This window comes from Arvicanthis niloticus, chromosome 4 (genome assembly GCF_011762505.2).
Source record: "Arvicanthis niloticus isolate mArvNil1 chromosome 4, mArvNil1.pat.X, whole genome shotgun sequence".
Taxonomy (NCBI): Eukaryota; Metazoa; Chordata; class Mammalia; order Rodentia; family Muridae; genus Arvicanthis; species Arvicanthis niloticus.
In genome coordinates this window covers 73,940,194-74,157,860 of record NC_047661.1, presented here as the reverse complement: position 1 = coordinate 74,157,860, position 217,667 = coordinate 73,940,194, and the positions used below count along the sequence as shown (strand labels likewise).

Genomic DNA, 217,667 nt, shown 5'->3' with positions numbered 1-217,667 from the left:
TTAGCTCCGCCTCCTTTTCCCTGTCCAATCATAGTCCTCCTGCTGCACTAATATTTAAATAGATTGGACAGGGAAAATCTTGCCACACTTAAATGCTTCAAGCTCCCTTCTAGCCCGCCACCCACCAGAGGTAGTGGAAAGGAAAGGTTAATAGAGTTAACTATTTAGAAATAGTTCTTTGGGGGCGATTCCAATTTTTATTGTCAGGATATCAGCAGTTCAGTTCACATGAGTCAGCAATGGTAGCTCAGTCCACTGGCAAACACCATTCATGAATCAGCAAGACAGTCTGATCCAGAAGAAACCATGAGGCTCTGCCAAATGGCCCCAAGTTCACAAAAGCAGCAAGAACCCTCTAGAATACCACCAGAAGGTCTTCGGTGCATCTCTCACTATGAAGTCATGAGAAATAATGATCAATAAGGAAGGCAAAGCAAACCAATGCCACAGTGTCATCAGTGAAGACCTATGTCAGTCAGCAAAGCCCAACAAAGACCAGCAAAGCGTGGCAATCAAGGCCACAGCCTCACCCACTGTCTGTTGGGTTATGATTGTAATCTTTCCAAATATCACATGTTCTCTCAAGCGTCTGTTCCATCAAAACATCACATGACCTTTTCCCAGGCAGCTTCCAGAAAAATACCACCTGTCTGTTCTCAGTAAAACATTCTCCCAAGTGTCTGCCTCAGCAAAATATCCTCTCAAAAGACAGTTTCTAGAAAAAAATCACATGACACAACTGAATCTCCAAAGAAACCAGAAATTTCCACTTTATGGATGACTTTAATCCCAACACTCAGGAAACAGAGGCAGGCAGATCTCTGTGTTTAATAAGGTCAGCCTGGTCTATAGAGTAAGTTCCAGGACAGCCAGGGCTACATATAGAAACCCTTTCTCAAAAAAAAAAAAAAAAAAAAAAAAAAAAAGAAAGAAAGAAAGAAAGAAAATAAATAAAATTAAATTAAATTAGAGTATCCTGCAAATTCTTCCTTTTTTTTTTTTTAAGTATCTACATGGAGATGAAGTGTCATCATGGAGAAGCTTCTCAAAACCCACCCTTCTATCTCTTCTTGCCTTTTGTATTTGCAGAACTCCAACTTGAGTCTGGCATTCACTGGAAGCTATATATTCAGGGACAGCCCTACTTTTAACTCCAGGAAGAAGTCTTAACTAGTTTAAACTAGCCATGGTAGTTGTGTTTGTTGTTGTTGTCAGTGACAGAAGAGAACACTAGGAAGGTGACTGCTTGGGGACTTGCTAGCTTTCCTTTGTATGTGAGTGTTTTGCATACAGGTATGTCTGTGCGCCACCTGCATGTCTGGTGCCCCTGCATGTCAGAAGAGGGTATGTGATACTGCGGAACTGAAGTTATGGATACTTGTGAGGCATTATGTGGGTGCTGGAACTCAAACTAGGGTCCTCTGCAAGAATAAGTGCTCTTAACCACATGGGACCAGTTTGCTGACTTCCAGAAGCTTGTACTCAGCTTGGAAAGGTAAAGTCCAGCTAAAGTCTTGCTTTCATGTTCTAAACTGAGCTTTGCTATCCGTGAATGCAGTAAGGGGTTTTACTGATTTTTCTTTTGCTATTTTTGTTGCTACAGACCCAGCAGCTTAAAACAGCTGTTCCTCATATTGCAGGGCTTGGTATCAAGAGTCTATCTTGGCCCAACTTGTTTGGGTCCTCTATTCAGATATCTCATGGCTACAATCGAGGTGCTGCTAGACTGTGTCTTTATGGAACTTGGATCCTCTTCCACGTGTCATGTGGTTGTTGGCAGAATTTTATGAGGATATAAGATGAAGGGACCTATTTTCTTTCTGTCCCCAAGAACCACTCAGGTCCTGAAGTCCCTTGTGACTTTATGCACATGGCTTGCCTCCTACATGGTTCTGAACCTTCCACAAAGCCAGCAGGACCAGTCTTGCTAAGAAGGAGCATTACTTGACACAACAGAATCATGGGTGTGACACAGCTGTCAACTTTGGCATATTTTATTGCCCAGAAGCAAGTCATGGGTTCTACTTACCTTCAAGGGAGGGGGTTACACAAGAGCATGACTCATTAAGGGGTCATCCGGAACTGTATTTGCCTCAGGGATTTAGAAAAGGGGAATGTCAGAGAGAGCAACAGTCATTAGGAACACTGGAGAGAGACTTCAGCTAGGGCTTGGATGAGAGTTCAGAGAAGCAAAAAGGTAAAACATCTACTACCAAAAGGCTTTGTGAGCAGACGTGCAGAGGTGGGTTTTCCACCTAAGTATCCTGGCTTGAAAAGGGTGATGGAACCCACTGCTCCTGCAGGTCACAGGATGTAGGGAGAACTTATTCAATCAAGAAGGTGGACAGAGGAAAGAGAGTGGCCTGGCTTTAGTCAGAACACTCCAGTTCAAGGTTCAGTTCTTGGGTTAATTAGCAGGTCTGCTGTTATCTGAGCCTTTGTGAGGGTAAACGGGACTCTGAGGTGGGACTCGCTCTGCAAACAACGAACGGTCCAAGTCCGGTGCTGAAGACGGCTTCACTGACTTCCAGACTGGTGGTGTTGGAGTCCCAGGTCTCTGATTCCTCTTAGTCTTCCACGGTCTCTTTGCTCTTCAAGCCTTCTACAAAGTGGCTAGAGGGAGCATTTCCTGGGTTCTGTTTTCAGCACTCAGCTTAGCTTAGAGTAAGGTATTGTCTACCTTACTCTGTCATTTGTCACCATAGGGCTCCCAAACCTATGCAGTGACCCAGACTCCAGTGTCCAATCATGACTTGACAAATCATCTTGGGCCTCTCACAGGCTCCTCAAGTCTACTAGGCTTCAAGTGAACACTCTGTCTCTCCTCTTCCTTCTTGCACCTGAGGGTCTGTGTACCATCACTTCCGCTCTTTGCCACAGTACCTGAGATCCTCCCCAGTCTCTCCTCTTTCACACCTCCCTCCTTGTATCCCCTCTGCTACTGCCCTAGTTTGAGTGCCATTAATTCTCCCGAATCACTGCCACTGCTTCTTAATTATCTATCTCAATTCATTCTCCACACATCCTGCAGCATGAACTTTTCTGAAGTCCAAGTTTGATAATGTGGTTAATCCGTTCAAGAAGCATTCAAAGACCCCTAGATTCTTAGGAATGAAATGCCAATTCCTGGGCACAAACCATATCCAGTATCTGGAGCCTCCCAAATTCTAACTCTAGTATCTTCCAGCCCTGTTCCCTCGGCTGCAGTCCTACTGAGCAGCACATTCCCACACTACCCTGATATTCTTTCGTATCTCAACATCCCCCACCATCATTCTCTGCTGTGTCTCATGTAGAACCACATCTCCCTATGCCCTCACCTACAGTCACTTGAAGGCGTCTGTCTCATCTCCCATTGTGATTTGCCTGTTAGCATTGTTTTGTCTTTTGCTATCTTGACTGCTAGACTATGAACTTTTAAGACATTTCATGTAGCTCAGGCTGGCCCTTAACTCAGTAAGTAGCTCAGTGAGGCCGGCCTAGGAATATATGTATGTACCACTGCATGGGCTTGGCAACTTATTCTCTCTCTCTCTCTCTCTCTCTCTCTCTCTCTCTCTCTCTCTCTCTCACACACACACACACACACACACACACACACACACACACTCACACAAACATAAGCATATACACACATATGCATGCACATGTTTGTTTTTGTTTTGTTTTGAGGCAAGTTTCTCTGTGTAGCACTGGCTGTCCTGGAACTCTCTCTGTAGACAAGCCTGGCCTCAAACTCACAGAGATCGGCCTGCCTCTGCCTGCCCAAGTACTGGCATTAAAATCATGTGCCACCACTGCCCAGCTAAACATATTTTTAGATTACATTTCTTTCTGCGTGTGTCTCAGTCAGGGGACATCTTGTGGACTTGGTTCCCTTGGTGTCCCAGGGAGAGAACTCAGGTTGCTGGCCTGGCTGTAGGCACCTTTACCACTAACAATCACCTTGGCCCTTATTTTCTGATTCTTAGCAGCCTAGATTACCTTGGACCTCAGGTCCTCCTGCCTCTATCTGCCTAGTGCTGGCATTACTGGTGGTGTGAGAGCTGAAACCCAGGACTTCTTGCTAGGCAAGCACCGTGCCATTGAACTATTGGTTTCCCCCTTATTGGTTTTCATTCAGCTGAAAGTTTGAAAGTTAAAGAAGAGTTAAAGAAATGAGAAAAGTCTCTGTCCTGCTCCTGCCCCAGCTCAGCTGTCCAGACGCCCTTCCTAGCAGCAACTGATGCTATCAGTTTCTCGTATTTCTAAAGATACTGAGCTATACTGTTCCTCATTTATACACAGAGGATATTACGTCTGTGCTCTGTCCTACTCTCGCTTCACTATACACAGTCCCTGTGAGCTCATTTCATGTCATACCACAAAGAGCTCCTTTTTTTTTTTGTTTAAAGTGATTCAGTTTTCCATTGTGAATGTATCATATTTTACCCAATGACTGTTGTTAGTCCAAGCTACTGTGAGTATAAACAATACTGCAATGACTTACCTTCACAAAAGTGTTATTTCCTAGGTGTGTGAATGGAAACGAACTCTGAGGAGTGAAGATGCAGCATGAAGGGCAGGTGCAGTTTGACTGCCTAAAACTGTAATCTGTAGGTATCTCATTTACCTCTGTATCCCTCACCATGGCTAAAAAGCCTAGAACAGAATGTACATTCAATTCGTGGTATGTGTGCATACATATATATTTGTGTGTGTACTGAAAAAAAATATATTTAAAAAGGGTCTCTTATAGCCCAGGCTCCCTTGAACTTGATATATAGCTGAGGATGATGACCTTGAACTTCTGATTTTCCTAGGGCCTCTATGTTCTGAGTGCTGGGAGTGTATACCACATCTTGTTTATATGTTGCTGGGCTTCCTGCATGCTAGAGGGCTACCTACTGGCTGACACCCTTAGCCTCATTCAGTGTATATATACATATTTATGTATATGAGTATATGTATTTATATATAAGTGCATTACAATATATGTATATGAGTGCTCAATTTGCATGTATGCCTGCATGATGGAAGAGGGCATCAGATCCCATTACAGATGGTTGTGAGCCACCATGTGATGGCTGGGAATTGAACTCAAGACCTGGAAGAGCAATCAGTGCTCTTAACCATGGAGCCATTTCTCTAGCCCTCCCACTTTCAGTATATTTTTAAATAAAGAAAGAAATAAAGACAAGTAGGCTTTTGGTGTTTTTTTTTTTTTTTTTTTTTTTTTTTTTTTTTTTTTTTTTTTTTTTTGAGATAGAATATTAGCATTTAGCTCCTGGTTGGCTTGCCTCAACTTACAGAGATGGGCTGGCTTCTGCCTCCTGAGTGCTGGGATTAAAGATGTGGGCTTGCCAAAAAACAGCTAGTTCTTTCAGCAGCAAGTTCTTTCCATCTAGTACTCAATTCAAAAGAAATGATTCATGTCCAAAACGGATTCCATCATTATGTTGAAGCAAAAGTTATTCCACCTTTTTTATTTCAGTATTTCACAAGAGTCTTCATCAGTTTTGTTGTAAAACAAGGTAACCTTTATTCCTTTTGCTATAACTCAAACCTCTTTTTTTTTTTTCTTACCTTCATATGTATGGTAGTGACTTTGTGTCTCCATTCAGTATGTTTCAAAATCTCTTAATCCTCCCACTGCTTCTTCTGTCCCCTGTAACCCTAAGAACTCTGCGTGGCCCATAAACTCTTTCAGAGGCTTGTTTGTTCTTATGAATCATCTGCTTCTTTTAGGTTCATGATTTTTTCCTTCTGTAACCTCTCCCTGTATCTTTATTCATCTAAAAAATAGGGACTGTGCTAGTGCTATAAAGAGTTAATGAGCTATAGATGTAAGGATTTGTACCTAATAGTGTTGAGAAAGGTAGTTCTTGGTGCTTCTATTCATCTTCTGCTGGATGCCAAGAAGGCAGATTCCTGGCTGGTTATCTCCCGGTTATTTCTCAGGGTTGTGGGGTTGTGTTAACATGTGGCTTTGGGAGATGAAGTAATGTCTCCCTTCAGGACAAAGAACAAGTTTACTTTCTATAGAATGGCAACCTTTCCAAGTTGTGCATCTTAGGCTCTGATACCTTAGGGGAACACCATTCATCAGAGCTCTTTATCTACAGGGTGCTTGGTGGGGAGGAACTGATGATACATGTAGAAGCCGATTCTGTTTCCTTTGTCTTTGCTTTGCGGAACCTTAACCTTGTGTATTCTACAACATCTACTAAATAGGAAATGAATTAACTAGTGACCTTATCAGCAGGGGGAAATCAAACACCAGACTGGAACAGTGAATGCTTAGATTGCTATGTGCATTATTTCTGTCCTTACTTGCTGTCACCAGGCACCTAGCACCATCAAGTTTATATCCTAGTAGATATCCAAAAACATCAATTGCATGTTTTCAAAGAATTCTCTAGTGATATTGGGAGGAATGAAATAAATGAGTTAAAAACAACTTCAAAACTCTTGCTAAATTGAAATTATTGACCACTTTAATATTCAGTTCTAAATCATGGAGGTTGTTGTTTTCCTACACACATGCTTTTTTGTATGTCTGTATATAGCTGTGAAGTTTCAATACATAGAAAAGAAAGTTGCGCAAAAATAGTTGAGCTTTAAATCCTATTACATAATTGCTGGTTGACTTTGGCCACGCTAAAGTTCCGTTTCCTAATACTTGAAATAAGGAACCAAATTCATGATCTGGTTGTATCACTTGGTTGCTGGGGCATCGGTACAAGATGAATATACAAATGAATGACCAATTTAAGACTGCGATGAATCATCAACTAGTGGTCGGTGGAATTCCCAGCAATCAGGAGGCAGAGGCAGGTGGATCTCTGAGTTTGAGACCGGCCTGCTTTACAGAGCTAGTTCAGGACAGCAAGGGCTACAAAGGGAAACCCTGTCTCGGAAAAAAAAAAAACAAAAAAACAAAAAAAACCAAGCAACCAAGCAACCAAACAAACAAAACAAACAAAAGAAGATGCTCACCATACAACCAAGTAAACTCAACCAGAGCCCAAAGCCCAATAAACCACAACTCCCAGAAGGCTTTGAACCCGGATGCGTCATGCACCACTCGCAGAACTACATCTCCCAGGAGGCCCTGCAGCGCCCAACCGTCTGCTTCTCCCGCCTGGCTCCCCTTTCCCCCCCCGCAGCGCGGTGGCCGACTAGCTCCAGCGGTCCGCGGAGTGGGCGCGCGCCGGGGTCGCGCGGCAGCCGAAGGGGGCGGGCGCGCGCAGGAGGAGTGGAGGCGTAGGGGGGCGGGGGACCGCTCGCTTGCTCGCAAGATGGCGGACGAGGACGGGGAAGGGATTCACCCCTCAGCCCCGCACCGGAATGGAGGCGGCGGCGGGGGGTCTGGGCTCCACTGCTCCGGGAACGGTGGCGGGGGAGGCGGCGGCCCGCGGGTCGTGCGCATTGTCAAGTCCGAATCCGGCTACGGCTTCAACGTGCGGGGCCAAGTGAGCGAGGGCGGGCAACTGCGGAGCATCAACGGGGAGCTGTACGCGCCGCTGCAGCATGTGAGCGCCGTGCTGCCCGGGGGGGCGGCCGACCGGGCCGGGGTGCGCAAGGGGGACCGCATCCTGGAGGTGTGAGTATCGCGGCCGCCACGCCCCGTCCTCCTACCCTTCGCTTGTCCTGGCCCCGCACCCTGTCACCCAGGCCTCACCTCTCTTAGCTCGAGAGCCTGCCGCGACCCTCACCCCCCGCGGGCCTTCGCGGCCCAGCTTGGAGCCTCCTGCTTTTCTGGCGTCTTCAGTTTGCGCTCTTGCCCACCAGCCCAGTGGTCTCCCCGCTGTCCTCATGCCTTTGGCTGCTCTCAACCCGTTTGCCTTCTCCTATAGCATGCCGCTTTCTGCCTCTTACTGAGGGAGTCTCCTTTTCGACCTAGCCAGTACTGTGTCCTCCCCAACTTTTCATCTTTAGCATCATACTTTCCTGGTCTCTGCCACTCCTCTCAGACCTTGTGAACTGTCCCTTCTGCCCTCTAGACCCGGTAGGACCTGTGGTCAGCTCATTTTCCTCTGGAGGCATCATTTCTCCCCACCTTAACCCTCCACCCCCCTTTCCTTAGTTACTCCCCGTTATGATAAAGCACACCGACATTTTTGCATCTGCCACTTGGCCTTTTCTCCCCTCTTCTTTGTAGTCATAGCATCTCGAGTATACCTTATCGCATGCGTTTTTTTTTTTTTGGGGGGAGAGGGGTTGCAACCTGATTTTCAAGCTGGGTTCTCCATGGCCACATAGCTTTTAAGTACACCCTTTTCTGGCTCCCGACTTCCCACGTGCACCACTCCTCACACCTTGGAGTTCGGTTTAATAGTGCTCTCCTAGCTCCTACTTCCCCCAGACCGCAATCGCCTTAGGTCTTTGCCTCTCCGTTTCCCTCCTGCTCTGTGCTGTTGCAATCCTACACTTTATCTTATTCCTCTACGTAGCTTTCCCTTCTCTTTTTAAGGCCCCTTCTGTTGTTGCAACCCATCTTCTGCTGCAATCTTCCTTCATGGAACTTGTTCAGGCTCACTTGTCACCTCCACCTCCCTTAAAGCTCCAGGGATGTTGTCTTGGCAGTTTGAACGCAGACCTCCACTGCCCTAAGCTGTGTTGTGGTTGTGATTTTGTACTTTGTCCTAAATTTGTATAGTGGTTGTTAGCTGACTTGTTGGTGCTGTGTGCGCTATTGTCTAGTCTCCTTCAATCCTGGACTTCTCTCCTTGCTGCATCTGTACTGTATCCCCACCACCACACACAGACTCTCTCCTTCCATGATGGGATTTGCCCACAGAAGTCTTTCTTCTTTTTAAGCATTTTATTTTAATTGTGAGTTCCACAGCTGTCTGTTTTCCTTTTGTAGAACAAACTCATGTAAGGCCTGCACTTACAGTATCTTGAAAGTCTGTCCTTGGAGAGGAGCTCCCCCCCCTTTTTTTTTTGTGCCCATTACTCTTACACTGTTTCCTCATCATTTCCACTTCAAGAAAGAGTCACTCACTGAAGCGTGAGTTTGGAGCGCTCATACATTTCTTCTGACCTTTCTGGAAAGAGATGCTTGTGGGGTTTTTTGTTGTTTTGTTTTAATGTATTACAGACTATTTTCTAATATTTTCTGGTAGCATATTTTTAGTCTTTGTGGGTAGCATTAAGATACTGAATACAGTAATGACTTTGATGCCTTCTAACTGGGTACTTAGGTATTTATTTTTTAGAAAACTCAAAAGTTGTGTCTGATGGTTTCTTCTGATAGAAACTTTTAGAATTGTCATTTTGCTTTCCCTTTGGAAATTAACTTTGATTCAGCTCTTTATTTTTAGTTTTAAAATATATAAAGTTATAAGTGTATTAAAGTTGTAGGCCATTTGTTGTATAGGATCCAAAGCGATGACACTACAGCTAATATCGCCTACCATGAGTGTTTAACGTTTTACTCTATTATAGTCTGCAGTAGAAACCCCAGCTGTAAGCTAGTCATTGCAAAGCAAGTCTGCGGGACCCTGTGAATCCCCATGAGATAACAGGAGCCTAGGAAGTAGAAGCTAAGGTTTTTGGTATTGTCCTTGGTGGTGAGAGAAAATTTTGTAATTTTTGGTGGCAGGGGAAAAGAAGTACTGCCTAGACCATTCTTTCTGGAAGCTTGGTGATGATAAAACAATCTTCATGGTATTGGTTTTGTATCCTTTGAGCTTTTCGTATTGATTCAAAATTCTTTGAAACCGTGGTACCACTGTAGAAGTAATGAAAGTGACTAACGATTTTAAGCTAGTTTATAACTTCCAAGACTTCTGTATAACTTCCCCATTTCCTTAGACTTTTCAAGTAAGAGGAGAAAAAAAATCAGCTACTAACTTTAGGGATTTATTTATATATTTGAGTCAGAGTCTCATGTAGCCCAGGCTGACCTCAAACTCTATATGTAGTTTAGGAAGACCGTGAGCTTCTGGTCATCCTACCTCCACCTGCTGAGTGCTAGGATTACAGGTCTATGCCACTTTGTTGGGTTTATGTTGTGCTGAGGATGGAACCCAAGGATTTAGGGCTTCATGTTTGCTAGGCAAGCATTCTACTGACTCAACTACAGTTCCCAGCCTTAGCTTTTCAATTTGTCTTACCCAAGTTCTTAATTAATCTTTCAGTTGTCCCAGGAAAGCTTTTCATGTTGATGAAAAATGATGGGGTCTAAGTTAGGGATAGGTTGATTATTACTGTATAGCTTTATCATTGTGTACCAAGTCACAGACAGGTGTCTGGGCCTCGATGATTGAGGTTTGAGATTTCTCCCTATTTTAAACTCTTTTCCCTATGTGCAGACAGCTTTTACTCCAGTTGTCATGTTGCACTTGTTTGGACAACTGGTAGAGGTGTGAAAGAACAGTAACAGATTTAAGTGGATCTAGACTTGAACATCAGCAAGAGGAGCCTTTTTTTGTTTTTTTGTTTTGTTTTGTTTTTTGTTGTTGTTGTTGTTGCTCTTAGAGTCTGCTTACTGAGGCTCATTGAATCCTGGGATAATTATTAAACTCAACTGGAGCCAGTATTGGCTCACTTTCTCATTTTTCCTTTCAAGGTTGGCTAGAGTCATATTGCAGGGCTTGGTACCACAGTATGAAGAAGCCCTCTGGGCTCTAAATTTATACAGATGGAAAGTTTTCTTGACTAACACTGTTAGTCTCCACCTTGTAATTTTTCCCAGTGTAATGTGTACTGCATGCCTTCCCTTTGATGTGCATGTACCTTGAGGCCAGAGTATGAAAGATGCTTTTAACAAATAGAACCAAAATAAATATATCTTTGCACTGATTATATGGTATGTGAGATAACCAACTTCAGATTAATCTTTATAAGGTTGAAGTAGGTCTGAGGACACTTGGTTTCCTGAGAGTTGCCTTTGGGAGTTGCTGTGTGCAGTGGGGTATGGAGCAGCCTATAGTTTTTGAGATTGTGTTTGTGGGCCTTTCTTGACTTGATCCTGGAATATCAAAATCAATCTCTCTGTGTGTGTGTGTGTGTGTGTGTGTGTGTGTGTGTGCGCACGCACACACGCACACACGCACAGGACTCACTTTGAGGAATTAGTTCTCTAAGTTAGGGCAGAGTCTCCTGTCTGTACCTTCTCCCCATGGGGTGTCTGGGGTTAAAGATGTTTCTCCTAGTGCATCCAGCTTTTAAGTTGTGTTCCAGGAGTTGAACTCAGGTGGTCAGGCTTGCACAAGCCAGCACTTTTACCTGCCAAACCTGCTCTGGAGAGTGTGAATTTCAAGCACAGACCCTTAAGGCTTTGGCTTGTTAGCATTAAAAAATCATGTATTTATGCTAGACATTATATATGCTTCCCTTCTTAGTAGCTACCTAATAATATACCTATCAGCTTTTCCTTGTTAAGGTTAAAGCATAAGATAAATCATATTGTGCAGTTTGTTTATTGAGGGTCATTTTTTGTTTAATTTCATGTGAATTTTTGAAAATAATTTGACAAAGAATTTGATAATGTTTTTTACAGTTGAGTGAGTCATGAGACATTGGGTGCCTTCTTAAGAACCTTTATAAAAGAATTGACTGATTTTTTTTTCCCCACTTTGGCTCAGATTTTCCAGGTAGACTTGGATAATAATGCTTGAAATGATTGTTGAGCAAAGGGAATGCTTATGGCAACGTTCTCACACTTGGTATGTATGAGGATCACTTGGGGTCCTAGCCAGAAACACAGATGCAGATACACTAATCTTTAATGGCTGTGATTCAGTGGGTCTTCATAAGACTAGAAATCATTGTCACTCCTTTGCCAGGTATAGGGAATATAAGTCACATGTTGAGCCACATTCCCAGAGCAACATGATAGTCATGGACTCTTCTAGATTGCTCTCAGCTCATTGTGCTTTATCATTATGGTTATACTGGGAGCCACTAGCTAGGACTTTGCTAACACATAGTGATTTATTAAGCTCCCGAATTCCAAACTAAGAGGAAGGCAGTTCCTCACCAAGTAGTCTGTCCAATTGTACCTACTTAAGTGGATTTTGCTGTTGTCATGCAGAAAAGGTGTACAGTTAAGAGACAAATGATGATAATCAGTGTCTATGGTATATTACAGTTTGCAGTGCAATATGTGTTCATTTGGACTTCAGGACAGCCTTCTGGATGGAAAGGTTTAAAGCTTCTCAGGGCAGGGACTGTGTTAACTATTATGTTTATTGAGTCCTTAGCCAAATCTGTAGTGGAACCTTGGTTTTCTTCAGTGAATACTTGAATACAGTGGATAGGAGTAAAATTATCTTTGTGTTGTAAGAAGAGTCTGCACTGAGTGACAACCAGAATTAAATCCAGGTCTTAGGATGCTTTCTTAGTTAAAAAGTTTGTTTTGGTTATTGACTGTTACCAGTCAGCTTCCTTAATTTTTATTTATTCTTTGGAGATTTCACACATGTGTCTTGATCATATTTACCTCAGCTCCTCCATAGGCTTCCCCCTCCCACCCCCATGATATCTCCTTCCCAACTTCATGTCCTCCTTCTGTAACTAATTAATTAGATAATTTTTAACCCACTCAGTCCAACAGCACTCAGTGCTGTTCATATGGGCATGGATGTAGTTCATTCACTGGGGCAGGGGGAACTTCCCAGTGGCCATAATTTTCAAGAAGAGTAACTTCCTTCTCCAGCAGCAGCCAATAGTTCCACAGCTAGGGTGGGGTCTCTAGATATGTCAGCTATTCTTGATGGTAACTAGCTATTTAAAATCAAGTTATGTTCCTGTAATTGAATAGCAGCTGAACTCTGTTTTTATTTGTGACATGTTACTTGCATTTTTTATTTATCCTTTATCTCATGTTAATTTGTATCAGAAGCTGGGTCTAAAGCAAACTTTCTTTGCTCCTATATTGTTTTCTCTGTTGCCAGCAGAGGGAACATGACAGTCATTCTTGTTACTTAAGAATACTTTTAGTCTCATGTAGTGAGGGTACAAACAAATAATAGTAAACTTGAAAACCACATTAACTTCCCTCAGAAATCATTTTTATGGGTTGCTGTGGCTAAGTAAAGGTATGGTGGATGCCTTTAATCCTGGCACTCAGGAGGCTAAGGCAGGCTGATCTCTGTGAGTTCAAGGCCAGCTTGGTATATATACTGAGTTCCAGGCAAGCCAGAGCTATATAGAGGGACTAGTCTAAACCCCTTTACCCTTCCACCCCACCCCCCAAAAGAAAGACTGATTAGTTGCATAAGGGCTAGACTTTAATTTGTGGTAAACAATTGTCTTTCAGCCACTACTAGTTCATTAGTTAATTTTGTTTTAGGTGAGGGTTCATTACCATGCACTTACTGATAAGTATTTTAGAAGCTAAGTCTCAATGGGAATAATTCTTATGAAATGCTAGATAAGCAGAGAGATTTAACTGACTTTGGATTTTTTTTTTTTTTTTTTTTTGTCTTTGTTTTTTTGAGACAGGGTTTTTCTATGTGTAGACTGGGCTGTCCTGGAACTCCCTCTGTATATGAGGTTGGCCTCGAACTCAGAGATCTAACTGCCTCTGCCTTCCGAGTGCTGGGATTAAAGGTGTGTGCCATCAAGCCCAACTGAGATTTAACTGACAAGCAAAGACTTTATGATCATAACAAAGTGCTTTCAGAACAAAATCCATGCTGAGTTTATTTAGTGGATGATGACATTACTGACAAAGACTATTGTGGTAGTGTAACTTAGAGCCAGTAGGTTCATTCTGTTTAACTGGCAAAAAAACAGTTTTTAGGCAGTGTTAAAAGTTTCAAAAAAACAGGACTGATGGTAGTGACACACACCTTTCATCCCAGCATTAAGGAGGCAGAGGTAGGCAGATTCTTTGTGAGTTCCAGACCAGCCTGGTCTCTACAGTAAGTTACAGGACAGCCAGGGCTACACAGTGAAACCCTGTCTCAGAAAACCAACCACCAACCGCCAACCAACCAACCACCAACCAACCAACCAACCAACCAACCAACCCTTTTCAAAAACCTTCAGGAAAGTTTGTATTTCTAGCACTCAGAAGGCTGAGGTAAGATCTTGAGTTTTAGACCAGCCTCTGCTACATAGAGAGATCCTATCTCAAAAACAAAACAACCAAAAAATTACCCCACTCTCTAAAATAAAACAAAACAGAAAACCAAAATTGTAATACCTTTTATAATACAACTCAGTGTACACACAAATCAGCATCAAGTGCCACCCAAAGTAAACCATAAAAACTGTCTCTTTTTTTTTTTTTGGATACAGTAGTCAAGTTTTTACTTTTTTTTTTTTTTAAAGCAATGTCTTTAAAAAATTTTATTTATCAGTATTACATGTACATGTTGTACTGCAGCATATGTGTGGAGGGCAGAATATAACTTTGTGGAGTCCACATTCTCTCTTCCCACCTTTTTTGTGAGTTTGGGGCTAGAACTCAGGGCTGGCCTTCCAGGCATGGGCATTTTGCAGTGAGCCATCGTCTTGCCAGCCCACTGGTCACTCTTTGTTTGAATGCTCATTGGACCATGTTCACACTCTGAAAACACTGCTTTGTTCATCCTGAGGATGCTAGGCCTCATGGGTGCTAGGTAGGTAGTCTACCGCCCATGAGCTTATCTATAGCCCTAAACACAGTGATTTAGCTATCAACCTACCTCCCTGCCCACTGTACTTTGTATGGACTGTTTTTATTCACTCTTAGGCATAAACTATGTCAGGTACCACTAGGATTGTGAATCAGTATGTCTGGCTGTAAGCCCATAAGAAGCTTGCGCTGAGTTGGAGGAGGTACTAGAAACAGTTTATTTGGTTAAAAAAAAAAGGAAAATGAAGTAATGGATTGTCTTAGGATTGCTGTGAAGAGAAACCATGACTGAGGCAATTCTTATAAAGGACAACATTCAATCAGGGCTGGTTTACAGGTTCTGTGGTTCAGTCTGTCATCATGGCAGGAAGCATGGCAGCATTCAGGCAGGCATGGCACTGGAGGAGCTGAGAGTTCTTCATCTAGTTCCAAAGGCAAACAGGAGAAGACTGAATCTCTCAGGCAGCTAGGAGGAAGGTCTCAAAGCCACCCCAACAGTGACTTCCTTCAATAAGGCCACACCTACTCTAACAAGTTATACTCCTAATAGCGCCACTCCCTGGGCCAAGCATATTCAAACAGCACAGAGGTGAGTGAGAAACAGTTGGAATTTAAAGAGTGGATTTGCTTAAAAAGATGGGCAGTTCACAGAAAGTTTTTATATAATTAAAAAATGTGTATTGTGAACATGTGATAGCAAGCCCGCGTGCCCATGTGAGTGTAGGTCAGAGGACAGTTTTCAGGAATAAGTTCTCTCCTTCTGTGGCTTCCTGGGGTTGAACTTGGGGTGTTAGGCTTTCAAGGCAACTGCTTTTTCCCAGAGTTTCCCTGGCTCCTACGTAAAGCATTTATGAGATTGAAGAACAAGTATTTCAGTAGTAGAGAAAGAGGAAGGGTTTTATAGGCTGAGGGCCTGACCAAAGGGGGAAAGATGCGGGAAGTTCTAGGGTAGCAAGGGCCCTCAACTCGATGTTGGGGCATAGAAACTGGGAAGGATGAGGAAAATGAGATACAGAGCAGCCTTGAAAGCAGTGCCAACAAGTTTGGAATTTTTTACCCCCAAGACAGGGTTTCTCTGTGTAGCCCTAGCTGTCCTAGAACTCGCGCTGTAGACTTAGGGATTGGCCTGCCTATGCTGGGATTAAAGGCAGGTGCTGCCAACGTCTGGCTAAAATGTCTGGATTTTGTTCTTGTGTGCTAGGAATATAGTTGTGTATATATTTGTACCCATACAAATTTAGGTTTTATTTTGTTGAATACATTTCCAAGGTTGAAGTGGAAAAATTGGTATTAGAATGAAAGACCATTTTTTTCTCCTTTGACTGTCTTCTATTGTATAAAGAAGGGAACCAAGAGCAAGGAAGCTCTAACACCCAGTGTTAGGAGCAGCTGATGAGACGCCACCTTTCGTTTGTTCCTGCACTTTGCTCATAGTCCTAGCCAGCTTCTGGACTGTCTGCTTCTTATCACCTTATGTTGTAAATGATTGTGCTATGCTTATCACTGTGTTTGTAGCATTTTGCCCTTCCGTGCTCCAGGACCCTAACTTGTTCTAGATATACCTTGTGTCTCTGATTGGAAAGTGCTACCTTGAATTTAGATCTTTTCTTTTGGTGATGCCTTTTGGAACCTGGCTTAGGGGTTAAGAGCAGTAGCTTCTTTCCCACAGGACCAGAGTTCAGTTCTCAGGACCCACAAGACAGCTCACACCACCTGTGACTCCAGTTCCAGGGATCTAATACCCACTTCTGGCTACCTCTGTTGCCTCTCACATGTGTGAGTGCAGAGACACTCACATTTACACATACATTAAAACAATCTTAAATCTTTTGTTTTGGTATTATAGCAACAACTGGGAGTTGAGGTGACTGCAGTACTAAAGTGTGTACTGAGTCTGTCTTCAGCATGAGAAACGTGAATTTTTGCTGTGTCAGGAATGTGAGGAGTGCTGCAGTTTTGTGAGATTGTTAATTAGATGTCAGGTAGCGTGTGTGTCATCTTGTAAGTACTGCCCCTGTCAGCTAAGTAAGGCTCCTCACTGGAGGAGATGTACCCATTCTTGAGTATTTCAGTGGTTGTGTTTGAGTGTTCTTATGTTTTTCGTCCAGTGAACTTCTGTTGTGAAAATGTTCCGTTTGTTTGTGACAGTAGCCCACACTGACTTCTAACTCACTACTTAGCTGAAGCTGGCCTTGAACTAGCTCTCTCCCCCCCCCCCCCCCAAGACAGGGTTTCTTTATGTAGTCCTGGATGCTGTGGACCAGGCTGGCCTTGAACCCAAAGAGGTGTGCGTCAATACACTGGGCTAGTTTTGAACTTGTGATTCTTCTTCTTGTATCCCAATGCATTACCACATCTGGCTTGGTTTTATTAGGTTGCCCAAGCTGACATCAAACTTGCTGTATAGCCAGGTTAACTGTCCTCGATGTTCTCCCATTTCCACCTACTGAGTGTTTAGACATGTGCCATCATGCCCAGTGGAGAAACATCTTTTAAAACAATATTTTGTTTTTGCTTAAGCTATCTGAAGCTTTTGTTTTGTTGTGTGCTGGGGTTAAATCCAGGGTCTATGCATGCTAAAATACCCAAATTCTATTGGGCTATACCCCTAACATTATCCAAAATGTGATATATTTGTGTGTCTCAGATCAAGACCAGACACCCCCAAAACAAACAAACAAACCAAAACTATATATGCTATCGATTCAGTACCTAAGTGATTGGCTTACTGACCTTTGTAGGAGTTATCTGCTTGTGTTGGTACTTTTCAGCTGCTTTCAGGATGGTTACTACAGAACTTTGAATGAAAATAATAAGGAAATTGGTCCTTAGTACAGCAGAAGTTTATTAAGTCTGTGTGTCTGTTAGGTTTAGTTATATACTGTTTCAGGACTGAGAGGCAGACTGAGTATATGGAGATGGTGGAAGATGTGATAATCTTGGAAAGTTTGGAAAGTTAGTTTACTTATCTTCAAATCGTGCAAGGTGTTTGTCTACAGAATATACTCTGAGGGTTATACTATATTTATATTAAAAGATGCTATTTAGTTACAAGAGCAACAAGCCCTTAGGGCTGGAGAGATGGTTCAGTAGTTAAGAACACTTGCTGCTCTTGCAGAAGATGCAGGTTCAGTTTCTAGCACCCACATTGCAGGGACTCACAACCATCTGTAACTCAAGCTCCAGGGGATCAATCCATTGATGCCTTCTAGACCTCATGGACACACACACACACACACACACACACACGTATATGCATAAACAGATCTTCAGCTTGGGTGAGATGGCATATTCCAGTAATCCTGGCACTCAGGAGGTAGAGGCAGGTGGATTTTTATGAGTTTGAGCCTGGTCTACAGAGCAAATTCTAGAACATCCAGGGCTACAGAGAGAGACCCTGTCTCAAAACAAACAAAAAAAGAGCAGTAAGCCTTCCTAACTGCTGAACCACATTGACAGTCCCTGGAATTTTGTATTCTAGCAGGAGATGAACAAGATGCTTTTATTGTTGATAACAAAGGTCATGCTGGCTTCATAGGCAATTTCCAAACTTTTTTTTCTAGCTTGATTATATTTTTAGTCTGAAAAATATCTTAAAGTATCGTACTTACTTTCCTGCATGACAAATATGATTCATTTTCCAGATATATTTCCTGTATTTGTAAACTGATTGCCTTGTAATTACAGACTTAGGAACTTTTCATCCTTTCCTAAGCAATAACCCCTTGTTTGTTCTGGTTGGAGGTGTTAGGTTGGAGAACAAACAGGTGAGCCTTCTGTACTTCCCTTGCCTCAGGCGGATGCTCTGGGAGAACACGCAGCCACAGGTAAAGTCTCAGTGCAGCAAGTTATTCTCCCCTCCCTACAGCTTAAGAGCATCAGGTGCTGACCCACACACAGTCAGGTTTGCCAGGGCCAGTTTTTACTGTTGTGAAAACTTTTTTGTGTTGTTTTCTGAATAGAAATATTTGGTTTTGTTTTGTATTTAGAGATAGGGCCTCTCTGAGTAGTTCTAGTTTGGAACTCACTATATAGATGAAGTTGGCCTTGAACTCACAGAAATTTGCCTACCTCTGCCCTCTGGAGTGCTGGGATTAAAGGTGTGTGCTGCCATGCCTGGCTGGAAAAGTATTATTGGTAAAGGCTGGAGAGATGGTTCAGTAGTTAAGAGCACTGGCTGCTCTTGAGAGGACCCTGCACCCACATGGTGGCTTAAAATTGTTTAACTCCAGTTCTAGTTGATTGAGCACCCTCTTCTGGCCTTTATGACACCAAGTACACAAGTGGTACACACACATGTAGGCAAAGTACCCATACAATTAAAGTAAAATTAATTGGGAGGCAAAGGCAGGTGGATTTCTGAGTTCGAGGCCAGCCTGGTCTACAGAGTGAGTTCCAGGACAGCCAGAGCTATACAGAGAAACCCTGTCTCGAAAACAACAACAACAACAACAACAAAAGCCAAAGAGATGTGAACCTTCAGTGGTTAAGAACATTTGCTTTGCAATCAGAGAACCAGGCCTTAGATCTTAAGCAAAGTGTCCTATAAAAGCTGTAACTCCAGCCTCTAGGAATGACACACACACACACACACACACACACACACCTGTATACAAACAAAAAATTGATAATTCCTGTTGTAGTCATACACCCAACACTTAAGGAGACTAAGGGTTGTCTTAGTTTCAGAAATTGTGTACATCAAGGTTCATTCTGTGTTGGATAGTTTTGACGAACAGCATTGTGCACCTGTTGTTAGTTGCCAGGTGAGTGCTTGGAGCTAAACCTGTGTTCTCTGCAGTCAATCAGTGCTCCAGCCCCAGTAGCATATTTCTTTTGATAGTGGAATTAATACTTACTTATATGATGTTCCAGAGTTTGCTAATTCATCCATTGATTGAAGGACATCCTGGTTACTTCTAGTTTGAGACAGTTATGAATAGAGATGCTTTAAGCATCTGTGTACAGAGTTTAGTATGGCTATGAATTTTTCTGTACATCTGAGTCAATACATAGGAGCATGATTGATGGATTGGATGGTAAAACTATATAAAAAGTTGTCAACTTGCCTTTCAAAGCCACTGTTCTAGTGCTGTGAAAAGACACCATGATCGAGGCAACTCTACAAAAACATATTTAACTGGGGGCTTGCTTATAGTTCAGAGGGTTAGTCCATTATCATCATGGCAGGGAGCATGGTGGCAGGCAGGCAGCCTGATAGACATGATGCTGGAGAAGTAGATGAGAGCTTTATATCCTGATCCTCAGGCAACAGAGAGGGATGGAGGGAGGGAGGGAGGGAAGAAGGAAGAGGGAGGAAAGGAGGGAGGGGGGAGGGAGCAAGGGAGGGAGGGAGGGAGGAATGGAGAGGACAGTGGGAACAGACAGACACTGGTCTTGGCAGCCCACTCCTAGTGGCATCCTATTCCAAGAAGGCCACATCTCTATCCTCACCAAACAGTTCATCAGCCAGGGATTAAGGATACAAATATGTGAGCCTTTTGGGTGCTGTTCTCATTCATACCACCACACAAAACGTGACTACCATATTACATTCTTGCAACAAGGACAATTGTATTTGTCCCACATCTTCACTGGTATTTGGTATTTGACATGGTAAGTTTAGATTTTAGCCATGTTTAATGGGCATGCTATTGTTTTGATTTTGAATTTCTTCATGATGAATGTTGAATTTCATTTCATATATTTATTTGCCATCTGCATATCTTCAGTGTGATGTCTGTCCAGATATTTTTGTCCATTTTTAATTTGGGTTGTGGGGCCAGGGAGAAGGCTCAGCTACCACCAAGCCCAGGAACCTTAGTTTGAGCCCTGGGGCTTATATGGTGGAAGGAGAGAACTGATTCTCAAAAGTAATCCCTTGACTTTATAAGCACACAGTGTCGCCCCCCTGCCCCTCCCCCCCCCACCCCAGTAAGTAAGTACTTGTGATAATTTGGGTTGTTGTGTTTTAAAAGTTTGCTATGCTATTTAGATACAGATACTTTATTGGATATATGTTTTCTTTCTCTGTCTTTTATAGATTCTTTAAATTTTAGGTAAAATTTAGCTTGCTAGTTTTTTCCCATTCATGGACCATGTCTTTAATGTTGTATCTAAAATCTCATTTTCAAACACCAAATCACATAGATTTTTCTATTCTGTTCTTTTTAGAAGTTTTATATTTTTTGGAGACAGGGCCTCAGTATGTATTAGAGGCTGGTCTTGAACTTGTTGTGTAGCCCAGGCTAGCCTTGAATTCTTTTTTTTTTTTTTTTTTTTCGAGACAGGGTTTCTCTGTAGCTCTGGCTGTCCTGGAACTCACTCTGTAGACCAGGCTGGCCTCGAACTCAGAAATCTGCCTCTGCCTCCCAAGTGCTGGGATTCAAGGTGTGCGCCACCATCGCCTGGTTCTTGAATTCTTGAATTCACCTTGAATTCTTGTCCTGCCACCTCAGCTTCCTGATTGTAGAATTCTATCAGAGTTCCCTCCTTGCAACTAAATTTTCTCTTCTTTTCTTTTTCTGTTTTGTTGTTGTTGTTGTTTTGGATTTGTTGTTGTTGTTGTTGTTTTGTTTTTGATACAGGGTTTCTCTGTGTGTAGTCCTTGCTGTTCTGGAACTCACTCTGTAGACCATGCTGGACTTGAACTCAGAGATCCATCTGTCTCTGCCTGCTGGTGTGCAGCACAGCTGCCCAACCCTAAATTTTCAACTTTATTTATTTATTTATTTATTTATTTATTTATTTATTTTTGGTTTTTCGAGACAGGGTTTCTCTGTGTAGTCCTGGCTGTCCTGGAACTCACTCTAGACCAGGCTGGCCTCGAACTCAGAAATCCGCCTGTCTCTGCCTCCCAAGTGCTGGGATTAAAGGCGTGCGCCACCATTGCCCGGCAATTTTCAACTTTATAATACTTGCTTAATTAATTAATTAACTTACTTATTTTGAGCAGTACTGGGGACCCAAATCCAGGGCATTGATAGGGAAGCACTCTACCATTGATTCATAGCCTTGATCTATATAAAGTACACTTTTTCAAAAATTTGCACATGCATAGGTGTGTAAGCATGTGTGTATGCATGTGGAGACTGGAGGACAACTTTGAGTGTCAGCTTTGGAAATGCTGTGTACAAGCTGGGAAAGGTAGCTAAATGGTTAAAGCTCTTGCCATAAAAGCAAAAGGACTAGAGTTCAGATCCACAGAATCCATGTAAATACTACATGGGTATAGGGGCTCACCTGTAGTTACAGCCTTAGAAAGTGCAGGCAGAGGGGTCCTGAGCAAGGTAGCTAGCCAGATTAGCATTTGACAGAAAACTGCTTCAAAAAGAAAAGGTGGATATCTATTTAGGCTCTGACATCAACCTGGGGCCTCCACATACATGTGCATACACACTTGAGCACACGTACACATGTGTGTGTGCAAATACACACACACACACACACACACACACACACACACACACACACACAGAGTCAATTTCCTTTTCTCATTGCCCTGAAGCTTACCAATTGGTCTGGGTTGGCTAACCAGCAAACCCCACAGCTCTTCCTGTTTCTCTCTCCAGATTCTGTTTCTAGGATTATAGTTCTACACGGACATGTTTGGAGATATGTATGCCTCTGCCTCCCGAGTGCTACAATTAAAAGCATGCACCATACCATACCTGGCATGCCAGGCTTCATATTCATATTCATTTTCTCTCTCTCTCTCTCTCTCTCTCTCTCTCTCTCTCTCTCTCTCTCTCTCTCTCCTCTCTCTCTCTCTCTCTCTCCTCTCTCTCTCTTTCTCTCTCTTTCTTCCTCCCTCCCTCCATCCCTTCTTTCTTTCTTTCTCTCTTTCTTAATATGGGTTTTGAGAATCTAACTCCGATCTTCATGCTTGTGAGATAAGTACTTTTACTGACCAAGATAATTCCCAGGCATTAGTTCATTAACAACAACAACAAAATAACAACATTGTTTCTGTCCTCCACCATTGGAACTATAGACACTTGCAGCCTTGCAGCCATGCCTGGCTTTTTACATGGATAGTGGGATTTGAACATAGGTCTTTATGCTTATGTAACAAGTGCTATTACCCACCTAGCCTTCTTCCTAGTGTCCTTGTTACTTTTTAAAATTTAGGCTCTTCTTGTGGCACATTGCCATTGTGTTTTAATGTATGAAGTTGGAAAGCATCTTGCTGCTTACAATTGCATGAGTTTATTGGCTGTGTTTAAAGGACTGCTTCTGAAGCATTAATTGCCATTTAGGCATTTCACTCGTGCATGTCACAGGGGAACTCATAGTATTGTGCTTGTGGTGTAGAAATGGCTCTTTCCCTTGGTTTATACAAAAGTTTGCTTTGTTATTTTTTTTTTTTTTGTCCAAACCTTGTTTTATTTGTCCAGCTTCCTTCAGAAGCAGAGTATAAACCCTGATCAGAGCTTCTCTCCTGCTTCTGGAAGTGTTTACATTAGTTTGTAATTTCCTCAGCTGGCTAACTTTAGTTGTACTATTTGAAGCCACTTCCATTAGCTAACTAAAAATGTCTCCATTGGAGCTAAACATTGATCTCAAAGTAAAAATCAGGCTTTCTTTAAAATTATCAAGTGCATCTTTACAATGCTGAAAACATCCATGTAATTTGAATATCACTTAGATTTCCAAATAAACAAAATTCTGGTCATATTTATGAGTTTTATTATAAAGCAATTTCTTATGGAAAATTTCAAACATGAAGAAGTTGAAAGGATTGTAAAGTGAGTACCTGTAGGCTTATCATCTTTAAAAATGTATTTATTTATTCATAATTATATCAAAGTATGTGTATTATGTAGATGATGTTTATGTCTATGTACACCCATGCACACAGGTGTTCAAGGAAGCCAAAAAAGGGTGTCGAATTCCCAGGAGCTAGTGTTCAGGCAGTTGGGAGCTGATGGATGTGGTTGCTGGGAATTTAATTCAGGTCCTCTGCAGAGCAGTGAGTGCTCTTAACTGCTGAGCTGTCTCTCCAACCTCTGCACTTACCCTCCGGATTCTATAATTAACATTCAGTTTTATTTCTTTAGTCACGTATTTATTGAATTCTTTTTGATAGTTCATTGAAGATACTGACTTTGTGGAAAGGATAGGTTGGTATTTCTTTCTTCTTCTTCTTCTTTTTTTTTTTTTTCTATTTTTTGTTTTTCGAGACAGGGTTTCTCTGTGTAGCCCTGACTGTCCTGGAACTCACTCTGTAGACCAGGCTGGCCTCGAACTCAGAAATCCACCTGCCTCTGCCTCCCCAAGTGCTGAAATTAAAGGCGTGCGCCACCACTGCCCGGCTAGGTTGGTATTTCCTAACCCACTGCACATCTTTTGTGCTGTTGGCAAGACTTGTGTGGTTCTCTGATGCTTGCTTATTTTGTGATCATTTATTTTCAGATGAATTTCTGATAGATTATGTTATAAAGTCAGGAGGGAAGCAAAATTGTTGGAAGAAGAGATTTTATTGTCATGGAGAGCACAGTTGTACCAGCCCATTTGCTGTGTGGATCTCACTGTCCTAATAGCTTTCTCAGTGGCTCCCTTTAGTTCTTACACCACTTCATTCATTTTCATTATGTGATGGCTTTTCATATGGATTGGGGAATTGAGGTCTAGCAAGACTGAATGAGTTATCTCATACTAAGTAAGGTCTTGGCATCACTGGTATTCAGACCCCATGCAGGTCTGACTCCCTTATGCCCATCCATGCTTTGAAACAAATGTCTGCACTGCTGAAACTTCCCCTTTTTATGGAAGTTACATTTTATATTTGTTTATATTTCAGATTTGTATAAGTTTAGGGCCATATTTAACTTGAACCTGGTTTAATAGTGTTCTTGTATAAAACAGTGTATCATACCAACATTTAATGACTAGTACATTAAAAATTAGTTATTATTTTTGAGTGTGAGTGTATATATGTGTGTGAATGAATTTGGGTATATGCGTGTGATTGCCAGTGCTCTCAGAGGCCAGAAGTGTCATATGCCTCTGTGAGCCACTTAGTGTAGGTGTTGGGAATTGAACTTGAGTCTTCTCCAAGAGCAGTCAGTATACACATGCACGTAACAGCTGAGCTGTCTCTCTAGCCTATGACTAACACTTTTATGATTGAGAAGTCCTTGAAATTCCTGAGAATGGAGAGTCCTGTTTCAAATCAGATGGTCTGGAATTTTTTAGTGACTTCATTCTTTAGAGAATGAAAGAATTTCTTTGTAGTAAGCTGAAGCACATATAGCATTCCTTCGGCAGCTATCCAGATAAATATTAGCAAATGTGTTTAGGATATGACACAGAACACTAGCAGTTCTTTCCTGTTTTTTTTGTGTCTCTTTTTGTAATGCTGGGGTTGAATCGAGGGCTCATGCAAGCTGAGTAAGTGTTCTGCCACTGGGCCCATCCCAACCCCTTGTCTGTATTTATTTTTTAATGAAGGTTTTGGGATGTTAGCCAGTTGGAAGTGCATTCTTGATGACAAAGGCAGGGAACTGAGGCAGCTCTCTGGCTGTTTATAACCCCCTTACATTTCTCGGGAGTCTTTCCTCGATTTAGTTATTTTTGATACAGTCTCACTTTCTTGCTCTGACTGAAATTCACTATATAAAGCAGGCTGGCCTTGAACTCATAGAGATCTATCTGCCTGTCTCTGCTTCCAGAGTGCTGGTATCAAAAGTACATGGCACTGTAGCCTGCTCCAGGGAGAATTTTTATGAGTGACTCAAGGAGCAGTTCATTTCTTTTTACAGCTTGAAGTTGTGTTTTGAAATCAGCAGTTTTTAATCTTTTTGGAGATTGCATATTCCTTTTTGAAATCAATGAAAGGTGTGGACATTCTCCCCAGAAGACAGATGCATGCACATAAATACACTTTTACCTACAAATTTTGTAGGTTCACTGATTTCCAAGACTATAAGCAAAGTGCTCCAAGATGGGGTGACATGCTGTAATGCTCACACTAGGGAGCTCCGGCAGCAGAACTGAAGTCAGGGCGTGGCTGCAAGTCAGATCCTGTCTAGGAAAGTTGGGGGAAAGTGTTCATTTCTCCCTTGGGGGCCCCCAGCCATCGGGTGTTATTCTCCTTCCCCCCCCCCCCCCCCCGTAACAAATCTATGTTTGCTCTGCTAAAAAACAATGCAAGCAAAGGAAAGTAGTGAGATTTGAGGATAAATTCATAAAACAATCTTGTTAGTGTCTAGGATATTGTATTTTTGAGTCTTTGAGATGTCGTATGTCTCCTATTTTATGGAAAATTAAAATGAATATTTGTTAATAAGCTAAGGTTCTTAGGGATTGATGAATTCTGTGACGATTTCTAACCTTTTCAATTGAGTTTTCGCAGAAGTATTAAGACCAAAAAGCTGGATGAACTCCTTTACCAACCCATAAGTTTAGGTTTCAGTTTATTGTTTACCCCAGTGTCTTGATGCACGGTGTCATTGCCAGTCCCAGCTCTAAACTGAACCCCAAGCACCCCAGTACTGAGCCCTATCCCCCTCTTAGTCTCCTCTCCTTACTCCTTTCTTGTCTGGATTTTTAAAAGTGGGGTGTCACAGCTCACATTGGCCTGGAAGCAGAGATTCTCATGCATCTACCTCCAGGGATTACATTTGAAAAGTTGGAATTTTGTATTCTGGTTTCTTTTCAGATTGTGTAAATTGGAATTTCCATCACAAAGACACCCTTCATTTTTATGTATAGAATTGACTATTTTGGTTAAATTACTACTTTTAAGAATTTGCTTATATTTAGAATTTTAGGTTGAGAAATGTCAGGAGTTTGGAGGATCACAGATCTTTTTTCTTTTTCTAAGTTTTTGAGACAACATCTTGCTGTGTAGCGCATGCTGGTAATCCTCCTTCAGCTTCAGCCTCCTGAGTGCTAAGCTTACAGATGTGCAGTGCTGTACACAGCTGAACTTGCTGGCTAGATTACAGATGTGCAGTGCTGTACACAGCTGAACTTGCTGGCTAGATTACAGATGTGCAGTGCTGGACACAGCTGAACTTGCTGGCTAGATTACAGATGTGCAGTGCTGTACACAGCTGAACTTACTGGCTAGATGGCTAACCTGGAAATCAGGGAGGACTAGCTGAGGCGGCTCCTTTGTGCTGTTTGTACAACCAGGCTCTGAGGAGGCTCGTCTAACGCTGAAAACTCAGGATGGCTTGTTACTAAACTTAGCTTTTGCTCAGGAAGGGAAAGTCCTAATGGATTGGAACAGAACTGAAAAAATAATTGAACTCTAACAGGCAGATAAACTTTAAATACTAAAGTGAGTAGAGGCCAGGTGCATTTTTCCTGTGTCTCTTATGAGAGCAGTGTTAGGGAACCTTCAGGCTGGCTGCTCAGTGATTTTACCGAGGCAGCTCACTAGGTCAACGTTCTGGGAAGGCTGTTCAGTTTGTTGAGTGCTTGTGGGACTCGGCACCTTTCTTGGCAAAATTATTGTTCTTCCGCATTTATACTTTTCCTTGTTTCAGGCTTTGCACAAGTGAAATGAATAGGTTGATTTGTGTATCACTGTAGGTGTGTATTTCTTGGTTTGGACAGATTTTACAGAGTCTTAAGTGAAATGTATGGAGCAGAAAATGTTTAGATTATCCAGCTATCCAAATTATCCTAAGAGATTATCCAGCCTGACTGGGAGAACAAAGGAAGTTGGGTCATATAATAGAATTTTTAAAATAATTTTAAAATTTTCATTGTATATGTGTTGGTGTTCTGCCTGCATGTGTATGTCTGTGTGAGGGTTTCAGATCCCCTGGAACTGGAGTTACAGACAATTGTGAGCTGCCATGTGGGTGCTGGGAACTGAACCCCGGTCCTTTGGAAGAGCAGCCAGTGCTTTTCAACTGCTGAGCCATCTCTCTAGCTCCCGAAAATAATGGAATTTTAGAGAGGTAATCTTGCCCCTTCAGAAGCCAAAAGATAAAGGAAACTTGTCTATATGTAGATTAATACTTTTTAACTATCAATAAATTGGTATAAAGGAAGGTTAATTTGAAGATATGGAGAAAATGTATATAGAATTTAAGTAGCTACCTTGGGAGTACACCCACATTTACTTTAATCTCTACAAAGGGGAGTTTTTTAAAAGAAAATTTCTGGGGTTGGAGATGCAAACTCACTGATTGAGAATGTATAATGCTGTTGCAGAGGATGCAAGTTTGGTTTTCCAGCACTCATACTGGATGGCTCACAATGGTCTGTAACAGAGCTCACAGGCTCACAGAGGCCTCTGGCCTCGGCATTTGTGTGCACATACCCATATATATGTATAATTAAAAATAGTAAAAATAAGTCTTAGAAAGGAAATCTCCTTGAAGTGCAGACTGTAGTAAAAGTGGGAGAATTATTCAAGATCCTTTGATTGTATCGTACGTGGCTGGCTGAAATGAGAAGAGCACAGACTGCTTAGATAGCTAAGTGAGCTTTATTTCTTCCCAGCACCACCATCTTTCCCACATGCTTTCCTGAACTGAGCAATGTGTAGCATTCTGGACTAGAGGAAGGGTAGGTCTCTCCCTGTTTGCATTTCCTGTCCTTGCTGTAAGTTCACAAACAGCCTTTTCACTTTAGACTCTGAAAGATGAACAGCTTTTCTGGAACCAGATGAATCTTCTGATTTTTATGGTTCATACTATGACACTGGAGTGGGAACAGGAGGGTGGAGTTACAAAGTGTTTGAACCCGTCTGGTTTATGGGATTGTTTTTTTCCCTTTTTCCCCTTAGGAACGGCGTGAATGTTGAGGGGGCGACACACAAGCAGGTGGTGGACCTGATCCGAGCAGGCGAGAAGGAATTGATCTTGACAGTGTTGTCTGTACCTCCTCATGAGGCTGATAACCTAGATCCCAGTGACGACTCCTTGGGACAATCATTTTATGATTACACAGAAAAGCAAGCAGTGCCCATATCGGTCCCCACATACAAACATGTGGAGCAGAATGGTGAGAAGTTTGTGGTGAGTGTCAGCCCAACTTGATCCTCAAACATTTAGTTAGCTTGTATTACCCTCAGTCTCGTTATTAATATATTTCAGGAGGTCAAATAAGACTGCAGCCTAGGCCAGTTTGTCAGGAAGTTAGGTTCACTCAGAAGATCTTGACACTGATTGATTTATTGCAGGGTGTGGCCTACAGTAATGAAGAGTCTTGTTTCTGCTTAAGTAAAATTTCATTTGATTTTCTGAAAGTTTCAAGTTTGTATTTGTGATTTTTTTTTTTAACCATATGCCTTTGCTAGCTGTAGTCTGATTTACTGTTGGCTCTAGAGCTATAGAGTGAGATAATTTTAAAAGGTATCTTCCAAAATATTTGGATAATACAAAGGTTTGTCATTTTGAAATCCTCTCCGCACCTTGTTCCCGGTGATATCTGTGTGCATGATTAACTATTGAGTTTTCCCCCCAAGGCTCTAATATACTTTGACTGCAATTCCCCTGAGCTGTTTTCACATTTCCATTTTGTAGACAAGTAGAGCTCGACCTTGAGTTTTAGGTGATGTGTGACAGCCTGTTTCCTATGCTGCTTGTCTTCAAAACTCAGTTGCTGCTGTTTTTTTTTTTTTTCTCTTGGTTGCACTGTGTATTCATTTGCTTTTGTTTCGGAAACGTTGACATAGTAAGCATACATTCTTTAATTCTTTGTAGAAATGTAGTGGGTTCTGTTAGATATTGGCAAATAGACTACAGGTGTTTAGAGCTGACCTGTAGGGCTGGGGTCTCGGTCAGTGGGTAGTGTGTTTAACTAACATACATACACAAGGTTCTGGGTTTAATACTCTATAAAATAAAAAACTGATCTGCTGATTAAAGTTATCACCTTTAAAAGTAGGATTTGTCCCACGAGCAGGAATGCACTACTAAATGCTTGTGGAATTCTTCCTGGGGGTGGAGGTGGGGATGCTGAACAAAACAAATTAGCCGGGGATAGTTGCACATAGTTTTGTGTCAGCCTGGTCTCTGTGTTCTTCAGAGCTGTACACAAACATTAGAAATGAGAGCTGATTGGTTATGGAACTTTTTGAGAATTAACCTAGGACTTTGAAAACTTCTGTAGCCTTGAGACAAGGAATGAAACTACTAATTGTTCTTTTGTAAAGGGTCGGTTTTATTAGCAAAATTTTTTTATGTTAACTTTCATCTGCCTAGATGTCCAGTTTTATGTTTATAGTCTTTTTCTACTACCACATAAGGACAGAATACTTTCATCAGCCCCAAGTCCCCCTGTTCTGTTTTATAGCTATTTTCCTTTGTTAACTAACCACTGATCTGCTTTCTGTCTCCATATTTTGTTCTTTTGTTTTGAATGCCAAACAAATAATATGTACTTGTATTAGTTACTGCAACAAAATACTGGGCAAAAATAAGCTGAGGAAGGGAAGGTTTATTTTGGCTCATGGTTCAAGAGTACCGTATAAATGTTAGGGAAGGCATGGAGGCTGGAGTGTTTCTAGTGGTTGGAAGCTATAGGCAGTTAGTCACATCACATACATACCCAGGAAACAGAAAGAGATGAATGCTGGTACTTAACTTGCTTTCTGCTTTTAACTTTTTATTCAGCCTATGGATGGTGTTGCCCACATTCAGGGTAATCCTACCTGAGGAGGCTCAGTTAAACTTATTTGGAAATGAAAGCTTATCTTCTGGTTACCTTCTGTATCCAGTCAAGTTAACAATAAAGATTAACTACTGCAACAGTGTGGTGTGAGTGCACACACATGCTTGTGCATGCAGAGTCCTGAGGTCATCATCGAGTGTCTCTTCTCAATTACTTTCCAACTTTATTATTATCAGCTCTTTACGTTTATTTATTTGTGTGTTGGGGTTGGGATGTGGATGTTTGTGTACATGGGAGTGTGTAGGTCAGAGAACAACATGTGGGAGTTGGTGCTCTCCTTCTACCATGTAGGTTCCAGGGATTGAACTCAGGTCATCAGGCTTTGTGGCAAGCAGTCTTACCATCTGAGCCATTTTACTGACCCTCTTCTATATTACAAGAAACTGCAGAGCTGACAAGATGGCTCATTGGTTCAGAGTGCTTGCTGCCCAACTGTGAGGACTTGAGTTTAGACACCCATGGAACAAGCCAGATGGGTGGAGACAGGGTCATCGCTGGAACTTACTGGCTGCCAGACTGTCTGAGAAATAGGAGCCCTGGCGTAAAGTCCTCTGCTGTTTGTACACCACATTACACAGGTATTCACGAACATACTCACACATCCACTGCATACATACAAATCCCTGCCAGACTAGGATTGGATGTGAGCTTCTAGGTGGGACCAAACTTGAGTTCTCATGACCACAGAGCCATCCCTACTACAGACTATTCTGGTTTTTATTTTGTTAGGATTTATTTTTTTATGTACATGTGTGTGTGTTAGTGTGTGCCAACTGTTTGTTGGTGCCTGCAGAGGTGAGAAGAGGGCGTTGGATCTGGGCATGGTCCTTTGCAAGAGCAGTAAGTGTGCTTAACCACTAAGCCATTCCTCCAGCCCCCATGTGGGCATTCTTGTGGGTATAGTGGTATCCCACTTCAGTTTTAATTTATACTTATCTAATAACTCATTGGCAATGAATTGATTTGCATAGATTAATTGCTGTTATCAGTTATCATTGGTGTGGAGGTTCTGTTAATTTTCTGTCCATTTAAACTTTTGATTGTTTTATTATTTTGTTATAAGAATTTATTATGTGTACTGGGTGTAAATCCTCTCTTAGAGAGATGTTTTGTAAGTATTTCTCCTGGTCTGTGGCTTGCCCTTTTATTTTTTAAACTGTTTTAAAGAATGGAAGTTAGAAACTTTGGTGAAGTCTACTTTATCAAATTTTAGTTATTGGTTATGCATTTCATGTTTTAGAAAAGCTGCCTAACCCCAGAATGTCAACTCTTCCACCCCCAGCTCTTTTCATCAGGGTCTTACCATGTAGCCTAGTCTGGCCTTGAACACATGATTCTCCTGCCTTCGACTTCTGAAAGCTGAGACTACAGTTATGTTCTATATACCTGACTTTATTATTCTGTTTTTTTTTTTTATGTTTTATAGTTACTTAACTTTTTTGTAATGTTATTGATAAATTTATAGATTTACACAATAACATATAAGTCATAACTATAATCGTTGATATAAGTTGTGTAGTTTGCTGTTATTTAGAGTGTTTACAGATGTACCACAGCAATCAATTCTACAGTGTCTTCATTTCTTTGATACAATATATACTATAGCATCATCCCCTAAACCTTTCATCTTCCTGCAGCTCTAGGTTATACTAGTGTACTTTCTATCCTATAAATTGATATATACTGAATATGTCATACAGAATTTCTGAGTGTGACTTGCCTCTTTCATTTAGCATGTCTTCAAGGCTTACCTGTGTTATATTATGAACCTGTATTTTATCTTAACTTCCATTAGTTTTCCATTGCATGGTGGATTTATATATCTATATCTGTCTTAGGGTTTTATTACTGTGAAGAGACACCATGACCAAGGCAACTCTTACAAAGGAGAACATTTAACTGAGGCTGGCTTACAGTTTCAGAGGTTTAGTCTATTATTATCATGGTGGGACACATGGCAGAGTCTAGGCAGACATGGTGCTGGAAATGGAGCTAGGAGTTCTACATCTTGATCCGAAGGCAGCAGGAGATTGTGTATAATGCTGGACATAGCTTAAGCACATATAAGATCTCAAAGCCCATCTCCACACCTCCTAATAGTGCCACTTCTTATGGGCCAGTTATTCAAACACATGAATTTATGGCTGCCATACCTGTTCAAACCACACACACACACACACACACCCTTTTAATACGCAGACACATACACATATGAACCTGTTATCTCTCCAGTCCCTGTTTGGTACAGGAACCCTGGAGGATTCTAGGAGAACTGCTAGTCTTTAGTCTATTTTAGAATCCAGAAGTAGTTGGTAGCAAGAGGATAGGTGAACTTACCAACAACAGTGCTAACAGGCAAAAGGCAAAGCTTTTTCGTCTGTGTCCTTTTATGTAGGCTACAGAAGGTGTGGTCCAGATTTAGGGTGGGTCTTCCTGCTTTAAAAATCTGATTGACAGCTGGGCAGTGATGGTGCATACCTGTAATTTTACCACTCTGTAAAGAAAGGCAGGCCTGGTCTACAGAATGAGTTTCAGGACAGCCAGGACCATGCAGAGAAACCCTGTCTTAAAACCCTGTCTTAGGGAGGGAGGTGGAGAAGAAGACTAAGTCTGAGTCTAGTCAAAAATTAAGCCTTTAAGAGTAACAAATAAATGATCAGACCTTGACTCTCAAAGAGCAAAACAACAACAAAACCCACTGTTATATATTATTCCAGTCATTACTATATGAGTACTTAAAAAATATGTAGCTGGGCATAGTGGCTCACGTCTGTGCTTGGATTATAGGCATAGATTAGTTATTCCATCTGGCTTAAATATATATTTTTAAAATATTAATTGGCACAGACACTGTACATATTTGTGGAATCCAGTGTGACACAGCATACCTGTATATGATGTGTATTGATTAGTAGAGAGTAGTTGAATACATTTGCCTACTTCCTGATCTTAGAGACACAAGTTCAGCTCTTTCCCACTGGCTGGGAGTTGTTGTATATAGTTCTCACTGGGATGACATAGAATCCCAGTATTTTTTTGCTGAAGGCTTTTTTTTTTTTCCTTCCTGAAGGAATGCTGAACTTCAGCAAATCCTGTCTCTGAATGTATTGAGATGGTGGTGACTTTATCCTTCATTATTTGATGTGATGTATTATACTTATTGATTTTCATATGTTGTATCATTTTTTTCATGTTCGTCATCTATAATTTTATGTGTTGTTAAATTTAACTTTCTAATATTTTGTTGAAGTTTTACATGTTTGTTCATTAAAGGTATTGCTTTTTAGTTTTCCTGTTTTTGTTGTTTGGGCTCTGGTATGTGTGTGTGTGGGGGGGTGTCATGTGCATGCCAAGACAATTATGGAAGTCAGAGGACAACTTGTAGGAGCAGTCAGTTCTCTTCTACCGAGTAAGTCACAAGCATTGACTGAGGCCATTGACTGATGGTTAGCACCCACTGAGGCATCTTCTTGCCTTAGAATTTTCTTCAGTTTTGTGTATTTGTACAGTTTCTAAAGTTCTTGTTGATTTAATTTAAAAAATATTTTTGACAGGTTCATGCTTATAAACAATATAATGTATCCTGGTCATAATGCACTCCAAATCTTCTTTCCCACAAAAGCACCCCAACATTTCCCCTTCCTTTCCTGTCATCTTTTTATTTATTTATTGTTTGGTTGGTTACCCACTGAGTTGGTACTTGTTGTTGGAATGTTGACTGACCTTGTGCAGGCAGCCATAACTGTCTAGAGTTGATGAGTGCAGTAACCACATTGTGCCCAGAAGGCAGCACTTCACAGCTCGGCTCTTCTTCCTTTGGCTCTTACACTCTTTTCATCCCCTTGATGCAGTGTTTCTAGAGCCTTGAGTTGAGGAGCAATTGATACCCATGTTTCATTTAGGACTGAGTACTGGATAGTTACTGATCCTCAGCTCTTGACGAGTTATCAGTCTGCGTTAACCATTGCTCACTTCCATAGATGCTTCTCTGGCCAAGATTGAAGGGTGCATTGATCTGTGTACATAAGCAGAATTAATTAGAAAACCATTTGACAGTGCCCATTTAGCAAGACCACAATCATAGGTTTCCCTCTAGGATTTATGATCTTATATCATCATTGGCTATTGACCAGATTGATGTACTACCAAGCATGGAGCAAGCCTCAGATCCACTTCAAAAGCGATTGCTAGCTACCTCTTCTGTATGCTTCGAGTGCACGAGTGGGCACATCTGGCCTGGTATGGCAGTGTTGTAGCATGCAAGCTTCCTTGTTGGTTAGTACCATTTTCAGTCAGTTCCAGCTTGGTTTCTCTGTATTCTACAACCAAAGTATGTGTGTCTGCAGCAGTAGAGTTTGATCATCTAGTTTTGATGGGTAAGCAAGAGCAATGCAACAGCCTGTGTTTTGAGGACCTTTGGGGCTTTCCTGACTAATAACTTAGAGAGACTGTCGCTACCCACATCCGACCTGCGGAATAAGGCAATGGCAACCGTGTTCTTCTTCAAGCGGTTTATTCAGCTATCCCTGTACAGCGAGCTTCTTCTCTTTTTTCTCTTTTGTCTCTCTCCCCAGCTCCTGCAGCCCCTTATAAGCATTGCCTTGATCCTATCAGCAACTGCCACGAAGTCACTGGTGATTGGCCATTCTCAATGATGCGAGGTGGGGTGATCGGGTAACCACACCTCTCAGCACATACAACTCCATATATGGAGTTGTCTTTTCTCTCAAGCAATGCCTATGCCAAGTGCCACCTCGTAATGGCGAGAACAGGGCCGCTTCCCACAGCTCCCCCTTTCTTGTTTTATGCAAGTAGAAGGACATAGAGGTCTGACCCCCTGTATTTGAAGGGAGATTGTCAACCCCATTTTCACCACCTGCCATCTACAGTATGGTTACCATGGGCGACCCAACCCAATGCTGTTTTCCAGGGGACAGGAACTAGGGCAAAACCTGTACACAGTCAGACATATGTCGAGGGCGTACAGCACCCTCTGTGGTGGTACACCCTACATCCTGCTGCATGTTACAACTCAGAGCTCTTCAAATAGCTTAGCCAGATTTTCGGGGACTAGCCTCCTTCAAGAGCAGTAAATGCTTGAACAATCATGGCATTAGTGTTGCGCTGTCGCATACGCATCTTCAGAATGGACCATAGTGCTAGGCAACTGACAAGAACAAGACAAAAGCTAAAGGCTGCAATTCCCACCCATTCTTTTAGGTGGTTCATTGTAGATCGGGTCCAGGAGGCCAGGCCCTCAGCAACAGACAGATCAACATGGGTGGAATTCATGTGCACTATAGCTAGCTGCAGCTTCTGCATCAAGCCATCAAAATCTTCCATCCAATTTCCTGTAAAATACTGAGACAAATTTCTAGACAAATGAGCTGCTTGACTTGCATTTTCATATCTTACAGATGTCACACAAAGACCTGTATACTTCCACTGACAGCCCAACTGAGCTAATTCCATGAGCACATCTACTTGCTCCTGGACTAGATCCACTCTTTGATTCACCAGCATAATGCCGCCTCTCAATTGAGAATTAATCTGCCTCTGTATCCAGGGCTGTAGCCGCATTGGCCTGCTGCAGTAGCAGCAGTAGCTGATACTGCAATAGGTGTCATGATGGCGGCTGTGATACCAAAATCCCTGCGTGTCCTAAACAGGGTCATAGCTGATGGTGCCTCCAAATGATTTCCCTTTTTGCACTTCGGGTATAAACCTGGAGTTTGGCTTCTTTGATCCCAATTACCCTGCAGCTGTGGGCATTGATGCTTCAGGTGTCCCGATTGCCCACACTTAAAGCAGGCATTATTATTTGCTGCACCTGTACCGAGAGTCATTTGCATCACAGCAGTGGCTAGCCCTGCATTAGATAAAGGTCCTTCTATTTCCCTACAAATTTTCATATGTAGACCAAACAAAATTTTCTTGTCTTTCTAGCTGTAATTTCAAGAGAAAAGCACCTCGTCACTGAGATTTTTCTAAGAAAGACAACTCTTCTTTATCATAGAAGCCAAAAAGCTGCTGGGCCTTTTAAAAGCAGCTTATGCTGACAATCAGTTCCTGGAAAGGTTTTTCCAGCTCAGCTCGACTCTTAGCTACAGGTGTAGGGTAGCTTATCAACCTCTGCTGTGCATATTAAGACTGCCTTTCAAACCAAGGTAAACTAGATCAAAGGCTGGATCAAGCAGTTTTAATGATCTTTTCTTTTGAACCTGAAACATAGAACACCATAAAACATAGACCACCAATCATTCAAACAACAATTGACACATGTGGACATTGGTGCACCAAGGACAAGACAATAAACAAAGAAAGCAGAACTAAGGATTTCTCCTGTGGAAGAGAGAAACTCAAGATGTCTCCTGAATTTTCTCTTGTTCCTACGAGAGCTCTGAAACAGCCTTTTCATTCTTTTTTGCTGACACAACCCAGAGAGAGAACAACTGCTTTTCAAAAACCCTTTTTCTCTCTGATATTCAAGATGGTCCATCTACCTTGTCCTAAAAGCATGTCCTGATCCCATTGTTGCTGTCCGGCTGCCTGATTTTGAGCCACATATTCAGCTGAATATTCTATGAAATAGGCTTTCCAATCTAAATATTGGCCAGGTGTTAAGCAGGCCCACACAAGTCTTGTACCCACAAATTTTCAATAGAAGAAATTATACCAATGAAATCCTTGAATTTGCATCAGCTTAGTAACAATTATACTTATTTCTACCAATAGATTATAGCTGTGTAATCAATTTTACCTCTTCTTTCCTGTTCCAATAAAACCATTACTTTTCCCTAGAAAGACAGTCTATTATTAACCACCTCAGTCCCCAAGTTCAGGGAATTGGGGCACCGTCTCTTTATTAACTTCTTCAAGCTGAACATGGGTGTTAAGATATTAGAAGAGGGATGAGGGAAATGGTAAATTGATAAGCCTCTGATGCCTGTTAACTGCATCCAGCTGGAAGTCCAGGGCATCAGTGAACATGCAGGTGATAAGATTCATTCACCAAAGCTGTGTATTCTGTAATATACAAATCTCAAAACGGATTTTAGTATCAAGATAATTATTTTGTTTGATTATCTGGAATCCAGTCTTCTGGAGGCCTACCTCTGTCATATCTGATCCATATAATTCTGGAAGATATAACTACTACCTCAATGACCTCATCAAAAAACTCATAGAAAAACCTTTTTTCCCAAATTAGCCTTTCCTTAAGCCAGTAACCAGAAAAACCTATACATTGACCTTTTGTCCAGAGGAAAAATATAACTATACAACTCAAAATCACACCCATTTTAAAAAGTTAAATCAATTAACATTATCATTCTTGGACCCTTCGTTCCTTGGCCATCTTAAGATCCTTCCCTGAAACTGAAACGTCATCCACGGCCTGTAAGAACTTTTCCAAAGTAGCCTTCTTAAGCTCTATTCCTTTTGATTTTTCTGCTTAACTTGTCCCAAAACCGGGAACTTTATAGTCTCTAATCCGAGAATTTATCCTTGTCCCACTTACCTGGGAACTTTATAGTCTCTTCTGAGAGCTTGGCTTGTCCCAGTAACGGGGAACCTACTTTCACTTTCAACTGTCGCTTTCTTTTTTTTTTTTTTTTTGTTTTTCGAGACAGGGTTTCTCTGTGTAGCCCTGGCTGTCCTGGAACTCACTCTGTAGACCAGACTGGCCTCGAACTCAGAAATCTGCCTGCCTCTGCCTCCCAAGTGCTGGGATTGAAGGCGTGCGCCACCACCGCCGGGCTCAACAGTCACTTTCAACTGTCACTTTCAACTGGTCCCAATACTGGGAACTTATCTTGTCTCCTACCTGAGAACCTAACTTGTCCCACTTACCTGGGAACTTATTTTGTCTCCTACCCGAGAACCTAACTTGTCCCACTTACCTGGGAACTTACCCAGTCGACTGTCCTGAAGCCACAAGAAGTTCTTAACATGTCCTGAGAGGTTTTGGTGGTTCCACTTGTCGCTACCCACGTCCCACCTGCGGAATAAGGCAATGGCAACCGGTTTATTCAGCTAGCCCTGTACAGCGAGCTTCTTCTCTTTTTTCTCTTCTCTTGTCTTTCTCCCCAGCTCCTGCAGCCCCTTATAAGCATTGCCTTGATCCTATCAGCAACTGCCACGAAGTCACTGGTGATTGGCCATTCTCAATGATTCGAGGTGGGGTGATCAGGTAACCACACCTCTCAGCGCATACAACTCCATATATGGAGTTGTCTTTTCTCTCAAGCAATGCCTATGCCAAGCGCCACCTTGTAATGGCGAGAGCAGAGCCGCTTCCCACAAGAGACATTTCATGCCCCACTGAGATTTAATAACTTGTGTCCTTTTAAATAGCTGGGCAGTGGTGGCATGTACTTTAATCCCAGCACTTGGGAGGCAGAGATAGGTGAATCTTGGAGCTCAAGGCCAGCCTGGTCTACAGCCTGAGTTTTAGGATAGCTAAGGCTACACAGAGAAAGCCTGTCTCAACAAAAACAACAACAAAACCCAAAGACAAAAAAACTAAAACAAAATAACACCCCCCCCACCCTCAATTATACTTACAAAGTACTGTTTTTTTTTGTACTGGTTTTTGATTTCTTGTGAGTGTGCATATGTGTGTGTGCGCGTGTGTGTGGGAAAGAGAGAGAGATTGAGAGATACAGAGACAGAGAAACAGACAGAGAGATTAGAAAAGACACAGGTTATGATTATAACCTTTGACTTTGTTGAAACTTGATTTATACCCTAACATGTAGTCAGTTCCATGGGATTCTATTTGATGATGAAGCACATGTGTATTCTGCAACTCTCAGATAAAGTGTTGTATAAATGTTTTTTGGGTGCTTTTAGTCCTTAGAATAGGTCTGCCGTGACTTTTTTGTTGTTATTTTGGAGGGGTTTGGGTGATTACCCAGTGATGAAGGTGTCATGTCAAGTTTCTAACTATTTATTGTATTAGTCTCTCCCTTTGGTTATAATAATGTTTGCTGTATATAATTGGATGTTTTGGGGGTATACATATATTTGCAATCCTTATTTCTTTTTGTTGAATTTGTTCCTTTTATATTGATAACTTTTATTTCATTATATATTTTTTGTTGTTTTTTTATTCAAAACCTATTTTAGCTACTATTGCTTGCTTTTAGCTTTTGTTTGCCTGATTTACATTTTTTCCATCCATTACTTTTGGTCTTTGTCTTTACTTAGTAAAGTGAGTTTCCTACAGGTAGCTTGGTATTTGTCCTGTCTATTCAGTCTATATCTTTTAAGGAGGGGAATTTAATCTGGTCACTTTCAAGATTACCAGTGAGTAAAAACATGTTCTTGTCATACAATTTTTTTCTAGTAATTTTGTATATTTTTTGTTTATTTTTTAACATTTATTTATGTATGTGAGTATACTGTCATTCTCCTTGGACACACCAAAGGAGGGCATCAGATCCCATTATAGATGGTTATAAGGCACCATGTGGTTTCTGGGAATTGAACTCAGGTCCTCTGGAAGAACAGCCAGTGCTCTTAATTGCTGAGCCATCTGAATAACCTTTTTTGTGGTTTGATTTTTTTTTTTTTGTATTAATAAAGTTTAATTGTTTTCCCTTCCCCTTTTGTGTATGTATTCTACTAGTGAGCTTTGTGTTTTCATGATGAGCATTATAGTTTGAGTTTTTTCCTAGTAGAGGACATGGTGTTGATGAACTTCTTCAGTTTTTTACTTCTCTTGAAAAGATTTCATTTTTTTCTTCTTTTTTTTTTTTTTTCTTTTTGATGGAAAGATTTATTGGGTATATTAAGTTGGCAGTTGTTTCTTTCATGACTTTAAATGTAATATCCATTTCTCCTCTGGCTTATAAAGTTTCTACTGAGAATCTGATGTTAGTATAATGATTTTCTTTCCTTTTTTTAAAAAGAATTTATTTATTTGTTGTTATTTATATGAGTAGACTGTAGTTGTCTTCATACACACCAGAAGAGGACATCAGATCCCATTACTGAGCCATCTCCAGCCCCAGTGTAACGATTTTCTCATACAAGATTTGACTTCCTTTTTCTTTCTTTTTTTTTTTTTCTTTTTTTTTTCTTTTTTTTTTTTTTTTTTTTTTGGTTTTTCAGGACAGGGTTTCTCTGTGTAGCCCTGGCTGTCCTGGAACTCACTCTGTAGACCAGACTGGCCTTGAACTCAGAAATCCGCCTGCCTCTGCCTCCCAAGTGGTTCTTCTCATCATTGTCTTACAGTGTCAAAGATGGTGCAGCTCGTCATGACAGGGAAGGCATGGTAGCAAGAGCACGGGACCTACATTACCTCAGCAGTTGGAAGCAGAGCTGTGCGTCTTTGTGTGTGTGCACGCTTGTGTGTTTTAAGACAGGGTTTCTCAGGCTGGAGAGATGGCTCAGTGGTTAAGACCACTGACTACTCTGCCAGAGGTCTTGAGTTCAAATTCCCAGCAACCACATGGTGGCTCACAACCATCTGTAATGTGATTCGAAGCACTCTTCTAGTGTGTGTCTGAAGACAGCTGCAGTGTACTCATATAAATAAAAAAAAATAAATAAATCTTAAAAAAAAAAAACCAAGCCAGGCAGTGGTGGCACACGCCTTTAACTAGCACTTGGGAGGCAGAGGCAGGCGGATTTCTGAGTTCGAGGCCAGCCTGGTCTACAGAGTGAGTTCCAGGACAGCCAGGACTACACAGAGAAACCCTCTCTTGAAAAACAAAAAAACAACAAACAAACAAACAAACAAAAAACTCAACCAAACAAAAGGGTTTCTCTGTGTAGCCCTGGCTGTCCTGAAACTCGATCTGTAAACCAGGCTGGCCTCGAACTCAGATGATCCTCCTGAGTGCTGGAATTAAAGGTGTGAGCCATCACTACCCAGCCTGTGTTTTTTCCTTTTTGAGGCAGGATTTTATGTAGCTCAGGCTGGTCTCAGACTCACTGTGTGACTGAGAATGATGCTGAATTCCCTGCCCTTCTCCCTCCATAGGAGGCTAATAGACAAACTTTACCACACCTGGCTCGTTTCTAGGATTCTTCTTTTTGTCTTATTCTTTTGACATTTGACTATAAGATGCCTCTGAGAAGATCTTATATTGCTTAAATCTGACAACCTGAATTATCTTCTCCAAGAATTGAAATTTTTTCATCAGCTCTTCATTGAATAGGTTTTTCCTTCTTTCTCTTTCCTTTTTCCCTTCCTTCCTTCCTTCCTTTCTTTTTTTTTTTTTTTTAATTTTATGTGCATGAGTGTTTAGCCTATATGGATGTATCTATGCTACATGGATCACTGGTGCCCAAAGAGGCTATAAGAAGGTGTCAGATCCCCTGAAGTTCATTCTCTCCCCTCCAGCCCCACAGGATTAGGAATCAAACTTACAAAGTTCATTTGGCCAGTGCTTTTTACCCACAGAACCATCTTATCAGCCCTCTCTGTATCAGTTTCCCAGGGTGGTTTTCATTAAGAAGTGGAAGATTTTTCCTGCAGTGTATCCCACACTGTCACTTGGGTTCATTGGCATTGGTTAGGGGTGAGTGCTTTAATGTAGTGTCTGTACTTTATAATCAATGTCTGAATGTTTTAGTGTTGCATAAGTTGTATGATTATAGTACCAGCCAGAATGTAGCTCTTTTGGGCAGGTTGGTTTAGGAATAGAGAGCGCCTGTTATTTTCAGCGGTTGCATGGAGGTAGCTTTACCATGGAGGGCCTGTAGAATATAGGTGAGGTAGAGCTGGTGCAGCAACAGAGGTGTGCTGTCATCACATTTTTAAGGGTAGTGTCAGTGTAGGGCCATGTTGATGAGTTTAGATAAGTATGCATATCCACAGCATGGCATGTAGTAGAGTAGAAAGTATACCAGTGTCTAGTGCCACACAGGGCACCAGTGGGCCCAGATGGGGCACCTTTCTGTGTCTGAGGGCTACATGGGTAACTTTGCAGGCCTTTATGGCTGACTTGCGTATCTGCTTCCTGGTGGAGAGGGAAAATGGGTAGCCAGGGCTTATGGCAAGGTGAATGAAGCCATGTAGAGGTTCACAGGTCAGGATCCATCGAGCTGCCTAGGGGCAGGTACTTTGCTGCTTTATAAGGCCCAGGTGTAGATGTCTCAGGAGGAGAGTAGGAACTGGGTAGGGATGGATGACCACAATGTAGTTAGAGTCTAATGGACAGTGATAATAGTAATTGGGCTGCTCCCCAAACTGGGCCCTGGGCCTATGCTGGTTGCAATCTGTTTAACAGCAAATGTTTCAGGTAGCCATGACCTCTTATTTATCTTTTTCTTACCATATAGAGACCCTCTTGGCTCAGGGTTGATCTTGAGAGAGAAGAGGATAAGGACTGTAGTTCCTTTTATTCATTTTAGTTCCCTTTATTCATTTTATTTATTCATTTATTTATTATTTTTGGAGATGTGGTTTAACTGTTTAGCCTCAGCGGGAGGTAGTAGCTGTGCTTCAAACACTCCACTAAAATTCCTGGTTTTTCTTTGATTTGGTACTTTGTTGTGGAGAGAAATATTTTGGGCTCCACTTATCAGCCATTTTGCTCACAGCACCAAGGTTCTTTTATCTATTTTTTTAAAAGTAGATAGCCAGTTATTTTAGCAACTTATTTGGAAGAAAATATGGTTTCCCCCATTGAAATATCTCAGCATTATTGTTGAGAACCAGCTGATATATAAGTGATTCTTTTTCTGGACTTGTTTCTGTCTGTCAACTGTTTATATCTGGAAATTTCAATTCTTACATCATTTTGGAGTTGTCTTCAACTGAGTGGCTTTCCCTTGAGAATGACCCATATCGTAACTTCTTCATATTAATTTTTGGTTGTATCCTGGATATTGTGGCTGTTACATTGTGTAGACTCTGGGTTCTAAAATTTTCTTCTGAAGAGTACTGATGATTTTGTTTTATTTGTATTATCTTTAATCTCAGTTTACTTCTCTCAGCATTGGTTGTATTTGTGTGTGTGTGTGTGTGTACCTTTATGCATGTGTGTATGTTTGCATGGTATATGTATATGTGTGTGTTACATGTGTATCATGTATATATATTTCATGTCTGGGTGGGTGTATGGATGCATGTTTGCATGTCTGTGGGCTGGTAGGTGTGTTTGCATGTGTAGAGGCCAGAGGTTGACATTGATGTCTTCCTGGATCATGCTCTGTCTTACATATTGAGACTTCTAGAACCCAGAACTCTCCAATTTAGTGTGTGTAGTTAGCAGACTTGCCTTAGGGATCCTCTCCTTCAACCTTTGAGGGACTAGTATTACAGGTTGGGATCCGAACTCTGGTCCTCATGTCTGCACAGCAAGCACTTTATCCACCAAGCCCCTTCTGCTGTGTTTTGAGATGGTTTCATGTAGCCCAAACTGGCCTCAAGCTTACTTCAAAGCAAGAACAACTCCTGATCTTCTTGTCTCTGTTTCTCAAAATGTTGGGATTCAAGTGTGTATCACCATGCCTGGTAGAATAAATTTTAGTTAGGTTAACCATATACATGTCACAAAATATCTTTCTCAACCTTGTATCTGACAGGGTTTGACTCACCAGCTTTGCCCATTGAGTCATCCTCAGCCCCAGCTGTACTTTTTTGTGTCTGTACACAGCATTCAAATAGAGATTAGTCCAAATTACATGTGTGTTTATTCAAAGAATAGATCCTCATCTCCAGCTCTTCCTCCAGGCATCTTTATTACCTGTTCCTATGGCACCCACAGTTGCTTATGTTTCTTTTCCCATTTAAGCCAAGGAGATGTTAGATTTTTCTTTTGGAGGTTTTTGTTGTTAAGAGGTTGGGGCGGGGGGGGTGGTGGTGGTGGTGGTGGTGGTGGTGGTTGTCAATATGTAGTCCTGTGCTAGCTCCAAACTCTTGGCTCAAGTGATCCTCCTGCCTCAGCCTCTCAAACAGTTGGGATTGTAGGTACATGCCATCTATTCAGCTTCTCTCAGAATTGTAATTGCTCAAGTTGTGATTCTTGGTTACTGATAGTCGCTGCAGTGAAAAGTCCCTAAAAATAGTTAACTCTGTGTGTTAGGGTCTCTGTTGCTCTGATAAAACACCATGACCAGAAGGAACTTGGTGAGGCAAGGGCTTATTTCAGTTTACAACCAACCTTTAGGTCACAATCCGTGACTGAAGAACTCAGGGACTCAAAAGCAGGAACATAGGAGAGTGCCTAATGGCTTGCCCAGCCTATTTTCTTACTCAACTCAGAGCCACCTGCTCAGGGCTGACACCATCCACATCGAGCTAGGTTTTCCCATATCAATCATTAATCAGGAAAATGCCCACAGACTTGCATAAGGCCAATTTTACAGAGGCATTTTCTCAAGATTCCCTCTTCCAAGACATGTCTAGGTTTGTGTTGATTTTATAATAAACTAGCGAGGATAGTTGACCCCATGTTAATTTGATACACAAACATATCATTTACTAAGACTATACCTACCCTCCTCCTTTTCTTCCTCCTCCGTTTTGTTGTTTATTTGAGCCAGTGTTTCTCTGTGTAGCCATAACTGTCTTAGAACTCGATCTGTAGATCAGGCTGGCTTTGAACTCACAGAGATCCACCTGCCTCTGCCTCCTGAGTGCTGGGATTAAAGGCATGCATCACCACTGCCCACTGCCGGGCTTCACCTTTCTTTTATTGATCATCTTGAAGATCTCATGTTAATATCAGTATCACAATCTAAAACATTTGCAACTTTTAAAAGCTCCACAGTCTTTAAAATTTCATTTTCTTTAAAACATCCAGTTTTTCTGAAATATTCATAGTCTCTCTAAAATATCCAAAATTCCCCTAAAATTTCTAACTCTACCCTTCTGTAAAGTCAAAAATAGGTTACATACTTTCTTACTTAAAGATGGAAGAACTGACGGGCAGTGGTGCCTCACGCCTTTAGTCCCAGCACTTGGGAGGCAGAGGCAGGCAGATTTCTGAGTTCGAGGCCAGCCTGGTCTACAAAGTGAGTTTCAGGACAGCCAGGCTTACACAGAGAAACCTTGTCTCAAAAAACAAAAACAAACAAACAAAACAAAACAAAGGGCCCAGTTATAATCAAATCAAATCAAAACCAAAGTTGATTGGTGTAAAAGGTTCAATGCTAGCCGTCTGGGACCCACTCACAACTCTCTGGCCTCCAGAGGGTCTCAGCAGCTCCTCCATGGCTCTGCCCTCCACAGCACACACAGCTCCTCTCTAGGGTCAGGCCAGCTCCACTCTACAGCAGTGTCTGTCTTTGGCATCATTCCATGGTGCTGCTATCTCCAGAATGTTGGGGTTTCCACTGCAGCTGGATTGAAACCTTAATAATAGCCTCTTCTGGGCTTTCTTCAGGGACTCTGACCAAGCCTGAGCTTCTCTCTGACCCCTTTAATCCTGGGGTTTCTACTAGACCTGAGGCTTCATCTTTACCAGTGGTCTCTCTCAGTCACCCTTCAGAGACTGTTCTTCACACAGTGCCAAGCTATGCTTTCCATAGCTCCTTCATGCTTTCAAAACTGCCGGATGCTTTCAAAACTGCCGGTGTGAGGTGTAGCCTTGGCCTACCCTGAAACACAGCTTTTGTTGCTGTTCTTTTGAGATAGAGTCTCTCTACACAGACCTGGCTGTCCTCGAACTCATTATGTAAACCAAGTTGGCCTTGAACTCACAGAGTTTTGCCTCTGCAGTTTTCTTATAAATCACAGGTGCTTGTTGAGTCCCAGCTGAGCATATTGATTGTCCTGTCAAAGTAACATTTTGCTTTGTAGTTCTGGTTTCTTGCCAATCACTGCCAATTCCTCAGCCATAGCTGACCAGAACCACAGATTCTTAAAGCTCTATTACAGACTCTTAAATGTTCCTCACAAGCCAGTCCTTCAATGTGTGCACTGAAAGCATTGCTCATTAAACTCTGAACATTTCAGTGGCTTTTCTGTCCCAAAGTTTCAAAGTCCTTCCACAATGCCTCCCAAAACATGGTCAAATCTGTCACAGTAATTCCCTATGACCTGGCACCAATTTCTGTGATAAACACCATAACCAAAAGCAACTAGTCCAGGAAAGGACTTACACCATGTAGTCTATCACCCAGAGAAATCAGGTCAGGAACTTAAGGCAGGAATCTGGAGGCAGGAACTGAAGCAGAGGTCCTAGACTACTTGCCCAAGGCTGGTGGCACCCACACTAATCATTAATCAAGAAGATGCCCAGAGCTGGAGAGATGGCTCAGTGAAACCAGAGGATCTGGATTCAACTTCTGACGCTCACATAGCAGTTCACACTGTTTGTAACTCCAAGTACAGGGGACCCGAGACCCTCACATGCAGACAGAACTTGCAGACAAAACACCAATCAATGCACATAGAATAAAAAGAAATAAGTCATTTTTAAAAAGAAAAGAAAATTCCCCATAGGATTGTCTACAGGCCATTCTACTGGGGCCATTTTCTCAATGTAGAGTCCCTTTATTCAAATGTCTGTAGCTTGTGTCAGGTTGATAATAAGTGGAAGCCTGTGCAGCTCTCTGCCTGATGTTTTGACTCTCCTCTGCAGTTTGAGAGCTTTGTAGAACACTGTTCAAAATACTCACGTTTGTTTGTGTGTATTTTGCTCAGAGTTTTTATCAGTAGGAACATTGATTTACAGCGAGTTTATATAATACCTGAAGCATAATGTTGAGTTTTATACGTTTTTCTTTATGTATAAAAAGCTGTTATTGATGGACTGACTTCTTTAACATTATAAAATCTTTATTCCAGGCAGTGCTGTTTGTTCTAAAATGCTTTTCTGGCTACTTCAACTTTATTATTGTTTTCATTATTTTTACTATGCTCTTTCTTTTGTGCTGTCTATATAATTAAAGAAGTATGTCCGGGGGGAGGGAGTTCCTTCTTTCTTTTACTTTCTTTCCTCCTCCTCTCTTCCTTTCTTTTCTTTTTCTTTCTTTCTTTTTTCTGAAAAAAGTTTCACTATGTAACTCTGGATGTCCTGGAACATACTAAGTAGACCAAGCTGGACTCACAGAGATCTGTCTGCCCCTCTGAGTGCTGGGATTAAAGGTGTGTGCCAACATATCAGGCTTTAAAGTATGTTTCTTATAGATAGCTTCTAACTGGGTTTCTTCATGTAACCTGGTAATGTTAGTCTTTAAAGTATTAAATCACCGAGTGTAATTATTTCTCTAATCAGTTACTCTGTCATCTTACTCATTTGTTCTCTACGTCTAGTCTATCTTTATTCTGTTTTTTTTTTTCATTTCAATTTTTGTCTTTAAAAGGAGTGAGTTATGTATGGGGGTGGTGCTAAATGCTTTATAGACAAGAAAAAACTGCACTAGAACAAGCTTATTCATTCATCTTCATCTTTGTCTTCCTCTTCCTTTTTCTCCTCCTCTTCCTCTTCTTTTTCTTGATCTTTTCAGCCTTGTAGGACTCGTCAACTTTTATTCTTTTTTTTTTTTTTTTTTTTTTTTTTTAACACTTCTGCCTCCTTTTGGCTTAATAGAATAATTGCCTCTACTGTTGCTTTACTAGGTGTAATTTATTGTTTTATTTTCTTAGTATTTGTTCTGAATACAGTAAATATCTTAATTTATAAACATCTACTTTCAAATATTTTTGTGTTTGTCATACCTCCATCTTTTGTATTATTGTTATTATTCATTTGCTTTTATGTTATAATTCTGTTACACTGTTAACTTTGCTTAAATGATACCTTTTGGGGAGGTTGCCTGGGGTCAAACTCAGAGCCTGTGCAAACGAGGTTATCACTGAGCTACCTCTAGCCCTGACTACTTGATTCTCAGCTTAGGTGTGTGCACTGAGCCAGACTCCAATTTTTTAGAAACTATGTTATTAATTATTATTAATATTAGTGTGTGTGTGTGCATGGAGGAGGGAACAGTTCACACTGCTTGTGAACTTGTGCTTGTGGAGGCCCTGTGGGCTGTGAGGTCAAACTCAGGCTGCCAGGCTGACTCAGCAAGTGCTTTTTACCTGCTGAGTCATTTTACTGGCCCAAAGCCAATTACCTTTTTGTTGTTGTTTATTTTTCTAGACAAAGTCTCATTATATAGCTCTGGCTGTCCTGGAACTCACTGTGTAGAACAGGCTGGCCTCAAACTCACAGAGATTCGCTGACTTCTACCTCCCAAGTGCACCGCTGTCCCTGGCTCTTCCCAATTACTTCTAAAGAGACTGAAAATAATAAGAAAAAGAAAAACAAAAGGTCAATTTAACCTCATACTGTTTCTGGTGTGGTTCATTACTTTGTGTAAATCTAGTTTTCATCTGGTATCAGATTCCCTCAGCCCAAAGAGCTTTAGTTATCATTTCTTGGATGCAAATTTGTTATAGACAGTGTGTCCTCTTCAGTTTTTGTTGGTCTGAAAAGTTTAAGAACAACAGCTTGTGTATCGCAGGCTGGCCTCAAAGGATGACTTTGGACTCTGACCCTCTTGCCTGAAGCTCCTGAGTGTTGGGATTACAGGAGTGCACCACTGTTCTTAGTGGATCTGATAGTAGGGACCAATCCAGAGACCCCCAGGGCCAGAGTCTCCAGCTGCTAGAGCTGAACTGAAGCTCTGGTTCCTGGTGGGAAGGTTTGAGAGCCAGAGTGCCTAGCATGTGGAAGGCAGAGGCAGGACAACTATTGTAAATTTAAGATCAGCATAGACTACTTAGGGAATTCTAGGCCAGCCTGGGCTATAGTGTGAGACTCTGTCTCAAAAAAAGAAAAAAAAAAGTAAGGAAAGTTTTGATTGCTAACACTTGGGAGATAACACAAGTGAATTTGAGTTTGGGACCAACTACATAGTAAGTTCCAAGCCAGTGGCTGGCCTCAAACTCATAGAGATCTGCCTGTCTCTGCTTCCAAGTGTGCTAAGATTAAAGGTGTGCACTGCCACTCCCAGCTGAAAGATACTTTTATAGGACACAGAACTGTGGTTTAATGTTTTTCTTAATTATAAGGATGCCATGCCATGGGCTGGTGAGATTGGCTCAAGGGGTAAAAATGTGCCCGTTACCAAGCCTGACAGCCTGAGTACCATACACCGTATCTACAGGGTAGAAGGAGAGACCCAAATCCTGAATGTTGTCTTCTGAACCTACATGCATATGGCTGCACATGTGTGTGAGTATGCACACACACATGCGCGCACACACACAAACAAATCACATACACATTGTAGTCTGGTTTACATAGTTTGTGATGAGGTTTGCTCATTTTATTTTTTGATATATTATTTTAACCCCCTCTGGCTGTCTTCAAAGTTTTTTTTCTTTATCTTTGATTTATATAAGTCTTAAGAGAGGGTTTTCTCAGTTTTTATTTTGTTTAGGGAAGCTGATTTAGTATCTTTTGTTAGTTTTAGAAAAATTTCAGCCAGTGTATTTGTATTTCTCCAGTTTTCAATTATTTTTTTCTTAGCATTCTTTAAAAAGATTTTTAAAAGATTTATGTGTATGGGTGTTTTGCCTGCATATATGTGTGTGCATCACATGCATGCCAGTTGTTTCTGGAGACCATAGGAGGGTGTAGAATCCCTTGGAACTGGAGTTACAGAGAATTGTAAATCACCATGTGACCAATGAAAACTATACCTGGGTCCTCTGGAATATCAGCCAGTGCTCTTAACTGTTGAGCTATTTCCCTTGCCTTCTCTTGTCTTCCCAAGAGTCCAGTTTCTTGTTTGTTAGACAGGTATTGGGCTGAAGCTTTTACATGGCCTATCTCTCCTGTTTTCTCTTCTCTTGTTCTATCCTGTTTTCTCTCTTGTTTCTGTGTAGATGGTGTTAGCTGGTCTGTTTTTACGTTTCCTCATTCTTTGTCATCACTGATAAAGCTGACAGAGGAATTCTCTTTTCTCACATCCTGCTTTTTATTTGTGCCATTTTCATTTGAAGTTTGCACCTGGTTTTCATGTTTGCTAGCGTTCCTCATCTGTTCACACCCGTTTCACACCCTTTTCTTTGACAGCGGCTCTTTGCATGTTTTCATAGGTTTAGTCCATTTTCATCATGGTGGGAGGCATGGTGGCCTGTGGGCAGACATGGTGCTGAGGAAGGAGCTGACAAAGCATTCAAATATATGGCCCTGTGAGGACCATTCTCCTTCAGACCACCACAGCATCTGTGTCCTCACGTAGATGCAGTACCCCTCATAGTATTTGGAAGGGGAAAGGATGCTCGGCTTTGTTGTTGCTTTGTAGTATTTGACTCCAAAACATCATGTGTGGGAAAACTGTGAGCACTGGAAGTGCCCAGGCCTTTTCTGTTGGGGGACTGGGTAAATTGTAAACTTGGCTTAGGTTTTGCTGTAGCTCTCCTTACCTTATTGGTGGTAGGCTTCAGTTCCTCTGGAGTGGCTGCTGTTGCTGTTGAGAGTGGCAGCTGGGAAGGAGCTCAGGGCTTCTCAGTGTTCTTCCATTGCTTCCTGGGTGTCTACACACAGACACATTCTCATTTTTTTGGTTGCATGTATTTATATTTGCTTGCTTACTGTGTATTTGTTTGTTGATTGTGGGTGTGTATGGAAGTCAGAAGACATCTCAGGAGAATTTCCACTGTGTGGGTTTTGAGGTGTGTGTGTGTTAGACAGAGGCTTATGATGTAGTTCTGGTTGTCCAGGAACTCACTATTTCAGCCAGGGTGCCCTCAAATTCACAGAGATCCGCCTGCCTCAGCCTTCTGAGTGCTAGGATTAAAGGCGTGCACCACCACCACCACCACCACCACCACCACCACCACCACCACCACCCTCCTCCTAGTCTCTTTCCTAGAGCAGGCCCTTTGTGTTCTCTTCTAAAAGCCACAAAATTCAGGGAAGTCTGGTTTTTTGTTTTTTCTTGGTTGGAGGAAAGTTGAATTGTTCTAAACCCAGTGTGAACTCTGGGAGTTGTTCATTTATTTACCTTACCCCCTGGTGAGAGTTCTTTCCTTGGATTGCTGTTTAGTCAGAATTGAAGGTGACCTGGAGCCTGCTTGTGTTTAGCACCCTCTTGTGTGCTGAGCCCCACAAATCTAGCTGCTTTGACCTACTTGGTTCATGTGGCCTCCCTGAGCCATGCTTTAGAAGTTACCTGGGCAGAGAGCCAAGGAGCTGAAGGGCTCATCTTACTGTTTTCCTTGTCTTAGGGATCACAGTTACTAGCTGCCTGTTGTCTCATGTCTGCAAGAGTTGTTTTCTGTTTTGTGTCCAGTTTTCTATTATTTATAGTAAGAGGTTGACTGTAGACCACTTGAGGACATCCAGCTTAGGTGTCCTATAAAGCATTATGTAGTATTTAGAGAAAATAATTAAAAATTAATTTAAATATTATTGACTTCAAAAGAAACAAGTGTAAAAAAAAATGAGAAAAAAATGTCAGTGGAATTCCATATTACAGAAAAAATTACAATTCTCAGTAGTAACTATTGGCAAGTAGTTTTTTGATCTTTCTCTGGTTTTATTGAGACAGAGTTTATGTGTAGACCACACTGGCCTTACTTGTTTACAGTGATTCTCCTGCCTCCACTTCTTGACTGCATGCATTACCACACTCTACTTATGCTTTGAATCCATGGGTAGAAAAAAAAAAATATCTCCTTTGGACACAAATGTATTCTTTATGAAGAAGAGTGATAAATTACACTCTTAAAATTCAGAGCTTTTTGCAGTGCTTGGTGGAATTGTTAGCATGGAAGAAAGGGTTGTAATCTGAGCCAGGTATGTATGGTGGCTCAGCCCTAGAGAGGTGGAAACGGGAGAATCTGGAGTTGAAGGCTAGCTGCAGCTACACAGTGAGTTCTATATGAGACTGTCATAAGACAGACTCTTGAAAAACAAATAATTAAAGAATAAAATTAAGTATTCAAAAGATCCTTAAATAAAGTAAAAACAGTGAAAATGGGAGAAGATATTCACACTGTGAACATGTATGTCAACCACAACAACAAAAGATGGGGCATGGTGCCACACGCCTGTTATACATTGCATTGGGAGGCATAGGCTAGAGGATCTTAAGTTTGAGGCTAGCCTGTATTACACATTGAGACCTTGTCTCAAAAACAAGCAAACAAAAATCCCAGTAGGAAAATCACATAGATCTGGAAGTAGTGACTTGTTCCTTTGGCTCTAGCAGGAAAATCACTTGAGCTCAGGAGTTTGAGGTCAACTGGGCAACATAGTGAAACAAACAAAAAACCTCTCAAAATAAACAACTACTAGAACCCAACAAATTCATGAAAAATGCACACAAATTTAATGTAACAGTAGGTGAACCGCAACAATTGGTATTTCACAAAAAAAGTAGCTGGGCCTGGTGGAGCACATCTTTAGTCCTAGCACTCGGAAGGAAGGCAGAGGCAGGCAGAACAGGGCCAGCCTGGTCTACAGAGTAAATTTCAGGACAGCCAGGGCTACACAGAGAAACCCTGTCTCAGAAAAACTAAAAGAAAAAAACAAAAAGGGATACTTGGACAATAAATAATAGGAAAGAAAATTTTCATTATAGAGAAGCTTTGAATGTTAAAAGAGATGTTGGCTATTTTAAAGGGACTGAACTTTTAAGGACTAGTACTTTTTAAATTTTTATTTTTTATTCCTGGGACACAGTTTCTCTGTGTAGCCCTGGGTGTCCTGGAACTCACTCACTCTGTAGAGGAGCGTGGTATCAGACTTAGAGATTGGATGCATAAGCCACCAGGCCCAGCTGACTGAGTGTTTTAGATTGTGATGTTGATATTAATACGGGGTCTTGGAGGTGATCTAAAAAGGAAAGGTTGGGGTCTTAGTAAGTTATCTGTTTGTGTGACATGTTGATCAGGGGTCAACTGTCCTGACTAGTAACTTGGAAAAAATAAACTAGGACTATTCAGAAGTCTTTTCACACTCATTCTATTGGTAGAAATACATTTCTTTTCACATATCCCAGGCTGTTCTGAATTTGCTGTACAGCTGAAGATGGCCCCGAGGATGACTCCCAGGTGCTGGGGTTATGGGTATGCCCCACCATGCCTGTGTATGTCGTGCTGGGGATCAAACTCAGGATTCCTGCAGGCTAGGACTGTACTTCCTCCCCAGCCCCTAAAAAGATTTTTTTCTTAAATGCTACAGAAAGGAGCATAAGTTGTTACAAATCTTACAGCTTGGCTAGACATTGTTTCATGAGGCTAAAATGTATCTTTAAGTCCTCAGTCCAGGTCTCATCTCTGTATGGACAACAGGAGACATGTATACAAATGTCTATAGCAGCATTGTTCACGTTGCTGACTAAATTTGGAAAGAACCCAAATGAGAGAAGAAATAAAACAAGATGACTGTAGGGTTGATGAGATGGCCAAGCACGCCACCTAGCCGGAAAACCTGACTTTTCCTGGGACTCACATAATGGAGAGAGCTGACTCCCACAAGTTGTCCTCTAACTACCTTTGAAATGACTATGGAGCTAGCTAGTGTGAGATATACATCTGTCAGTCAAGTCATGCTGTTCTATAATAAAGCCTAGGCGTTCTTTTCTTATTAGCTTGCTTATTCACTCATTGCATTCATTGCAGTGGTTTTGAGAAACTTCTGCCCTTCTGAAGATTAATTCACCCTTAAAACCTGGTAGTTGCCTTTGAAGGTATTTAGATGTTAAAGAAACGGGTAAAAATAACATTATATCTCCTCAAAAGGAGTAGCTCTCTTGTACATAGAACTTTTCCCATGTTTATTTAAATGGCTGTGAACATTATTTGTGTAGTGCATAGAAATACACCTAGCTTTAGATGACTGTGAGTTCTGTGTTCCTCTGTCTCACCAGGTATACAATGTTTACATGGCCGGGAGACAGCTGTGCTCTAAGCGGTACCGGGAGTTTGCCATACTGCACCAAAACCTGAAGAGAGAGTTTGCCAACTTTACATTTCCTCGACTTCCAGGAAAATGGCCATTCTCATTATCAGAACAACAGTTAGATGCCCGGCGTCGGGGGTTGGAAGAATATCTAGAAAAAGGTAAGCTAGGCTTTATTTCTTAGCAGGCAGAGGCACTTGCCACCAAAGCTAATGACCTGAGTTCAGACCCTCAGACCCACAGGTAAAAGAGAAGCGACTCACACGCCTGTCCTCTCACCTGAGCTCACACGCCTGTCCTCTCCCCGGAGTTCATTTGTAATGGTAGGTGTGTGCCCCACCCAAACGGGTGAATAAATAAATCTAAGTTTTAAAAATGTTTAAAAGGTAAGCCAGTCCATTACACTTTACTATGCAGAATGGGTATAGATTCTAATTCCTGAATTGCATATCTATGTTTTCTAAGCCTCAGTAATGTAAGAAGATCATGTTTTCGATGAGTGTTAAACGACCTGGGCCCTGAAGGCAAGGCTGAAGTGTTCACTATGGTGATAGTGTCCGCATTGCTAGCTTGCAGAGAACTTCGTAACAGACAAATGAAGTTGTTGGTGACCCTTCATGGTCTTTTATTTATAGGGTTATATTTACCTATAAATACATTACTATGGTACATTGATGATTCTTGGTTCATTGGGGGTGTCCTGTATAAAAATTCCTTATTCCTTTTACAGCTGTTCCTGTATAGGTTTGCTTAGCTGTTGACAATCTAAACTCTCCGCGTTTTAGTTTGCTGTAGGGATGTTAGATAGGGTACTTTAAAAATGCAGTCAAATTGTTAATGTAACTTACCATCCTTGGGGTGGAGAGCTACCCTAGATTAGATAACCAGTTACTTAGTTACCTGTTTTCCTCCTCTCCTTCCTTTGTTCTTACCTTCCCTGTGTCTTGCTCTCTGTGTCTCCCTGTCTTCTGTCTGTCTCCCATAGATTACTACATCTTTATATTTCCTTTTATTGTACTATTCTATACCATATTTATATGACTTTTTACCAGGCCTTAAGATTCATTTTTATGTATACAAGTACACCATTGCTCTCTTCAGACACACCAGAAGAGGGTATCAGATCCCATTACAGATGGTTGTGAGCCACCATGTGGTTGCTGGGAATTGAACTCAGGACCTCTGGAAGAGCAGTCTGTGTTCTTAACCACTGAGCCATTTCTCCAGCCCTAAGATTCATATACTAAGGATACATATATTAGGTTATAATTACCTGCTACTAATTTAAATTTTTCTGTATGTTTTCTCCCACCCCCACATCCCGATATGTTTCTCTGTATAGACCTGGCTGTCCTGGGACTCAGCTCTGTAGATCAGGCTGGCCTAGACCTTACAGAGACCACCTGTCTCTGCCTCTGCCTCCTGAGTGTGGCGATTAAAAGCATGAGCCACCTCTGCAAGGCTTTGTATACATTTTTATATAAGGTTTTGCTGTATAGCTCAGGTTAGTCTAGAAATCACTCTAAAGTTCAACCTTGAACTTGCAGCAAACTTCCTGCTTCAGTTTCTAAAATACTAGAATTGCAGATAGGTGTGATCATGCTTTGCCCTGATGTTTTAAATGTAAACTTTTGATATTTTCTTTATATTCCTGATTTAGGGCCTGATGCTAGATACTGTTTTTTTCCTACAGTGTGTTCAATTCGAGTCATTGGTGAGAGCGACATCATGCAGGAATTCCTGTCTGAATCTGATGAGGTAGGTAAACACCCTCTTCCCTGATCATTTGTTGCTGAGCTCATTATGGGAAAAAAAATATAATGTTTGTGAGATGAATTATAAATCAACTCTGTGAATGAGTGGGTTTCTCCCATTTCCTTTTCGTGTGTATCTACCCTTTAATACCTAGAGCCAGGTTCACCTTCTCTGTCTTTTTGTTTTAATTATTTTTTTAGTTATGCTATAAAATAATAACCTTCATTCTGGTATTTTCAATCACACACATGTATGTGTAGATACACAGGTCACCATGTTGCCTCCTCCTTAGGTCCTCATCACTTCCCTTTGGCCTCCTCGGCTTCAAGGACTCCTCCTGATTTGGTCTTTTGTTGATATTTTTGTATTCAAATCTAGAATCTGCACAGAAGAGAAAAATGGGATGCAGCCTTTCTTTTCTTCTGCATCATTCTCTTCTGTCCCCTTTCTCTCCTCTGTTAGACTCCTGTGCAAATGTTACAATTAGATTGCAAGTATGAGAGACAGCAGGCCTGCCTTTCGTGTGAGTGGCTGATCTGGAATGTGCTGACCTCGAGCTCCACTTGCTTCCTGGGAGGCTTCTGTTCTCTCAGCCGGAGCTACAGTGCTTGCTTCTCTTCACTGTGCTCTTCCTCTGTATGTCTCTGTCCCTTTTTTGTTTGCTAGTTTTGAAGTTATTTCAAAGGTAATTTTTCATCTGATGACAAACAGCAGCCACAGTGGTTATTCTGGACCTGCATGTTGGTAAATTGTATTTTTTGAGATTCAAGTCTCTCTCTGTATTTTTGAAGTTATGTTATGATTATTTCTACATTGTCTGGCGGACCCTGATCACCAGCAAACATGGTGACTTAATCTATTTAGAATGCTATATAATTATGTACAAGTGACACAGGGACTGATCGCAAAGCCCCTGAGGCATTGGGTTTAGGAGTCTCTTTTCTGTTGGGGAACTTCCTTCTTAATGGATATGTGGCAGGACTAGTTGAAAATTCATTGCCATAATTCTACTGCTGTGAGAAAATGCTGGAATCCTCTCTTCTCCCCTTCTCTCCTCTCCCTTCCCTTCTCCTCCCCCTTTCTCCCTCTTTTCTTCTTCCTTCCTCTCCCTTCCCCTCCCCTTTCTTTTTTCTCTCCCCTTTCCTCCTTTTCTTTCTCTTCCCCTTCTCCACTTCTCTTTACTTCTCTGTCTTTAAGTAAAAGCGTGGCTCATATTTCATACTAAAGAAAAACAAAATTTCATTCCTTTTAGTAACCATATTTCTCCATTCATAGCTAAGCTTCTTAAAAAGATGTTCTATTTTACTGCCATTTCCCTACTTAAAAGTTTGAAACTTTTCCGCAGTTTTCAGGATTCAGTTTGAACTCTTACATGGTCCTTCATGACCCATCATGACTGGGTCCTTCTCCATCTCTCTAATTTCATTCCCTACCGTTGTCTAATATATTGTTAGTCTAAACATTTTGGAACTTTTATTTTTCCTTTATGTTGCTACAACTCAAACCTCAAAACTCATGCAAAAACATTTGCATGCCAAGCAAATGTTCTGCCGCTGTGCCACATCTCCAAACCTATGAAATACATTTTAGCATTTATTATTTATTATATGTATATTCTGTACACATATATACATAGTATAGTGCAGTACATTACAACATGGTAGACAACTTGGGAAACAGTTGCTTCCTTCCTTCCACCATGTGGGTTTTGGGGACCAAACTCATCAAGGACATCAAGTTTGGTGTAATGCCTTTATCAGCCAAGCCAGCCTACTGGCCTTCTCATTGGCCATGGAGTATTGCTGATTTCCTTAGTCCATTATGTGCTTCCCTAGTGTCTATGGTGTCTTCCAGGGAACCTTCCCTCCCTCCGTCACTGATCCTTTACAGCAGGTCAAAGGTCACTCCTCTCTGACCACCTGTCTGGGGCTCTGTACATTCCAGCTGTCTTTATCAACTCCCCTGGCAATCCTTCATGCTCTGCTCTGTCTGTCTTGGGAATGAAATCTATTCTTTGTTACTTTGACTTTTCTCATTCACTGTTATGCGGAGGCAGCTTCTAATCTGCCATTTTCCTGGCCTCTTTGAAATTTTCCCTGATGACTCAAGTCATCAATTTCTCATCCTACAAAGAACTTCTGCAGTTAGTATAACTCAGTCATCATTTATTGCCATCTCATTTCTAATTTTTATACATATAATCAGTTTGTCACTTTATATTTTTAGCTTACAAGAGTGTGTGAGCTACCAGTAGGTAAGAGCTAAATCTTGATTATCTTCCTATTCTCAGTGCCTTACCACAGTATCATGCATGGTGGAGGTGCTTAATAAGTGTTAATTGGCTAGAAGGATGATTATGTAATACTGTTATCCAGCAATTACTCTTTATGTGTATATCTTGCTTTCCTGACTTGATTATGGGTTTCTTGTAGATAAGGATATAAAGTATAATAGTCCCTCTCTTTATCCATGGTTTTACTTTCTGCTGTTTGTTATCTGTGGTCAGCCATGGTCTAAACATTTAAGTACAGTATTTTAGAAATATGTAAACTTCAAATTGTGTGGTATTCTGAGTACCACAATAAAGCTTTATGTTCATTCCATGCTGTCCCCTGAATGTATGTTTACTCTGTATCTGGGAGTCACCTAAGAGTTTGGTCAGTCATCAGATTGTCTGCCCTAGCATAACTTCCTTGCTGTATTCAAATTACTCTTAATACTTCAAAGCAAGAGAGTGGTTTTATTAGCAGCACATAGGCCAAAGGGAGCCATAGAGTACTTGCCTTGCAACAGTAAGAAAAAGAATTCTAGTGAGATTGCTGAGGTCTGAGGGAATGCCTCTTCTGTCGATGAAATTATAGACAAGAAAAGATAAATTTATGCTGGTTTTGCTGAAGCACTTTAAACTGTAAAAGTTACAGCCATGGTACATGACAGTTGCTTAGTGCAGGTGGGAGCAGCATCCATTAAGTGTGTCAGTACTAACCACATTTCCTGGCATCTCTTGTGGATCTTAGAACATAAACCCTGTGGGTAAGGAGAAGGCTTTCATAATGCTTAGGGTACTTTTAAGCAAAGAGTAGTAATATTTTTAATGGTCCATGAAAATGAACCTATTCCTAGGTGATTATTTTTTGGTAATAAAAATTAGAAGATCAACATCTATTAGAAGTTGGGTATGGTGGTTCATTCCTATAATCCCAGCATTCCAGAGACCAAGGGAAGAAGATGGATGGCCTTCAGTTCATGGTGTGTGTCTTGGCTACAAGGCAAAACTGTGTCTCAAAAAAAAAAAACAAACCAAAAGATAAACTATTAGAAAAATGTGTTGAGGCTAGAAATGGTTTAGCAGCTTAGGAGCCTTTGTTGCTCATATAGAGGACCTGGGCTCAATTCCCAGCAAGTGAATGGTGGCTCCAGGCTAATCTGCCCTAGGTCTTCTTGACCTCTCTGAGCACTGGGCATACACATGGTGCACACACACATACACATGTAGGCAGCACCCAAACTCATAAAATAATCTAAAAATTTTTCAAAAAGAAATGTGGGTTATCATCAAAACCAATGAGGATTGTGGGTCGTTTTGGTTTTTTTGGTGGGTTTGTGGGGTGTGTGTGTGTGTGTGTGTGTGTGTGTGTGTGTGTGTGTTTGTGTGTGTGTGCGCGCACATATGTGTGCGTGTGTTTGTGGTGCTAGAGCCCTAAATGTTCTAGGCAAGCGTTCTCACACTGAGCTATATTCCCAACTCTTAAGTGTTTATTTTTAATTAAGGAGAGTAAGAATTGTATAGCCTTTGCTAGAATATTGGGCATGACACAATTTACATCTCTAAGTCTCATCTATTTTGCATTTTGAAGATGGTCTGATCATGTCAAGGTTCAGAAAGGACATCAGCATGTGCCTTTAGCCTATCTAGCTGACTAATTATTCAACCAGTGTTGAGACATCTTTTTTCCCCTGTTTCTCACTTCTTTATAAGTTCTAAATTGAGTGACAAGAGGGAACCAAAGTCTCATCTGGGCTTCACCTAGACTGTTTCAACAGGATTCTATTTTGAAGTGGCAACATATCTGTTCATCTTAGACTATAACTTCTACGACCTAAAGTCAGCTTTATGAGTTGGAAATATATTAACTTTTAAGACTTCTGTTTTTTCTTGTTTTAATAGAATTTACTTCCTGTCTCTTATGTTAGATATTATTTAGCTAGCATGTAGCAAGGAGAATGAAGATTTACTAAGATGCAAATTCTTTCTTTGTCTTCCTTTAGAATTACAATGGTGTGTCGGATGTAGAGCTGAGAGTAGCATTGCCTGATGGAACAGCTGTCACTGTCAGAGTTAAAAAGAACAGTACTACAGACCAAGTGTACCAGGTAATGTCAACCTGACATTGGATGATGTGAAGCTAAAAAAACGATTAAATGAGTTAATACATACAAAATGTGCAGACTACACTTACTAATTCATATTGCTACTGTGAAATTAACTTTGTCCTTCTTAAAAGGAAGGTGTACGAGAACTGGGTCTATTGGCATGTGCCTTGTATGCTTGTAATCTCAGTACCTGGGATGAAGAATTCTGCAAGTACGAGAGTATTCAGGAGTATAAAACAAAACCTTGTGTTTTTTTTAAAAAGTGAAATAAATACCCTAGAGTCCAATGGTTATAATTTACTCTTCCTCTTTTGTTATTGTTGTAGTTAAAAAACAAACAAACAAACAAACAAACAAAAAACTTTTTAAAAAACTGTTGCAGTGGTGGCGCACACCTTTAATCCCAGCACTTGGGAGGCAGAGGCAGGGGGATTTCTGAGTTCGAGGCCAGCCTGGTCTACAGAGTGAGTTCCAGGACAGCCAGGGCTACACAGAGAAACCCTGTCTCGAAAAACCAAAAAAAAAAAAAAAAAAAAAAAATGCTCTAGAGGCTTTATTATATTCAAGTTCTGTTTTTTAACACAAAATACAAATACCTCCTAATGAGGCTGTAACAAAATACAGTATGTTGTTTCTCAGTGGACACTGCCCAGTCTGTAGTTGTGTGTGATACATGGTATGTGACTCATTAGCTGTTCAGCAGTGATTACCTGATTCCTTCACCACAGAGTGTCTGTGCATCAATAACTGTTGCCTCAGTCAACAGTTTGTAAAAGCTGAAAAGTGCTGGTTTTCAGTTCTCAATCTCTCTTTTTTTTTCCTTACATAGCTATAATTCTATAAGTAACTTTCCCTGGAAAAAATAGCAAATTAGAGAAAAGCTATTTGAGGGGGAGAAAGGATAATATTTAATTATTTCCTTTATTGCCAATTTTCAGGGTTAAGAATTGATGCCTTAGTTGATTCCAGTATTGTTCAATGCAGCAATTGTTAGTATTTTATTTTTAGTTACAGGTAAACTTCTAATTAAATGTGAATTAATCAATAGCATGTTATTATCTCTTTGATGCTCAAATGGTTTCATCTTTGGGCAAAAGAAGTTCCTTCATGTCTGTTTGTGTATACTTTTGATGTGATCCATTAGCTTATATAGGCATTTTAGAATAACAATGTATCTTGAGCTTTTCTTTAGACATTTCCTGCCCTCCATCTAGAATAACCCTTCACTAATTAGTCTTGGTTTCTTTGTGGAAATGACCTTCAAGATCAGATCTGTGTGTCATCCAGTCACTGCTTGCAGACCTTTGTTATAAACTTGATCAAGATTTTCAGGGTGACAGATGGATTTCTGGTTATCAGTGCTTGTACAAAGTGCTCCTTTGTAGCAAATGAGAAAAATATACTCTTCATTTGATCATCTACAGTATACCATGGCAGTTGACATATGTAGGATTCCAGCCATCTTTGAAATTTTATAGTACTGGAGTAATTACAAAAAGTATGTTTTTATAGTTTTCAGATGTTTTATTTTCTACTTCTTTCAATGCTTCTTTAGAACGACCTAGGGTATTTTGATGTCTAATTTTTTGTATGTATGTGTGCCTATGAATATGTATATAAATGCATGTAGTTATCTGGAAAGATCAGAGAGAGCATAGGATACCATGAAACTGGAGGTCCAGTGTAGGTGCTGGGAACTAAGCTCATATCCTCTGTGAGAGCAGTGTGTACTCTTATCTGCTAGGTCGTCTCTCCAGCCTGGACCTAGGCTGGTTTAATACTTTCCATTCTCCCATCTTATTACTGTGTCTTGTGGCTAGAAGGCATTTTGTAAATCCCTGAGAGTATTCCAGTTTTGATTTAGTGCAGTATAAAATAGTGATTTTAAATACTTGTAATTTCCAGTTCCTATATAATATCAGATGAATTGAGACTGAATATGTGAGCAGATACAAGAAGTGATACAGTCTTATTTGGTTCAGTCTTCCAACGATTTTTAGCTGTTAAGTGAATGCCTTGCTTATACTGGGAGTGCCTTTAAAGAACTGATTTTGTTACTACCATTTTCTGCTTTGTGCTTTTTCTCTTTTTGTTATGTATATGAAATTTCAATTTTGATTTATTTGTACATGAAGTCCTTAGTTTCCAGAGAGGATTAATTGGTTGTTGTTTAATATGCTGCTTGTCAACATTTTGTTACTTCATGAACATTTTGTTTATAAAGATTTTAGTGATTGTAATTTTTAAGAAAGAGGTGTACAGTGTCCTCAGTTTAGAACATGTATCATCTGAAAAATAAAAATGGCCTATAAATTCTGACAAGAATTAACAATGCTTTAAGCTCAAGAATCAAACACAGAAATTCACAGATCTAGTTCCAGATGCTAGGAGGCTGAAGCAGGAAGACCACTTGAGTCTAGGAGTTCAAGGCTGGTAGCCAACATAGAGAGATTCTATCTCTAAAACAAACAAAAATCAAAGGTAGAAGGGTCTGGAGAGATGGCTTAGCAGCCATAGTGCTGGCTGCTCTTCCAGAAGACCTGGGTTTGATTCCTAGCATTCACATGCTGTTTAAAACTGTCCATAACTGCATTCTTGGGGATCTGCATCTTCTGGCTTTTATGGGCAACAGTGCTGGCAAAACACACACACAAAATAAACATAATTAAATAGTCAAAGGTTGAGATCTTGTATGTTAATCGCCTATAGTAAATGTAAGCTGAATGTGTGAAACTAGGTATCAGAGAATTTGTTCTCAGGTGCAATGAAGTGACTGAGTGGATAAAGGCATTTTCCTCTAAGCCTAACAACCTGAGTGTAATCCTTAGGACACACATGATTGGAGGAGAGTTGTTCTCTGACTTCCGTATAAGCTCACCATCCCCATATACATACACACACTCAAAATTCTAAAATAAATATTTCGAATATTTTTTAAAAATTGTTTTTATGTTATGATCTGTCTTATCCAGTAAATTTCTTTAAGTGATATAAAAGACCTTTGTGGGGGCTGGAGAGATAACTCAGTTCTAAGTGCTTCATTGTCCTTTTCTGGTGTCTGTGGGTATCCACATAACCACATATATATGGCATCATTCACACAGACACACACATACACATTAGTAAAAATATATTTAAAAATATCTGTGGAATTAATTCATATTTGAGAAAGGAAATTTGACACTAAGGAGGAAGAGGAACTATTGCTAACTTGTATCAAAGAGACAGGTGCTCATAGAAGAGAGAGGACAGCTATATTGGGGTTTGTGCATCTGTGTGTACATGTGCACTTTAAGGATACCTGTGGGCCATGGTAGTTTTGATGAAGCCAGGATACAGTGTCTTCTTTTCCCCTGCTTATACATGTACCAGCCCCCATTGCATTGTCTGATCTTACTTTTCCTAAAATAATTGTATCCTGTTTAAACTTCAGGCTATTGCAGCAAAGGTTGGCATGGACAGTACAACAGTGAATTACTTTGCCTTATTTGAAGTGATCAATCATTCCTTTGGTAAGTGCCAATAGCTGTTACTATATTTTGTTTGGGGGTGTTTTAGTCTATACTGTTGGACAAAAACTGCTGAGAGGAGAGCCCACTTACCAATACTGCCTTCAGCAAGCAAACTTGGCAGATCTTATAAAGAATTTCTGATCAATATTCATCCATTTTCTTTTGTCAGTATATAACAACTTTGAATCTTTGGGAACAGCTATCTTCCTATTATTTTTCTTCCCTACTCTCAGTGGCCTAATACACAGATATTGTGTTGTAAAGAATTAGTAAGATGCCAGGATGCTTGGATTCTAATCTTATCCTTTTTAAGCTTTCTGTAAAGGAGAAATATTGAGTCTGTCTTTTGCAGCATTGTAAAGCCAGGTAAGCCTCAAGAAAGATTAGGAGAGCTAGTGTAGGATTTGGCAGGAGTAAGCCAGGTGTGGAGGCACACTGTAATCCCAGCCACAGTGGAGCCAGGCTAGCCAGACGCTACTCAGTAGACAGACACCTGGAGTGTGAGAGATGCCCTAGGATTTGGGGAGTGGATAAGAAGTACCTTTTATTTCTGTATGAATAAATGCAGTACACTGAGAATGGCCCATATCTGAGTAAGAGAAGAGGCTGCTCTGAAGATGTTTGGTGGACCTAGCATGTCCACTTAGATGTTTGTAATGTAACAGGTCATAGATCAAACATTTTAACTGAATTTGGAATTGGCACTCACTCTGCAGTCATGTTATCTAAAGGACCTGTTACCTAAGCAACATATTTCACTCATTTGCTTTACTGGCTAGACTCATAGTTAGAAAGAGTAGATTTGGCTGGGCATTTGGTTGTTTTCTGCTCCTGAGGTAGAGTTGCTTGATGAATTTGAACTGGTGTTCTAATTAATGACAATCTACCATTATTGGTCTGCTGTGTACAGTTTCTACTAGGAAAACTCCTATACATCTCTCTACTCAGCTTTCTTTGTCTTGTCTTCTTCAGTACGTAAGCTGGCACCTAATGAATTTCCTCATAAACTCTACGTCCAGAATTATACATCAGCTGTGCCAGGCACCTGCCTGACCATTCGCAAGTGGCTCTTTACAACAGAAGAAGAAGTCCTCTTAAATGACAATGACCTTGCTGTTACATACTTCTTTCATCAGGTGGGTGAATAAGTCTTCCTGCTAAAAGCTAGGTTCCTTTCTTGTAGTTAGTAATTTGACAGTTCAGTGTGAATCTTTGGGTTGAAGTAGTACTTAGAATTTCTTTTTTTTTTTTTTTTTTTTTGGTATTTTCGAGACAGGGTTTCTCTGTGTAGTCCTGGCTGTCCTGGAACTCACTCTGTAGACCAGGCTGGCCTCGAACTCAGAAATCCCCCTGCCTCTGCCTCACAAGTGCTGGGATTAAAGGTGTGTGCCGCCACTGCCTGGCTTACTTCATTCTTATATCACAATCAATGCAAAGACTTCTGTGACATCAAAGAGTATAGGAATTTGTTCCCACCAGCAAGTGTATGATTCTTTGGTGGATACCACTCCACACATCATTAAATGTAATGCAATTCTGACACTGTCTGCCTGGAAATATCAAATCCCACAGATCAAAGGCTAAATTCCTCAAACTGCCCCCAGTTTCAAGTCCTTTGAATCTGGTAAGCTGTTTGCTGCAGATCAGATTTCTATGAAAACACACACACACACACACACACAGCTGGTTTAAATAATTTTCACTGCACACACACACAGCTGGTTTAAATAATTTTCACTGCTCACAGAGCTCAGGAAATTTGATATTTACCAGATATTTTAAAGGACATGAATAAGCAAGAAATACAGTTATGTATTGTAAGTCCAAAAATGTCTAAAGCATAGGACCTTCCATCTTGGAAGAGTTGGGAGCACACTGCACTCCTGGCAGGTAGATGAATTCTCATGTTCGCTGTCCTGCAAACTGGCCATATTAAGTAGTCCAGGAGCTTCATCTTGGTTTTTGGAGTGTATGTGTATGTATTTGTGTGTCTCTGTCTGTCTGTCTGTCTGTCTGTCTATGTATGTGGTACATGCATTTAAATGTGCCACTGTGCATGCCAATATATGCATGCATATACTGGGGCCAGAGCAGAACATCAAGTGCCTTTGTCTTAGGGTTTCCATTCTTGAACAAACATCATGAACAAGAAACAAGTTGGGGAGGAAAGGGTTTATTCAGCTTACACTTCCACATTGATGTTCATCACCAAAGGAGGTCAGAACTGGAACTCAAACAGGTCAGGAAGCAGGAGCTGATGCAGAGGCCTTGGAGAGATGTTACTTACTGGCTTGCTTTCTTATAGAACCCAAGACTACCAGCCCAGGAATGGTACCACCCACAATGGGCCCTCCCCCCTTGATCACTAATTGAGAAAATGCCTTACAGCTGGATCTCATGAAGGCATTTCCTCAACTGAAGCTCCCCTCTCTGTGATAACTCCAGCCTATGTCAAGTTGACACACAGCCAGCCAGTAGAGCCTTTCTTACTCATCTTCGGTGTTCTTGTCTTGAGATGGGATCTTTCACTGAACCAGAAGCTCACCTTTTAGGCTATGATGATTAGCCAGTGATCTCCCTGGATCTGCCTGTCTCCTCCCCATGATGCTTGGATTCAAACTAGGATGCTTGTAGAGCAAGCACTTTTACCCACTGAGTCATCTCCCTTCATTTTGGTGGTGTGTGTTTGTTTGTGTGTGTGTTAACAGGGACTTAATACATGGACATGACTGTAATATAAACAACCATATTAAAATGTGATTGGACATTCAAGATTTGGTTTAATGCTAATAGATTTGATGGTGATACCCAGGTTGACCTTTCTGTACAGCATTCCTTTTTCGTAGTCCTGACCTAAGGTTCCCTTCATAAATGGGGATCTTGTCATAAGAATGTTTTCTTTCATTTGTGTGAAGAGAGGGGTAATGTGGGTGAACATAAATGCCTGTGTGTGTGTGGAAGCCGGAAGTCACTGTCTGCTGTTCCTTAGGAATTGTCCTCTTTGTCTTTGAGGTAGGGTCTCTTGCTAGGCTTAGGAAACATTTACGCTAGTCTGGCTGGCTAGCAAATCCCAGAGATCCTGCTGTCATTGCCTACCCCAGGACTAAGGTTGCAAGTGTTTGCCCCACATACTTATACCATATTAAAATCCTCTGGACCCACTGTGCATTGGACTTTAGCCAAAACTTTATTAATCACCTCACCTCCATAAGCTCCTACTTTAACTGGAGGAACATGATACTTCTTGGGGTCTTTAAGAATCATTGTCAATTCAGAACCAGTATCCAGTTGACCCTGAGAAGTCTGTTTCCTTTCTCCCAGAACACAGTGACCCTTGTAAAAGTCTGTAGGTCCCTCTAGGGAAGAACTAGAGAAAGGCTAACAGTAACTCTTAAGCACTTTACCAGCGGCCTTTTGTTCAAGAGATTCTGGATCTGCAAACTGGCTCAATTCTGGTAGTTGGGTCACAGGCAGAGATTTCCCCTTACCTTCCAATATTATATCCTTTCTTATATTTGTTTGAGGTTTTCTGGTTTACAGATCAACAGAAATGTTGTAGGCTTCTTATCTATTTCATGCCTGTAAACACCACAACTGATTAGTCAGTACCAAAAAGGTCCATTAAGGTCATGCTACTATAAAACTCACTTTGCCAATGCTGACCATTACAGGTTAGACCAATATGGTAGCTTTGCTTGCCTTCCCTTTCATGACTCAGTGCTGCCATCTGGCCCCTGCTCCCCGAGGGCACAGTTAAACCCATTACATTGTATTCACCCGGCTGAGTACTGGCATCTCCAGCTCTAAGGTCTGGCACAAGGATAGGGTGACAACAAAGCCCTTCAAAAGTGCCAGTGCCCCTCTCACCATTTTGGGTCGTATAGGATTACTGAAGAGTATGTCTTCTGGGCCTTCTCATTTTGTAGGATCAGATACACAGTGTATCCACTTTAGCGTTGCAGTTTCCCTGAGCCTTCAAATCCTCATCAACACTGAGCCAAGGGATAGCAGGGATCTTCAGGAATCTTTTCTTTGGCCATCTTTTGGCAAATCCTTCCACCAACCAGTCAAACTTTTGATACCTTTTAACTGCGTGAGCTTTCGTATTAAACCTAGAGTCTCCACTTAGAGGGTTCATCTATATAAACTCAGCCTGATCGATTGAGTTTTATATTTCTCTACGTTACTCAACACCCTTAAAATCCATTCCCATTCATATTTTTAAGACTTCTGTTTGAATGAATTAGCAAACTCATTAAGCCCTTTAGTGATACGTCTTCATGACCACACCTTTGATCTCCCCTTTAGGAGCCTGTCTAGCCTTAAGTCTAGTTATGGGTCCAGAGGTGACTATTGATGGGCCCTGAGGGACATCAAGATTAGCTTGCCTGGTGTCTCCTTCAGAGAAAATCACTGCTGCTTCAGCATACAGTGAACAGTTAATTCCTCCAGGCAAAGGTGGAGAGGGTAACATTTCAGGGGTTGGGGGTACGTCCTCCACTAAGGGTGGGGAGACTACTTGCTCATATGAGTTAAACCCCTGAGAATCTGAGAGTTCAAAGTTCTTAGCTTTGGGTCCTCCCACAAATCTTCATCCCAAATTAGAAGATCCTATCAATGTCCTTAAGCACTGGCACCCTCTGGGGCTGGGACGTGAGTAAACTACTATAGGTTAGCCAACCTTAAAATGAGAGCTTGGGTTTGATTGTCTGCAGCTTGAGTTCTGTGGCTGCTGAAGAGAAGATTCTCTTCCAGGGCGCACTTAGAGACCTTTAGACCAGTAGTTCTCAGCCTTCCTAATGCTGCGACCCTTTAATACAGTTCCTCACGTTATGGTGATCCCCATCCATAAAATTATTTCATTGCTACTACATAACTGTAATTTTGGTACTTATATAATGCATTGTAGATATCTGTGTTTTCCAAAAGAATCATGACCCACAGATTGAGAACCACTGCTTTAGACAGTTTATGTGAACCTAGAACTGGCTAAATTTTTCATTGAGCGCATGTTTTTCCATTGTCAGTTTATCAAGAGCTTCTAGGAGAACTCATTCAACACTGTTATTTTCTTTATCCACAAATTGTCAAAAGTTTATACAGTCATTAGATTCCTTGTTGTCATCACATGTTTCTAGCTTTCAGTGTTCTCCATCTACCAGGGATGTTTTCAGTAACTGAGTGTCAGTGAATTGTAAAGCCTATACCAGAAGCTTCAAAAATTCATGCTCAGGTGGGTGATGGTGGCATGTACTTTTAATCCCAGCACTCAGAGGCAGAGGCAGGTGGATCTCTGAGTTTGAGGACAACCTGGTCTACAGAGTGAGTTCTAGGATGGCCAGGGCTACACAGAGAAACTCCCAATTTGAAAAAAACCAAACAAAAGACAGAAAAATCATCCTTATCATTCTGTCTCTCTAGAACTACTGGTACCACAGTCTGTACTGGTTAGGATTCTTCAGAGATACAGAACCATCATATTCATGCATGTCCATGCTTATGTGTGTTTGTTAGGCTGCCTTACAGGCTGCCCCAATAGTCCCACTGGTTCAGCAATGGCTGCTACCTGATAGAAAGTTCATGACCACAGCAGCTATTCAGTACATGGAAGTGTGCTCAGCTGTTGGGTTTTAGTTAATTCCAGATGTCAATTTGACAACCAAGATTAGCCATCACACTTGTGTAGAACTCAGTTTGTAGTCCTGGCATTGACTTCTGTATCTACTTGCATTACAGATTCAGTGTGGGGATTATAGGCATGTGCTGTCATGCGTGGCTCAGAATCACGTACCCTGCTCTGGATTTATTTTCCTTTATTATGTTGAGCTATGTGTGGAAATTTTGTCTTTTCTGATCTGGCAAATTGTTTGAATGATTAAATCTAATCATTTGTTCTCTTTTTGAACTCTGGTTCTCATATGGAATTTCTTTGTTCTGTCCTTCATATCAGTTCCTGTGGTTATTCTTATCCCCCCACCTCACTCACAGAGTCTCATGTAGAGCAGGCTGATCTTGAACTCTCCGTATAACTGACCTTGAAGTCCTGACCCTCCCTCCTGTTCCCTCTTAAGTACCAGGGTTGCAGGCATGTGCCACCACACCAGCTGTTTAAGGATCGTTGTGTTCAGGAGTGTTAAGCTTACTTACCTTGTTGCGCAGCAGCAGGTCTCCAGAACCCTTTTGATATAGTGATTCCATGCACACTAACAACAGTGCCTTGTTTCCCTTCCTACCATCCCGGTACAACCACCATTGCTATAACTTATCTCCTGTAGTGGAATTCTGTAGCTGACTAACATTATGCTGCTCCTACCACTTGGCTGAATAGTGCTGCTGTGAACGTTTGTGTGTACATGTTCATTTGAAATCTCTCCCCCCCCCCCCGCCCTTTTTAATATGCTTAAAATTGCAGTTGCTGAATCCTGCTGGTAATTTCATCTCCAACTTGTGTATGATGTGTGCTTTTGTTCATGTGTGTATGGAATGTGTGCACCAGTGCTTGTGTACATGGAAGGCCAGAGTTTGAAGTCACAAGTCGTCTTCTGTCACTGTTTTGAGGCAGGGTCTCTCACTGAACCTGGAGGTCACCAGTTTGGCTAGATTGGCTGTCCAGCAAACTACTGGGGATCCAGGTTCAAATCCATGTTTTCAGAGCAAGAATTTTAACCACTTTTCCAGTTTTTGAAGAACTATTAATGTTATTGTTGTTTTTGGGTCATATTTTATGTTTCTACTAATAGTATTCAAGTCTCAGGTGATTTGTTTTATGTGTCTTGTGAAATAGTATTAAGTTTCTCCTTTATTAGTTTTAGTTACTTTGTATCCTACTTTAATGATGGGGAATCTAATACATTTCATTTTTTCTAAAGATGTCATAATTTCCAGGATAGCCAGGACTACACAGAGAAACCCTGTCTCGAAAAAACAAAAAACAAACAAAAAGATGTCATAATTGAAAGATGCACTTTTTTGTTTGTTTGTTTGTTTTAAGAAAGAAAAGTTTGCTAGGTAAAAGCTAGTAAATCACTTGCTGTGAGATACTTTCCAGTTTTACGGATTGTGAAATAATGTGTCTCTTAGAATTGGTGAGATACTACCTAATGATGGTAATGAGTCTTTTCATTGAAAGTTAATAAAGGAAAAATTCTTGGTAGTTTATTTTAAAATTCCAGCTAAATCTGACAGATTATACATAAGCTAGTGCTGTCCATGCTCAATTCGTGAGACTGTAAAGGGACTCGCAAGGGAAGGAGGGCGTGGCAGTAGATGAGAGCCCTTGGCAGGTTTTCAACCCAGTTGAATGAATCTGGAGGAGTTTGGGTGTTTGATTATTGTGAAAGATTTGATGACACAATTGGTTATTATAGTCGGGTGGTGGTGGCATATGTCTTTGATCTCAGTGCTTGGGAGACAGAGGCTAGTGGAGTTCTGAGTTCAAGGCCAGCCAGGTATACAAATCGAGTTTCAGGACAGCCAGGGCTACACAGAGGAACAAAAACAAACAAGAAAGGTTATTGTTTGCAGTTAATTGACAAGAATTGGGTGTTTGCAAATGGAAAGTTACAAATAAGAGCATGAAGAATAAAATAAACCTCACAGACAATATTTTTAAATTATTAAAGGAAGCCAGTAAAGCAGGTGGCTTTGAACATTGTTTGCATACTTATGATTAAATATTTTAAAAATATTTTCTATGTGTATATGTGTGCTTTTGTGAATATATGTGCATGCAGGTACCTGTGGAGGCCAGAGGATGTCAGATCCCTCTGAAACTGGAGTTACAAATAGTTGTGAGTTGCTAAGAACTCACCTTTGTCTTTATCTGCTGCCTTAAACATATCTATACAGAGGGCTGGGTATGGATAGGTAAAACCATGTGACAGTGTACTCAGGAGGCAGGTACAGAGAAGCACAAGTTTAAGGCTAGCCTAATGTGCTTAGCCTGTTCCAGGCCAACTTAATGAGCTACATAAGATCCTACCTCAGAGACATAACTCCTCCCCCACAAACAAATCATACAGTACGAGGCTGTCCTAGGAATATGGGAGATATGTTTGTCAGAACAGCAGAAGCATGTCCTAAAAAAGAGAATTCTCAGTATATTTCTTTTATGCTAGTCATTTTTTGTTAAAGAACTTGAGCAGAAGTAATCTTCAGGTTGTATGACACCCACCTACATGACAGATTTTTAAGCACCACGAGCAGAATTGCTGTGCATTGAGTGTGTCAGGAATACGGCTTGGATTGGATGTTGGAGGATTGGGTTCAGGGCATTCTTCTCCCTTTACCATTTTATTGTAAGTTTTTCAAACACAAAGAGAAGCTGAAAGGGTGGTGCAGGAAGTGCAGAAGGCTGTAGTTACCACCCCTGCACAGTCCTGCCAGCAGTCCTCACCTTTCTAATCTGCAGGTTTTGTTTGGCTCTATATTTGGTTTTTTTATTTGCTTGCTTCTCTGTGATGCTGAAGGTTGAACCCAGGGCTTCACAAGTTTGGCAAGTACTCCTTCACTGAGCTAACTTCCCAGTCCTTATCCTGGAAGTTATTTATTTACTTTTTAAAATGTGTATGTGTGTTCTCCTGCTTGTCTGTATGTGTACCGGGTGCATGTAGTGCCTAAAGACAGAGACATGAGGTTATGATCAGTCTAGTCTGCATTGCTAACTCCAAATAGAAATAATTTGTACCTTAATGTTACAACATCTGTGATCTTACTCCATTCCTTCCTCATCATGATCCATATATATATATATATATATATATATATATATATGCACATTATGTATGTGTGTGTATATACATGCATTATGTATGTGTGTATATATGTATGCATTATGTATGTGCATACATGGACTTAGAAAGATAGATATAGATAGATAGCATGAGCATAGTTATTTTAGCCATACACTTAAGCTCATTGCCTTGAGTCAGAAATGCTTCATTTAAATCCAGCAGATAGATCTATTTCCTGTTCCCTGTCTTCAGCTGAAAGTTTCTCACTTGCCTGCCTAGGGAGGTCTGTCTTAAGCTTCTTCTCTGGTAACTATGGCTACAGCTGCTCCTGTTGTAACTGCACATTGCACACTTTTTGCCGTATGTCCACTTTGTTTTATCGTTGTTATTTTAAAAGATCATATGCACTCTCTCTCCTTGCTCTTAGTTGTTATCACGTGTTTAATGTGCTCCCCACAGGGATTTCTCCTATGCTGCCGTCCTTCAGTGCTAGTTACTGTAGTAAAGTCATCTGTGTGGTGACAGTTCACCGTGGCAACGATGGTGGTGGTCCAGGTGAATATAAGCTTTCCTGAAAATGCATCTGAATAAGTTTTCTTCCTCTGCCTTTGCTTTGTGATAGGCTGTTGATGATGTAAAGAAAGGTTACATTAAAGCAGAAGAGAAGTCTTACCAGTTACAGAAGCTATATGAACAAAGGAAGATGGTCATGGTAAGTTTGTGTCTTCATTACTTCTTAAATGCCCTGTTTATATGATGTTGAAAGGTACCACAACCTGGTCAGAGGCTTGATAAATTAAGAGATGGAACATATCAACTTTGATGAAAAATCCTTGTGTTTCCCTATTATTACATAAAAAAGTTTAGATTATACATAGGCATATAGTTTTTAGTAATTTAATTTTTAATAATTTATCAATTTTAGTAATAGCTAAACAATATTTGTTTGAAAATGTGTTAAAACAAAGCTGGAGATAGTGATCCACTTCTGTAATCCTAGCACTCTCTGAAGTGGGGACAGGAAGGAAAGGTTGCCCTTAGCTGTGTAGTGAGTTTAAGGCCAGGCTGGGTTAATGAGTCCTGTCTCAAACCAACAACAGTGACCATAAAACACACTATGGGCTGCAGAGTTGCTCAGTGGTTAAGAACATGGTTGATATTCCCAGCACCCACATGGATGCTCTCAACTGTCTGTAATTCCAGTCCCAGGGATTCTGATGCCTCTTCTGGCCTCTGTGGGCACCAGGCACACACCTGGTATACATATGTACATACAGATGAAACAGGCAATGAACATAAAATAAATTTTTAAAAAAACCTTTAAAAACACTATAATCTATAAGAACTAGTATTTAGATTTTTTTTTTTTTTTAATTTTTAGTATTTGTTTATCCTAGAAACAAATACTAAAGGTCTTAGCCAGGTCAGCCTGGATCTTGGTATGTAGCCCAGGCTGGCCTCAAACTCTCTGTGTTGACTAGGCTGGCCTTGAACTTGACTTGAATATCCTATACCAGCCTCCCAAGTGGTGAGGTAACAAGAATAAGTGACTACATTCAGTTAGGTCTTTAACTTAAAATTGAGTTTCGTTGTGAGGTAGCAAAGCTGTTGCTTTTACACCTTGGTGTCTCTGTTTGTATAGATCGTTAGGCTCAGCGATGCTTTGCAGTGTGTGATCTCCAAGACTTGGGTTTGATTTAGCTGCTACTAGTTTTATGTGACTATTTAAATCTAGATTTCAAATTATTAAAGATTCATTTCTTTGGTTGTACTGGCTATGTTTTCAGTGCTAAATAGCCATGAGGCCAGTGCCTGCCATATGACAGTGCAGTTGTAGGCTGTCAGCATTGCAGGACGTTCTGTGAGGCAGTGCTGCCTAGCATGCTCCTCACGTGTTTTAAAGTTAGTTTTTACTTTGTACTAGCCATAAGTACAATGGTGGACATCGTAAACACACCACACCACACACACACACACACACACACACACACACACACACACACACTAAAAAATAATAATAAAAATAAAACTGGTAAAGAATATTTAAAACATCTCAGTCACAAGCATTTACAAATTTCTCTTGGCAGATGACATATAGCTAAAATTTTTGCAGTGTTGCGTGTATATCACACAGGATAATGAGTGCACTGAATCATTCTGATACACTACTGGAATTATTTTTTACTTTCTGTATACATATTATCTATTTTAAATTAATTTAGTTGGGCCAGGTATGGTGAAATATACCTATAATCTCAACCCTCAGGAAGCCAAGGCAAGAGGATCATTATTTAAGACCAGACTGAGCTATCCAACTAGCTTGAATTTGAGATCAGCCTGGACATGTAGTGTGATCATGTCTTAACTTCAGATACTACCACCCCATATCCATACACGTTAAGTTAGAAGGTGAATAGGGTCAGCATTGACCTTAGGCCATGTATGACTTTACATTTAGGATGGATAGTTAATCACTTTATCACTTACATTAAAAAAAAAAAAAACTCCTTCCCACAGAAAGTCACCAGAAATCAGGGAATTGTTTTACCACTACATATGAGCAAACAGAAATAGAAAATCAAAAATCTTTTGAGTATAATTAAATATTGGCAGAATTTTGGCTCAGGGACTTTTTCTATAAAATAGTATTTTAAAGCACAAGCTACATCTGTTCTTTAAGATAATAGCCCTGGGACCAAGGGTGATGGCATATGCCAGTGAGTGAGGCTGGCCTGCATAGTGAGCTCCAGGCCAACCAAGGTTACTTTGTGAGGTCTTTTTTTCAAAAGACTAACAAGCAAACAGCCAAACCAAACAAAAACCCCACCGTCTTAGAGGCCGGAGAGATGGCTCAGTGGTTAAAAGCACTGGATGCTCTTGGAGAGAGGACTGAGGTTCAGTTCTCATCCCTCACAGCATCTCACAGCTGTGTGAAACTGCAGTTCCAGAGGATCTGATGCCTTCTTCTGGCCTTGACAGCACCAGGCACACATGTGGTATACAAACATACATGCAGGCAAACATGCATATACATACAGTAAAAATAAATATGTAAAAAGCATACTTGAGATTGTGAAACCTGAAGAGTTTCAGAATCTCAGAGTTTAGGGAGACGTGGCTCCTGAGGTTCTTCTTAGGCCCTTGTTTCCAGTAGACCTGGTCTGACCTTTGCAGGTCAGCTGGGAGAGCGCAGAATTCTTTAGAAAAGAACCTTAACCCATTCGCCTAAAGTGTTCTGCTCTGTTAAGTACCAAGCCTATGTCTTATTAACTATTGACCATTTATAAAGTGTCCTTTACTATACCTTTCCTCTCAACTTATTTAAGTCATATAAGACAATGGGCAGAATAATTGTGTGGTCACTTTGTTTTTTAGACAGGGTCTCTCTCATATGCCCAGGCTGGGCTGTACTTGCTGTGTAGACAAAGCTAGTCTTGACCATCTGCCCACTCCATCTCCCAGGTCCTGTATGACAGATGTGCACCACCATACCTGCCTTTAAATCTTTGGTTTTTATATACGTGTTGTAAATATGTTAGGAAATAAACATTTACCTTTTCCGGTTTTGAATTCATGTAAATTTTCAATCTTCTTTTCAAGCTTGGTACAAATTAAGCAGTGTAGTGATTGTCCACTTAAAACTGAGAAATAACACCAACCCGGGAGTCTCCAAAGACCTAGGTGCCAGTTAAGACTACATCTGGCTTCTCATCAAGGACATGGGTGCCCTCAGTTTCCACTCAGGTTATTTTTAGAACTTAGGACAGTAAGAACTCTCTTGAAGATTTTTTTGCTTTCTGGGTGATATCTTGAATCCAAGGACAAGAAGAAGCAATTCACTATGTGCTTATGAAGTCTTAGCCTCATTTTACAAAGAAGTGGACCAAATACCAGACAAGAAGCAACTTAAGGGAGGAAGAGTTTACCATGGCTTAGTAGTTTTGAGGGGGATACAGTCTGTTGTCGTGGCAAGAGCAGGAGATGGCTGATCCAGGCCTGCCTCCACTGACCTACCTCTTCCAGTAAGGCTCCACCTTCTGATAGTTCCATAGTCTTCCAAATAGAGTGTCAGCCAGCTGGAAACCAAGTGCTCAAACATACAAGCCTATTTGAGACATTTCCCATTCAACCCACAGTATCTGGGATCATGTGACTAGTCAGAACACAACTAGGCTTTGGGATTAGAGCTCCAGTGCCTGTTTCCTCTGAATCAAGGGAGAGCGGGTTTCTGTTCCTTCCACATGGCGGTGGGAAAGGCCCCAGGAATAGCCACTTTTTTGATATCACAGAGCATTCAGGACACACAGTGTCCACATCTCTTCTGTTGACTTTTTCTAACCTTTGTCTTTATCTGCTGCCTTAAACATATCTATACAGAGGGCTGGGTATGGATAGGTAAAACCATGTGACAGTGTACTCAGGAGGCAGGTACAGAGAAGCACAAGTTTAAGGCTAGCCTAATGTGCTTAGCCTGTTCCAGGCCAACTTAATGAGCTACATAAGATCCTACCTCAGAGACATAACTCCTCCCCCACAAACAAATCATACAGTACGAGGCTGTCCTAGGAATATGGGAGATATGTTTGTCAGAACAGCAGAAGCATGTCCTAAAAAAGAGAATTCTCAGTATATTTCTTTTATGCTAGTCATTTTTTGTTAAAGAACTTGAGCAGAAGTAATCTTCAGGTTGTATGACACCCACCTACATGACAGATTTTTAAGCACCACGAGCAGAATTGCTGTGCATTGAGTGTGTCAGGAATACGGCTTGGATTGGATGTTGGAGGATTGGGTTCAGGGCATTCTTCTCCCTTTACCATTTTATTGTAAGTTTTTCAAACACAAAGAGAAGCTGAAAGGGTGGTGCAGGAAGTGCAGAAGGCTGTAGTTACCACCCCTGCACAGTCCTGCCAGCAGTCCTCACCTTTCTAATCTGCAGGTTTTGTTTGGCTCTATATTTGGTTTTTTTATTTGCTTGCTTCTCTGTGATGCTGAAGGTTGAACCCAGGGCTTCACAAGTTTGGCAAGTACTCCTTCACTGAGCTAACTTCCCAGTCCTTATCCTGGAAGTTATTTATTTACTTTTTAAAATGTGTATGTGTGTTCTCCTGCTTGTCTGTATGTGTACCGGGTGCATGTAGTGCCTAAAGAATCCAGAAGAGTGCATCAGATCTCCTGGAGCTGGAGTTACAGACACTTGGGAGCTCCCCAATATGGGTGCTGGAAACCAGAGTCTGGTTAGCTGTGCGTGTAGCAGTTGTTCTTAAATGCTGAGCTATCTCTCCAGCCTCCTGCTCGGGAGTTTTTAAAAGTAATTTCCAGATCTGTCATTTCACAGCCATTCTTTTTTGTCCACCAAATGGGTGTACCACCATTCCCCCAGGTCTCAAGCTGTTCTTGAGAGAGAACATGGATGAACCCTTTGGCTAATGATAATAGAGCTTTTAAAAAGATTTAACTATCACCCGGTGGTAGAGGTGGTGGAGGTAGTGACACACTCCTTTAATCCCAGCACTTTGGAGGCAGAGGCAGGTAGATCTCTGTGGGTTTAAGGCCAGCCAGGTCTATAAAATGAGTTCTAGGACAGCCAGGGCTACATAGAAAAACCCTGTCTCAAAAAACAAAACAGAACAAAATTTAAAACTATCATTTATTAATCGTCTAATTGTGTATCAAATTCTGTGCTAAATATTTTATATTTGATGCTAATAAATAATATTATGACATAAGTGCCATTATTCTTTCCCATTTATAGAGTAAGAAACTAAGGCTCCAGGGTTGTATACAACCTGGAAGTAGCAGTTTGCATCTGAGTACCAGGTGGCCTGAGCCCAGGCCACTGCTGCCCTCGCCACTGCTCCGTGGGCTTAGACCTCACTCTGGCCCTGTTGAAGAGTCTGCACATTTCACTGCACCTGCCTCTTGTCACACTTACCTGTGTGTGGCAGGGTTTGTACTGTACTCGTAAGGATGGAGCAGGAATAGACAGAACCGTGTCTACTGATACAGGAAGGGTAACAAAAACGGAAGAGAGAGTGAGAAAACTAGAGCGAGGCTTTGAACTCTGATGGCTCTTCTGAACTCAGCCTGCTCTGCTCTTGCTGCTCTTCTGTGCTTTTCTATCTTCTAAGTTACTTTACTGAAGAAAGAAATATGAAGTGGTCAGGGTGTGATTTCTGCTCCCAAGGACCCACAACTTCAACAGCAGTAGCAGTGTTTGAAGTGTCATTCACCAGTATCAGAGCCACAGATTGCCGTGTGTCTTTTTTTTTTCTTTCTTTCTTTCTTTTTTCTGGTGTCATTCCTCTGTCTTGGTAAGAGAGATAGCAACTGTCTGGTTCTCAGTGTGGAATTCCCACCCATCTACAGATGTCACTGCAGATGCTATGTTTCTGCACATAGCAGCAGTGACTTTGAAGCCTGTGTGCTTATTTCTGAGGCTGCCTTTGAAAGGACCCCAGCTCAGGGACCATGAATCTTTTTATTCCCCTCTTTATCTTTTTGCCTACTCGTTCTACTCCCTACCAAGTGTCTTCTGTTCTTTGCTCAACTCGGGCTTATGAGCTGAGGTAGAGAGCAGCTGTGACAGTAGAGAGACTAGCAAAGCCAAGGGACCGGCAGTGTTTGAAGCCCTCTCTGGATTGATCTTCCAAGGGTTACGTATTTTACTTGATATGAATCCAGATGGTTTCTAAGGACGCACACTGTCTTATTTTCATCCATGTTGCTCTGATAAAATACTTTGGCTAGCAGCTTAAGGAGAAAGGGTTTTAATTTAGTTCACCATTTCTGGGTATGGTCTACTATTGCACCCTCAGGAGCAAAGAGAAATGAGTTAATACGTACATGCACGTCTGTGCTCAGCTCACCTTTCTTAGACAGACTGAGACCCAGACCCAGGAATTGTCCTACTCACATTTAGGTTGGGTTCAGTTTAATCACTTATCAATCATAATCAATTATCAATCAGATAACCTCCACAGACTATCCATAGGCAAACCCAATCTAGACAGTTCCCCACTCAGCCTCCTTTCTCAGTTGATTCTAGATTGTGTCGGGTTGACAATTAAAAGTAGCTACCACACATATCCTGGGACTTGGGACAACCTGGTCACTTAGGAATTAGTTGGTGGTGGGAAGCGGAAAGCCTGGGCTCTGGTTCTGATTGTGCCATTTCTGACAAGTGACCTAGATAGGCTTATCCTACTCTGGGTTCTTTAAAGGGACTAGGTTTTTTAGTTTATTTTAATTTTAACATGTTATGAGTGTGAGGTATAGAGTAGTTTTATCTTCAATGTTAGGATCAGGGCAGTTTTTGATTATAGAAGAGATGGGGAAAGCTCTTATGGAGATAGGCCAGATTTCCATCCCTTAAGTACAGTGACAGTAGAGGGTCACACTGGCCGCCATTGTGAAGTCCTCCCTGGTGCTAGTGCGCTTGACTGCAGTGTCTTTTTGTCACTTCATTTCTATATCGTCTTAAAGAGAACTCAGTGTTAAAATGCCCAGTGAAGAAAAAGCTGAGAATGGGATGAAGGAGTGTCACAGAGCCTGCCCCAACTCTGGGACAAGTGTGAGATCAGAAGCCAGGTCTCAGGTGACTGGGTCAGATGCTCTTGTCTGTCTCAGTAACTGCACTGGGTGTCAGCATCATTCTAACATGCTTATCCCTTCATTTGTTTGCTCAGTACCTCAACATGCTAAGGACCTGTGAGGGCTACAATGAAATCATCTTCCCTCACTGTGCCTGTGACTCCAGGAGGAAGGGGCATGTGATCACAGCCATCAGCATCACGCACTTTAAACTTCATGCCTGCACTGAAGAAGGGCAGCTGGAGGTAAGAGTTTAGCCTGGGGCTGGCCCCGGAGCTCTGTCAGGGACACTTGGATACTTTACTTCCTGTGTTTTAGTTCCTCCTTGTGGAGCAAATGAAGTGAAAACTGTTGATGATGCTAATCAGTGAGCCCACATTGATCCTTATTTTACTAGCTCCAAATTATGCATTTTAATTACTATATGTGCATATGGGGTGTGTGTGCGCGCGCATGTACGTTTGTGTGTGTGCGTGTGTGTGCGCGAGTATGCATGCCATGGAACATGTGTGGAGGTTATAGGACAACTTTGTGGAGTCGTTTTTTTCTTCTTCCACCTTTGTGTGGGCTCTGGGGCTCAAACTCGGGTCAGCTTGGCCAGCAAGCACTTTCCCACTGAGTCATCCCAGCAGCCTGAGTGTCTGTTGTCACAGCCTTTCCCTGATTCCATCAGAATCCCATTGCCTCGGCTCCCCAGTACTCTCATACTTAAACTGTAGCCCTTACTCTGATGTTCTTGGCTGTCTAGAACCAGGTAATAGCGTTTGAATGGGATGAGATGCAGCGATGGGACACAGACGAAGAAGGAATGGCCTTCTGTTTTGAGTATGCGCGAGGAGAGAAGAAGCCTCGATGGGTTAAAATCTTCACGCCATATGTGAGTGGGAGATGGGAGGCATGGGGAAAGTTTGAACTTTTGAAGTAAATCCTAGTGGAAACTAAAGGAAGAGTCACATGAACCTGGAGCTCTCAGGGGCAACAAAGTCAGCTCAGAGAACTTTCTCTCCATTGTCATAGTTGGTGTTTGTTGCTGTTTGTTTAAGACAGGGTCTCGATATCTAGCCTTGGCCGGCCTGGAATTTGCTAATGTAGACCAGGCTGGCTTTGACCTCAAAGAACTCCCCTGCTTCTGGCTTCCGAGTGCTGGGATTAAAGATGAGGGTCACTGTACCCTTGTATGCCCTTCTCCATAGTGTGTCTATAGCCTCTGACCACAAGCCTTTATTCCTCTGCTGATGGACCACTTGGACATTTTGTCCATCTGGGATTGTGGAATTCATACCCTGTGCTGTGTGTTGTAGTCAGCACTAGGGGGAGCTAGAGAACAGTAGATGGTTAGGTCTGTGGTTCCTGGCAGGATTTTCTCTGTCCTGGGTGGGTTTGGAAGATGGGATGATAGACTTGAAGTTTAAAGGCATGGCCTTGGGTCTTGGGGAGTCAGTGAGTATTGCTACCTTTTTTTTTCCAGTTCAATTACATGCATGAATGCTTTGAGAGGGTGTTCTGCGAGCTCAAGTGGAGAAAAGAGGTAATTGTAAAGAATTCTTGAATTAATTTATTCCTCTTCTTGCTTACAATTCATAGGACCATGACCAAATACCAGGACCCTCACCTCCATTTCTGTCTTTCTAGGAATATTAGTTAGAGACTGATTATCCCATGTGAGCCAGGACATTCTCCCAGCGAGGCTGGCCTCTGGATGGTGAATGGGCTATGCAAAAAAGCCCTGCTTCTCCCCTTGTGTAGAGGGTGGACACTGGCTGCAGGCTCTCCCGTCTCTCATGACCTCATGGACCCTCTTCTGCCTGTTTGTTTGATTTTTTGATGTTGTTGTTTGTTTGTTTGTTTTTTAATTAAATAACCCTCCATGCTGTTCCTGACCCAGGGGAGCGCCTGTCCAGAGTTTTAGCCATCTGACTGGATAAGTCACAGTAGAGGCTTTGTTCACTAACCAAGAGCATAAATGTGGAGGAAATGTTTTGCTGCTGTTATTTATAGGTGTCAGTGTTGGAGCAGAATTTAGAAGATTCTGTCTAAATGCTTAGCTACTTATTCTCAAAGAAAAAGTATAGTCAGTCACATGGAAGTTGGTGTTCTTGCTGTAGTAGAAAGAACACTGGGCTCTGGAAGTCATCTGGAAGCCTCCTGCTTCTTGTATCTGTGATTTTGGGCATAGCAACCTCCTTAGATCTGATTGTCCATTTTGTAAAAGAGGAAGACTGAGCCAGGTGGTAAATATTCAGAGTCCTCTGTGCTCTGACAGCTGTGGCTCAGAGGGATTGTTGAGTCTGGTTGACAGCTGGCTTTGCTGCTCCTGTCGTGTTGGAGAGTTGTCTCCAGAGTGGAGCTTGTGCTGCCCCTCAGTAACTCTTCTTCTTTTTTTTTTTTTTTCCTTTCAGAATATTTTCCAGATGGCGAGGTCACAGCAGAGGGATGTGGCCACCTAGCCTTTCCTCATCCCTCCCTTCTCTTTGCCCTCAGCCTCTTAGCCTTCTCATCTCCCATGTCAGACAGTAACCATTAACAAAAAAGAAGAAAAAAAGGAAAAAGTCATTATATCCCAAAGTCCTAAGCTAAATATTATTAATAACGTCCTGTGAGTTTTCCGTCTCTGGGACTGAGCTGGTAGAGAGCAGCAGGTTGAGAGTGCCAGATGTCCACTGAGCTCAGACAGACACACGCCCAACCAGCTCGCCAAAGGCAGCTTTGTCGTTTTACCCGGGCCTCATACCAACAGACTCTCCTTGTACTATGTTTTTAAACTGGAACTATGAACTCCATCCATCTGCACTGTAAAGCATATATATGTATGTATGTATGTAAAAAGTTATATATACACAGATTAGCTGCACGTATATACATATATATATTTCTTTTTAAATTTCATATTGATGGCAGTACCTTTTTTAGCTTGTGTTTTTACACACCTTTCACTGAATTCATGACCTCTCTCTCTTGCTCTCTTTATTTTGAAACAAACTTTAAAAAGGAAAAAAAAAATACAGGGAAAATACCTCTCCTCATGAAGGACTCGAAAAGTTTACAACCTGCTTGGGTTTTCTTCCCTTTTTTGTATTGAGTACAGTTTCTGGCTGTTGGTTTGCCATAGAGTCTGAGGAGCGAGGAATGTAGTATCTGTATGTGCAAGAGGGTCCTGAGGAGGAGAAAGGCTGTTTCTCAAGAGCAGTGAGGCTGCGGGGACTCTAACGACCTATAGTCTCAATTCCAAGTCATTTTCCTGGTTCATTGGTTGACTTTGAGTCCATCCTGCATCTCCTTCCTGTTTCTTTAGGGTCTTTTGTATGCTTCCTTACCTGACCCAAGACAGAGTTGAGAGTCATCTGAGGAAGCTGTTACCATAGGAGACTGGCTCTTCTGCAACAAGGATCATGTTAGGAGTAAAGCTTGACATCTGAGGCACAAAGGTTGGGCATATGGAGGGAAGGAAGGAAGCAATGCTTCATATTTATAAGGCCTTCCCTCTGTTCCTGTCCAGTAACCATCTATATTTACATTCTCCATGAGGTCTTTACAGTTGTGTGTGGAGGGAGTGCCTTGGGTAACTTAGAGTCTGGGTCTCTGCCAACCAAATCAGAGCTCTGTTCATGACAGCTGAGGGCCCAAGTGGGAATATGGTCAATTTTAGTTGACCACCATCATCTACTCCAAAGGAGACTGAAGAGAAATCTCTTAAAGAGTTCTTTACATGGGGCTAGGGCTGGGGCCAGAGCCAGGGCTGGGGCTGGTTCAGTCGGTAGAGTGCTTGCAGAGCGTGCATAAATTAGCCTTAAGTTCCATCCCCAGTACCACATAAGACTTGGGTGTTGTAGTGCACACCTGTAATCTCAGCACTTGGGAGGGGAATGCAGGAAACTCAGAATTTTCAAGTTCACCCCTCAGCTACCTAATGAGTTCAAGGCTATCCTGGATCACATATTCAAAAGCAGAAGGGTTCCTTACTTGCTCCTGCACTATGACCTCCTGAGACCTAAAAGTCATTGGGACAGAGGCCAGGCTGGCACTAGAGTAATATTCCCAAACCTTGAGTTCTTGTGTAAGGAACGCTCAGCTTAGGTACAACTAAAACACATGTTTGAAACTTTTTATCTACTTTTCCTTCGATACTGAAGTCTCCATAGGCTGCATCTTTGGCTTTATGTAGCTGAAGCAGCCAGAATTGGATGTTGCTTGCAGTGTTGGATTTGGTTTCAAGTTTCGTTCACGCCGTGGCTTTTCGGAGCATTATGAGCCACTTGTCATAATGAAGGTGTGAAAAGGAAGGTGTGAACCTTTTAGGGCAGCCTGTCCCTCCCCTCTCCAAACTTGTGGGACCACAAAGTACAAAATATGGTGAGTGTTTAGAGTTGAAGAGGGCAGTACCTGGTTGGAAGGCTTTAGTCAGGATCAACTCTCCCTCTCGGTTTTAATGAATCTGAGTACCTTGAGAGGACGAGTTGATTTCCTCCCAAGATGGATGCTCTGGAGGCCAGCTGTGTTCAAACTGTAAAAATAACAACATTGCAGCCCATTCCCTCAGGGGGAGAGCCTATCCTACAGCCTTCCAGAGTAGAGACAGGGCTTTGGAGGTCCTGAACAGTCAGCCCCAAATGTGCTGGGGTTAGCAGAATCTGTCTAGTCTGCTACCAAAACACCCAGCTGCAGCAGGGAGATAGGAAGAGGTTGGTCCCAAAGGCTCCCAGTGGGGCTGCAGTGTGAGGAGGAGGTCACTCCCAGTGGGGCTGCAGTGTGAGGAGGAGGTCACTGTGGCCTAGAGGCCCACAGGATCAAGTTTTTTTGCATGAAGCAGTGTTAGATGTAACTACTCCATCCTCCCAACCCCCTGCATTTCCTTTCTCTAATCCCTTCTATGTTTCTTAGTCCTGGCTTCTGCCCAGGGAGGCATCTGCAGTTTTCTTGGGCAGTTTGTCTCTGGGAAAGGGATTTCCCTCCCAGCTCCACTCCAGCCGGATCTTCCTGGTTGCCAGTTGTTGCTCCCTCCACACTGAGTTTCTGTTCTCTGAGACTAAAACTCAGACATGTTTATGGAGCAGGAAAATACTTAGGTCCTGAGAAGCCTGGCGCTCTAGGAAGCTTTGCTTGGGCAGTGCTTTGAGCTCGCTGCGCTTTGTAATTTTATCCTGGCCTTGCCCTTGCCCTTGCCCTTGCCCTTGCCCTTGCCCTTGCCCTTGCCCTTGCCGAGGCCTAAGCTCAGCACAGCTACAGATGTGTCAGTGTTCAGGGCAGCTCCCAGGCCTTGACAGAGCTCTCAGGGAGGAACAAGGTAAAGGATCTAGCATCCTCTTGACTGGCCCATTTAATTTTATCCTTTAGTTACCTGGGCCAGTAGCTTTGAATTTTCCCCCTTTTATTGCTCCAAATATGATGCCCGAAGCAGCAAAATAGGGCACTGATAAGAAGGAGCACCTCTCTCCTCTCAGAATTTCCAGCTTAAGGGCCAGCTCCTAGAAAGCAGTTTTCTTAAAGGGACCTACATGCATTTGAATTGAGCTAAAGTCTCCAGGAATGGAGGCCCTTTCTGCCCTGCTGACTATTATGCTGTCTGGAGGGACAGCCTCAGCACACCGATGCTCCTTCATCAGTTGTATGGGTTGCTTTAACTTCTTTTTGGAGGAGCAGCAATGTGGCAGAATACTTAAGAGCTAGTGGGAGGGAGAATGCTTCAGTCCTCCATCTTGGGTTCTTCTTAGTCTAACCCTCAGCATATCTGTCGGGCCTCCTTTACCTGGATAACAGCAGCTTCTTTCTCAGCAGTAACTGAGGGTGCATGGAAATAAGGCTCTGGGGAGGGGCGAGACTGGAGAAGGACTGATCCTGGTAGGAGCACTTGGCCAGCTGCTGACCATGGGTGCCAACTTGTTATCATGCCCCTTCTAAGCTGGTGAGCTGGGCTTCAGTTTTTCCCAGGCCATGCACACTTTTAATTTATTTGAGAGAAACTAATTGTATTTTCACTGCAGTATCTTGTACTTTTATTTGTGATTTACGAAATGTGAAGAGAAAATGCAGAGACCCACTGGCTCCAGTGTTTCTCCAGCCCCTGCTCTAGAGCTAACCACTCTAAGATTGTTTGGTAATGTCACTTAGTGTAATTAATTGTAACATATTCTTTTAAATAAATTGATTTATTGATGAAACAATTCTTTGGTTTCCTAGACTACAAATCCTTTGGGGTATGTGGGAAGAACTAAAGAGGGGCCTTTGACAGTTGAGTTGGAATGTCTAGTCTGAAGATGAGAGGGGACATCTAACTGATTTTCCCAGCTAACCAGTGAAGCAGAGTTGAGGCGGGAAGGAAGGAACCACTCTTTCCCCAATGGCTCCCTCAGAAATTCCATCTGTTTCCTCAGTTCTCAATTTGTTGAGCTCTCCTTTGCAGAGTCTTCACCAAGCAAGCACAGATAAAACCTGGCGGAGCCTTTGGGATGTGGTGTCTCCCACCAGATCCCCGGCATGTGCACGTCTCATTTATAAGTAACCAGGGATAGTTTTATGTCCCCTACTCGTATTGGTATTGGTCCCTAGGCAATACCAGGTACTCTGGGGTTGCAATCCTCCTCTGATCATGTGCCTGAGAATAAAAGTGACCTTGCTGTCCTGGGTTTTACACAGAGAACCTAGGTACCAGGCCACCTCCCTACTCAGAAGAGAGTCTGCTCTCCAAAAAGGTCAGCATTTGTAGTGGGTCAGATGTTCCGTTTTGTATGAATCATCATTTCTCGGTATTTTCATAGCCCCTTTCCACATGCTTTGGTCCTTAGCTGACCCTAAGAGCAAGGACCACCAAGTTTGACATTTTGTTTGGATTTGGGTGAGACATTATTCACAGTCTCATTCACCTAGTATTTGGAATCTAATAAATACTATGCCACTGACCACTATACATGTAAAAAATTTTCTCTTTAATAAGGAAAGAACCATAGAAAGAATTATAGGATTATAATTTCAGAGGCTAAAGTAACAGCATTAGTAAATCTGTGTATGGGACACTGTGTAAGAAATTTCAGATATAGGAATGTTCACAGCCTCACAGAGGAGACAGGCCCATGATACGCAGGTTTCAGTGCTACAAGGACTATGATAAAAGACCCAGAGATGATTGTACATGCCTATAACCCCAGACTCAGGACACAGGAGGTTCATGAGTGCAAGGCCAGCGTCTGCTACATAGCAATTTCAGGGCCACCCTGGGCCACATAAGACCCTGTTTCAAAAGCATGGGAAAGGGCAAGATGGTCCAGTAGGTAAAGATTGTTGCTGCCAAGGCTGACAGCCTGAGTTAGAATCCTGGGCTCCAAGTGGTGGAAAGAGAAAACTGATTTCACACAAGTTATCCTCTGTCCACACGTGAGTTGTGTTGTACACATATATACAATAAATATAATAAATCTTAAGATTTACAAATGAAGATATAAGGGAAAAGTGCTGTTTAATGTAAATGACTTAACACGAGCAGGATTTCATCAAGCAGGTATCAAATAGTATTGGCTGCCATGTTGAAGACCCCTGCAGCGTACAGAGTGAAGAAGCATGGGGTAAGAAAGGACCAGACTTGTCCCGAGTACAGTGAGTAGTTCTGTGTCAGCGGAATATAGGGCGTGTCCAAGAGTCCAGAGGTAAGGATTCTCCCTGTCCCTGCTTTTACAGTGTATGTGTGTGTTCGAATGTGTGTGTCACAGTAAATGTGGGTCAGAGGACAATTTGTGGGGGTTGATTCTGCTTCCAGCATGTGGAAGAGAGGATGAATTAGAAGACTGGTATGATTATCCTGTTAAGAAGCAGACACGATAATAACTGAAAGGAAGGAAATAGATATAAGGAAATATTATAGAAATAAAATCTTCTGTGGTTTAATGGCACTAAATTTACATGAGATGGGTGAAGGGCTCCCAGACTCTGTGTGACTAGAGAATCAAACTATTTTAAGAGTTGAGCCAAGCCAGGTGGGTGCACTGTAATGCCAGCACTTGGGATGTAATTGTAGGATGGTCAGGAATTCAAGATCCTCTGTGGCTATATAGCAAGTTTGAAGCCACCCTGGCCTACATAAGATCTTACTTCAAAAAGTAAAGTGGGATGGGACAGTACTTTCAAGGCAGAGAGGCAGGTAGATCTCTGTAAGTTCAAGGCCAGCATGGTCTACAGAGTTAGTTCCAGGACAGCCAGGGCTACACAGAAAAACCCTGTCTCGAAAAACCAAAAAAACCAAATAAAGTGGGCTAGAGAGCTGACTTATTAAGAGTACTGTCCACTCTTCAGGGGGCCCAGGTTCAGTTCCTAGCACCCACAGTAGCTCACAACCATCTTCAGTTCCAGGGGATCCAACCTCCTTGTTGGTTTCTTTGGAAACACCAGGCAAATAAATATGTGGTCCACAGATATACATGTGGACACTCAAATCAAAATCTTAAAGCTGGTCATGGTGGCACAAGCCTTTAGTCCCAACAGGAAGGGAGGCAGAGATAGGGGGATCCTTGAATTTGAGGCCAGTGCGGTCTGCAGAGTGAGTTCCAGGACAGCCAGGGCTACACGGAAAAACTTGGAATACAAAAAAAAAAAAAAAAAAAAAAAAAAAAAAAGAAAGAAAGAAAGAATAAATCTTAATCAAATTAGAAAAGCAAAAAAGCCCAAGATTTTGGAGGGAACATGTCTTAGTATTAGACTATTCAGATTTACACACAGGTAGCAAATCCAGTATAGATATCTAGGAGTCATTTCTTTAAAAAAAAATATATATATATATGTGGGTATTTTGCTTTCCCGCACAGGTATATGTACCACATACATGCCTAGTGCAGTGGATGCCCTGGAACTGGAGTTATACAATTGTGAGCTGCCATGTGGTGTTGGGAATTGAACCCAGGTCCTTTAGAGCCACCGCCAGTGCTCTTAACTGCTGAGCCACCTCTTTCCCCAAGAGTCATTTCTTTAGAGATTTTTTTTTTTTTAATGTGTATGTATGTACACACATGTGAGTTGGGATCCTCTGGTACTGGGGTTGGAGTTACAGGCAGTTGTGAGTCACTGTATGGGTGATGGGACTCAAACCTGTCCCTTCTGGAAGAATAGTAAACACTTTTACCTGATAAGCCATCTCTCCAGCCACACTGGTCATTTCTTTATTGTTTACTAAATAGCTTCAGGTGTTCGGAGTACCTGTTTAGAACAGCAGCAGTGGACAAGGCATGTGCCAGGCAGCCAGTGAACGTCAGTGACCTAAGAGTTGACTGGAACTATGAAGAATAGGTTGCATGTAGATGAGCAGGCTAGCAACGTGGAGGCAGAGCAGCAGACTGCAGGTTTCTAGTGGGACACTGGTATGGACTGAAGTGTTAGCTGAGGAGACCTGAGTAACCCAGCTGGGGCTTTAGTGTCCCATTGGGACTGACTAGATGATGTGGGAGATGATGAATGCAGAAGCCTGTGCCTACAGTCTCAGCACTTGAGAGGTTAAGCAGGGAGGACTGGGAGCTCGAGGCCACCTTGTCTCAACCATTCCTCCCCAAAACAGAGGGAGGCAGGGAATAGAAAGTTGTAATCCAGATTTGGCCACTAGTGGGTATGTGTGGTAATGTTTACTACTAGGAAAACAAAGAGAAAAGGTAGTACAGGAAAAAAGTTGAGAGAAGTAAGGAGCCTGTGGCAGGGACTTGTTCTTACTGAGCAGGCGGGAGGATCCTGTCCACTGAGGGAAATCTTGCATTCAGCAAGAGGAAGTTGACTCTTGGAGAAATAGACAGTGACCCCTGTGTAGGTGCACACCTGCAGTCCCAGGACGTGGGAAGTGAAGGCAGGAGCAGCAGGAATTCAGGTTCATTCTTTTTGTTTTGTTTTGTTTTGTTTTTTGAGACAGGGTTTCTCTGTGTAGCTTTGGCTGTCCTGGAACTCACTCTGTAGAGCAGGCTGGCCTCGAACTCAGAAATCCGCCTGCCTCTGCCTCCCAAGTGCTGGGATTAAAGGCGTGCGCCACCAAGAATGCTCAAGTTCATTCTTGACCACAATGATTTGGAAAGTGTTCTAAGTGACATGTGACTTAATGGGCCACCAAGGTGATTGAGTGATTAAGGTGCTTGCTACCGAGCCTGATGACCAAACTCAGTCCCCCAGGGCCCACATGGTAAAAGAGAGAACGAGCTCCTTCCAGAAACATCCTCTAACTGCTGCTCATGCTTCAGCACACTCTCACCCCCACACATGCACTTGTGTGTGCACTTTAAATGAGGCTGAGCCTGGTGGTGGTACACGCCTTTAATCCCAACACTCCGGAGACAGGTGGGTCTGAGTTTGAGGCCAGCTAGTCTATAGGGAGAGTCCAGAACTGCTAGAGCCAGCAGTGGTGGCGCACGCCTTTAATCCCAGCACTTGGGAGGCAGAGGCAGGCGGATTTCTGAGTTCAAGGCCAGCCTGGTCTACAGAGTGAGTTCCAGGACAGCCAGGGTTACACAGAGAAACCCTGTGTAACCCTGGCTCTCAAAAAAAAAAAAAAAAACCAAAAAAAAAAAAAAAAACCAAAACAGAACTGCTAGGACTATGTAGAGAAACCCTGTCTAGAAAAATTAATAAGTAATAATAATAATTAAAAAAAAAAAAAAGAGGCTGAAAAGTGAGGAAGCTTTTCTAAGACCCAGGATGTTAGTCCAGGGCTACTCAAATGCTCATATTTAGAAGGTAATTGAAGCTTGGCCATGAAAGAAGTTTTGGATCTCAGGTACTTGAAACCAAAGAAGTGAATGGCGGACTGGAAAAGTCCATGGACGCAAAGTCAGCCCAGCTCAGCACATCCTCACAACATGTGCATATTTCCTAGCTCTAAAAGTACAGAAAAGGAAGTTAATGAACTCGCTCGGGGTCTTCCTGCCATGTTCTTGTCAGCTGTATTTGCCCTACCATAGTCTCATCCTTGGGGTTGGGTTTTGGGTCCTGTCTCTTTTGTTAACATGACTCTTTTTCCTCGTAAATTATTAGGAGCATACAATAGAAGCAGTCCCTGAGGTGCTGCCACCTCTGCCTAAGAGCCCAAAGATACCAGGAGTGAGGAGATGCAGTCATTCTGGGAGAGTCTTTGATCTGAAACTCACCATCTTTGTTCTGACCCCCACACGGTTGTAAAGCTGAGGTAGCTCTGGGGAATGTCCACACACTCCACCAGCTGCTGCTGGCTTTACACTTGCTTCTTCTCAGAGTGCCGTCACATGCAGGCACACACAGCTTGTCACTAAGATTCCGGGCGTGTTACTACTAGCTGAACGTCACGCCTGGAGCCTTGTTGCCAGGCCTTCAATCATCATTGTGGTGCTAAGGTGACAGCTTGACTGGATCTAAAACAACCTAGGAGAGCATGTCAGAGAGGAGGAACTGAGGTGGGCTACCTAAATGTGGCTGGCACCATCCCATGGGCATACACTGAATGAAAAATGAAAAGAGAACATAACCAGACTATCTGCCCTAGAACTATGAACAAGCAGTGTCCTGCCACCACCACCATGGTCTTGCCTTCCTCACCAGCGTGGCCTGTGTCCCTGGTCATAAGAAAAGCCAGGGGTATGGACTCCACTTCATTCCTGGTCTCTACCACGCTAAGGTTTCTCCCTAAAGCCACACGCAAAGAATATCTCCATAGTGCTTCTTGTGTGCGTGCCTGCCTGATTTCTGTCTGTCCCAGCTGGCCTCAAACTCCTGAACCTCTGCCTCAATCCCCCAAGTGCTCTGACTGCCTTTAAACTATTAGAGGCTGTGCTAAGACAAGAGTGAGGGGCCGTGGGGGTGGGCGTGGGGAGCTGTGAGGTTTGACACATAGCTGCAGTTTCTCTTTTTCCCTTGTATCTACCCCTTTCCTCACGCTCACTGCCTTCCTCTTCTTTACTCCCTTGATTTCTCTCTCATTTTTCTGTATTGGTGTAGAGGGGCCCTGTATACCTTGTCATGTGTTTTGCCACTGAGCTAAATCCCCATCCCACAGGCTTATTTTCACTGAACAGCTCTGACCTGAGGCCAGATCATAACTGGAGGGGCAAGTTTCTAAGGCCTGGCAGAGAGGAGCTCCAAGCAGCGCACAGTAAGGAAACTACACCACACGATCCCTGTGAGCCAACAGCAGTTCTTAGAAAAGAAACTGACTTTCAGACCTTCTGTTGGACGGGTCATGCAGCGGCCTGTTTGAAACATTATATTCTGCCCAACCCATCATGGGGTTGTGGAGAATAAAGACATGACCATTAAGGGGTCAGCACAGGAGCACAAACAGCAATAGTAATATTAAAGCCAGCTCCGAGTGTCCCTGAAACTACAAGACCCCAACCTTAGAGGGGCATGACTGAAGACGGGAGGCCTCCTGACCAGTGCTTGCCTCTACATTCAACTGCAGATTCTTTCCTCTGGCTTCACTCTGGAGAACACTGTACAATTAAGCCCCAAAGATGAGCAAGGTCTGAACAGCAAGGGCTTGGCCTCCCACTCCCTCCCTCCTCTCCCCCAGTGTGAGCACCCTACTGTCAACCTTCCAGGACTCAGTTGATGCTTTCAAACGTTTTTATTTAGACAGAAAAGACTGACTCTTTAAAAGTAAAACTCAATAAATAAGCATAGAGAACTGTCAGAAATTGATCCCTTCTCACCCTTCACCCCCCACCCCACCCCACGTTCTTTTCCCTAAAACCTCTTCCTAAAGAAAATGATCAGGTAATAAACCCCTTTAGCCCTCCCTATACCCTTCCCCCCAAATACCCAATTACCCCCAAAGCAAAGGGAGAAATGAAGAGAGGAAAAAAAAAAATCAAGGGCAACAGTGTCTTAAGCTCCCAGAGAGAGAGAGATGGCAGCGTCTGGCTGGGTAATGCCCTGGTGGTCATGGTATTTACAGGAGGGGCCAGCAGAGACTGTAAACATTTTTAGGGATTCAGGGAAAGGTCTTTTCCTCATGAAATGAGGGTCTCTGTGACTGACTGGCAGAGAGGCAGCCCTCAGGGCCCCTCACCCTTGGAGGGGGCCCTTGGGGGAGGCAGTGAGTTTTAGGGCTGAGAGCCCAGGATTTGGAGATATCCTACCTCTAGCTGAGGGTGGAGGGAAATGTGGGACCCAGCTTCTGAGAAGGCCCTGCCATGGGGAAGAGGCTAGGGTGAGTGCGCTTGGGGAAGAGGAGGGTGTCCTGCTGCCCTCCTGGGCCGCACAGCTACTCCAGGCCCTCTGAGGGGAGGCGCGTGCGAACAGTGGGCACAGAGGCCCGTCTCAGGAGCCTTAGCAGAAGGCAGATGCCCCTGAACCTTCAAGCCTATTCCTTCTTCCTCACAAAGGCCAAAAGGGCACTGGGGAGGAAATAGGCTTTTGGAGCCAGGGAGGCAAAACCACAGCCCTTCAGAGAGGCAAGATGGTGGGAGTGAGCCAGGTCCTGGGCCCTTGGGCCCATGAAGCAGCTTTTGCCCCAGAGTCCAGTCAAGGCCCAGGGCAGATGTGCAGAGAAGGCCAGGGCCAGTCATGGGAAGAGGGTATGAAGTGCCCCTTCCTCTGCTATTTCCAGACCTGTGAAGAAAGGAAACAGAGGTGAAGCACAGGGAAGGCGGCTAGTACTGGTCACAGGTTCCCAGTAAGGTTGGGGTGGCAGGGAGTGATGGCACCTATGATGGCACCTATGGCAGGCCATCAGAAAGGCCTTGTCCCAACAGACCCATCTGCTCACCTCCCCCATCCCTACAGCTATGAGGGCATAGAGCAAGGATAGAGAAATGGGGAAGGAGGCACGGAACAATACAGAAACTGAAGTCATTGGGGAGAAACAAGTCAAAAATGACTGGAAGATAGTGCTAGGTGAGGAGAGAGGCAGAGAAATGAGACAAACAGGCAGGCAGAGATAACTAGGAGGAAGGAGAAGAGGGTGCATGGACAAGACAGACACCTGGAGACAGGGGAGCATCCACAGAGGCTGGGACGACTCAAGAGGGGCTTAGGGATGGAGTCTCATGGGGTGACACCACTCCCAGCCCTTAGCGTTCGCATTCCTTTTTGGAAAGGAACATAGGAAGCAAGAAAACAATGCACAGACCACAGTCACCAACCACTGTTGACCACGCACATCCCGCGAGCTGCCCCCGGCCCTGAGCCTGGGCTAGGGGCTGTTTCCCTCCATAGCCCCTCCCCAGATAACAAACAATTGGCTCCAAAGACAACACGCTCGTTCCATGCAACTTACAGGGGCCCGGAGCAGGGGTCCGGGATGGGGGCTTCAGCCGACAATGGACACGGACCCTGGGCTGGGGGCCCCCAGGGTGGGGGGAGTTAAGCAGCCAGGATTGGGGGGAAAGGGGAGAAACAGAGATGTGGATATTGTTCTTGGGTTGTGATTTTTCAAGGTTTGGTCCGAGGGAGATTAAACAAATCAAAGGTAAGCTGGGCTCCTGGTGTGTGCCCCAAGGCTGGATGGCAGCCTTCACCGGGCTGGGGGCTACTCAGTACAGTTCCACTTCCTCCACCAAGCCAAGCCACGCCCACTCCCATCTGTACTGTGTTCTGCCCCAAGGTCCACAGGCCTGGGAAAACCACCTGCAGTTCAGGGCGCTGGGAACTGCTGTGTCTCCACCTCTAGGGGAGATCAGGTTTCAAACCCAAGTGCTCTGTGACCCTCCAGTTCTCCAAACCAGCCTCCTAGCCCCCCAAAACCTACTCCACTAATTCCATCCAACCCAAAAGAAAACCAGGAAGAGAAAGACACAGACACATGGACGCTGACCAGACAAACAAGACCAGATACTGTGGAAAACTCTAGGAGTAGACACAGGTGTGGACTTGGCTCTCTCTAGGATGGTTCTGTGTGTGTGTGTGTGTGTGTGTGTGTGTGTGTGCGCACATGTGTGTGTATACATATGCACACACATATATGTGGGTGGGAGACACAACTGACTGAACAATAATAGCTGAGGGGGTGACCCAGACCCCAATTCTTCATGTCAAGCATCAGGGTGGGGCAGGTGGTGGTAGAAGGGCAAGGCATTCACTTAAGGGGTCTGGCTGCAGTGTGTGGAGCCTGACATTGAGGTCACAGAACAGGAGCAGCACCCACCTGAAGCCCTTAGTAGGGCCTGTTTGCATCCTTAGGCCGCTTTAGCTGGACTTTGAGGCGCTTCATGCCAATCTGGAAACCGTTCATAGCCTGGATGGCAGCCTGGGCACTGGCCGGATTGTCGAAACTCACAAATCCTGAGGTGAGAAGGGCATAAGGCCTGGCCAGCCCTACATCGCTGTCCTGCTGTGGGCCCGAGCTCACTTGGTTTCCCAGCACCACCCTGCTTCTTCTGAGCATCTCTAACACCATGAAACTTGCCTGGCATATAGTAGGCATTCAGAAATAGTTTGTTGATAGATTTAATGAGTGAATCCAGTCTAGCCATTCACACAAACTAGGATGTACTTTCCAGTATTCTTTGAAGGGTGGCCCCTTCCTCAGTCTGAGAGCTCTCAGAAACATTCTTTTTGGAAATCCCGCAAGTGGTTTTTGGAACAAGGGACTGTAGCAAGCTTCCAAAGACAGGAAAGCAACTGAAAGAAACCTATGTCCTTTTGAAATCTAGTATCCCCCATGCTACATGAAATGGAGTCAGGCTCGCTCTCTCTCTCTCTCTCTCTCTCTCTCTCTCTCTCTCTCTCTCTCTCCACTCAATGTACTCAGATCTCTGAACTCCACCTCTAGCCTCAAGGCCAGTTCTTAAGGAGGAAGCTGAAGCTGTGACTTTTCTAGAGGACATAGGCTTGAGTGGCAGTTGTATGGGATGGTGGGTGTGTCAGAGATGGCTCTTTTGTGGCCTTGGATACACAGACTTTGTACAGAGTTCATTGAGACCCTAAAATGCCCTCAGATGTGATGAACTTGGTCCTAAGAGTTCAAACAAAAATGTCCATACTCTGTCCTTTTGATCACCATATTCTTACCAAAACATTTGCTCTGATTAGTGGCCCGGTCAACAAAGACTTTGGCTGAGATGACATGACCAAAAGGGACAAACATCTGGAGGATCTCTGAGTCTGTGAACTCCTGGGGCAGGTGGTAGATGAAGATGTTGCAGCCATCAGGGCCTGGGTGGCAGCAGAGACAGAAGGGATAGCTCAGACACTGGGAAGTGCAGACTGAACTGGCAGAGGTGGGGGCAAGAACAGCCACCAATCCTGGCCCCAAGCAGTGTGAGCCAGGGCTCCCCACACCTTCTGGGTCACACACAGACCCAGAGCCTGGGAAAGAGCCATCGGGAGTACCCGAGCCCACAACACGGGCATTCTTATCCTTGCAGGTTTTCAGCTATAGGGACCCTGCCCCAGGCTGGCACCTTCCCGTTGCTGCTGCTGCTGCTGTTGCTGCTGCTGTTGCTGTTGCTGCTGAGGTGGTGGTGGCGGCTGCTGGGCGACCAGGGCTGGAGGCTGCGGGAACGCAGGTGCAACCAGGCTGTAGGCTGCAGGGTAGGCTGCTGGGGTGGTAAAGACAGAGAAAGCTAATGGGGTTCTCCTGACTCCTCACAACCAGCCTTGTCTCCCTCCTCAGCCCAAATCAGGGGAATCCACAGGCTGAGAGAATGTCAGGGAAGAGGCTTCCTCGGACCATGTCCTGGGTGTGTGCCACTCTCATAAGCACAGCTTCTCAGGAAGGCCTGAGGGTGTGGTTGGCAGAGAACGTAGACGCTCAGACTGTAGTTCCTAGATCAGTTTCCCCATGCTACTCCACCCACCTGGGCAGAGCCTGGGCTAGAGAGTCTCACCTGTGTAATGCTGCATTCCTGCATAGGCCTGCTGGAGAGGGTCCACAGGGGCTGCGGGGCTCTGAGCTGCAGAGAGCATCACAAGCCATGAGTGGGTCTGAGACACAATGGGAACCCCACCAGCACTTCTCTCAGCAGACAGAGCCTCATCTGGGGGGTGGGGGTGAGATGAGAAGGGAAATGCATATGGCAGAGTAGGAAGGGGAGGAGCCCAGTGTTGGGTCAAGTCTGTGACTGACATGCACTCCGTTTGCTTCACCTCACTGAGCCTCAGCTGCCCTAGCCAAGAACCCAAAGAACGCCTGAGCTCGGTATCACTAGTGCATGCCTTTAATTCCATACGCAGGGATGCAGAAATAGGCAGATCTTTGTGAGTTCAAGGCCAACCACACAGAGAGACCCTGTCTCAAAAAACACTTTAAAAACAGACAAACAGACAAACGAACAGAAAAAAGTAAGAAAGAAAGAAAGGAAAGAACCCGAGGAGCATTTCCGCCCAGAAAGAGAGCAAGAAAAAGCACCTTAAGCCCTGAGGTTGGAGAGGGAAGGTGAGCCATGGCTGCCAGCAATGGGAGTGGTGGCCTGGATGGCTGATGGAGCAGGGTGGGCAGGCAGAGAGCCCCACCTGGGTAAGGGTGAACCCCGTTGGGATACAGAGCATCGGGGGCAGGCTGCCCTGTGGGCTGGGTGGGCACCGGGCTGTAGCCGTTGACGCCCAAGGCAGCAGGGATGGCAGAGACGGGCGTGGCAGCAATGGCAGGAGGGGTGCTGGTTCCTAGGAAGGAGAACATGACAGCAACGGAGCAGAGAGGCAGGCACACAGATGCAGAGAACCAGTAGGCAAATCTGGGGAGCAGAGTGGAGCAAACAGGCCATTCTCTGATCCCTGAGCACCTCCTGCACCCCATGGTTTCCCCTAGTCACTGCCACCATGCTGTCATTCCTTGCCCCATCTGCCTAGCACGGGCCTTACCTGAGGATGGAGTGATGGGGGTGGCGATGAGGCCATTGGCATTGATGGCGGCCATGTGTTGCATCTGCACGGCAGCCATGGTGGCCATAGGGCTGAGGTAGGCACTGTGAGCTGCTACCAGGGCTGCCTGCTGCTGCATCAGCTGTGGGATGGGGAGAGGAGAGTAGGGCCCGGCCTCCAGCACTCCCTCCAACCCGTTTTGGTGTTTAGAGGGTGGGCCTGGAAGGACGTGGAGACAGCAAGATCCAGCACCGAGGGTGGGAGGGGATGCTTACGGCCTGGGTGTAGGCGCTGTAGGCTCCAAACTGGAGGGCGATGGGGCTGAACATGCCCAGCTGGGTAGCCACCTGCTGCATCCGGCGGAGACCTCGCTCTTTCTCTGTGTCAGCAAACTTTACCACCAGGCTGGATGAGGCACCCTGGGCATGGGCCCCACATGTCACAGGAAGAGTCAGCATCTGCTCCCTGGGGGCCTCATCTGGCCTCAGGCCTCCTTGGGAGCACAGCCATTACAGTGCCCAATCCAAATGGGGAGAGCCTAATCCCACCATCTCCCTGCACTGGGATATGTAAAAGGCTAGATAGAATTGAGGAATGTGAAATTGAGAGCAAAAAACCCCAACCCAAACAAACAAACAAAAAATGTACGGCCTGTGGAAATAGGATGGGGCGGAGAGATGTCTGTGCTGGCAATCCACAGCGGGTTAGCTGTGGGGAATGTGAATCTGACAGCTGCTCCATCTCCCTGCCATTAGTCTGGACCACGCCCAGGTGTCATGGAGTGCTCAGTGGGCGCCATATCACATTTTAATGTTAGCCTGAGCCAAATCAAATCTAAGTCGGAACACTTGCAAGTACTGTTACAGAGTCCTAGACTCTCAGAGGTGAAAGGGCCCAGCCTGCTGACTCAGTTCTGTCCGATGTCTGAACTGTGAGCTGTGAGAGGCCCGCATCTGTTGGAAGCAGCTAGTTAGGTTCCAGCTGGACTTCCAGCTCTTATTCAACGGAATGAACCCTAACATTTAGGGACAGCAGTATCAACATGTGCTGAGCAGGTGGGGCCTCTAAACCAGGGTCCCGACACCCCAGGAGATGAGGTGGGTTCCGGAGGGTAGAGAAGCTATCGGAGCTGAGAGAGGAGGAGGCTGGAGAGGAGCGGAAGGGAATTGGGACCCCAGATGAATAGTATGGGATGTGGTATTTGATTTGTTGGTTCTTTTGAGAAAACTCAAAAAGGAATAAATTAGAAGTCCTATCCTGAATGGAATTTTGCTCTGTGCCGGGGCCTGGCAAGTGGGCCAGTGGGAGAGACGGACCAGGAAGGAGGCGGTTGGGGCTCACCGGCAGTGTCCGGCTGCTGTGAAGGGTGTTGATGGCTGCCTGGGCCTCAGCGTGAGTCTGGAACTTCACAAAGGCACAGCCTAGAGTAAGTGGATGGGTGGAGGAGAGGAGGGGTGAGTGCCTACCATGAAGGCGCCCTACTGGGTCCTGTGGAGAAGGGATAAGATAGGGCTACCTTTGCTGGTACCGTCTGGCCCCCGGAGCACAGTGCACTCGTCTATAGTTCCAAATGGTTCAAACATCTTCCGGACATCCTCATCTGTCTGCTGCTTTCCTAGCATCCCCACAAAGAGCTTCCGGTCTTCTGGGGGGTGGGGCATAGGAGGGGAGGAATGTACAGGGTCTCCTGACCACTCTCCCAGCCCTCCACCTTCACCTACACCTGTTGCTCCTGACACCGCCTCCCCCATCCCGGGGAACAGTGGCTCTAGGGTGTAATGAACTGATGGTTGGGCATTAGAGTTCAGGAACACGCAGTACTCAGCTCTGAAGGACTTGAACTCTGCTTAACCTCCGTTTTGTAATCTCTACAAATGGGCCAGATCTCGCCTCCTACCACCTACAGGATCCTTAACTCAACCTTCAGCGTTACCAGACTTCCTTCCTCAAGAAAGGCTGCCCTTCAGCCCCATCAAGCCCTGGGCCTGGGGGTAGGAGGAAAGGGGCTAAATCCAAAGTTATAGAACCTACCTCCTCGACTCTCGCTGTCGGCTGGCTTGACCTGGATAGGCCTGTTCATCTATAGGAGAGAAAAGAAGGAAGCTGCCAGGGCCTCCTCGGAACACCCGGGAGCCCTCCCCTCACTGAAGGGAGCCAAGTTGCCTCAGCCCTCTAAGTTGTTGGGAAGGAAAGGGTAGGGCCAATCATGTCTAGAATTCAAACCTGAAGGAATTAGAGATATTGGGGGGAGGGGATGTCTTGGAAGATTTCGTGGGGTGCAGCTCTGGGCTCAGGTTGGCCCCAGAATGCCTAGGTCACCCATAAGTGTTGGTCTCTTAGGTGAGGAAGACCTGCTCTTAGGACCCAGGTCTTGAGTCAGAGCTCAACCAAGGAACTGATCAACCACAGCTGCCTCTATTTTACAAAGTAGGACCAAACAGAGGCTATCGCATGGAGAACCCCCAAGGAAGGCCGAGGGGGACCCCACAGAGGCCTAGAATTCCTTCTGACCACTGGAGGTGTGTCTGCCTCTCTGCTCCCCTACACCCCTTGACCCCAGGGGGAAGGCACTCGGGCAGCACAAAGGGAGCAGATGCCCAGTCTCCGTGGCAACGGGAGAATGCGCACCATGGCAACCGCCCACTCAGCCTGATTTATCCGTCCCCGTCGCCCTGGCGACCGTGGTGACGTCATCACTTCTGCTTCACACACAGCAGAGGACTGGAGGGGGGTAGGAACAGGGTATGCTGGGGGTAGAGTATTGAGTGGGGGCTGGGAGGTGGGGGAGGGGCCCAAGAAAGCTTCCTGGTCCTGGAGAGAGTTAAGTGGAGTGAGTCCTGCAGGGACCATACTGTTCCGGTCCCCTGCGTCTTGCCTCCACAACCAATCCTTGCTATCTGAAGAGCTGAGAAAGCGCCACAGAAGCGCTGAAAGCAGAGGCTATCTGTGCTCCTTTGCAGGCCTCCCTGACTCCAGAGCTCTAGCCTCTCCCTGACTCCCACAGTATCAGCCTTTGTTCAGTCTTCAGCGTGGGCAGAAAAATTTCTAGTTCTATTCTCTGTCTTGTTTGGTGAGTGAACTTGGGAAATACTCCCACAGGTTGATCTCCTTAACCAAGAGGGCAAGCAAAGTAGTAACTAGAAAGTGGAAGAAGCATGTATCTCTGAACATCTCTCGCTATCGAGACTCTGGCTGCTCGGGTCACACCCAATCCCCTCACTCTTAATTTTAGAGAGCAAAAGCATAAAGGAGGCATTCACTTACATGCTAAGAGTGAGGCTTAGCTTAGGGTTCCCTAAGGAAAGTCACTTAACTGAGAGGAGACCTAGGTCCTCCTGCCCTCACTGGCTGTGCCCCTCCAGGCTCCAACTTCCTCTTCTTAAACAAGAGGATAGACCAGGAAGTCTGCAGTCAGATGCTGCTCAGCTCTGGTGCTGCCGAATTTGGAGACCTTGAGTGACATCAGTTAACAGGGAGAAATACAGAAATGCAGCTCCCGTCTGGACTCTGCCAGCCAGGTGTTCACAGCCTTGGATCAAACCTGAGACTCATCTCCAACGATATTTCTGCCCCAGCCTTCCCTCCCCCCAAATCTCTGGATCTGAGAGCAGCTGGTGGGGGTGGGAGGGTCACAGTCACATAAATCCTCCTGCCAATCTGCCCCCAGCTTTACCTTCCACCAATCTGGGATTATCCTATCTGAAATTCAATTTCCTAAAGAGTGTGTGTGTGTGTGTGTGCGCGCGCGCGCGCGCACACACATCAGGGGAGGTCTGTGGGCTAGAAACTTATAGCCATTCATCTCTTCTGTACTGTACCCAAAACAGGAAATTCCTCCCAGGCACCACAACAGCTCCCTCAAGATGGAGAGTCAGAACCAGGCCACGGCATGGGGCAATCTTAGATTGGCACTTTGCCCTGAGAACTTGGGAGAGAAATGATGTGATATCTGCCCTGCACAGACTTCCAGCACAAAAACAGCATATCAATAAATACCCACGGCTGAAGCACATTCGCTCGGAGAACAGCACAGGCCACATTATGGATCTTGTGGACAGAACTCCCCACCCTCACCCTCACAGAGGACTTCTCAGTACTCCTAATGCTCATTTTCAATCCTCCCTCCCTGGCCTGGCACTTCCTGTGGGAAGCTCAGCTTTGTTAGCTCACCTGGGGCACACCTGCCCCCTCCCCTGAGTCCAGCTGTGCTGTGTTTACCTGGCAACCCGGCTGGCGACTTTCTCCCAGCTTCCACCCACCAGGTGATAAGCCCTCCCATGGGCTGCCCGAAGGAGAAGGGGCTATTTTTACTCCAGCAGGGGTCTCTGATCTGCTTTCCCTAACAGGACCACTGTTCAGGTCCATCCCTCTCATTAATGTTAAGTCAAGATCCCACCTCCAAAAAGAGCTCGCTCTCTCACAGGAGCTTGAGGGTGAAGGTCTAGAGCCCTGTCCCTCCTGGCTCCAGAGTCCTGGTGTTCCAGAGACCACTATCCCTGCCTCAAGATGATGAGAAAACCCACATCTTCAGAGTGGGAGTTTGATCCAGAACAGATGGGGAGATAAGCCCGACAGAGGCATCCCTCACAACCAACTTCCAAGAGGCCACGCCCTACTAAGAATGGATGCAGGGACCTGGGACAGAGCCATCCTAGGGTCTCTCACTGGAGAGGAGTGGGGCTCAACAGCCACAGGCCACGAGATTCCGGGTGATAAAAAAGGGGTGCAACACAAGCAAGCTAAAACTGCACGTATTAAAATAAACCTCTCAGGAGGGTTTGGAGGTTAGACTAGCAAAAACTTACTGGCAGAACTGTGCATGGCTGACACCCTATACACACACAGCCACCCTATACACAGACAACTGAGGGGCCAGTTGGTAGGGTACAAAGGCAAAATTTAGTTATAGGTATCTCTTCCCTTAACTGACTTGAGTCAGCTTTCTCAACCCTTTAGTGTAGGATTCCCCTCTAGAAGAGTGGAACCCCTCCTTTCCTAATAGAAACTTCATCAGTCCCTCTGGATTCCGTCCATTGTGGCAAAGGCCATTGTGGGAACTTAGTGTCACTTGGGAAGTCTGGAGCAGAGTGACAGAGCCTTTCTTACCAGGGAGCCTTTCCTGACTTCTATGCACATCCCACTGTCTTCTCAGGACAGTTTTACCCGAGCATCACAGGTAGCTGGAGGAGCCGGATGCAGGGGAGATGTGCCTAGCTGGCGCTGTGCTTTTGGGGCTCCTGCCCACCCCACGCTGATCCCTACTATGTCCTCTTTTGGACTCCTTCCCCTGACTCTCCAGTTCCTGTAGGGGTTCTGAAATGAGGAACAGGAAACCCACAGCAATGGAGGTAAAATGGAAGTAAAAACCTGACTTGTGAGGGCCCTCTAGAAAGAACATGAAGGGAAAGTTGGGACTCAGCAGCTTGCATGTGGCCCTAATCTAGCCTGTGCTCACACGCATGTGTACATGAGCGAGCACATGCTTATTCTAGACCCCCGTGCCAGTTCACACCCATGCTCCCTGCCCTCCACTCTGGGCAATGGCTGTTCCTGTTGGGATAAGGTGTTTGGGGAGGACTGGAGGAGGACCTCAAGAGAGTCTGAAGTTGGGGCAGTATAAGTAGTTCTATTTCCTATAGCCCCAGCCCATCTGTTTTGTGTTTCCTCTCAGGAGGATGGATGGTCAGTGCCATTCTCTGTCCCATGTGGGGAAGAAGTAGAGGCTAGGACAGATGTCTGCAGCCCCTGGGTGCTGAGCAAACATTCAGCATGGACACTGAGGTTCAGGAAGGACTTCCTGAGACTCAATCCGAGAAGACAGAAGCAATAGATCCAAAAGGACCAGGAGGCTTCTTGATGCCTGTTCTGTTACCAACCAGACTTGTAAAAGGTTGTTTGTTTTAGAAGAATCCCCCCCCCCAATGTCACTTTGCAGGAGGGAAGCCACCTCAGAGCCACTGCCACTTTTTTGACTTCCCCAGGCACACATGGTAGGGTCAAGCCTGATCTTCCATGATGGTGCCAGCCCTTGTTTGCTGTCCCCAAAGTCATGTCTACTCTAGGCCCTCTCTACTGTGATGCCCTGTGGCTCTGTTTTGGAGTACTTCCTGGGAGACAGGCAGGGCAGCCTGTGTGATCTCAGAAAGCAGCACAGAAGAGTCCAGCAGGCCCAGCTGCCCGTTCTCAGGGCAGCAGTGCCCCTCCCCCATCTCATAGCCACCCAGTCTGCCTTAGCCAGCACCACAAAAGAGTGCCTGGGTGCCTCTTGCTCCCTCTAACACAGGTGTCCAGTCTACTCTACTTTCTTCCCACACAGCTATGTCCTCCCTCTTGCATGGCCTGGGGACACACTGGGGTGTGGGGGAGGAGCTGCATGTGCTCCTCAGAAAAGGTCATAGTCACTCCATCAATCATTCTTGTTTCACACATCTACAGAGGGAAAGGGATGCTACAGGGACTTCCTGGTGATGAAGAGGTGGAAAATGGCTCAGTGTCCTGGGAGCCACTCCTAAGGCTTCTCTCAGCCCCCTGACCCTGCAGAGCACAGAACTCACCCCTGGGAGAGTCTTCTGTTCGTGCAAGGCGCTCTGGGCCTTCAGGGCTGAATCGCGAGCACAGTACGTCAGGAAAGCACATCCTAAGGACACACAGACCGAGAGAGAGACCGTGTCAGGTGAGTCCTCAGGTTCCCCTTCCGAAGGGGCTTCCCCGGGAGACCAAGGACCTAGAGAGGGGATTTCCCCCTTCTGGACATCTCTGCCTGCTGGGCTGCAGAGGGAGGAGGCATTTATCCAGAGGGGTAAAATTATATCTTATCTCTGGGTCAGGGACCTGGAGGTGAGAGACGTGGGAGAGCCTTGGATCTGTTGAGAGATGGGACTGGAGAGCAGGAAGAGCTGTGATCGCCAAACAGGTAGGGCAAATAGTGTGCTGTCTGTCTGTCTGTCTGTCTGTCTGTGTCTCTCTCTCCTTTCCTCTTCTCTTTCCCCTTCTCCTCCTTCCATCTTGACCATCATCACCCTCCCTTCATTTTCCCTACTTCTTGAATCTCCCAGACTCCACCAGAGACAGGTGTGCTGAGTGCACAGAGAAGAGGGGAGCGACAGCCAGAGGTGCTTTTTCCTAGGCCGAAAGATTTCAGGGAGGTGGTATGGCCTTGGGCTCCCAGAGCTTGGAGCTCTCCAAGTGCTGATTCCAGGCCCGTCCTCCTTAGCAGCACAGCGCTTGGAGAGCCTCAGGACCCTCTTCCTAATAACTTTCTAAGTCCAATAAACCTTGTCCGGTCTCCCTTCTCCATGTCCCTCCCCTCCGCTCCTTCACCTTAGTCCTGGGTTGCCCTGGCTTGACTGCAGCCACTGTTTTTAAGTTAAACACACCTGGCCAGCCATCCCAACATTATCTGGGGCGTCTCACATTGTCCGTCTTGATCCTCTGTCTCCTAAAACTTGCCCTTCTAACCCTTCGGCTCATCGCATGCCACCAATACCCTCCTCCATCTCTCGTGCCGAGTTCCCCTCACTTTTTGACCCTGTGGTTCCTGTCACTCAGCTGAATTCTCATTTAGCTCCTTTTTCCAGTCCCCTAGCCCCTGAACTCTGCTTCCCAATCAGCCCTTTCCAGCCACTCCATCCCTCCAGTTTCCTCCATCCTTCTTGTCTCCCAGGCCACTCAGTGCCTCCTCTCCAGCCTGGCCTGACCCCTCACCCTTGTGCAGCCCGGTGTACTTGTCCTTGATGACAGTCAGCTCGAAGATCCGACCAAACTGCTCGAAGATGGGCTTCAGGTCCTTTTCCTCCAGATGCCTTGGGATCTGCCCCACAAACAGCTTGATGGCATCTGGCTCCTTCATTGGGGCGGCCCAGGAGGAGGGACCGGGGGAGCAGGGAGAGGCCCAAAAACAAGGAAAGCTGCCCAACCAAGAGGCAGGTGGTAGGGCCCAGGGGCCCAGCAGGGCCTGCTTTCCCTTTGGCCCCCAACCACACTGCTGAGCAGAGAAGGGCTCTTCACACAAAGGAGGCCTGGGGAGTTGAGGGCTAGGGGTCAGGGGTCTAGGCAGATACTGTTAGGCCACCAGGAGGCATAGCCCAAGCAAAGGATCTCCCAGAGATCTGGCAAATAGCCCAGGATGAGGGTCAGGGCGGCCAAGCCCTGGGGCGTTTGGGAGGTAGCTGGAGGGCTGGAGCTCAGAGGGCGGGAGCAAAGGCACAAATGCCAGAGGAGATAGGGTAAGAGTCGGAAGAGAGCGATAGGAAGGAGGATGAGGGGCTAGGGGACTGCTATGGTTGCCAGCAGTGTCATGAGGGGGTCCCTGCTCCTGGTGTGGGGCAGGTGACTCTCTCGTTGACTTCCTAGGGAGGACACCTCCCTGGTGGCTGATCCTTCTTCTGGGTCCGAAGATCCCTGATGCCAAATGCTTGATCTCTGATAGCGGCAGGGCTCCAGGGGTCCCTTCTGCCCTGCCCCTTTAGGTTCTCCCCCGACCCCCCTCCCACCCCCACCCTGTATGGTTCCCTGGCTTGGGTACTGCCGGTTACTCCCAGACACTAGGGCTGCCTGCTTTCCCGGTCACCTGGGTCCCGGAGCTCTGCTCTCTGGCCGCGCTCTCCTCAACAAAAACCTCCCCCCTCCACACCCCCCTCCCCACTCCCACCTCCTTTCCCCTGACATCAGTGATGTCAGTCTCAGGGGTGGAATACAAATTCTCTACCCTGGAGAGAGACGCACAACCCGGGCAAGAGCTACACCCTCTTTCTATCTCTATCCTCCCTGACTCTCTTTCATCCCCAGAAGAGCAGCTGGTCTAGATAACAACCCTTCCCCCATCTTATTCCCCAGTCAGGAGTTGGGCATGGCACTAAGATGGAGAATTTATAGAGGAGCCCTAGGGTGGGGTCCATTGTTCCGGGGGTTGGAGCTGTCCCCGGTGCTGGAAGAGGAAGAGCAGACCCGGGAGATGGAAGCTGGGGGGTGGGGAGAGGGCAGCCTGGCCTTTGGGGAGTCTGAGAGTGAGAACCCAAGGAAGGAAACAAGGAAGAGAAACGGGAAAGAGCAGTAAGGCAGGTTGAGGGGCAGGGAGGGAGGTGTAGATGAGTAAGGAAGTGGTCACAGGGTCTGGGGGAAAGAGCAAAAGTGAAGCAGAGAGGAAAAAATTCAAACGGGTGTGGGGAAGGAGAGAACCAGTGGAAGTGAGTGCAATGACAGTCTGCATGCTTCTCCAGAGAAAGAAACAAGGGAAGCTATAGCAGTCTGGCATTTCCAGACACCCCCTTCCTTCTCTCTGGGGGTGTTGTGTGTATAAGTGCTTGGGCAGGAGGCAGCAGCTGGTGGCAGCTCTCACTGTACTATCCTTGAAGACCAAGACTCCGTGTTTGACTGTTCACAGTATCTAGCGTGGTGTCTTGCTCGTACATAGTAGATGCTTCATGCAAAGCCCCTGTGACAAGTGGGAAATGTTGATTCCTTCTGTGGGAACGGGCACAGCTGCTAGGCTCCCCCTTGAGGGCACAGTACCCCATTTCTCCTTCCTCTGTGTCCTTTGGTTGGGTTCCTTGGGTGGAATTCAGAGTCAGATGAAAGGAGGCAAAAAATACATTAGAAACTATTTTTCCCCCAAATAGTTATACTTCTAAATCTGGTCATATGCTCCTTGATCTAGAGGAAGATTGGCTGTCTGCACGACAGCCCCACACATTGCCCACTCGTGTTTCTGTTGGTATCAGCTCTCTGTGGTAGCAGTCTGGCTCACCATCCATTCGTGCTCCACTGGCAGCTCCGTAGGACACTTTGCTTCCCCTTCTGTCCAGGGTAGAGATGCTGTGTCTACAGTGATGCAGATGTCTCTGAGACTCCCAGATTCGTCCTGGAGGCCTCCATTCCTGAGTTATCACAGCAAACAGGTTCCTCCTCTGGAACTGAAGTAACAGTGCCGTGTCCTAGGGATTGTTCCAAATGTGTTAGCCCACCCTACCTGATATGGATGAAGAAACCAAGACACAGATTGGTTAAATAACTTGCCAAGATCACACAGCTAGAAACAGCTCCAGCTGAGATTGCAGCCTGGGCAGGGTGGGTACTGAGGTCAGGCACTGAATGCCCACACCCAGTATTCCTTATGGGAATGAACTGATGTGAACCTGGTCTTTCTTTCCCTCTGAGCTCACTGAAGCACTGGGTAAGACTTTGTGTTTCCTCCTACTGCCCTGTTCCCTAGTGACTGCTTCTACCTTTTTTAATCTGGGTTTTTGTGGCCTGAAGCTACATTCTGTCAGGTATATATAAATATATATGTGAATGAAGTGAATGTATGTGCAGAGACTTGATTACACTTCATCATGCAGATGCCCAGGTCCTCCCGATAGGGTGCCTTAAAATGGGTTGAGAGGGTGAAGTAATAGGAGACTTCATAACGAGTGGCCTGGAGATGCCATGGGAGTGCCAGGGAACCAGGAAGTAGAAAGCTATAATTCTCCACAGTAACTTTCCATTCACCTGCCCCACCCCCACTTCTCCTTTTTTGCCTTCTAATCTGATGTTGACATTTATGGAGATGCTAAACAGATCACGCCCTGTGAATGGGGGAGATCCCACGGAGGGGCCCACTGATCTAGTTACCCTGTGTCTTCTCAGCAGACCTGCCGCCCTGCTGCTCATTCAGGCTTGAGCCTAATCATATTAATTGAAATATTAAACATTCACAAAAGTGAATTCTCATGAATCCCTCTTGTTCCTCTTCTCAGGCAGCAACTGGGAGATAGTTGGAGCCAGCAAAGAATTCTCAATCCTTTGCTTAGTGTCCGGTCTATATCAGTACTGTCAGTCTCAAAGAGGGGAAAGGGTACTCAGGAGACTCTCTTAGCTGAGTGGCTATAGGCACATCTCCGAAGTTCTGTCAATCTGAGTGACAGAAGCCCTGTGATGTAAAGATTAAGTGCTCTGTGACTCAGGAGCCCATCCTTGGGAGCTTCTCTCTGAGGAAATGAGGCTTCAGGCCTTAATTCCCTGCATTTTCTCTGCTCACCACCCGCAAGTTCACTCTTTCCTGTTCCTTTTCAGTCAAAGCTATGTTGCTATGTATTTAAAAAAAAAAAAATTACTGACTTTTAGAGTTAGCTCAGCAGTTAAGAGCACTGGCTGCTCTTTCAGAGAACCCAGGTTCAATTCCCAGCACCTATATCAGGACTAACAATCAATCACATGTAACTCCAATCCCAGGAGATCTTATGCCCTCTTCTGGCCTCTGCAGCAAAGCATGTACATGGTACCCAAATATATATGCAGGCAAAACACCTATACATATGAAAATAAGTAAATCTCTTTAAAAATGAGGGTAAGAATAGTGGCACATCCCTTTAATCCCAGTTCTTGGGGATTAATTCCAATCTCTGTGAGTTCTAGGCCAGTCTGTTCTACATAGCAAGTTCCACCACAGCCAGAGCTACATAGACAACAATTTCCCAAAAGGTTACTGATTTTACATTGCCATCATCACCACCACCACCACCACCACCACCACCATCATCACTATTATTATTTTGTCGTGTGTGGGGTGAGTGTGCCATGGCTCACATGTAGAGGTCGAAGACAACAATACAGAGTCATCCTTTTCCTCCTTTAAAATTACACTTATTGATGTATATTGTGTATGTGTGTCACAGTGCATGTGTGAAGGTCAAAGCAACTCTCAAGAGTGGATCCTCTATTTCCTTCCACCTTTATGTGGGTTCTGGGGATCACATTTGGGTCTTCAGGCTTATGTGGCATTTTACCCATTGAGTGTCCTACTGGCTTGTTTACTGTTTGTTTGTTTGTTGAGACAGGATCTCACTATGTATCCCTGACTGTCCTGGAACTTGATACATAGACAATGCTGGCTTCAAACTCACGAAGACTCTCTTTGCCTCTGCCTCAGGAATGCTAGGACTAACGGTGTGTGTTTGTTTACTGACTTTTAAGAATTATATATTTGTTTATTTGGGATAGGGTCTCTTGCATCCCAAGCTGGCCTGGAACTCACTATGTAGCCCAGGATAAATTCCTGGCCTTCCAGCCTCCACTTTGCAAGTACTTGAGGTTACAGATATGACCCACTATCTATCTGTGTCTAGCTTGTGAAATTACTTTTAAAAATAATTGTATGGAGCTAGGAGTGATGACACACACTTTTAATCCCCACATGGAGGGAGCAGACACAGGCAAATCTCTTGTGAGTTTGTGACCAGCCTGGTCTATGCAGTGAGCTCCAGGCCAGCCAGGGCTACAGTAAGACCTTGTTTTGTTTACAAATCATTTTAAAGGACTAGGGAGATGGCTCAGAGGTAAAGTGCTTGCTACACAAGCATGAAGACCTGAGTTCAAATCCTCAGCACTCATGTAAAATGTTGGGTGCTGTCTTGAGTCCATGCTTCCCTCTGGGGTGGTGATTTCTTCACCTCCAGGCCTTCCTGGTCAGTCTCTGAGCTCTAGGTTCAGTGTAAAGTAAAATGGTGCATGACTAACACAGGACAAGGACCTCTTGTTTCTACACATGTACACAGCACACAGACGGGTACAACACACACATGCACATGTGCACAACATACACACATGCATGCACACAAAGATTTTATTTAACCTACTATTTTCGAAACAATTTGAACATGCAATGCATATGAATTATTGAGCTAGTTTGCATTATTTTCTTCCATTAAGTCTTCAGGATCCAGCGTGCATGCCAAGTGTCTGGCATATCGAACACAGCTACATTTCAAGCATTCGGGAACAGAGAGACTGTGGCAGACGCACTAGCTTCAAGTCTATGGATTTTATCTTAGCCTGTCCCTCCAATAGAAACTGTCACCCTTGGGTAACCTCTGCACACGCTGGGAAAACAGTGGTTCTGACAGATGGCGGCTTATCTCCATCACTATTAACTCAAGCTGGGGGGGGGGGGGTAGATAAACAACCCAAACCCAAACGATTGCTAACCCAGATAGACCCTAGGAAGAGGCTTATCATCACAGCCTGATTCACCTGCTTCTGGGCTTGGGGTTGTTAACACTGTTTCTGCTGCTCTGGTGGAGGCCTTTGGATCATAGAGAGATCCCTCCTTGGCCTAACATTTAGCTTTTTTCTCATGCTGTGTCTTGGCTTCTGCATGGGGGCAGGGTTGAGGGGAGGGGAGTGTTCATGAATCCCAAACTCTTTTGAGATTCTGTCCCCTGCCTCTCTGAAGATTTCTGCTGGGCACCATCTCTCTAAACAGGGAAAGCTTGTGTGTGTGTGTGTGTGTGTGTGTGTGTGTGTGTTTTGACAGACAGGCTCCTGCCCTTGCCAGGCAACTATTTTGAGAACTGTGGTTTTATGTTTCACTTACCCTTCTAAATTAGATACTAGAAGAACAAATCTTGCAGCCAGTTAGTTTATATTCAGTTGAGAGAGAGAAGTAATTTACAATTTATGAGGAGCCTAAGGTGAAGAGAAAATTAATCTACCTGAGGAAGTCATTCCAAGAAGGGAAATTCTGCCAGAGTGCTGCCCAGGTCCAGCATTCTGTGTTTGAGAATGACAGAGCGTGGTTCTCACCATGCTCTGGGGCACTTTCATATTTTAGGAATACAGGACTTCAATATCTAGTGCCTGTCTACAGAACAGATGGGACGCTTGCCTTCTGGGCCAGAGGGAAGAGAAGAAGCCTGGATTTCTTTCGGCAAGCACAGCGTCTGCTTGTTGGGAGTTGGATTCCGGAGGACCCTGCTAGGAATCTTCTTCTGTGGCTTCCTCTAGCTAAGTAAATGCACGATTTGAGGTCGAGTGAGATCAAGAAAGGCTCATCTCATATACAGTTCAGCTCAGTCTTTAAGTCTGAGAAAAGTAGTCCCCTGAAGACCCCAAATCCAAGTTGATTTAGCCTCAGAGTGGCCTTGCTTCCCTCGGTGGGATTCTGCCTTCCCTGCCTGGAAGGGATTGGTTTTATAAAGGGGCGGGGCGGACAGCGGGGCGGGTCTTCGTTACTCGGCAGCTTGTCGCCTAGACAACCGAGTGCAGCTTGATGGAGTCGGGAAGCAAAGGGTTAGTGAAGGCAGATCCAGGAACGCTGAGCCCGGAGCAACTGGAGCAGTTGCGAGATTTCAAGGTGCGTGAGTCGGCCTAAAACCTATTTCTATCAAAGTTAAGCTCCTCAAGTCTGAGGTCCCTCAGACAAGGAGGAGGATCCCGGGAAAGGGGAGCGGGGCCTGTTCCCTAGTTGAGTGCCAGAGGACTAGATGGACCTGAACCTAACCCGCCAGGCATTTGAAAGTGCAAGGCGAACCAAATGGGGGTCTGGCCAGAGAAACGACCGGGGGTGTGGCTTAGTTGGTGGAGTGCTTGCCTGGCATGCACAGACTGCTGGGTTCCAATCCCCTTCACCCTCTCATCCCCATCTCCACCCGCATAAACCAGCACTCCCTAGAAAAGAGGATCAGGAGTTCAAGGCCAGCTTCAGCAGGTTCCAGTCCAGCCACGGCAATATGAATCTCTTCCTGAAGAGAAAAGAAACGAGGTTACCTCAAGAGAAAATCCGAAGATAGCTTTCAAGCACTCCAGGAAAAGACCTGGCTTATGTCCACCCCCCCACCCCCGCACCCCACACAACTTCTCAGGGCCTTCAAGGGTTGAATCCTGGATCTGTCTCACTAGATCTTGACTCTCCGTTGTTGCTCCTCAGATCCAGACTCGGATTGCAAATGAAAAGTACTTGAGAACTCACAAGGAGGTGTCACTGCTCATTAGTGGCTTCTTCAGGTAGGTGGTTTGACAGGCTGGCCTTGGGACTACTGACTGGGAATAGATGAGTGGATTAATACGTGTGCCTCTTTCTTTAGACACTCTCTATTAGCCACACTCAGGGAGACCCTTCAGTCTGAGGTCAGCCTGAGCTACACAGTGAGACCCAGACTCAAAACAAAAACAACAGTAAACCTGTTTCTTCTTCCTTTGATTTATTTATTGATTTTTAAAAACAGGGTCTCATATAGCCAAGGGTGGCTTCGAACTCAAGCTCATTATGTAGCATAGGCTAGCCTTAAACTTGTGATGATTCTCACACCTGCACCATCCCGGGTGTTTGGGACTACACAAACACACTAGTGCATCTTGGTTTTGACCTCTTAAAAGTTAGGGAATTCCCAAGAGTCAACCTTTTGTAACTCTGACACTTGTGAATTTTCTTCAGTTATCGCTGCACTCTTTAAAATGCTAATGTACATTGCTTCAACTCTAAAGACAAACATACATTGCATGTCACTGGGAGAGGGAATGTGGCGCCGGGGAACAGCAGGTAGGCATCACTGCTCTCACAGGAGGCGGGGTTCCAATAGGGCACCATTGCCTATCTGAGAACACTGTAGAAAAATGACAAGGAGCCAGGGGATAGGGACTCAGCACTTTGGGAGCTGAGACAAGAGGATCACATGTTCAAGGTCAGCCTGGACTGAAAACCAAAGAAAAAGAAAAAAAAATATCAAGGCAAAATAATACTATTTTTCACGTTTGATGGCAATCTCATGGTCCCACAATTTGGGAGTCAAAGGCAGGAGGATTTTTGAATTCAATGCCAGTCTGATGACAGAGTAAAACCCTCTCTCAAAAAGCCAAAAATCAATAAAGAAACAAATTAAATTTTCCAGGTGTCCTAGAACAGGTTTCTTCAGGGTATTCCATCTAAATAGAAAAATCTGAGAATGCAGAAAGGCCAAAGTTGAGGGTGTTGGATTGAAGACACTGGATATGGCACATGCCTTTAATTCCAGCACATAGGGGTCAGAGACAGGTGGATTTCTGTGAGTCTAAGGCCAGTTTGATCTACATAGAGAAGTCTAGCCAGGGCTACATAGTGAAACCTTATTCCAATCTCCTAACTGGGTAACAGGCAAAGAACTAAAGAATCATGGAGCAACATGGATGGAGACAAGAGTGCTAGCTCGAATTCTGTTCGAGTTTGGCCAGGTCAGCGCGGTTGAAGGAGCGCTGGTGTCTGTTGCTAGGTACCATTTTGTTTGCCCACATCGGCAGTCACCAGACTGCATAGTGATGGTGATGCCAATCTTTGGTTTATGTTACTGGTCTAATGTTCCAAGCTGGTGGTACCATGTGTGTCTCCATGGATTTATACTGTGGTTGCATCTTGGTAACATTTTGCTGACAACCCACCTCCCCAGCGATGCTATAAAAGAGAGGTAATGATGATTCTGAGAAAGAGTTTAATTATATAGTCTTGGCTGGCCTGGAACTCATTATGTAGACCAGACAGGCCTCAAACTCAGAGATCTGCCCACCTCTGCCTCCTGAGTGCTAGATTAAAGATGTGTGTCACATACCCAGCCCATTATTTTATTACTTTTTTTTTTTTTTTTTTTGGTTTTTCGAGACAGGGTTCCGGGCTATCCTGGAACTCACTCTGTAGACCAGGCTGGCCTTGAACTCAGAAATCTGCCTGCCTCTGCCTCCCAAGTGCTGGGATTAAAGGCGTGCACCACCACAGCCCGGCCCATTATTATTTTTTAAAAGCCATTTTATGGGAGCTGCAGAGATGGCTCAGCATTTAAGCTCACTTGCTGCTCTTACATAGGACCTTGGTTCAATTCCCAGTACTCACAGGGTGGCTAACATCCTGTAACTCCAGCTCTAGGGGTTCTGACAACTTCTTCTGGCTTCCTCAGGCATCAGAGATACATGCAGTACATCTACGTTCATGCAAACAAAACACTCATACACATCAAGTAAAAATAAATCTTAGACATAGAAGACAGCTCCTATTGTCCTAGTGTTTCCGTTTCTGCAAATGAGACAAGTTAAGCTCAGATGGGAAGTACATTCCTCAAGTTGCTGACCAAGGATCCCAGCCCCTGGTTGTTTCCACCACATGGTAGTGCGTGGACAGATGCACACGGAGCTGTGTGAGAGCTGGGTTCAAGCCCAAGTCCTGGGGGTTTCCCAGGCTCCTTTGCTTTTCCTCGGATCTTACTAGTCTTCATATTTTTGCCATTTCTCCAAGGAGCTTCAGATTCACACAGTAGGGATTCACACAGTAGGTAAGAAGGGGTTAGTGAGCATGGAAACCTGGCCTCTGTGAAGGGCAGATTCACTCTGGCCGGGCCAGATGATATTATGTGCCAAGCTGGCTGTGCTGGGGCACACTTTTAATCCCAGCACTCAGAAGACAGAGAAAGTAGATCTCTGTGAGTTCAAGGTGCCATCTGGTCTATATAGTGAGATCCAGACCAGCCAAGGCCACATACAGGGAACCTGTCCTTAAAATACATACTTCAGAGTCATCTGCCAGTGTCAGATGTGGGGATGATGTTTGCATTTTTTATTCTAAAGGGAAATAAAAAAAAAACCAAACTGGCTCCAGTCCTGGGAGCTTACAGTCTGAGCTGGGTATTGTTCTGGCAGAGAAATTAAAAACACTTAGGACCCTGTATTAGATGGCATAATTTACAAACAAGGAATTAGAATGCTGGGTGGTGAGTGGGAGGGTGGAATTCTGGGTGGTCCTGAGTCTCTGTTTGTCTAGGAAGTTTCCAGGAAGAGATGAGGCATCTGAGACCAGCTCTGCAGTATCCCTGCAGACCCCAAAGCCTTCCTTTTCCTCCCTTTCCTCCCCCGAAGGCCAAGCAGCTGAGCCCAGTGGCTTTGCTGCTACCCTGTAGCTCTACTTCTGGCCTCTCTGTGAAGAGGAAGGAGAAGGAAGGGCTAAGTGAAGGCAGCATCCCTGTTCAGGCCTGTGCAAGCCGGATGAAGCTGCAAACTGTTCCCATTGGGAAGAGCATCCTCAGATTGGGGTTTCTGGATACTGTGATTTGTGGCCATTTAGTCCCCACCCCTCAGAAATACAGTGCACTTAATACCTTCAATCTGGACCTGAGCTCTGGCCTTTGAGTCATGAGACCTTTTTTTACTGTCTGTATGAACTTGGGTATATGATTAACCTTGAGGTTTTCTGTGATGTCCCTCACAGGAGATGTTTTTTGAAGGCTTTTCCATTCTCCTGTCTTTTTCTCAAAATGAGGCCAGAGTGGCACTGGGGCAGGACTTCTTTTGGTGAGGATTAAGAATTTTCTTTATAAGTAAAATAGGGATACTACGATCACTTACAGGGATGTCATAAAGTGAGATAGTATTAGTAAGCATGTTTTATGAACTGTGAAACTTTCTGGTCTGTCAGACATTTCCAGTACCCTGGTTGCACTGAGACTTTGGCATTACCTCCATGTCTGTCAGCTGTGTAGCAGAGCTAATAACCCATCTGAAGTCCTTAAAAAAGTTTTTTAAGCTTGTTTATTACCTCCTTGGTCTTGGGGAATCCATGGATAAACTTCCTCAGACCATCATGCGGTTGCATTGTGTCCACTCAGCATGGACCTCTTTCTTAATCCCCTTCCCTTCTCCCTCTTGCTATGGATGGCTATGAGCCACCATGTGGTTGCTGGGATTTGAACTCATGACTTCCTGAAGAGCAGTTGGTGCTCTTAACCACTGAACCATCTCACCAGCCCAGCATGGACCTCTTGAAGACCTGGAAGATACTCTTCACATTTGCTTGGTCCTGAGTGTGTGAATGTGTTAGATGACAAAGCCCCACCTGCCTGCTCCACAGCTCCTCTGTGGAATGAATATGGCTTAGGTTTATTTATTATGTATTGCTGTTTGAATGCTTGGTTTGTTTTCTTTTGAGACAGGGTCTCCCTGTGTAGACCAGGCTGGCCTGGACTGCACAGAGATCCACCTGCCTGTGTCTCCTGAGTGCCCAGATTAAAAGCATGATCACTATGCCCAGCCACTCCATTGTTTTATTCCTTGCCCTAGATCCTCATGTTTTTTGTCTAAGAACCCCTGATCTAGAAGGGGAGGCCTGTCATTAATCTGCTTCCCAAAGAGCAAGATGGGGCTGTGGCCACAGCTGCATGGCCCTGTTTATCGCCTCCCTTCTCCTTCTTTAATATTTTACAGAGAAATGTTTCTGAGAAGACCAGACAACATTCTTGAATTTGCTGCACGTGAGTACAGTAGCATTGGGGTGTCCCACATGTCAGTGCAAGAAGCAGAATTGGGGATCTAGAGTTGGACAAGCCCAGGGCTTTCTGTGAAATCTGGGTTCCATTTTCACCTGCTGTCCCTCACAGGAGCTGTTTTTTGAAGTCCTTTTCATTCTCCTGTCTTTTTTCTCAAAATGAGGCCAGAGTGGCACTGGGACAGGACTTCTGACTTGGTGAGGATTAAGAATTTTGAGATTCCCAAAGGAGAGTCAGGCAGCCCTAGTGGGGGTGGGGGGGATATCTCAAAGTGTTTTCTGACCCAGGCTGCCCACTAAACCCACCTGGGGAGCTTTTAAAAACCACTGATGCTCAGGCCCCACCTCTAGAGATTTGTATTTAATTAGTCTAGTGTGGGGCCCAGCAGCCAAGGTTTTGAAGGCTCCCCAGGTGATTTTAATGGACTTGGCTGCAGAGATGGCTTCAGGTCAAACACTATAGAGTGGGAGCTGTGGCTGGTGTCTTGATGCAGTTACCCTGGGAGCCCACAGTGTTCTGAGCAGGCCTTCGATGCCACAGTAGATGCACAGTAGATGACTGTGACTGCATTCCTCCTGGTGTAAAAGAAACCATCTTCTGCTGTCATGCTGTGAGCCTGGCTCTCCTGGGAGTGGGTGGTCTCAGAAAAGGTCTGCATGGCAAACCGAGTTGAGGTCAGGTCCTAAGATGGACCCAGGGCAGAAAACTCAATCTCTGAGGCCTTGGTGACTCCTGGAACATCAAGTGGGCCAAGAGCAGGAAGCCTGGGCGACCTGCACAAGCCTCGCCCAGGATGGTTTCCTGGCATTCATGGGGGCAGCTGCCAGGGAGAGTATGGGCACCAAGATGTACTGTAAAGTGGGGACCACCAGTGAGCCCTGCTAGGACAGAGCATTGACTTTTTAGCAGAGTAAGTTGTCCCTCAGGCTTTTCCCTTCAGTAATGATGATTTTGTTCTGATTTTTGTTTCAGACTATTTCACGGATCCAAGACTCCCCAACAGAATTCACATGCAGCTAATTAAAGAGAAGAAAGGAACCTAATTAGCAAAGCCTCAATGCTCCCGCTGCTGGGAGAAGCCAGAAGGAAGCCAGCCTTGGGTGGGTGTTAGCCTCCTCACTCTTGTGAAGAACAACACGGGTTTATGAGTCCAGGCCACGAAAGACGTTGAGTGGAGAAACAGCAATGTGATAACAGCAGAGCATTTCCTGAGTTTAGGAAGACAGAGGCTGTGACTGGAGGCCTAGCATTGTCTCTGTGTCAGTGACAGGAGTCTTTGGTCTAGTGAAGTGGATTGGGAGATGGAGATGGGAGGTGTCCTGGGGGGGGGGGGGGACAGGAGCGTCAGTACCAAGTCCTTTCCTGAGCCTAGAGGTGAGGAGTTCTCAGACTCTTGGAGCAGAGTCCCTCCTACAGTCTTCCAACCACCTGGTATATCGAGATTAGCCCTTAAGGCCGTAGCATGTTTTATTGCCCCCCCTCCCCCCAGGAAGGATGATTCCTGAAACCATTATGAAGGCTGGAGAGGTTTATTCTTTGTTTGTTTTTTCTTAATGTGAGGTTGGAAAGGCCACTGTCCTAATCAAGTGAAACCACATGTGTTTTTGCAGGGTTGTCTGGAGCCCTGAGAGCAAGCAGTGTGGGCTTCCAAGCTGTGTGAACCTTGTCCTATCACTGGGCCTTTAAGATCCTCATTAAATCCAGTCTTGCCTGTCTTCTGTCTTATTTTCATTTGAAAGGAGGGGAGCACTGTGCATGGATGACTGTTGTGCCTGACTCTTTTCTCTTGAGGTGGTCAGGGGTCTGGGGTATCAGGGACTGTTCCCACTCCAGACACTTAGCAAACCACACACAGAGTTGGGGCTACTGAGCAAGCCATAGTTGTGGCAGGATGAAAGAAAACAAGCGGGTCCACACTTCCGCATCCTATCTTCTGAGACCTCAAATGTAAGCTGGTGATTTATTTTGCTTTTCATAGAAACAATAGTGAGAAAAATTGGGCTGGAAGGACATCAAGAGAGATGGACAGACATTGAAAACTCAAGAGGCCCATGAGTATTGGAAATATACACCTGACAGATGGCTGGGGAGGTAGAGGACTTTGTTTTTGGGGACTTTAGGAGCAAGCCAGTCATCTATTTGATGTCTGGCTAAGAGGCTGAAAGATGGTCCAAATGGTAGCATGTTTAGGAGGTGTGTGTGTGTGTGTTGGTGCATCTTTCAGGCTTCTTGCCTCAGTCTTTGGCCTCTGCAGTCAGCTGACTCCACTGTATAAAGGAGCTCTCCTGTGTTTCATGTGTCAACATCACCATGGCAACAGAAGCACAGGCTGAGTGTTATTTGTATTCCCTTGCTCCTGGCTGCCCTCACTTGCAGTGGTAAAAAGGGCAAGGGAACAGGAAGACTCAGAACCATGTAAGTTATGAACTGGAACTCTCAGAGATTGGTTTTGTTTTAAGAAAGTGTCTCACTCTGTAGCCCAGGCTGACCTCAAATTTGCCATGATCCTCCTGCCTCAGTGATGACTTTGAAGTCACTGGGGCTCATGGGCACTTGCTGCCACACTTGGCTCTAGAGGAGTTATTTCTGTGCTTTCAGAATCATCCGTCAGCATCTCTGGCATGGGCAGAGCTGTCCTTGCTTAGGAAATACACGAAAAGGGCTGGAGATAGTGAAATGCTTGCTTTGTAAGCTGGAGGACCTGAGTTCAGAGCTCACATTTAAAAAACCCCAAGTGTAGTGGTGTTCACTTGTAATCCCAGAACTGGGGGAGTGGAGGCAGGTGGATTCCTGGGGCTTCTTGGTAAGCCAGCCTAACTTAGTAGGTGAGTTCCAGGTCAATGAAAGGCCCTGTTTCAAAAATAAAAACAAAATGAAATAAATAAAGTGGATGGTGACAGGAGAACAACCCCTGAGGCTGCCTTTTGGCCTCCATATGTGTGAGTGTGGATAGAGCTTGTGGCCCTGTCACAAATGAACAAACACAGGGCTAGAGAGATGGCTCAGTGGCTAAGGGCACTGATTGCTTTTCCTAAAGCTCTGAGTCTGATTCCCAGTACCCATATCAGGCAGCTTACAACTAACTGCTTGCAACCCCAGCTTGGCCATCTCTGACCTGCACATACTCCCTTCTCCCACCACACACATAATTAAAATAGTAAAAACAAATCCTTAAAAAAAAAAAACAAAAAAACAAAAAAACAAAGAAAGCTTGGATCAGAAAATATACTCACAGTGAGGCCTTTTTATGTGAGATGTTGTATTAGACCTCCTGGGCCCACCCCAGTGAGAAGAACCTGAGAAGATGGGATTAGGGAATGGGAATTTGAGGTGCTTGAATGCCTGCTATAATGCTGGTGGGGTACCTAACAGCTTGTTCTTGGGTGGAAGGTTCCCTGATAGCAATGAGGAAATGTTTGTCCCCTCTTTTGTTCTTTTTTAAAATACATTTTTAAAGTTATATTTTATGTGTATGAGTGTTTGCCTGCATGTAAGTCTACGCATCATATGTGTGCTTGGTACTCAAATAAGCCAGAAGATGGGGTGAGATACCCTGGAACTGGAGTTACAGACATTGTGAGCCACCATATGAATGCTGGGAATTTAACCCAGGTCCTCTGGAAGAGCAGCCAGTGCTTCGAACACCCTGTTTTAAAGTGGCCATACAAACAAATGGTTTCACTGTGATATGTGTATACATGTATATGTTAGTCAGGATTCTCTAAAGAAACAGAACTGATAGAATGAGTCTCTCTCTCTCTCTCTCTCTCTCTCTCTCTCTCTCTCTCTCTCTCTCACACACACACACACACACACACACACACACACACGAGAAGCTTACAGGCTACGTGGCTCTCTCCTGACAGAAAAGCTAAGAATTTAGTGGTTGTTCAGTCCACAAAACTGGATATCCCAGAGGTCCCACTCCAGTGCTAGAGTCCTGGAGGGTTCCTAGGTCTTTAGTCTCCTTTGGAATCAAGAAGAACCAGGTTCTAACACCAGCAAAGGAATGCCTCAGCGACAAGATAAATTCTCTCAGCAGTGAATGGGGGCAACAGCAAGCCCTTCCTTCTCCCATGCTCTGTGTTGTGGGCTGCCACCAGAAGGTGTAGCCCAGTTTTAGGGTGGGTTACCCACCTCCAGTCAAGAAAAATCCCTCACAGGTGTGCCCAGCTGCTCAGGTTTTCATTGATTCCAGATCTAGTGGAGTTGACTACCAAGATTAGCCACTCCAGCAAACGTTGTGTATTTTGTTCTTATTCCCATTGTCCTCCAGCCCCCTTTCCTTGGTTGCCTCTTAGAATGTATACACCTGAAATACATTTCAAAGCTTTTCCAAGAAAAGCATGCCCACTTGGTGGTAGGGCTTCTCTTATGTTGGGAATTGTGTTCAAGGTCTTTGGAAGGAGAGTCTCTCCTGCTATAAGGTTGTTTATGGTCTGGGAGATGAAATTCTTTCCTTCTACAACTTTGCCTGAACATGTCTTTTGTTTTGTTTTTTTGAGACAAGGTTTCTTTGTGTATCCCTGGCTGTCCTGGAACTTGCCCTGTAGACCAGGCTGGCCTCTAACTAAAATCAGCTTTCCTCTGTGGGCCACCACAACTGGCCTGCACTTTTTTTTTTTTTTTTTTTTTTTTTGAGACAGTCTCTCTCATGTAGCACAGGCTAGCTTCAAACTTGCTATGCTGGCAAGGTTGACCTCAAACTCCTGCTCTTCCCATCTCAGCACCCTGAGTGTTAGGATTACAGGTATATACCACCACACTCAGCTCAAATATATACCTTCCTGCTAGAAATTGTAGATTTGTTGAGGGCAGTAGTTAGCAAAGTCTCCGTATTTGATCATATGGCTTGACAGAAACTGCAAGACAAGCGTGTATGGGGAAGGCTACACATGGCCTGTGTAGGTGGTCTTCTGGAGACATCTACTTCTCTTTTGACCCTTAAACCAATGACTAAGATTAAGTCCTGTTAAAAAAAAACCCAGCTAAGTAAACTGGAAGTGGGGCACATAAAGAGGAGGCAGGATTTAGAGGAGTATTTTAGCTTTATTTTCTTCCTTTTTGTTTTTCAAGACAGGGTTTTTTTGTGTAGCCCTGGCTGTCCTAGAATTTGCTTTGTAGACCAGGTTGGCCTCTAACCCCTGCCTCTGCCTCCTGAGTACTGGGATTAAAAGCACCTCCATTTCCAGGCTTTAGTTTGAAAACACTCTGGCTGGGAGCTAGAGAGATGGCTCATTGGTTAAGAGCACTGTCTGCCCCTCCAGAGGTCCTGAGTTCAATTCCCAGAAACCACATAGTGGCTCACATCCATCTACACTGGGATCTGATACTCTGTTCTGGTATGCAGGTGTACATGCAGGTGTACATGTACATATACTCATATACACAAATTAAATAAATTTAAAAACAAACAACAAAATATTCTGGCTTGGGGAGGAGAGGGGCTATTTGGCTTCCACATTCCAATCACTCAGCTCAAGGCAGAAACTTTGAAACAGAGACCATGGAGGAATGCTATTTACTGGCTTGTTGAACCTGCTTTGTTCTACAACTCAGGACCACCCAGAGGTAGCACCATCCACAGTGAGCTGGGCCCTCCGACACCAATCATCAATCTAGAAAATGCACCACAGCAGTGCCTACAGGCTATCTGAGGTTCCTCTTCCCAGACAGCTTAGTGTCAAACTAACCAGGACAAGGGATCACTGCAAAGAACATTTAGCATTTAGTATTTAGAACATGCTCTTGGAATTGGAGATGACGGAGCTTCCAGAGACCTGGCACTTTCATTTACACTAATCTATTTTACTTTTAGGCTTACAAAGTTAGGGGCTTCTGGAACTGCTGTTCAAATGGTATCTGATATTTAGGAAGGTGACCGCTGCTAAATGGATCCAGGTGGCCCAGCTTTGCCACCTAGTGACCTAAAGAAATTTCTGTGCCAAGAGCCTCATCCACCAAAATGGCTGTAGGGCTTGCAGTAGATCATTTACTGCGAGGTTGATTTCTCCCCTTCATTTATTACTCATCTCTGTGATCAGTCATTTACCAAGTCTTAGGACTCCTCATACATTCATGATGCAAAGTCTTGAGTACACTCTTCCCTCATGGACTCGCAGCCTGAAGGGGCGTGGTCTCATTCAATTCTCAGAGTGGAACCAGGGCAGCTGCTAGAAACCAGGCCACGCAGTCTTGATGCTCTGGTTTCTACTGCCCTCTTGTGGGCTTCGCTATGAAACCAGGAGAAGTCCGTTCTAGAACAAAGATGGGAGATCTAGCAGAGGAGGAATCAGGGCTACGAGTGGGAAATAACACATATTTTCAGATTTCTTTCTTCCTTTTTAAGTTCTTTTTGTCTAAACGGAGTTTTTCTCTGTATAGTCCAGGCTGGCCTCAAACTCAGAGATCTACTTGCCTCTGCCTCCCAACTGGTGGGATTAAAGGTGTGTGCCACCATGCCCAGTTTCAGATTTTTTTTCTTTTAAATTATTCTGTTTTTGTGTCTGGTCCTCTGGAACTGGAGTTACTGAGGGCTCTGAGCCATCATGTGGTTGCTGGGAACTGAATCCAGATCTGCAAGACCAACAAGTGTTTTTAAATCCCTGAGCCGTCTCCAGCCCTATTTTCAGATTTCTGAGGTAGAAAGTTTCTTGGAAGATTGCAGATTCAGGGCTTTACTTGTTGGCAGTGTGATGCTTTCTCTTCCTCTCTTTAGAAAAAGAAAAAAGTTATCCTAATTTTATGTGTATGAGTGTTTTGCATGTGTTACGAAATATAATGCATTGAGAAGATACTTTTAGCAGGCCAAGCTAAGGTGTGCGCCTTGGGAAGAAATTCTGCCATGGGACAGATCTGGTGTGAAAGGGGTTCATTGGGGAAGGGGAGAGGAGTGAGGACCTGGGGAAGGGGTTTGAGTGGACACGTAGACAAGCAGACAGGAGCAGAGCCATGAGGGCAGAGAGGGTAAGTGCTGAGAACAGGACAAGGAAGAGAATGCTGGAAAGAGAGAGAGGCAGAGAGACAGGGCAGAGACAGAGCTTTGAGTGCTGGTGCCCTTTTATCTCCACACACACCTGGTGCACTGGCTGCAGCAGGTGATGAAGTAAGCAGCTGTCAGGTCCCTGAAGGAGTCAGTGGAATCACCTGTACGCTAACAGCATGCACGTGTATGTTCACCATGTGTGTGCCTGATACCTGTGGAGGCCAGAAGAGGGCACCGATCTCCTGGCAATCTAGAACTCCTTAGAAGGTATAGACAGCTATGAGCTGTCATGCTGGTACTGGGAATTGAACCTGAGCTCTCAGCAACAGCAAGTGCTCTTGACCAGCAAGCCATTTCTCCAGCCCCAAATGCTTGCTTCTTAAACACAGCTGAGGGGTTGATTTTCCCCCTTCATTATTATTTATTTCTGTGATCATTTACCAGATATCAAGCCCCATCACATACGTGTGATACAAAGTCTTGGGCACACACTACCCTCAGGGAATTCATAGTCTAGTGAGTAAAAGCAGATAAAGTACAGTTTCAAAATAAAACAACACTCACAGAACACTCTTGACCACACGTATCAGAAAAGGCTTCTGAGTATACCATTGTGTGGCTTTTCTCTTCAGCTGGCAACTCTGAACAGGAAGTCAAACTATGAGGCATACCATATTAAGGTGGTCAGGGCAAGAAGATGTCTTACGGAGGAATTCCCCTTCTTTTGGAGGTTCTGCAGCAGAGGCTGAGGTGTCTTCTCAGAACCTACCTTCAGGACTTGCTCAGGAACCAACTCTATGTGTGGCTGAACCTTTGGTGCCTGGTTGTTCCTGTTGGGCCCTTTCCAGGACTGCCCAACCCCCACGTGGAGATTCACAACCATCTGTAATTCCAGTTCATCGGAATCCAATGATCCCTTTTGGTCTAAATAGGCATGCATGTGGTACACAGACATACATGCAGGCAAACCACACACTCCAAAACAAACCATTCATTCTCTCTCTCTCTCTCTCTCTCTCTCTCTCTCTCTCTCTCTCTCTCTCTCTAAAAGCAGGACTACTGGTAGATCACCAGCAGCCAGGATCCCACAGCAAGGGAAGTGGGAGTGTCAATCAGTTACCTTACTTTGTTACAACAGTCACTAGACTGAATGGGGGTGGGTGCCTGGGAAAGGGGATGGTAGTGGAGAGAAATAAATCAGGATGTAGCTAGAGGTAATCAATACACCAGAGAAAGACAATAAAAGGTAAGGGTGATTGATCACCGATTAAAAGCTAAGTGTACAAGGTCCTCAAGTTATAAAGGCAAATCTGCAAGGCAGGGAGGGGTGTACATGGAACTCTATCCCTAACCGTATGAAGGCACCCAGATCTCCAGGATCCATAGGGCACAAAACACTGAACATAAAGCCCTGGACTTGATGATGCCTTGGATCAAATTTCCTCTCATCCTTCGGGCATGCAAAGGTACCTACTTGTTAATGGTACCTACGACTGCTTCTTGGCAAAGAGAGCCCTCCTTCCCTTTTCTCCCTCCCCCTTTTTGTGTGGTTATATACTTGTATGTAGATGCATGTGCACACGTGTGCATATGTGTGCATATGTACTAGAGGCCAGAGAGCAACATCAATTGTCTTCTTCAGTTACTTACATGCCTGGCTTTTTACCTGGGTGCTGGGAATTCAAACTCAGGTCCTCGTGTTTGCCTGGCAAGTGTTTTACTGACTGAACTGTCTCCCCAGCCCCTCACACACTCCCTTTAAAACTTAACCACCTCCACTCATGACTTCCAAGCAGGAATTAGGGATCATCAAAACCCAGTCAGCCAACCAAACTGGGTGGTGGTGTGGTCTTTAACCTGAGCATCCAGGAAGTGAAAGAAGGCAGGATCAGAACGAAGTTCAAGGTCACCCTTGGCTACTCAGTGAGTTGACAAATAGCCTGGGGTGCAGGAGGCCTGTCTCAAAGACAAACCCAGGGCTTGTGAGAAGACCCACTGGGTAAAGGTACTTACTGATAAGTCTGAGTACCTGAGTTCTATACCGGGGACCCACACGGAGAGAACTGACTTCTAAAAGTTGTTCTTGACATTTGCAAAGATGGCACTTAGCGCTCTCTCTCTCTCCTCTCTCTCTGTCTCTCTCTCTCTTTCTCTCTCAGAATAAACAAATAAGTGTAATTTAAAAATTTAAAAACCAGCTGGGCAGTGGTGGCGCACGCCTTTGATTCCAGCACTTGGGAGGCAGAGGCAGGCGGGTTTCTGAGTTCGAGGCCAGCCTGGTCTTCAGCGTGAGTTCCAGGACAGCCAGGACTACACAGAGAAACCCTGTCTCAAAAAACAAAACAAAACAAAACATCTAAAAACCAAATTTAGAACAAACAAAACCCAGCTAAGAGCCTCCTAAGAAAAAGAGGACCTCCCTTGGCTGGGTATGGTAGTGCATGCTTTTAAATTCCAACACGCAGAGGTAGAGGCAGGGTCAGGGTGTCAGAGAGGCAGAGGCAAGTGGATCTCTGTGGGTTAGAGGCCAGCCAAGTTACAGGAAAGCCAGGCCTTTGCAAAAAGAACCTTCCTCAGAAAAGGAGAGAGAGAGAGAGAGAGAGAGAGAGAGAGAGAGAGAGAGAGAGAGAGAGAGAACAAGCAAGTCTGCCTCATCTTAGAGAGAGCAGAGAGCTTAAGCTTAGCCAGCATGTACCATATGTGTACCATGTACAGGCTGGGGATAGGAAAGGATGGTTGGGTCTACATGCTGAGGACACAGGACTGAGGAAGGAAGGCAAATAGCCTTCTTCCCTGATTTCTGCTTGAGTTACTCCCTGATATCCCTCAATGACGGACTGTTACCTGAAGTGTGAGCCATGTAAGTCTTTTTCCTTCCCATGCTGCCTTGGGTCAGCAACAGGAAGGAAACTAGAACAGCATGCTAGAGAATGTTATGTGAAGTCAGAAGTCACCAAAGACATCAAAGACATCCTTACTGCTGTGATTTCTCTCCATTTAGTTTTTTGATCCTTTTGACCAACGTATTATAGTTTCCTTTTTAAGTGTGTGTGTGTGTGTGTGCGCGTGTAAGCCACAGGTCAATATGGTTCTTTTCCTCTTTGGCTCTCCACCTTATTTTTTGACATTCTCTGACTGATTCTAGGACAAACCATGTCAGCTAGACTGGCTATTGGGTACCCCCTGGGAATCTACAGGTTTGTGCTTAGTTTTCCTATACAACCCAGAATCGCCTGCCCAAGGAATGTTGCTGCCTACAATGGGCCAGGCTCTCCTGCACCCATTAACAATCAAGACAATCCTCCACAGGCCAATCTGATGTAGAAAATCCATTAAGTGGAAAAAAATCCCTTTTCAGATGACTAAGCTCTGTTAAGTTGACAAAGCTAACTAAGACATATGCCTACTTTTATTTCTTGCTTTGAGACAGAGTCTCAATATGTAGGTCGGGCTATCATTTAACTTCCAGTCCTTCAGCCCTGGACTACTGCCGAGTGCTAGGTTTACAGGCATCCATGACACCCAGCCTACTTCTTTTGAGCCACACCTCTTATACCATATACTACCACAGAAGCCCTGGCTTTTCCAAAGTTTCTCAGAGCCATCCCATAGAAACACCAAGTGGGACCCTTGTCAGTGCATTAAATCTTATATCTTGGGAAGATAGCCCATACAGTACATGCTCAGTACAGATAAACCTATATAAGCCAAACTTCATATTATATGGAGGGGACACACAGTGAATGAAGCTCCAACTAGAGTAACTGAAGGGACATATCCGTCGAAAGGTAGGCAGCAGCAGAGGGTGCACCACAGATCACCATTTGTACAGACTCACTGTAGAACTTGTTGCCTGCAAATCCAAGTTTTTCCTTTTTGGACATTTCTAGTGTTTCCCCTAACCCCACCTGAAACATGTGATCTATACTAATTGGATTTGTTGGTTTAGAAACTGCACATACAGGGCCAGCTGTGTAAGAACTGGTTCCTGTAACTGGAGAGGCTGCAAAGAGCCTCCATCTGTCATCTGCCACCTGCCATCCAGAGACCCTGGAAAGGCGGTAATTCAGTGAGTCTGAAGGCTCACGTTCAGGAAGCTGATGGTGTAAGTCTCAATGGAAAGGCTGGATGCCTCGGCTCAAGTAGGTGAGGGCAAACAGGAGAAGACTTCTCTTCCTCCATTACTCTATTATGCTCAGCTTTTCCACAAATGGGGAAGAGAGTGATTTACTCTGCTGAGTCTCTGCTCCTCTCTGTCTCTGCTCTAACTATGCATTACTTCACGTACTTAGAAATTATGTGGTGAGATCACCTGAAAACCTGGTTGGTTTTACATTTACATTTTACTTTTGGGCAATTGTATAAATGCGTACCATGAACTGTGAGCATAGCTAATCCCACCATCTTGTCCCCTCCCACTACTGTTGATCTCTGTTCCTAACCAATCACCCAAGTACTTTGATGTGGATCCAGACATGGTGGCACATGCCTTTGTCCCAGCACTGAGGCAGAGGCAGGGGGATCTCTTGAGTTCAGGCCAAACTGGTCAGTAGTCTGGAAACTGGGGTTTCTTTATGGAATGTCAGGAGCTAGTTAAGAAATAACACAGTTCTTTTTCCGTTTAAGCTTCTTTAATCCTGGCTTCACTTTCTCTGTCAATCATCCTTAGGCTTTATACAGATCTCACTGGATCCACTGTATCACTTACATGGAGAGAGAGAAAGTTCTAAGAGCAGATGCAATTGGCTATATTCAGAGGAGTGTGCTCATGGCAACTGTAGGACACAGAGAACGGTGATACTTTCCTCCTTTGTGTCAGACCTACATGGCTAAGACACCTTGCTTGGAAATCCCACCTGGTCAGCTGACGTCCAGTGAAGCAGCTCTTTAATTCTGCATGAGACAGCCTGGCTGAGAAGAAAGCAACTGACAGAACAGTGGCTGGGCCCCTGCACCTGTTCCCACGCACTCTCCAGTAGAAGGAACAGCTAAAAAGACTGTTTTGGTCACCAATATTCAGCTTATTACAACTACTGCCTGCAGAACGCAACACAGCTAGTTATGATGACCACTGAAGGTGGAGATGACAAACACACTGAACCTGGCATGTATGTGTAGCTCTGTCTGCTGAGTCCACATGTTCTCTATGATCCACATCTGCTCAGAGCTGGGACTGCTCCAAGTGCTAGCCCGTGCTGCTCCACAGTTCTTCTGACTGCTTTGTGGACTTGGAGGCAGAGGACATTCAAACTGCCTGGGGGCTGGTGGGAATCCCGCTCTTGGCAGCTTGCTGGGCTAACCAGTGCTTGTATCTTTTGGTCTTGGGCTTCTGAAAGAGCACTACGGACATAGGAACTCTTACAGTGTCAAGTCCATTTACCTAAACAGACATTCAAAACAGGAATAGCCAGAGATCAGTCAGGTAAAAAACATACCACCCAAACCAGCTCTCCATGTGGTTTTCTCCTCCCAATCAAAAGAAAATTCTGGAAACACTCACAGTCACATCACACCAGTACTCGCCCCACCGAGTGATAGGTTCCTCTGGCAGCCTCAGAGCATGTGGGGCAACAACAACACCAAGCTGAAAACAGAACAACCAACCAACTAACCCTTTAGTTTCAGCCTCTAGGTAACCTAGATAACCCTAGGTAACACTCTAGTCTAGAATTCCCTATGCAGGACTGAATATATCTGGGAAACTGATTCTGGCTGATTTCAGGGGAGGGCACAGATGTCCACAGATGATAGCAGAGAGCCTCAGTCTTAGTTTCTCAGCGAGGGTGGTGAATTTACAAACAGAACAGGTCTTGAGACCAATACTACTTCATCACAAAAGTAATGATTCCCCAGCAAGTCATTCCCAGGTTCTTCCTAGCTAGAGATAAAATAAACTGAACTGCCCTTTCCCATTGGTCCTTAAATTCTGCAACTACCTCTAGTTCTGAGCCACATTCCTCCCTTTTCTCTGCAAACCAACCAAAAGTAACTCCCAATGCCAGATAGTAAAAGCATTTTATAGGAAAAAGTTCAACCCTGGGTCTCCTCCCAAGGGGAGAATGCTAATGTCTGGGAACACTTACATTCTTGAAGAAATGTCGGGCAACTATTTCAGGGTTTAGTTCCCAGTTGACATTGTTCTTCATTCCCACCTCTAGATGACAGCTTCTCAGAAATTTCACTGTCTGTGGGTCAATAGGAGTTGGAGTCAGAGGAGAGGAAACAAGTTTGCGTCACAGGGTCTGAGGTTCAGGGAAAGGTATAACATGTGCCTGTAGCTGCAAGAGGTGACAACACTGATGGGAAAGCCCAGGACAGTCGTTTTCCTCAGCTCTGATACAGAAGAAGGATGTTTTTAAGACTTCATAGGGGAGTTTATCTTGCTGCTTCTAGGTGAAGAGAAATAGTCTGTATTAAACTAAGGACCAGAGCTGGCAAGATGGCACAGTAGGTAAAGGTGCCTGCTGCCAAGAAGAATGCCCAGAGCTTGACCCTAGGATCCACATGGAGGAAGGAGAGACTTCCTTTCATGCAAGCTGTGCTCTGGACTGCATGTGTGCTCTGCCCCCAGTACACAGATGTAACAGACTTCCCAGACATCTCAGGAGGAAGTAAGTCTCAGTATTTAACCTCACAGTTCTGGCATTCAGCTCTACTCACTCCAGCATCAGTTCTTTCCTGCTTACACAATGAAACATAAGCTACCCGAAGGCTCAAGACAGTTCACATCTTGATGCCCAACCCTCTTCCCAGTTGTCTACTTGTTCTCTTTTGATTTTTTAAATCAGGGTTTCTCTGTGTAGCCCGGGCTGTCCTGGAACTCACTCTGTAGACCAGGCTGGCCTTGAACTCAAGAGATCCACCTGCCTCTGCCTCCCAAGTGCTGGGATTAAAGGCGTGCGCCACCATTGCCCAGCTGTATATTACCTTAGGTAGACTAGAGTATCTTCATTGTTAAGATATGCCCTAGAGCTGTTGGTAGATGTGTGCCTAACAGAGATGAGTCCTAGCTTTGATCTGCAGCATCCATAACTGGCCTTTGCAGTACATATCTGTAATCCCACCAACTGAAGGGTAGAGTAAGGAGAATTAAAAGGTTAGTGTGTGCCTTGGCTATATACAGAGTTCAAGGCCAGCTAGGGCCATATAAGATGCCCTATCTCAAACAAACATACCTTAAATATTCACTTGTACTTCTTAGATTGCCTAAAACCTACTACTTTCAAAAGGCCTTATTTATTACTATAGGAAAAAAATGTATCCCTCCACTCCCCAGCAACTCCAAAGAGCGACTCCTGCTTTATTGCCTTTAGTTTGTTGACTACCATCTCTTGTGTGTCTACAGTTCCTTCAACTTATTTGTAAATATTCCCCAAAGACAGAGTCCTCAATTATATTTTCCCATAGATTTTGATTCCTGGATTGGGGACTCCCTCAAAAGCTAGGGCATTTTTGGCAAAAACAATCCCAAGCAGAGATGTCACTGAGTATTTCAAATGGAAGAAATGAACAAATTAATTCCAGCACTTGGGAGCAGCAGGCGGATGTAGAGCTAGTTCAGGACATTGTACCCAACACAGCATTTCCAGAGGACCCCATACCAGTTATACAGAGCAACGGCTGCAATACTACTTTTTCTCATCCCTGTGTATAATATGCAGACTTGAAGGCCATAGGGTCTTTCAGAAGGGTGGTGACCTCCATCAGGGACCAATAAAAATTTCCTACTCACCGCCTCTCCTGCCTTTGTCTGAATCTTCTCCAGCTTTCCTTCTTGTCTCAGCTAAAAAAGATAAAAGTGAGTAGAAGCAACAAGCAGCACTGAGTAATTACAGCCCAACCATGCTGGGCACAGGCTGAGCTTCTGGGTTCTTGTGCTAGCTCTTACCTCACCTTTGAATTAAATAAAGAAAGAAAGGAATTCCTAGCAGGAACCTTAAAGTTTTATTTCTCCAAACCCTTTGGTTCTTTGAGCTCACCAATTTCTCCTCTTCAAACAGCTTCCTATTTTCAGGAGATGCATACACAGCCAGTCCCTGAGGAAGGAGCTTATTACGACCCACAGATTTCTTCACTGAGACCAGATCACCCCGGACTCCAATTTCTGTCAATGAGAATGGGAATAGCAGATGAAAACTCTGCAGGCATCCCTATAGAAAAGATGACCAGCATGGTATCAATCTACAGGTAAAGGCCTTGCTTTAGCATACTCAGGCTTTGGGGTACACCTCCAGCATCACCAAAAGGGAGGGGCATAGAAAAGAGACAGTCCTTACTTTCTCACAGTTTTTATTCTTCCTTACAAACACCCCCCCACCCCCACCTCCGTCAATTTACTAGGGCAGGTTATAAGGTTCAGTCGTTAAAGTGCCAGCTGCATAGAGGATCTGAGTTTGGATGTGGTCCATAACCTTAGCACGGAGAGGAGGAAATATGCAGATCCCTGGGGCTCGTCTCTATGTACTGTATCAAATAAGGTGGGCCTTTGGCCTTCACACCGATGCGCGTTCGCAAGCACACACACACCACATGCAATTATTAGGAACTACACTTGTCACACGTCCAGTTTAAAAACTGGTGCAAAGAATGTCATTGCTTGTGCTTCTCTTTACACAGTTAACAATATTATTGCACACACGTTTTAACTTTCCGTACTAGTATCTCAATCACAGTACTTTCCGTGTCTTTTTTTTTTTTCTCATCAGAACCATAAAGTAGCAAAAACAAAGCAACATGAGAGGCAGGAAAAAGTTAACGTCAAACAGGGGCAGCCGGGGAAGGGGAAGCGGTTAGCATGCGGGTCCGAGCCTTACCGTCCACAGACTGCGTGAGGATGAGCTCCAGGTTGTCTTTGGGCCGGTGTTTCGTGTCCTCCACCAACTTATACACGCGGTGACGCCGACGCAGGCGCGGCTTACGGCCCTCCCCGGCAAGCGGCACCTTCCACCAGCGCTCCACGATGACGGTGCTCTGGTGGTCAGGGAGGCTGGGGTGAGCGAGTGTCCGCAGAGAGCACCCAGCCACCCCGCCGGCCACCTGCACCCCATCCCCGCGGTCTCAGTCGGGCATGAACAGCACTCCTGTCCCCCACGGTGTACGACCTCAAGCCCTAGCCGGCTCTCACCTGATAATGAGAGAGACTGAAGTCACGGCCCGGGGTGCTCCCTTCAATCCGCGGCCAGAGTAGCTCCCCAATGCCTCTTCGACGCAGCGAAGCTGCGCCTGCCCACAACAGAGCCCTAACCCGGGGAGCCATAGAGGCCGCCATGGCGGCGGAGCCGACTGGAGGAAGAAGGACCCCGCGCATGCGCAGCTGGGTCTCTGGGTTGCCCGCGGCGCGCCTGAGTGGTGTGGATACAGGCAGCGCTGAGTGAGACCCGGGATGGCGGCAGCAGCACTACCTTAAATGCCGGCGATAGGACAGCGGAGAGAACTGCTATTTATTTTCGTCACCCCTTTCCATAGAGCTTTGTCTGCTTACCGACAACGGAAAACATACTATTTTTTCTTTGGCTTCGCTTTAAAAAAGAGGCGGAGGGCACTTGGTGTTGCACACCTCTCATCTTCCAACAGGACAAGTTCCAGGCTAACCTGGCTTACATACAAAGCTCTAGGACAGCCAGGGCTACATAACGAGACCAATAATAATAATTAACTGATAATGATGTTGATTATAAAAACCAATGATAACAACAACAATATAAGTGGTTCGGTTTAGTTCTAGTTACTGAGATCACTTTTAATTTTGACATGCTATAATTTCTGAACTCTACAATATGGATGTCACTCTCGATTTTCTCTTGAATCTATCTAAAAGTAGTCGAAGGATGGGATACTGTAAAAACTCTGCAACTTTCCATGATATTGTTACTAGTGTATTTAAGCTAATATTTAAAGAGTTTCAGGAGACATAAACTGTAGAGGAAAAGAAACCACTGCTAGGCCCAAACAGTTCCTTCTGTGGAGTCTTTGTGCTTAATAGATGGTTATAAAAAGAGGGTCTATAAAGGAGCATGGAAAGATGTGCTATGCTCTGTTGTATGTGCACTTAGGTAGACTGACCTAAACGCATGTCCTTGGTATTGAGGACAATAGTCTTCAACAGTCTTAATCTTTTGTACCCAGCACTTAGTATATGGAATTTCATTCTTTTTAGTATCCACTCTCTTGATGGTCTCAGTTCATTATATGGCTAACTGCTATTTATATGCCAGTGATGTCCAAATTCTTATTCTAGGCTCCCACAAACATCACATTGGAATACCCAGCTTCTTACTCATCATCATATGCCCCATTCTTTGCAAACTGCCCTACCTGCAGGCTTTCTTGTTACAGTTGATGAGAATTCCACTTTGTTGTTTTGTTTTTCTTTAGTTCTTGGAAACATCTTATTTTAAAATTTCTACACATTTATATTTTTGAGATGATATAATTTTCTCTTTCCCTTTTCTCCTTCTAACCTCCTTCTCTCTCAAATTCATAGCCTTGTTCCCCTTGTTATTTATATTTGTGTGTGTTTATATATTCTTTAATATATAAATACAACCCACTCAGTCTGTACATTGTTCCTTATATGTATGTTTTCAGGGTTTACCATTTGGTATTGGGTAACCAATTGGTGTACTCTTCCCTGGGGAAGACTGTTTCTCCTGTTCTTAGCATTCCTAGTTGCCTGTAGCTCTTTGTTTAGGGTTGAGGCCTTGTGAGCATTTTCCTTCCTCACTGGCGTGTTTATTAGTGTCTTCCTTGCTCGGGTCTTGTTTAGGCATCAATGTTGGTGTGAATTCATGGATGTGGCGTCCCTAACATTTTTAGGAGATACACTCTCATAGCAAACTTCCTGTTCCTCTGGTTCATAGAATTGTTCTGCCTCCTCTTCTATAACAATCCCTAAACTTGAGGTGTAGTTATGTTATAGATGTATCATTCGGGAGTGGGTTTCACAACTCTGCATTTTGATGGTCGTAGTTTTCTGTAATGATGTCCACTTATTACAAACATGTTTCCTTGATAAGTGGCAAGAAATACACTTATCTGTGGGAAGAAGGATAACATTTTAGAATGCAGTTAGAGATTATGCTGGTTTAGTAGGGTGGTAGATATAAGTTCTTCTCCAAGATCCATGACCTCATGAGGCATGAGTGTCTTAAGTTTCTAGAACCAGGCATTATTCCCTCTTGTTGAGTGGGCCTGAAGTACAATTGGAGAGTTGTTGATTACTGTCAGGGTATGCGTACTGTGCTGGTTACTGTTGTGGTTTGGAGACATCATAACTAGGTAGGACTATCAGTTGCTTTCTTCCTTTGGAAGATTGCATGGTACCTTCTAGTAGCATGAAAACTAATCCCCAAGGAGGAAGCTTTCAGCTCAGAACCACTTCTGATCCTCTAAGTCCTGAGTACATTTTTTAAAGCTTCTTTATCTCTCAAGGCATCAGAACACCCTATATGTTCTTAAATAATTAAGTTAAATAATTAAAACATAGAATATATATATGTATATATATATACATATATACATATACACATACACATACATATATCTCACATATAGAACACAATGAGGTCAAGGGAAATGTAAGAAAAAAAGGAAAAGTGAAAAAGAGAAATAGAAAGGAAAGAAGACAGGAAATGTTTAAAATATAAGAGGCAGAGCTGGAAAGATGGTTCAATGGTAAACTGCTTGTATGCAGCTCTGATAACCTGGGTTAGAGTCCCACAACATACAAAACCCCCAAAAGCTGGATGAAGTGACTTGAGTCCCTTGAGTCTCAGCATTCCTATGACCAGAATCTCAAGTTCACAGTGTAGCAGCAGAGAGAACAAGGGACTCTGGTTTAAAAACAAGGTGAAAGGAAAGAATAGACTCCTTGGAAAAGCAGTCCTTTGACTTCCACGTACACATGCATAAAAATTAATTTAAATGATCCAAGAGGCAGGCTGGCACGGTGGTGACTATTTTTAATCCCAGCATCAGCAGGTAGAGGCAGGAGGATCTCTGTGTTTCAGGACAGTTATACAATGAGATCTCTTTCTCCCTCTCCCTTTCTCCTCCCCTCCTTCCTCCCATCTTTAAAAACTTCCCAATCTAAGTGGTAACACTTTTTTGGGGGGAGAGGTTGAGACAGGGTTTTTCTGTATAGCCCTGGCTGTCCTGAAATTTGCTCTGTAGACCAGGCTATCCTTGAACTCAGAAATCCACCTGCCTCTGTCTCCCAAGTGCTGGGATTAAAGGCATGTGCCACCACTGCCCAGCTTGTTAACACATTTTTGGGGTTCAGAACAAAAGCAATATTGGAAAGAGGCAGGAGACTACCTTGTTACATCTCCATTCTGCCACAAAATCATACTGAATTTATTTGGTTGTCTGTTTCAAGCTCTGGCTGGAAGGCACCTGTCACACCCATGTCTTCCTCCTCTTTGCTGTCCTGGTGAAACAGCTTATGGAGGGCTCCAGCTACTTGTTCCTCATTGGCCAGACAAGTAGAGAGGCTGAAGTGTGATGGCTTTCTAACTAAACTGTTAGTTCAGCCAGCTACCATGTACAGCCATAGGCATCAGATTGGAACAAGAGTGGAGACTGTGAGGGAAATCTGCATCAGTGAGACAGAAGAGGATTTACTCTTACTTTCTGGTTGGGGTCACCAATTATGTTATTGAGGATCACTCAGACTCCAGTGCTTCCACATTTTTGACATTTTGTTTGAAGAATAGAAAAGCGTACATAAAAGAGCAAAGTATCAAAAGATCTTATTTGGAGGCAAAGTAAAGGCACAAGTTAGATGTAGTATAAGGAGCTGTGGGTCCTGAGCAAGCATGCGGCTTGAGTGCCTGGTTACTGTTTAAGCTTTTCTTGTATGGGTTCAAGGGGAATAAGTTGTGTGTGTTTGTGTGTACATGTCTTGATGCAGATGGGGGGGGTGTCCCAGGTTGCGAAGTGCTTTGTTGGGAAAGGTGTGTATGAGTAGCTTTCAATACACTTACCTGCCTCACCATCACCTCTAAAGCCCCATTGTGGAGAATACATTATCTTTTTCTGTAGTAGTCACTGAATAGGAGATGTGTACTGAATAGTTTTATAGGATTTTCTCTCCTTAAGCCAGATGTGGTAGCACATACTTGTAATCTCAGCACTTTGGAAGTAGAGGCATGAGGATCCAAAGTTCAAAGCCATCCTCACCTGCACAATTAGTTCTGGACTATTCTGGGCTGCATAAGACCATGTCTTCTTTTAACAAAAATCCTTTTTCTTTTTTCATTTAAGACATGTATCTAACTCAAATTAACCTCAACCTCAAATTCTTGTCCTGTCCCAGCCTTCAAAGTACTGGGATTATAGGCATGCACCACTAAAGATTATTTTAAAAGTTATATCTAGTCATTCTTTCATGTAAAACACGGCTCAGTCACGTCCCCTTTACTCAAAAGAAAAAGCTCATAGATTTATATAGCCTGCCCTGTATCATGTGACATCCTTAACTCTCATTTCCTATAGCATATACTTACTGCCCCATTCACCTACAGTAGCTGCCTTGCTGTTGAGAACAGCAGACACACTCTTGGCATTTGAATTTGCTGTTGCTTTTGACTAGGATAGTTCTTATCCTTAGGCATTAGATTTGTTAATAGTCTATTATTATTATTACTATTTATTATTATTATTAAAATAGAGTTTGTTATTTGTGTAGTCCTGGCTATTTTAGCATTCACTATGCAGACTAAGCTAGTCTTGAACTCAGAGATTCCCACCTGTCAATACTTGTCTTGCTACCAATCTTGACTCCCTTTGTCTTTGATCTATTATCTTTTCAGTGAGGCCTACATGGATCACTTGTGTCCTGCTGCATGCCCTGCTGCATAACCCACACTCCCAAACCTTTTAGTTGGTTTTTTTTTTTTTTTTTTTTTTTTTTTTTTTTTGTTTTTTGAGATAGGGTTTTACAGTGTAGCTCTGGTTGGCCTGGAACTTATTATATACACCAGGCTATCCTCAAACTCAAAAGATCTGCCTGCTTCTGCTTCTCAAGTGCTGAGACTAAAGGTGCATACCACCACACCAGGCTTGATTCTTTTTGTTTCCCCTTTAAGAGTTCTCTTCTGACATGTTTATTTTCTATACACTTATAAATACCTGGCTCTCTCACTTTAAATAGAGCAGAGATCTGTAGTTCACTGACATGCCTTAAGCACCATAGTGGTGCCTGGCTCATAGCAGGCCCTCAATAAATATTTAAATTGATGATTAATAAAGAGGCCTTAAACTGTTGGTTCTAGAACCAAATTTTGCCTTCAATGTTAAATTTGATCAGTGTCTTAGGTTTTCTATTGCTACGATAAGACATAACCAAAAACAACTTAGGGAGAAAAGGGTTTATATCATCTTGAAACTCTCAGGTTATACTCTTATCACTGAGGGAAGTCAGGGCAGGAAGTTGAGACAGGAACTGAAGAAGGGGCCATGGAGGAATACTGTTTACTACTTTGCTCTCCATGGCTTTCTCAACCTCAGGCAGCTTTCTTCTAACACTCAGGCCCGCCAGCTCAGGGGTGCACTGCACACAGTGAGCGGAGACCTCCCACAGCAATCAGCAATCAGCAATCAGCAATCAGCAATCAGCAATCAAGAAAATGCCCCATAGGCTGGTCCACAGGAAATTCTCAGTCGAGGTTATCACTTCTTAGATGACTCTAAGCTTGTGTCAAGTTGAAATAAAACCAATCAGTACAATTGTTTTTGTGTACATGTAACTTATTACAGAATCTTTCTAGCTTCTGTTGAACATTTTTAAGATCTAGCAGAACTGATTCTGTGTCTAGTACAGCAACTTATTGCTGAGTTATGTTGGTGTGAGCTTTTTACCATTTTAATATATTAATTCTGTAACTCCACTAATTTTCATTGGCTGGGCCTGTGTGTGTGTTTGAAACAGGGTTTTGTTTGCTATGTGACCTTGTTCAGCCAAAATCTTGCTATCGCAAACCAGGCTGGTTCCAGTTGTTGAGTAATCCTATCATCTCTGTCCTTGACTGCTAGACTTAAGGATGTGTGTAACATTACAGTTTCCTAGAGGTGTTTAATTTGGGATTTCTGCACTATAAAGACAACAGAGAAAGTTCTGCAATTTGTAGTACTTCTGTGCCATGGGGAGGGATGACGGCAAACAAAGAATTGCGAAAACAACTATTAATCAAGTCAGTGTTGGAACAGGGCCTTGGAAGCTTACTGTGGCAATGGAGACCAACTCTACAGTTGCTGAGTTTAGGAGTGTTCCAGAGGGAGGGCCAAGGTGCTAGGCACAAAAAGAGCTCTGGCAGGGCTGTTTGTTAACCAGTATATAAGTTTTAAAGCAGCCTCGCTATTGCTATAGTTGTAAAGTGTGTACTAGTTGAATATGGACCTTGGTTAGTAGGACCTGCAGTGACCTCATGTCTATGTCACAGTGCCTGCCAGGTCACAATGGACAGGGTGGCCTGAACCTCTGCGACTCATCCTCTCAACCTCACTTTGCCGCAGGGAGGCACTGAACAGAGAAACTGCCTTGTAACAGGTCCCGCCCCTCTCTCTACTCCCTTTCTTATATCAAGAGGGGAAAAACACGGAACTACCTCTATCCGTTCTGGTCACCATACGCCTATTACCTCTACTGTTACAAATACCGGATCACCCTCCGGGAGAAGATGCTGCCTTGTTGTTACAAAAGGTACTTGTTTTCAACTTTAATTTACACAAAGTATAAGGGAAATAAAACAACTTGAAAGAATTTGTTAAGTGGCAGGGTAGAAGACTAGCATGGATTTGTATAATTTTTCTGTTTGGTTAGCCTGAAATCAATTCATAGGTGATATAGGAAACAGTGTTGGAAGACTGGTCCTGTGTAGCTGAAGTCAGGAAGCTACCTTTATAGTTCACATCTTCATCCAAGGCTCTGAGGCACACTAATTTGGGTTTTTCTTTTCCAACAAGCATCACTTACAAGGAACAGGAGGACCTGACTCTCCGGCCCCATTGCTGCCTCCCGTGCTCCTGCCTCCCGTGCTCCTGCCTCCAGTGCTCCTGAGTCCCTAGGAGGCCCCCAGGTGGGTAGGAGCACTGCACAGGAAAAAGACCACAGCCAGCTTAAAGAACTCTATTCAGTAAGTAGACCATGAACTGGTGATGTGACAGGACAGCTCTATGATTTTTGATTTTGAGAGAACATAGCCAGTTGATAAGCATAAAAATCACAATAGGTAGGACCCTAAGCTCATGTGTAAAACCTATGCTTTGTAGATGGATTCTGGCCCAGGGATCTAAAGTCAAATAGCTGGTAGCCAACAGCAGGATAGGAAAAGTAGGAATAGCAGATTATCATGGGACTTCGGGACATAAAGTACTTTAGAGACTGACTGGTGATAATAGGCCTGTAATCTCTGCTTCCTGAAAGGGCTGCCTAGACTACATAGTGAACACAAGGCTACCCTCAGTAACCTAGCAAGACCTTATTCCCCAACTTTACAAAATAAGTAAAAGTGGGGCTGTGGGGCTGTGGGGCTGGGGATATAGCATGAGCAAGATGGCACCCTGAGCTTCCCAGTACTGGACAGTACTCCCAGGTATTTGACAGCAAGTAGAACTCAGTATGGGATGGCTATTCCTAGGACTAAGGAATATTGTTACATCTCTTAAGATTCTGACTTCCTAGCTGCCTTCATTTGCCTCTCCTTGATTCTACAAAGGCACCTCAGTTTGCCTTAGGTGTGATTTGAGGACGAAATGAGCACAGATTATTACAATTTTATTTTCCAGGCTGGGAACCTGACAGTGCTATCAACTGACCCCCTGTTTCACCAAGATCCAGTTCAGTTAGATTTCCACTTTCGTCTTACGCCCCATTCCTCTGCTCATTGGCACGGCCTTCTGTGTGACCACCAACTCTTCTTGGATATCCCATATCAGGCCTTGGATCAAGGCAACCGAGAAAGGTGAGGGCCTGGATGGGGAAGAGTTGGGCTATTTCATCCTTTATCATGTCATAGTAACTCTGGGGGTGGATCAGACACACAGAACACACTAGTAGCACACAGACAAGAGCTTGGGGTGGGGTTCAAGGGATAATTTTAGGTTGAGGGTCAGTTGCTGGACTCAGGGACACTAAAGTAAATATCCAAAATAGTTGAATACTTTCCAGCTGTTCAGCAGTCCTTTCCTCCATGATCGTCCATGCCATTCACCTCCGGCAGGTGGGAGCCTCTGCTTCGGGAAATGCTCCAAGCTCCTCCAGCAGCTTTCATTTTCCAGTTTCAGTGGGTGGAGAACAGACGCTTGCCAGGATTTCTCCTGTTCTGTCTGGTTGGATTCTGAGTTATCTAAGTATTAACTTTCTCTCTGGTCTCTAGTTTGACAGCAACACTGGAGTATGTGGAGGAGAAAACCAATGTGGACTCTGTGTTTGTGAACTTCCAAAGCGATCGGAAGGACAGAGGTGTGTCCCTCTTCCCTCTGCACTTCAGTACCCTGTCTCTACTTTTGTTGCAAAGGAAATTAAGGCACATGACGTTATATTCAGTCACATTACAACTGGAAGAGATTACAACATGGAAGAGATTACAGAGACCATTAAAGGGATACGGTGGACTAACAAAGGGTGTCAAACAAATGTCTCAAGCTTTCACAGTAGTGGTTAGAGGACAGGGATATATTTAACCGGAGATAATATGTTACTGCTCATCTCTCAGAGTTTATACTCTGCTGAATATAAGACAAGATGAGCTGGATATTGTGGTACAAGCCTCTGATCCGAGCATTTGAAAAGTGAAGGCAGAATTCTTCTGCACTCAAGGTCAAATTGGCTACATAGTGAGATCTCATTTCAAACCAAAACCAAAACTGAAAAAAGCAAAACCAGTATCAACAAAAACAAACCCAATCAACCAAACCAAAAACACACAACCCCCACTCCACCGAAAAATCCACAGGTGCAGCTTAATTGCACTACATGCTTGAACAATTAATTACATCTTAAATCTATGAGGAAGGTTCTCATTCTCACTTTGCAAATGAGTAAACTGGAGATCTGAAAGGTTAACTAGAATTTAAAGTGAATAATAAATGCAGGGCAGAGCCTGTGTCTACCACTCCAAAGCACACCCTATGCCTGCACTACACTGCTTGCCAGTCACTCTCTGGAGAAAACATCTATAAAGGAGTATATGAGCTGAGCTTCAGTGGGAGTTCTAATCATTTGTTCTGTTCTTCTACAGGCGCCCTGCTACGAGCTTTTAGCTACATGGGCTTCGAGGTGGTCAGACCAGATCATCCTGCCCTCCCTCCCTGGGACAATGTCATCTTCATGGTGTATCCCCTTGAAAGGGACCTTGGCCAGCCTGGCCAGTGAGCCTCCCTAAACATGTTCCATCTCTGTGAGGGGTTGGAAACCTCAACACACGGGACTCTGGGGCCCAGGATGTGATTTAAGACACTTCCATCCTAGGAAATAAAGGGTAGTGCAATCAAAGTGTTTGTTGTTTCTTGGGGGAAGGGACTGTTGGAGGAATATAACTCTTACACAGATAAATACATTGCATGACATAAGATCTAAGAAAACCGGAGGAATCTGAGTCAAACATGGGAGGGCTTCCTTGGCCTTCTCCTTACTCCTAAACCATTTTTTCCATTCTCATTTACTGAGCATCTGCCATAATAAATTTACTAGTCAACTAGAAGTTCAGAAAGACCAAACCTTGCTAGGATGCATTTGTGTATTTCAACTCAAACTGGAAACATATGCCAATTGCTTCTCTTTGGATGTGGAGAAAACCAGAGCAAGTACATACATCCTAAGGGAAGAATTATAAGAGATAACAAGAGAGCATTTCAGACAAGTACTGGGAAAATGGCAGTGGATTCACAGCATGAGATATAAACTGACAAGACATAATGAGCACATTAAAAAAATAGGGGTTTTGAGGGGGAGAGGAACAAGGTGTCATGTAGCTCAGGCTGGCCTCAAACACAGTGTAGCAGAGATAGACCTCAAGTTAATTCTTCCACTTCAACCCCTCATGTGCTGAGAATAGGTGTATACCATAATTGTATTTAATTTTAAAAAAATTTTAGACATGTTTTGCCTACATGCATATATGTACACCACATGCATACTTGGCGAACACAGAGGTTAGAAGAGAGAACTAGGTCCCCTGTGACTAGAATTAAAAGATGGTTGTGAGCTACCATGTACGTGCTGGGATTGGAACCTGTGTTTTCTATAAGAGCACACAGTGTTCTTAACCTCTGAGCATCTTTTCAGGCCCACATAATTGGTTTTAATAGGCTTTTTACACAATGAACTGCAGGTCTTATGACCTCCATCCCTGAGGGAAAGAAGCACCAAGGAAACTAGAGACAAAATGGCCTCCAGAGTCTGTTATGTACACACTTCAATGGTTCACTACAGCCAGAACCTGGAACATTAATAGGAGTCTGTCTAGGCTTTAGGAGTATAAGAGATGCTCAAACTGCCCCTTCCTTGATGTCTTTCAGCCAATTTGGGATGTTGTAAATGACACAGAAGTACCACACCACTGAGGTACATCCATAGCCTCTTTTTGAGACAGCATCTTACTAGTTGCTCAGGCACGGCCTTTAACTTTCACTCTCTTGCCTTGGCCTCAAAGTGTAGCTGGGTATAGGCCTGGGATACCAGGCATGGCTACTAACCCTAGAGTTTAAAGAAGTCTGTATGAGGCATCCATGTGTTCATTTTAGATTTACCAAGTTCATTTGTTGTATCATTGTGCATTTGTATTTAATTTTAGGTACTGTCACAAGTCTCAGTGGTGTCTTTCAATACTGTCAGCAATGGAAAGATGCTAGAAGGAAAGTAAGTTTATATTGAAGACCTACTTCTGGAACCCAGATTTCTAGAATCCTAATACAGGCCGCCTCTTACAGTGTAAGTAGGTTTTGTGTACATAGTTGAAACTGGTTATGGTTCTGTGGGAGTAGTGGACTTCTGCAGTGACTTTAGGGGAAGCGTGTGGATGCTTGTATGGGAAGGACATTTGTTTCAGGATGTCTCTGTAATGTGAGGCACTCGCAATTACTACCAAGGCTTACTCAGAAGAAACTTTACCCACAGCCCTACTTCCAAGTTGTAACTGAGTATGTGGTTTTGGATAATTTTTTTTGAGAACTTTATTTAGCAAACAATTCCCCAAATTACGTAGGCAGAACTATACATTCATTCTCTGTCTAGTTGTGTGTATACAGAGACAGATATTTGCAGTTTACAACATTTCCTAAGTTGCTTCTCCCCTCTAGTTGTATTTTTAACTAAAATTCACAAAGAAATAGCTGGAGGACTGTTTCAAAAAAACTTGTCTTGAATAACCTCAGCAACTGAGGGTGAGAGGTAGTACTCTCTTCCCCCCTTTATGAGGCTTTTAAATATATTTATGCTGAGTTTTGCCTTATCTCCTGGCAACTGCAGTCTTCTGAGTCCACCAAATACTGCCTATAACTACAGTCACCTGATAAGGTGAGTCAGAAATCTGCAGAATCATCCTTCAATGCTCAAACCTTGGCTGTTTCCCAGCCTCAAAAAGAACATAGCCCAGCAGTAATGCAAATTATTACTGGCAGAGGGAACTGAACCTGATATGAAGAGGCTGAGAGTTACACAGCAGCATTCAAACACTGAAAGATAGGGGAGGAACCAGAGGAGTGAGGTGGAGAAATCTGTCTCCATTTGTCTCCGTCTGTCACTTTCTGGTAGATCCAATGAAACAGAAAATGAATTTGATCCACAGCAAGCCATGCCACATGAAGTAAAGAGCTTCGTGGATTTCTCTGTCATAGACTTCTCTCTGGCACCACACCCTGCCAAAGACATAGAGACAAAAAAAAAAAAAAAAAAAAACTTAAAAGGACTCTGAAAGCAAGTTAAGCTGTATCAAAGATGCCGCAGAGAAATGTACACATGTAGGAGCACAGGGAAGAGGCTGCTGTCATCCCCATTACTTCCCTGTTGCTACAGATAGATGACAGCTCCACTCACACAGCAAAGCAGAGGGCTGATCCAGCAGCTGAAGCCCAGGCTTCAGAGTAAGTCGTCTTCAAGGTTATCATCACCAGACATAGAGGCAGCTTCTACCAAGCAGAAATGAGGAAGTAAGACTGCTTTATTCTAACAGGCACTGCCAGTGAGGCTCAGGGAAAAAAGGGTGGCTGTGCTCAGAATCAAGTGGTTTTCTGTTTTAGGTAGGATCTCATGCAGTGTGGGCTGGCCTCAAACTCTCTATGTAGCTGAGGATGACCATGACTTTGTGATACTCCTCCCTCCACTCACCAGTGATGGAATTATAGGTATATGTCCCTCTCCTAAGTGTGTCATTCTCAGCTGGGAATATAATCCAGGGCTTTGTGCATGCTAGTCAAGTACTCTATCAGCCAAGACACATTCCCCAGTCCTAGAATCAAGTTTCAACTTAACCTTCCTAATCTGGACAGACTAAGAAAAGGTACTTTTCATGGATGTTGTGTTAAATTATCAATGTTTATACCTGATAAGCTGAGGCAGGACAGGGTATGTGGTGTCTCTTCAGGGCTCTTTTTTGTCTCAGTGAGTATGCTTGCAAGAGAATCATCTGTTTCTGTGGCCTTAGGGCATGGAAGAAGAGAAAAAGAAAAGAGTATGTTGACTGGTGGCCTATCATTTTGATCATAGGTATTGGTTAAAACAGTGTTTGGCTGCTGAGAAAAATGATGTCTTTAATCACATTTTTTATCAGCCTGAAAAATGAAGTAAACATTGAGACAGATTCCCAGTCCATGTTAAATGACTCACAATCTCCTGTTACTTCAGCTTCAGGAGATCCAATGCCTCTTGCCTTCTTGGGAACTCACACGTCTGGCATACACTCACACACATACATGATTAAAAGATAGGAGCTGTGGAGATGTACACTCACACACATACATGATTAAAAGATAGGAGCTGTGGAGATGGCACAGAAGCTAACACTATTGTTCTTCCAGATGACCCAGGTCTGGTTCCCAGCACCTTCCAGCAGCTTACAACTGTCTGTTAAGTCTAGTTCCAAGGGATCGAAAACCCTCTTCTGGCTTCCTCAGGCACTACATGCATGTAAAAAGATATACATGTAGGCAAAATACACACACATATATGAAAATTCATTAAAATCTTGTCAAATTGATAAATATTATGGCTACATACTTTCATTGTGCCTCTATGCATTAGACTTTCTTGGAAGTAACACCTTAAATGACAACGACTTACCAAGTCCTTCAACATATCTGGGACAGTTCTGTTTTCTTCCATGTCTTCAGGAAGTTCAACTGCATATCCTTTACGAACTAATTCTAGCCCAATATCAAGTTTCTGAAAATGAAAAATGAAAAATGAAAAATGAAAAATGAATGTTCTCGTGTAAGGGAGAGAAAATTTGCAATTGAAATGGGGTGAGATGGTTAGCAGATATTACAAAGTAGAAGTGGTATCAGGTAAGGGTTTCTGGGCCAGAAAATATGGACAATGCAGTAAGCAGTGTATGAACTTCACCCGTACCTTCCCATTGCTGGTATCATATAAGTAGATCTTTGGCCAAGTTGAGATTCCAGTCTGGACATAGCTAGAAATTTTGGCCACTAGGGGCTTCCAGTCAGCACAGTGAGTGAGTCTGTCAAACTCATCTAGAGCTTCCTCTTCCCACTCTTCACCTGGAAAAAGATCATAGGGGAAGAGGGGGCTGAGCCTCAGAGCAGATAAGAGTAGGTCAGTGCTGTTAAGAATAGAAATATATCCTGGAGAGAAACTGAAACTACAGTTTTCTTCCCAGGAATAGACTTATGTTCTTCTGTGGTGAGTTTTTTTGCATCTGACTGCCAAGCAAGTTTCTGTGCTTTCTAGTGCTGACACAGAAAAGGCACTCAAGTCTCCAAAACTCAACAAGCCTGGGGATATAAGAATTCTTTTCATGTGCTGTATGAAAGTTGCTCATTTGGAGTTAAAATTAATAGGTTGCATGGCTGGTTTACCTGAGGGGGCAATCCGTGCCAGACTGCACTCTATTGCTTGAAATGGGAGGCTTAGGAAGTCACTCCTAAAATCAAAGAAATTAAAATTAGAATCCCAGGTATCATATGTTCCCTTCTAAATCCTCTTGATGATATGTGCCGATAGCTTGTACTTTGTGGCCAGGAGTGAGCCAACAGTTGGGATTTTAGCAGATTCTGTTCTGGCTTCTGCACCCACCTGAGAGCCCTGAGATCCTTGAGTGGGCAATCTCCATTATCTCCAAAGTCAACAAAGTAGAGGTCCAAGTTTCCATTTTCCAAGGTTTCAAGAACTCGGGCTCGATACCAGGAACCATTTGTAGATAAAGGTGCTGCTACAATGTCTCCTACATGCACAGTCAAGTCTTCCGGCTACACACGGGATAGGAAGTCAAGAGGGGGTTATTATAAAGTGGTAGCTAATAAACAGGATATCAGAAGGAAGGGAACATATTACAGTGAACAACAACAACAAAGCCCCAGACTAGCTTTTTCCCTATGGCAACTCACCAGACTATTCTCATAGTGCTGGGTCATCTCACTGACAAGTTTATCCAACTGTAAGCTGCGGGAACCAATGATTTGGATCCAGAAGTGGTTAGGGTGTTCAGAAGCAGAAACGTAGACTTCTAGGTACTCATCAGCATGGAAACTGAAGTCAGGACTGGGAACTGAACACAGGGGTAAGTATGGTGACCATATCAGTACCATCTTTGATTGGAATGGGGAGATTGCATCAGGAAGATGAAAGACTCAAATACCCAGTGGCTGTATACCACTTGGTGACTCATATAAAATGTCCTGAAGAAAGGTACTAAGTCATCATCTATGTCTTTTGATGTAACTAGGTTTATACTATCATTCTCCATGTACTCAAATGATGCATCAATTATAGTTAAGGTTAATCCTCCATCTGTTAGGTCTGGCAGGATCAATAAAAAAGTACACAGACAGCAATCCTGCTCATTAAAGATTCTATTCTACCAGGGATGTATTATGTGAACCTAGGCAAGCCCATTAATATCTTTTAGGTGCTCTGTCTTTTCTTGTTCAAGCTAGCATCTTTTCATAGAAGAGGAGACCGATGGCCATTTCATTCTTCAATGACATTTAGAAACAATAATGAAACAGGCAACATAAAAACTGGGCTGAGAATTTCTTATGCAAAAAGGTATGCCTAGATATGAGTGCTTAGCGACAAATGGGAGAGCTACAGCAGCCCTGATCCCCACCTTCTACCCAGGCTCAGAGAATATCATGAATGAGGGGACAGAAAGAATTTAAGAACCAGAGTATGAGGAGCTGTAAAATGTGTCTTTTGGATATTATATGGTGGTTGCACACATGAACTCACAGAAGCTGTGGTTACCTGCACAAGATCAAGCCAGTTACAATCCCAGCATGGATCAGGGAGGGGCTCCTGAGGCCCTATGTTTAGCTGAGGAAATATTGGCAGTTGTTGGATGCTGGGGGATGGAGAGACACTTCTCTTTGGGAATGTAGCCACTCATAGGTTACCCAAGCCCCAGTGGATGGCCCACACTCATACAAATATGGGTAGCACTAATTGGACATAGGGTATTATAAAAAAATAAAACTGGGAGGAAGATGTATTTGGGGAACACAGGGGGAACTTTAGATAGCAAAAAATATTGTGTACTCATATGAAGTTTCTCAAGATAAAAGTAAAAATAGGATTTAAAATAAGTGTTTAAGAAAAAAAGTATGGTTCCATTTGGTTAAGTACTTGCCATGCAAGCATGAGGACTGTCCCCAGCTCCCACATAAAAATCAGGGTATGGTGGTACATGCTTGTAATCCCAACCTCTGTGCCAGAGAGGCACATTTGGGGGAAATCCCTGGGGCTCAGAGGCCAGTCAGCCTAGTCTAATCAGCAAGCCCTAGGTCCCAGTGAAGAGGCTTCGTCTGAAAAACAAGAAGGTGGATGGTTTTGGGGAACAACATGAAAAGCTGGTCTCTAGCCTTCATGCACATGTATACATGCATTCATGTGGACACACACTCCATCCCATCTCTGCATGAACACACATAGGGCATAGCATGTGCACGTACACACATATGCACGGGGGCGCATACACACACATACACACACAAAATATGTGTAGAAAGAGGATATAATAACATTTAATTATTTGATGTATTACTCAGATATGTTTCCTTTGTCAACATATTTCTATCTTATTTTTCTTTACTAGCTGTACTCAACATTTATTATTAATGTTTGGTATTAAGCTAAGTAAAATATTACCAGAGAGGTATTATCTATGATGACAGAGATGGAAATCACAAAAACAGAAATTTTAATTGTTTCCTATTTTAGGCCAGTTAAATCCAGTATTCCTGTCTTTCAAATGGTTAATAGGCTCCTCTTCATTACATACTTTCAAACATGGACGTCTCTGGACTACTCTGGGCACCAGAATTCTGAAAGCTGTCATCATTAGGTTTCTCCCAGGAACCTTCTTTTGGTCCTACAACAACCATATCACCACCTCCTTTTCGGAGAGGAACTTCCAGGGGTGCAGCTGGTCCCATGCTAGAATTGGCATTTTTCCATAAAGCTGCTTCTCCAGCTCCACCAGGCTCTGTCACTTCCTCTCTTCTCACACTGATTGGCTGCTTTCGTGGGACTCTGGTTTCTGCAGAATGGGCAATTCTCTTCCGAAGTTCTTCATCTTCTGAAACTTTCTCCAGTATCAGATGCTGTGGGAAACAAGAGAGGGTCACTTCTGTGTAGTCACATACTGACAAGATGGCAAATGGGTCACTCTTATCCTCAGGTATACTTGCCTTAGCTGCTGCCACTTCCTTCTGTGTTCCTGAGATTTTTATAAGTCTCGAGAGTAGTAATGTTCCCTCTGATTCTTTGTCGCAAGTGATTTTGGCTCCAGAAGCCTTACAGATAGAGCGAATCGTCTCACCGCCTCTCCCTACATTAATACAGAAAAGCCTGTCCTTTGTTCTAGGCCAACAGTCACTATAAGAGAAATCACTACTTTGTGCATGTTATAAAAAGGAGTAGGTTCATAACCAATTTGATAGAGTGTAAGACAGTAAATGGGAATAAAGAGCTACTAAAATAAGTACAGGAGAAACTTATTTAAACTTATGCTTTGGATAGATTAACTTCAAGTCATTTTCACTTTCTGGCTACAAAGCAACAATACTTTATATTTTCATCTGTAAGACATATGGTATAGGGTGTTTCAGAATCCTGGACTGAGAACAGACCTTTCTTTGCCTCTAATAGTAGCACTAAAGCATGGTCCAGAAAAAAGCACAACAAGTGATCTCTGGACCGCTGTCTTCGAAGGTCTAGGGTACTCTGGGCCTCTCGAGCATCCCTATAAAAGCCTATTTTTAAAAATTAAGTCTTTACTATTTTCTGTGTACATGTGTGTGTTTGTGTGGAAAGAGTGTACCATAGCACATGTGTGGAGGTCAGAGAGTGACTGGGGTCTTTCCTCCCACCATGTGGGGCCCGGGATGGAACTCAGGTTGTCAGGCTTAGGCAGCAGGCACTTTTTATTCACTGAGCCATCTTGCTGACCCATACAAAGCTGTTTGAAAGATTCTGATCATACTGCTTCTTGATTAAAGAAACACCAGTTCTGAAAGAAAGTAAAGTTCTGAACTAAGTGTATCTTTTTTTCCTAACAAAGTAAAGGGGAGGCCAGGAAAACCCTCAGATATGTGGAAAAGACAGGCAAAGGTAAAGAATAAAGGAACAGCAAAAGCAGCTGTCCAGTGATACCTATGATTCTGCCCACAGATCTCTGGGGGACAGAGAGTTGCTCAAACACTGGAGTGTTCTCTGTCAGGATCTGATGGATTGCTGCTTTGGCCTTGCACACCTGGACAGGAAAACCACTGATAAGCAGCACTCGCTCGTCGCCTACATCCTCTGTGTCCACATCGATTCGAGCGCCTGTCTGTTTCCGCAACTGTAGAGAGAAGGAGGCATACACTTTAAAGAACTTCAATTTGGGACTAGCTAAGGATACTCCATCAAACTCTGGGAGATAGGTGGAGATGGCCATAAGGCTCAGCTAAATTGAAAGACTACTAATGGACCTATTTGTATTTATAATTTAAAATTAGTGACAAAGGTAATCCAAATAGTAGTTAATCTAAAATCATTTATCTCTGTGATTACATCTGTTTGCTCTCTAATTTTGTTTGGATTAGCAAATAAAGATTATCTATCTATCTATCTATCTATCTATCTATCTATCTATCTATCTGGAACCAACCCCAATCCTCCCAGTGCTACTAAGTACTTTACCAATGACCCACATTCCCAGCAAAATGATTTTGCTTTCTTGACATTTCAGCTGAACAATGGAAGATGGAAGAATATGTAGGCAGCAATTCATTATTGTCATTTAATGGAAGTTCATCAACTACCTAATAAAAATATTCATGCTATATCAAGTTAAGAATCATCTAATCAAATACCATTTCAAGCTTAGTCATCTACCATTTGAGCAGAAGTTCTCATTTTTAAAAGGAAAACATTGTTGTTAGCTTAGTTAAGTCCCTGTATTTTTTTCTTTTAAAAATATATGTATCATGGGTGTTTGGTAAAATGTTGTCAGAGGAAGGAAACAAGGAGTCAATAAATAGATTTGATGCCTGGGAAAGCCATTACCCTGCTCACACACTTACCTGTTTAATATTGGCTCCTTGTCGACCAATGATGAGCTTCACAGCCTCCTGGGGAACTCGCATCTCTATCTCAATGTCATCTTCTCCAACAAATGTCAATCTCTCTTCTGTGCAGACCATGACAGACCAGACTTAAATATACTAAAGCTACTACTATCCCTCCCCTGAATCAGGCTGTCAGAGACACTAATCTAAGAGGCAAACTGTGGCTCTTAACCACAATGAAAGATATAACATCTGAGTGTGGTTAGAAGGTCCCAAAAGACCAGAGCTGGGATGAATGTATAGCTTAGAGGTAAGGAGACAGTGCATACAGAGGGGGAGTTTCAGTCCCCAGCACTCTACCTGCCCTCCTCCAAAGACCTTTTGGCATTTTCTTTGGGATACTATTTCAGATGTTAATATGGAAAAAGAAGATTCTGGAGAATAAAAGTTGAGTTTTTAGGATGCTACTCTAAGACATGACTTCTATAGAACAGTGAAGGCTAGGAGTTTTTTGAGGCGTTCATTAGTCTAAAAACTTATTTTTATACTAGTCACTTCTTTGAAACCTGTTCTCTAGGTCCAGCTGCTGCCCATCATCTGACAGCTGGAGAGAAGCAGCAGAATGAGTATATATTTAAAAATCACATAGTTGGTTTTGTATGGGGAAGAATCTATGACACCATGAGTTCCCTTTATAAACTAGCTTTCTAATAACAAAGAAATAAATGATGTATTTTCATGTTTCTTACAGAATACCAATTATATTTTAACAAACAGTACTGTTATGGCAAGTACAGCTTTCATTTCAACTTAACAAAAGAAAAGAGATGGGATACTGCAAGCACTGCATAGTTCACCACATACCTCTGCTTTCCCTATATCGACGATACAGGATATAGGCAACTGTTGCACTTGCTGGAATTCCAAGGCCGAGGGCTATTTTCTGAATAGTGGACAAGTTTGTCCATGAAGTTCGTTCGGTGGACATTTTCTGCTATAATCTGACTTAACATCCTGAAACAAACAAATCAAAAAGTAGTCTTGAATACCCTCCCATTGCTCATCAAAGTCACCAGCAACTGTACTGCCAAATCTAAAGATCAATTTTTCAGTTCTCATATTACCCGACTTTGCCACAGTATCTAGGATAGCTTGTGACATCCTTTATTCTTTGTCCTTTTCCCCCTAGGAACTCATAGATGGTAGGCAGTGGTCCTTACATGCTACCCATCTCCCCTTCTTTATTTCTCCCTCCTTACCCCCATATGTTGGGTGAATGTTCTATTACTGAGCTATATCTCCAATCCAACTTCTTTGTTGACCCTGGTTTCTCCATAGCCCAGCTTGGTTCTGAATTTGAGGTACTTCCTGCTTCAGTCTCTCAACTGCTGGGATTACAGGTGTGCAGCCTGTTCATGCTTTCCAGTCTTTAAAATATTCTGAAAGGGTCTGTTGCTGGTCTTTGCTATTTTGTGAGGTCTTCTTTTTCCTACCGTTTATTGCCCTGCTCTGTTTCACCCCCTAACACTAGATAGGAAAGAAATAAGGATAGATGGGAAAGGGGAGTGAGGAAGAAGGGAGAGGAAGACAGAGCAGAAGAGAAGGGGAGAGGAGGGAAGAGGAAGGAAGAAGGAAACAAAGAAGAGGGAGAGAGAGAGATGCCTGAATCTAACTTCTCTAATTTCTTTTGTTTCTTTGATTACTAACAAACTGCAACCAGCCCCCTGGAACTACCAATAACCACCAAACCCATCTCTAGGGTCCCTAGCATTTATATATCCTCTGAAAATGTCCCAAAATTCCAAATGTCACACAATGGCAGAAACTATCTGCAGCTGGCAAAACCACGCCTCTGCTAGAGCATGAGGCAAATTGTAGTCTGCTGCTTTGAAGCGGCCCATATTCACATCTGGGATTAAAATGAAAATATATTCTTATACTTATATGTTTTTTAAAAAGATACTAGAATCCCAAAGTTGTTACTATAGGCTCTTGCTACGTTACCCAAATTGGCCTTAAACTCAAACTCAAATTCAAGGCCCAGTGAAGCCTTGAGTCTATACTATCTCCACCTCCCTAACAGCTGGAATTATGGGTCTATACTACTAAGCCTAGAATATTCTCTTTTCTAAAACATTTTCTTTATTTGGTTTTCTCAATAGTATAGACTTTTGGCTTTTAATCTCATTTCTGGTTGATATATCAAGTCTGCTTAGCAGTTCCTTCTCTGTCTGCCTGTCTTTAAACCTCAAAATACTGGAGTGTCCCAGGAACCCATCTATTTCCCCAATTCTGTATTCTACCTCACTTCCTGGGTGATCTCATCAAGTTTCATTAATGGCTTCAAATCCCATCTATGGTCTGATAACTCCCCAGTTTATAGATCTACTTAGAAATTTCCTCCTAAACTATGGGTTTGTATCCAACCATTTTTTTTCTTTTTAAGGCAGAGTCTTGCTAGGTAGTTGGCATAGAACTAAGTAGTTCAGGATGGCTTTGTGATCCTCCTATCCCAGCATACTAAGTGGATAGGTTATCTGCCACCATATCCAGCTGTCAGTAACATTTATTCACTCTACTCTGACCACATTTAATCTTCTGTTCTTTAACACTGTAGGAGACTGGGATGTAGCTCAGTGGTACAGAATTTCCCTAGAATGTTCAATTACCAGCACCATGTATATTAATACAATTGCTTAATTATATCACCATATCTGCCATCATTCTTTCAGCTTCTCCTCAAAACTAGAAAGCTTCAAGTAATGTTTCCTCTCAAAACATTCCAGTAGTTTTTCATATTGCTATGATTAAAAGTTATTTGATAACTTGCAAGATTATTTCTCATCTCTACATAAGAATGCATACTCCTCAAGGGTACAAATTTTCTTTCCTTCTTCAGTGCATAGCGTACAATAACCAACCAACATTTATTGAATTAATACAATTTTTCTTAACTTTTCTAATGTGGCTCTTAGCTGTTTAAATGTAAATTCCTTAATGGGATGAAAGATACACTCTGGTCTGATCTTTGTTTGACATTTTCATAGCCTCATATTTTTAATCTGTATTTGTTATGAAAACAGGATCTACTTCCATACATTCCTCTGACATGCACCTGTGTCTTTTTAGTCTTCTTAGTCTCACCAGTGTCCCTATCAAAGTTTTATTCTTCCAGTTCTCATCTTTAATACTACCTCTTCTGAAGCCTCAGAGGTTCCCAGTGCTGACTTATGGAGGTCACGTGACTCCACAACAGCACTTGTCTGTTACCCCGACTCCTCTACTCAGTTCACAAAGGTACACATCTACATGAAAAGTTTTTTATCACCTAAAGTTTGAGTTGTTATTTGCTCATGAAATGTCTTGTTAAGTGATTTCAGAAGATTCTTAACCTTCCTTTTACTTTCAGGGTAATAGTATATAATTCCTTATTTTGATCAATTTCAATCCAAAAATTAAACCCTTATAAAACATTATAGATGATAAAAATTAAACAATGTCCATTCTAGATATTATGATATAGTAGTACAAAACATAATGTGTTCAGGCCAGGCGGCCTACTACTGCAATCCTAACACTTAGGAGTCTGAGGCAGAATAGTTGAATATTAGTCAAGGCTACACAAAGAGGCTCTGCCTTAGAGAAAACTAAACTTAAACATAGTGTGTAATTTTTGAGACAGGGTTTCTCACTAGATAGCCTTGGCTGGCCTGGAATTCACTATGTAAATGAGGTTGTCCTAAAACTTAAGATATCCATCTGCCTCTGCCTCCTTGTGCTGGAATTAAAAGCATGTACCATTATAACATTACACCAGGCCAAAATTTAGCTTTTAATGAAAACTGCTTAAGCATTTGTAAGTATAATTTGTTGTAATTTGCCTCCAGGTATAAAAATTCAACCCAGATAATAATAAAAATACTGGGTTGGGGAAATGCTACATTCTTATTCTACAAGTCCAAGAACCAGAGTCTGGATTCCCAGAACCCATGTGAACTCAAGTGGTAGCTCTCTTTAATCCTATGCCTCAGAGGCAAAGACTTGATCCCTAGAGTCAACTGGCTAGCCTCACTAGACAGAATTCGTGAGCTCTGGGTTTAGTGAGGGACCCTGTCTCAATAAATAAAATAGAGAAATTGAGGAAGACACTTGGTGTCAACTTTTGGCTTTCACAAGCACTGGTATCTTACGTACGAATACGCCCATGAACATATGAACATGCATACATGTGTGTGCACATCTAAAATTAAAATGCCTTCAACTTCAAAAAAATTTTGTTCTAACTAGGGTTAAAAACATACTCATCAATACAGAACCTACTCTGCAATAAAACTGATATAAATGTGCTGCCCCTAAAAGCCTAGAAGAAAAAAATCAAGAGAGAGAAGAGACTAGTATGGAAATCTCACTCCCATGAGCAGATACAAACTGTTAAAGAAATTAGAGGTGGTGGAGAGCTTTACTGACCAGAAAAATTTCTTCAGAGAATCTATCAGAGATTTGACAAATCTTTTTTTTCTTAGCCAGTAGTTTTAAACAAATGTAATCCACTCTGGATCTTCCTGCCTTAACCTCTTAGTAGTTGTGTCAGAAGCATTTACTACCACCTCTGACTCTCCCCACCACCCTATCCCATCTCCAGCCTACACACATACCTTTTAGGGGAAATAGGGGGGTTGAATTTAATGTGGCCTGAGGTTTTTTGTTATTTTTAAGAGTACATTCCCCCCAAATCACCGGTTTCTCTGTTAGTCAACAGGCAATAAATAAAAATGTTCACAAAAGTTTGTGTGATATTATATAAATACCTTTATATTTACTCAAGGAAAAGAAACATGTTTGGCTTCATAAAGGAGATTTATTCTTATATAATTTTCAAACATATTAACTTTCGAATTGCTACTGTTCTACATCAAGAGATAATTTATTTTGGATGTCTAGAAAAGATTTTAGTTCTTTTAGTTCCTGGTTCAGTTAAATATTGCCAGTATTTTGTTAAGAGCTACATATGCTGAAGGCAGAAGGAAGAATTAGAATTTCTGCTCTGGGGGCTGGAGAGATGGTTCAGTGTTTAAAAATACTTGATGCTCTTGTAGAAGATCCAGGTTTGATTCCCAATATTGACACAGCAGCTCACTACAGTTTGTAATTCCAGCTCTAGAGGATCCAGTACCCTGTTCCTGCGTTTGTAGGTACTGCATGCCCATGGTGCACTAACATACACACAGGTAAACACTCATACAGAGAATAAAAATAAAGTCTTTTTAAAAATCCCTGCTCTGGTATACTCCATTGAGTAGGAGAAACAGACACTAAAATAACTAATTACATGACAATGTAAAAACTTTTAAACAGCGAAGTTAAAACTTGATAGGTTTATTTCCTAGATAAGGCAGGACTGAAAATCATTTCAAGATATAGCTCATGATGCCAGAGATAGGTCAGTGGTTACATTTTGTTTTTTGGTCTTATAAAGGTCCCCAATTTGGTCCCTACAGCCACATTAGGTAACTCCAACTCCAGGAGATCTGACACCCTTTTCTGGCTTTCACAGTCATCCACACATATACATAAATAAAAGTAAATTAAACTTAGAAAAAGATACAGCATATTTATCTCTTGCCATTTTACTCACACTAATAAATATGGAGTTTCAATATAAACTTGGTTCTGAGGACATAGCAGACAAGAAAGACTTAGCTGCTTTCAAGGAACTTTTTGGATAACAAGGGTGGTGTGTATATCCTAGGGGAAAATCAAAGTAAATCTAGCTCTGTGTATGTTCATGTTTTCTTTTCATGCTACATTTGGTCTCATAATTCATGTTATATGGCACAGAAATCAGTTTTAGAACTGGGATGGATCATAAAGGATTATTTTGTTCCATTCATGTTACATCTGGGTTTCTCCAGTTGTAACTGAGGCTTAGAAACAAAAAGATTTCTCTAAGATTATATAACTAGCCCATCATTTTTGGAATATACAAGGGAAATAACTGTTTTGAAGGTCAGTCATGATTGTGTCTTTTTTAAAATAAAGAGTCCCTAGTCTTTTAGTTTGAAACTATCAGAATCACAGTCAAGAATATCTGATATTTTTCTGGATCTGCATCCAAATTTCCTAAATCCTGACCAATCCATAAGGACTTTCACATACCCCAAACTTATTTTCACAGCACGTGTCAGTCTTATAACTGGTTTTAATGGCATTTATTTAATTATGTCTGTGCAAGTGTGTGTTCTGGCATGAAGACAGAGGTTGGAGGACAACATTTGGGAATCAGTTCTCTTGATAACTGTGTGCAAGACAGAAGTGTGACAGTCAGTGGACAATTTTGTGGAGTTGGTTCTCTCTTAGCCTCAATCACCATTTTTGGTCATTGACTGTACCAAGCTTCCCTTCACTGCATTAACCACCTTACTGGCCTCTGTAATTCTTGATTAATGACTGTCTGTTATGAGAATAATGAACTGAAAGCAGTAACAGACCAATAGATCACTAGAGCAGTTATCAATAATAGAAAAATCAGAGTATGAATTGGTAGTACAAATACAAAAGACCTAGCAGTTGATTTATGGGAAGGTAGAGGGCAAAGTCAAGGAGTTAGCTATAAAGTTTCTGAATGGGACACCTGGTAAATGGTATGTCAGAAAACACTGATGATTTTTGTGGAGGGAGTATGTCACTGGATAAATGCCCGTGACAAGGACAGGGTTGCTGAGTGATATCCATTTGAACCAACAGGCAAATCTAACTTCAGATATTACAAGTAAATTAGTGCTAAGTGAGTTACCAAGTGATAATATCTTAAGGTATAGGTTTGACTCAAATCAGGCAAACCAATCAGGATTTTACTTAAAACACCAATGAGGTCTGGGCCCGGTGTGCCAGCACATGCATAGAACCCCAACAGAAAGAACTAGAGCCCAAATTAAATTCATCCATAACAAGTACAAGACCACCTTGGGTGACATGAAATCCTGTCTGGGAGCTATGATGGGGAAGAAGCCAGGTGTCCCCAAAATACCAGTACCTGAAAGGTGGAGGCAGAAGGACCAGCAGTTTAAGGATGGCTACAGGGCAAGTTCTTGGCCAGTCTGGGTAGATTACCAGAGATGATGTCTCAAAAACCAATCAACCAACCAACCAATGAGAAAGGAAGACTGATGGAAAAACAATCCCATCTAGAGTGTTGTGGTGCTGGCCTGTACTGTACTTTCACCTCTCCAGAGGTAAAGGCTAGAGGATTTTGAGTTCTAAACCAGCTTGTCACCGACCCTGTCATTAAAAGATAACAAAACATCCTGCAGCTACAGTCTCTGGACTAAGTTGGGAAAGGTAAAAGGCAAATTAATAAAAGGCCCCTCGTCTCAAAGAGAACCAGTCTAGGAGTGCAGAGTTGCAGTCCTGGGGGCCTAGCTCCCCGGCCCAGAGTCCTTGTTCGGAGTCTGGTTATTAGCTCCCAGCACAGCTGCCCCAGGCGGTGATCCGCGAGGGCCTCGCCCCTCGTGTCCCACGCCTCCTGATCCTCAGCCCTGTGCTTCTGCCTTACAATTGCCAGGGTCCCCACCGCCCTGCTTCTCCCACACCCCAAACTCCCCTCTGGTGCCCCGCCTTTACCGCTCCTCCAGTGTTGCGCGCTCTGCACTTAGCCTCGCACCTCACCCGCGCCGCCACCGCCCCGTCGCTTCCTCGGCGCAGCCGCCTACCGGGCGGCTTTTCAGCAGCCGCTTGCCCCGCCCCCGCAGCGCATCCTTACCAATCAACGCTCGCCTTGAAGTCTGACCAATCGCCCTCCTCCGCCGCAGCCAATCCGTCTGCGGGCTGCCGTGAGCGACGTGGTTGCTGCGCGCTGAAGTCCAATGACCCGGATGAAAGTCCAAGCCGGCTCACGTCTGCAGCCAGTTAGAGCCCGGGGAAGCCAATTCTGTTATGGAGCTTGCACCTGCTGAGAATTAAATAGCCAATTAGAGACTTCTGAAGTCCTCGGTGCTCCTCTAATCTGTCGGAGGAGGAGGAGGTTATGAGGGCTTAAGCCTGGAGGGACTTCGGCGTTCCGAGGCTGGGGATGGGGGTGGGTGTTGGGTCACTCGTGGGTGTCCCGAGGCCTACGGAGTCACTACACGGCCAGCGGCCTTGGGGGAAGTCACCTCACGATTGCGGCGCCACTTTATCTGTTAAGAATTTCTGCCTAGATCGTCCTCCCAACCCCATCTTGGCCAGGGCACAGGAAAGCAACTATGTTAAAGGAGTGAAATGGGGGCGGGCGCTGCACACGCCACGTGGACCGAAAGTCACCGTGGCCACCACCCGGGTAAGGCAGCTGTAGGAGGAGCACGCCTGCGGCTCCCTGCCCTGGCCTGGGCCGTAGTCCTGCGTGCGGAAGGGGGAGGATTTGGCAGGCAGCGGTTTGCTTGAAAAACTGAATTCCAGCCGCTGCCTTGGTCGTTCCCAACCGTTAGGAACGGTTGGCCCTTCTACCACCTTCACTCTACGGCGAGGGCACAGTCGCTCCAAGTTTCCCGGAGATTTTTGCACCACCGTGTGTGTCATGCCTGGCACACGATGAACACTCAATAAACATTTGTTGAGTGAACACAACATTGTGTTTGGTCGTTCAGATGTCTTTGGGTCAGTTTCCCCTTTATTATTATTACTGTTATTTTAGAGACGGGCTTGCTATGTTGTCCAGGCTGTCCCTAAATTCTGTTTGCTCAGGCTCTTGAGTAGTTGGGGCTTGCTTACAAACATGCTTGGCTTCTAGTCATTCAAAAAACATATTTGGATAAATAATACATGCACCGTCAAGAAGATTCACAAGTAACAAAAGGTTATTGCACACAATGTCCCTTCAGAGGCAACCAGTGCAACCAGTTTCTTGGGACATTTTTCACAAGTGTTCCACACTTAAAATACATGTCAATGTATTTTTACACAGTTGAAAGCATGCTATACATACAATTTTATAACTTTCTCTTTATATATGTTAGTAAGCTTTTCATAGCAACATACCTTTCTGCCTCTTAGTTAAATCTCAAGATATGACATGGATGTAGGAGATGTATTTAACCAGAATTTTAACATGTTTACTTTTAAGCAAACTTTGCACTTTTAAATTTTTTACTTGTCTGGATAATCATATTGCTGTTAACGTTTGAACCTTGTGTCTCAAGCAGATAAGTTGCCTTCACACAAAGATCTCTCCCAACAAGCCCGGCTACTCGGTACCCCAGATGGGATGAAGTCGTGTACCCTACACAGCTGCTTCTACTGGACCTGTTCCTCCTGACCTATCCTCAGATGGGCTCCATAAACCCTGGACAGCAGGACACAGCCAACTCTCCTACATCCCCCATAGCCATTCTTCTAGGTTCCCCCTAGAGACACGTCGCCCCCAATGTCAGCAGGAAGTAGCCAGATATCACGACGACGACTCCATTCCTGTTTCACCTCTCTCTTTTCTTTTTAAGTTAACCAAAACGGGGGAAACTGTACTCTCCCCCCATGAGCAAGCCTGAAGAGACCTTGGTTGACACAGCAAGGTCAAGTGACGGGATCTAGGTGGAGTTACCCACCTTGGCTGCCCAGAACACAGCAGAACTGCCCCTGGGCTTGCCTTGAGACATCTCCGGCCATGACCTGGAATGGACTATGGATTATCCCACCCATCTGAAACCAGGAGGGGTTGTGGGTTGGGTCTTCCCCTTTAAATTGAGAGCTGAACATTAAAGCTTTGGGCCTTGATCAGAAAAAAATTTTTTTTTTTTACTTGTAAGACCAGGTATCTCTATATAGCCCTGGATTGGTTGGAACTCTCTGTGTGGACCAGTTTTGTTTTGAGACAGGGTCTCTCTGTGTAGACCAAGCTGGACTCAAACTTACAGAGATGCACTTGGGCATGAATCACCATGCTCAGCTTCATTTTGCTTTTAGATGGTTGTATCTCCATGGTAAATACTTACAAATACAAACATTAGCTCAAAGAATTATGCCTTGTTACTATATTTGGATTACACAGCTTTGCAAAGATTTTCCCACAAACATTTTTCCAGTTTTTACTCAATTGACAATATTTGAAAAGGATTTGATTTAGTATTGCCAGATTGCCTTCCACAGAAGTTTAAAAAGTTTTGCACCCACCAGGCATGCATGAAAAGGACCCATTTGATAGCATACTGACACCATATGTTGTCACACAGCTTGATTTTTTTGGGGGAGGGGACAATCCAATAATGGAAATTATTATGTCATTGCAACTTTATTTTTCATTTATTATAAGTAAGGCTGCATGTAATGTATTTAAGTGCAGTTGTACTTTTTGCAAGTTGTTTACATGCTTTGTTAATTTTTTACTACATGTTAAATCTTAATATTTATTCATTGTATGTAAGTTAGAAATACTTCCCTCTTTCAAGTTTACTGTTTTCCATTTTTATTTAAATAATTCTTATTTTTATGATTATGGGTATTTTGCCTGCATGCATATATGTGCACCATGTGTGTGCCTGGTGCCTACAGAGCCCTGGATCCACTGGAACTGGAGTGACTAGTGGTTGTGAGCTGCCGAGTGAGTGCTGAGAATTGAACCAGGGTCCTCTAGAGAATAGCAGCCAGTGCTCTTAACTGATAAGCAATCTCTCCAGCCCCTTTTCTATGTAATTTCAAACTTTGTTTACAGTTTTGCTGTACAAGAGCTTTGTGATGTGTGTGTGTGTGTGTGTGTGTGAAGCCAGAGGTCAAACATAGAACACAGACATGTTCCTCAATCATTTCCTACCTTTAAAAACACACAAAGCACACACACATAACCAGCCAGTCTGGGGGACAGCGGTGCACACCTTTAATCACAACACTCAGGAGGCAGAGGCAGGTAATTGAGACCAGCCTGGTCTACAGAGTAAGTTCCATGCAGCCATCGCTACACAGATAAATCCTATTTTAGAAAACAACAAAACAACAACAAAACATAATACCAGACAGAGTCTCTCACTGAACCTGAAACTAGTGTTTAGGCCAGGCTAACTGACTGGTGAGCTGCAGAGACCAGCCTGGTCCTTCACTTCCCAGATGTTCCATTGCCCCAGGCTTTTTATGTGAGTGCACCAACCCCAACTTAGACCTTTATGGTTACAGAGCAGGCCTTTAACTGGCTGAACCAGCTTCACAGCTCCAGTAATTTTTATGTAGTTGAATTTATCGACTTTTTTTTAAAAATAATTTTTGGGCTCATATTGTTTAGAAAAGTCTCTTACTACTTAAAATTATTTTTAAAACCCTTGTTTTTCTTAAAAAAGACATTTTGTATTTTTGAATGTATAAATTTTTGACTCTTCTGGAATTTATTATGGCATAAAGATGTGAGACAGACAACTTTGTTTTACCCAACTTTTCATATTTTCTGTATTTTTGAATATACCTTTATACTTCTCAAATTCTTACATATCTTTGAGTCTATTTTGTGTATGAATATTTTATTTTCATGTATATCAGTGTACCATGTGCAATTCTAATATGTAAAGAGGCCAGAAGAAGGTGGAACTGGAGTTACAGAAGGTTGTGAGCCACCATGACGATGCTAGAAATCATACCCAGGTCCTCTGCAAGGGATAGCAAGTGCTTTTGACAGCTGAGCCACCTCTCCAGCTGTCTCTTTAAGCCTATTTTGTTCCATTGATCTATTCATATTCTAATACCGCTAATACATGCTATGTATTTTGACACAGTTAAAAAATAATTTATAGTACCTGTACAAATGATAAATGTACAATTTGTTGGTTTGTGATGGGCTCTTGTTCTGTAGCACAGGCTGGCTCGGAAGTCAGTATGTGGTCTAGGAAATCCTCCTGCCTCACCCTCAAGAGTTCTGGAACTACAAGTATGAGTTGCCATATGGCCATATGTATATATAGTTTTCAAAAATGGATTATCTGTTGTAAGCAGCACCAAATCAAAAAGCAACATTACCAGTGTCCCAGAGACCACCCATGAGCCCCATCCTGCCATTACACTCCTCAAGAGGGGGTCGCAGAGAATGTGCTCTTTGGCGTTTAGCTTCCTTTGTTCGAATTATTTCAGCAAGATTTAGACTTAATGTATATGAAGCGTGCTTATCTATTATTCTTACTGTGTCATAGTACACTGTGAAAATTGTCCATAATTTACTTTTCTGTTTTATTGCTAATGTTATTTTTTTTATTGGAATCACATATTTTTAGATTAAAGGAGCATTGTTGTATTTATAATCTAGAATCTTCCCATAAATTTTCATCTTGGATGTACCATTGTTGTGTTTTAAAGTTTTTATCATGTAGAACTTACATGCATCTTAAGATTATTCATAGATACTTGAATGCCTTGATTACTATAGAAATTTTAAAATATTTTATTTCCATGTGTATATGGATATGTTCACATGAATTTGGGTAGGACCTAAATTCAGGTTCTTTGCAAGTGCAGCAAACACTCTTAATTGGGGAGCTATCTATCCCTAGTTTACCCTTTAAATGTTTTTTTTTTTTTTCCTTTAAATGTTTTTGTTGTGAGGTTGTGTGTGAATGCATGGTGTGAGTATGGCAGTCGGAAAGTGTGCTTGTGTTTGTGTGTTTTCTTGAATGTGTTGTGGTACATGTGTAGCACCCACAGAACAACTCGTGAGAGTTAGCTCTTCCTTCCACCATATAGGTCCAGGGGATCGAGTCAGGCTGTCAGGCTTGGTGGCAATCACCATCAGCTACTAAGTCATTTTGTTAGCCACTATAGCTATTTTTTTTTTTTAATGATAGAAGGTAGAGTATTTAAATCCAAGGAATAATGTCTAGTATTATTATAAAGAGCACATAATTGCTTTGTAGGCCCATCATCTTCCAGCTCCAGAAGCAGGGAGGGCAGATCAAGAAATCAAATGTAAGTTCAAAGTAGGAATTAAAAACTAAAATTATATACCACAGCAACCTATTTTAAAATTTAATTAGTAATTTGTGCGTGCGTGTGTGTGTGTGCATGTGTGTGCACGAGTGTATATGTGTGTGTGGTCATGCACATATATTAGAGGACAACTTGTGGGAGTTGGTTCTCTCCTCCCACCGTGTGGGTCGTGAGGACTGACACAGGTCACATCACTCTACCGGCTGAGTTATCTCACCAGCCCTGGAGGGCTTCCTTAGTCAGGATAATGAAAATCCAGGTATTACTCATAATATCGAGGAGCAGCAGAACGACTGAAACGGCTTCAAACTCACCCCCAAGTCCCTAGGAATTTAGTATTTCTCATCTCATTTCCTTCAGGAGCCCAAAGCAGGATTGAAGTTGTGGGATGCCTCCTCCCCCACTGATCAAGTTTCCACTAGAAACCAGTCTTTGGCTCGGGGAGGCTTACTCTTGTCGTTTATGCTGGTGCTGCGATCCTGTCTTTACATCTTGATCAGGGGTCCCAGGAGAGAGATGCTCAGTGTTCTCCACCAGCACACTTTAAGGCAGTGGCTCTCAACCCTCCTAATGCTGTGATCCTTTAACACAGTGCCTCATGATGTGGTGACCCCAACCATCAAATTATTTTTGTTACTTCTTAACTGCAATTTTTGCTATGATTATTAATTGTAATGTAAGTATCAGTATTTTTTTTAATGGTCTTAGGCAACTCCTGTGAAAAGGTCATTTGGGCCCCAAGGGGTCGCCACCCACATTGAGAACTATTGCTCTAAGGCTTCTTACTTTGTTTCCTTTACCTAGCAGTTTAGAGAAACAGGTTTTGTGAGCTGCTATCCTGAGATATTCTCTAGCCTGAGTTATCCTCATATTCCTCTTTAGAGCAGGAGTTCTACCCAGAGGTCCCCACCTGTCCTTGAGTGATGAGTAGTGACAGAGGAAGGGGACAGGGACCACCCCATAGCACCTGCTGTAGCATCTCTGTTACACTGTAATCCCTTTATCCTTGTTTTTCATGGACACTGGGGAGCAAAGGCAGCTTGATCCCTGATCTCAGTTTTATCTTTGGAAACAGGCTTCCAAGACCCAAGGCCTTAACCTGAACCCCATGGGGTCTGTGTTTGCTTTAGAGTGACTGGATAATGAGATACATTTACCATCATAGCTTGTACTGGATGATTTCAAGAGAAGCCTGTGACTCCAAGGTGAGGAGGGTGTACTTTGTAGAGCATTCATCCTTGAATAGAATCCAGGATAGCAAAGGAAAACCAGAAGTCAGAAATCAGAGGAAACAATCCATCAGGGACCAGTTTGGAAGAGTGCTGAAATGGTCCCAGAGGGCTTTAAGTCTATAGCTCTGTCAGCCTATGGACTCTGATGCTCTTCCAAAATGGAAGGAAGGAGGCGGGATTGGAATGGTTTCAAGAAGGTCCTTTCCAGCAGGGGTAGACAAAAGCTGGACAGAGTGAGTGGATTCAAATGATTCTAGTTGTTCTACCATACTGGAAGTCCTTCTTTAACCCAAGGTTCTGAAGTTAGAACCCCTGAAGTACATGTTTTAGTTTATGATAAAATTCTATTCTGAGAGACCCAGGCATTCCCTTTCCATTGGTCTGATGCCTGGAATTTCTGCTCCTCTCTGCAGTTCTTGAGGCAGACAGACCACTAAGAGAAGAGAGGGAGAAGAAAGTAAAAGCAGCTTCTGGAGTCAGGCACATCAGTTAGAGGAGAAAGGTCAGAATCAATGGCTGGACCCAGACTCCCTTAACAGTGGAGTGGGTAGCATAGAAATGTCACTTTTCTTACAGCCTCATGCCATACAGCCAAGAGGCTTGGAGAGTCCATTACAAGAGCAAAATGACGACTCTGGTGGTAGAGTAGAAATGGTAGATCGGGAGTCAGTCACTTCTGAGTTTAAGTATAGCTTCCTTATTAACCAGCTCTGTGCACTTGAGCAACTCAATCTAATTTACCTTTAGGATTAATGTGAGGATTAAACACACACACACACACACACACATCCCACACACACCACACACACAACTTAGCCTGTACAATCACAACTGAGCTAAGAGCACCCTTTCCATGCAGGTCAGGTAAAGGACTGGCTTGCAGATTACCATAAAAGCTGGTGAAGTGTTCAACACGGTGACCTTAAATGGACGGACCTCACTTCTCTAAGGTCTCCTCAGAAACCTATGCAAGAATATGGAGTGGGGTGGAGGTGGGATAGGCTTGATGCCACATGCCTTTATACCAGTACTTTCTAGGCATAGGCAGGCCTCTGTGAGTTTAAAGTCAATCTGGTCTGCATATGGAGTTCCAGACCGACAAATGAGACCTTGTCTTAAAAGGGGGGAATGAAGGTTGGGAGGGAGGCTGGAGAAATGGTTCAATGTTTTCAGAGCACTTGTTGCTTCTGTAGAAGACTTGGGTTACCAGCACCCATATGTTGGCTTACAGCCATCTGAAATGCCAGTTCCATGGATCCAATGTTCTCTTCTGGCTTCTGTGGGCACCAAGTACACACATGGTGCACATACACACATGCAGATGCTCATACATACACATAAAATAATAATAATTTTAAAAAACCTCTTAGAAGAGGAGTAATGGGGAACAGCTCACAGGCATCTTCCAGGTCCCAGCCTAACAAGCTGCTGGTGGAAGAGGAGGGAGAAGAGGAGGTTGCTGGGTGGCTCCTTGGACTGTGAGGGCCCCGAGGAGCTTGAGGTCTTAGCATTGCCTATGTCTCAAGAATGTCCTTTTCTCCAGGTTCACCCTATAAACCCTTAAATTCTTACAACCACTTTTGGCCCTCCCAAGCACATTTGTCCTCTCTAATCCAGTTTTGCTGGTTCAGAGAAGCCAGATGCTTTCCCTGACAGGTGAAAGCATCTGCAGTGAGCCAGTGAGCGAAATCTCCTTAGAGCAAGGACAACAGCAGCCGCTAGAAAGCTCATGGTGGCATGCGTTTCAGTGGGAAGTGGGCAGGGAGTCAGCAAGGAGGAGAGAAACTAAGGACACTGGGTAGATGCTGCAGCCAAAAGAGAGTCCCTGGGGCTGCCTGACTCTCCACCTGTCAGCCCCTCCTCCTGTCCTCAAATCCCCCCTTTCTTCCTCCCCTTGTGGTGCTGATGCTGTCACCAAGCACCCAGCATTTCTGTGTTTGGGTCTCTGCTCCATCCTCTGTTGGAAACACACAGTGGTAGTCAGCATCTTTACCTCTCCCTCCACTTCCTCTCCGAGGTGACATCTATCCAGGGACAGCTTCCCACTGGGACCACACTATATCCACCCAGGCAGCTGCTGCCCTCTCCCTCCCACTTCTCACTGTGGCTGGCCGAGCTGCTTACCCTGGCTCACACCTGTGCATTCTTGTGGTTGTTAGCCTGTTTTTCCCTAGTAGTTCCCCTCTGGCTTTCCCCTTGCCAAGCATGCCTGGGATACACAACACTGGGAATGGCAGAAGATGTGAAATAGGAGAGTTCTGTGTAGGGATCCCTTCAAAGATGGCAGAATCTTGCCTTCTTTGTCTCTAGAGAGGAGAGGAAGGGGGAAAGGATGCAGACCAAGGGGGTGAGGAGTGCTGACCTCTGTAGGCCTCCTGGGCCTCCTCACCTTCTGTGCCAGGCTTGGTGAGGTAGAGGCTAGATGACCGATGGCTGAAATGGGAGGAAGAGGAAGAAGTAGATGGAAGTAAATGAAGTTCCAGAGATCATGTTGGATTCTCTCTGCCACTGCGGTGACTGTTGACAGTCAGGAAGGTGGTGGAGGCTCCTGCAGGCTGAGTGCCAGAGTGTAGTCAGGCCATATTCCCCTGCATCCACTGGAATCCTTGGCTGGAATCCCTTCCTGTACCTAAGGGCCCTGGCTAGATTGGGTACCCGGTAGCAGAGAAGAAAGGGAGCCTGCCTGCCTGCCTGCCTGATGAGCAGACTCTAAGAAGCTGGAGGTGCTTCCCAGCTCCACTTCCGAGATAATCTTATGGTTGTGTTTGGCAACTTGTCCTGGCTATTAGAGGATATACATACATGGAGAGCAGACTGGAGCCTTGTGTAGCTTTCCTGCCTTGTGTGAGTGGGTACCTGCGGTCGGGGGATGTGCTGACGATAAGGTCTGTATCTGCAGTTCCCTGGGACTCTCAGAGAAGATGCATGGGGCCATGCTCAGACTAGAACAGCAGTCATAATGCAGGCAGCAGGTGTGGGAGGCTGTGCTGTTTGGCCTGAAGCTGAGGTTCAAGAGACCTTAGTCCTCCCTTTCCGTTTGACTTCTAAAGTGGTCTTGGGTGGTCTTCAGTGTGGATGGAAAGGTCAGAATAACTTGGCAGTGACCCGATTACCACCAGAGTTCTTGTCCCCAGAGGGCCGAGGTGCCACAAAATCAAAAGTCATGTGGTGCTTGACCCGGCCCTTGCCCTTACTCCAAAGAGCAATCAAACCAAAGCAGAGGGTCACTGAGGTGAGGAAGGGGAGGAAACCCACTGCTAGCACCATAGCCACACCCCTGCTGTCCAGAAAGAAGGGCCCTGGGATCCCTGGCATAGTGATGTTGGGGTCAGACAGAGTGCCATTTGGTGGCTCAACTTGGATAACTTCCAGCCAGGTCCTCAGAGAGTCATTCCCAGCGACATTACTGACTACACAGACATAGGCCCCCCTGTCCCGCAGCTGCACCGAACGGATCTCCAAGGTACCATCCTCTAGCACCCTTACTCTCCCAACCCTTCCTAGCCAAGCCCCCTGAGGTCTCATCCAGGAAACAGTGGGGGCTGGGTCCCCATCTCCAGAGCAGGAGAAAACAGCATGCCCTCCCTCCTCTGCAATGACCCATCGAGGCCCAGACTTTCGGATTAGGGCTGGTTTGCAAGTGAAGTGGCCTGGAGGCAGAATGTCTGAAAATTCCCTTAGGCTTTTCCCCTGGACATGCTGGGGCCCAGCACAAGCAGGGGGGGATGTGCCAAAATCCAGGCGGCGGCGGAGGCGGAGCAGCCAGAGGAGGCGGCAATCGCAGGTTAGGGGGTTACCAGACAGCCTCAAGGTGACCAGTTTGTCTGGAGAAGGGAAGGCTGTTTCTTCTAGAGTCTGAAGAGCATTGTCTGCTACATCCAGCAAGTGGAAGGCAGTCAGGCCGTGGAAGGCATGGGCAGCGATGGAGGTGAGGCAGGCCCCTGACAGCCTGAGTTCCTGGAGCCTTACCAGGGGGCTGAGCCTTCGGGCTGGGATGGCTGAGATAGGATTCTGAGATAGATCCAAGATTCGGAGGAAGCTCAAGTGGTGTAGTGCTTGGAAGGGTACTGAGCTCAGATTGCAGCGGGTGATGGCTAGGCTGCTCAGATTGAGGCCGACCAGGCTCCCTGGGTCCAGGGCCTCCAGGGATGGCCAGTGGTGGATCTCCAGCTCCTTTAGCTGCCCTAGCCCTCGAAGTGCCCCAGCTGGCAGCCTCTCAATATCCAGTTCTCGAAGCCTAAGAGCTACTAGTGCTGGGAGCTGGGCAAGGGCTAGTCCAGGCACTGTGCTGAGGTTGCAACGTTCCAGAGTGATGGTACTTAGCTTAGCCAGCCCTGCAAAAGCCCCTGGAGCCACAAACACCAGGTGATTGTCTCCAACCTCCAGCTGCTGGAGGCTGCCTAGCTCACTAAAGGCTCCATCTAGAAAGAGGACAATTTGATTGAGGCGGAGGTCCAGCAGCATGAGGGCAGACAGACCTGAGAATATCCCAGGTCCCACAATTCTCAGTCGATTGCCCTGCAGCCTCAGGGTGAGTAGACTTTGTAGGCCATGAAAAGCCCCAGGCTCAAGGGTGGAGAGCTGGTTGTAGCTGAGGTCCAGTTCTTGGAGCTGGCCCAGTCGGGAGAGCATGCCACGCTGAAGACCCCACAGGCGGTTCCCACTCATATCCAGGAGTTCTGTGTCCAGTGGTAGCCCTCCAGGTATAGTATCCAGTCGCCTATGGGCACAAAGTACTGCCCGGGTCTGGGAGGTGCAGTCACACACAGTAGGGCAGCTACTGATGCTCCTTCCAGGCAGGAGGAGCAGGAAAAGGAGTGGGGACCATGGGAGCCGAGCTTGCTTTGGAGCAGTGGCTGCGTCCATCCCCTGAGGCCTGGAATAGATGATGACATGGTCTTTTTTTGAAAAGTGGCTTCAGATGGTGATGACCCTGCACTGTACTGAACCTTCTTAAGGTGGATCTTGCCAGCAAGTGTGGCACACAACCAGGGAAACTTGATGTACCCTAATGGGGAAATCTTTCCTTTGCAGCCATGGAAAACTGGCCAAGTACTTCCTGTGCATGATCACTAGTCAAGTTGATTTCTGTGGTGGGAAGTTTAAGGGGCTGAGTAGTGGGGAAAGCAGTCTGCATCTCTGTAAGGAGCTTTCCCCTGTGTCTACGAGACCAGGAATTCTTCAGGACCCATCTCCCTGACATCTGCTTTCTGCAAACTCTGCTATGTTCCTCTCACCCCACTCTTAGTCTCCCATATGTGGCACCTACAACTTTACCCAAGGCGCAGGGAGATCCCATCCAGACCTGAGAGAGTTTCTGACCCTGTGCTGCCTGGGAAAAGGCCCTCACTTTGACCAAATCATCAGAAGCTAGGGAACACACATGCTTCAGCTTCTACCAGTCTCTGCCCTCTTTCAGCCTGGCCCAAGGCCCAGACTAGCCAATTTGGTGTCCCCAAAATGCTTGTGTGATGGTAAGCCTGGCTGTATATTATTCATGGAACAGAGTACAGAGGCACTGGATGAGATTGAGAATCCTTTACAAGAACTCCAAGGACAGCACCTCTTATCTTATAGATGGGGTTGGGATGTGGAGGGTACACAAATATTTCATGGAGTCCTCAGCCTTGAGTTTCTCTTACATCCTTCCTTACGGGTGTTTTGATTCTAGTTAGTATGTGCGAGAGAGAGAGAGAGAGAGAGAGAGAGAGAGAGAGAGAGAGAGAGAGAGAGAGAGCTTCCACCCCTTTCCACCTGAGCTGCCTGAGAAGACACAAGGAGGCAAGGATAAAGAGGGAGAGACAGCACGTGACCTGATGCCATGGGTGGGAGGAAGGGAGACACTGGGTAGCACAGTGGACACCTGGATACAAGCACAATGCCCATCTGTATACAGTGAGTACCAGAAGCCTGGGCAGCATCAGGAGATGGTGACCATGATAACTGTAGGAGGCTGGACAAGGTGATAGAGATGGAGACATATTTAGTCTTGAGTGCCTCTGCTTGCCTTGCTATTGCAATGGGGACCACAGGTGAGGAGGAATATTAGAAAGAGATGGCAGGGGGACAGGAGCAGGAGCAGGAGCAAGCTGACACTCCTGGAGGCAGCCTGCTGTGTTTCCCTGGCTGCAGGTTCTGCACCTCTGGACTTTGAGGCTTCAGGTTTTCTGGGCGCCGTGGAGTTAGCTTTCTGCGGCATGTCCTATTTTCTCCAGTGTAGAATACAGGAGGGGTTGCTACTTCCCTTTCCTTCCTGTACTTCAGGAGACTCATTCTGGAGACTCTCCTCTAGCCTCTTCAGAGGACTAAGGCAGTTGGCAAACTAAAGAAAGATACCAAGTTCAACCCTCAGTATGGCCATAGAGAAAAGACCAGGGAATGAGGGTTGCAGGAAACTATTGTGAGGGGCACTTGGGGCAGCAGTCTCTGTCTTCCTTCCCACCCCTTTCAGGGCCTAATGGGTATCTGTGTGGTACTAAGAATTCCCAGCCTTTCCTCTCCCTCTGCCTGTTCTGGGAAGTCCACCTGACAGCTAGCCCTTCATCACTGTTGCTGTACTTCCTGTTCATCCCTTTTCTCTGCATTCAGCAAAAGTGCAGTGAGGCGTGTGTGCCAGCTCCCTTCCTCCTGCTTATGTGAGTTTTCTCTTTGTCCCCAAAGCCTGCTAGCCCAGTGGCTGGGGGACTTAGGGTCAACATCTTTTATTTATAAGGTGGCTAATTTAATTACAGCCTTCCTTTGTTACCCTCTATGACCACAGGACTGGCCTCTGGTCACTTTGCAAGAAGAAATGGATGTTACAAAACTCTTTCTCTTCTCCTGGGGTCTGGAGTCTGGGGCATTGCCCCCTCAGGGAGATGGAGCTTTCTTGTCTATATGACAGCCACAGAATCATATGAACACATATCCACTTTAAAGCACATCAGATTGAGGCATGGGGACCTGCATGATGAAGGGGCACTTAGGAGAGAAATTTTTGGAGTATCCACATAGATTAGGGGAGGGCTTTCTAGAGGCTAAAGAAGGGGGAGGGTCTCCTCCTTGAACTCTGTCTACTAGGAGTACCTGGGACATTTTAGTTTTTTTCAATCATAGGATGAATGGTCGGCTAGGGTAACGGGGGGGGGGGGGGGCAAGCTTTTTCTTGTAGGCTATTTAGCGTGGCCTTGTCTTTGAGAATGCCACGGGAAAGGGCAGCTGAGACTTGCTCACAGAGGGGAAGGGGCACTTACCGGAGAAGCTGGGGGGTGGCATCAAGTTGGGCGCTGCATCTCTCCAGGGCTGAGGCCTGTCCCATCCAAGCAGCACCTTGGCCTCTCCACCTCCCCTGTGTGTCTGACTCCCCACTCCCCAATGCCCGGCAGCCTGCCGCATCCGCCGGCTGGCAAGACTGCTGTTGCTGCTGCCGCTACTGCGGCCGCGCTGCCAAGACCAAGGGAGAGAAAAGAGCCAGGAAGCATTTTCTTTTCTTTTTTTTTTTTTTTCCCTCCTCTTCTCCCTTTTTAAACCAGAATGAGTCTGCAGCAACCCCGTTGGTGCAAAATAAATAAATAAAGCAACCAGGGAGGGCTGCAGCAGGAGCCACTAGGGGATGACGAATCGAATCGGGGGAGGAACTGAAGAGGGGGACTCAGGGCTGGGGCAGGGTCGGCTACCGAGACAGCCTGGGAAGCTTGAAAGACTTCTGACATCCTGGTTCCTCCTGGGGAGCTAGAGAGTTCCCGGGACACCACTTCCACAGTCTCTAGTCTCTTAGATGCACGGTAATTCTGTGCAATTTCTAAATCTAAACGGGCCTGTGGGTATCATTTGTTGAAAGTTCTCAGTCTAGAATATCTTTCTTCAGTTTAGTTTGCCATTCCTCTTGTGCTGGGTACCTGAGCATCAGTTTCTAAGTCTCTCTGGGGGACTGCTTAGCTGGGGGAGAATCTGGGGGGCTTAAAATTCTTATAAAACAGATGAATTACTAACTCGACACAGGAATAAAACTGCAGAGCAAGCATGCATTCTAGGCAGTCACATTCAAGTCTCCCAACACCAGACATGTGTGCCCTGCACCCTGTACAAGCACACAAGTACACATATACTTCCAGCCTTTAAAATTGTTTTTATAAAGAACGGCACAAGTTGGGGTTTATGTTTAACCTTTCAGCTGAGAGAGAGAGAGAGAGAAAAAAAAACTCTCCTTCTCTCTCATCTTCTGCTTACACCTCCTAGGAGAATCTGCAGCTTTACAAGACTGAGAGAAATTCTGAGCAAGATAATGGAGGAGAAACAGGTCCCTGCCCTGTCCCTAGTCACTTTCTCATGCTGGCATCAACAGCATACAGGCACAGAGCAGGGGCTGGTACTGCCCTCCTTCCTCATAGAGAAACAGTGTAGAGACTGAAGTCAAGGGCATCCTCCCAGGTGCTGGTCCTTGGGTTTCTGGCTGGTCGGTATCCAGTCCTCCGCTTCTCTTAGGGATAGTTCTTGGGATAGAATACAGCTGAAGCTGGAAAGGTATGTTTTGGTGTCCTGTATGGATTGGAACTTTCCCCTAAGACCCTCAGGCTTCTCAGAGCTGCAATCTCAAGGAAGAGATTGTGTCAGAGGGAAAGTCTACAGAACTGTCACTGAAGGCAGAGCCACTGTGTGTTCCACATGTGTGGATGTATCTCTGATTAGACTGTGCTAACAAATTTGACTTTTAAAGTGTACATAAGAGGTTTACATTCTAATTTTGTCGGCGATGTGATGTCTTTCTCCATACCCAAACTACATAAAACAGTTATCCCGGGCCCTTATCTCCACCCCACCCTCATGCTTTACATATCCAGGCATTTTAGGTCCCAGAAAAAAGGCAGGGAGGCCAACCACATTTCTCAACTAGGAAGAAGGAAGGCAGAAAATCTCACGAATCTATATTCTTATTATACATAGGTCTTTCTGGATGCTTGTCACCAGTCTCTGAGCTAGATCCATCTCCCCCAGGAGGAGTCCATGGGGAAATACAATGAGGTATTGAAAGGATTGTTATTAGCTTTTGAGCCTAGATTTGAGTTCTCTTCATCCCAGGTACCCAGATTTACCCCTGCTGTTTGCTGGTCTGTTTTTTGTTTGACTTGGTCATCCTATATCCTATCCACCCCACAGCTTCCAGAAGCCAGGGTGGAACTTATGGGAAATCAAACATAACAAGCATTTTCTCCATCACTTGCTGCTGTTGTACTACCAGGCAAGCCTAAGGGCAGAAAACCAGTCTTAGTATTTGCTTACTCCTAGGGAGACCAACCTTCATAGAGTGCAGAAAGGGAAGGGCTGGGCAAAGGGAGTCCAGGGAGACGGGTCAGAGGGCTGAAGGAAGTAGAAAGTTGTCTTTCCTCCAGGTCACTTTGACAGCCCCTCAGGGGACTCAACATCAGTGCTGAAAAGTTCTTTATAGAGCGGAGGGAAGGCAGCTTGGACCACGATGGGGTGGAGGTGCTGGAAGATCTGCAGCTTCTCCACATGTTGGCTGCACAGGCTCCGGAGCTTCCCTTTAGGTGGCAGCTGAGGATGGGTTAGGAGGGAATGAATACTTCAGTGCTTAGCAGAGCAAACACATCTCACTGTTACCAAGCTAGGATGACCCTCCTTGCTGCCTCCCTCACACTTGACCCAACTGGAGTGACCAATCCCATTGGTTAGATATATGTATATCTGGATACTGAAGGTAAGTTAGAACTGACATGAAATAGGCGAATTTTTTTCTAGGTTCAATTCTGATGGTTATTTCTGTACCCTCAGCACTGTGCCTGGCTTAGAGCAAGGACTGATGGCAATCATCCATGAGTCTTCTTCCCCCAGAATGAATTGCATTTGCTCCCATGGCACTTTGCCTTGGTTCATGTGTTTTCTCATCTGGAGGATGAGGCTCTGCTAATTCTTATTCTGCTAATTCAAGTGTTATCTCCTCTGAGAATATCATCTCCGTCCCTTGTTGGGCTAAAGCCCTTTCAGTAGGCTTTCTTCTGTGTAGCACTTGCCACACTGTAGAAAAAAGATCCAGTCTGTCTGCCTTCCTGCCCCACATGTACTTAGATAAAGTCCATTGGTCTTTTTGCTACTATGTATCTTCTGTTCCTGGCATGAATGCTGGCATTCATGCTCAACACCCGCTTGTTTGAACTAAACGGAGTTTCTAAGCAGGTGCCCAACTCAGCAAGTAAGAAGGTGCCCAACTCAGCAAGTAGCAAGTCAGTGCAGTCAGCCTCCAATCAAAGGAAGGTAAACCTTTAAGAAAGGTGCAGAGGCCCATGGAACAGAGGCAGGGAGAAAGACCCCAGACATCATCTCTCCTACAAAATTTACAGCATAATGAAGTGAGACGTAAAGAGACACCTCTTTCTCGACATCTCCCCTTGTTAGCTTAGAACCCTAGAAAAATAACAATCAGAAAAGTAGGCAGCAGGTTGGCTCCCTCACATCTCTTGAATTTATTATCTTTTTGTGTTTTAGTACTTTGAGTTTGCCTAGGTTACTACAATAGTTTCTTTTATTCATTCAAAACATACTTGTTGCGAAACTCCATAAATCTAGATGAGGCACTGTCATGAGCTCTGCTGTAACATCGGTGAATAAAAAATGTACTTTTATTAAATGTACACAACAGCCAGGGAGTCACAAACAGTTATGTGCTGCTTAACAATTTTTTGGGAAATATGAACCTCAAACTTCAGTGGTCCGATAAGATTAAGGGTGTAGCGACAGCACAGCTGTGTTTGTTTGTGTTACATATATCCTAAGTATGTCCAGTTGTACTCCGCCACGTGAGGCTACGGGTAGATGTTTCTTAGAACATATTCCTGTTAGTAAGCAGCATATATACTAAAACAGGATAAGGGATGGGGTCCTTCTCCTGTCAGGTAACTGTTTAGGCAAAACCTCTCTTGAATAAAGGCATGAAGAAAACATTTGGAAGCAGGGAAGAGAATATGACAGGAGGCAACAGCAGGTACAAGAGGCCCCAAGAGAGATGGAACCAGACATGGTATGATTAAGGACCAGTGAAAAAACACTGTGGTCAGAGTAGGGGAGTCAAAGTGTGGTGTAAAATCAGGTGAGGAGGGGGGCAGGGGTCACATCATGGTCAAGTTGACTCTGGAGTTGAGTTTTGGCTACCATAGGAGGTTGGAGATCAAAAGAGGAAGGTGATGGTCTTGCCTCCTTAAAATGGCTAGGGTGGTTACTGAGCAAGTGCTGTGTGGCTCTGACATGGCAACAAAAATGGTGAGATTGAGTTAGGAGTATAACAGTCCAGTTGTTGCTGACAGCTGGATGGGGTGTACATCATGGGACACGTGATATATTTTGAAAGTGGATCCTGCTGGGCAAGGTGGTACATAGCTGTGACCTCAACACTCAGGAGGTGGAGGCAGGAGAATTATGAATTTAAGGCCACCTTTGGCTCCATGAAACTGTGCTTCAAAAAATAATACAAAACACACCAAAGTGGATCCAACCACATTTGTATTCCGATTACTTTCCCAGACCCAGTCTCTCTCTCTCTCTCTCTCTCTCTCTCTCTCTCTCTCTCTCTCTCTTTCTCTCTCCCCCCCCTCTCTCCCTCTCTCTTTCCCTCCCTCCCTCCCTCCCCCCCCCCAGTCCGTTTTGTTGAAGATTGAAGTTTACATTCCTTAGGGAGAGACTGTTTGAAGTAATTTCTGTAGCTCAGTGCTAGTGTGATGATTGTGCATAACAAGCGCCTAAGTGAACAATTACATGGATGGATCTTTTACACAGGTCACAAAGTAAATTCCCTAAGGACAGTCTGAGTACTGCATTGCCTAGAAGTGAGGCTTTCATTCTTTGTATGGCACTGAAAGCCTTCCTGGCTGCTCTTCCTCCGGTGGGTTCCAGGTTACCTTCTGTTACTCTTCTGTTTTATCAGTCTACCCCAGCTTCTGACCTCACATTTACCAAAAGTACCATGAAGATTGGGGAGACTGCTCGGTCAATAAAGTGCCGGCCTTCAGGCATGAGGGCATGAATGCAGATCCCAGAACCCATAGAATGAAAACCAGATGAAAACTGGACGTGGTGTCACACAACTTGATCTCAGTATTTGGGAGGCAGAGACAGGCAGATCTCTGAGTTTAAGTCCAGCCTGGTCTACACAGTGAGTTTCAGGACAGCCAGGAATACATAGAAAATAGAAACCCTGTCTCAATAAAACAAAACAACAACAAAAAACAACACAGAAGTGGGGGGGGGGGGGAAGCCAGGCATGGCAGTACATGTTTGTAATTTCAACATTTGAGATGTGGAGTTAGGCAAATCTTTGGGAGCTCTCAGCAGTCCTAAGTCACTCATAGGCCAAGCCAGGCCAGTGAGAGACCCAGTCTCAAAATGAATGAATGAATGAAAGAATGAGAGAATGAAAGAAAAATATAAAGAGGCAACACCAAAGAAATGATACCTGAGATCATCTGGCCTCTACAGGCATGCAGAAGCATCTTCTGCATGTGCATCTACATGCACATAATGGAACCCACCCTCCACCCCCCAACACGGAAATATGTGCCGTGAGCCATCCTCCCTCCATGCACTACTATTTGGCCTCCTTAGAGCTCCATTCTTCCCTAAGCCTGGAATGTTAAAGAAACACGGGCTTCTTTCATGGTCTCATTCTCTTGCCTCACACCGTTTTAAGGAAGCAGTTATGTTTTACCTGCTTTACCTTCAAATTGTGAAGAATTTTTTTTTTTATTTTTGTGTGTGCTTGTGTGCACACATGTGTGTATGGAGGTCACAGGTCAATTTGCAGGAGTTAGATTTTTGCTTTCATTATGTGGGTCCCAGGGATCAAACTCAGGTCATCATGCTAGGTTTTGTGGCAAGTGTCTTTACCCACCGAGCCATCTCACCAGCTCCTTAAATTGCCTTGAACCCCTGTCATCTATCCCAAAGCATCCCCACTTCTTATGGGGGATCTCATGTAGCACAGGCTGGCCTGAAACTCATTATGGAGCTGAGGAGGATGACCTTGGATTCTTGTTTCTCTTGTTCCCTTCTGCCTCTCCAGTGCTGGTATTACATGCATGTACCACTATGCTGTGCTTCCAAGATCTTTTATAATAGCAAATTAGGGGCCCCAGGGATATTGTGTTATCAATATGTGTCACTGAAATCACTTTATTGCTATAGAAAGATTTTAACACCTGTCCTATTATAAATAGCTTGCCATAAGCATAAGAGACATCATTGTTAATCAACTTTGTTAATCTTTGTTAATCTCACTGTTAAAATATCACACATTCTACTCCATATTAGCATTATATCAGGAGGTACACAAGGCTCTTTTTAAGAGGTTAAAATATCTTAGTGGGGACAAGAACTGCATCTCTGTATCTTTCCACAGTGTCTTGTATAAGCAGGTGCTGGGTAAGTGTTGGCTATATTAAACTGAATTGTTCCCTGGAGGTCTCTTCCAACTCCAAACTAACTTTCCATCCCTTTGTACATGGAAACAGATGCTCCTGCAGTCTCCACAGCTGCTGCAAACACTGACACAGCCCAGCACTGCAGAACTCCCTCCTCTGCTTCTGAAGATCCTGTCCCTGATGTCACAGAACTGTCAGTGGGCCTAGTCTCTTCTATCCTATAGACGACTCCTACCTTGGCTAGAAGGCCTTGTCGATGAGTCTTGCAGAGATGATGATGGAAGGCCAGCTCCAGATTGTACTGCAGATGCTCCACTCTCCTCTTCTCTTGGAGCCCAGGACGGTCTGAAGGAAGGGATGGGACCAGAGTGAAACGGAAACAACACAGACAGTCATGCCCAGCAAAATGGTGTCATGTATCTTTTTGGAGAGGATCTCTCAGCTGATATTCATTCTCTCTCTCTCTCTCTCTCTCTCTCTCTCTCTCTCTCTCTCTCTCTCTGTCTCTCTCCCTCTCCCTCTCCCCTTCCCCCTCCCCCTTCCCCTCCCCCCTCCCCTCCCCTCTCTCTCTGTCTCTCCCCCTCTGTGCATGTGTGTGCACATGTGTGTACTGGTTTGATAACAGCAATCTCTATGACTCTGGGCCTGTCTAGCTAACTACTAAAGAAACTGGGCAGGGCTGAAAGGGGTGGGGACTGTTAATCACCTAACTACTTTATAGCTACCTTGTCCCTGGTAACCTGCCTTTCATGTAGCTTATTCAATGTCAGGCACTAGATTGCTGTCATGGAAGTAAAATGTTGGATGCGAGCTTCCTCATTCCTAAAGAGTGGCTCAGAGAGGTGACCTTCCTGAAGCTGTTCAGGTAGGCACCAAGGCTTCTAAAGTAGCCTGTGGCTCTTTCAACTCCTAAGCTACCTTTTCCTTTGCTTCCCTCAAATGGATGCCTTTATAGAAGTCACCTATAAAGTCCTGCTTCTAGCTTGAGGCCATGTTGGTAGAGCTGGAAGACTTGTATGTTCATGAACTAACCCAGAGCAGCAGGCCCACTCCCCTAGGTCCTCTGAATAGTTAGCGTTCAGCTGCTTGGACCCAGAGCTCTACCACTATTACAGGCATTCTGTCTCAAGATGAGCTTACATCAAGTGGTCATTCTCAATCTTAGTGGCTCAATCTGGAGATGGCTGTTAAAATTTTGGGTGCATCCCACATCCAGAGTTACGTAAGAATCTGGACGTGGGACCCAGAGACTCAATCAGTTCTTAAAGCGTCCTCGGTGATTCCCTTGTGTGCTGTCAAGGTGTCACTGCCGTACACTGAGCAGTAGGCTCAGCTATTGGGAACATGGCTCATTTCCTTCGAACCTCCCTTCTCCATGCTCCCACTGCCCCACTGTGTGCTGCCCTTGCCCTGTCTCAAGGTTCCTCCGCATACTTTAGTCTATTTTATGTTACAGAAGCATGGGCTAGAGCGCATTTCCTGTTTCAAGCACTCTCCCATTTAGTTACACCCAAAGGCCTAGGCTCTCCATTAGCTGCCATGTCCCAGCCACCAGAGTGCCCATTCCCATGCCCAGCCACACTCACTGGCATTGATGAGAACCAGGGCCGTGTAGAGGGCAATCTCATCCTCAGAAAAACACAAGGCACTGAGGAAGTGGGAAAAGTCGAATATGGAGCTGATGAGCTCGCTGCAGCCTGCCGGAGTGGAGATGAAGAGAGTCAGCCATGGTAGCGGCCCCCCGCCAAGGACACCATCCTTTGGGTGTTTAGAGAAGGGGGCAAACAACCATGTATAGAGGCTTTTGATAGGACTGGCATCAGGAATTTCTCAGTTCCCACTGCCCTCACCCAAGGCTCGGAACAGCTCCACACCACCGTATTTGCCTTCAAAAAAGACCGTATGGTTGTTGGCATTGTAGGCCCTGCACATTCTGACCAGAACGACTTCCATTGCTCCTGGATAAAGGGGAAAAAGACGGGTGGGCAATGTTAAGCAGAGTCAGGAACTGAGTCCCTCGGTGTATTGATTTCCTTAAGTCACCTCCCTCCAGAGCCCTGGCTCTGTCCTTCCATCCCCAGCCCAAGCTCCACCCCCACCCCCACCCCCAGGGCTTGCCAATCCCAGGGCACCTGCTTTCAGGAGTATGATCTGGTCATTCTGGCAGAGCTCCATGAAGCCCGAAAGCCGCTTGGCAAACTCCACCACATACTGAATGGCCTCAGTGAGGTGGTGGGCACAACGTTCCCACATTTCCCACATTGACTGCAGGGACAGAGGAGGAGACCTGTGATCCTCCCAAGCCCCTGCACCCCACAAACTGCAGGGTGTGAGATCTACAATTCCATGTTGTCAACCATGGAGCCTATTAGCAAAAATGTAGCCAGGGTCAATTCCTGCCAGTGGGTTACAATTACTGCTACTTCCAGCTCAGTACAAGGAAGCCTGGAGAGTTATATAAGGGATGAAAATGTCTATTTTCTTAACTTCAAACTCCTTTCTCCCTGATAACCTGGTCTCTCATGAAGCCCACTCAACACTATGTATTAGGATTCTGCTATGGGAGAGGAAAGGTTGCCAGAGAGCATCCTAGACTCCCGGGGAGTGGCTCCAGATAGGAGGTGATGGCTTCCCTGCAACACTGAGATGCTGCTATGGAGAAACGAAAACCATACACGACAGTTTCACCTGCAAACAGTGTACACACTGTTATTTACTGCTCCTCTGAAGAAGGTCTCAGTAACTGAGAGACACAAATGTAAAGTGCCAGCTGATTTCAGAGCAGCTGGTGTTGTCAGAGTATGACAGAAGGAATGGCAGACACTGAAGAGCCATCAGATTTGAACTTAACTTTGGTCCCATCACGGTGTGATCCTGAGTACCTCTCCCTCAGTGTAAATTCTGTTCTCAGAGGCCAGTTGATGGAAGGGCTGAGGATGATTTCACGGGTGTGTCTAATCTCTGACATTGTGATCTAACATAATAGTTTTCTACAAAATTTATATCTGAGAATCAAATTTTTAAAAATATCACATTTTAAACCTCAGTGGTGGTGGTGGTGCATACCCTTAGTCAAAGCACTCAGGAAACAGAGGCACGTGAATCTCTAAGTTCAAGACCAGCCTGGTCTACAAAGTTCCAGGACAGCCAGGGCTGCACAGAGAAACCTTGTCTTGGAACCAAGTCAAACCAACCAACCAACCCCAAAACAGTCTCATTTTGCATTGGGCCACATTTATCACTATCTTTAGACACTTGTAGCTCACAGGCAGCAGGTTGAACACACTTCTTCAAAGCTTCTATTACAATGCCTGACAAGAAAGGGTGTCCAGTAAATGACCCTCAGATATTGGTAAGTTTCTGTTACTGATGGAGGATGAAAGGCAGTGTGGCAAGGTCTGGGGAGAAGAGTATGTAGGTTGCTAGGTAAAGTTTCAATAAGCAGGAGCTACAGAAGTAGTCATCTAGCTGCCAGGATATAGACACTTGCTAGCCAGCCTGTCTGTGATACCCTATTACCCCCATACCTCTGTAACTAGCCATCTCTGGGCTCTTCCAGTGTGTGTGTAGGGCGATGCCCTCCCTTCCCTCGTGTCTCTTGCCCTCACCTTCCTCTGGTAGCTGGTCACCTCCTCCCGTGAGAAGAGGTTGGTGCGCTGCCGTAGAAGGTCCTCCAGTCGCAGCTGGCATGTCTCTCGGTAGGACTTGCAGACGTTCTGTACTAGGTACTCTGGGGCCAGAAGAGGAAGGAACAGCTAGGTCTCAACCAGTTCCCACCCTGAAGTTCATAAAGAGGCTCTCTGCCTGGTCTCCCTCGCTCTGCCTCCTCCCCTGACTTTTTTTCCAGAATCCCCAAATCTTTAGGACTAATGTTTGATTACATGGGTGCTGTGCTGGAGGATGATCTTGCCTTGTTTTCATTGCCCCCACCCTTCCCAGGTGCTCACCTATGTCTGTCAGAGATGCATATGGTGCCTCTGGGGCACTGCAGAAACTGGGACTGCAGTGGCTGTCTGGACCCTGTTCTGGTTCCCCAAGCTCAGGATGCCTGGATTCCTCAAAACAAAGTCCACGTCTTCCAAGAGTAAGCTGGCCATCAGTGCTATAGATGCTGTCTCTGCCTTCAGCTTTGCCTCGTTCTGGACTGTACTCAAGGTGGCAGGAGGCCCCTTGGACCTCTGTTTTGGCCAAGGTATTGGAATATGGTGGCCCAGAGCCTGAGGCTCTCAGGAGGCCAGGGGGACAAGCAGAGGCCTCGGGCAGGTCAGGCGAGGCGCCCGCTGGTAGCTGCCCATCTGGGAGCCCTAGAGTGTATGTAAGTGTGTCTGCTCCACGGCTCCCAGCTGGAGGACTCTTGGCCACTTGTTCCCGTTGCTGCTGCTGTTGCAGTTGTTTCTGCACTTCTGCATGTAGACTGTCCCTCTGCTTCTTGGACATTCGGCCAAACTTGACAGCTGAAGAAGGTTCAGGAATCAGTATAGGAGGCAAGAGTACACAGGACAGGACAGGACAGGACAGGACAGGACAGGGGCAGCAGGCACATGAATCTGATGCCAAGCTCGTTTTCTCTAGCTCTGTCTATGAACTTTCTTTTGGGGAGCTTAGGCTCCCGGGTCCTCTCCTCTGTTCTCTTTAGGATCCAGGATCCAGTCCACCAGTCTTTCCATCTCCCCAGCAAAGTTTTTTTTTTTTTTTTTTTTTTTTTTTTTTTTTCCGGTTCTAAACTAGATGCTAATAGTGCAGAACTCAAGCAGTGAGCTTGGGCTGGGGAGTCTAGTCTCCTGAGACTAGAGCTGAGGTGGGGGTTGAATAGGGGGCCTCAGGCTGTATTGGGGTCAGCTTGCCTGTCTGGGAGGCTGGAGGAAGAGAAGGGCTACGAACACAGGTTTCCCTGTGGTCAGGCCTGCAGGCTCCCTGGTGACCTAGATACTCACCACAGCCCAGCCCAGGCTCCGGTGGCTTGCTTCTGAACATCCTCTTCTGCTCTCTCTTTCCTGCCTTTTCGCTCCCCCAACCCCTCCCAGGTGTGGGGGCACAGCCCTTCGCCCCGCCTGCCCCTTTGCACCCCTGCATGTTTCCTTTCGCTTTGTTATTTTGAGCACTGAAAAGTGCTGACAGGCTCCTTCTGGGTCCTCCTCACCTCATGCCCCCCACTCCACCCAGGGCTCCTTCTGTGGTGAAGATGGTGGGTGAGGAGGGTGGATAAGGCTCTAGGAACACCACACTTGATCCCCCACCTTCTGGGTCATTCTCAAGCCAACTCTGATGGTGTTCCTTGCCACAATCCTACGCCTAAGGATGGTTACACAGGGCTCAGGAGGGAGATGGCGCTAAACGGGACAAGAGAGGCAACAGTGTGGGAACTGGATAGGAACCAGGCCAGGAGAAAGAAGGACGAAGAGAATTCATTAGAGGAGGAAGGGACAAGAGTGATAGGATGCTGGTAAAGGTTTTCTGGGGTAGAGACTGGAGATGAGACTCTAAAGGGCCTGGAGGACCCTCAAAAAGATAGGACAAAGTGCTGTGGGTAGAAGAACGGTGAGAGGCCCCTGACAGGGTGTTTTTGCAAGTTAACTCTATCTAACAAGAGCCAGGATGCCTCTGGAGAGTGCAGGGACTCTTGGGGGCTGCCCCCCACTTCCTCACCATCTCGGGACATGCCCAGAGCCAGGCACTTCTGCAGGCGGCAATGCTGGCATCGGTTGCGGCTGGTTCGGTCAATGGGGCAGTTCTGCTGACGGGTGCAGGAGTAGGCCACATTACACTGCTGGCTGCGGCGGAAGAAGCCCTGGGAAACAGAAACTGCTTATCCCACCCTCGCTGAGCTTGAGGTGGTTCTGGGGACCTCCAATCCACGTCGTGCACTGGTCTCAGGAATTTCTCCATCCACCAAAGTTCCTGAACCTCCACTGTATAATTGTCATTGACCCTGTGGTCACTTTCCCACATCAAGACTAGGTCCTCCTCCTCCCTCCTGCTCTTGACCCTGGGGAGACCACTGAAACAGCCAAGTGCATGTAGGCAAATGCCTGCAACTCACCTTGCACCCCTCACAGGTGATAACCCCGTAGTGGATCCCAGATGACTTGTCCCCACAGATCTTGCAAGGAATCACTTCAATTTGTGCTGGAAGAGAGAAAGAGAAGTTAGCCCAGAATATTTTTCTGGATTCCACTACCATGAACCTGGGCTGCAGACGCAGGTGTATGGTGCTCCCCCTACTTCTTCAGTGAGCTCCAACACGCCCTTTTGCATTATGGAAGGGGAAGTTAAGCATAAATGATTCTCAGCAAAGGGTCTGAAGAGGCTGTGTTTTGTTCACAAAGCAGCTGGGAGTTGTATCAGCTTTTATAGAGACAGAGAGCAGCTGCAAAGAGGCCACCTGCTCAGTCCTTCAAGTTGAACATCTCCAGTGCCCTCCTCCATCCTGTATAGGGCCAGAGGAGTCCTTACTGCTTCATAACACCTGCTTCCCGCCCAGGGGCCTTCCTTTGTGTCCCCTTCCCCCACCACCACTGAAGTTTGGCTCCCAGAACAGAGTATGGTCACTGGGCACTAGACAGAGATGTCAGTCACTAGACAGAGATGTCAGTCACTCTTGGAGGAGAGTGAAGGCTACAGAGGGATAGGAACTGAGGGGAACCAATGCAGTGGGGTATACAGAGACTAGATAGAAACAGAGATGAAGTCTAGAGAAGGACTCAACCTAGATTTGCTGATTTGTCTAAAAGCCCAAATAGTGTTTCCAGAATGATGGCCCCAGAACCAACGCAAAGTAGTTCTCTGTGTATAAGTGTGTAAGAGGATGTACAAAGGTGTCTGTGTCTATCCATATGAGCACAGAACATGACTGTTAAAACTGGCTGAGATTAAAGCACACTCTGTTCACCTGTTCTCCTCACAGACAAAAAACTACTTTGCACAGGCTCACACAGCTAGTTTCCTTGAGTGCCAGGTCTACAGCCCCACTCTCTTGAACAGTTCATTATCTGTTATGTTCTTGACATAACATTGGAGGCATACTTGAGTGTGTGTGTGTACAGAAGAAAAGTATATGTGGCTTGTCGACATGATGCCACATGCCTTTAATCCCAGCATTAGGCAGGCAGAGGCAGGTAGATCACTGTGAGTTCAAGGCCTGACTGATCTACATTTCAAGATCCAGGCTAGCCAGGACTACTCAACAGAGAGAGAGAGAGAGAGAGAGAGAGAGAGAGAGAGAGAGAGAGAGAGAGAGAGAGAGAGAGGTCTATGTGGCCTGTGGATTAATGGGTATATTGTCTGTACCAGTACACATGTGCACATTTGCTGGGCAGAGATGGCTTCTGGACACTAAAGTCCAAGGCAACAGTGATGGCACACACATTTTATCCCAATAGACAGGAGGCAGAGGTAGATGGATCTCTGTAAGTTTGAGACCAGCCTGGTCTACAAAGCTAGTTCCAGTATAGCCAAGGCTACACAGAGAAGCCCTGTTCCAAAAATCAAAACTAAATAAACAAAAAACAAAATAAAAAAACAAAAACAAAATTTTCCTCCCAATGAACTCACTGTAAGTTCTGCCTGATCACTCTTAGCTGTGGCCTGCTGCTGGTCTCAGGTTGATTTCCTTTATTCTGCCTAATTCCTATCAGTGCCTACAACTTTCTCCAGCATGTCAAGAGGCATCAAGAGATCTTTGTCCAGGCCTTCCTTAAAGGGAGCTAGATGAGCCGGGCATGGTAGCCTTTTACCCCAGCAAGCAGGAGGCAGAGGCAGGTGGAACTCTCTGAGTTTGAGACTAGCCTGGTCTGCAAATCAAGTTCCAGGACAGCCAGGGCTACACAGAGAAACCCTGTCTTGAAAAACAGAAAAACCAAACCAAACAAAAAATTGACAAAAAGCTAGGACTTAGCTCTGTGGTAGAGCAGCATGCATGAAGTCCTAGGTTCAACCTGCAATTCTTTGTGGGTTTAGGGAGAGAAGGGACAGCAGCTAGGTAAAGCTTGAAGTCCCAGCCAACTCAGATATTTTCAGCAGAAAGTCTAAAGACTGGGGGGTGGATGGGTAGGGTGGGGTGGGGGTGGGGGAGCTAGCTCTTCTCACAATCACTGACTGACCTCCATCTTTCACTGAGTGGATATTCAAGAGCTGAAGCAGTCTAGAAAAGTGATCTAGAGTAAAAGCCCCTTCTCATCTGTGATCTGTCTCCCACCCCAGGGACAGAGGAAGTGCCTCAGTGGAGAGCAAACTCATTCCCATACGATCTCACATCTAGCCTGTGCCTAGTGCCTGCTTACATGAGAGCCTGCTAGCTGGGTGGGGCTGTGCATCCCTGAAATTCCAGCATTTAAGAGGTAGAAACAAGACAATCAGGAGTTCTAGATTGTTCTTGGCTATATCACGAGCTCAAGGCTATCCAGGGCTATGTGAGACATGTCCAAAAGAACCATAACCACACATAGGCCTGCTGATGTGAGGAAGAGAGGTTAGATCATAATTTGCCCATCACTTCCCAAAGTTTTCCATCATCCTTAAACTATAATCTTCTCAAGCCAGCCTAGGGCTAGGTAGGATTAAGTAACTGTCTCTTCAAGGAACTGGCCATATGAGTGTCTGAAATCCTTCCATTAAAACTCAGTTCTTTGTCCCACCTCCAGACATACGTGCCATCCGCCAACTGCACAGTAACCTGAGGCTACCGGCCATCAAGTGCTCTTTTCAATGGCTTCCTGTAAGTTACAATCTGGTTTGAATGCTTGGCGGGGAAAGAGAGAACAGGAGGGGACCTGGGTGCCTGGAAGAGGGGTGGAAAGTGTGGGGGCATGTGCACTTCCAGTTACCCTCAGCCTCCATTCCCTTGGCAGCAAATGACGTGAAAGCGACATTGCCTGTGGTGTAGGTCACACAGCATGATTCAAGAGAGTTCAGGGAGCACAGTGGAGAGGCAGAGCACTACAGGGCAGGGGATTACTGTCTGAGAGAAAGCAAATCCATGGGCATGACAGCCTCACAGAAACACTTGGGTCCACAGCCTTTGCTCCTACCCAACACCTTCTCCTCTGTACTCTGTGGTATATCACTGTTTAGTGGCCCCAAGACAAGAGAGGGGGAAACCAACATAGGTCACCCAGAAAAGCAAGTGGTAGGGAGATTAGGCCAAGCCACGGTGGGAACTCTGGCCCTGGCCTAGCAGGCAACCACAGGCCTCCCTACCTCTTCCCTTCTCCAAGAGCCACATCCGCGTGCGTGTGTGCACTGACCGCATGGATGACCCCAGTTATACCTCCTGCCCCATACCTGACCCACTGTTGGTCCTAGCCCAGGAACCTCACCACAGTGTGAGTAAGACCCTGCTGTCTCATAAGAGACATGGCCAGTCAGATTTGGGGCTGAAGGAGCCCTAGACCCCAGCTACCAGTGTAGCCCCTCCCTCTATCTTCCCATTGTCAGTCCAAGGCAGTGGTCCACAATGAGACCAGCACATAGAAGCGGGGAGAATAAGAGTTTCAGGATCCAGGGGTGGGGGAATAGTTATAGCAAAGGAGAGACAACTGAAATCGAGGGAAACCCCTGCTTGTCCTGGTCCTGTGCCCAACCCTCCACATGACTAAGCTTCTTGTCTTTTTCTAGTTCTCCTTCTCCTACACCTTCACTCTGTTCAGTACCATCTACCCTAAACACTTAAACATCAAAGAAAGTACCAGTGGTGTGTGTGTGTGTGTGTGTGTGTGTGTGTGTGTGTGTGTGAGAGAGAGAGAGAGAGAGAGAGAGAGAGAGAGAGAGAGAGAGAGACAGAGTTAGAGAGACAGAGAGACAGACACTTGGGGAAGGAAGGAGGGGAAGGGCTGGTAGGGAAATCGCCATGAGAGGAGCAGAGAAACACTTTCCACAGCAAAGCTTCAAGACTCAGACCCTGAACAGCAAGTGATGGGAACCCTGCTTGGGGAGGGGGTGAGTAATCACAGGATTACTCAAACTGTTGCCTGGGAGCCTAGTCTGCCAGGAACTTACCATCTCAGGGCCCAACGGTGCCAGGAACTGGAGCCAATCAAAGGTCAGGAGCATTCAGGCCAGCCCATGCCCCATGGCTCCCACAGCAGCCAAACTCTGCTTGCTTTCTTAGGATTTTTGTGTCTTACTTGCTGTTCTCTTATTGCACCTTTCTCCTGAAGGTTATCACAAAGAAAGCCCTCAAGCTGGAAAATCTCAACATCCAGAAAGCTGGGGCAGGTGGGTTGCCATGAGTTTCAGGCTAGCCTGGGGTATAGTTTGAGACCCTGTTTTAAAAATGACAACCAAACCCTCTGATTTTATTCTCACAAAAGCAGAAATGCTTGGTACAGGAGGGCACCCAGCTAGCAACTCTAGTCTTTTTGTCTTTCAAGAAAAGAGAACCTGGAGGTCTTGTTAAAATATAGCTACTGCAGTAGCTCAGTAGTGGAGGGCTTGCCTAGTATACACATGCTCTGAGCTCTATGGCACAGTACGACAAAACAATACTAAGATCTTTGTTCCAGCAGCCCAAGGAAGGCTCGGAAAGTCTGCACTTTAATGAGCTCCAGGACGGTGATTCTTTGCCTTGAGACTATACTCAGCACAGAAAGAGTCTCGTCTCTTTGGCTACTTTGTGCCAGGTTGCTCCTCTCAAGGTGTCAAGGTGGGTTTGATAATCTCTTCCCAAGCCCATTCCTTATACAGGTCAGCTCACTGAGTTTATCTCTGCATCCTTCCTACCGATGTGATGTAAAAACCGTAATTATGATGCAGCCCTGGAGAGCAAAAGTAACTCTCCTTTGGATTGCTTCAACCCTGAAACGCTCTGCAAGGAGCACCTTAGAGGCTCCAGGGAGGAGAAATAAGGTAGAGGCAAGCCATTTCTGCCCCACCCCCCTCCTCTAATCTCACGTTGCTCACAGCTGCAAGATTCATTGATAGTGCATTTTGACTATATCCAGAGCTGGGCCCTGGGTCCTGACCAGGTGCCTAGCCACAGAGAGGAAGTGGTTGGAACAGAGAGGGGCTGCAACCCAGGACGGTCTCACTCCAGAAGCCCCAGTTGCAGGGAAGGAATGGATCAGGCAGAGGCAAGCTAGGGTTCTCTCTTCTGTTCCTCTTTTTCTGCTTTCCAGTTGATACTGAGTAAGAAGGAATAATGACGAAAGATGTAGACACTGCCTGAATTTTTAGTGTATGCCAGGCTTTGTAGTGTGTGTGTGTGTGTTGTGCTGGGACACAATCCAAGGTCTCATGTATGGGTCTCCTCTTTCCTCGGGGGTCATTGGTCACCAGCCCGTGGGAGCAAGGGGAGCCAAGTCAAAGGACAGCTGTTCCCCCAGCCTCGACTAAAAAACTTTTTACATTAATTTATTAATTGTGTCTGCACATGAGCCACACACCACGGTGAATGTGTGGAAGTAAGAGGACAGCTTACAGGGTTGTTGGTGCTCTCCTTTTTCCATGTGAGGCCTGGGGACTGAACTCGGGTTATCAAACTTGACAGCAAGTACCTTTACCCACTGAGCTGCCTCACTGACCCCAAGCCCTTCTTTTAAACAGGGTCTCACTTTATACTCAGGCTGGCCTTGAATGCAAGATCCTCCTGCTTCAGCCTCCTGAGTGCTGGGATTGTAGATGTGAACCACCACACTCAGCTTCCTTTAAAAAAATAGTTTATGGATTATTATACTGCATGTGTGCATGCTATACACGTGGGCACACATGCCATAGCTTACATGTGGAGGTCAGAGGACAACCCTGTGAAGTCTGTTCTCTCCTTTCACCTTTACATGGGATCTGGAGCTTGTATTCAAGTTGCCAAGATTGCAAGGCAAGGTCCTACAGCTGCAGCACCATCACAGTGGCCTTAGGATTTTTTACATACACTTTTAATGATCCTGACAATTCTGTAAGGTACAGTCCATTGTTATTGTCCCCATTTTACAGATTAAAAAAACCCTGAGGCCTAGAGAGAGACTAGACCAAGTCTATACAGCCAGGAAAAGGCAAGCAACGGGTTTACATTCAGGTCTTGGTAACTGAAGTCAGAGTCTTCAATCTGCTGCATCCCCTTGGAGAATGAGATGCCCAAGTGTACTAAAAGAGAATGGATGGAACAAGTTCATTGGCTGCAAAATGAACAAGTGTGAAATGCCTAGTACAAAGACAGACAGACAGATGACAGACAAGATAGACAGATGATACATAAATAATACATAGGTAGGTAGAGAGATAGATAGACCAATAGACAGATACCATTCCTTGGGCCTAGTTTTCCTCAGTGGTCCTGCCTGGCTCATGCACCCTTTATGTACCTCTCTAGAGTCAAGGTCAGATGACCTGTGCACCCAAGCAGAGCTCCTGACCCAGGGCTCCTCTGGAAGGCCACAGCTCCTTGAAGGTATGGGCTTGGTTGCCCCTTGTTGGGCCTTTCTTTGCATCTGTGAGTGGATGGCTGGATGAGGCTCCTTTTCCATTCACTGAGACCACAGCTCCAGCCCGCCGTCCCCTATGTGGCACAGCAGTCATCAGCCTCCCTCCTTCCTTAGCTTTCAGTTCCTCCAGCTTCTGCTGGAAACCAAGGTGGTGGGTGCCACCACAGGGATGGGAACCACTGATCTACCTGCTGGGCATGTCCCCAGCCAGGCAAGCCCTCATGAGAATTTTCTACTGACACACCTGATCCCAGAACTGAAAAACTAGTGACTCTAAAACTCAGGTGGGCGAGGGAGAGACAGGTTTTGCAAAGCCATGAAAACCAGCCAGCCACTCGAAACCCCCTCTTGCTGCCCCCACCACCCCCACAGTCTGGGACAGGAGAAAGGAGGGGAAATAAAAGAACGCAAAGAAAACAAGCAGAGGATGGGGGAAGGGGATGAATCACCAGGAGGAAGCTCTGAGGAGTGGGAACCTTGCCTGCCTCCAGAGCTGTGGCTCTGTCTCTGCCTCTGGGAGGGATGCAGACTCAGGAAGACCCAGCTGTGGCACTGAAATTCTGCCTGATTACTGTTCTGCTCCCAAACAGAGATCTCCACTCTTTCTTGAGCCTTGGAGTCTCAGGGAAGAGACTGTGTCATCATTGCAGCAGGAGTGGAGATTAGACCCTAGAAAATATTCACACGACTGGAGTGAGACCCCAGGCTGTCTTCCTTAGAGAGCACTCAGCATGGGGAAAGTCCCTGTCCCTGTTGGTTTGAGTCAGCAGCAGAGGCAGGGGAGGGAGGGTGAGCCCCTGGTAGGGACAACAGCTATCAATACACATACTCATTGTGTGGAACAGGTTGAAGATCTTCACATTCTAGATTCTTGAGTCTGGGGCAGTTGGGATTCTGGGTAGGAATAGGAAGAAAGGAAAAGAAAAGGATGCAGGAGTGATAGAAGGAAGGAGCAAGGCTGATGATGGAGCAGGGCATGATGGGATACTACAATCCTAGCATGTGGGAGGCAGAGGCAGGCAGATCAGGAGTTCAAGGTCACTCTTAGCTGTATATCGAGTTCAACGTCAGTCTGCGCTCTATGACATTTTGTTACAAACAAAACCAAATAAGGCCCATGAGAAGGCCTGGTGGTAAAAGTGCTACCACAAAGGCCTAATGCATGAGTTCCATCTCCAGCATTGTTAAGGACGGAATCACCTACCAAATGTATACACACACACACACACACATACACACACACACACACACACACTGGGACTTGGAGTTCTTTGTGGCCCATTGCTCAACATAATCATGGCTGTATTCAAGGAAGAGGATAGACATGTGACCTCCCATTCCTAGACTTCCTGTCTACTGATTCTACGCTGCCTAGCTCCTAACAATGAGATGGCTAGGTCATACACTATTGACTGGCTGAGGTAGGGGTGGAGGGACTTTGTTTCGTTCTGAGATACCCTCCAGTCTACCATATTTCTTTATCACCTCCCCTGTGTCTGTACTTTATGACCTGTGCCCTTTGTCTCTGGATTTCTTACTCTATGGCTCTCCTGTAGTCCTCCATCTGGACACCTTCCCCCTTGACGCTCAAACCCATCACTTATTTCCTGGGTTCGATCTGCTCCTTGTCTCTCTGGCCTCACTCTTTGGTGTGTCATAGTCCCAAGCCCTGTCTGTTCTGACTTCTCCTAAGTTAGTGTTAACTGGAAATCAAAAGGGTCAGAAAACTTGGATATATTTATGTGTGTACATGTGTGTGCGTGTGCATGTGCGTGTGTGTGTGTGTGCGTGTGCATAAAATGCAGAGCTACTCCAGTGTCTCCCTCAGACACTGTTGGGGCTGCTACCCTCCGCTTGGGCATGAAGTATGCAGAAACATGACATCTTAGGGCTGACCTGGGGCTGTTTCTGTGAAATCTGTCTGCCAGCTTTTGCTGCGGAGGGAAAGAAGCCAGAAAAGAACCACAGCTACTACTCCATCCTCGGACTTTTGGTTCTTCTCCTGGTCCTCTTGTCTCATCAAGACTCCTGTACCTGGACTGTAGTCCTGACCATGCATGTAAGTGGCAATTCCTACTTGACCTGCTTTCCTTGTATACTATAAGGTAGATTCTCTTTTACCCATTAGAGGGATGAGAGGGAGTCTCTTTGGTCCTGGGCTCTTAGAACTCGGAGACTCCCATGCTTGGCTTTATTGTGCAGAACGTCAACTCATTTATTTTGTGGCTGGAGACCAGAGTTCAGTGGCTTGCCTCAGGTGACCCCATGTTAGAACCCGCTCATTAGACTTTCAGTCCATGGGTTTTTCCAGGACTTAATATGGCCTCCCTTCTGTGGCTTGTGGAAAGACCCCAGGTTGAAGCTGGGGCTTCCTCAGGCCTCAGGTTACAGGCCTCCAGTCACAGGCTTCCCTTTTCCTCATTTACTGTAGACTTTGAGAGGTCCTCTGCCTTCCCTTATATGAGCATGGGGGCTGACCTGATTTGCCCACATTGCTCAGCTGGAAGCCTAAAGGGCCCCTGACATCAGCCCAGCAGCTGTCAGCCCATGGTTTCAAACAGGGAATGGAGACCAAGGTTTTCTGTTCCCATCTCTACTTGCTTCAGATGATCAACTGCTCCTGAGACAGACAGACAGACAGACAGACAGACAGACACACACAGCATACAGCACACATACAAACACAGCACACACACACAAGTCCCTAGCTATGAGTGTGTGTGTGTGTGTGTATGTGTGTGTGTGTGTTTCAGGTTGGGGGATCAGGCAGATGATGAGTTCTGACCTTCACTGCCTGCTGACCTCAGTTTACTGTGACTCCTGCCTCAGGGCACAGCAGTGCCTGTGGTTGGAGGCACAAAGAGAAACTCTTTCCTAGGCACAAGGAATATAAGCTGTGAGTCCTGATGTCTACCAGACTCCACCAGCTCCCAGGCCCTAACGGTGAGCTCTTAGTGATGCGTTCCCCTCTTGGGTCTCCGTCTTTTTTGTGAATCAAAGGGCTGGACACCTTGGGCATGCTCAGTCTTCCCAGAACATATGTCAGGAACAACTCAACAATTCGATTACCATTGCTGCCAAAGAAGCTGCCTGGGAAGAGTAACTCTCTCGGGACTCCACCCATCTCCCAGCAGATCTTGACCCTGACTGGGACACACCCTGCCAAGGAGGCACAGGAGGCACAGTCTCCAAGACACCCTCCTATTCTGCAGGCCTAGGGATGGTGACAGGACCCAGGCTCCCCCAGGACCAGGTAGCCCCATTCACTTACTTCTCATGGCTGAGCCTAGGCTCCGAGACCTTGTCTCCCTGTCCTCCTCAGAAGGGTAGCCCAGGACAACGCACGGCTGGCAGTAAAGGTGGGGTGAAGCCCTTTCAGCGGGTGCCTCAGCCCTTAGATCTGCACAAAGCTCTCCCCCAGTGTTTCTGGGCAGGGGGGGTTTAAGCTCTGCTCCACACAGGTGGCCAAGTGACAGCCCCCCAACCCCCAGGGGTGCCTTGAGTATGATGACAGGCACCCCACGTGGCCAATCTGGGTCTGGGGCAGGGTGTGAGGGGCGGGGCAGCCAATCACAGGGGGCGTTGGAAAATTCCAAAACCACAGCTACAGCCGTGGTAAAAGCTGTTTCCACTCGCCAGGGGAGTTCTAGCTGGGGAGCTTCGTGGAGCTCATGGGCAGAGGCCAGGCTCGAAATCCCCTCTTCCTGAGTACCCCAGGCCACCAGCTGACACCAGGGGGAGGGATGTCCCAGAGGTAAGTCACAGGAATCTGTCTTGGGTGGTGTCTTGTGGCACTGAGACCCTGTGGACTATCAACAGCCATAACCAGTGTGGTACAATCAGGAGGCTGCCCTCACCACACCCGCATTCCTCCTACACATGATGCTATCCTGGGTAGAAGAAATGATAGCGGCAGTATCATTAGGCAAATACCCTCTGTAAGATGGGTTGTTCCTTCAGAAAGGCCTTCAGGAATAAGACTGCTGGTCTGGGACACAGATAGTCATGCCATCATCTTCATTCTCTTAACAGCAGTGCTTAATTCAGTGTTGGGAATGATTCAGTTCTGTGTGGACTTCATAATCTCCATAAAATACTTTATGTGATAACTATCATTCCAAAGACCAGGAAGGTGAGACACAGATTAAGTAACCTGATCAAGATCGCACAATAGTGAATGGTTGAGTAAGGATTTAAGGCCAGGCAGAGTGGCCTCAGATCCACTTGGGGGACAGGAGGGTGTCTCTGGTTCAGGTTTGCTCTTGAGTGTGTCTCAGACTGGCCAGCCTCTTGACACTTAAGTTTCTTTGCAGGTTTTATTGGTGTGAGGTTTCTTATTGATGGGTCCCTTTGTTTTCCATCTGCTCTGTGGGGTACCTCAGCCTTGGAGGTTCTAATGTCTGGTTCCTTAGACATTGGGCCCCCTCTTGGTCTGAGTATGCCCCCTAGGTTTCTCAGCTTGGACCCTTTTCTTGAGGTTATGTTACTTGGGAGGCAACTCTTATTTTCTTGGCCTGGGGTTGGGGAGTGGATCTCAACCTCTGGGCCAACCTCCTCGAGAGGTCTTCAATCTTGCTAGTAAAAAGCTCTCTCTTGGGAGTTGGACATTGGATGGATGAGGGTGACCAGCCTGGATCCTCAGGAGGACACATGGGAGGGGATAAAAGGATGGGAGGAGGGTCTGAAAGCTTGGCTCGATTCTTCCAGTTTCCACTGCTCCAAAAGTTCCTCTCTCCCCACAGTGTGGTCCCTGGTCCCCTCCCCCAGCTTGCCTGCGTCATTCTGAGTTGCTTTCCTCCCAGGGCCCTGCTCAGCGTTTCCGTGGGGCCCCTTGGCTAGCCCACATGAGGTTGATCAGGATTATGCTGAGCCAAGCAGCTCAGACCCCCCAGGAGGATGGAGCTTCAAGCTTAGGGAGGACAGATGCTGGGACAGGAAGGCAGCAGACAGCTTTGGCAGTGGGAAGGGTTGGTGGGCAACCAATGAGTATGTGATGGAAGAGCAGAGGTGACCTTCTCTGATAAGACTGTCAGTATTAACTTAATGACCATGCTTCTGTCTTTTCCAGAGTGCCCTCAAGTTGTTGAGGGTATGCATGACCCCATTGGGGAGGACTCTGGTGGAGTGGACACATTTTGTAGGGGAATAGCCTCTCTCTATTGTGGCTGGAATAGGGGTGCTGCATGGCCGGAAACAGAATGTTTACTTCCAAGTGTCCATTGGGAAGCCCTTCTGGAACTCTAGTCTCTTCCTCGTACACTGTAGTCTGAGGATTTCAGGACCCCGAGAAACAGTGTCCCTGTCCACTCCTTCTGACAGAGACAAGGCGTTCCTGCTCTCTAGTTCTACAGAGCCTCGCTCCAGGCTTGCTCACACCTCAGAATGTGTTAACCACAGAGACGAACACCAAACCTGGCTCTGCCACCACAAAGCCCCGGGCACGCTCCCAGGCCTCCCATTGTGGCTGCTGAGTTCCGAGGCTGGGGTGGCCTTACACCTCCTCCACGGCCTGGCCCAGCAGCTGAGCCTCTGTCCAGTACTCTGGTCTCCTCTTTCCCAGTTCCCCTTTTCTTTGTATGCTTGTTAATTGGCACCCCTTGGGCTTCTTTTTGTCTCCTGGCCTGTAAGTCTTTTCCTTTGGCCCTCATCTCTTGTGCCTTGTAGTCTTAGCCTGACTCTTGCACTTCTGTCCAGTCCCGGGCTGTTCTTTTACTCATATCTTCTGAATGGAACAGTTTTGCCATACCCAGTACCACCTTCTTGGCCCAACCCCCTACTCACAGGTGTGGGTCTTCTTTGCAGCCAGCAGCTCTGTAAAGAGAAGGAAGGGGTCAGTCAACAGTTGAAGACGCGAGAGGACCAAAGATTTTCCCAGTTACTGGCTCCTGCCCAACCCCACTTTTTCCCCCAGCACTACCTGACCTCTGAGAAGCTGGGCCCCTTGGCAGAGCCCATCACTTTGCCCTTTGGCCATACTGGCCCTCTTCCAGGTCCTGAAAATGCCCAGCTCCTCTCTGCCTCCTGGACTTCCCCATGCCACACTCTGCCCCCCAACCCACACCCCTTCATTTAGCTAGATCTCAGATGTCTCTCATTTCCTCTGGAGCAGCCTCCCATGCCCTCTCCCCTGCCTTGGGGTTTACTCAGCCAGCACTGTGTGTTGTTTCCTGGCACTTGACGTAACAGACAACTGCCCTAGGTGTGCCACCATCCCCTCTAGATTGTAAGCCCATCTGGAGACAGAGCCTCTGTCTGTCTTGTTTAGCTTGCTGCTCTGGGGAACAGCAAGAACCTTCTAGTATCTGGTGCATTTGAAGTACACAGATACTCTGCACCCAGAGTTAAGCCTGTGGGAATGCAGTCTTTTGGTTGCTTATCTGTGCCAGAAAGCATGGGGGAGTTGCAGAGGTGTGGGCTGGGAATGGATGGGGAGGGTGGTGGAAGAGGACAAGGAGGAGAGCTGTGGACAGACCCTCTCTGGCCACCACTGTGCACTTCACCTGCCCACAAGCCAGCAGAGGGAAGATCCCTTTTCCTTGAGGCTCTGCACAGCATGGTTCATGGAGGTTTACAGAAATGCTTTGCTGTCCAGGGTAGCAGCTGCTGAGGGGAGAGCTGTGGCTACTGCATAGTTACAGGGCTGTTCATGTGTGTATGTGGGATGAAGTCAGCATGCAGTCAGTGTTTGGGAAACGCCTAGAGAGGGAGTCCTTGGCAAAAGAGGTTCTATCCCATTTCCCATACCCACAGTGCCTAGGCCCAGTCTTCTGTTCCAGAAAGCCCATTAGCCCTGCCTGTAATGTCCCTAACCTTTGATACCTTTCTGTTACTGCTATCCAAGCCTGGCACACATGTCCTGTCCCTCCTTCACTGTCCCTCTGCCAGGAGATGCACCATGCAGTCAGGCTTTCTTCATTTCATTGCCATGATAGTAAACGGGGCCTGGTAGCCTGGTTCCCCAGGTGGGGGAGGGGAAGGTCTGCCCAGAGAGGGTGTGGCTTCATGCCATGCCCACCTCCCTGCTAATCCTGTCTGACCCTACTCAGTTTCCTCCCTGGCGTGGCACCCTTGTCCAGCCTCCAGCTCTGCAATTCAGAACAGTCTTGCATGGGGACACTCCCCTTGTTGGCCCTCATCCCCACCCGGGGCCTTTCTCAAGTGGCCCTAGACGCTGGTACTTCTGTTGCTCACTCTCTCTAGGTTCCCAGCTGACAAGCACGGGAGGGAGGGAGGGGGTGTCCTGTTCTGAAGGGCTCCCTCCTCGATCCATCTGTGGACTGTTCCCCCAGTTCCTTCCTGTGCTCCACAGGTGCCGCACACTGCAAAGATAAAACTCCCCGTGCTTGGACCAGCTTGAAGGAAAGTGTGGGACTTCTGGGCTGGAGCAGCTGGCAGGGTGCAATTGCATCTCCTCCCCCAGGCCCCTGCACCATAATGGCAGACAGGGTACTCCACTTGTGACTGAATAGGAAGGTGGAGAGCTACCCTTCCAGCCACTACTGCCCAGGGTTCTGTTGCAGGGAGGGGCCTGCTCATATCTGGGAGCCAGCCCCATTCCTATCCTTCTTTCAAGCCTCCTGAATACAGCTCCTCCCTCCTGCCCCCACTCCAACCTGTCTTCCCACGTCTCCTCCTGCTGTTACCCTAGGCCCTCTTCCTGTTTCCCCTCTAGTTATGTAAAGACTTGTCCTATCCCACAGTTCTGCTCTGTCTGCCAGTCCATCTCCCCTCTGCTCACCTCTCTTCTCCCCAGTTCTTTCCAGTCTCTTCCCATTCCTCCCCTCCTCTGAGCCCCTGGCAGTCCCTTCCACCTGCCTCCAGGGCTTTAGGGTCGCTTACCCCGAGATGTTCGGTGGTGTCTCTGTGGGGCCCTGTCCATGGGGTAGCTCCCTTGGTGCCGTCCTTGCTGCCCTGGCTGCCCAGGAGGGCAGGGAGCAGGGCCCAGGGGAGGGAGGAGGGAAGAGGGAGGGAGCACCTGGCCCGTCAGCAGGCAGGGGAAAGGAGTGGCTGGCAGAGTGTCCTGGCACAGGAGGGGACTCAGGGAGACAGCAGTGGACCAGTGTCTGGAGTCTTGAGGAAAAACAGGTGAAAAAGGAGCTAGTATTTATTAATTACCTACGGTGTGTTGAGTCTTTGCCAGGCCTTGTAAGGTAAATCAGAATTTTGGGGGGGAAGCCCACATGATAACCTCTACTGGCAAGTGTGACTATTCATAAACATGAACTGATTGTTGCCCAGAATAGAAAAGACTTGCCAGGAGTTCACAAGGGCGATTCGTGATTGAGTTGAGATTTGAACCTGGGTCTTTGTGACTTTTTTAGGACAGGTGAAAGAATAGCAAGAACGAGAGGCTGGAAGAGGGAAGAGAAAAGACAGCACGCGGCGCGGACGACTCTGATCTCCAGGACAGGGTCAGACGCACTTCCCTGCAGCTTGGGTTCCCCTGCACAAGCCTGCTTCGCCTGTCTCTAACCCGATGCTGCCCTCCTCTGGATTTTCCTGGCTTCTAGGTGCTTCTCATTCTTCTGGTGGGGTGGTGGGGGTGGGGGAATGTGTGGAGGAGGAGGAGCAAATTGAGAGGTGAGGGGCAGAGGAGAGAGCAGAAGAGAGGAACTGCACTGGACTAAGTGGAGAGGAGGGAAGCCCCCTTCCCCCTCCCGTTCTCCCTTCCCCTCCCCTCTGCCTCCGACTAAGTCTGTTCACATAAAGGCCTGCACTGGAGCCCGAGGAGGGCCAAGAGCCAAGGCTTCTGTGGATATTGGATGCCACAGCTCGGCTCGTCCTCCGCCCAGAGTTTGATTAGCTGGGCCTGGCTTTCCTGCTTACCCAACAACGGCTGGGTTGGCTAGGGGCCAGGCTGCGAGCAGGAGGCTCCCAGCCCCTCCTCCTGCTTTCTCCAGCTGGTAAACAGCGGGGCAGGAGCCGGCCACGCCAGGGCCTCGTGACTCGCCCACTCCCTCCACCTGGTGCACGTGGCACCTGGCGTGGAGAGGGCAGGCAGCTTGTCCCTTCGCTCCCAGCACTTCATTTTCCACGGTTGGCCCTCGGAACTTCACACTGTGCTACCAGCAGCACCGACATCTCTAGGGAGCTGAGTTTCCTAAGCCTCAGAGACAAAGATTAGGAGAAATAGCTTTTCTTAGCCCCAGGGAGACTGAAAAGGGTTCTGAGAGGGGGATGACTTTTGAGGGCCTTTGAAGTTTTGACGATTCCCATGTCCTTTGTATGTATGTATACATGTTCCTGTGTGTGTACATGTATGTCGATGTGTATACATGTGAGTGTGCATGTCTGTGGGGGGTAGAGATGAAATCTGGTGTCTTCCTCAATAACCCTCTAATTTTTTTGAGACAGGGTCTCTCATGGAATGGAGAACTCACCATATTGGTTAGATAAGTTGGCCAGTGAGCCCTGGGGGTGGTGCTGGTTTCCCCCACCCCATTGTTGAGACTATGTGTACGTACCCACCACCGTACTGTTTTTTTATTATGTGGTTTCTGGGGGATTAAACCTTGACTCTGTGCAATACTTCACTGACTGGGTCATTTCCTCAGACTTCATGGTCTTTGGTAAATGGGCCCATGTATATTTTTCTGCTTGGAACACAATGCCAGCCTGGAGAGCTTCTGAGTAGGAGACAAAGTTCTGGTGATGGCACCCCCATCTAGGAACAGAGCCAGAAAGAGGCCCCAGGAAAGGCTGCGGTGCTCAAAGACTGAAGATCTCACTCGCTTACCCCTACCTGAGATCTATCCCCTCCTGCTCTTCTGGGCTCCTGAAAGATTCCACCTGCCTGGCCGGCACTGCTGTTTTCTGTGCCTCACCAGCCCTCTTCCATCTCCCTTATTTTTTGTTCTTGTTTCTCATTTTCATTTCATTTAATTTTTTTATAGTATGGGTGTTCTGCCTGCATGTTTGTTTGTGCATCATTTGTATGTCTGGTTCACTATGGGTGACAGAAAAAGGTATTAAATCCCCCGGAACTGGAGTCAGAGATGATTGTGAGCCTCTGTGTGGGTGTTGGGAATTGAACCTGGGTCCTTCTGGAAGGGCAGCCTGTGGTTTTAACTGCTGAACCATCTCTCCAGCTCGTCCCCCCCACCCCCTTTTCTTAAAGCATGTTCTCCTAGTGTGACCTCCAACTCACAACCCTGCCTCAGCCTTGGTTGTGCTGGAGTTACAGACCTGCATCACTAACCAGGTCCTTTTTTCTTGGTGATTCTGGGTCTCTAGACCTTCCAGAGGCACAGGGTGGAGGCCCCTCGGAATGCTTGCAGATGGACACTGCCTGACACTGTCAGAATGGCTGCTTCTCCCATATACCACTTATGACCCTGTGAGTGCTCAGGAAGTGACTAAGAGTTGGGAAGACAAGGTCCTGGCTTGAGAGCTGCTTGCTTTCAGCACACTCATTCACTTAAGCATTCAAGGCATTCTTTTCTTCTTGTTGCGTTGCTAAGATGATGTCACTCTGTAGCCCAAGATGGCCTTCAACATTCGTGGTGCTCCAGTTCCTTCAGCCTGCTGAGTGCTGGGATTACAGGCATAAGCCATCCTACCCAGCTTTTGGTCACTGCCTCCAGCATGGGGGTTGGGGTGGGGGCTGGGCCTGGGGTGGGATTCCCTATTCAGACTGATACTATGACCAGAGAGTTCTCCATGCTCCCAGCTATCTGGAGGTCATGTCCACAGGAGAAACTGTTTCAACAGCTTCAACTATTTGCTTCTCCCGAGGTGGTCACAGGATGAGTGTACTGTTGTTATCTAGTGTGACCTTGGGTTTTCCTCAGCTGGGAAAGAGCAGAGTAGGTTCTGGGATTGTCCTCCCTGGGTTGTTCCAGCTCTTGCCTGACCCCCCATCTCAGTCCTGCTAAAACCAAGGCTCTTTTCTGTAGGAATGTAAAGCCGAGCCGGGGTTACTTCCTCCTCAAAAGTGTTCTTACGCAAGGAAGGGGCTGATAGAGATCAGAGAATCATTCTACCCACGTGCCCAGTCCCCTTATCAGGCCCAGGAATCTCAAAACAGGGGCCAAACAACCTGGAGGGGGTGGTGGTGGTGGCTTGGAAATGGGGAGCAGTCACCAACTCTTCTTTCCCTTCCTCCCCACCCCTTAAACCGCAGAAACCACCTAAAGCTCAGCACAGGCCTGTCCTTCCAGGGAGGACCCAAGGCAGCAGGTGAAAAGAAAACCTCTGGGGTTTGGGCAGCATGTAGAGCCTGGTTTGGCCCAGAGAGGGCCATCTCTCACTGGAGCCTAAAGCAGTGCATTAGAGACCACCTTTCTTTGACTCCTAGGAGCTTCAGGCCTGGGGAGACTTCAACTCCCCAGAATGACTTGGGGAGTATATGATGTCTTGGCAAAAAAAAAAAAAAAAAAAAAAAAAAAAAGAAAAAAAAAAAAAATAAAAAAAAAAAAGAAAAAAAAGACAAGACATTGCAAGCTCTTTGGAACATCTATGGTTTCTACATGCCCGTACCTTTGTAGAGGCCCAGTGCTGAGGAGAGGGAAAGATTGACTCTAGCCCTGCCCTGGAACTCTATATGGTGACCCTGCTTATGGCTCTCACTTCCCAATTAACACTGAGGTGGGACTAGAGGTGGGAGGGTTGACAATCAGACATGGAGGGCTGAAGATGGAGTCCCAGATTCAACCCGCAGCACCTCATAACCTGACATAATGGTGCTTTACGGTGTGCCTAGCCTCGGAAGGTGGAGGCGGGAAAAGTAGGAGTTCATTGTCATCCTTAGCTGTGTAGGAAGTCTGAGGCTAGCCTGGGTTACATTAGAGCATGCCTAAAAGACAATAATGAAGAACAAAATTGGGAGCTCTGGTTTGGGGGACAAGGAAGACTTTAACAATGTGGTCTTCTGGGTATCAGCCATGCACCCTGAATCCTGTCACAGCTAAAAAGGGAGGGAACCGTGGTACTGACTTGTGTTGGCGGCAGCACTGTGTTAATGGCAGTGCTTTGAGGACTAAGCTCCGTGCACACAGGATTGGTTCTTAGGCTTCATTTGCACCCATGGTATGTATCAGAGGCTGGGACTCTGTGTGCCTGTCCTGAGCTTCTGCTTCATAGACTCCCCAAATTCTTGGACTGGGTTGTGGCAGGGGACGTTGGTATAGAGTCACTGTCAGAAGCCTTCCTTACAGCCAAAGTCAATCCTCAGGCAAGTTTATTTAACCTCTCTGATCTCTTTCTGCCTTTGTGAACTGGGAATAGTAATGCCTACCTTACCTAATGGTGGTGAGATAAGACAGCGGGTAAAGTACAAGGCCTGGTACAAAGTACGTACAGCAGCTAAAAATAGGATTTCAGGCCCTCTCTCTTTTCCACTCCTGTAATTTTGCCTTTTCTCTATGGCCAGCTAGTTCTTTACTGTTACTTGTTCATTTTCTAACTCACTTGATTCCTGCGTTTATTTTCAAGCCTCCCAGCTCCAGTGCCTGGCACCCTACAGCACCCACCATTGCTGGAAGAACAGATGAAGGAGGGTGAGCTGACCTACAGACATCCTTCCAGATACTGCCAAGTGGCATTGCTCGCTAAGGGTTGTCATGAAAGAACTTGAGGGCTGATGTACAAATAGAGACAGAGCTAGGGAAGTGGGCGGACTTCGTAGAGCTCACAGGTGCGAGTACAAAGTGCCAGGATGTGAAATGACTGAGGAACTATTGTCCCAGGAGGAAGAAACCTTTCAAGCTTTTAACACATGCTTTAGAAGTTACGCTTACTTAATATGTGTGAGTTGGCCCTCTCCTTCCACCAAGTGGGTCTCTAGGATTAAACTCAGACTGTCAGGCACTGGCGAGTACCTTGCGTCATGTCACCTAGTTTTATTCTTTATTATCTGTCTGAGGGCGAAGGTCACGTTGAATAACAACTGTACGACTCACCTTACAGCAGTTGCCAGGAGGAACTAATATTTGAGGCTGTTCCTCCAACCTGTTGATCAGGTTGCTGGCAGCACGGAGGATTGTTTGGTCAGTGCTGCCATCTGGTGGACAACCAGAGCAAGGCTTCTTAAGCCTGGGGATTGGTGGTGGGAACTTTATGGAGGTAAAAGGAACTTGGGAAGGGTGATTGGTGTGTGTGTGTCTGTGTCTGTGTGTGTCTGTGTGTGTCTGTGTGTCTGTGTTGTGGTGTGTGTGTGTCTGTGTGTGTGTGTCTGTGTGTGTGTAGCTGCCTCTGCTGAGATTTTTGTTAAGAAGAAACAGATCCTGTGTAGGGACAGCTGGCATCATGGGAAGTGAGAAAAGGCCTGAGAGGGAGGAGGAAGAACTGGACTGGTCTAGGGTCTACTTTCTATCTGCCTTCCCCTATCCCTTCTCCAAGTCTGGCTTAAGCCAGGAGAAACCAGTTCCCAGACAGGAAGAGAAAGAGAGAAGAAGGTCACTGCTGACGTCAAGGACTTTCAGGTAGGAGGTAAACACAAGATGACCCACTTTTATTTCACTGTCATTCACCCTCATCTTCTGGCTGGAGAAGCCTTTTCTGGAATCCCTGATAAGAGTACCACTCCCTGACTCTTTCCCAGATCCCAGTCCCTACAGTCCCAAGTACTGATGGGTACCCAAGCACTGTGTTGTGGTCTCCCTGACCACCACTTCCCTGTAGTGTTTCTGGCTGTCTTAGAACTTGCTCTATAGACTTGAACTCAGAGATATGCCTGTCTCTGCCCCATGAGTACTGACACTAAAGGTGTGTGCCACCATGGATGGTTTACTCCTTGGTTCTTGACTCCAGCCATTCTTCCTGCTCCTGCACAGGTGCACAGGTGTGGACGGACTGGCCAGAGGGAGGCAGGAAGGGTTAAAAGGCACTGTGTGTTTAGTCTGTGCTTTTCTGACTCACTCTTAAGGTTCAAAAATTTCATTTGTCTTTAGAACAAATATTGATCTAAGGGGTAGGAAAGGCCAGTTTCTTCTGTTCAGACACAGGGACCTTCAGGAATGCACCCCCCTCCCCCCCCATACACACACATTTCATGTGTATGCACACCTGGCCTTTAGAAGTCAGAAGAGAGGGACTGGTGAGATGGCTCAGTGGTTAAGAGCACTGGCTGCTCTTCCAGAGGTCATGAGTTCAAATCCCAGCAACCACATGGTGGCTCACAACCATCCATAATGAGATCTGATGCCCTCATATGGGTGTCTGAAGACAGCTACAGTGTACTTACACAAAATAAATAAATAAATTCTTAAAAAAAAAAAAAAAAAGAAGTCAGAAGAGAGCATTTGGATCCCTTGTAACTGGAGTTTGATAGGCAGTTATGAGCTGCCTGATGTGGGTGCTGGGAACTGAATTGGGTCCTTTGGAAGAGCAGCAGTGCATTTAACCACTGAACCAGCTCACACTGTCTCCCTCCCTCTCTGCTCCTAACTGTGGATGTGACTAGCTGCTTCAAGTCCTGGCTATAACTTCTCCAGTGATGGCCTATCATCTAGAATTGTAAGCCAAATAAACCCTTTCTCCATAAAAGTTGCCTGCTAGCACGTGTGTGTGTGTGTGTGTGTGTGTGTGTGTTAGGGAGATAGTTTATCACAACAACGGAAATGAAGCTAAGACAGGGACCTAGAATTCAACCTAGGACTTTTGAAGCAGCATCGCTTGGGGATGGACCCTAAGATCTCCATGTTTAACAAGCACTTCCAGGGCTTCTGGGTTTCTGAAGCACTGCTTAAGGAAGGGCTGGCTGTTCCTGAGAGTGTGGACTGGGTGGAAAAGACTTGCTGCAAAGCCTAGAGTTTTTGGTGCCCATTGGAGAGCATGTCGCTAGAGACAAACTGATGTTTTATTAACAAAGATAAATACATGCTGGGCAGGTGGCAAGAATGAAGGCTGCAGACCCAGTGGAGACCTCCCTAGAAAGCTGTGGTGTCACTCTACAGGCTGAGATGCGCAGGTGCCAGGGAAGACCCAGGGCCTAGACCTCCAGCCAATGGGGGCAGCAGGGCGATGAGGGGCGTCTCACATTCCCCCAGCAGCACGTCCCTGCGCAGCCCCGCACCCCTGTCTAGCACCTTGGCTCTCAGACTGCGGGCGGCCAGATCCGGCGGGCGCAGCCCTTCGAAGAAGAAGTCTTCGTTGAAGATAGGGTTGCAGCTGCCCTGGACTACTCGGCTCCGCTGAGCTCCGGGCCTAACGCGCGGCTGTAGCCGCAGCACCACGCAACAGCCGCCGCCGCCGCAACCGGGGCGGGTCCGCGGCCGAGGCAGCCCCTCGGCGCTCACCAGGCGCAGCCGCAGCCGCCCGGGCCCCGCCTGGTACTCGGTGGACAGGCGCAGCTGCCCGCCGCGGGGCCCCAGGCGCAGCACGCTGTCCTTGGTCGGCCGCAGCTGGCAGCAGAGGAAGTCCAGGTGGAAGAGCGGCGGCGCGCGGCGCGGCGCGTACGGACTGGTGTCCGTCGAGCTGGCCTCGTCGGGGGACAGGGACTGCGGCGTGCGTGGGGAGGCACAGGGCGAGGAGTCCGGCGACGAGGCGGTGTCGCTGTCTGGGGCCCGGCAGAGGCGGAGGTCGGGGGCCGAGACGTGCAGCCGGGACTGCGCCGGGGGCAGGCCTGCAGCCAGGCCGCGCGGCCCGTGGAACAAGGACTCGCGGCGGCGCGTGTGCGGGCTCTCGGGCAGGAAAGCCCAGCCCTCGCGACCCGCCAGGTGCGGCAGCGAGCAGGCCACCGGGAGGTTCCGGCCGCTCGCGTTTCGATCCACCCTAGCTTCGGTGCCGCTTGGACCCCGGAGCCGAGGCGGTATGAAGAACTGCGGGATGCGGTCTGGGGTGAGGACGTTAGGGTTGCAGCGCGAGGGTGAGCCCGAGGCCTGGCGCTTAGGGACCACGCTGGGATGCGCCTGCAGCGCCCGGGCCTCTGCGGTCCGCACCCTATAACCGGCTTTCTCCAAGAGCCACATGCAGTGGGCGGGGGTAATGGAACACCGAGGCCGAGAAGGTCCAAGTCCAGCCTCCCGGTTGGGAGCCCTGGCCCGAGGTGCGCTGAGAGAACAGAAGAGGATTCGAGGGTCGGTGATGCTGCTGAGAGCTAACATTTGGCCATCTGACTCTGTGGCCTTGTCCATACACTCATGGGTCATAGGGTTGGTATTTATAAGCAGGTAAAAGAAAGGGTAAAGTCTGGAAACTGGAGAAATGGAGTACGGGACCAGACAGATTTTCAGATGGAGAGTCTGGAGATGGCTCAGTGGTTCAGAACACTTGTTGTTGGTCCTGCAGAGGCTACGGCTCCAAGTACCCACGTGGTGATTCACACTCATCCACAACTCCAGTTCCAAGGGATCCAGCATCCTCTTCTGACCTCTACAGGCACCAGGCATGCACGTGGTGCACATACATACATACATACATACATACATACATACATACATACAGGCAAAACACTCATAAAATAAATACGTCTTAGAAATAGTTTTGAAACGATTTTCAGAAGGAGGCCTTACGTAACCAAGTATTTAAACTTCCTATTGCTAAGGATGTCCCACCCACTTTAGAGTTAGAGGGAATAATACCCATATAACCCAAAGATTTGTAGTCACAATCACAGACCCAGATATTCATTCTGCTCATATATACTCTAGCTCTGTAAGGTCACCACGGCCCTAGGTAGACTGGCTCTCTTGTCCTGCACCTAGGATCTGGTCTGGGGTCCTGTGCAGGCGGCTGTTGTGCCAATTTCTCTGAATTGACTTATCCTTGGGAGCTAGCCCCACTTAACTCTTGTCTCCTCCTCCAAATCACGATTCACCGTTTCAAATTGCTCCTGAAAAAGACTCACTTCTGCTCCTGGCAGCTGAGAACACACCTGATTGCTGACCCGAGGACATGCGGGGTCAGGGCCAGTCCAAAATGATTCCCCTCTTTCGTTGAGGCACGGAACTCCTCTCCCCGCCTCTTTACCCTTAGCGTCTCAGCCAGGCCTCATCGCGAGGCTGTAAGGTGGAGCGGAGCAGTTGAGCGGTTCCTCCTACTGTCCACTCTTTTTTCTTAGGAAACATTAGAGCACAAAGGTACTATTGATTCTCCGCCACCCCCAGTGCCGGCCCAGGAAGGCTTCTTTGCAGCGAGCTCAGTGCACCCCTGCATGGAATTGCCATGAACAATGAAAGTACCAATAGTCTGCCAGCAACTCCTAGCCCATATTTAGCTCTGTAAGGAGCCCAGATTGTAGACCTTACCTGTGGGCAGTCGCTAGATACCAGCGTATGGCTTCTGGTGGTAAGGAGTGCAGAACCGCAGGGGATCAGCTTTCTAGCCAGCTCCCCTAGCCCAGGCTCTCAGGGAGGAGCTGGCAGGGGCCTCTGCTGCGTACGTCTGACTTCTTTTCCTGGATAAACACAGGTCTGTCCCTCTGGCCTTCAACAGGGCTTTTTTAACTCCTTCCTCCAGTCAGAGCCAGATTTCCAGCAGCAGCCTGCTGGACCTGATCACATGCTGCTAAAGTTGGGAGGGCAGCAGTGAACAGACACTACTATCAATGGCCAGTGACTAGTTGTTGTCCCCTATTCTCCCCACCCCCACCCCAAGGTAAAAGCCCTTAGCTGTATCCATACCCAGCATATCTTCTGCAAAAACCTGTCTATTGGGACCCTGACTTGGCCCCTAGTTCTAGGCTCTGGAGCCATCTCAGTGTCTCCTCAGCATCATGGTTTTCAGTGACTAGTTTCCTAATTATACCCACAGTCCCTCACCCCCAAAAGGAAGAAACAAGGATCTAGGTTCAGGATTTCTGGATATAGAGACACTAAGGACAGCTGGTTCCAACAGTGAGGACCAGCTGACTTAACATCCTCCATCTTTGGCAGGTTCTAGAAAGCATAGTTGGCCATTGGGCAGAGGAGATGATATTATCAGTTTTCCTGGCACATCTGCCACCGTATTCCCTCAGAGACAGATGCCCACTCTCTCCTTAGCATGGGCTATTTCTCTTTCTATTCTTCCCTCATTGACAACTTTTCTCTTAATTAGAAATGCCTCCTGTTCCTATTTCAAAGTACCCCACCCTTTTCCTTTATGACATTGGTTAGTTTCTTCTGTTTATGTTTTCTTTTTTCCTTGTAGGTCAGAGTAAGTAGCATGAAATTCTCTACATAGTCCAGGCTAACCTACCTGATCCAGCACCCCAGGGTATAAACTAGTATGTGATTATTATTTTTTAATGTCTGCCCCTGCTTAGGATGTAAATGTCATAGGGACAAGGTTTAGCACAAGCCAGGTATTCAGCTAGGATTTTAAAAAATACATTATTTTACGTGTATGATTATTTAGTCTGCATGTGTATTTGTGTATGATGTGTATCCTGGTGTCCTCAGAAGCCAGAAGAGGGTGCTGGAGCTAGAGTTACAGACAGCTGTAAATACTGTATGGATGCTGGAAATGGAATCTGGGCCCTCTGGAAGAGCAGCAATTGGGATTTCAAGGTATAAATAAATGTTATTGAGCAGAATTATACTTAAAACAGATTGTCCATCTGTTCACAGAAAATCTAAATTGTATCAGTTGTAGTGATGGGTACACAGAATGAGAAGCTAAAAACATGCCTGCATAGTCACAGCCCTGAGACAGACTGGAATGCAGGACCGTGAAATAAACCAGAAAAGTGGCAATAATTCTGTCATCTGATGACACTTGAGGGATCATGGTTCTTTTGTTGCCCTTATAGCCTCTGAACTTGCATTTGTCCCTGACTGCAAGTCCTACTGGTTTTCAGGGGAGAGTTGGTATGTCATAGGCAATAGTTGGGGCAACCATCAGATGGACTGGAGGTCCTGGCTTTGAGATGTACAAGCTCTGAGACCTGTCACAGGCAATTTACTTTCCCCATCTGGTTACTTATGTGCTGGGGATAGCATATCATGACAGGGACTGCCTGCAGCAGGCTGGGATGGAGACATCTCAGTAGCCTGGCATCTCCTTGTAAAAAAGAATGGTGTGTGGGACCCTGAGAAGCAGGAGACATATCCCTCCAGGGGACCCGCCATCTGAAATAAGGGACTGCCCACAGTAGGCTGGGATGGAGACATCTCAGTAGCCAGGCAGCATTTTGTAAAAAACAGTTGTTTCCATTTCTCCAACCTTAGCCCTGGACAGCGGCTGTATAGATTTCATTTGTGCATGACTGTTTTTCAGTTGGTCTTGATGTGCATAATTATTCTATTATACCTGACTTTCTTACTTCTTTTTCCTTCTGCTCTGGTGAATTCTGTAAAACTAGATGTTCCTTGATGTAATGATTTTTAAACAATTAAAAATTGAGGCACAAGGCCCAGCACAGCACAGTCCTAATGGCCCAGGTGCATGCTGTGTGCTCTCATCTTGGAAACAACGTAATAACTGCACAATGGTAGTTCCAGATTAATGCTTGACTTGCAAAGAATGGAGAAATTATTAGAAAATGAAACAGAGTCAACACTGGGATCCCAAGAAAGGAAAAAAAATCTATTGAAGTTATGAAAGAAGTTTCACACAACATTTGAGAGTGGTTCCTGGATAAGCAAATATAGACAGAATGCATAAAATTATATCCCAGTAAAACTAAGTCAAAACACTGGGACTCTTAGGAGAGTCATTGTGTGCAATTTACTGAAGCAGAAAGCTAGCAGAACTACTGACTTAAGGGTTAACTTGACTCTGGCCACTGCCTGGCAGCTTTGCACATGTCATTTATCATTAGAATGTCACAGAAAAATGCAAGTATCTGACCTCAGGGATTTGAGCTCTGAAGTATAGTAAGTCAAAAGTTAAAGTTTAGATAATGATAAGTTTGCAATTATTATTTTGGCCACAGGCCTGGGAATAGGGGAAGCTTGAAACACTGGGGAATAATTGTAATTCTTAATTCTTTGTGGGATGTGGTCATTCTTTTGAATTTGATTTGGCAATGATTATACAATGTCTTTTTTTCTACCTGCTTTTGGAGTAACAATAAAAGACTGGGGCAAGTTAAAGGTGAGAGCGAGTGGAGAGTGAGTAAGGTGTGCATGAAGTAAGTGTAGAGTGAGAGAATGTGAGGGAGAGTGTGAGGAGAATGTGTGTGTGTGAGAGAGAGAAGGAGAGAGAGAATGTGAAGAGTGAGTGAAGAGACAATGTGAGCTGTGTGTGGAGAGAGTGTGGAGTGAGTGGAGAGAGTGAAGAGTGTGTGTGAGAGTGAGAGGTGAACACATAGAGGTGTGTAGGAGTGTGGGAGTTCGAGAAAAGAAAATTGCACAGGAGAAAAGCAGACTGTGAAGGAGAATGTGGAGTGCATGCATGCACCTCAAGTTGAGAGAGAGAGAGAGAGAGAGAGAGAGAGAGAGAGAGAGAGAGAGAGAGAAACATTAAGTTTTGAAAAATTGCCTGTAAGTTTGTACCTAAAAAGTAGTCTGTGCCTGTTTATTATGCACCTTCCATATATCTCTGCTTATAGTTGAGAACTCCGATCCTGTGTCAAGGCTGGACCCTGACACTTAGAAAAGGAATGTACCCAACTCTCAGAGTTGTTGAGAGGACTAGACAAGATAATACATGGGTGCTAGGTAGACTGACTCTTGCTATGAGAAAACAGAAAACACCATTTAATATGGAGTAATTAAGAAGGATTTATTTTTATGTGAAGAGATGTTTTGTCTTCATGTTTGCTTATGTACAGCATGGTTGCATTGCTGGAGGAAGCTAGAAGAGAGCATTGGGTCATCTGGAACTGAAGTCACAGGTAGTTGTTACCCACTGTGTGGGTGCTAGGAACTGAACCAGGGTCTTCTGCAAGAAGGGCAGATGCTCTAAACAGTTGAGCCATTCCTCTTGCCCTGCTCAGGACAGTTTTGACTTGTAAAATAAATCCAAAAGTAGAGTGGGATTTGGGAAATCTTGATCTTGGGGTTTCATCCATCCATCCATCCATCCATCCATTCACCCATAGTTATTGAGTATCTGTTATGTGCTGGCTTCTGTCCAAGACTCTGGGAATATAGCAACAAGAAAACAACCCCCTGGCTAGATGCAGATTATATTTTCTAGGGGCAGGGCAGATAATGGTGACATATGCATTGATTGCTTAGGGAGTGATGAGTCTTGTCTCCTGTGTTAAGAGGCTCTGGTGTCTGTTGAAGACAGAATGGAGGGGTGAGGGAACTTGCAGAGACAGTGGAGAGAACACTGCTGAAATAAGGCAGCACGAGATGACCAACATGTGAACCAGAGCTGCAGTCATCTGAGTCTGATGTATTCTGAAGAGAATTTCCAGACAGATTCATCTCCGCCCAAAAATTTTTGGCCTGAGCATCTAAAAGAATGGAGTTACCATCTTATGAAGAGGGGACAATAACAAGCGCTCAGTTCCATATCTATTAGGTTCAAGGCTCTTTAGTGTTAGACATCTAAGTGGGGATGTGGAGTTGACATTTGTGTATGAATCTGGTACCTAGTGGAGAAGCCCAGATTACTTTAGAGACGCCAGGATGAATGAGGATGAAATGTAAAGTTATGAGACACGGTGAAATGTCAACTGAGAGGACCCAAGAACTGTGTCCTGGGTGCTCCCACATTGGATCCTGAGGGAGGAGAAACGTGCTGGGTGAAATGAAGGTGGGAGTTACTAGCACATAGAAGTTACTGGCGACTTTGCCAAGAGTACTTTTGGAAGAGCGGTGGGGCAAACACCTCAACAGAGTGGGCTCAAGAAAGAGGGATGACTGGGCAGTGGTGGTGCACACCCTTAATCCCAGCACTCAGGAGGCAGAGGCAGGCTGATCTTGGAGCCTGAGGTCAGCCTGGCCTACAGCGTGAGTTCCAGGACTGCTGGAGCTACATAGACAACTCCTGTCTCCAAAAACAAACAGGGCTAGAGAGATGGCTCAGCGATTAAGAGCACTGACTGCGCTTCCGGAAGTCCTGAGTTCAATTCCCAGCAACCACATGGTGGCTCACAACCATCTGTAGTGGCATCTGATGCCCTCTTCTGGTGTGTCTGAAGACATCTATAGTGTACTCATATACATAAAATGAATAATATTTAAAAACAAACAAAACAAGGCTAGAAAGGAAGGAAAGATGGATGAGGGACTAAAGAGATAGCTCAGTGGTTAAGAGTATGTACTGCTCTTCTAGAATTTGAGTCCTGGCATTCATGTTAGGTGACTCACAACCCACTCTAACTCAGTTTTGGGGGATTTGATGCTTCTAGCCTCTGTGGGCACCCACACTAACAGAGTAGCAATTCTAGGCTCTGGTGTATCTGTTTGATTATTATCTTAGGTTTAAGCTTTCAGGATTCCTAAAACAACAGCAAAATTATTATTTTTGAGGGTACAGTTCTGGTTCTCATTACAGGGTGCAGACCCTCAGGACACACACACACACACACACACACACACACACACACACACACACACTTAATATGAACCAAATCTTTTATTTTAAAGATGAAAGAAAGCAAAGCCAATTTTGTTAAAGAGAGCTGGCTGAAAGGGGACAGAGAAGGAGAAATGGAGTCATGGCCAGGAAAGAAAAGAGAATCAAGAATTTGTTGTTTTGACACAGGCTGCCCTTGAATTGTTTTGAAATCTCTATGTAACACAGAACCCAGAGGAAGCGGGGCTCCCAGGAACTACTCTAACCCGGGCAGTATCTTAGGAACTGAGCAGATCCAAGACGGCAGCTCTGCCCCCAATCACACAGAACCCAGAGGAAGCGGGGCTCCCAGGAACTACTCTAACTCAGGCAGTATCTTAGGTAAGCAGACAGCAATGTTCACCCCAAACAGGGAGTAACTGGAACCCATAAGGACCCAGGAAGTCACTCCCAGCCCGGAGCACTGGTTCCCTTTGGTTTGGGCCAGAGCACTGAGCAGATCTAGGGCAGCAGCTCTGCCCTCAATCTCTAAGAACCTAGAGGAAACGGGGCTCCCAGAGCTCTAACCTGGGCAGCATCCTGTCTGTGCTTGAGCACTGAGCAGATTTTGGGCCCCAGCACTTACCCCAGTAGTTACACCCACCCCACAAAGTTCTGATACAACCAAGATAATAGGAAAGACAGGCTCCAGTCAGGGACAGGGCAGGTAGCACTAAGGAGATACAGATGGCAAAAGGCAAGTGCAAGAACATAAGCATCAGTAACCCAGGGTACTTGGCATCATTAGAACCCAGTTCTCCCACACTAGAAAGTCCTGAATTCCCCATATCACCAGGAAAGCAACATTCAGATTTAAAATCACTTCTAATGATGATGATAGAGGACTTTAAGAGGGAGATAAATAACACTCTCAAAGAATTTGAGGAGAACACAGGGAAACAGGTAGAAGCCCTTAAAGAGGAAACACAAAAAATCCCTTAAACAATTACAAGAGAACACAACCAAAGAGGTGAAGGAATTGAACAAAACCATCCAGGACATAAAAATGGAAGTAGAAACAATCAAGAAATCACAAAGGGAGACTATGCTGGAGATAGAAAACCTAGGAAAGAAATCAGGAGTCATAGACACAAGCATCACCAACAGAATACAAGAGACAGAAGAGAGAATCTCAGGTGCAGAAGATGCCATAGAAAATATCAACACAACTGTCAAAGAAAATGCAAAATGCAAAAAGTTCTTAACACAAAACATCCAGGAAATCCAGGACACAATGAAGATACCAAACCTAAGGATAATAGGTATAGATGAGAGTGAAGATTACCAACTTAAAGGGCCAATAAATATCTTCAACAAAATTATAGAAGAAAACTTCCCTAAAGAAAGAGATGCCCATAAACATACAAGAAGCCTATAGAACGCCAAATAGACTAGACCAGAAAAGAAATACCTCCTGTCACATAATAATCAAAACACCAAGTGCACAAAACAAAGAAAGAATATTAAATGTAGTAAGGGAGAAAGGCCAAGTAACATATAAAGGCAGACCTATCAGAATTACACCAGACTTCTCACCAGATACTATAAAAGCTAGAAGATGCTGGGCAGATGTCAGACAGACCCTAAGAGAACACAAATGCCAGCCCAGGCTACTATACCCAGCAAAACTCTCAATTACCATACATGGAGAAATCAAGATATTCCATGACAAAACCAAATTTACACAATATCTTTCCACAAACCCAGCATTACAAAGAATAATAGCAGGAAAGCTCCAATACAAGGAAGGAAATTATACCCTAGAAAGAGCAAGAAAGTAACCCTCTTCCAACAAATCCAAGAGAAGATAGCCACACAAAGATAACTTCACCTCTAATAACAAAAATAACAGGAGACAACAATCACTGTTTCTTAATATCTCTTAACATCAATGGACTCAGTTCCCCAATTAAAAGACATAGGCTAATGGACTGGATACATAAACGGGACCCAGCATTTTGCTGCATACAGGAAACCCACCTCAGTACAAAGACAGACTCTATCTTAGAGTGAAAGGCTGGAAAACAATTTTTCAAGCAAATGGTTCTAAGAAACAAGCTGGAGTAGCCATTCTAAAATCTCTAGCCTGAGAACACAAAGGGGGGGGGGGAGACTCATGGCTCCACCTGTATAGGTAGTTGAGGGTGGCCTTGCCAGGCATCAGTAGAAGTGGACAGCCTTGGTACCTGAAAGTTTGGATTCCCTAGTGTTGGGGAATTGCAAGAGCAGGGAGGCAGGAATGAGAGGATGGTGGGAGCACACCCTCATAGTAATTGGAGTGGGGGGCAATGGGGTAAGGGGTTAGGCATCAGTAGAAGTGAAGGGCCTAGGTGCCTGAAAGTTTGGATTCCCTGATGTTGGAAAATTTGAGAGCAGGAAGGCAAAAATGGGAGGATGGTGGGAGCACACCCTCATATAAACTCCCAGAATTATATGGATTAGACATGACAGAGGCAGGCCACCAGAAGACTAGATTCCAGAATTCAAGCAAACAATTATCTTGATACTAAAATTTGTTTTGAGAATTGTATATTGCAGAATACATAGCCTTGGTGTATCTACTCATCAGGCAAGCTGAGCAGACCTGTTTGAACCTCTGATGTCCTGGAATTCCAGCTGGATGCAGTGAAGACACAGTGTCAGAGGCTTATCAATTTATTCTTCCCCCAACCCCTCTTCTAATATCTCAACACCCATAATCAGCTTGAAGAAGTTAATGAAGAGTTGGCGCCCCTATTCCCTGGGCTTGTGGACTGAGGTGGTTAATATTGGGCTGTCTTTCTAGGGAAAAGTAGTGGTTTTGGTGGAACAGGGAAGATTAGCTAGGATTTATTGCATAGCCATAACTTACTGGTAGAAATATGTATAATTGTTATTAAGATGAAGTTATAATTTCTTAAATGGTACAAAATTTACTTTGATTTCAAATTTAAGGTTTTTATTGGTATGAGCTTCTTATAAATATAAAAGTGAGATGAATAATGTTACTATCATAGGCATTGCGCCTGTATAACACACTTAGGAATACAAGGCTTAGACCCAGTCCTTCTTTAACATTTTTAACTTATTTGAGATGGTTAGACTGTGAATTAAGGGCCTATAACAAATTTATGGCTTTGAGTTTATTGTTAGGGAGTTTTCTATATTTTCTTTAGAAATAGCTGAGAGGAGTTAACAGACAACAGCCCAGATAGCCTTACACGGATAGTTGGTTTTCAAAACATCAGAAATCCACAGAATTGACGTTACAAACATTTCTGTATTAATGTTCATTTTGATTAGAGACCTGTCTGCTCCTGACAGCTTCCTGTCTTGGATTCTAAGAAGAAATTGAGCATCTTTGGAGTTACTCCAGTTGTGGTGAGACAGCCACTAGGCAAGAATTGCCTCTTTCCATCTACAGACAAATCACTGTCCAGAAAAGGACACACTTGTAGAAGAGTCGACTGATTATATCTGCCTAGACAGAGTAATCAGCCCTTAATAATCCTGCATCACTAAGGTCTGTCAGATGACCCTGGGCCAGAATGCTGAAGATCAGATGCTCCAAAGTTCTGTAGTAGAGGGACTGTCCAGGTGTTCAGAGGTCTCTATGAATTAGCTATGTTTTAGAAGCAATGCTTTGTGCTTCCCATAATTTCAGTTCACTCAGTCATTCTGAATTTCTGATGGGGTTGAAAACTTGTAGTCTCATAGCCAATCCTGGCTATTTACTTTGAGAGAAAAGATTTGAGAGGATGGTTTTCAGATGATATTCATTCTAAAGCCAAGAAAAAAAAAAAAAGCCAGGTTCAGAACTAAGTCTTTTATTTAGGAGAGATGACAGAGGTTCTGCTTAGTCAACAAAATGATGGACTGGGTATTAGGTCTATCTTGCACCTTACTG

The 217,667-nt window shown here is 44.8% G+C and overlaps 9 protein-coding genes and 2 long non-coding RNA genes across 27 annotated transcripts; 5 read left to right on the top strand and 6 right to left on the bottom strand.

Annotated features, from left to right (window-relative positions):
* Positions 1-7,094: 7,094 nt before the first annotated feature.
* Snx27 (sorting nexin 27) lies at positions 7,095-104,270 on the top strand. 3 transcript variants are annotated; one of them, XM_034499736.2, is made up of 12 exons: positions 7,095-7,585; positions 28,308-28,539; positions 53,972-54,164; positions 55,697-55,761; positions 60,028-60,132; positions 63,566-63,644; positions 64,617-64,780; positions 72,999-73,088; positions 80,065-80,214; positions 80,718-80,846; positions 81,438-81,497; positions 82,369-86,127. In XM_034499736.2, exons 1-12 carry the CDS (start codon positions 7,281-7,283, stop codon positions 82,414-82,416), a joined length of 1,620 nt encoding a protein of 539 aa, XP_034355627.1. In that variant the 5' UTR covers positions 7,095-7,280; the 3' UTR covers positions 82,417-86,127. The 3 variants fall into 3 exon arrangements, with proteins under 3 accessions (XP_034355627.1, XP_076788967.1, XP_034355628.1); XM_076932852.1 differs by lacking the exon at positions 82,369-86,127 and adding an exon at positions 104,129-104,270 and having other exon boundaries at positions 7,144-7,585; XM_034499737.2 differs by having other exon boundaries at positions 7,147-7,585; positions 81,602-86,127.
* Positions 92,502-106,181, bottom strand: Celf3 (CUGBP Elav-like family member 3). Of its 10 annotated transcripts, none has more exons than XR_013109942.1 (13): positions 105,398-106,180; positions 104,248-104,330; positions 99,725-99,773; positions 99,210-99,338; positions 99,035-99,114; positions 97,969-98,112; positions 97,694-97,835; positions 97,242-97,495; positions 96,721-96,786; positions 96,295-96,429; positions 95,903-96,046; positions 94,170-95,173; positions 92,502-93,502 (listed from the first exon to the last, which is right to left on the bottom strand). XR_013109942.1 is itself a non-coding variant. In XM_076932854.1 (13 exons), the coding sequence occupies exons 1-12, from the start codon at positions 105,540-105,542 to the stop codon at positions 95,046-95,048; spliced, it is 1,395 nt and encodes a 464-aa protein (XP_076788969.1). In that variant the 5' UTR covers positions 105,543-106,178; the 3' UTR covers positions 92,502-93,502; positions 95,037-95,045. The 10 variants fall into 10 exon arrangements, 6 of the variants coding, with proteins under 6 accessions (XP_076788969.1, XP_034355933.1, XP_034355934.1 ...); XR_013109941.1 differs by having other exon boundaries at positions 96,295-96,432; positions 105,398-106,179; XR_013109940.1 differs by having other exon boundaries at positions 95,037-95,173; positions 96,295-96,432; positions 105,398-106,179.
* Positions 106,182-111,707: 5,526 nt separating this feature from the next.
* Riiad1 (regulatory subunit of type II PKA R-subunit domain containing 1) lies at positions 111,708-118,439 on the top strand. The gene is made up of 5 exons (XM_076932857.1): positions 111,708-111,803; positions 112,377-112,453; positions 116,663-116,709; positions 117,697-117,824; positions 118,335-118,439. Exons 1-4 carry the CDS (start codon positions 111,720-111,722, stop codon positions 117,765-117,767), a joined length of 279 nt encoding a protein of 92 aa, XP_076788972.1. The 5' UTR covers positions 111,708-111,719; the 3' UTR covers positions 117,768-117,824; positions 118,335-118,439.
* A 3,314-nt stretch (positions 118,440-121,753) lies between these two features.
* Mrpl9 (mitochondrial ribosomal protein L9) lies at positions 121,754-133,008 on the bottom strand. The gene is made up of 7 exons (XM_034501280.2): positions 132,834-133,008; positions 132,523-132,679; positions 131,689-131,813; positions 131,442-131,492; positions 129,793-129,894; positions 129,210-129,293; positions 121,754-129,089 (listed from the first exon to the last, which is right to left on the bottom strand). Exons 1-7 carry the CDS (start codon positions 132,975-132,977, stop codon positions 128,955-128,957), a joined length of 798 nt encoding a protein of 265 aa, XP_034357171.1. The 5' UTR covers positions 132,978-133,008; the 3' UTR covers positions 121,754-128,954.
* On the top strand, positions 132,976-142,202 carry Oaz3 (ornithine decarboxylase antizyme 3). Its single transcript, XM_034500058.2, is given in 7 exon segments — positions 132,976-133,079; positions 139,233-139,409; positions 139,673-139,763; positions 139,765-139,842; positions 140,495-140,670; positions 141,085-141,170; positions 141,949-142,202. Coding segments are annotated over 7 exon segments (846 nt in total). The 3' UTR covers positions 142,083-142,202.
* Positions 140,469-159,182, bottom strand: Tdrkh (tudor and KH domain containing). Of its 4 annotated transcripts, XM_034500057.2 has the most exons (14): positions 159,056-159,172; positions 152,300-152,449; positions 151,451-151,557; positions 150,537-150,726; positions 149,573-149,712; positions 149,164-149,485; positions 147,272-147,432; positions 146,961-147,133; positions 146,744-146,808; positions 146,274-146,425; positions 145,986-146,087; positions 145,249-145,345; positions 144,744-144,835; positions 143,854-144,565 (listed from the first exon to the last, which is right to left on the bottom strand). In XM_034500057.2, exons 2-13 carry the CDS (start codon positions 152,421-152,423, stop codon positions 144,786-144,788), a joined length of 1,683 nt encoding a protein of 560 aa, XP_034355948.1. In that variant the 5' UTR covers positions 152,424-152,449; positions 159,056-159,172; the 3' UTR covers positions 143,854-144,565; positions 144,744-144,785. The 4 variants fall into 4 exon arrangements, with proteins under 4 accessions (XP_076788966.1, XP_034355948.1, XP_034355947.1 ...); XM_034500056.1 differs by having other exon boundaries at positions 143,854-144,835; positions 159,056-159,182; XM_076932850.1 differs by having other exon boundaries at positions 143,854-144,835; positions 159,096-159,115.
* A 27-nt stretch (positions 159,183-159,209) lies between these two features.
* Lingo4 (leucine rich repeat and Ig domain containing 4) lies at positions 159,210-173,529 on the bottom strand. The gene is made up of 3 exons (XM_034501296.2): positions 172,824-173,529; positions 167,981-170,467; positions 159,210-159,383 (listed from the first exon to the last, which is right to left on the bottom strand). The coding sequence occupies exons 1-2, from the start codon at positions 172,886-172,888 to the stop codon at positions 168,676-168,678; spliced, it is 1,857 nt and encodes a 618-aa protein (XP_034357187.1). The 5' UTR covers positions 172,889-173,529; the 3' UTR covers positions 159,210-159,383; positions 167,981-168,675.
* Positions 159,380-161,421, top strand: LOC143442050 (uncharacterized). Its single transcript, XR_013109938.1, has 2 exons — positions 159,380-160,066; positions 160,612-161,421. It is a non-coding gene; the product is annotated as an uncharacterized LOC143442050 (long non-coding RNA).
* Positions 173,530-174,482: 953 nt separating the features above from the next.
* Rorc (RAR related orphan receptor C) lies at positions 174,483-199,351 on the bottom strand. Of its 2 annotated transcripts, XM_034501297.2 has the most exons (11): positions 199,247-199,351; positions 197,189-197,218; positions 185,035-185,120; positions 184,641-184,782; positions 182,942-183,448; positions 182,603-182,724; positions 181,127-181,259; positions 180,845-180,952; positions 180,581-180,691; positions 179,230-179,339; positions 174,483-175,122 (listed from the first exon to the last, which is right to left on the bottom strand). In XM_034501297.2, exons 1-11 carry the CDS (start codon positions 199,284-199,286, stop codon positions 174,961-174,963), a joined length of 1,551 nt encoding a protein of 516 aa, XP_034357188.1. In that variant the 5' UTR covers positions 199,287-199,351; the 3' UTR covers positions 174,483-174,960. The 2 variants fall into 2 exon arrangements, with proteins under 2 accessions (XP_034357188.1, XP_076788964.1); XM_076932849.1 differs by lacking the exons at positions 197,189-197,218; positions 199,247-199,351 and adding an exon at positions 194,679-195,198.
* A 13-nt stretch (positions 199,352-199,364) lies between these two features.
* Positions 199,365-204,218, top strand: LOC143442049 (uncharacterized). 2 transcript variants are annotated; one of them, XR_013109937.1, is made up of 3 exons: positions 199,365-199,492; positions 199,729-199,917; positions 201,641-204,218. It is a non-coding gene; the product is annotated as an uncharacterized LOC143442049 (long non-coding RNA). The 2 variants fall into 2 exon arrangements; XR_013109936.1 differs by having other exon boundaries at positions 200,762-204,218.
* A 1,968-nt stretch (positions 204,219-206,186) lies between these two features.
* On the bottom strand, positions 206,187-208,717 carry C2cd4d (C2 calcium dependent domain containing 4D). The gene is made up of 2 exons (XM_034500856.2): positions 208,594-208,717; positions 206,187-207,397 (listed from the first exon to the last, which is right to left on the bottom strand). Exon 2 carries the CDS (start codon positions 207,313-207,315, stop codon positions 206,296-206,298), a length of 1,020 nt encoding a protein of 339 aa, XP_034356747.1. The 5' UTR covers positions 207,316-207,397; positions 208,594-208,717; the 3' UTR covers positions 206,187-206,295.
* Between the last annotated feature and the right edge of the window lie 8,950 nt (positions 208,718-217,667).

Bases quoted from the DNA above. Each gene is read 5' to 3' on its own strand.
- Snx27 (XM_034499736.2), top strand. From the start codon at position 7,281: ATGGCGGACGAGGACGGGGAAGGGATTCACCCCTCAGCCCCGCACCGG. The intron at 28,540-53,971 runs GTGAGTGTCAGC...CTGTCTCACCAG, and splicing joins AGAATGGTGAGAAGTTTGTG to GTATACAATGTTTACATGGC. The intron at 80,215-80,717 runs GTAAGAGTTTAG...TTGGCTGTCTAG, and splicing joins CTGAAGAAGGGCAGCTGGAG to AACCAGGTAATAGCGTTTGA.
- Celf3 (XM_034500042.2), bottom strand. From the start codon at position 105,542: ATGAAGGAGCCAGATGCCATCAAGCTGTTTGTGGGGCAGATCCCAAGG. The intron at 97,836-97,968 runs GTAAGCATCCCC...CCCATCCCACAG, and splicing joins ACAGCGCCTACACCCAGGCC to CTGATGCAGCAGCAGGCAGC. The intron at 96,433-96,720 runs GTGAGACTCTCT...TTACCACCCCAG, and splicing joins AGGAATGCAGCATTACACAG to CAGCCTACCCTGCAGCCTAC.
- Riiad1 (XM_076932857.1), top strand. From the start codon at position 111,720: ATGGAGTCGGGAAGCAAAGGGTTAGTGAAGGCAGATCCAGGAACGCTG. The intron at 111,804-112,376 runs GTGCGTGAGTCG...GTTGCTCCTCAG, and splicing joins AGCAGTTGCGAGATTTCAAG to ATCCAGACTCGGATTGCAAA. The intron at 112,454-116,662 runs GTAGGTGGTTTG...AATATTTTACAG, and splicing joins CTCATTAGTGGCTTCTTCAG to AGAAATGTTTCTGAGAAGAC.
- Mrpl9 (XM_034501280.2), bottom strand. From the start codon at position 132,977: ATGGCGGCCTCTATGGCTCCCCGGGTTAGGGCTCTGTTGTGGGCAGGC. The intron at 132,680-132,833 runs GTGAGAGCCGGC...CCTGACCACCAG, and splicing joins TCAGTCTCTCTCATTATCAG to AGCACCGTCATCGTGGAGCG. The intron at 131,493-131,688 runs GTGAGCTCAAAG...TATCTTTTTTAG, and splicing joins TGTTTGAAGAGGAGAAATTG to CTGAGACAAGAAGGAAAGCT.
- Tdrkh (XM_034500056.1), bottom strand. From the start codon at position 152,423: ATGTCCACCGAACGAACTTCATGGACAAACTTGTCCACTATTCAGAAA. The intron at 151,558-152,299 runs GTATGTGGTGAA...TGGTCTGCACAG, and splicing joins TCGATATAGGGAAAGCAGAG to AAGAGAGATTGACATTTGTT. The intron at 145,346-145,985 runs GTAAGTCGTTGT...CCATGCCCTAAG, and splicing joins CAGATATGTTGAAGGACTTG to GCCACAGAAACAGATGATTC.
- Lingo4 (XM_034501296.2), bottom strand. From the start codon at position 172,888: ATGGGACAGGCCTCAGCCCTGGAGAGATGCAGCGCCCAACTTGATGCC. The intron at 170,468-172,823 runs GTAAGTGCCCCT...CATCTATTCCAG, and splicing joins GCCACCCCCCAGCTTCTCCG to GCCTCAGGGGATGGACGCAG.
- Rorc (XM_034501297.2), bottom strand. From the start codon at position 199,286: ATGGACAGGGCCCCACAGAGACACCACCGAACATCTCGGG. The intron at 185,121-197,188 runs GTGAGTAGGGGG...TCTCTCTTCCAG, and splicing joins TGCAAAGAAGACCCACACCT to CACAAATTGAAGTGATTCCT. The intron at 180,692-180,844 runs GTGAGGGCAGTG...CCACTCCGGCAG, and splicing joins GGAGCTGTTCCGAGCCTTGG to GCTGCAGCGAGCTCATCAGC.
- C2cd4d (XM_034500856.2), bottom strand. From the start codon at position 207,315: ATGTGGCTCTTGGAGAAAGCCGGTTATAGGGTGCGGACCGCAGAGGCC.